Source organism: Stegostoma tigrinum, chromosome 4 (genome assembly GCF_030684315.1).
Source record: "Stegostoma tigrinum isolate sSteTig4 chromosome 4, sSteTig4.hap1, whole genome shotgun sequence".
NCBI classification, from domain to species: Eukaryota; Metazoa; Chordata; class Chondrichthyes; order Orectolobiformes; family Stegostomatidae; genus Stegostoma; species Stegostoma tigrinum.
Window position 1 is genome coordinate 45,733,398 of NC_081357.1, and position 245,473 is coordinate 45,978,870.

At 41.4% G+C, this 245,473-nt stretch overlaps 2 protein-coding genes and 1 pseudogene across 12 annotated transcripts; 2 read left to right on the forward strand and 1 right to left on the reverse strand.

The window, feature by feature from the left end:
- Positions 1-64,190: 64,190 nt before the first annotated feature.
- Positions 64,191-145,387, reverse strand: si:ch211-278j3.3 (E3 ubiquitin-protein ligase RNF19A). 8 transcript variants are annotated; one of them, XR_009445678.1, is made up of 12 exons: positions 144,776-144,840; positions 116,983-117,051; positions 104,306-104,439; positions 95,853-96,722; positions 91,404-91,609; positions 79,863-80,007; positions 78,996-79,158; positions 76,715-76,829; positions 74,291-74,425; positions 68,777-68,966; positions 67,196-67,834; positions 64,191-65,734 (listed from the first exon to the last, which is right to left on the reverse strand). XR_009445678.1 is itself a non-coding variant. In XM_059645318.1 (12 exons), coding segments are annotated over exons 4-12 (1,617 nt in total). In that variant the 5' UTR covers positions 96,338-96,722; positions 104,306-104,439; positions 116,983-117,051; positions 144,776-144,840; the 3' UTR covers positions 64,191-65,732. The 8 variants fall into 8 exon arrangements, 7 of the variants coding, with proteins under 7 accessions (XP_059501301.1, XP_059501300.1, XP_059501298.1 ...); XM_059645318.1 differs by having other exon boundaries at positions 67,659-67,834; XM_059645317.1 differs by having other exon boundaries at positions 64,191-67,374; positions 67,659-67,834.
- LOC125452172 (zinc finger protein 11-like) lies at positions 144,940-203,472 on the forward strand. 4 transcript variants are annotated; one of them, XM_048530242.2, is made up of 3 exons: positions 144,940-145,717; positions 162,773-162,901; positions 183,956-203,472. In XM_048530242.2, exons 1-3 carry the CDS (start codon positions 145,678-145,680, stop codon positions 187,597-187,599), a joined length of 3,813 nt encoding a protein of 1,270 aa, XP_048386199.1. In that variant the 5' UTR covers positions 144,940-145,677; the 3' UTR covers positions 187,600-203,472. The 4 variants fall into 4 exon arrangements, with proteins under 4 accessions (XP_048386199.1, XP_048386200.1, XP_048386202.1 ...); XM_048530243.2 differs by lacking the exon at positions 162,773-162,901 and adding an exon at positions 178,261-178,566; XM_048530244.2 differs by lacking the exon at positions 144,940-145,717 and adding an exon at positions 178,261-178,566 and having other exon boundaries at positions 162,787-162,901.
- A 22,860-nt stretch (positions 203,473-226,332) lies between these two features.
- LOC125452991 (U6 spliceosomal RNA) lies at positions 226,333-226,432 on the forward strand (annotated as a pseudogene).
- The last annotated feature ends 19,041 nt before the right edge of the window (positions 226,433-245,473 follow it).

The window sequence follows — 245,473 nt, forward strand, 5'->3', positions numbered from 1 at the left end:
TACCATTTTTCTGGAGTAGTTACAGAGAAACTACTTCCTCTGATGGGGGAATCAAAAACATGAAGATAAGGGCGAGAATTTGCATAAGAATCTCACACAGATGGTAAGAGATAGGAGCAGAAATAGGCCAGTTAGCTCATGAAGTCTGCTCTGTCATTCAAGGAGATCATAGCTGACCTGACTGAGCCTTAAATTCACTTTCTTTTCTTCTCAACGGATTCTTTAACTCTCTCGTAGATCTGTCCAGATCAACTTTCAACATGTTTACTGATGTGGCCTCCATCAGTAAATATGGTAAAACAAAATCAAAGATTAACAGGCCTCCGAGTGAGAAAAAAATTCTCATCCCCATTTTAAAGGGAAGATCCCTTGGATTGAATCTTACCAGGGGTCTGAGCAACATGGGCTATCATGAACTTTGTGTCTGAGTTGCATGACATCTGGTGAGGCCTATCTCTATGTCAAGAGCAAGTTGCTGTATCTTTTATGAAACTGCTGGGCATTAAGGCAAGATTAGCACTAGTCAGCGATGAGTTGCCAGCTGAGGGGGATTAGTGCTTGCTAAATGGCTTAACAACTGGACAGCTCGCCTGTGAAGAGCCTCCATTTTGCTCAGGACAAAACGACATCTCAGAGTATGATTCATGGGCACCAGCTACATGTAACCCTTGTCTACTGGTATTTGCCAACCTCTCAGGAACCTCATGGCCCCTCTCCAGTCCACTTGAGGGACAGTTAGGAAGTTGGAACATGCGTCGTAGGGGTGTACACTTGCACAGGCAGCCAGTTCACAGTTTTAACCAGGTTACAGCTCATGGCTGCTGAATCAGTCCCTCAACAAATGTTTACTAACCATCTACCTGCTTGCTCACAGCATCCATGCCTTGGCTTGCCTTGCTTTACCAATAACACGGTTCCACAACTGGGCAGCTTGCCTTACTGGTCAGTAGTCCTCAGTCAAAGGGGGTGAACAATATGCATTACAAGTGTGCTATGTCAATCTCACACTTCCTCCACGTGCCAGCAGCTCTCACAGCAAACACACAGGACGTGTAGCAAATCGTGTCTCAAAGTCCTAGGGCAGTAAGTCTCACCAGAGTCCATGGAGGCACCAGTCAGCCAGGGGGTCTGAGAGCAGAAAGTCAAGGACAGCCTCTGATACCAGCAAAGGGGATGACCCACAGACTATGTCTGTCACGGTGTCCTTAGTCAGGTGGGTTGGTGCCACTGCAGCCTGTCCTGTAGCTCCACTGTGGACAACCCATGTGGGTGGAGGTATATGATGCTGAGTGCTAGTACTAACTACTAATTTTCACTAGCGAGATGGATAGGCATTATTCAGGGACCTGGACACTTCTTATCCAGGGAGATCTGGTCATGCTGCTGAAAGACATAGGTCACAGTCAGTCCATCACATCTGTCCTGTGAAAATAATGAGAAAGAGCACAGAAGATGGAGGGCTGAGGGGGTGGGGGAGGCGGGTAGGTAGGGCGGTGGTGGAGACAAGGAAGGAGAGAGCTGCTGCCGTGGGAAGGAAACTCAGCTACCTATTTGGGGCTATAGGATATTGGAGAGTGGGGGGAATAACAAAAGTGAGGGGGCAAGCAATTTTATTTGAACAGTAAAGCTCTGATAAGAATGGAATAACGTGGGAATAGAGTTGGTCCATGATCAAGAGCCCCCTGGATTCAAGCAGGAGACACTGTATGACTACATGAAGCATGGGGACCTCATACACCAGGGGTTGCGGGGCAAACTCGGCAGAGTGCAAACTTGTGTAACTATGCTGGCTGGGAACATGAGCATGTAAAAGGCCTATGGGATACATGGGAAAGGTTGTCAGGAGGGGCATCTGGATGTTCAGGGGCTCACTAATATGTAGAGGTTGAGGCTGGAAGCAATTCGTCGAACAGCTGTCACCTTCCATCATGTTGGAAATTGAAAGCACACAACGGGAAGAAAAATGGTGGCATCCAGACCCAGAGTGAGTGAGTTAAATGATTCAAGATGCAAGGGAGGGGGCTGCAAGATCCACCAATGTGAGGGCTTCTGCAGGGCAACAATACAGGGCAACAATATTGGAAACAGACCCATGCATTGTACAGGGCACCGACCTGCAGAACCCTCAGGTGTCGCTAGCAACTCTAATATATTGGCTCCAAGTGTGCTGCATACCTCCACCTGCCCTACACAGCACTGAGCACTGCATAGAGAGGCCAAGGAAAGAACAGAGATGGTTTACTGATGAGGAGCAATGATGTCAGCAGGACCCTATGCCTTATCTCTTCTGAGTTCAGTTTGCTTTCATGTGCAGCAGACAGCTCTCAACATAGACAGTGATCCATTGGACACATCGTATAAACAAGGGGTTAACCATCATTACATCAGGGCTACACAGAGACTCAAAAAAACAGATACAGTGCAAAACCTATCAAATGTATGCAAGTGTGATACTTTATATACAATGCAATGTTACCCGTGCCACCAAACTGCTTTTAAAGGGGGTGGAAGGACCCTGCTCAGCAATGGAACCTATTGGACTTGATGGCTTGGATCAGCAACCTGAGCATGTGTCTGGGCCTTCCTTAGCTTGACAGCTTGGGTTTAAAGGGGACAGGCAGAGTTATGTTGGTAACTCAGTGGGGTCCTGAGAGGTCACTTCTGAAGAGAGGATCTGTGATGTTGGCAATCAGGGATGTGGTTCATGTACACAGGGGAGGGCAGAAGTACCAGATAGGGATGTGGGATCCAATGGCCCTGATTACCCTGATGTTGTGCATGCTTCTTCCTTCAGCAGGAGTTTCTTGATGTCGCCCTGTCTCCTTGTGAGGAAGGAGTAGCTAAATTGAGGACCAGTGGTTGGGGCAATGGAGTGTGGATGTGAATGCCTCTCCAGCAAACCCTGAAGGTGTTGGGCCTGGCTCTCCATGGCAGCTGCCAGTCCATGGACACAGTCAGACACTCACATGCCTAAGACAGCTGGATTCCCGTAGCTTAGCGGCAATCCTGCAGCCTCTGGACAATCAGAGCAATTGTATCCTTCATCCCTGTCTGCTGCTCCTCTTGCTCCCTGTGTATGTGAATGAGGTTCCTGATTGCTGGCTGCACAGGGTACTCTCCTGGCTGGTGCTGAGTCAAGTATCTGGTCTCCAGTAGTTTTCTTCTCCCTCAGCCAACTGTGGAGCTGTCACAGTGACTTGCTCACTTTCACATGCTCCCAAGCTTTCAAAGGCAAAAGTTTCTGCTGAGGTGTCAGTTTCTGAGCAAGTGGGAAGGTGAGGAGGCAGCCATACTGAGATTCCTCTGAGGCCTCAGTACCCTTAACTTCCGAAGTTAAGGAGGTGGCTCCTGGTAGAGAGAGAGAGACAATGGTTATAAGTGGTGTGCAATGAATGACACTGAGTTATTGTAGGTGCTGCAGATGACAGCATTATAACTTCACACTAGAAATTCTCCAGTAAATCATGGTGTAATGGCTTATGGTACTACCACATGTCAACAGAGGTGAGATTCCCACCACAGAGAGATCACAACACTTCTCTGTGAGGCTTACTTTGAGGTCAGCAGTGAGTTTTGCTTCATCACAAGCTGAAAACTCCAGACTACCATATGCAATGGTGTCAGAACAAGGAAGGAAAACATTGTAGGCTATTCTCTGGTTATGATTCAATATATATGAACGAAATCAGGCAAATACATTACACTACATTTGTAGCTCCCCTTAACTGTTCAATCGTGAAGAAGTGATGGCGGAATGCAGTCAATCGTATTAAGGGTTGCAGGCAGTTTACGAGGGGCAAGAAAGAATTGTATAGGGTGCCCTGTTACAGTCCTCATTGATAGACCCCAGTGTTGAAACCATTATCACAAGTGTTAATACTTATTACTTATGCATGAAAATTACAGAAAATATTACGGGTGTATTCAGGAGCAACTGACATTTCAGGATAGAATAAAGGATGATTACTGTTGTCCTGTAAATATAATTTTATACAGTGGAGCCTTGCTTCTTCAGCAGGCAATTAGGCTTTTTGTATTTTCTTTCTCAATTTCCTTCTTTTACATCATTGCCTGAATTTCACTCTTATTTCCTAAGCAGAAAGTGCTGGAGAAACTCAATGGGTCGGGCAATGTCTGCAAAGAGAAAAAACAGTCAGCATTTTGAGTCTAGCGACTCTTTGTAAGAACTGATAGCAGCTGGGAAAGGATGGTATTTAGGCTGAGGATGGTGAGGTGGGGTTTGGGCGTGGGATAAGGAGTGGGTTGAATAGATCAAAACAGCCTCAGAGAGTGAGGGAGAGAATCAGGCAAAGGGATGTTACGCTGGAAGGGAGGGGAATGCTGAATGGGTGCTGACAGGAAGTGTAAATGGTAAGAAGTGAATTGGCTGTGTGTGGAGCAATCCATAGAACAGAGGTCTTCAGGTGGGCCAGGGTGGGGGGAAGTGGGTAATGAACGTGGACGGACTGTGGCGGCATGTTCATACTCTGAAACTCTAAACTCAATGCTGAGTCCTGAGGTCTGTAAAGTACCAAGGTGGAAGCTGAGGGGCTGTTCGTCCAGCTTGCATTGAGACTCCCTGGAGCACTGTAGCAGACCTGAGGCAGATATGATGATATAGGAACATAACAATGTTTGAAGTAATAGGAAACTGAAAGTTTGGCTTCATTTTTATGAACAGAATGTAGGTGTTCTGCAAAGTGATCAACCAGTCTGTGTTTCATCTCCCCACTGTAGAAGCGACCTCATTGTGTGAATGAATGTCCTCTGCTTCACTTGGAAAGTGTGCCTGCAGCCTTGGATAGCGAGGATGAATGAGGTAAATGGGCAAATGTTCTCCGATTGCATGGGAAGGTGCTGTGATACTGGCCTACTGCTTTGCAGAATATCCTCCTCCGTGTTTGTTATCCATGCTCCCGCACCCCAAAGTGGATTGTTCCTGACACAGCCAATCTAGTTTCAAATATTCACATTTCTCATTAACAATCATTCAGCCTTTAGCTCCCTTTTGACTTATCATCAGAAACCCCTTTGTTTGTTTCTCCCTTTTATTTCTCTTTCTCTAGGGACTATCTCCATCTGTTCGACTCATTCTTTCTCTCACCCTAATCCCACTCCCTGCTATCACTACAATATCACCATTTCCCAGCTGCTTTCATTCTTGTGAAAGGGATGACTAGACTCAAAACGTTAACTCTGTTTTTTTTCCTCTATAGATGTTGCCAGACCTGCTGACTTTCTTCAGCATTTAATTTTTGATCATGATCTCCAGCATTCTCAGTTATTTGCTTTATTTTGCAGCTCCTGAATGCCATTTTGTTTTCTGTAAACCATTTTAAAATAATTTATATATCCAGCTTTATATTTCCTCATTTGTTTCTTGCAGCAAATCAGATTGGCTGAAGGGACTCTGGTTGCTTATTCTGGTTATACATGCCGCAGATCTATTGTTGAGGGTGCTAGTCTGGAAAATATGACAAATTAGAGGAAATATACACTCACAAGCCCTTGAAAACTCTCCGAGCAGTTGTGAGCGAATAGGATGTCAAATCTGTGATGATACCATAGGAGGTATGTTTTGACGTGTTTTCTTTCATGGAGGAAGTTGTGACAATGGCCCCGAGCAGTCTGTGCCTAAACCAATAAATTAAATAGTTTGTGAGGTCTTGGTTTTATTTTTAAGTTGGAACAATAGAAGCAGCCTGAAAAGGTGGGATTGTGCTCCCACAGAATCAGAATTTTTAGTTTTAGCTTTTTAGTAACAGTTGCTGGTATCTTGAGCTGAATGTAGGAGCTTTTATTCCTCTCTGTTACAGCTAAAAGCTGGGGTTCTCTTCTTGCTGGTAGAATTGTAGGTGAGACAATCTATTTTACTGAATTTGCCCTTGCCATGGTTGTGTTTTTGTGATGTTACTATATTGGGCCAGTTACTGCTTAGTAGTTAAATAATCTATTATTCTGTTAAGTTTTCCAATGGAATTGTTTTTCCAATTCTTTCTTTTGTTGTATTTTAACTATGGTGTATTTTGTTGCAAGTCTGGCAGGTTGACCAAGCAAATTGCATCCAAATGCAACGCCTGCCACTTGCCTTTAAAACAAGAAAAAGTTAGGGTCTTGGTTAACTTCTTAATATATTTTGAGGGCATTAGGTCTGGTCCATAGCAAATGTCATTCTTTTCCTGCTAACAGCAAAATCAAAGATATAAGACATAAATAAAGAGACAATTGAGAATGAAAAGATACAATTTTAAAATTAATGTTAAGCCATTTGAGAATGGAAGCTTAGAATGAATAGTAGAAATGTACAAACCTCCCCCAAAAATGGCTGTGGATTATGGGACAAATGAAGCTTTTAAGACTGACAACAATATTCTTTTTTAATGTAAAGGCATAAATTGGGTATGGAGAAATGGAAGGTAATGCGAATTCAGGTGCGGAATTACCACAATCTGCTTGAATGCTCATACACATTCAAAGTCTGATAGGGCCTTCTCCTATTCAATATGTTCAGATATTCCTATGGTTGTGGATTTGTATTCCCATCTAGTGCTTATTCAGATCATTCGGATTGATACTGTTAGAGTTTTCCGTTGTAACAATAAACATGCTCTTGGTGTTAACTTCTGTTCCCAATATTGGACTTATAGAATTGTTAATTGACTAGTTATAGGCCAGGCAGTTCATTTTTGAAAGCACTGGAAATTTATATTTTTAAAACCAAAGTCCACCCTTCTGCCCACTTCAGTACTTTCATGTTGCAGAGTCGTTGGTGATTACAGATCGTATGACTTACAGCTAATTCTCATCAGCAGCAAAGGAAATCTACCAGTTTAAAGCATAGTCTAACTCTTTAATAGTCTCAACCCGTCTATATTTGACAAAGCTTGGCAGTTGTACTGTTGTAATGCTATTCAGGTCATAGAGCACAAACATATTTCAAAACTGCATTTATCGAATTTAATGCTGTCATGGATTATGAATCCCTTTTCCTGCATCACAAATTAAAACACAGCAAAACACAGGTTGGGCTGCTTTCTATTGAAACAATTTGGGAACAGAATCCAGCTAACATACTGTAACATGTTTCCAGCAACAGAGCAAGAGTTTGCAGAAACATGTAGGAATAAACCTACACAGGTTTAAGAAGCCAGCAAGCACTCTTCATGTGATAGTTATGAACATCAATCTTCAGCAGCAAAGGAAGAAACATCGCAAAAAGACAAAGTAGCTTAAACAAGTCTAGTGAGGAAGTAACATGTAGTTAATTAACTGCTTGAAAATGCTAGGGGAATTCCTAGAACTTGCTTTGAACTTGCACTGTGGAAATAAATGACGCAATAAAATAAGTATTTTTGGCATAGGGTTATACCGAATAAGGGAAAAATAAAATTGGCTTTGTACCTAGATATATTGAAGACAATATTTGTTTCAAATCCAGGAAAGATTCACATAAAAGTTTGAGTCTGCATACACTACAGGGAGTCTGTCACCTGAATTGAGATTTTATCTTAAATTTGCAAAACATTACCAATATTATGTACAGTTTGCAGCAAAGTAGGGCAGCGAATTAGTGTAACACTATCTTGCCCCCAGCAGCCAAATGAAGGATATAAAAACAAATATCCCATCCAGAATATGCTGATCCCAGTTCTTTTTTTATTACTCAGTCATGGGATGTGAATGTCACAATCTGAGCAAATCTTTATTGCTTAATGCCAGTTGCCCTTGAGAAGATGATGGTGGGCTGCAGTCTTAAACTGTGCTGTAGATAGACCCACAATGCTATCAGGTAGGGCTTTCCAGGATTTTAAACCAGCAACACTGATGGAACAACAAAAAAATTCCAAACCAGATTGCAGAGTGGCTAGGAGAGGAGCTTGCAGGCAATGGTGTTCCCATGAAACTGCTACCCTCGTCCTTCTAGATGGCAGTGGTCATATGCTCAGAAAGCTCTAAGGATTTTTGGTAAATTTCTGCTGTGCATCTTGTAGATAGTACACATTGGTGCTAATGAGCTTTGGTGGAGGAGCGAGTAGATGCTTATGGATGAGGTGCTAATCAAGTGGGCTGCTTTGTCCTGGATGGTGTCAAGCTTCTTGAGTGTTGTTGGAGCTGCACTCATTCAGGCAAGTGGGGAGTATTCCATCACACTCCTGACTTGCGTCTTGTAGATGGTGGACAGGCTTTTGGGAGTCTGGAGAGAAGACACTCACTGCAGGATTCTTCAGCTCTGACATGCTCTTGTTGCTATGGATTTAAATAGTTACTCCAGTTCCGTTTCTGGTCACCTCTAGAGCTTTGATATTGAGAGATTCAGTGATGGTAACGCCATCTAAAGTCAAGGAATACTGGTTAGGATGTCTCTTATTGGAGGTGGTCATTGCCTGGCATTTGTGCGGTGTGAATGTTATTTACCACTTGTCAGCCCAAGTCTAGATCTTGTCTTAGTGCAGTTGCACATAGACTGCTTCAATTTCTGTTAAGTTATGAACAGTGTAATCATGGGCAAACATCCCCAATTCTAACCTTATGATACAGGAAAAGTCAATGATGAAGCAGCTGAAGATGGATGGGCCTAGGGCTCTATCTTGTGGAACTCCTGCAGCATTGTCCTAGAGCTGATATGACTGTCTTCCTACAATCACAACCATCGTCCTGTGTGCCAATATGATTTCAACCAGAGCTTTCCCTTGATTGGCTCCAGTTTTACCTGGGTTTTTTGTTGCTATCCTTAATGCAACTTAATGTTAAGGACAGTCGCTCTCATCTCGTCTCTTGGTCCCGTGGCTCAGTGGCTAGCACTGCTGCCTCACAGCAGCAGGGACTTGGGTTTGATTCCACCCTTGGATGATTGTCTGTGTGGAATTTGCACATTCTCCCCGTGTCTGCGTGGGTTTCAGCCAGGTATTCCAGTTTCCTCCCACAGTCTAAAGATGCACAAGCTAGGTGGATTGGCCATGCTAAATTGCCTAAAGTGACCACAATGTGTAGATTAGGCGTGTTATCCATGGGAAATGCAGGATTATAGAGTAGGGGGATTGGTCAGAGTGGGATGCTCTTTGGAGGGTTGGTGTGGACTTGTTGGGCCAAAGGGTGTGTTTTCACACAGTAGGATTCTATGATTCTCTCTAGGCAAGACTAAAATGAGGTCAGGAGCTACATGGCCCTGGCTTAAGCCAAAATGAACTTCATTTAGCATGTTATTAATAAGTCAGTGTTGCTTTGTGTGGTGTGAATGTTACTTGCCACTTTTCAGCCCAAGCCATGATATTATTCAGGTCCTGCCACATATGAACATCAACTGCTTCAGTACCTGAGGAGTCAGGAATGGTGCTGAGCAATGGCAATCACTGGTGAACACTGGAACTTCTACAGAGATGTATTGAGCTGAGATGACTGACCCCCCAAAAACCACAAACATCTTCCTTTGTGCCAAGTATGACTCTAAACAGCTGAAAAATTCCCCACCCCCACCCCTGATTCCAGCTTTGCTCGGGCTTCGTAATGCAATAGTAAGGCAAATGCAACCTGATGCCAAGAGCTGTCACTTCCATCTCACCTCTGAAATTCAGCTCTTTTGTCCATGCTCGAATCAACGCTGTAATGAGGTGGACAACTGCATGACACTGACAGAAACCAAACTGGCCGTCGTGGAGCAGGTTATTCTAGCACTGTTGATGACACCTTCCACCAATTTACTGATAAATGAGAGGAGACTGATGGAGAAACAATTGACCAGGTTTGATTTGTCCTGCTTTTTGGGTACAGGTCATACCTGGGCAATTTTCAACATGGCTGGGTACATGCCAGTGTTGTTGCTGTACTGACAGCTTGGCTAGGGGAGCAGCAATTTTGATGGCACAGGTTTTTGGTACTCTTATAAAACAAAGAACAGATGAAGCTGGAAATCTGAAACAAACCAGAAAGTGCAGGAGAAACTCAGTAAGTTTGGCAGCATTGGTAGACAGAAAAAGCAGGGTTAATATTTTGAGCCTAGTGGCCCTTCATCAAAGCTGAAAATAACTGGGAAAGGGGAGGTATTAATGCTGATATCGGGGTAGGGAGAGTGAATAAGGAGAGTACATGGAGATGGGCCCAGAGAGAGACAGAGAAAAATAGATATACAAACAAAGCGTTAGGTGGTCTTAAGCCTAAAGAGATATCGATGCTGGGTAGAATGCTAATGAAAGGTATAAACATTTGAAAATGGGTTGGCTGAGCTCGGGGCAACCCATACTAAACAGGTGGAAACTAGATAACAAAGTGTGGAGCTGGATGAACACAGCAGGCCAAGTAGCATCTTAGGAGCACAAAAACTGACGGTGGAAACTGGAGCCTGTTTTTAGTTTAATCACCCAGGAAATACTAGACACAAAACTCTTGCAGCTAACTCCACTCTTTCAGTAACTCTCAACTAACCTCCATCCCGATCCGACTACTGCGACACCCCGCCCCACCAGCACTGCCACCCAGCTGCCCTCTGACCCAGCCTGGACCTCATTCCGTAGGCTCCTGCATTCCCCAGACTTCACAATGGAACTTTCCCCGTACCCATGATAATGGGAACTGCAGATGCTGGAGAATCCAAGATAACAAAGTGTGGAGCTGGATGAACACAGCAGGCCAAAGGAGCACAAAAGCTGACGTTTCGGGCATAGACCCTTCATCAGAAAATGGGGATGGGGTGAGGGTTCTGGAATAAATAGGGAAAGAGGGGGAGGCAGACCGAAGATGGAGAGAAAAGAAGATAGGTGGAGAGGAGAGTACAGGTGGGGAGGTAGGGAGGGGATAGGTCAGTCCAGGGAAGATGGACAGGTCAAGGGGGTGGGATGAGGTTAGTAGGTAGGAAATGGAGGTGCGGCTTGAGGTGGGAGGAAGGGATGGGTGAGAGGAAGAACAGGTTAGGGAGGCAGAGACAGGCTGGGCCGGTTTTGGGATGCAGTGGGGAGAGGGGACGAACTGGGCTGGCCACCGATGACGTCACTTACGTGACCGTGTACGCGACCGCTGCTGCAGTCACCGCCTCCACTTCCAGAACCAACACCACACTAATCACCCTCACCGCTGCTGCTGCCGCCCACTCCACTCCATCCACAGCCGACGCCGACGGAACCCCGCCCACAGCCAACGCCGCCGACGGAACCCCGCCCACAGCCAACGCCACCGACGGAACCCTGCCCACAGCCAATGCTGCCGACGGAACCCCGCCCACAGCCAACGCCACCGACAGAACCCTGCCCACAGCCGACGCCACTGACAGAACCCCGCCCACAGCTGACGCCGCCAACGGAACCCTGCCCACAGCCGACGCCGCTGACAGAACCCTGCCCACAGCCGAAGGAAGCCCGCCCACAGCCAATACCGCCGACGGAAGTCCGCCCACAGCCGACGCCGCCGACGGAACCCCGCCCACAGGCGACGCCGCCGATGGAACCCCGCCCACAGCCTACGCCGCCGACGGAACCCCGCCCACAACCTCCACAGCCAACAACCCCATAGTAGACAGCCACACTGAGCCCTGCCGCATCTTCACCATCCCCCCAGACCTCCCACTGACTGAGGACGAACGGTCAGTCCGAAGCAAGGGGCTCACCTTTGTCCCCCTCCACCCACACATCAACGAATACCAGTCACGTTTGGACATCAAACAGTTTTTCCGCCACCTTCGCCTCCACGCTTACTTCTTTAACCGGGAACCTAACCCTCCCTCCACTGACCCCTTCACCCGCTTCCAACACAAGTCCTCCTCCTGCACGCCACCCCCAGGCCTCCTACCCTCCCTCGACCTCTTCATCTCCAACTGCCGTCGAGACATCAACAGCCTCAACCTCTCCACCCCTCTCACCCACTCCAACCTTTCCCCTGCAGAACGGGCAGGCCTCCGCTCCAACCCCAACCTCACCATCAAACCCGCAGACAGGATGGCACAGTGGTAGTATGGCGCACTGACCTCTACATCGCCGAGGCCAAACGCCAACTCTCCGACACCTGCTCCTACCGCCCCCTTGATCATGACCCCACCCCCGAGCACCAAACCATCATCTCCAACACCATCCATGATCTCATCACCTCAGGTTGACCTCCCACCCAAAGCCTCCAACCTCACTGTTCCCCAACCCCGCACAGCCTGTTTCTATCTCCTTCCCAAAATCCACATACCTGCCTGCCCTGGTCAACCTATTGTCTCAGCCTGTTCCTGCCCCAACGAACTCATCTCCACCTATCGGGACTCCATTTTCTCCCCTTTGGTCCAGGAGCTCCCCACTTACATCCGTGACACCACCCACGCCCTCCACCTCCTCCAGGACTTCCAATTCCCCGGCCCCCAACACCTCATTTTCACCATGGGCGTCCAGTCCCTATACACCTATATTCCTCATGCAGATGGCCTCAAGGCCCTCCGCTTCTTCCTGTCACGCAGGCCCGACCAACCCCCCTCCACAGACACCCTCATCCGCCTAGCCAAACTCGTCCTCACCCTCAACAACTTCTCTTTCGATTCCTCCCACTTTCTACAGACAAAGGGGGTGGCCATGGGTACCCGCATGGGCCCAAGCTATGCCTGCCTCTTTGTAGGTTACGTGGAACAGTCCCTCTTCCGCACATACACAGGCCCCAAAACCCACTTCTTCCTCCGTTACATTGATGACTGTATCGGCGCCACCTCTTGCTCCTCAGAGGAGCTCGAACAGTTCATCCACTTTACCAACACCTTCCACCCCAACCTAAAGTTCACCTGGGCCATCTCCAACACATCCCTCACCTTCCTGGACCTCTCAGTCTCCATCTCAGGTAACCAACTAGAAACTGATGTCCATTTCAAGCCCACTGACTCCCACAGCTAAATAGAATACACCTCCTCCCACCCACCCTCCTGCAAAAATTCCATCCCCTATTCCCAACTCCTCCGCCTCCGCCGCATCTGCTCCTACGATGAGGCATTCCATTCCCACACATCCCAGATGTCCACGTTCTTCCAGGACCGCAACTTTCCCCCCACAGTAGTCGAGAACGCCCTTGACCGCGTCTCCCACATTTCCTGCAACACATCCCTCACACCCCGCCCCCGCCACAACCACCCAAAGAGGATCCCCCTCGTTCTCACATACCACCTCACCAACCTCCGGATACAACGCACCATCCTCCAACACCTCTGCCATCTACAATCCGACCCCACCACCCAAGCCATTTTACCATCCCCACCCTTGTCTGCCTTCCGGAGAGACCACTCTCTCCGTGACTCCCTTGTCCGCTCCACACTCCCCTCCAACCCCACCACACCCGGCACCTTCCCCTGCAACCACAGGAAGTGCTACACTTGCCCCCACACCTCCTCCCTCACCCCCATCCCAGGCCCCAAGATGACCTTCCATATCAAACAGGTGTTCACCTGCACATCTGCCAATGTAGTATATTGTATCCATTGCACCTGGTGTGGCCTCCTCTACATTGGGGAAACCAAGCGGAGGCTTGGGGACCGCTTTGCAGAACACCTTCGCTTGGTTCGCAACAAACAACTGCACCTCCCAATCGCGAACCATTTCAACTCCTCCTCCCATTCCTCAGACGACATGTCCGTCCTGGGCCTCCTGCAGTGCCACAATGATGCCACTCGAAGGTTGCAGGAACAGCAACTCATATTCCGCTTGGGAACCCTGCAGCCCAATGGTATCAATGTGGACTTCACAAGCTTCAAAATCTCCCCTTGCCCCACTGCATTCCAAAACCAGCCCAGCTCTTCCCCTCCCCCCACTGCATTCCAAAACCAGCCCAGCTCTTCCCCTCCCCCCACTGCATTCCAAAACCAGCCCAGCTCTTCCCCTCCACCCACTGCATCCCAAAACCAGTCCAGCCTGTCTCTGTCTCCCTGACCTGTTCTTCCTCTCACCCATCCCTTCCTCCCACCCCAAGCCGCACCCCCAACTACCTACTAACCTCATCCCACCTGCTTGGCCTGTCCGTCTTCCCTGGACTGACCTATCCCCTCCCTACCTCCCCACCTATACTCTCTCCACTTATCTTCTTTTCTCTCCATCTTCGGTCCGCCTTCCCCTCTCTCCCTATTTATTCCAGAACCCTCACCCCATCCCTCTGTCTGATGAAGGGTCTAGGCCCGAAACGTCAGCTTTTGTGCTCCTGAGATGCTGCTTGGCCTGCTGTGTTCATCCAGCTCCACACTTTGTTATCTTGGTTTCCCTGTACCCATGCCGTGCAAAGTGGCAGCTTCTGGCCTTCCTGCGCCTCTCCGCCGGATGCAGCGCTCCGCAAGGTGATCTCAGCAGCTTCTGGAGCATACGCGCCGCAGAGCCCAGTGGAGATGGCTGTGAGTTCAAGTGGAGCTGCACCCCGGAGAATCGAGGCTGATATTTCTCAGGTCCCCCAAAACCACGGGCATCTTTGAATTAAATCTTGATTTTTATACAACTGTGTAAAACCAATGGGCGTGAGTATACAACCCATTTCACAGTTCTCCCAATTTTTAATTTTAACGGTTTCGAAATGAATAAACAGTATGAAGGGTATAAAACAAGTTTTTCGTTTTATTCCGCCCAGGTCTATTAACATTTTAAAGCGCGCTGCAGTAGACTGTTCCTACAAACAGAGCACATAGATTCTTATTTGAAACCTGCTACCGTGCATTTGGCTTCAGTACAACCGTGTTACATGGTTCTATAAGAACTAAAATTAATACAAACTTTAGTGGCAGCAACAGAACCATAAGGTTATGGACCCAGTGCGGGAAGATGGGACTGCTGTGGATGGTAGCGTATATGATGGACCGAAGGGCTGCTTCTGTGCTGTATGATTTTATGCCTCTGTGATAACGCATGCCGAACACTTATCATTACACACTCATTGCGAATATCAACCAGCAGACAGCAAGTGCTTTATCCTTCACATCCTATCATCTCCAAAAGGGTTTAGTTCTATGTTGTCGTGTTTGCAGGTGCAACAGTAATTAAGAAAACAAATGGAATATTGTCTTTCATTGCTAGAGGGATGGAGTTTAAAAATAAAGAGATTTTGCTGCAGCTGTATAGGGTGCTGGTGGAACCACACCTGGAGTACCGTGTGTTGTTCTTACTTGAGAAAGGATGTACTGGCACTGGAGGGGGTGCAGAACAGGTTCGCTAGCTTGATTCCAGAATTGAGCGGGTTGACGTATGAGGAGAGATTATGTAGACGGAGACTATGTTCATTGGAATTTAGGAGAATGAGGGTGAATGAGGATAGAAACATATAAAATTATGAAGGCAATAGATAAGATAGAAGCAGGAAGGTTGTTTCCACTGGTGGATGAAACCAAAACTAGAGGTATGGCCTCAAAATAAGGGGGAGCAGATTTAGGACTGAGTTACGAAGTAACCTCTTCTCCCACAGGATTGTGAATCTATGGAATTTCCTGCCCAGTGAAGCAGTTGAGGCTACTTTGTCAAATGTTTACAAGGGAAAGGTAGATAGATTTCTGGATGGTAAAGGGATTAAGTGTTATGGTGAGCCAGTGGGTAAGTGGACCTGAGTCTATGAAAAGATCGGCCATAATCTTGTTGAATGGATGACCAGGCTCAACAGGTCAGATATTTCTTACATTTTTGTGTTTTTATTACACAAGAACTAAAACTAATAGGAAATTTCAGTGACAGTAACAGAACCGCAAGAACCATCACTGGTCAGGGATAGGATGAGAATAGGTCCTTTTCAGGGATCTGTGCTGTGTCTCAGCTATTGCGTAAGTTTAGTAATAATTTGGATGAATAGACTGAGTATTGTGTCCAAATTTGGTGATGATAGAAAAGCAAGTGTGAAGCAAGTTCTGAGGATACAAAGAGTCTGTGAAAGGATGTGGATCATGAGGTCAGAAATGCAGGTGTTTGATAATGATTTCATAATCTTCAGCACCATTCATCAGATACTGAAACAAGATAATATCCAGGATAATATCCAGATTTGGGCTCAAAAGAAGTAACTTTCACGTCACACAAATACCTAGCAAAAACCATCTCCAACAAGAGAGATTCGAACCATTGGCCTTTGACAATCAATGGCATTACCATCACCAAATCTCCTCACTGTCAATATCCTGGGGCTGCTGTTGACCAGAAATTGAATTGGACTAGTAGTATAAATACAGTGGCTATAAGAGCAGACCTGAGGCTCTTTATCCTGTAGCGAGTAACTCCTCACCCACCCCTGTCCTCCCCCAACAAAAAAAATGCATGAACGTCATCTACAAAGCTCACATAGGGGTATGGTGGAGCACTCCTCACTTGCTTCAATATGTGCAGTTCCAAAAACACTCAAGAATGACACCATCCAGGACAAAGTAACCTGTTTGATTGGCATCACATCATCAAACACTTAATCTCTCCATCACAAATGCCCAGCAGTAGCACTGTGTACCATCCGCCAGCTATACAGCAGCAATTCAGCAACGCTTATTAGACAGCACTTGCCAAACTCATGACCTCTATCATCTAGAAGTTCAAGGGCAGCGGATGTATGGGAAGACTATACCTTGCAAATATCTCTGCAAGCAATTCACCATCCTGATTCAGATCTATATTGCCATTCCTTCAGCAACACTGGGTCAAAATCCTGGAACTCCCTCCTTAACAATATTCTGGGTCTACTTATACCAGATGGACTCCAGTGGTTCAAGAAGACAGCTCAGCACTAACTTCTCAGGTCCAATCAGAGATTGGCAATAAATGCTGGCCCAGCTAGCAAAATCCTTAGTGAATATAATAAAAAAGTGAACAGCTAAAAAATTGGCAAATAAAGTGTAAAGTGAAATGAATTTGACATTTTGGCAGAAGAAAAGCAGAATATCATTTAAATGGAGAGTCTGCAAAACATTGTAATAAAAGAGTAATTTGGGTATTTTTGTATATGAATCGCATAAGTTAGCAGGCAGGGACATTAAGTAATTTCTAAAGCAAATAGAATGTTGGATTTTATTGCAAGGGGGTGAAGTTTAAAACTATTGCTCCCACTGTATAGGCATTGGTGGTCTGCACCTAGAACACTATGTGTAATTTTGATCTCCTTACTTAGAGAGGCTCCTACTTGCAATGGAAGCCCTTCCGAGTAGGTTGGTTAGGCTGATTGCTGGGATAAAAGCTTTGGTTTTATGAGAACAGGGCCTTGACTCACTGGAGGTTAGAAGAATAAGAGGCAACCTTATTGAAACATAAAAGAATTTGAGGGGTCTTGACAGGGTCAGTGCTGAAAAGATATTTCCCATCATGGGCATTTAACTAGTCTGGATTATTAATGGAACAATGATGGAGTAAGGTGTCTTCATTTTCCATTTCAGGTGACCTGTAAGCTAACATCTCACCACTTACGGTGGCTGGGGCAGAATAAGCAGTTGGTTCATAATACACTCTAAACCTTAGCTTGAGTATTATGCAGCTGAACATTTCAGACAGTTTTGAGTGTGATGTAGAGAGACTATGTGATTACGTTGGGTAGATAAAATCCCACATTAGGGCACTGACTCCACGGTAGTTTGTTTAAAGACTCTGAAACAAGGTGATGGGCTGTCTCATGTGATAGACTCCAGATGAGTGAAAATAAGAGTTCCATCAGTTTGTGAGTTCCTCATTCATGGTTTGGTTATCTCCAGACTCAGACTATTCTAAGTCACTCTTGGACAGTTTCCTATCTTTCACTTTTATTAACTTGAGCTCATCCAAAACTCTGCTATCGAAATCCTAACTTACACCAAGTCCCATTTATGAATAAAAGATCAGAGCGTTGGGTTCTACTGCCTTTTTTCTACTCAAAACTCAATTTCCTTACCCTAGCCAGGAGGCCAGTCACCTTGCACATGGCAATTATGAGAGAGCAGCAGAAGACAATGATGCATCCCACTTTCTATCTCTGTGCACTATTCCTGCTATCTCTCTTGCTGCAGAAGAAGTGTGGCAATGCTAAGAACCCACCAGGCCTGCATATTAAGTTCTAGGCTATGATGCCAACTTGTGCCCCCTCAGGATTAGAATAACAGGCAGTAGCATGGCTCCTAACTCTGGGGAAGTAGAAAATAATCCTGTATTTTCTTTCTTTGAAATGTTGACTGGGTTGCTTCAATGAACAAAGATCATAAACAAATGTGTTTCACTGTTCTGCGGGCTCATATACAATAACATTTAAAGATGACGCAGGTTCTGCAATTAAGCAATCTTTACCTATTGATTACTTAAAGCAGACACCAATATTAAGAACAGAGAATAGACAAGCCTTATGAAAGGTGTGGGTGGATTTGCTCAGTTATGTTCAATGGACCACCCTCCACTCTCCACTCCTCTCACAGATTTACTTTAAGAATGAATGAGGTGAAACAATTTTAAAATTAGATTGACTCGATCTATTGCTTTATAAATAAAAGGCTGCATTGAAATCTTAACAATCCTTCTATTCTTCACTTCCCTCAGTCTTCACATAGGAATTTCCAGTTTCAAAACCCAGAAGTTTGAATACCAGTTACTACTTTCCTTGTTTTATACTTGCTCTATAATTTTTTTTCAACCCGCATGACAGCCATGCAATAGGAACATTGGCATTTTGCCATGGCTTCTTAACAACAGTGTTGTAAAATAATAAGGAGATAGCAAGAGCTGCAGATGCTGGAGTCCGAGACAACACAGAGTGGACCTAGCAAGTTTTGAGAAGATTTGTAGCTCAGGTTGAGGTTCTGGATGTGAGTTTGCTCGCTGAGCTGGGAGGTTCGTTTTCAGACGTTTCGTCACCTTTTTGTTTATTTGAAAAAATATACTTTATTCATAGAATGTACAAAAAATAAAACATTTATACACCTACCCAGTCATGCAAGCCACTCCGGGTTACCCGGGGGTACGTACACCAACTAAAGGGAAAAAAAAACAAAACAGAGAGAAAAAAAAACAAAGCAAAGAAACCGCCCTGGCAGTCGTCACCCCGCACAGTCCCAGTTGGCCCCCTGACCAGTTGGGGAAGGCGCCAGCTGGGCCCAGTTACCAGATAGGATTCTTTTCCCTTTTCTGGACGAGGGGGCTCATACGGTGGTCTTTCCCCACCGCGCCTTGGCGGCGGCTGCCCCAAGCTTTAGCGCGTCCCTCAGCACGTAGCCCTGGACCTTGGAGTGCGCCAGTCTGCAACACTCGGTCGGGGTCAGTTCTTTCAGCTGGCAGACCAGCAAGTTGCGGGCAGACCAAAGAGCGTCTTTCACCGCATTGATGGTCCTCCAGGCGCAGCTGATGTTGGTCTTGGTGTGCGTCCCCGGAAACAGCCCGTAGAGCACGGAGTCCCGCGTCACGGAGCTGCTCGGGACGAACCTCGACAAATACCACTGCATCCCCCTCCAGACCTCCTGCGCATAGGCACACTCCAGAAGGAGGTGATCAACAGTCTCGTCCCCCCCGCAGCCACCTCGAGGGCAGCGTGCGGTGGTGCAGAGATTCCGGGCATGCATAAAGGATCTCACTGGCAGAGCCCCTCTCACCACCAGCCAAGCAATGTCCTTGTTCTTGTTTGAAAGTTCTGGCGATGAGGCATTCTGCCAAACGACTTTGGCAGTCTGCATGGGGAACCACACGACGGGATCCACCCTCTCCTTTTCCCGAAGGGTCCTGAGGATACTACATGCTGACCACTGCCTGATGGCCTTGTGGTCAAAGGTGTTTCCTTTCAAAAATTTCTCCACGAAGGACAGGTGGTACGGAACGGTCCAACTACTCGGAGCGTTCCGCGGCAACGAGGCCAGGCCCATCCTTCGCAACACCGGGGACAGGTAGAACCTCAGTAAGTAGTGACACTTGGTGTTTGCGTACTGAGGATCTACGCACAGCTTGATGCAGCCACACACAAAGGTAGCCGTCAGGGCGAGGGTGGCGTTCGGTACGCCCTTTCCCCCATTTCCCAGGTCTTTGTACATGGTATCTCTGCGGACCCGGTCCATCCTCGACCCCCAAATGAAGTGGAAGATGGCCCGGGTGACCGCAGCGGCGCAGGTCCAGGTAATAGGCCAGGCCTGCGCCACATACAACAGTACCGAAAGCCCCTCGCACCTGACAACCAGGTTCTTACCCGCGATGGAGAGGGACCGGAGCGTCCACCTGCCCAGCTTCTGCTTAAATTTGGAGATACGCTCCTCCCAAGTCTTAGTGCATGCCCCAGCTCCACCAAACCAAACACCCAGCACCTTCAGGTAGTCTGTCCTGACGGTGAAGGGGATGAAGGAGCGGTCGTCCCAGTTCCCGAAGAACATGACCTCGCTCTTACCCCTATTGACTTTGGCACCCGAGGCCAGTTCAAACTGGCCGCAGATGTCCAACAGCCTACTCACCGACCGACGATCGGTGCAGAAGACGGCGACATCATCCATGTACAGGGAGGTCTTGACCTGAAGGCCTCCGCTGCCTGGGATAGTCACGCCCTTCAGGCTCACGTCCTTCCTGATGGAGGCGGCGAAAGGCTCCACACAGCACACGAACAAGGCAGGAGAGAGCGGGCAGCCCTGCCTGACTCCAGATCTAACAGGAAAATTGTCTGATTCCCACCCGTTGATCAAGACTGCGCTAACGATGTTGGCGTAGAGCAGCCGGATTCAATTGCGGATGCCCTCCCCGAGCCCCAATTTGGAGAGGACGTCCCTCATGTAAGCATGAGAGACCCTGTCGAAGGCCTTCTCCTGGTCCAGGCTGACGAGGCAGGTGTCCACCCGCCTGTCCTGTACGTAGGCGATCGTATCCCTGATGAGCGCGAGGCTCTCAGCGATCTTCCTGCCCGGCACAGCACAGGTTTGGTCAGGGTGAATCACCGACTCCAGGACAGACCTGACCCGGTTGGCAATGACCTTGGCCAGGATTTTGTAGTCCACGTTCAAAAGTGAAATGGGACGCCAATTCTTAATTTCTTCCCTCTCCCCCTTCCTCTTGTAAATGAGGGTGATGATGCCCTTCCTCATGGACTTGCACATTTCCCCTGCCCGAAGCGCGCTATCATACACCTCCAGCAGGTCCTGGCCGACCAGGCCCCACAGAGCAGAATACAGCTCGACCGGTAAGCCATCACTTCCGGGAGTCCTATTCCTCTGCAAGGACTTGAGGGCTCTGGCCAGCTCGTCCAGGGATATCGGCCGGTCCAGCCACTCCCTCGTGCCGTCATCTAAGACCTCCGTGATAGACGACAGGAACGACTCGGAGGCCGTGCTGTCCGTGGGCTTCGTGTCGTACAGTCCGGCATAGAAGGATCTGCTGATCCTCAAAACGTCGGGCCGAGACGACGTCACCGAGCCGTCGTCCTCCTTCAGCCGGCTAAGCACAGAGCTCTCTTTGTGCACCTTCTGAAAGAAGAAACGCGAGCACGTCTCGTCCTGCTCCACAGAGCGGACCCTGGACCGGAAGATTATCCTGGAGGCCTCCGCGGCGAAGAGCGAGGCTTGCTGGCCCCTCACCTCGCGGAGGTCCTCCGTGACATCGACCCCCATCAACTGCAGAAGGAGCAGGTTCTGCACCCTTTTCTGGAGTCGCGACAGCTTTCCCCGCCTCTCTCTTGCCTTCTGAACACCCTTGAGGACAAAGAACCTCTTGATGTTCTCCTTCACCGTCTCCCACCAGTCGCCTGGAGACTCAAATAGGGGTTTCACGGTCCTCCAACCGGTGTACTCCCTCTTAAGCTCCTCGACGTTCTCTGGAGTCAACAGAGTCGTGTTGAGCTTCCACGTCCCCTTGCCGGCCGGCTGGTCGTCCCGTAAGTGACAGTCGGCCAACAGGAGGCAGTGGTCAGAGAAGAACACCGGCTCGACACCAGTGGATCTGACCGAGAACGTCCGTGACACAAACAGGAAGTCTATCCTTGAGCGGATAGACCCGTCTGGCCGCGACCAGGTGTACCTCTGCTGCGCTCCGTCTGCAGGGGTGCTGAAGACGTCGAGCAGCTTGGCGTCCTTCACCGTGCCCATCAGGAATCTGGACGTGACGTCCAGTTGAATCCCCCCACCCGCTGTCCCCACGCCGGATCTTCCATCTGCATCAATGATGCAGTTGAAGTCTCCGCCTAGGATGACCGGCCTGGACGTAGCCAGCAGGGGTGGAAACCGCTGCAGGACGGCCAACCGCTCACTCCGTACCACTGGGGCGTACACGTTGATCAGCCTCAGGGGAGCATTCCTGTAGGTGATGTCAGCCACTAGGAGGCGCCCCCCCACCACCTCCTGAACTTGAGAGATGGTGAAGTTGTGCCCCCGCAGCAGAATAGCCAGGCCCGAGGAGCGACAGTCGTTACCCCCCGACCAGATCGAAGGCCCACAGGTCCAGGCGCCGGACCATTTCCCGTACCTGCCGAGGTGCGGTATCCCGCACTCCTGCAGAAACAGGAGGTCCGCCTTGATGGTGGTCAGGTAGGCCAATGTGGACACACATCTCGCGGTTGACTTGACGCTGCGCACATTAATGCTCGCAATTCGTACCCCCATTGTGGGCAGTGACTGCAGTACCCTCCCCAAGTCCAAGGTCCAGCCCCTCCATCTGTCCCTTCATGCCCATTGCCCGGGCTAACTGCTGGACGCTGTCTGGGCTCAGGAAACCGTCTGTGCTGCCTTCCGGGTGGCATCCCCCCGTCAGGGGTGCGGAGGCAGGAGGGTCCGGCTCCGGATCAGGCTGGGGACGTGCTGTTTCCTCCTTCCCGCCTGGAAGTTCCGGGGGGCCCTCCAGTGCTCCAGCGGCACTTGACTGGGTGTCGGAGTGAGCCTCAGGACGCCTCCCGTCACCTGGAAGCGGGGTGCTGCTTTCCTTCCCCCTCGAGACCTTTAACTTCTGCTTCGGGTGGGCCCTCTCCGAATCCTCCTCGTCAGAGGAGCTCTTATAGCCCCCCTGTAGCTGTCTCTTCCCTCCTGATTGTTGCGGTTCCTGGGCCCGTCGACGCACCTTCCTCCTCGCTTTCCGGACTGTAGTCCACTCCCCTGGGTCGCCTGTCGCCGCCTCCATTGGCTCCGGGTTGTCGGGGGGGATCGGAGCCTGCAGGGGTGCTTTGCTGGCCTCGGGCCCATCCTGCAGGGCTGGGCCCTCCTGCACGGCCTGGCCCTCCTGCACATTAGTGGGGTCCTTGCTGGGCCCTGGTGCCTTCCTCTCCTCCGGGGGGGCTGGCCCCGCATTTCCCCTGCCGGCGACCTGGGCGTAGGTGGTACCCCGCCGCGGGCATGCCCTATAGAAGTGGCCCGCTTCCCCGCAAAGGTTGCAGCTTCTCTCTCGTGGGCAATCCTTTGCAAGGTGTCCCTCCTCCCTGCAGTTCCTGCAGATGGTGACTTTGCAGTCGGCCGCCATGTGACCTGACCTACCACAGGCATGGCAGACTTTAGGTTGCCCTGCATAGGTCAGGTAGCCCCTGCTCCCGCCGATCGCGAAGCTGGACGGTGGGTGTGCGACATTCCCGTCTGCGCCCATCCTCAGCGTCACCTTGACCTGCCTCTTACTCGTCCAGATGCCAAAGGGGTCCACCATGTCAGTTAGGTCCCCTTCCACCTTCACATACCTTCCGAGGAAGGTCAGGACATCAACTGCTGGCACATGCGGGTTGTACATGTGTACAGTCACCATACGGCTCCTCTGCGCTGGCATCACAAACAGTGGGACAGCGGTCAATACAGAGAGGGGGCCCTCACCTCCTTTCTCCTTGAAAACCTCCAGGAAGCGCTCGCAAAGCTTGGCACTCCGGAAGGTCACATCGTAAAAACCCCCTCCGGGGAAGTCCTGCAGGCAGTAAATGTCCGCAGCAGCAAACCCACAACAGTCCAACAGGACCCTCTTCACGAAGAAGGTGCGGTCCACAGGTGCACCTTCATCCATCTTCTTTACAGAAACACGGATGGTGTTCCGGACCCCCTGACCTGGGGCACGAGCACTTGCCGCAGCCATCATTGCAGGTTGGCTGCTCCCCTGAACCAGCGTTAGGCCGAAGCCAGCATTAAGATCCACTGGTCGCAAGGGTGCACAGCCAACCCGACGTCCTCCTTTCACCTCCAAGACAGCACTCTCGTCCTCTCAGTCCACAAGAGAGTGGGTCTTTATTGTGTTCGAGATGTAAGCTGGTTCACTGAGCTGTAAGGTTTGTCCCCAGATGTTTCGTCACCATTCTAGGTGACATCATCAGTGAGCCTCCAACGAAGCGCTGGTGTTATGTCCCGCTTTCTATTTATCTGGTTAGGTTTCCTTGGGTTGGCAATGTCATTTCCTGCGTTGATGATGTCATTTCCTGTTCTTTTTCTCAGGGGATGGTAGATTGTTTCCAAATCAATGTGTTTATTGATGGAGTTCCGGTTGGAATGCCATGCTTCTAGGAATTCTCGTGCGTGTCTCTGTTTGGCTTGTCCGAGGATGGATGTGTTGTCCCGATTAAAGTGGTGTCCTTCCTCATCTGTACGTAAGGATACGAGTGATAGTGGGTCATGTCGTTTTGTAGCTAGTTGATGTTCATGTATCCTGGTGGCTAGCTTTCTTCCAGTTTGTCCAATGTAGTGTTTGTCATAGTTCTTGCAAGGTATTTTGTAGATGACGTTCATTTTATTTGTTGTCTGTATAGGGTCTTTTAAGTTCATTAGCTGCTGTTTTAGTGTGTTGGTGGGTTTGTGGGCTACCCTGATGCCAAGAGGTCCGAGTAGTCTGGCAGTCATTTCGGAAATGTCTTTGATGTAAGGGAGAGTGGTTATGGTTTCTGAGCCCGTTTTGTCTGTTTGTTTGGGTTTATTGCTGAGGAATCGGCGGACTGTGTTCATAGGGTATCCATTCTTTTTGAATATGCTGTATAGGTGATTTTCCTCTGCTCTGTGTAGTTCCTCTGTGCTGTGGACAGTGTGGACCTGGACGAACACAGAAGGCCAGGCAGCATCAGAAGAGCGGGAAAGTTGATGTTTTGGGTTGGGACCCTTCTTCAGAAATGCTGAATTTCATGAATGCAGAAATTCTTCTGAAGAAGGGTCCCGATCGAAAGTGTCAACTTTCCTGCTCTTCTGTTGCTGCCTGGTCTGCTGTGTTCCTCCAGTTCGGCACTGCATCGTGAAATAATAAGACTTTTATTTGCATAGTTACTTCACAATTCCCCAAAGGCTCAGATTTATAATTCTTCTCCTCAAGATTAAGTCAGTTATTGCCTCACCCAGTCTTCTGTTTGTAGCCTCCACCCACCCAAGGTGCTTTCCATTTTCTATACCATTTTGCTAATGGAAAGTGGATTGAGAAAGGAAATTTTTACATCATTGCTCTGGACTGAACATGAACAAAGGTGTCTTGTCATGTATTATTAACTGTGGGTTTGTTAAATTAGATCAGAAGTTACTGGGGCTGTTCGTCACGTCCAGGGGTAGTGTAGGTTGCAGACTTGTGACAAGTTTATTCCTTTGCTTCTCATTGATCTCATGTAGGGGTTGAGGGAAGCCTACTGCTTAATCATCATACAGCTCCATAGACCAAGAGTTGCACAGGTATTTCTGCTATAATGTGCGTTTTGTTAATGCGAATTAGATGTAATATGATTGATGAATAGTGGAGGCTGTTTGGATAATGCAGACTTTCTACTGTACATTATAGCAATTTTCTGTAGCGATTTCCCTGAAACGTGATTTTCTGTAATGTGATTCTCTCCGGTGCAATTTTCTTTAGCACAAGGTCACATAAGAGTGCAACTATTGCATTATAGGAGGAATACCTATATTCACTGTCACTTGAGTCTCTTGAATTATACTTCAGAAATATAAGCCAGCTATAGTGAAGTTTGACAGATATTTGTGATAACAAGCACTCCAATATTTTGGCTCTACTAATAAAGTCTTAGGTGTCTTTTTTTAATTGGTTGAATTTCTTCTCCGGTCACATAATACTGAAGGAAAATTGTAAAAAGTAATAACTATCATCTAATTTTCCATTTCATTTTTAACATCTTGAATCTTTTTTTTACACTTTACAGAATGATTATATAATGTATTGTTTTATGAGACGACATCCTTCAGACATTTTAGTTAGTTCAGTTGGCTGGATGGCTGGTTTGCAATGCAAAGGAACACTAATAGCACAAGTCCAGTCTGTGCACCAACTGAGGTTACCATTAAGGTTCCACATTGATTTCTGAAGACTTTGAACTGACTGCATCCATCATGATGCATGTCAACCAAACAGCTTGGGGTGTAATGCCAAATTTGGCCAATGGACATTCAAGTAGCATTTTTATTAATACTTTCTGAAGCAACAAACATCTGAAGGATGCTTCCAAAATTAACAAAACTCAAAATATATGTATGAACTTTAATCACATCCAACTTCTTTCAGTCTCAAGTGCTGGATCCACTGCTTTTTGACATTTATATAAATGATTTGGATGTGAATATAGAAGGAATGATTAGTAAGTTTGCAGATGACACCAAAATAGATGGTGTAGTGGATAGTGAAGAAGGTTATCTCAGAGCACAAAGGACCTTGATCAGATGGGCAAATGGGCGAAGCAGTGGCAAATGGAATTTTATTTTAGATAAATGTGAGGTGTTGCAGTTGGTAAGGCAAATCAGGGCTAGACTTGTACACCTAATGTTTGGGTCTTGGGGAGTCTTGCCAAACAAAATGATCTTAGGGTGCAGGTTCATTTTTGCTTGAAGGTGGAGGTGCAGGTAGACAGGGTTGTGAAGAAGTGTTCGGTACACAGGCTTTTATTGGTCAGTGCATTGAGTATAGGAGTTGGGATGTCATGTTGCAACTGTACAGGACATAGGTTAGGCCACTTGTGGAATATTGCATTCAATTCCGATTTCCTGCTACGGGAACTATGTTGTTAGACTTGAAAGGGTACAGAAAACATTTACAAATATATTGCCAGGTTTGGAGTGTTTGAGCTATAGGGAGAGGCTGAGGAGCGATTTTATAGAGGTTTATAAAATCATGACAGGCACTGATAGAGCAAATAGTCAAGGCTTTTCTTACCAGGCTAGGGGAGTCCGATACTAAAGGGCATAGGTTTAAGATGAGAGGGGAAAGAAATAAAAGGGACCTATGGGGCAACTTTTTCAGACAGAGGGTGGTGCATGTATGGAATGAGCTGCCGTAGGATGTGATGGAGGCTCGTACAATTACAACAATGAAAAAGCATCTGGATGAATACATGAATAGGAATGGTTTAGATGGATATGGGCCAAGTGTTGGCAAATGGGACTAGATTACTTTAGGATATCTGGTTAGCATGGATGAATTGGACAGAAGGGTCTGTTTCTGTGCTGTACAACTCTATGACTCTACAAGTAATATGAGAAGACAGTGTTTATCCAGGAGATGGGATGGCCAGTAGAGTTATGACGCATGATGAACCCTATCCTGGGGCTGTTTAAAGGCCTAGCTGAATGAGTTACAGCTGAAAGTTTTTTGACTACCTTTTGCAAATGCAAAATTATTAGAAGCATTTGTGTGTTTCTACTGTCTACAATAGTGAGAAAAGATAAGCCTCTGCTTAGGGCCTGGGGACAATGGTTGCATTAATGTTTGATTTGCAACATGACCAAGACTTGGAGAGGTGGAGGCAGAGGGGGAAAGCTCTGCCATGAAGGACGAGAAGGAATTTAGAAAAATGAGAAGTGACCTTGTTGAAGTAAACAAGGTTCTTACGGGACTTGACAGATAGGTGTAGAAAGATTTTTCTCCTTGTTGGACAGTTTAGAATCAGACGGTATAATCTCAGAATAAATAAATCACACATTTAAGATAAAGATGAAGAGGAATTTCTTCTCTGAGAGGATAGTTCTGTGGAACTTTTATTCCAGAGGGCTGTCATGGCTGGTTCATTAAAAATCTATCTCAGCCTCGAAAATACTTAATCAGTAAAAGAATCAAGGATTATGGGGGGAAAGCAGGAAAGTGGAATTGAAGATTGTCCATTCAGCCGATGATCTCATTACTTGGCGGATCAGACTCACGGGGCTGAATGGGCTATTTCTGCTTCTACATTTTATGGACTTATGGTAAGAAGGGCATTCCTTACAAGGCGCTCTAGAAATGCTGCACTTACAGTAACAGTCAGTTATGGCTCAGTTGGTTGTTCACTTGCCAAAACCACAAAGAGCTAGGTTCAAGTCCCCTCCAGGCTTTGAAATTACTAGAACAAGGGTTCGCACTCCAGTGCAAAACTGAGACACCACTGCATTTCAGAGTTTCTGTCTAAACCAAAACTCTATTTGGGGATCTAGTGACACATCTACTGCTGAGGCAGGAGACCTGGTTCAAGTTCCATCTGTTTCAAGGTATCATTACCTTTGAGCAGCTTGATTAGGTCAAAATATCCTTTTAGTAAAAATTTGGTTAAATATGGATACTATCTGTGATATGAGCATGCTTTCCAGCATTTTTTGTTCTGTACAGATTCTAGCATCTGCAGGATTTTGCTCCTTCACCTAGAGTACAAGCAGAAGTTGTACCTGGCAATAGGGTAATAAGGCAGCAAAAAGCCAGAGAAGGCTATAATTTAATAAGGTGATGGTCACAGAGTACAGCAGCTGAGGTGGACATGGAGTACAACAGCACAAGCTGGACATGGAGTCGAGCAGCACGTGGAAGATGCTCTCTGTGGCCATGCAGATCCACCGTATCCCTTATAATTTACACTAATTGTTGTGAGCACGTAACAGCAATTACATTTCACAGGTCACCTTTTATAGATACATCCAGGATGGCACAAAAACACTGTACATAATGAGAGGGGATTTCATCATCTTCTCCTGAGGAGAGAAGACGGTGATAAAATAGCACTTGATTCACCAGGATAGGGGCTCCTCAATTTGTGGTGTCATACTTTAAAATTTGCAAAGTGATCAGGAAATTTGTTTGAAGCATCACAATGCTTGACCCCTTCATTCTAAAAGTAATCCAAAGACCACAACTGTTAATCCAGAGAATGTAACTTTAAATGCCATGATGGCAACTTAAGAATTTGAATTCAGTTTATAACAAACCTAGAAATCAATGAAGGTGATGATGAAACTGTTGGATTGTTATAAAAACCCATCTGATTCACTGAATTCTCTTAGGGAAGGAAATCTGTTGTTTTCACTCTGAAATAACTGCACAGAGGCCGGTATCCCATAACCAAGTCAACATTAATTTACATGTGCATAGTACACTGGCTTTGGCCAGCCAGCTCGGAGTGGGTCCCGTGAACTGAGGCGATTCCACATCCCCTGTTTATTTGGGCAGCCAAGGCCTTCCTGACTAACTTAGGTTAACAACCCCAATCAAGTATCTCACGGTCAATGAGATCCACCTGCTTCAATTCACTACACACTGTGGAGTTGTGGTCTATTTCTGACTCCTGTCTCACTCTACCACAAGGGCAATTAGGAATGATATGTATATGCTGGCCTAACCAGCAATGTTCACATCCATGAATAATTAAAAAGAAAACAAAAAATATTGTGTTTTAACACCCTACGGATGTGGCCAGTAAATTAGCGATAGGTATCATTCATGAAGGTGACCCACAACGAATTCCGATTGGGATAAACGATGAATGCCAGCCTTGCCAGTAACATATACACCCCAAGGATGAATCTTTTAAAGAATTATGACAGTTTGTGAGGAACTGGAAAATATACAAAACTGATAGACATGCATTGTTTCTCTGCCTATGCGTGCCACAGAATTTCTACACCTTGTGTTCTTGATTCAAAATTAAAGAGTTACTCAAAATGCATAGTAATATATAAAATCTCTAAAATGAACTCTGGAATTCAGTATTCATTTGTCTCTAATGCAGTAATTATTCAGTCATAATAAGGTATCAACTTTGATAACGGAACTTGTGTTGGAGTCTTTGTAAACTATTATTTGAAGGATGAACTGAGTGAAACTTGGTTTATCATTAAGTTCCAATAATTAGCACAAGATACTGGAAAGCACAAGAGTTTTAATAATGTCAGTGATGATGCTTTCAAAAAGACCAGACGTGATGTGAATCAGCCGAATGCTGTCCTCATATGAATCAGGAAATGTTTTCGTTATGTGTAACGCATCACTTAAACATTCATCGGATAGCCTTCTCTGTCATTCAGTGACATCAGGTTAATCTTCCACTCTTCTACAGTAAATCAGCTGAGTGTAAAGTCCATGTTTCAGGTATTATTTGAGTTGTGATTTATCATCCCTCTGTGGTTTTGGTGATAGTGTCAATGAAAGTAAAATCCCAGTGAAAGTTGGTGTCAGTTGTCTAGTTTTACCAAGTCGAGAATAATAATTGCTTCAATTGAAAAAGGGAAGGGGACATTCTGAGTATTCTGAAATCCAACAAAACCATACAGTTTAACATTAGAAATAGATCTTGGGAAACTTTTCCTAACAAATCTGCATTCAATTCCCAAAGTTAACATTGGTTTAGATTAAGGTTGACTAATCCATGCCATATTTTAAAAATATTTGCTGGAACCACGCATCGAGGGCCTTTGTTCCTATATATTAAAAAATTAAATAATTTAAAGATATGGCAAATAAAGATGAGCTGATTGACCTTTCTCTGGGCTGCATCAATTAATGATTAATTACATCATTTGTTCTCAATTTTCCTCAACATCTTCTTTTCAATGTTCAGTGGGTAATTCAAACAAATACACTGTCAAAAGACACTTTAATAGCTGTTACTTGGATGTACTTGTTTATCATCTTCATCTACAGTCGGCTATATGGCCAGATTTACTCTTTCCTAGACTGAAGCACATCTGGCTGCCACTTTGGAATCATACAATGATCTCCACAGAGGCTTTCATCATCATTCTGCCTGTCTGTTGGGCTTTTATTTTAAAGAGAATCCCTCCATCACTTTTTCCCATAAACTTCTGATAGCTTTTTGATTTCCCTTACTGCACAACTGTCCAAATGTGGACAATGGTAGGTTGCTGCCCGTCATTGACTTCCCCTGCCTTTCTCAACTTCAAAACGCTGGCAGGGAGAATGTTGGGTTCACTCCTATTGCCTTCTCTTTTTCCATTCTCACTGTTAGGATAAGTGCATCCTGATTAATACCACATTCCCAATTTATGCCAACTCAATTTCCATTTGCAAGTGTGTGATAGGGTTGCTGCATTGGCACCAAACTCATCACTTCTATTTCCACTTCATATTTTCCTTCCTTTTTTTACTGCCCTCTTAGATCCTTCCCCCGTGTTATTCTGCCTACGTTCAATTTTTTCTCCTTTTCAGTATTCAGCATTCCCAATTCCTTACCCCAAGCATTCTGTATTCCTCAATTTTTGTGTGACACTGTCCCAGGTTTTTCTTCCCCTCAGATAAGCTGACATCTTCCCACTGTGCCTCTCGTGTCATTTCCTGAAGACCCTATCAAGTTAGCAGACACTGCCTCCTCCCAAGCAGCATCCTAATCTCCCGCCTGCTTATGTGCTGGCTGGGGGGCTGATCTTGTCAATCTCCTCCCTCTCCAGCTCAGTCTCCCCTGTTCTGACCGCTGAACTCTGCCAGTGATCCAGCTATTAATACGTTCACATTCGCTCCAGAATGTTTGTTCACTCACGGACAAAACTGTTGCAATTCATAAGTTTATGTTGGATAATTGCGCTGACATCACGCTTTTCAGGAAAACTTAGCTGGGGGTGATAACACCTTCCTGACAAATTGAAGCATCCCTGCCTAATTGTAACCGCCCTCCTTCGCTTTATCCAGACAGGCGCAGCTTAGCTGTTGCCACAAGCCAAACATTGCCCTTACCCATCTACCACTCTCTCTACTTTGAGCACTGCACCTGTTTCGCCCTCAAATTTTAATTTCAAATCCTCATTCTCTACTGGCCATGCAAGTACCAGGTTAACAAAGTGTGGAGCTGGATGAACACAGCAGGACAAGCAACATCTTAGGAGCACAAAAGCTGACGTTTCGGGCTGAGACCCTTCATCAGAACACGTCAGCTTTTGTGCTCCTAAGATGTTGCTTGTCCTGCTGTGTTCATCCAACTCCAGAATTTGTTACTTCAGATTCTCCAGCATTACCATTTCTATTCTCCCTGAATCTCACCCTCAAACTCATTTCCCACCTAATATTGAGTGCCAACCATTTGGCTTTGGCATCTCAGGAGAACTTGTCCTTTCCAATGTATCAATCAAAAACAGGCATTTCTGAGTACTTCTTTACATCTTTCGGTACTCCAGTTACCAAACACTTCTTCTTTCTATATCTAACAAAAATCCAAAACAAAATGGCAATTTGCTTCTTACTGTGTTCTTAAATTCCTTGTTGTGAAGCTTTTGGTATTCCATTTACAATAACATCTCTGAAGCAATCAGTTCCTCAGCCACACAGATCTACCTTTGATGTACTAGTTCCTACCAAAACCAATAATCTCTCTCAACCTGACCAACCCCTGGTATGATCCTCATCTCATTTCACTTCTCTGCTAGGGACATATAACGTAAATGGTTTGATGGACAGCTAATCTAGCCACTCACCAGCAGACGTAGCTGGAATATAAAAAGCAATATTGGATCCTGCTCTCATCCATGAGAACAGCTAGAACAAAACAGCAAAGAAAAATGTGGTGAAGATCTGAATCCTTGGATGGGAATATGTAAGCATATACAGCATATTGGAACAAGAGTGGGGCAGAAGTTAGATAATTTTTGATGTGGCTTCTTTTTGCAGATGATAGGATTGCTCCTGCAATTTGGAGTGTGTGTCCCATGAATCCAGAGTGGGACTTCAATGCAGGCAGCTTTGTATAGCAGCCACAAGATGCATTGCAGGAATTCACCAAGGCTCACTGAATATCACCTTTAAACCCTCAACCACCTAGAAGGACAACAGCAGTAAGTATACCACCACCTGCAACTTCCCCTTCCAAATTACACACCAACCTGTCTTGCAACTACATTACCGTTCATTCATTGTTGTTGGGTGAAAATCCTGGAACTCCCTCCCTAACAGGACTGTGGGTATATCTATGCAACGTGAAACTAGTGGTTCACAACGGCAGCCAAACATCACTTTTTCAATGACAATTAGCAGTGAGCAAAGAATGTGTCAGCAATGCCCACATTCTACAAATAAATGAATAAAAAGGGGCCGCCAACTAAAGTTACTATCAAGATTAGAAAAGCATACTTAATAATTGAAAATTCTGTACAAGACGAGGAAGGTTATTTTAATAAGATAATTTTAAACAACGATACATAAAACTGAAGAAATTCAAAGAATTTAAATGTCAGTGTCAGTAAATACAATGCTTCATGGCTCAATACATCAATACGCTCACTGTGAATCACTGATACAATGTGCAGGAAATGAAAATCATACCATCCCTGTACAGAACTGTATTTTGCCCAACGTATCACAGTGTTTGTTATATATCAATACTTTGCGTATTCCAAGCTATAATCAATAGATTTTAAAAAATCTTTTGTCTTGTTATGAGCAACACCAAATGAATCCTAATCATTTTATAGAAACGTTTGATCTCTATATGGCGCCAGGAACCCAGATTCAATTCTAACCCTCAGATAATTGTCGGTGTGGAGTTTGCATATTCTGCCTGTGTCTATGTGGATTTCCTCAAGGTTCTCTGGTTTCGTCCCACAGTCCAAAGGTGTGTTGATTAGGTGGATTGGTCATGCTAAAGTGCACATAGTGTCCAGAAATGTGTAAACTGGGTTAATTAGCCATTGAAAATATGGGGTAGGTCTGGCGATTGGGAGCGTTGGTGTAAACTTGATAGGTTGAATGGCCTGCTTCAACACCATAGGGATTCTATGAAAGGAATTTTATTCAACAATTCCATATCACTAAAATAGATATATAATGGGACAGTAAGCGTGTTCCAAATTCACTGTTTCACATTGAATATGTAGCACATATGCTGGAACGAGTCTATGCTATCCAGTCACAATTTCTCCAATTCTCTCTATTGGCATAACTCCTCTATTCCCTTAAGCATAGAAACTGCCATTTCCTAGCTGCTTTCCATTCTGAAGAAGGGTCACTGGAGTCAAAACATTAACTCTTTCTCTTTTCACAGATGCTACCAGACCTGCTGAGATTTTCCAGAAATTTGTTTTCGTTTCAGATTTCTGCAATCCACAGTTCTTTACTTTATTTTACAATACCTAAAGTGTGTGTTAATAAAGATTTAATTTTCTTTAGCAATTGTCTACTTCCCAATCTATTCTCTACTTTAGTTATTGCTTTGCATACATGTGCCACAATATTTAGTGATTTATTTGTTATATTCCCAAACCCTTTTGTTCCTCCATCTCCTCAAACTTTTATTATTTAAGTAGCACATAACCTCCTTATTTCTCTGAAATAATTGCAAAATACTGCAGATGCTGGAAATCTGAAAAAAAGCCAGAAAATGGTGGAGAAGCTCAGAAAGTCTGGCAGTATCCATGGAGAGAGAAACAGTGTTAATGTTTGGACTCCAGTATGATGATTCTTCAGACTTTAAAGGCATTTTCTGTTTTCTGTCTTGAAGCCAGCAGTTATCATTATACCACATATGACTGTAGGCTTTGTATTCTGACTTGATTTATCAGCTATTTTCATGATGCCTATCAGCCATAGCTCAATTGGTAGCATTGTTATTGCTGATTCGCAAGGCTCTGGGTTCAAGTTTCACCAAAGGACTTGGGCATAAAGAAAACAAAACTAACCATGGACTGCTGTGTGACATGTCTGTCTCTTTGGACAATGTCATAGATCCCATTGGCACAACTTCAAAAATGACCAGGCCAATCAACACTACACATGAAAAACACGTTTATCTGTTTTTTTAAATTAAATTGCCATTTATGGGAGAATACACAAAATGATCATGTTTTTCATGTTACTATAGTGACTACCCTTCAAAAATACTCAGTTGCCTGCAGCAACTTCATGAAAATACTATATACATTTGTTTACTTTTTATCTTACCAAACATATTTAGATGTCTAAGCATACCGCATCCACTACATTCCTTGTGTAACTATTTTTATGAGCTGATGTCACTTCTGGACAGATTTACTACAATGTTTAATTTTTCATAGCACTTTACTATTGCCCTGGTATTTTAGTGTTCATTGAGGCAGATGATTTTCAATGTAGTGTTATGCTGACATCTAGTGTGATGTGTATGTAGCTAACACTTGGCTGAAATACCACATCTGCTCTCAGTGTAATGCAAGCTTCTACTGGTAGAGTTTTGAAAGTTTTAAACTTTCCACAGCAGTTTACATGAAAGAAAGCGAGTAAAGTGTCATTTTTTTAAGACAGAGTGAGAACTATTGTTTAACTTGAAATTTTCCCTCCACCACTACCGAAGTTCCTCAAACTTCCTTTCTCATAATCCATCATTTTCAATGATGATTTGAATATGAATACTTAATGAAAGTTAAAAGAGAGGGTTTCAAACTAAACAATGTTGAGGGATCAAGATTTTGTAGATGCAGAAAAACAAGTGATAGAGTCAAGGCAGTAGAGCAAAATTGTAATAAGGGAAAGGAAGGTTAGAGATTGGAGGGAAGGGACAGAGAGACTAACCAGCAGTCAAGACAAAAGATTAACAAACATAAGAAGAAGGCAAAACTAAAGAGTCTTTATTTGAATGTGCATCACATTCATAAAATAAATTAATTGATAGCATACATTGAAATAAATAAATATGATCTGGTAGTGATTACAGAGACATGGCAGCATGATGACAAGGATTGGGTCCTGAGTGCTGAGGGATATATGGCATTCAAGAATAATAGAAAGCTTGGTAAAAGAGGAGGGCCAGCACTAATGAGATAATGAAATTGTTTGGGATAATCTTGGATCCAGCAATCAGGACACAGAATTAGTTTGAGTGCTGTCAAGAATACACCTTTTTATTGCCTTCATTTTTGGACTATGGATGAAAAAGAAAAGACAGACTGCTTTAAACAAAAGAAATCGCTGAAATTTTAAAAACCATGTTTACCAGAGTGAGTTGTAAGTTGTGTACAATGTTGTATTATCCTGGAGCGAGAGCACATGTAGACACTGGAGCTGATGGGTTTTGAACGAAAGGGGATAACTGCTTGACATTTTGAGTGGCTCCTGACTGGCTGACCATGGCTTGTTTGGGACCTGAACAGCAGCCAACCACTGAGCCTGTGAAGAGAAAGCATTAAAAAAAGCTTGGTCTCCTCCTGAATAAAGATACCAGAAAGTCTCCAGAAACAGCTAGTGATCTTTGACTCTATTCCTTGAGACCTTTCTTTGCAAATCCCCTGTTGAAGGAGGAATAAAACATCTTCAAACACAGTGAAAGGCAAATTTCCCAGTAACATCCTAGTATTTATGAAAGACAGTGTTGCTGTGCAAACAACCTGTGTGCAAACAACCCTGTCTCATCCTACAGAGATAAAAAGAAATTGAAAGTGAAAGAAAGCAATTAATCAAATCTGCTGGTTCAGACTGCTGCTATCAAATGGTATTTCACTGATTTTCTTTTTCCTTTTCAACTCTTAATATCCATGTCTTGTTTGTCTTTATTTGTCTGTCTGTTTGTGAAGGGAGAATTAAGATATGGTTGAGTTTAATTTAAAACAGCAATTTATATTTCCTAACAGCCATTGGTTAAAGACAAGTAGTTTGTAATAAAGAATGGTGTAGATCTGGATAAACACACTAGGCCAAGCAGCGTCAGAGGAGCAGGAAAGCTGATGTTTCATGTCAAGACCCTTCTATCTCTATAATAAAGAATGGTTTTCTTGTTAAGCACAGAAACCCAACACATATTTTCTTTTGGAGATAGTAGGAATTGCAGATGCTGGAGAATCTTGAGATAACAAGATGTAGAGCTGGATGAACACAGCAGGCCAATGAGCATCAGAGGAGCAGGAAAGCTGACATTTCAAGACAACAAAATGTGAGGCTGGATGAACACAGCAGGCCAAGCAGCATCTCAGGAGCACAAAAGCTGACGTTTCGGGCCTAGACCCTTCATCAGAGAGGGGGATGGGGTGAGGGTTCTGGAATAAATAGGGAGAGAGGGGGAGGCGGACCGAAGATGGAGAGAAAAGAAGATAGGTGGAGAGAGTATAGGTGGGGAGGTAGGGAGGGGATAGGTCAGTCCAGGGAAGATGTCTTCCCTGGACTGACCTATCCCCTCCCTACCTCCCCACCTATACTCTCTCCACCTATCTTCTTTCTCCATCTTCGGTCCGCCTCCCCCTCTCTCCCTATTTATTCCAGAACCCTCACCCCATCCCCCTCTCTGATGAAGGGTCTAGGCCCGAAACGTCAGCTTTTGTGCTCCTGAGATGCTGCTTGGCCTGCTGTGTTCATACAGCCTCACATTTTGTTGTCTTGGATTCTCCAGCATCTGCAGTTCCCATTATCTCTGATACTATAAGCTGACATTTCAGGACTTTTTCAGAAGTGGGTAAGGGGAAGGGGGGTTCTGAAATAAATAGGGAGAGTGGGGGAGGCGGATAGAAGATGGATAAAGGAGAAGATAGGTGGAGAGGTGACTGACAGGTCAAAGAGGCAAGGATGGACCCAGTAAAGGTGAGTGTAGGTAGGAAGGTAGGGAGGAGAAATGTCAGTCCAGGGAGGACGGACAGGTCAAGGGGGCGAGATGAGGTTAGTAGGTAGGAGATGGGGGTGGGGCTTGATGTCGGAGGAGGGTATAGGTGAGAGGAAGTACAGGTTAGGGAGGCGGAGATGAGCTGGGCTGGTTTTGGGATACGGTAAGGGGAGGGGAGATTTTGAAGCTTGTGAAGTCCACATCGATACCATTGGACTGCAGGGTTCCCAAGTGGAATATGAGTTGCTGTTCCTCCAACCTTCGGGTGGCATCATTGTGGCACTGCAGGAGGCCCAGGATGGACATGTTGTCTGAGGAATGGGAGGGGGAGTTGAAATGGTTTGCGACTGGGAGGTGCAGTTGTGTATTGCGAACCGAATGTAGGTGTTCTGCAGACCGGTCTCCAAGCCTCCACTTGGTTTCTCCCAAGCAGAGGAAGCCACAACGGGTACAGTAGATGCAGTATAACACATTAGCAGATGTGCAAGTGAACATCTGCTTGATATGGAAAGTCTTCTTGGGGCCTGGGATGGGCGTGAGGAGGAGGTGTAGGGGCAGGTGTAGCACTTCCTGTGGTTGCAGGGAAAAGTGCTGGGTGTGGTGGTGCTGGAGGGGAGTGTGGAGCGGACAAGGGAGTCATGGAGAGAGTGGTCCCTCCAGAAAGCAGATAAGCATGGGGAGGGAAAAATGTCTTTGGTGGTGGAGTCGGATCGCAGTTGGCAGAAGTGTTGGAGGATGATGCGTTGGATCCGAAGGTTGGTGGGGGGGGGGTACGTGAGGATGAGGGGGATTCTGTTTTGGTTGTTTTCGTGGGGAGGGTGTGTGAGGGATGAGTTGTGGGAAATGCGGGAGACACAGTCGAGGGCGTTCTCGACCACTGAGGGGGGGATGTTGCCGTCCTTGAAAAATGAGGATGTATGAGATGAACAGGAGTGGAATGCCTCATCCTGGGAGCAGATGCAGCGGAGGCGAAGGAATTGGGAAAAGGGGGTGGCATTCTTGCAGGAAGTTGGCTGGGAGGACGTGTATTCGAGGTAGCTGTGGGAGTCGGTGGGCTCAAAATGGGACCACTTTGCAGAAAACCTACGCTCAGTTCGCAATAAACAACTGCACCTCCCAGTCGCGAACCATTTCAACTCCCTCTCCCATTCCTCAGATGACATGTCCATCCTGGGCCTCCTGCAGTGCCATAATGCTGCCACCCGAAGGTTGCAGGAACAGCAACTCATATTCCACTTGGGAACCCTGCAGTCCAATGGTATCAATGTGGACTTCACAAGCTTCAGCTCTTCCCTCCCCCTACTGCATCCCAAAACCAGCCCAGCTCATCCTCAACCACCTAACCTGTCCTTTCTCCCACCTATCCCCTCCTCCCACCTCAAGCTCCACCTCCATCGCCTATCTACCAACCTCATCCTGCTCCCCCTTTACCTGTCCACCCTCCCTGGACTGACCTATGTCCTCCCTACCTCTCCACCTACACTCACCTTTACTGGCTCCATCCCCGCCTCTTTGACCTGTCTGTCTCCTCTCCACCTATTTCCTCCTTTATCCATCTTCAATCCGCCTCCCCCTCTCTTCCTATTTATTTCAGAACCTTCTTCCCGTTCCCCCACTTCTGAAGAAGGGTCTCGGCCCAAAACGTCAGCCTTCCTGCTCCTCTGATGCTGTTCATCCAGCTCTACACCTTGTTATCTCACATGTTTTCTTTCAATCAGTCCAGTAAATTAACGACAAAATCAACAATTGCTGGAGAAACTGAGCGGGTCTGCAAGTATCTGTGGAAAAAAAGCCAGGTTAACATTTCACGTTCAGTGATCCTTCACTTTGGATAGTTGGACTAAGTCTCCCACATTTGTGGTGACTCCTATAACGGTTGGGCTTGATTTCCATGCACTAATCGTGCACTAATTGTGCTAGTGGAGTTGAGGAACAGTAGTAGAAAGTAGGCAAGTGAGAGTGGTCTACAGGCCCCCTAACAGTAATTAAATGTGGCATGAAATACAAAGTAAATTAGATGCTGGTGATAAAATGAAGGCAATAGTTGTGTCTGATGTGAATCTATATATAAGCCAGAAAAATCAGATGGAGAATTGTAACGTCAAAGGGCAGGCTGTTGAAATAGTTTCTTACAGTGGCACATTCTGAAATGAACCATCAACACATGACTTGATATTGTGTAATGTGACAGGATTGATTAATAATCTCAGAGTAAAGATAATTTGAGGCAGTAGTGACCATATCGTAATTGAATTTTGCATCAAGTTTGAAAGGCTGAAACTAATACTTTAAACTTAAATAAGGGTATGGAAACTGAGCTGGCAGAAGTAAACTGGGATGCTTGGCTTAGGAACAGAAAACCAGTGGCACACGTTTAAGGGAATATTTCAGATTACCCAGAATAAGTTTATTCCTGCCAGAAAAGAAAATTCCAAGAGGAGGACCTAACATCTGCATTTTATTAAATATGTTGTGAAAAGCATTGGACTTTAGGAAATAACATACAAGGATGAGGTTTGGTGACAAATCAGAATATTGGCTAGAAAGAAATCTGTGATCCAGTTAGAAATGTAAAAATGGATAGCTTTTTCGTGGTTTCTTCTGAAGAAAATGAAAAAAAAAGTAAAATGGGCTTTAGTCTCCAAAGAGCAAGAATGGACAGGAAAATGAGGCAAGAGAATAAATGATGAATGCTAGAACCCTGGGAAGCAGAGAATCAGAGGGACCTTGTCCACCAGTCTCTTAAGGTAGCAAGGGACAGGTAGATAAAATAATTAAGGAGTCATATGAAATACTTGCTTTTATTACCCGAGGCACAGAGTTTAAGAGCAGGGAGGTTATACTGGAACTGTATGAAAGATTGGCTGGGCCACTGTTACAATATTGTGTTAAGTTCCAGAATCCACATTATAGGAGGGATCTGATTGCACTGGAGGTGTATAGGAGATTTAGCAGGATGTTGCTTTGGCTTCTGATTATATTTATGAAGAGAGAATGGACAGATCCAACCTTTCTCCATCTGAACTCACTGCACTCCGTCCACTTAGATCCAACTCTGACTTTGTTCTCAAGCCTGCCAGTAAGGGTGTTGCTGTGGTAGTCTGGTATACTGACCACTACATTGCAGAGGCTGAGTGCCAGCTCTGAAATATCTCCTCCTAGTTCCTCCTGGATCATGACCACACCAAACATCAGCCCATTGAATAACCATGGTCACTGACCTCATTTCATCTGGTGATCTTCCCCTACCACTGCCTCCAAGCTGACGGTCACATTCCTTGTTCTAGTCCTACTCCGGCCACCAGCCACAACTCTTCTTCTGATATTTCGATGATAAAATTGGTGTTGCTTCCCTCTCTCATCTGGAATTGGAAAAGTTCATCAATTTCACTTCCAAATTCCACCCTGCCTTCACTTTCCACCTGGTCTATCTCTGACTCCTCCGTTCCCTTCCTCGACATCTCTGTTTCCATTCCTAGGGATAAACTGGCCACTAATATTCACTATAAACCCACCTACTCCCACAGCTACCTTGACCAGACATCTTCACACTGTGCTTCCTGTTAAGACTCCATGCCATTCTTACAGTTCCTCTGCCTGTGTCACATATGTTCCAATGAGGCCAACTTCAACAAGCGAGTCTCTGGAATGTCCACCTTCTTCCTCAACCAAAGATTCTTCAGCCTCATTGTTTATAGGGCTCTCAACTGGGTCCGACGCATCTCCGGCACTTCCGCTGTCACCCTCTCTCCTTTCTCCCACTAGAGTGATAGGGTCTCTTCGACCTTACCTACTATTCCACCAGCATCCACATCCACAAGATCATCAGATGCCGTTAACACCACTTGCAGCAAGATGCCACCACCAGACAGATATTCCCCGCCCCTCCCTTGTCCGCCTTCCACAGGGTCAGTTCCCTCTGGTTCGCACTGGTCCACACTTCCGTCACACTTAACACCCCCCAACAGCCCCATGGCACCTTCCCCTAAAATCACCAAAGGCATAACACCTGCCCAATTATCTCCCTGCTCCTCGGTATCTGAGGGCCAAACATCACCTGGAAGATGAAGCAGCACTTTACCTGCACTTCGTACAATCTAGTCTACCGCATTCGTTGCCCACGATATGGCCTCCTCTACATTGGGGAAATGAAGCATAGGCTAGGTGACCACTTCACAGAACACCTATCTTCTGCTCTCAAAAATGACTTTGAGCTTCCAGTTGCCTGCCACTTTAACATACAACCCTGTTCCGTGGCCAACATCTCTGTCTCAGGCTTTCTGTAGTGCTCCAGTGAAGCTCAGTGCCAGCTGGAAGAACAACACTTTATTTTCTATTTGGGGACTCTGCAGCCCACCAGACTCAATCTCAATCACAAATCAATCCTGATTTTAGAGACTGAGCCTAATTTCAGAGCCTGAGCTTTCCCATGTCCTAGCATCCAACCCCACTCACTGGGCCTTCTTATCACATAGTCTGCTATTACGCACTACCTATTGTTAGCAACTAACAGTCTCCAATGAAGGGTCTAGGCCCGAAACGTCAGCTTTTGTGCTCCTGAGATGCTGCTTGGCCTGCTGTGTTCATCCAGCCTCACATTTTATTATCCATTAACAGCTATTCACTTTCCTAGCCAGATCATTGTCCACTCCTTTGTTTGATCAACTGTTCATCTGTCCCTTTGGGCTCCATCCCCATCTATAGTTTACTCCTTACCCCTCCCCCCACCCTATCTTCTGCATATAAACTGACATTTTCCCAGCTACCATCAGTTCTGAGGAATGGTCACTGGACCCGAAATGTTAATTCTGATTTTTCTTCAGAGACATTGCTGAGCTTTTCCAGCTACTTCTGTTTTTGGACAGATTGGGGATAATTTCCTTAAAACAGAGGAAACCGAGGAGAAGCATGATTGAGATGTAGAAGATTATGAGCGGCATAGACGAGGTTGACAAAGAAATATTTCCCCATAGTGGAGGGATCAATGACCCAGGAATATAGATTTAAGAAAAGGGGCAAGATATTTAGGTGAGATTTGAGGAGAACAATTTCACCTGGAATGGTGAAATCCTCATAGCATTTTAATAATAGTTAAATGTGCACTTGCAATGCCAAGGCATAGAAGACTATGGGTCAAGTATTGGAAAATGGTATTACAATAGTTTGGTGGTCATTCTTGACCAGTGCAGACTCAATGGGCTGAAGGGCCTTTTTCGGTACTGTAACTGTATCTCAGATGAGGAGTTAATCATGCATAGTATGGAAATGCAGATTAAATGAACAAATATTTTGCTTATTTTGTCAGTTTGGAGGAGTTTTCATGTCAATGAATTCATGGTCATTAGACACCTAATTCCAGAATATTACTGAATTCAAATTCCATCATCTGCTGTTGCAGGATTCAAACCTGGGTCCACAGAACATTACCCGGATCTCTGGATTACAAGTCCAGTCATAATACCACAAGGCCAGCACAACTCCTGAAAGGTATGGAGAAGATATTAAAGTTAATCATTGAGGAAGTTATTGCTGGGCATTTAGAGAATCTCAAAAGTAATAGGTAAGAGTCAGCGTGATTTTGTGAAAACTAAATCATATTTAACCAGACAGAGTAGGAACTGCAGATGCTGGAGAATCTGAGATGACAAGGTGCAGAACTGAATGAACACAGCAGGCCAAGCAGCATCAGAGGAGCAGGAAAGCTGATGTTTCAGGCCTAGACCTTTCTTCAGAAAATGGATAAAAGGGAGCCCGTGCATTGACTGTACTTTGATTTTCAGAAGGCATTTGATAGGGTACCACATAAGAGATTGTGCAAATTGAAGGAACATGTGGTTACAGGAATGTATTAACATGGATAGAAGCCTGGATGGCTGGCAGAAAAAATAGCATGTATTAATAGAAACATTTAAAAAACAAATGATTGGCAACATATGATGAGTGGGGTCCCACAGGGATCTGCGCTGGAGCCTCAGCTTTGTACAGTTTACATTAATGACTGATGAGGGGAGCAAGGCATGGTAGGTGAATGTGCAAGTGACACAAAGGTAGGAAGATATGTTGTGGAGAAGAGGACTTGAAGCAGTTGCAGACAGATGTGAAAAAAATCTGAAGTTGTTCTTTAGGCAGGAAGAATTGAAAAAAATTAGAATAACACAGTGTGCCAAGGCTTACAAGGCTGTGGGTCAAGAGCTGGATAATGGTTCTGGAATGGAGAGCTGAGTGAGTAACTGTGCAGCTTTGTGATTGGAAATTGTTACCTGTAGAAGTAGTTGATTGGAAGCTTGTTATCTGTGTGAAAAAATAAATTTTAACTATTGTTTTCATAGCAAAGATTTGACTGAATGCCATCTTTTATATGTAGATTTCCCATGCATGCATGAATAAACGTATAAACAAAGAAGCCTGAATCTTGTGTGGCCTAAAAGGGGAATAAAAGGGTTAAACTCACCCTTTCAGAGCTCATTTAAGTAAGGTCAAAGATACCCAGTGAAGTGCAGTGATTAATTAAGCACTTCGAGTATCCATAAAGAGTGCGTTTTCAAACAATGAGGGTGGAGATAGATGCATATAATTGTTGCATCATATAAATAAAGTCAAGTATTGAGCAAAAGTGCAACGTCTAGTATTATTTTTTACTGTGTGGCTTCAAAAAGATTGAAAACCACAATCTCTCTGAGCAGAAGTAGACCATTCAGCCCATCAAGTTTACTCTGACATTTAATGAGATCATGGCTAATCTGATGATCCTGAGTTCTAGTTCCCTGCCTTTTCCCCAAAACCCTTGATTCCCCTACTGATTAAAAAAAAAGTCTGTCTCAGCACTGAATATACTTGATGACTCAACTCAAAAGACCACTTATGGTACAGAATTCTACAGTTTCACTTACCTCAGAAAAAAATCCTTCTTGTCTTTGTATCGAATGGGCAACCCCTTGCTCTAACATCATGTTCTGTATTCCTAGACTCGCCCACAAGGGAAAGAATTGTCTCCATATCTACACTGACAAACTTCCTAAGAAGCTGATATGTTTCAATAAGGTCATAGGAACATTCAAACAGGGGAAATGGGTAAGCCACTCAGCCCCTCGAGCTTGCGCTGCCTCTTATTCTTCTAAACTCTGATAAACAAGCACATTATTTTTTAAAAAATCTCCATCAGCTTTTCTCTGTATTTTTCTGTTGGCTAACTCCTCAGCAGTTCCATTTTACCTATCCCTAAAAAAGTTAGTATATTTCCTCAACTTTTTTTCCTGCTGCACATCATTCTGATATTTCTCGAGACTCCACAGGGATCATCTTCTATTTATCATAAGTACAACTATTGGTTCTACATGTTTAAAAAAAAGACACCACACTTTACCTTCACTCTCCTCCCCCTAACAATATTAACTCCAGGGCTCTTGCTGTACTGAATGACTACCTTCCCAACATCAAGATTGGGTTGAGTCAGCTTATTATTGGCTCTGGAAGCAACTTCAACAACCTTGGCTGGCTGTACCCAACTAGATTAACTTTGAAGATTTTATTCTATACTCCAAGTCATCTGGTACTTCAGCAAGATTGTTGTCAATTAGTCTGAAGCATGATTGCAAAAATTTACATTAAACTCAACAAAAGTACATCCCATTATTTTGGACCCACGAAGGTGAAGCAAGGTTAGATATCTAGCTCACAATTTCATGATAATAAACGTATATTTCTCTTGGACTTCCTTCCTCAAATTTACATTGATAGTTTAGAATTCTCTCAGTAAATTTATAAGCTTATCATTTCTGCAAGTGATTCAAATTACCCTCAATTTCTCAGGAATTTTAAATCAATATAAGTTTTTTTAAACCAGAAGTGCTGTTCCTGAGCAATAGATTCCAGTTTTCTCTATGTCAACCGTTTGAGGCTGAACCAGATTGTTTGTAATGTTGGGAGTGTGTTTGACCTGGAAGTGGGCTCCTAAACACATATCCATGTCCACCTATTTCCACTTCTGTTTCATTGCCTGACTGTGCTCCAGGCTAAGTGTACATGCTGCAGCAGTTGTTGTCTGTGCTTTTGCTAGCTCTAGACTCGTCTACTTCAACACACTTCTGAATTTCTTGGGAAAGAATATTAAGGTGGATATACGCAGGCCTGCATGTGCTATTAAGAAAATGGATTGTTTTATTCTCTTCCCAGATGTCCCGTAACCGTAAAAAGCGAAAGGTCAAATCAGCATAGCCCAAGTAGGCTATGGGCTGCTTTCCCATTACAGAGAAACAATGGAGGTCATTTAACCTGAAGGTCACCACACCTCAGGTAAAGAGAAAGGCTGAGAAAGAGAGACCTTTAAGGTAACATCACATTTCAGGAGTTAAACCCACATTAGTGGCATCACTTTGCATCATAAACCAGCCCTCCAGCCAAGTGAGGTAACCTTGACTGGTGCATGTGTGGGGTAGCTTAAAGTGCTCAATACAATTCTTGATACATAATTGCTACCAAAACCTCTTATTTTGCATTCTACATAAACTTAAGCTTACTCAAATCTCACTGTGCCATTCAACTATCATCCCTGTTCTTGCTGCCCACTGAGGTCTGGTTAAGCAACACCTTGATGTTAACATTTTCGTCCTTGTTTAGAAATCTTTCTCTAAGCCAAGATATCTGTGCACCTTCAATTCTGTTCTTTACAGACCAGTAATTATAAATGATCCAATCACTGTAGTTAGTTTGGCCATCATGGCTGTAATACCTTACAGGATACCTTGGGTTGTACAGGCCTGATCAACTGAAAGGCCTCCTCTGTACTGTATGATTCTATGGTACCAGAAAATACCTATGTATTTATCGAGGCTGAAGATCCTCTAGAGGTGGGGGGAGGGAGGGAGGGGGGATGCTTCAGATTAGTGCCAACAGTCCAGGGGCTATTCCCAGTTCAGGTTGATGTAGAATCTGGTCCTCCATTCCAGGGAGTCAAAGTGATGTGAAACACACCCAGGTAAGGTGATAAGAAAATAGTGAGATTGAGGGGTTGATTGACAGTAAACTACTGGGTGTGAAACACACTTTGGTTAAGTGCAAGATATGCATGGGTGGGTGTCTGTTTTGCAATGCACACAGTATTTATCAACCAGTACAGATGTGTGCTTTGTATATGTTTATAATAGCAAAATAAACCTAGCTATTGTGTTGGCTGTGGAGTTCAATGTTAAAAGATAACTTTTAAAGCCATTTTTCTGAAAATTTTCTGTGTTGTCAGAATTTTATTAGGAGATATTTGAGAGCTTTCCAATTGTTTTTCCAATAACCTCAAGATTATTTCATTAATAGATGGTCACAGTTGATCAGAGAATTCAGAGTGATCAGGTAGATGAGCCTATAACACAATTTGCATTAATCAAGTAAATCCGTATGTTATGGACCTGATCAAACCCCCTTCAAAATATTTCACGAAGGTAACCTTGACCCTAACTTTTTCTTATTTTAAAGGTAGATATGAAGTGCGTATTCCAAAAGTGCTGCAAGTGATCAAACTACTCCATGTTAAGCAAAACAACATTTATTTAAATACTATAGTTAAAATATAAACAAAAGAGAGAGGAATTTAGAACAACTTAACTATGGGAAAATTTAACCAAATGATACAGTACCTATTAGTAATTAACTGTTCCAATACAGTAAAATTCCATAAACACACCACTTAGCAAAAGGGTAAATTCAGACACAGAGCCCTACATGCAGTTCTCCAATCCAGAAGGAAACAAGATCAAGAGAGATTTCAGAGAAGTAGCAGCTAGGAAAAGTTTACTAAAGCTTCCACACCTCCCGAAGAATTTCTGACCGCCACCTTAAAAAAAACTAGAAAGCCTAATCTGAGAGAACTGGCCACTCCCCTTCCATTGTTATAACTGCTTTTAAATAAAAAAAACTTACAAGCCTCCTAATTTGTTGGTTTAGCCACTGTTGCAGTAGCTACTTCAGCACCTCTGCCTTTACAACCCCTTTTCAAAAAACCCAGGATGAAATTATCTTCTGAAGTGATAGCCTCATCACACCTCCCCACTTAAAAAAAAACCACCAATGTATAGAGATTGCTTCATTTTAAAACCCTTAGTCTTACTTTATCATTAAAAAAGATGTACATTGCATTGACTCCAAGCATGCAAACAGTCACAACTATATTCTATTTCAGTCCATTTAATCTTGCCACTGAAAGCCTCCGTCTTTCTTTATCCACCCCATGACAACGCATCAGCAATTACAGTTTGTCATCCTGTCATGTGTATAATTTTCAAATTGGGTGGCTGCAATAATAAGATCCATTAAAGCATTAAATTTTTGTCCTTAAATTTCTCCAAAAACTTTAAAGGGTTATGATCAGTATATACAATTCTCTCAGACACATTACTGGCAATATATTATGTTGAAACATTGTAACACCAACACCAAGCTCAAGGTCTCCTTTTCAATCACAGAATATTTCTGTTGATGAGTATTCAATTTTCTGGAAAAATTCCCAATAGATCCTTCTATCGTCTCATTGTTTTCTTGTAAGAGTGTAGCACCAGAACCCACATCAATCGCATTGCTGGCCACCTTTGCATAATAAGGCTTGGCTAATACTGGGCTAATACAGCTTTCAGCCTGTCAAATGCCTTCTGACGGTCTGTCATCCACTGAAACTTTCTATACTTCTGCAATGAGTCAGTCAGTGGAGCAACCACACTGCTAAAATTTAGTATGAACTTCTGATAATACTCACCCAATCCCTAAGTACAGTTCTCTTCATCGATGATATGGGAAACTCCCCAATAACCTTTGTTTTCACGTTCTGTGGGGCCATTTGTCCACGTGTGATAAGATGGCCCAGGAATGTGACTTGGGCTTTTGCAAATTCACTCTTAGTTTGGTTGACCATGGAGCCTGCCTCCCAAAGTTGATTGAACAATTCCAACAAATGTTGCAAATGTTCCTGCCATGTATGACTGAAAATCACCAGGTCATCGACATACACTACAGAATTGGGTAATCCGAAATGACTTTATTGGTACGGTTCATGCAGTGTCATGAAAGCAGAAATTTTCTTTGCTCTTTCGATTAAAGGTACTTGCCATTATCCTGCAAATCCAACTAATATTTCTAAGTTGTTCACCCTGCTTTCTCAATATAGTTTTCCAAACATGGAATACAGAATGAATCAGGCTTTGTAACTGAATTGACTTTGCAATAGTTCACACATAATCGTAAGGTACTGTCTGGTTTTGGCACCATGTCTATGGCTGAGCTCCCGTTACTGGAACTCACTTCGATTATGTTGTCTTTGGGCGTGTGTTCAATCTCTTTTTGAACACGTACTTAATTTAGAAGGATATTTCCTTTATCTACATCATGCATAATTAAATTAGTACTTCTCAGTTTATTCCCACATATCTCCCCACCCGATAATAATAAATCTTACAGGTCATTTCCGTTTCCTGCTGGAAGGTAAGTCAATAATTTATCCCAATTTTTGAGAGCTTCTTCATGGTCCAATTTAATTTGCAGAATATCTAATTCAGAATCCTCTGAACTTAGTTCTTCGCTCTGTTGTAACCAGAAACACATTCTCCTTTTGCTTTCCTTCCCTATCTAAAAAAAATCTTGAACATAAACATTTAACAAAGTCTATGAGATTTCTTTCTATCTGGAATTCTTATCAAATGACTCACCTCACTCAAACTCTTTTTGTTCTGATAAGGTCACTAAATCTTGCACTAAACCTCGGAATCAGAGTCTAGCTGGGAAGACAGTAGAGCAACAATGGAATTTCTGGGTGTAATTGAGGACACAGTACAGAGGTTCATCCCAAAGAAAAGAAAGATTAGTCGGGGTTTGGGGGGCGGGGGGGCGGGGGGGTTTGGAATTAGACAGCCATGACAGACAAAGGAAGTCAGGAAATGTATCAAAGAAAAAGAGAGAGCCTATAAAGTGGCCAAGAGCACTGGAAAATCAGATTGGGAAGGCTACAAAAACAAACAGAGGATAACAAAGAGAGCAATAAGGAAGGAGAGGGTCAAATATGAAGGTAGGCTAGATAGTTATATTAGAAATGATAGTAAAAGCTTCTTTCAATACATAAGAAACAAACAAGAGGCAAAAGTAGACATTGGGCCACTCCAAATTGATGCTGGAAGGCTAGTGATGGGAGATAAGGAAATAGCTGAAGAATTTAATAAGCACTTTGCGACAGTCTTCACAGTGGAAGACATGAGTAGTATCCCAACAATTAAGGAGAGTCAGGGGGCAGTGTTGAGTACGGTAGGCATTACAAAACAGAAGCTGCTAGAAAAGCTAAAATGTCAAAGAATTGATAAATCTCCTAGCCCTGATGGGCTACATCCTAGACTTCTGAGGGAGGTGGCTAAGGAAATAGTGGAGGCGGTGATTGTGATCTTTCAAAAGTCACTGGAGTCAGGGAAAGTCCAAGATGATTGGAAAATTGCTGTTGTAACCCCCTTGTTTAAGAAAGGATCAAGACAAAAGATGGAAAATTATAGGCCGATTAGCTTAACCTCAGTTGTTGGTAAAATTCTAGAATCCATCATTAAGGATGAGATTTCTAAATTCTTGGAAGTGAAGGGGTGGATTAGAACAAGTCAGCGTGGATTTAGTAGGGGGGATCGTGCCTGACAAACCTGCTAGAATTCTTTGAAGAGGTAACAAGTAGGTTAGACCAGGGAAACCCAGTGGATGTTATCTATCTCGACTTCCAAAAGGCTTTTGTTCAGTTGCCTCATGGAAGGCTGCTGAATAAGGTGAGGGGCCCATGGTGATCAAGGTGAGCTACAGGCATGGATTGAGGATTGGCTGTCTGACAGAAGGCAGAGAGTTGGGGGATAAGAGGCTCTTTCTCGGAATGGCAACCGGTGACGAGTGGTGTCCCGCAGGGTTCAGTGTTGGGGCCACAGCTGTTTACTTTATATATTAATGATCTGGATGAAGGGACGAAGATATGTGGACAGGCAGGTAGTACTGAGGAGGTGGGGAGGCTGCAAAAAGATTTAGACAGTTTAGGAGAGTGGTCCAGGAAATGGCTGATGAAATTCAACGTGAGCAAATGCGAGGTCTTGCTCTTTGGCAAAAAGAATACAGGTTTGGACTATTTTCTAAATGGCGAGAAAATTCATAAAGCCAAAGTACAAAGGGATCTGGGAGTGTTGGTCCAGGATTCTCTAATGGTTAACTTGCAGGTTGAGTCCGTAATTAAGAAAGCAAATGTAATGTTGTCATTTATCTCAAGAGGGTTGGAATATGAAAGCAGCAATGTGCTTCTGAGACTTTATAAAGCTCTCGTTAGGCCCCATTTAGAATACTGTGCCCAGTTTCGGGCCCCACACCTCAGGAAGGACATACTGGCACTGGAGCATGTCCAATGGAGAGTCACATGGATGATCCCTGGAATGGTAGGTTCAACGTACGATGAACAGCTGAGGATCCTGGGATTGTATTCGTTAGAGTTTAGAGGATTGAGGGGAGATAATGTCTCCACTATTTCCTCAGCCACCTCCCTCAGAAGTCTAGAATGTAGCCCATCGGGGCCAGGAGATTTATCAATTCTTTGACATTTTAGCTTTTCTAGCACTTTCTCTTTCGTAATGCCTGCAATACTCAACTCTGCCCCCTGAGTCTCCTTAATTATTGGGATATTACTCATGTCTTCCACCTTGAAGACTGACGCAAAGTACTTATTAAGTTCATCAGTTATTTCCTTATCGCCCATCACTAGTCTTCCAGCCTCAATTTGGAGTGACCCAATGTTTACTTTTGCCTCTCGTTTGTTTCTTATATATTGAAAGAAGCTTTTACTCCCATTTCTAATATTAGTGGCTAGCCTACCTGCATATACAAGATAATGCATGGCTTAGAAAGGGTGGACACTGGGAGGTTGTTTCCGTTAGGCAGGGAGACTAGGACCCATAGGCAAAGCTTTAGAATTAGAGGGGGCCATTTTAGAACGGAAATGAGGAGACATTTTTTTCAGCCAGAGTGTGTTGGGCCTGTGGAATTCATTGCCATGGAGCGCTGTGGAGGCCGGGACGTTAAATGTCTTCAAGGCAGAGATTGATAAATTCTTGATCTCACAAGGAATTAAGAGCTACGGGGAGAGTGCGGGTAAGTGGAGTTGAAATGCCCATCAGCCATGATTTAATGGCAAGTGGTCTGGATGGGCCAAATGGCCTTACTTCTACTCCTATGTCTTATGGTCTTAAATGTTGACCCTCACTGAAAATAATACTAACACTTCAGCTCCATTATCAAAATTGCAAATTTATGATAGAAGCGATAACAAGATGTAGAGCTGGATGAACACAGCAGGCCAAGCAGCATCAGAGGAGCACGGTGGCTCAGTGGTTAGCAATGCAGCCTCACAGCACCAGGGACCCGGGTTCAATTCCAGCCTCGGGCAACTGTCTGTGCGGAGTTTGCACATTCTCCCCGTGTCTGCGTGGGTTTTCTCCGAGTGCTCCGGTTTCCTCCCACAGTCCAAAGATGTGCAGGCTAGGTGGGTAGGCCATGCTAAATTGCCTGTAGTGTTCAGGGGTGTGTGGGTTATAGGGGTTGGGTCTGGGTGGGATGCTCCAAGTGGCAGTGTGGGCTTGTTGGGCCAAAGGGCCTGTGTCCACACGATAGGGAATCTAATCTAATTTCAGGTCTAGACTTCTTCAGAAATGGTGGAGGGGAATGGGATTCTGAAATAAATAGGGAGAGAAGGGGAGGCGGATAGAAGATGGATAAAGGAACAGATAGGTGGAGAGACGACAGGCAGGTCAAAGAGGCGGGGGTGGAGCCAGTAAACGTGAGTGTAGGTGGGGAGTTAGGGAGGGTATAGGTCAGTCCAGGGAGGATGGACAGGTCAAGGGGGCAGGATGAGGCAAATAGGTAGGAGATGGGGGATGGGGCTTGAAATTTATGATTTATTGTCTGCTTCCTGTTTCATCATGTGTTGTTAATTTTTAATGCTGTCTAGCCAACTCACCCGCTCTGTTTAATCTTTCCCTAAAATTTGACACATATTCCAAACATGTGGTCTCTGAACTCTGACTCAACAATTTCTGCCTAATTAATTTCAGTGGTCTTCTGAATTAGTTTTTCGGCATGAGATCAAACAGACTAAATTTAGTAGATTAATTTGGTACAGCCCTAATTGCAAAACATAAAAACAGAATTCCTTTATCATAATCATCTGTAAGGTCTTGACTATAAGCCCTCGACATTGTCTTTAAAAGTTTTTTGCCGTCATTCTAACACTGCCTGCAATTCTAGATGGTAAGCAGTGGATTTGATTAGTTTATTCCTCAACTATCTGTAACTTCCCTGAATAATTTTGATGTAAAATTTGACCCTTGCTCTGTGGGGTAGTCAGTATCAAGTGAAAAATTTAAGTAACTCTTCTTACAATCCTTTTACCCGTGAAATTACATCATGGAATGGCCTCTGGAAATCTAGTGGACACATCCATTATTGTTAACAAATAATTAATCCCACTTCTTGCTTTAGATGGGAGCCCTATGCAATCAATTAAGACCCTTATAAAAGGTTCCTCAAATGCAGGAATGAGTATTAAAAGGTGCTGGTTGTATCACTGCCTGAGCTTTTCCAATTACTCGACATGACATGCCTGGCAAAATTCAACTACATCCTTATGCAGCAAGCCATTAGAAATGTTTTTATATTTTGGCTCAAGTTTTCCTTGCTCCTAAATGACCACCTACTGGTAATTGATGTGCTACCTGCAATATCTCTTTTCTGTAACTCACCAGTGATACAACTTGATGAACTTCTGCTCATTTCTCATCCACCTGGCTACATGATGGTCTCCATTTCCTCAGCAAGATGGCACTTTCAAGATCCCATGTAATTGCTTCAGCTTTTCATTTTCAGTTGTGACTCAGTTAATTTCTCTGAACTAAAAATAATTACTCTGTCCTTCACCTGTTCTTGTTTTATCCCAATTATTTGATCAAACATGGTCTCCGGTAATTCTGTTTCAAATTCCTTATCTTCATTCTTTGATTTTTCCTCCTGCTTTAACCAGTGGCTTTGCGACCTTGTTATCAGAGAGACAGAAAAAAAACAGTCCCAGGATGTACTTCTTGCAATACCTCAGGTGCCCATTTTACCACTGGCCTTTCAACCACGGTAAGCAACAATCCTACCTGTAATCCAGCTATATTATTGCCAAGGACAAATTGTATTTCTAGAGCCGAGACACTACAACCTCACTTTATATAATGCAGCACTTCTTATCTCACTATGAATTCCACATATTACCACTTTTTTTGGCAATAGTCTTTCTGAGACACATTGCCTCACCTCTCACTGTCAAAGATTGATATGCTCCTGTATCTCTTAAAATTGCAATTTCTTTACCTGTTCCTTCTGGTATACGCAAGTAAACTTTACACTCGCAATGAAATGGTTTCTGGTGCAGCTTTTTAGCCTCCACTGTGCTTTCTTCTATCACTTCAACAAACGTTCTTCACTGGTTCACTCACTGGTTTATCCTGTTTTCTTACATCTGTTTCCCCAGTACTTTTTCTAAATCACCACCATGGCAACTTAATGTAGCCTACTTTATTGCAATGAAAACACCCAAGCATTTTTACTTCTCTTTCGCCTTCATGGGTTTCCTTTACACTCTTATGGTAAATTATCTTGAATGAAGTCTACTTTTTATTTGCCACCCAAGGATTCCTCTTTTTCCGAATTTCTATCCCTCACAGATTGAAGTTGATGTTGGAAGTCAAACTTTGATTTACGAACCAACTCATAAATCATTAGCCATTTCAGCTGCGAATCTTGCCATTTTAACTCTCTACTCTTCCACACGAGATCTCACTACCTCAGGATGTGAATTTGAGCTCCTCCAAAATAATTGTCTCTGTAACGGCATCATAAGTTTAAGCTATTTTTAATGCCCTTACCCACCCACTAAAATTACTTTCAAACTCAATATACGATTGACCAGAGTCCCTCGTTAGATCTCGGAAACATTTGCAGGCTTCTAGCACTAACTCATATGCACTTAAGATGGCTTTCTTCACTTCCTCATACTCCCAGATACCTCCACTGACTGATGCAAATATCTCACAGCTCTACCTACCAACTTTGCTTGGATCAACAAACCCGCGTGGTCAATGGCCATTTCATTTGTTTAGCCACATTCTCAAATGAAATGAAAAAGGCTTCTACATCCTCCTTGTCACATTTAGGCAATGCTTGGATATGTTGAAGCAGATCTCCACCAGGCCTTTGGCAATGATCGGTTTGCTCGTCATCACTACCCTCCTCACTAAGCTTTTACCTTCACCTCCACCCTTTTAAGTTGGCTTTCCTCTCGAATTGCCAACTTCTGAAGTTCAAACTTTTTCTCTTTCAGCTTTTCTTCTTTTTCCTGCTTTTAATTGTAATTCAAACAGTTTTATTTCCTTTTCACTGGCACTGGTACAAGCCGCTTCACCTACAATTGAAGTTGAACTGTTTCCGAAGATTCTGATGGCATTTCCAGCAAATTTAAGTACAAGGCTATTGCTGCAATTACTTTCCCTTTCTGACAGACAAGGCAAACCCAACTCCAACTTGATCGCCAATTCCAACAGCTTTGCCTTGCTCACTTTTTGTGAAACTCATGTAATTTCTTCTACTCCCAGAAAACTCTTAGTGACTGAAACAGCCATTACTACACAAGGCACGCCCTGTTTAACCTAACTGAATTCAACATCTGAAACAAAAGACACTTACTACCTTTCAGTCCAACAATTCTAAAAATTCAAATTAAATTATAAAATTTGATCCTGGATGAGCTCCCAGTTCATTATGTACCAGACCAGGCCCACACAAAATATTTTAGAAAGGTAGATTAGAGTACAAGAGATAATGGGAACTGCAGATGCTGGAGAATTCCAAGATAATAAAATGTGAGGCTGGATGAACACAGCAGGCCAAGCAGCATCTCAGGAGCACAAAAGCTGACGTTTTGGGCCTAGACCCTTCATCAGAGTACAAGTCTTTCTTATTTTAAAGGTACATACGAAGTGCATGTTCCAGATGTCCTGCAACTACTCAACATTAAGCTAAACACACTTTACCGAAACACTATACAGTAGAGAAAATACAAAAGACAGAGGAATTTAGGACTTAACTAAATAATAAGTACAGTACCTATTATCAATTAATTGTTTCAATACAGTAGCATTCCATAAACACACCTCTTGGCAAAAATGTAAATTCAGACACAGATCTCCAATCCAGGAGGAAATAACATCAAGAGGAGAAATTTCAGAGGAAGTAGTAGCTAGGAATTATTTGCTGAAGATTCCAACCCTTCAGGCACCTAAACAACTTCTGACTGCTACAGCTATAAAAACTAGAATGCCCGATCGGAGTGAACTGGCCATTCCCCTTCCATTGTTACAAGTTTTTTTTCAACAAAAACCTAAAGGCCTCCCAAATTTCTGACCTAGGCTGTTGCCAGTAGCCACTTTAGCAACTCTGCCTTTTGAAAAACCCTCCAAGAAAAAAACCTAAGACAAAATAACTGTTTCAAAGTGACAGCATCATCACATTTTAAAGCCAGACTGTGCAGCCTCATTAGGTGAGAAGTTAAATTTCTTCAGCGGAACCAATTAGAGGCAAGAAAGGACTTTGAACAATGACTCAAGTCAGTGTTCTTAGTTTTAAAAATTTCCTCTATTTGGAACAGGTTGATCTAATTTAGATGCAAAAATATGAACAAAGTTTTACATACACATGACAATCTCATGCATTATGTTTATGTAAAATATAGGGAGCAAACCTTAGAGCCAAATGCCACTTATCCAGATTTAATAGATCTTCTGCTGAATTGACAGAATTGGGAGAAATCTTCAAGCGTCTCTTACTGTAGAAGGGGCGCATAGCCAGTCAGTGGTTAGTACTGCTGCCTCTCAGTATCAGGAACCTGGGTTTGATTCCACTCTTGGGCAACTGTGTGTGGAATTTGCACATTTCCCCCATATCTGCGTGGGTTGCTGAAAGGGTGCTCCGGTTTCCTTCCACAGTTCCAGAATATGCAGGTTATGTGGACTGGCCATGCTATATTACCTATAGTGTCCAGGGATGTGCAGGCTAGATGGATTAGCTATGGGAAATGCAGAATTATAGGTTTAGAGTGGGTCTAGGTGGGCTGCTGTTTGGAGGTTCAGTGTGGACTCGATGGGCTGAATGGCCTGTTTCCACACTGTAGGGATTCTATGATTAAATGAGCATGTGTACAAAACAGAAAAATCTTGGTTAATTTATTTTTAAAAGAATCATTGGATGAGTGTTGCTAATAAGGCCAGTATTTATGCCTCTTCCAAATTAGTCTAGAACTGCGTGCTCTTAGGTTATTTCAAAGGGTACTCATGAGTCAACTTCTTTTTGGGTCGGGAGCAGGCCAGAACAAGTAAGGCCAGCAGGTTTCTTTCTCTAATAATAAAATGTGAGGCTGGATTTGCAGTTCCCATTATCACAGGTTTCTTTCTCTAACAGGACACTTAAAAAAAAAACTTAGGTCTGACAACATCCGTACAGACAAAGAGAATTAACGCTCATGACCCCAAGTCAGAACGGTAGTTCTTCTATTTTTGTTGATTTCCAATTCTTTGTTTCATAAAAATCTCATCTGGTTCACTAATGATAATCAAGTATAGTAATAGTGCCATGAAATTAAGGATAACTTACAATTTCAAACTTTCATTAAGTGACTATATTAATTAGTTGAACTTGAATTTGAGATGATATACTCTATCCTATACCATAAGATGACAATATATCAGAATAGAATGAAACAATTCAGCCCATCAAGTCTGCCCTGCCATTCAATCATGGCAAATAGGTTTTCCACCTTCATTCTCCTGTCTTCTTCCTGCAACCTTGGATCCCTTACTAATCAAAAATCTGTCTTAAAGACACTTAATAAACTTGTCCTTCGCTGCCTTCTGCAGCAATAATTTCCAAGATTCACCAGCCTCTAGCTGATAAAAATTCTTCATTTCAGTTCTAAAAAATCATCCCTTCACTGTGAGGCTGTGCCCTCAGGTCCTACTGTCATCTAGTAGTGGAAGCATCATCTCCACCTCCACTTTTCCCAGGCCTATCTGTATTCTGCAAGTTTCAGTGAGATCACCCCTCATCCTTTTAAACTCCATTTCAGTCCCAGAGTCTTCACAAGACAAGCTGTTCATCCCCAGATCATTCTCCCCTCCAATGCCAGCACATCCTACCTTTGAGACAGGACCCAAAACTGCTCACAATATTTCAATTGTGGTCTGACCAGAGCCTTATATTCTAGTCCCCCAGCTAACACTGCATTTGCCTTTCTAATTAATCTCAGAACCTGCATGCCAGCCCTGAGAGAATCCTGAACTAGGACTTCTGAGTCCCTTTGTGCTTCAAATTTCTGAAGCATTTTCCCCATTTAGAAAATAGTCTGTACCTCTATTTTTCTGAACAAAGTGCATAACCTCTCACTTTCCCATATTTTATAAGCAAGCCAAATATTTTGAGTTAGTCATTAGTATTTTTTCATCCTTAGGAAAGTGTCCTTCTCTTCTAAAAGGAGAGTGGATAGTATTTTTCCAAACCTCCAGTCAACCAAACGCTCCCCTGCTCTGTGTTTTTGTTTCATGGCCCAAGACCGCTAAGGAATTAACTTTTCATGCTCCAGCAAAGAAAAGCATGTCCGCATCTTTCCATTTTCCACAGCTCAGGTTCGAAACAGATTAGCCTGAGTGGGGTTTGGGGGCGAAAATCAGCCCTCATTCTCACTTCTGTGATGTAACTGGTGGAATTAGTTAGTGTCATTGATTCTATGCTGCATACCACACCAGGACAAATTGGTTGATTTTTTTTTGCTTATGGCACATCATTGTTTCAGTTTGGGGCTTTCCCTTGATTGCCTAACCACAGTCCAGAACAATACAAGGCAGGGCCAAATTTTGACCATTGCGACATGTATGACTGCTTGATGTTATTAGTGTTATACCCATTTTCTTGAGTAAACCAAATCAAAAGAAGTAGGATGACATGTTAGCAAATGGCAATAGTTGATGGGAATCAGGGGTCAAACTCTTCATTGATTTGGGTCATACCTGGTGTATAGGAAGATGACTGATCCCCAAAATCACAGTTATCTCTGCTGCTGTACAAGAGTTCCTCAGGGTAGTGTCCTAGGGACAACAATCTTCTGCTGCTTGATCAATGATGTACCCTCCATCATAAGGTCAGAAGTGGGGATGTTTGCTGATAATTGCACAATGTTTAGCACTATCCGTGACTTTTCAGATATTGGAGCAGTCCATGTTCAAATGCAATAAGATCTGGACAAAAACCGGGCTTGAACTGACAAGTGGCAAGTAACATTTGCGTCACACAAATGCCAGGCAATGGCCATCTCCAATAACAGGCAATCTAATCACTGACCCTTGACATTCACTGGTGTTACCGTCATTGAAATCCCCCACAATCAACATCTTGCGGGCTCCCTTTGACAAGAAAAATCAACTATTTTCCAAATAAACACAGTGAATAGAGAGATGGTCAGAGGTTCGGAATACTGTGGCAAGTAACTTACCTCCTGACTTTCCAAAGCCTATCCAACATCTACAAGGCGCAAGTCAAGAATATGATGATATACATGCCATTTTCCCTGGATCAGAGAAGTTGATGACTCCCCTTGTTAGATACCTGCTTACAACATGATTAGTCACTGAGGATTTGTTTCTAATCCAATCATCCTTTCACTGTCTTGACAGCATTCATTGCTCATGGACTGTCTACCAAACACAACTAATGCAGATAATTAATAGTTAATCAAGGAAGTAAAGGATAGATAATAATAAAAAAGCTCTTCTTTTAACTTTACCAGTTAGTAGATAGACAAAATGGTCAAACTGCACACATATGGTACTATTACACACCAACTACAGATTTATTTACTAATAAGAAAACAAATCTGGATTGCTGTCCATGAGTCAACATATTGGAAAAAGCATCACTGAACATTAAGACGTTGTCCATAACATCCACAATACCTATACTGCTTTTTGAGATAACCGCACCACTGAAGGCAGCTGACAGTTAGGTCTCAATAATTACTGAGAAATGTCATGGGTTAATCATAACAGGGTCTCTTTCATTTCGCAGTTCCATGTTCTTTTGCTAATTCAGATTTGTGGTGGTGCCAAGGCATGACCCATCAGCAACAAGCCAAGTACAGCATCAAAGGGAAGCACACTGGAAAGTTCTGTTAACAGCTTGTCGTGATGTCTCACACAGCTGTGACTAAATTCCAATTGATGTCTGACTGGAAAGGATGTGGTTCTAAGCAACAGCAATTCAACAGACTCCATGTTCTGATGTGCTTACGCTATGGTGAGGCACTGGTCCTTCGAACTTGCCCCATGTCTGAGCCACTTTCGATCAATATTACTCCTTACAAGTGAAGAAGCAAAGCACACCATCACAGGCACATACTTGGGCTCACAAGTATATAATTACATCAAAATAATTCTAGAAAACCAGCTGCAGCTATTTATATTTGAAGGCCTATTGTACTCTTTACAAAAGTGCCCTTCTGAATTTAAATCGATAGTTAAGCCCCATATTTTCTAATCACCAGATGCACTTTGCTTTATAAAAACTAATGCTGAATGGTAGCAGTCTTAAATGTATGCCTAAACTGTAGTGTTATGCTGCAACTTCAGGAGAACCAAGAAAAAGAATCCAACTTTACAATCTGGAGTTATTAAATAACATTTTTAATTTGCCTTTTCCAATTGTACATCAATAAAAATACAAGCATTTACTATTGTTGTATTTGGACTTTTTTCCTTTAATGAATAAAATTGAAAAAATATAAAGTGCAATTAAACGTTAATTTTCAAAGGGTCATTTTTACACAGATCGACATTTGCAGAAAAACCCCAATAAAAGAACATAGAACAGAACAGCACAGTGCAGGCCCTTTGGCCCACGATGTTGTGTCGACCTATTATCCTACTAAGATCAATGTACCCTGCATACCCTACATTTTACTATCTTCCATGTGCCTATCCAAGAGTTGCTTAAAAATCTCTGAAGTATCTGACTCAAATTTAGAAAGACAAAAAAGGAAACTTACAAATCTTTGAACCAAAACCCAACTGGACCAGCCACAAAAATACTATGGCTACAAAATTAAGTCAAAGGTGGGGAATTCTGCAGTAACTTATGTCTTGATTTCCTAAGGCCTTTTTACTATCTACAAGAAGCTGATCAGGAATATGATGGAATACTCCCCATTTGCCTGGACTGTTTCATCTTCCAACTACGTTCAAGAAATTTAATATGATTCACCATCAGCCAACTTAAATATTCATTCCCTCATTGGAACAGCTTGGCTGCAGTATGTGTCATTGACAAAATGTACTTGTAAAGACTCTTCCAACAGCACCTTCCAAACTTGCTGCCTCTATCATCCGGAAGAACAAGGGCAGCAGATGAATGGGAACCCAATTACCGGCACCTTCCCCTTCAAGGCACACTAATCGAATTTGCAACTATCTCACTGATCCTTTACCGTTACTGGGTCAACATTCTTAAACTTACTTGCTGTAACTCATGGCCCGCAGCTGTCAAGGCAGTGGGTCACGAGTATTTTCCCCAAGAACAACTAGGGATGCAAAATAAATGCCAACTTTGCCAGAAACACCTGCATCCCATGAATGAATAAAAAAAACTTAAATAAAAAATATTTTAAGAACTTGATTAAATGAGTTGGCAAATTATTTAATAAGAATTACATGGTAATGTGCAGAAAAGACACACATGCAAACATCACTGCAATCTAAAATATTATTTATGCAAGCAACAAAATAGATTCAAGTAAGAGATACTATGACAGAATAAGAGTCTGCACAATTGTACTAGCACGTCACCAGTATTAGTACATTTGGAAGTACTTGTGATATTAGCACACACGGCACAGTACTTGAAGGGCTTGATTAAGTAAATACATTCATATAAATGAAAACATGTAATCAAAAATATAAAGTACAAAATAATTGTAAAATGTAGCTTAAAAATGCGAAGAAAAAGCCATGGAGGACATAAGCCACTATGGTGTTGTAAAAGTACCCTCTTTTTTTCCGCTCACCTGAATAACTTCTAAGAAGGAACAAAAGTCAAAAGGAAGGGAAGAAATCTTGTATATGGATAAAGTCTGAAAAAGTCTGTTTGCATATTTTGTTAATGCAGGTTAGGACTGCTCTAAATAATCCTTGTTGAAAATATCTAGATAAAACAAACTTCCAGATGAAAACTTGAGGCGCAGCTTCAATGTACATTCAAAATATATAGTTTAGCTTGTGTTTATGATCAATAAGCAAAATGTGATTCATACCAAACTTAAGATTTTACATGTACTCATACTTTGGCTCTGAATTATTCCAGATGATACTTAAAGACAGGGTAGATTGTTCAGCCTACTTTAATTCATTCATCCAGAAAGATGACTAGATTTCGCTCCTGTGCGCTTCATCCCACTTAATCCTGCTTCTTTCTGCATTCAGTTTTATAATAAAATAATCCCGTCTTTACTTCAGTTAAAATAGCTTTCACGTTTAGCAGAAGGTGAGAAAATTCTCTACACCAAAGCAGAGATTCCCTTGATTTTAGAAGGGCAAACGTTAATCAAGTTTAGATAATTACGACAAGTGAATTGGATTGAGTAGGATGGTATTCAGGACAAGGAAGCAGAATCTTACAACAGAGATAATCATTCAGAAATGGAATGTGAAAGCACCTTTCCATATAAAGGATGGTGGAAATCTAGAATTTCTTCCATGAGAGTCACTGGACGCAGAATTAATTGAAATTTAAGACTCAGATTGATGGAGTTTTATTAGTCTGGAGTATCTGTGGATATGTTTGTGGTTAATAGATTTGATGTACAGATCAACTAGGATCTGATTGAATGGTGAACCAAGCTGTCTCACCTAATTCCATGCAAAAAAAAGTTCAAACTCCCAAAAATTGTAATCTTTTTTCAAGTTACAGGAGTTCACACAGCTGTTTAATTTTCAGGTTTCAAAAGAATGAGAGGTAACAATGTTGAAATCAAGGTGTTTATTAATGATAAAAAATAACAAGAGATCTTTAACCATGGGTGTTCAAAAAATTCTATCATGTCTGTCCTCAGAGAAAATACACAGTGTGTGTAAAAGCAGCCCTCAAGTTAAAATCTGAAACAGAATTATAAAAATAAAAATGCATGTATCAAGTTTGAAAAGAAGACCTGTTGAGGTGAATAGAAGTTATGTTTCCCGGTTTGAAAAAGAAACTTGCTGTTGATGACACAACGTCTAAAATCATTAAAAGTCAGACAAAATATTTAAAAATTAGAACCAACAACTTAATATTCACAGACAGACATTATCTTATTAGATAGATTTCATTAATGCTCTAGACAAGAAAAATCTAACAAACTTAAGGGTGAAGAACTAATTTACTGTAAATAAGTGACATGTGTTTTGTGTGCACATGATTTCAGCAGAAGGGATGACTCAGTAGCTACATCTTCCTTTAAACTACAGGTAGTAAAATCAAATATCTTCAGATCAGAAATAGATTTGTTTAGATTTTAATCCAAATTTTGCCAGTGCCCCAGAGATTTCTACTTAGAATTTTGGAACAATATGTTCCAGCAAGTTGAAGGTTTGCTGCATCTAGACAGAAACTGAACACTGAAACTTCTAATTCTGTACAGTTCAACAAAAACAGACGATCCTTCAAAGATGGATTTTAGAACAACTCCTTAAGAGATGTGAATTCATTGATTATTAACACAGTTATACTTGTTTCTAGATGGAGGCATCGCGTAGAATACTGAACACATTTTTGTCTGAATTCATTGCAGACTCATCAATTAAAGACTATAGGGCATTAAAATACTAACTTTGTAGCCCTCAGCAGAACAAAGTCAGCGTATTATTTGAGTTGTGAAAAGTATGCATTGAAAACTTTTCTCACTCAAGCTTGTTTACATTAAAGGCATTTCCATTTTGTATTTTAGATGTAACACAATCTGTGTCATATTATAACTGCACAACCCCATTATGATTGCATCCACCACTCAGCAGTGTGCAAACTAGAGAAGTACAGGTACATACAGTTCTTATATTATAATAACATATGTTCCGGAGCAGCTTACAATTATTAAATCAGGTTTAATGGCAAATTATTTTAATGTCTTAGCTGCCTTATTAACACGCACATATGCGAAGGCCATTGGGATAAGGCAGGAAAGAGAGGTTGAGGACTTGATCTCATTGATCAACCAGCCCAGTTCATCCCCTCCCCCCACTGCACCACACAACCAGCCCAGCTCTTCCCCCCCACCCACTGCATCCCAAAACCAGTCCAACCTGTCTCTGCCTCCCTAACCGGTTCTTCCTCTCACCCATCCCTTCCTCCCACCCCAAGCCGCACCCCCAGCTACCTACTAACCTCATCCCACCTCCTTGACCTGTCCGTCTTCCCTGGACTGACCTATCCCCTCCCTACCTCCCCACCTACACCCTCTCCACCTATCTTCTTTACTCTCCATCTTCGGTCCGCCTCCCCCTCTCTCCCTATTTATTCCAGTTCCCTCCCCCCATCCCCCTCTCTGATGAAGGGTCTAGGCCCGAAACGTCAGCTTTTGTGCTCCTGAGATGCTGCTTGGCCTGCTGTGTTCATCCAGCCTCACATTTTATTATCATCGATAGGTTGTATGGCCTGCTTCTGCTCTTTTACCTTATGGTCTTATTGGTTATGTTACTACCACAGCGAAGCAGAAGTTATAATGATTGGTGACTATATATGTTATTAAAATTTGGCTTCTGTTTAATAGGCATGAACCAAATTTAAGCAAATCATATATTTTGTGTGGAGCATCCCTTGACAAACAACTTGCAAAACACTTAAAATATTGCAAAATATTCACTTAGTGACTTTTAAATGGTGACCAAAAATGAGTATTAAATCACATCCAATGCAAGACTTCCTCAAATAAAAAAAGTACACTTTTTTTTCCGGGATTTACCATCCACTTTTGCAACTTTGAAGTAACACACAGTGGACCAAACATAATCTTCACAGACTAAACTAGAAGTGTTTCAGATGCTAGTGCATGAAACAATGTACAGTTTACATCATTGTATGCGGAGCACTGTAATTCATTATTCATGTTTTTAAAAAGATTGTTTTTGAAATAAGCAATGCTATGGAAATGGTAAAAAATTGCCTTCTTTGTATGATACTAGCAACATGAACACATGGTGCCCTTTTAATGAAGGGATGCCCCTTCAAGATATGGAAATAGCTTCTTGAAGATGGAACAAGTCAATCTGTAATGCACAATCCAACATGGTAATAGAATAGTGTGTCCCGGACTGTAATGAGACTTGCTCAAAATGTTCTGCAGCAATAAGTTTTACAATTTAGAGTACAGAGACTGTAAATGTGCCAATTGTCATACAATGATCATCAGGGGACCATAATCAACATTGGCCACATGAATAATATTTTTGAGCTGATATCAAGTTAAAACTGACCACATTTAATTCAACACCACCACCCAGTAACTTATTTGCTGTTATTATGCACATTTGAGATTTTAAACATGCTGTACCAAACTCTTACAGATTAATGTTTTGTGCTGAGCATTTTGAAGCTTTCAATTTAATTGCCATACATTTTTCTAACGACTTATGTCTTTTTAAAGTTGATTCCATTCAGCTTCTCTACAAGAATTCCAGATACCAAAATGAATATTCCTGGCACTTTGAGGTCTCTGGATCTACAGAGGAATGGAACCTGACACGTTATGGAAAGGCTGTGCCAACTCCGGTTCTGTATTTAACAGGTATTCCTGGTTATGTAGTAGCAATACTTTCCAGCAAGTTGGCCTTTAAAATAGGCAAAAAAAAACTTTCACTGGTCATACAATTCCAGAGTCAGACAGTAGTGAAAATGCATGTTTGTGTTTAGTCTCTTTCTCATTGCACACAGAAGACAAATTTCACAACACAGTATCAGAATGGAAAAGCCAGCATGCTGTTGTCATGGTTTGAAATTGAGCTCAGGAGTTAAAGTGTCTTCTGGTGGATTTTCACAGAGCCACAATCAGAAGGTGACACAATCAATCCTGAAGAAAATCAGAAAATCACTTGTTACTTTGACAGCTCAAGTATTCTTGTACTTAAATGAAAACCACCCCCTCCAGTGGTCAATATCAGCAAAACGTCACAGACTCTAGAAATTATTTACTGAAATTTTAAGCCTGAGTTTTTACATCAATAAACTCTGTTTTTAAACAAATAATGTTTCTGAAAAGTGTTGACAATGTTTTTCCATTTTTTTAATGAAGGGAAGAACATTTGTTGTTGGCAAAATGGGCAATGTTTAGTTTAGGAAAAGTAGTGTGTTTGGAAAAATGATTTGTCTCCAAACAGGTGAGTTTTAAACTTTGGTCAAAGGGGATTGAAAATCTTGTTTATTCTCAGTAGGGATACATCAGGAAGTCAAGTAGTAATAGACATAAGAGTTTACATCACTAACTCGGGGAATGCATTATGAACATAAACATAAAGCATCTGACCTAATTGTGATCCTTACTTAAGTAGTGTCCAAACTAAAAACATTCAGCAACTGCAAATTGCAAATAATATGAGATAGACATGTGTGCCTGTGTGAAGAAAACAGCTGAATTTTAGCACCCTTAATTCAGTGGGAGTAATGCTAATTGCTCGCTACAACACCTGGTGCAAACTGAACATCCCCAGGAGGCAGTGTAATGGACCAAAAATAGTTGTTTCTAATGGGTTTCAGCCTAAGATTCGGAGAGTCTGCATGAAATGAGGGGCAGAGATACAGAGTGGGAGCAGAAAAATGGCAGGGCAGGCAGAGAAACAGAGGATGAGGTGCGAAGGAGTAGAAACAGCTCGTGTGCGTACATCAGATAAACACCATTATATTTACTCATACAGCTGAAAAAAATTGCTGTTTGAAGCATAGTCAGGATTTTAATTCTCTGACTGCACATCTTCAGTCAAATCCTGTACAGTGTCTGTCAAAATTACAGTTTTAATTTTCCATTCAGTATAAACATACAGATTGAATTCATAAGTATTTTATCTTAAGCAGTATTGAATCAATTATGTTAACATGGTGAAGTGGGCATCATATTTTCGATTAAAACTGCCAAATGAAAGAAAAGAGTGAGAAAGTCTCCCTTTCCATCAACCACCTTGTTAATGTCTAAATCAAAGCGACCAGTTGCAATGACACCACTAATATTCTGTTAGGGGAGGCAGGGTGAAACTGAAATCCTACGATAATAGGGTTTTCATTTTTGATGGCTCCTAGGAACTCCTGTTTCTCTTTAAGGAATCCATCAAATTTTTAAAAAAGACACAAGGAAAAGGAATGCTCTAAGTACAAGGATGAAGAGAAAGGGAAAAAAGGCTCAAGGTTTTAACAGTTAGAGCTGATCAATTCTAGTTATTAGTATTTCCAATATCAGCCAACAAGTGCTTCATTATATAAATTTGCTGTTTTAGTGGAGTGCAAAATCATTTTAAATTAAATCTATACAAGAGTTTCTTACCTTTATATACTTTAAATTCTTAATCGTACTTGGGTTAGACGAATAATCAACATTTTAATAGAGTGGAGATGGTGGTAAACAGTAGAAATCACACTCTATGACACCGCTAATGCAGCTGAAAGTGGTGTAAACATCAAAGTGCAACAGGCAGGACAAAAGCTTCAAAATTTCTGGGAATCCTGTGGGTTGGAAAGTCTGTAAACTTTCAGGCAAAAATCAGATAAACAGTATTAAAATTTAAGAATTTATTTTAATGAAAGGAAAACTAAAAATTCTAAAATAAGGAAGATCAAACTTTATGCAGGCAGATGGGCGTAGTTGTGTTGAGATGCTATCAGCGTTTACAGCTGTAAAAACTCAGAAATTCCACATTCTGCATATTTGTTCCATTTAAACTTTGATTTATGGGGGGTTAGAAACTACCACATTTAAAAATGAAAAGTTTTAAATTCTTTTCACACACAAGTCTGAATGGAAATCCGTTCGGTATTTGGACTAGTGCCACACAATAGTTCTCTTGAGCAGTTTGGTGACTCCATAGACAAACTGTGAACTGACAAGTAGCTACTACTACTCCGATCTTTTGCACCACCAGGTTCTGTTTCAATATCCACGTGGACCTCTATGTTCTTTCCTTCCCTAAAACAAAAGCAGCATTTTGTAAGTTTTCAAAACCACAATGCATTGTTGTATCATGAAATACAAATACTCACAGAGAAGCTAAGAGCAATGGATTAAAAATGTACAGATGCTGTAAATTTGAATATAAAAACAGAAAATGCTGACAGGATACATTAGGTCAATAAACATTTGGAAAAGGAAATTAAAGGAAAACAGTCAGACTTGGTGATGATTCTGGACAAAAAGTATACTGGCAGGCATGTTGCATATCTCTAGCATTTGTTTTATGTTATGAAAAGAAAGATCGATGGCACAGTGGAAATGTCACTGCATTTGTAATCAAGAGGCCCAGGTTAGTCTCCTGGGGACATTGAATTTAACTTTTGGGATTTGAATCCATGAAAAAACCTGATTTAAACCTATTCTCTGTAATTGTGACCACCGAATTATTGTCAATTCTAATAAAAATCCATCTTGTTCACTATGGTCCTTTAAAGAAGGAATCTGTGATCCTCACCGAGTCTGGTCTACGTATCAAACCAGACCCAAAACAATGTGCTTAATTCTTAACCACTTTCTGAACTGGCCTGGCAAGCCATTCTGTTCAAGGGCAATTAGGGATGGGCAATAAACTCTGGCCTTACTAGTGATACCCGTTGTCTGATGGAAGAATAAACAAAGATAAATATAGGAGTGAAGTAACCTCTTTCTCTTGTTCTCCGATTCTAACTGTAATGGGTTGGATAGCTTTGGCAGAGCTCTGGTCCAGTTTATTCAAATAAAACATTTCATACAATCTGTCTTGCAGTTCATAAAAGTAATGATTAAGAAAAATTCACACAATCCATGTTTAGATTAATGCCATTAAATGCTATTTCTGCTTCCTGACTCAACAGAAGATTACGATTAGTGCAATTTACCCAAGTCAATTCATAAAAATATTCTTTAGTATGCATTCACCTGTTTGAAGAATCCTGTTCTGCACTCAGCATACTTCCTGCTAATGCAACAGTGCTTGCTGATTGATCATTTTCTAATTTGACACCCACTCTGTCTAGGTTGCTTCCACTTGCACTCAGGCCACTGGTCACCTCTTGCACACTGCTCCCGCTGATACTGTGGTCATGTAGTCTAGGCCGTGGCTCATTAACTGCAGAATATGTAAAGGCGATGATACTTAGCTTAACTGGAACACAGATGAAAATAAGGCTATGTTTTCCAAGAAACATAACTTTTTATTATTGGATAATGTAATGATATCAAGGACAAGTACAGATGGTGAAGAAACATTAGCCTAGCTGGCAATGTAGACATACCATGAATATGAAAATTTAATAAAATGTGGCACAAAAACAGAAGTTGCTGGAAAAACTCATTAGATCTGGCAGTATCTGTGAAGAGAAATCAGAATTAAATGTTTTGGGTCTGGTGCCCTTCTTCAGAACTCTCTGAGATACACAAATCAAACAACAGGGTTTTCATAAAACAATATCTTCAGTGTAGGCTAGCAGAAAGATTGACATAAGATCTGATGCCTCTTCACCCTGACTCAGTCTTCCGATTGTTCCAATCTCAATGTACTTTGTTACAATGCTTCAAGCACAGTGGACGGTATAAAATTCAATGGAAACAGTGACTGCCTGTCTTTTGCACAGTCTTAAAAACACTTTCCATTATCTAAGTCTATAATTCTAGAACTGCAGACATCTTGAAAGCTTGCAGGACCTGAAGGTGCTAAAGAGATAGTGAGGGCCGAAGCCGTGGAAGGATTCAAAAATAACAATAATTTTTTAAACTAAGCATAACCTACTCAGAAGGCAATCTACAACAGCAGTGGTGAGGGGTGAATGGGACTTGGTGCAAAATTAGAATTCTGGTTGGGTACAAATAAGAATTCTGGGTAACCTCAAGCTTATAGAGAATAAAAACTGCAACAGAATAGTTGAGTCTAAAAGCTAACGAACGCATAGATAAAGGTATCAGCTACAGCAGAGTTGGGCAATGTCAAAGTAGTGGAAATGTATGGGTTTTGTGAAACAACAGCAATGACTGAAGGTGTTTTGTGATGGCCTTGATATCTATTCACAAGCTTATCTCAACAAAATGGCAACTAAGTTGTCAACATTAAAGTACTCAAAATAATCAGCAGATTTGGCAAAAAAAATTATGATTTGTTGTTTTTGGCCTTTCAACAAAACTAGAAAAGGTTAGAGATAAACAAGTTTTATACGAGTACACAGACATGAAAGGGCAAAATACAGAATGAAAAAAATGGTGCGCAATAGCCGTGAAAGGCAGGAAAAATAAAAATGACAGAAGATATGATAATACAAAGCAAAAGTGTATGTTAATAGGATAAGGAAAGGAAAGATGGGTCCAGATGAGATTTCAGTAGAAAGAGCATGATCATTACCAACAGCTGACATTCAAAAGCAAAGCAAAATAAAATACAAACACAAACGAAAATCAAAATTGCAGGGGTAGGTGTTGCGATCTGATATTACTGAACTCAATATTGACTTTGCAAGGCAGTAAAAATGTCTCCTTGAAAAACGAGGTGCCGAATCTTGAACTTTTGTGGAGGTTCATTCAAACTGTGTAGGAGGCTAGGGTCAGAACGGTCTGAGTGGGAGTGGGACGGAGGGTTAAAATGAAAAGTAACCCAGAGGTTCAGTTGTACACTTAGACCGAGTGGAGCTGTCTCAATTGTGGCAAGTTCTGGGCCCCTAACATTACTGTGTCTACTTTGACTGATGTACAAAGTCTTGATTTTATAATTCTTGTGCTCATTTTCAATTCCTTGCATGACCTCACCAGTCCCATCTCTGTATTTGTAGGATATCTGTACTCGTGTAATTTTGGATTCTTGCAACCTCCCAATTATAGTTGCTTCCCTGTTTGTAGCCATATCTTCAACTGCCTAGGCTCAAGCTCTGAAACTCCATTCCTATTTCTCTCCATCTCTCTGCCTTGTATCTTTCAAAGATACTCTTAAGCTTCTGCCTCACTGACTTAAGTTTTCAGGCATCTGACCTGAAATCTTCATATGTCGCTTGGTATCATACATTTTTTTTAATGCTGCTGTTAAGCACATTAGGATATTTTATTATTGTGTTGTTTTCTCACATGCTGTCTCTCTGCCTTACATTAAACCTGCTATTCTCCAATTTTTTTTCAGGTCTGATCAACAGCCACAGGCTTCAAGCAATAACTGTTATTCCCTTCTCAGATACTGCCAGTTCTGCTGAAGGTTTCCAACATTTTCAACTTCCACAGCAACATAATAAAATGTGAGGCTGGATGAACACAGCAGGCCAAGCAGCATCTCAGGAGCACAAAAGCTGACGTTTCGGGCCTAGACCCTTCATCAGAGAGGGGGATGGGGGGAGGGAACTGGAATAAATAGGGAGAGAGGGGGAGGCGGACCGAAGATGGAGAGTAAAGAAGATAGGTGGAGAGAGTGTAGGTGGGGAGGTAGGAAGGGGATAGGTCAGTCCAGGGAAGACGGACAGGTCAAGGAGGTGGGATGAGGTTAGTAGATAGCTGGGGGTGCGAGGAAGGGATGGGTGAGAGGAAGAACCGGTTAGGGAGGCAGAGACAGGTTGGACTGGTTTTGGGATGCAGTGGGTGGGGGGGGAAGAGCTGGGCTGGTTGTGTGGTGCAGTGGGGGGAGGGGATGAACTGGGCTGGTTTAGGGATGCAGTAGGGGAAGGGGAGATTTTGAAACTGGTGAAGTCCACATTGATACCATATGGCTGCAGGGTTCCCAGGCGGAATATGAGTTGCTGTTCCTGCAACCTTCGGGTGGCATCATTGTGGCAGTGCAGGAGGCCCATGATGGACATGTCATCAAGAGAATGGGAGGGGGAGTGGAAATGGTTTGCGACTGGGAGGTGCAGTTGTTTGTTGCGAACTGAGCGGAGGTGTTCTGCAAAGCGGTCCCCAAGCCTCCGCTTGGTTTCCCCAATGTAGAGGCAGCCGCACCGGGTACAGTGGATGCAGTATACCACATTGGCAGATGTGCAGGTGAACCTCTGCTTAATGTGGAATGTCATCTTGGGGCTTGGGATGGGGGTGAGGGAGGAGGTGTGGGGACAAGTGTAGCATTTCCTGCGGTTGCAGGGGAAGGTGCCGGTGTGGAGGGGTTGCCCTCCAACCCCACCACACCCGGCACCTTCCCCTGCAACCGCAGGAAATGCTACACTTGTCCCCACACCACCTCCCTCACCCCCATCCCAGGCCCCAAGATGACATTCCACATTAAGCAGAGGTTCACCTGCACATCTGCCAATGTGGTATACTGCATCCACTGTACCCGGTGCGGCTTCCTCTACATTGGGGAAACCAAGCGGAGGCTTGGGGACCGCTTTGCAGAACACCTCCGCTCAGTTCGCAGCAAACAACTGCACCTCCCATTCGCAAACCATTTCCACTCCCCCTCTCATTCTCTTGATGACATGTCCATCATGGGCCTCCTGCACTGCCACAATGATGCCACCCGAAGGTTGCAGGAACAGCAGCTCATATTCCGCCTGGGAACCCTGCAGCCATATGGCATCAATGTGGACTTCACCAGTTTCAAAATCTCCCCTTCCCCTACTGCATCCCTAAACCAGCCCTGTTCATCCCCTCCCCCCACTGCACCACACAACCAGCCCAGCTCTTCCCCCCCACCCACTGCATCCCAAAACCAGTCCAACCTGTCTCTGCCTCCCTAACCGGTTCTTCCTCCCACCCCAAGCCGCACCCCCAGCTACCTACTAACCTCATCCCACCTCCTTGACCTGTCCGTCTTCCCTGGACTGACCTATCCCCTCCCTACCTCCCCACCTACACTCTCTCCACCTATCTTCTTTACTCTCCATCTTCGGTCCGCCTCCCCCTCTCTCCCTATTTATTCCAGTTCCCTCCCCCCATCCCCCTCTCTGATGAAGGGTCTAGGCCCGAAACGTCAGCTTTTGTGCTCCTGAGATGCTGCTTGGCCTGCTGTGTTCATCCAGCCTCACATTTTATTATCTTGGAATCTCCAGCATCTGCAGTTCCCATTATCTCTGACAACTTCCACAGCATTTTGTTTTCACCATTTGAGAGATTCAGCCCGAGGCAGTTGGCAGAAGAGGGTTTGGAATAGGTGGTAAAATGTGAGGCTGGATGAACACAGCAGGCCAAGCAGCTCCTGAGATGCTGCTTGGCCTGCTGTGTTCATCCAGCCTCACATTTTATTATCTTGGAATCTCCAGCATCTGCAGTTCCCATTCTCTCTTGGAATAGGTGGTTATGGGAAGGAGTTTGTAGCAAAGACAATGGTTTCAGTCTCTCCAATATTTAGTTGGAAGATATTTCTGCCCATCCTATACTGGACATTGGAAAAGCAGGCTGACAAATCAGAGATAGTGGTGGGGTTAAAAGAGTTGATAGCAAAGTATAACTGGGCCTAGTCACTTGTGGAAAACAATTCTCTGTTTTCAGGTGATAATTGCCTTCTGATCATGTGGTAGATAACAAAATATGCATGTTCTACAAAGGCAACCTCATCCACATTATAGTGCAAAGCAGATTATGCTTATTAACAAACAACAAACTGCAACAGGTCAACTGTTATTCAGTTTGCAACATTTATAAAGACATTTTGTTTCTCAAGAGGTGGTTTTGGGGTAAAGAAAAGAAAATACATCTTTCAGAAAGAATTGACAGAAGTAGCAAAGTCCTGCAGGAGGAGACTGGCAGGTAATATTGAGGCACATGAATTTGAAGACTCTCACATGGGATGCACTGGGAACTTATTAGGATGCAGGAAACAAGAAATGTTGAGAAATGAGACATGACCTTTTCAAATAATATTTGTAGTTCAATAAGCAGTTATTCAAGGATCAGGTCCCAGTGCACATTACACAATCAATCAAATCATGATTTCGGCAGGCAGAAACTAAGGGAATTTCTCCCCATACTTGTGCAAGTCAGCTGTTGGTTTTGTTTTGTTTGTTTTACTCTCAAAAACATTGATGACAAATAATTATATCCTGAAATGTCCTTTGGAAAGGAGATGGGCTTCAATGAAGAGTTGTTCTCCATTTTGCCAATAAAATGTCTAAACTCTTCATTCCTGAATTGGGAAGAAATTAAGGCTACAGACAGAAGGTTTAAAAAAAACAGATCATTCTTGTTGGGTCTGACAAGCTTAAAATATTTCTTTTACGTAAAGCTTGAAATGTGGAATTGGTGTAACTCATCATCATGAATTACATTTTTTGGTACAGCTCTTAAATTCCACTTTTTCAATACAATATTCTGTAACTAGCAAGATAAAATATTAACAAGGTATTTATGACAATGATTATGAGGATTTACATTGTGATAATTGCCCAGATAATTTTGAAACTTGAATGCATATATTACCAAGTATGGAGGTTACATACATGTAAAAGTATTTAGAATAAGGTTAACTATACAACTTTTAAGGAAAGCCACACTTACCAGAGGCAGCATCTTCATCTATTTCAATCTTCACTCCTTTTCCGTTTCCCGTCGTAACTCCACACCAATCGCTGCGACATAGCGACACTGGGACAACACCGTAAACGTAGGCAAGCATCACAGGCACCCCAATACCTTAAAATTAAAAAAAAGAGAAACTGTTTGCTGGAAAGGGAATAACTTCAAGAAGTAACCACGTTTTAAATAAAGTAGAGAAAAACCTTACACAGCTGTTAGCTGTGATTGAATAAGGAGGACGGTAGCCTGAGCAGGAGATTTTACACATGTGTATGTCTAAGTATACAAAAAAAGCAGAGATGGTAGACACTGGAGTCAGAGACGATACAGTGTTGAGCTGGAGGAACACAGCAGGTCAGGCAGTCGAGGGTCAGGGGAGTTGACGTTTTTGGGCGTAGAAAATTCATCAAGACTGGGGAAGGTGAAGGGAGCTGGGAAATAAATAGAGGGAAGATGGGTAGAGCTGGGACTGGGGGGTAGGTGGGATGGCGATAGGTGTATGCAGGTAGGGGCAGAGGGGATTGGTCAGTGGGAGGGGTGGGGCCGATAGGTGGGAAAAAAGAGGGAGATGTAGTTTCAGGTCAAGGAGGCGGGGATGAAAGGGAGGATTGGACACGGGATGTGGCCGGAGGTGGGGAAATTTTGAAACTAGTGAATTCACTGTTTAGGCCATTAGGCTGTAGGCTCTCGAGGTGGAATATGAGGTGTTGTTCCTCCAGGTAATGTGAGGCATCATTGTGGCACTGGAGGAGGCCCAGGATGGGCATGTCACCAAGGTTGTTTGGTGGGGGAGAGAGTTAAAATGGTTATCAACCAGAAGGTGTTGTTGATTATAGCATACAGAGCGTTGATGCTCTGCAAATCTGTCACCAAGATGACATCTGGTCTCACTGACGTAGAGGCGTTACATTGGGAGCAACAGGTACAGCAGACCACGTTGGAGGATGTACAGGTGAGCCTGTTGGGTATGGAAATTTTATCTTGGGCCTTGGATGGAGGTGAGGTGGTGGTGTGGGGCAGGTCTTGATTGACACAGGCTTGGAGGGCCAAAGGGCCTGTTTCTGTGCTGAAATTTTCTTTTTGTTCTTTGTTTGAAGCAACGCCAATACAGTTATCAGTGTAGTGAAGGAAGAGATGAGGAATGGTGCCAGTGTAATAGCGGAAGAGGGTTTGCTCCATGTATCCTACGAAGAGGCAGGCATAGGTTGGGCCCATATGGGTGCCCACAGCCACCGCTTTGGTGTGTACGATGTGGGAGGAGTTAAAAGAAAAGTTGTTGAGGGTAAGGACAAGTTCTGTTGAGCGGATGAGGGTGTCATTGGAGGGGGACTAGTTGGGCCTGCAGGTGAGGAAGGAGCTGAGGGCTTTTAGGCTATCTGCGTGGGGATACAAGTGTACAAGGACTGGAGGCATTTCTACATCTGAGATAATGGGAACTGCAGATGCTGGAGAGTCCACGATAACAAAGTGTGGAGCTGGATGAACACAGGAGGCCAAGCAGCATCTCAGGAGCACAAAAGCTGACGTTTCAGGCCTAGACCCTTCATCAGAGAGCTCTCTGATGAAGGGTCTAGGCCCGAAACATCAGCTTTTGTGTTCCTGAGATGCTGCTTGGCCTGCTGTGTTCATTCAGCTCCACACGGTGTTATCTTGCATTTCTATATCTGACAGGGTTCACCTGTACATCCTCCTACCTGGTCTACTGCACTCATTGCTCCCAACATAGCCTCCTCTACATTGGTGGGACCAAACGTAAACTCGGTGACAGATTTGCAGAGCACCTGCACTTCATGTGCTACAATCAACACTATCTTTCGGTTGCTAACCATTTTAACTCTCCCTCCCACTCCCTTGGTGATATGCCCATCCTGGGCCTCCTCCAGTGCCACAATGATGCCACATGCAAACTGGGGGAACAACATCTCATATTCTGCCTTGGGAGCCTACAACCTGATGGCCTAAACATTGAATTCACCAGTTTCAAAATCTCCCCACTCTGGCTTCACCCCAAATCCAACCCTCCAGCTCACTCTGCCTCCTTGATTTGACACTACTTTTCCATCTTCTTCCCCACCTACCTGCCCCACCCTTCCCAGTGACCAATCCCCACTACACCTACTTGCATCCACCTACCTTGCCCCAACCCCAACCCCAAACCCATCCCTCTCCCTCTCTATTTCCCAGCTCTCTTCCCTCTCCCTAGTGCTGAAGGAGGATCTAGGCCTGAAACGTCAATGCCTCTGGTGCTGCCTGACCTGCTGTGCTCCTCCAGATATACAAGAAAAGCGTTCACATAATCTGTTTCCTCATTGAAAAGACAGCAAAAAAATCTCATCTAATATAATTTGCCATTTTTATAAATTGAAAGAATCTATTGAATATTATTATCCTGAAATTTAACCTTACCAACTGTTATTGCAGCTAACACAGGAGAGACGATAATCGATAGAACCACTCCTCCAGCCACAGCAAGCCTCCGTCTATGTTTTGATATTTTGTTACTTTCACAACGGCTGTATATCTTAAGAAACGTACAAGAACAAATTTTAGTTACATTAAGACGTACCAAAAAACTGCAGATGCTAGAGGAATGCAGCCAGCCTGGCAGCATCTGTGGAGACAGAGCAATGTTAACGTTTCAAGTCTAGTGTCCCTTCTTCAGGGCTGGAGGATGACTGCTTGATTTTAAATATTAACACTGTTTTCCTCTCCACAGGTTCTGCCAGACCTGCTGAATTTCTCTACCAATTAATGGTTTTGTTTCTTTTCTTCATATTAGTTTCAATTTACCTAAAAATCCATATTTTGTTTTAAATCTGAGCAAACTACTGCATGTTACTAATTATGTAGGACCTTCCCCGATCAGATTCATAAAGTTCTATTTAGGAGAGTACAACAGGGTTTTTAAGTGAAATCTAGATTAATACACTCGGGTTTTAAATGCTTCAAAAACTAGCTGGCAGTGCTGCAGAGGGGGTGTAAACACTAAGGTACATCAAGAAAATAAAAACACAAAGTACAGCATTTACACAGTGCCATCCATGACCGTTTTCAGAATAGGGATCAAAACAACTTTTATAGGTGAGGGCTCACATTGAGATTTTCTTGAGGGATTTTGATTTTCAGGAGATACGTTTTGGGTTTAATCCCTACCAATACCTTCATTAGAAAATGCTGTTATCTTGTAGCAATAGATTCTGTATGTGTGTTGAACTTTTATTTGTTATAAACAAAAGACTGTATAAACTCCGATACTCTACTGCCAAAATGAAAATTCTAATTACTTGGCAGACAGTAATTTATAGGAATTTGTCTCATTTCTGCTGCCCTGTTAAAAATTAATTGCAAGCAATTTGTGCTCTCCAGTATTCTCTGGTTTTGTTCTGCCGATTTCAGATTGCTTTCCCCTTTCTGTTTAAAGCGAACAAGTGGCAAACACATCAGGATACAGACTTCCAACGGCCCATCTGTGCAACAAAAGGGAATGCACAGAAGATAATTCCATTGCACTTAGTTGATAACAAATGGGTTAATTCATATATACTTTATATTTCAGTGCTATCTCTCCTCTGCCCTCCTACCGTGCCAATCCTGTAGGTACAGACTGCTGCTACTGAAGCAGTTGAAGATGGTTGGGCCTAGGACATTACACTGAGGAAATCCTGCAGAGATGTCCTGGAGCTGAGGTGACCGGCATCCAACCCTCACACCCTGCACAAAGGAAAATGATTATGTTTCCAACCAGTGGAGAGCTTTCCCTCACTGATTCCCATTTACTCCAGTTTTGCACAATTACATGTGGCCTTTGCGTTAAGGGCAATTACTTTCCCTTTTACCTTTGGAACTTGGCTCTTTTGTCCATATTTGAACTAAGGCTGTAAAGACGCCAGGAGCTGAATGGCCCTGGCAGAACCCAAAATGGGAAATCAGCAGTCTATTACTAAGCTTGATAGCACTGCAATAATGATCGAGAGTAAACTGAACAATGTTGACCGGACAATGCCAATGTCTTCACATGAATAACTGTACTTCAATGAGACAGAGGAACCCCAATGCAAACAGGCCAGTTACATTAAAGTCACATAACAGCATTTTTTTTGCAGGCACGGAGGGAATCATTCAATGGCACTCTATGCCCAAGATCTGGCATCAGGAGAAAGGGAAGACCCTGCAAACAGCCAGTCTCCTAGCAAAACTGCAGGCACTACCTCCTCCCCTCACACTAGCCAAGTGCGCTCCCTAACCTCTCAGTAGCTGGCAAATCCCTCCCAAAGACTCCCATCCTGCCCACACTCACCTCCGACTAGGGATCCATGGTTGAATGCCTCCTGCAAGGCAGAGTAATAGTGATTGTGGCAACAGTGGCCAGACATACTGCCAGCATTGAAGACCTGTCAGCCTCTCGATTCTACCTGAGCCTTAATCTAGTCGAAGTCCTAAAGATCTCCAGGTGCATTGGATCTCTCCACCCCATTCTCCAACTAACAGTTGAGAGCCCTGTTTCAGTCATTCAATTCTATTAATATTTTCTAGTATTAATTGCAGTAACAGTTCAGAGTCCTTCGTGAAATACAATGCTGCATCACCAAAGCACAAGGAAATAATTCAATAAAATCTTACATAAATTTTGATGACTCTAAAGAGGCCTACTGAAGGCCCAAACGCTTGATCTATTGTGCGTTGTTACCTTTCGGCCTACGTAGATGGGGAGCCCAACCATCATAACTGGAACAGCAATGCCCGCAATCAAGGTAATTCCAATTGGAGCACCAACCAACATACCCACTTGCCAGAGAATCTTCTTCTTCCGGCTCCAAGGTTTCTTACCCCAAAAAGTGCAGCCAGAGGGACTGTAAATGAAAAAATTCAAATAAAGGTAATGTGGAATCACATTTCCCTTGAAATGAAGAAACTTGTATTAACCATTGAATGCAGAAAGTATGAGTTAACTAAACTTTTAAAAAGGGCAAGATAACAAAGTGTGAAGCTGGATGAACACAGCAGGCCAAGCAGCATCTCAGGAGCACAAAAGCACAAATTGTATATAACCGCAATGGTTTGATGTTTTTCATTTCAAGTTGGCCATGACACTGTTTGATACTTAGAAAGGTTACTGCACAGGAAGAGACTGTTTAGCTCATTGTGCCTATGCCAGCTAATAATCTTGCTCCCCATTCCAATTCCATTTTCTCCTGAAATTTCACAACTCTAGACACCCAACATTTTCCTCATGACTCCTCTATTCCTTCTACTATGTCTTGCAAAACACTGGCAAGCAGGTGCAGCGAGAGATTAGGAAGGCAATTCCCAGCTGATCATATTACTGGATAACTGAGACTCAAGAATGACAATTGTGTAGGGGCACGAAGACAAACATACATACAACTTTTCTCCCATCTTTCAGTCAGAGGTAGTGCTAGGTGAGGCTACAGAAAACCTTCTGTTCATTTCTAACACTTGCATTAGGTACAGAATACTGGCAGATCCCATTTTCAGGTCATAGAAGTGAAAAACAAGCAGTCATAAATATTGTTGTAAATCTAAGTTGCCATACCTGAGGTAGTGCAGATCTGTAATCTCCTTCATGCACAGCCAGCAGAACTGGCAACCACACACAGCACATGTCATTCTATTACAGCTTCCATCGTTCATCTTCAGAATAAAAGCACCACAGCGTGGACATGGCTTGATCTCTTCAGCTACAAAAATGAACAATAAGAAGGAAACAGGGTCTTATACTATAACCAGCAAATCTCAAATCAAATTTGCACGAAACCATCCATAACGAAACAACGCTGATTTACTTATCCTTTCACTATACCTTCCTATTCCACCCTAAGCCAAAACATCTTCATTCTATTCTTTCAAGTAGATTACAGTCTGCAAAACTAAAGGAAAATATAACAGGAAAGGCCACTGAAAACTGATTTTGTCATTGAATAGCCATTGGATTTGCATAATAGGTAATATCTTGTGGTCAGAAGTTGTACAAATATTGAGCTCAATTACCAAAAGTAACTGAAGGGGGTTGGGTAAATCGGTCAAATGACCAGCTTCTGATTGACCTCAACTACGTCAAGTTGGTTGTTCTCATGTGAGTAACAATGAGAAGAAAATCATGGACATTTGCAACAGGCTCAAGTTATGGAGGGCTACTGGAATTGAACCTTGGGAGATAGATGGGGAGATGTTGACAAACACACACCTTTTGGGCCATTTCACATGGTTTTGAAATAGCTAATGGCAAAATAAAGGCTGTTGATCATGCACTGTCTCTCAGACTCAAGATGGAATGACATAGTTTGCAAAAATAAAAGACCAGGTGTCTTTTGTTTCGAAATCACAAGTTAAAGATACTTTCATGGTTAAGATAAAAGATTTAAGAAGTGTCAACTCAAATAGTTTGCCAAGACAGATCTAACTTCTGTTGAGGTTGGTTGGCTCGCCGAGCTGGTTTGTTGTTCCTCAGACGTATTATCACCATGCTGGGTAACATCATCAGTGCAGCCTCCAATTAAGCGTCGGTGTGTTTTCCCGCCTGGTTTTTAATAAATAATCACACAGAACTCAGCCGCATATACACTCCACTATGAAGGAAAACCGGAAGTGAGGCAATCCAGCTCAACGGATTCCAGAGTTTAAAAACCAGGGGAGAAAATACACCAACACCTCATCAGAGGCTGCAGTGTATTCCCACGTGGTTTTTAAACTCTGGAGTCAGTTGAGCTGAATTGCCTCACTTCCGGTTTTCCTGCGTAGTGAAGTGTATATGGGGTCAAGTTCTATGTGATTATTTATTAAAATCCAGGCAGGAAAACACACTGATGGTTCATCAGAGGTTGGACTGATGTTATCCAGCATGGTAACAAAACGTCTGCGCAAGAACAACCCAGCACGGCAAGCCAATCAACCTCAAAACCCATAACCCGAGCTATAAATATACTCCAAAACCTTACAGATGCAACTTTGCTGGCATTTAGTGAACTCAAACTTGCTACTGAAAGTGCTGCAATAAACATGTCAATTATTACAAAGTATGATTCAGGATTAGTGTCATTGTCAGAGTGAAACATCACTTGTTTATTTGCTGCTGAGTGAATCAAAGTAGATCAGTGATACAATCAAAAATTCTGTTTGAACTTTAAAAATAAAAGTTACACTTATAGTCCAGATGATCCTCTTGATTACTTCAGTCTTCTACTCACCAAGTCTCTACACATGCATAGGATAAGAGGAATTGAGAAATAATTAAAAATATTTACTGGTATAGTTTTCATACTGACAGGACCTGCAAGAACTTCAGTTACAATGTTATCCTTGTTTAAATCTGTTACCTTGCTCACAAACAATGAAGTTTGTTTAAAATTATGCTAGTATAGTGCAGTCTTTCTGCTTTGCTATATGAGTTTACCTGTAAATGATTATTCTTAACCTGTGCTTAATGTGCTAGAGGGGGGTTATTTTCCATCTTTTAAGATCAAAGAAGAATATAGTGAAAAACCACACACGTCAATAAATTAATTAGCATGATAAAGGGTCTGATCATTCTAAGCAAAAAGTAAATTTGGCAGAAACCAAATATGTCTGTTCTGTTCAAGGACTCAGAAACACAGAAAACAGGAGCAGGAATGGGTCATTTGGCCCTACATCTGCTCTGCCATTCATTATGATCATCCAACTCAACAGACTGTTTCCACTTTTCCCCTACACTCTTGATCCCTGCATCTCCAAGTGCTTTATCCAACTCCTTCTGAAATCAACAATGTTTTGGCCTCCATTATTTTCTCTAGTAGAAAATTCTGTAGGTGAATAAATTTCTCCTCACCTCAGTCTTAAAATTGTTTGTCCCATATTCATTGTTCTGGACTCCCTCATCATCGAGAACATCCCTCCTGCATCTACCCTGTCTAGTCTTGTTAGAATTTTATATATGTTTCCAATGAGATAGCCCAATATTCTTCTGAACTCAAGCAAATAAAATCTATTGCACCTGCATCTTACCTTCAGAAACTGGTAAACGAGAAACCCACATCTTGTTGCACATTCCCTTTTTGCAATTAATAGCCAGATAATAATCTGCCTGTTTTTACTCCTGAAATGGGTAACTTCATTTACTCACGGTATACTGCACGTGCCTTGCATTTGTCCACTCACTCAACTTGTCAAAATCACACCGAAGCATCTCTCTATCTTCCTCACAGTTCACACTCCCACCCCAGCTTTGTGACATCTGCAAATTTGGAGATGTTATGGTTACCCCATCTTTTGGAACTCAGTTTTCTTTCGTTTTCTCATTTTGGTTTAGAACTGTAAGCGGAAATTGAGAGTTGAACTTTGAGTAACAGCTTGTCTTAAGAAAAAGAAACAAACTGATATTTGTTTATGGGAACTGGCCTGGAGAGTTAATTGCAGGTTAGGGATCATTTTAAGAACACAGCAGATATTTCAGCATCTGAGATCCATTATGCTCAAGGAACCATGACTGCTTCATGTTAAAACAGACTATCAAAGGGAGGCTAGTGTCAGCCTGACAAACAAAGAAATTGTGAAAACAAAAAAAAAAGAGAAACCATAAATTGAATTGGCTTTGAACTACGTTTTCAGACAGACAGGCTTTGGGTGTGAAAGCTCCTGGAAGTAGTTTTGGTTGCTCTCCAGTTATCAACTCATTGCAAGTTCGGACAATGGTATCCCAGTTAGAAGTAGTGATATTCCTCAGTGCCTACCAGGAGCTGTTTGCATTGACCGGTGTCCTCAAATCAAGCAAGATACAATCCCATGTGCCTGTGATACTGAGCATCACTGAACCTGCTTAAGTGAACTGGCCAGTTACATCTCTTATTTTTCTTTTGATTTATCCCTTAATTCGGTCTATGAAAAAAGGGGGCTACGTTCACAGAAGATTGGGTTTAAATCATAAACATTCATTGGAATGCCTTGTTTTTCAGCTTTGCTCTGCTAATGTTATAGTATTAATAATAAATTGCCAAGTTTTGTTTGAACCATAAACCTGGGGTTTAATATTCGTTATTCTTAAAGTCTGATTAGGAATTATTACAACAATTTTGAGAGTCAGTGAATGCTTTAATTTAACAGAGACACAGTTTGGTTTGGCTTGCTGCCCCCTGTCATAACAATCTAAATCATGAATACATTTTGTGTACAGCTGGGGTCCTAGCACTGATTCCTGTGGTACTCCACCTGTCATTGCCTGCTAATAAGAAAACAATCCATTTATTCCTACTGTTTCCTAACTGCCAACTAGTTTTCTACCCATCTCAATACACCACACCCAGTTCTATGTGCTTTAATTTTACGCACTGATCTCTCATGTGAGACTACATTATAAGCCTTCTGAAAGTCCAAATAAACCACATCCACTGCTCTCCTTGAAGAATTCCAGTAAGATTTGTCAAGCATGGTTTTCCTTTCATAAATCCATGCTGAATGTGTCTGATTTTGCTCCTCTAGCTCTGCAGTCTATTTCATGTTATAAAATGATAATGATTTTCTTTTATGAGGTGGGAATACCATACAAATGTTCTGGTGAATGTCACTGTCTTAATTCACTCTTTTCCTGTGCCATTCAATTCTATCTGCCAAAACTGGACATGGATCAGAAACATTGTCTCTTGTGTATGTCATTGCCTGTTAGGAAGTTGTAAAATTCCAACATAGAAGAGGGAGGCAATGAAGAAAGAATAGAAAGGGAAGATAAAATTGAACTGATTAGACCCCCTGGCACAGTGGAATAGAAATGACAATGGCAAACACAGTCCTATCAACCCTGCAAAGCTGTCTTTACTAACACTTGGCATCTGGGGCTGTACCAAAATTGGGACAGTTGTCTCACAGGATCATCCAGTAACGGCCTGACACAGTCATACTCATGGAATCATACATGGGCATGTTCTCTCCCAATGACAAGACAGACCCAGCAGATGTAATGGCCCTGTGGAATACAATCTGGAGGGAACTGAGAGTCTGGTACATCCCCTCTGAAACCATGAAGTCTTATGGCATCATGTTAAACACGGACAAGGGAACTTCCTGCTTATAATGCATACCACTCACCCCCTGGTGATGAATCAATGCTCTTCCATGCAGAACCTTAGTTTGTTTCAGCACTGACAGAGTAGGGGCACAGAATGTAGTCTTGGTGGGTGACTTCAAATGTCCACCACCAAGAATGACTTTGCAGCACCACTACCGACTAAGCTGGTCAAGTCCAAAAGGCCACAGCTACTAGACTGGGCCTATGGCAGGTGAGTGAACGAACAAGGGGGAAAAACATACTTGACTTCATCCTCACTAGCCTGCTGCAGGTACAAGCCAGAGTTGACACGAGTGACCAGTTCATAGTTATTGTGAAGACGAAGTCCCACCATTACATGGAGAATACCCTCTAATGTCCTGTGTGGCACCATCACCGTGCTGACCAGCAATTCAATAGTGGGCATCCATCAAAGTGATGTGGCCCATAAGCAGTAGCACAATTATACTCAAACACAATCTGCCACCTCATGGCCTGGTATATATTTCACTCTACCAATACCATCAAATCAAGGGATGAAAACTGGTTCAATGAAGAATGCAGGATGGAATGCAGAGAACAGCACTAGCTATACCTAAAATAAGGTGACCATCTGGTACAACTATAATGTAGGACTATGTTAATGCTGAACAACGAAAGTAGCTTGCAGTAGACAGAGTTAAATAATCCCATAACCAACAGATTCGATCCAAGTTCTGCAGTTTTGCCACATCCAATCAGGAATGATGGCAAGTAATTAAACAATTCACTGGAAGTGGGTCCCCAAATATCACCAACCTTCAATTATCAGGGAGCCCAGCACACCAGTACTAAAGACAAGGCTGAAGGACTCACAACCACCATCAGTAAGAACAGCCAAATGAGTGATCCCTAACAAGCTGAAGAGTCCTATGCATCATGGGTATAAACCTTCAGCCAAGTCAATTCACTCCATATGATACTGCACATTAAACCAATTAATATGATGAGGGCTCATAGTATTGGAGGTGGCATATTAGCATGGATTGAGACTGGCTACCTTGTTAAAGACAGAGTTGAGAAAGTGAGGACATTTTCAGGATGACAATCTTTAACTACTGGAGTGCCACAGGGATCGGTGCTGAGCCCACAATTATTTACAATATATATAAAAGACTTAGATCAGAGGAGTTTATGTACGATGTCAAATTTACAGATGACAAAAATATTGGGAATGCAAGTGTTGAGAATGACACAAAGATTCTGCAAAGAGATATAGACAGATTAAGTGAAAGGGCAAACGGCAGAAAGAATACAAATGAGAAAATGAGAGATTCTGCACTTTTAGTAGGAATGATAGAGGAGCTGAACATTAATTAAACATTGGAAAGAACGGCAGGAAGCTACACTAAATGGATTTGGGACTCCTTCGGCATAAATCTCAAAAAGCTAGCAGATAATTTCCAGAGGTAATACAGAAGGGAAATGAAACGTTGGTGTTTATTTCAAAGAGAATGGAGCATAAAAATAGAGAACTCTTGCTGAAGCTATGCAAGGCACTAGTTAGATCACACCTAGAAAATTGTGCACAGTTTTGGGCTCCTTACGTAAACAAAGATATTCTGGCCTTAGAGAAGATTCACTAGATTGATCTCATGTATGGAGGAACTGTTTTATGTTTTGGGTAGGTTGGGCCTAAACTCTTTGGAGTTTAGAAGCAAGAGCGGCGACCTTATTAAAACGTCAAGATTCTTTGGGGACTTGTCAGGATAGATGTGGAGAGGCTGTTTCCCTTTGTGGGTGTGTCTCAGATCAGAAGGCATATTCTCAGAGTAATGGGTCATTCATTTAAAATGAGAAGGAATTTCTTCTGTCAAAGGGTAGTGAATCTGTAGAAATTTTACCATAGGTTGAGTCATCAAGGTTGTAATTTGAGATGGAATAAGCAGATTTTTATTCAGTAAGGGAACCATGGGCTATAACAAAAAGGCAAGAAAATGGAGTTGAGGATTATCGTATCAATCATGAACTCATTGTATGGCCAAGCAGATTTAAGGTCTGAATAGCCTACATCTCATGACCTAACTGCTGTGTGGTCTCTTTAATTCCTCAGGTTTTGTTTTTAAAAAGAAACTCATGAGGATGGCCTAACTCATTGATATTGGAGGTCTGACAGTGCCTTGAAAATCCAGCAAATAAACACGCACACTTCTTAAAAACTCTGTGGATTCAATAGTTTCATTCCCCCACTCCAGCTCTTTCCATGATAACAGACAGGCATCCCTGGCAGAGTTACTGCATTCACTTTGGAACTGCAGGTTCATAAAATCAAGATACAGGTCATGAATAGTTATGATCAATTTTGCAAATTGATTTGTCTACAAGCTTTTAATGCAATCTCCCCTGCACAGACAGCCATAGCTACTTTCCCAGAGAAGAAATTACATTCGCAAAAGGGAAGCAGATCAATCTTGCTTGTACCTACAGTGAACTATTCCAAGTGCATAAAACAGAAAGAGATGGAGATTTACTGGAACGATATCAGAGATGCAGGACTTCAATTTATGTGAATAGGCTAAATAGGCTAAGACTCCTTTCAGTAAACTAAGGGTGGTTAAGGGAGATGTGATTGATCTGTTCAAAATATTGAAATGTTTCAACAGATGAAATACATAGAAACATTGCACCAGAGAGTTCAGATTTAAGACAATGTACAGAAGAACCAAAATCAGACTTTTTTAAAGCAATAAATTATGATGCTTTAAGTTCCTTATATTTACTTCTCCTGTACTTTCTGCTGATTCAATTTCAAAGTTCCCACTTAATTGCATTTCCTTTTAGAGTTCATGCTTCATTCCTTATCAGTCTTTACTTAAAACATTTCCTACCCAAAGTCTCTATTTCCTTAGGAACAAAATGCAAACAAAAGTTCTGTGATATTGAATTCCGAAGGGCAGCATTTGTAAGGCAACATTTTTGCTACTTCATGGGTTGAACCAAACTCTGCCAGGCCAACAACACTCTATTAAAAAACTCCACTGTGACATGCACTGGATACCAACAATACTTAATTGAAAAAAAATGATGTAAGAAACATATTCGATATGCACAGGAATTCCTCTGCTTACTTCATGTTCCAGAAATCATAATTTTTTAAATGATCACAGATTTCAGCAAACACTATTTCACATCACACCTCTCTGATGAAGGGTGTCGGCCCAAAATGTCAGCTTCTGTGCTCCTGAGATGCTGCTTGGCCTGCTGTGTTCATCCAGCTTCACGCTTTGTTAACTAGTACACATTAACTCGCTTTGCAGGAATAGATAGTCCTCTCCCACCAAACTAAAAATATTCTACGTAAACAGACAGTGCAGCACTCAACCATCAAGGTGACCATATTAAAAAAAAATCAAATCAGAGTTGAGATAAAGATCAGGTTACTAAGGGAAAAGTAAGTGAATACTTGAGTAGCTGTTTACTAAATATCACCGTTTTTGAACTTTAATGGATGACTGCAATATCAATTAATTAGAGATAATAATGAGGGCTTGTGGAAAAACTATTAAAATGTATGAATCAATGGAAAACGATAAATAAGAGAGAACATCAATAACTTAAAAAAAAGGTTTTCTGCTTATTAGCTCTGTGGCACAGATCTTAAGATCACATGGGACCGTGCCAATATATGTTTAGGGCTTTCTAGCAAACTACAGTGTAAGATCAGTATGAAGGAACATGCTGTTGTATAACGAGCAACACAGATATGTAAAAGAATGAAATGGATATCTAAAGAAGTTGTGAATAAAAAGAAGTCTGATTTTTAATTGGCTCAAGAGGTTAGGTCATTTCCCAGGAGCCTAGTTGATAAGCAATTGATTCTTCATCCTGGATAAAGAGGGAGGAAGGGAACTGGAAGAACAATATTTTCGCCTGGAATTCTGAAATACACATGTAGAGCAATTTCCTGCATTCTATTTTTAGCTTCATTTACAGTGTTCCAATGCACAAAACACTAGACAATTACATTTCAATTTATTCAATAATTATTGTTTTATCAGGTCAACTGAAGCACTTTCAGGGAGAATTTAAATGGAGCAGGCATTACAGCAGGAATGTCTACATCATATTGCTGGTGTTGAGAAAACTAGTCACAATTAAGCTGAGTTAGGAAAGGCCAAACACTGAAATCACATTTTTTAGCTATGGGATATCAATTAGGTTCACTAACTCCTTGAGAGCAATTTTCTGATCTTAACCAAATTTAATTGGCACCTTGGGGATTTAATGGAACAAACTTATCTCTCCTGTACCACACAAAGGCCATCTACATAGAATACTGGCTTCGCTGAAGATCTCATAGGGCTTTCACTCATTAAGAGGCACTCAGTTCTGACTGTGGTAACAGTTCTGGGAAGAGTGTAGTGCAGGAGTGAAGGTCGCTGAAAACCATCACAATGCTCTTACTTACACTATCCTGCCCTCCACTATCTGGTGACTTCATTACATGATGCTCCATCCTCCCCCATTCAATTGTGTCCATTAATCCAGGAGTAACCTTGGGGCTGGTTCATAGTCCATAGGGAATTCTGCCCCACTGGTGTCTCCATTTAAGTAGGAGATCCTATTCTGGTCAGTTAAGTGCCAATACCTAAATCCCACAGAAGAAATGAACTAGGTCTTAAAACCTAGTGGGAATGTTGCTAGCACTAAATCCTGGCCACTATCTCCAGGTGCCAAAGTGTGGTGACACTTCGTGTATAACACATGAAAAAAACACTTTTCACTGTATTTTTGTACACGTGACACATTTAAATCTAAAAAAACTCTGAAAATCTTGTTAGTTTTGCTCTTTTTACTTTGTCTCATTTTCCCACAGTTTTGCTTCTTTTCACACGAAAGTATAAAGTGGCATTTTCTTGACGAAATAACACTTCAGCCAACTTCTCTTTGCTACTCACACTCTTCCTTGACTGGTTTTAATGAGACATGATGAACAAGTTATAATATGGTCAACATCCCCAAACATGTTTTACACATTGGTCACCCGTTCCTTCCGTGAGATGGATCAATTCATGGGTTTTTGACAAACTAGTATTTTCTCCGGGTGATTCAAACTCACTCTCTACACTGGAGAGACCAAGCAGAGATTCAGATGACAAATTTTTTGAACTACGTTTATTCTGCCCTTAATTGCAACTCAAGCTTTCCTCTGCGACTATCTTTGTCAGTGCAGCCGAGACAAATGCAACAATTTTAATCATAATGGAAAAATGCTGCCACAAGTCGAGATAATATTTGATGAACCAGTTGGAACAAAGCGTGCACACACTGCAGACAGACTTAACATTGAAAAGAGGAAGAGTGGCCATTTGGTCCTTCAAGCATGTTCTGCATTTAATACAATCATAGTGGATCATCTAACTCTGTCCTGTATAGCCACTTTTACTCCCTCCCTTTGATCAGTTTAGCCACATAAAATTTAACTCTTTCCTGAAACCCCTCCGTCAAGCTGAAGGTTCATTCCGAGTCTGGAAACAAGAAAAACATGTTTCTTTGAAGGTAACAGTTCATTCTGCAATTAGAATTATTTAGATCAACAACATTAAAATAATTCAGGGCTGCATTAAGGCCTCACAATGGGCTCAAGATAGGCACTTGAGATACCATTGGAATCACAGATGTCTTCAGTCACAGTGTCTTGATCACAGTGCTGTGACAACTGAATCTACTTCCAGCAACCAAATCATCAGATAGATTGTAATTTGTGAACCAACTGCAGAGATTTCATTTAATTGGCCATACATCTATTGTCATTAGATGTTGCAATATAGTTCCCTCCTCTACCTTCTTTCTCCAGCACTTGTAATTTTTGCACACTCTCTGGTGGATAATGATCAATAACTTTTTTCTTTTAATTAGTAACACATATGATTTGTAAAAGAAAATGTCCAGATATGTCTAATAGCATCACTGCGCAGAAAGAAAAACACATTAGATTTAACAGCCAAAAGGAAGGGAGAAAAAGAGGTGATAGGGCCCTCGTGTGGTGCAGTGGCACCGTTCCTATCCCTGGATGAACAGGTCCAGGCTCAAATCCCACTACATCTAAAGGTGTGTAAATCTGAACAGGTTGATGAGGAAAAAAAAAAGGGGAAAAAAAAAAGAGGTGAAGAAGAGATTTAGTTCAAAGATGATCTAGAGATCAACTAGAAAGGCACAGGCAAAATCTTTTCTAGCCCCTAATTTATAAATGAAAATCAAACTTTCCTGTTAGATTTTCAGCCAATTTCACAAGTAGAATTTAGTATTCTATTTGGAATTTCTAATAATTTCATCTTGTACTCTTTTAAAGCAAGGTGAAGATAAGCAGAGTAAGGGAGAAAAAAAATCACAAGCAAAAAACCTTTATTTCTTGTTGGATTTGACTTTGGCAAAAATTGCCTGACTTCACTGATCCAGACTGAAACAGAAATTGAAGGATACAATGAGCTGAGAGGAATATCTGTGTTTGCTGTATACATCTTAGAAAAACAGATCTATTAACTTGACCAGTGAAAATATCAGCTGTAGTTCCAAACCCCTTGACAGTTCCTGACTTCAAAAATCAATGATTTCGAGTAATAGTAATCTAGATGCCTCCAAATGAATACTTATACAATTGCATTAAACTAGCTCAAGGTTCATTTGTTGTTGACTTCTACAATTCAGTAGCTTGCTACACTGTTTGAGTAAACCACAGGCACAATGCAGAAGGAGCCCATTGTGCCTCCACCAGCTCGTTAAATATGCATTATTACATAGTATTAATCTCCCACTTTTTCCCCCACACCCTTGCACATTATTTTTATCCAGAACAATCATCCAATGCTCTCTTGAATGTTTCAATTGAACAATGTTTACACAAGTATGGAGAAGTTTGTTAATATTTAACCTTGCTGATGAACCACAATAGTGACTTCGGTCATTTGTACTCTGTTTATTTAGAACCCTTTTGGGCAATGTATTGAGAGACATTTCATATATCAAATTGTAAAGAAAATATCTTAGGTGGAATTCTTGCTTTCCAAGAGAAGTAATATTTACCATTGTCTGATTCTTCACTGTGAATAAGAGAGGTAGAGTGCTTTTCTATTCCAGCAACAAACACATCTCTCTGCTTTCGAGCCTCACTGCAAGTTTGATCTGGGTGCCAAAGTTGTTTGCAGTGGTAACAGAATTCTGTCGCACACCCTGACCGCTCACATGTCAGCTTTGGGCAAGTTGCACAGCCACTGGCGATTACTCCATAGCTGTAAAGAGAGAGTCCAAGTTCATAAAACATCAACAGTATTTTGAGAGACCGCAATATTCATGCAGCAGTAATAAGGCACCTGTAATATATCATTCAACATCTTAACACCTAAAAAACAGAAGCATTACACAAATTAGTAAACTGCAGCATCTCAATCAAGGTGCAGTTATGCAAAGAGTTAGTTCACCCCACAAAACTAGGTCTGAAACATTTAATTCTTGTACACTTAAATTACTTAGAAGCCAGTATTGCTGGAATAGAGCTTTAAAAGGTGCCTGAACAGGAAGTTCCTGTAAAACACTGTCAGATATTAATTGTTAACTCCAAGACATTTCTTAGAAAAAAAAATTAGTTTTGCAACATGCATCACTATCAGAAAGTTTACTATATCTCAATACAATGAACTGGCCTGAACAGAATGTAGGCAATCACAATTGCTACGTTCAAATTCTACACACAGTAAAAAAAGTCCAATGGATCTTTACTTCCAAAACGTCAAGTTTGCTAACAGTTACAAATAAAACTTGAATGTTTATGTATTCTGGAAAATGCTACAAACAATAGCAGAAGCAGAAACAATCAAGTGATTTCAAAAGGAAACCAGATGGGTATTTGGGTAAAAAAAAATTGCAGGACTGCTGGGATAGAGCAAGGGAATGGAACAACGAGATTCCTCAATTTAAAAAAAAAGAGTTCAACAGACCAAATGGTTTCATTCCGTGCTGTCTTTATTCTAAGGTTCTGTCCAAAACATGCTTGCGCCAGAAGTCTTTTTACCATAGTAGAGTGGAAAACTGGAAAAAGTCAGTTCCATCAATAGCTTTCCCACCTCCACAACCATGATTCAGAGCCTTTCCCTCAAAATAAGGTAAAATTGGGCATATTTAGGCAGTATCACAAATACCAACCCCCAGCAGTAAGATTAAATCTGTAACAGATGGTCCAGGTATCTGTATCACACTTTGCCAGGTTTCAAAAATATTAAACAGCTATCACTAATGCTGGACAACTCGGCACATCAAATAGTTATGTCCAATTTAAATTGCCGATTTCCCTGACAGACCCAGTATTTAGCAATCTACTACATATTACAATAAATGTAGAAATACCAGCTGAATCGCCGTCATGCTGACCACACAAATTATGCCAAAATGATACATTTGACATCATTTGAAGATAAAAACACAAAGTTATTCAAAAGCTCAGTATTCAGACAAGTTGAATAAATCAGATTCTCAGCATTTTAGTAGAAGGAGAATACTGACAGCAAACATTCTTTGAGCCAAGCTCCAACGAAAAGCACACCAAATTTAAGTTCATGAATATAGAAGAAGCAAGAAGGTCCACATTGCCATGTAAAATTATAACATATTCTGTTCCAATAAAAAGGTTTGCAAAAAACCCTGCAAATACGTATGTAAAATGTTCCAAAGGCCTAGACTTTTAAAATATGGCCAAGAAAAATTGTAGCATGACCCTATGCTCGTGTAATAAGCTGTCCACGGCTTTATTAAATGCTATAGAGAAAATGAAGTGAGTACATTCAAATGTCATATGCAGCCTATCAAACCCACTCTACAATTCAGCTAGATCATGGCCTTCCTTTCCCTCAAAACCATTTTCTCCACGCTGCTCGAAACGGTCAGTTCAATGGTACTGATATTATGTGGACATACATCATGTGGCAAAAATAAAGAACTGATCATCGACTTCAGAAAGGAGGCGAACATGCCCCCATCTACATCAATGGAACTGAGGTTGAGAGGGTGAAGCGCATCAAGTTCCTTGGAGTGACGACAACCGATGACCTGTCCTGTGCTTCTAAGTAGATGCGACATTCAAGACAGCACAACACCTCTTCTTCCACAGGTGGCTCAAGAAATTTGGCATGTCCATAAGGTCCCTCACCAAATATTACAGATGTACCTTTGAAAGCACACTGATCGGGTACATAATGGCCTAGTATGCAAAAGCTCTTCCCAAGACAGTAAGAAACTACAGAAAGTTGTTCGCACAGTCCAGACCATCATGGAAGCCAACCTTCCATCCATGGACTCTTTATACTGCTTGCTGCCATGGAAAGGTAGCCAACATAATCAAAGACACATTGAACTCTGGTAATGACCTCCGGCAACCTCTTCCATCAGGCAGGAGATATAGAAGCCTTAACACGCGCACGCAGGTTTCTTCTGGCCATCATCAGACTGTTGAATGGTCTCAAACCTCAAATAATGTAACTGTGTGCCTCCAAGTCTTTTTGATCTTTACGTCCTTTGATTACTGTGATATGCCTACACTGCTGATAAGCAACTTTTTCACTGTATTTCGGCACACGTGACAATAAAATCAATCAAACAAATCAGTCCAAAATTGAGGGGTGTGGAGAAAAAAAACTGCACTATGATCCCCTATGGTGACACTCAATCATTTTTCTTCTTTGCTATTTGTCGTCTTCATGACAGCCTGAAGTCCCAGGTACACTTGTCACAGTTCCAGTCATTTTACCTATAGCATACATTATCAAAAGTTGCTTTCTTCTAACTATCCAATGCCAGTAGAACCTGGCTTGAGAGAGAATGTCTGGCTTAAGCCCGAGACAAAGCATGACTCAGACAGGAGTTAACGTATTGCATCTTCAGGGAGATGTCAAACATGAACTTAACGTGAAAATAAACTGGACATATTATAGATTAAACTGAACTCTCTAGTATTAGGGAGAATAATACCAGGAGAAAGGGTTGGCTGGGCCCTTAGAGTGGAAATGATGAGTTTTGGTTTCCACTCAAACAGCAATCTTTGGAAATCTTCAACTCAGAGAAGTGGGAGGTATTTAGTTGATGAGCAGATCTAAGATGAAGGAAAAAAGCTTCTTTGATATAAAAGGGAACCCAGGGATGCAAGGATCAGGTGAGAAACCGGACAGAGGCTGAAAATCAGCCATGAGTTAACTCAACTGTACAGCAACTTGAGGAGACAACTCCCGTACATTTTCCTTGTGTTATTGTCTTAGCTTGCATATGTATTTTCTATGTTATTAGCAACAATAACCTTGGAAGGTGATGGCCTAGTGGTACTATTGCTAAAATCTTAATCCAGAGATTATATAATGTTCTGCAGACCTAGGATTGAATCCCACTATGGCATATGGAATACAAACATCCAGAATTAAAAATTTAATGATGGCCATGGAACCTTCATCGGTTGTTGGAAATACCTATCTGGTTCACTAATGTAATTACTTGGTCCAGCCTACATATAACTCCAGACCAGAGCGGGCGACTCTTAACTGCCCTCTGGCCAATTAAGAATCGGCAATAAATGGTGGTCTAGTCAACAATGTCCACATGCCATGAATGAACATACAATAACTCAGCATATAGCTGGTGATAAATATCATTCCCAAAAGTAGCTTACTCTTGCATCATCAATTTCATCTCCCTCATTTATATGGTAATTAGTTGGAGAAAAGTGGATGGTAGTATGGGTGTGCAGAAGGATCTTTGTGTCCATGTACATAGATCCCTGAAAGTTGCCATCCAGGTTAACAGTGCTGTTAAGAAGGCTTATGGTGTGTTAGGTTTTATTGGTAGAGGGATTGAGTTCCGGAGCCCTGATGTCATGCTGCAACTGTACAAAACGCTAGTGCGACCTCACTTGGAATATTGCGTGCAGTTCTGGTTGCCCCATTACAGGAAGGATGTGGAAACATTGGAAAAGTTGCAGAGGAGATTTACCAGGATATTGCCTGGTCTGGAGCGAAGGCTTTATGAAGAAAGGCTGAGGGACTTGGGTCTGTTCTCACTGGAGAGAAGAAGGCTAAAAGGGATTTAATAGAGACATACAAGATGATCAGAGGATTAGATAGGGTGGACAGTGAGAGAGTCTTTTTCCGAGCTTGATGACGTCAGCTTGTATGAGGGGGCATAGCTACAAATTGAGGGGTGATAGATTTAAGACAGATGTCAGAGGCAGGTTCTTGACTCAGAGAGTGGTAAGGGTGTGGAACGCCCTGCCTGCCAATGTAGTTACCTCAGCCACATTAGGGGCATTTAAACAGTCCTTGGATAAGCAGATGGATGATGATGGGATAGTGTAGGGGGATGGGCTTAGATTAGTTCACAGGTCGGCTCAATATTGAGGGCCAAAGGGCCTGTTCTCCACTCTATTGTTCTTTGTTCATGTTCTAAAATAGAACATACATGCTACAAATAAATCAAATTGATTAGTCATGCCGGACATACCTACAGTCAGGTGCAGGGCACCATCGGGCATCTGGGTCTGATGCAAGGTATCTTCTCAGCATGAACTCCTCGTACTTTTCCATCAAACTGCCATTGTTGAGAATCATGCGGATGTCCGATGGATGAAATAACTCAGAACATTCTGGACAGGCAACATTGACCCGACTCTCTGTAATTTCAATCTTCAAATATTGCTGTAAACAAGCCAGGCAAGAACGATGGTGACAAGAAGTGATCTCTGGGAACTGGGATCGAGGTTGGCTAAGAAGACAGAGTGGGCACTCTAGTGTACCCAACAACTGTTCATTACTGGATGAGTGCGTTGTTCTGTTAGTGGAGGACATTTTCTTTTCATCTTCATTTTCAGTTTTTGCACGTATTCCCTCAACTGCAACTGTGGACATCTCCAGCTTTGATTTTGATTTAGGTTTCCTGCTGAACAGACTAAAGAATTGGAGCTGTCGATGTTTATTCGGTCTCCTCATAGTCTTGAATATATTGCAAAGTTACAGCAATGATCAAGGTTACTCCCCTTAATTATTTTACAAAGTGGTTGACCACAGTCTCTGATCATTGAAAGGTAAAATCTTTACAAGGGTAAACTGTTAAAAAGAAAATGTGGCAAGTTTCTTGATCCACTTAGGAATTCCAAGTTGTTCTAAATATAATTAGCAATACTGAAACAACTAGTGTTTTGTTCAATGGAGTTTACATGAAGAATGAATCACAACACTGATTTTTTAATGTCTGACCACAGAACAAATTCACATTGCAAGCTGAGATACTATGTAGTTGCAGAGTTGAACAATTGTTGGATGTTATGATGTCACCTTGCCATATTCATTGCTGTGTCCAATTTTATTAGGAAATCTAGAAAAAGTTGAAAGCAAAAAGGAGGAGAAATTAGTTGCATGAAAATTCTTGCATTTAAAACATGCTTCAATATGTTCATCTCAATCTAAAGCTTATCCAAGCAGTAATGTTATAATTGTTCATCGAAAACAAGATCACATCAGAAAGACCTTTCCGCCGCTGAAAATTTTCAACTGAACCTAAACGTATTTGCAAACAAAACTCTCAATAAATTAGAACCAAGGTGTGTTAATTTGACACGAGTTATGAATTCTACACAAAACTGAATTTATTATAAGAACACTCTTGGAAAAATCTGTCTCAAAACTAAACTCATGGACATCAGTCACTTACCGACAGTTCATATCAAATGTGATTGTTGCTGCACTACACTAATGATAAGGCTTTAAACGTTAATTGGTTAGAAAATTATTAAAGTCTAATTTCTTCATATATCTCCTTTCACAATGGCACCCTACAGGTCTGGCCCATTTTCGTAATTAAATCTTGAGCTTTGTGGTTGAGAATGCAGATGGGATTTTGTGGCACAGTGGCTGTATCCCTGCCCGTGAGCCAGAAGGCCTGATTTCAAATCTACCTGCTCCAGAGATGCGACACAAGTCTGAACAGCATGATTAAAACACTCACCACACATATGGTTTTGACATATATCCAAGCATAGATCTTTGCTGTACCCGGCTAAGTCAATTCCTCCCACTTACAAAAAGATGTATTTATTCCCATTCTCTGCTTCCCATCTGTCAATCAATTCTTGAAACATGCCAATGTATCACCCTCATCTCATGCGCTTTAAGTTTGTCTACTGGCCTCTAATGAGAAATCTTATGAAAAGCCTTCTGAACACAAAATACGTCACATTCACTGGTTCTCCCTTTTCTGTTCTACCAGTTACATCATCAAAAAATTCCAGTAGATTGATTAAGACCATAAGACACAGGAGTGGAAGTAAGGCCATTCGGCCCATCGAGTCCACTCTGTCATTTAAATCATGGCTGATGGGCATTTCAACTCCACGTCCCTGCACTCTCCCCGTAGCTCTTGATTCCTTGTGAGATCAAGAATTTATTGATCTCTGCCTTGAAGGCATCCAACGTCCCGGCCTCCACTGCACTCCGTGACATTGAATTCCACAAGCCCACCACTCTCTGGCTGAAGAAATGTCTCATTTCCGTTTTAAATTTACCCCCTCTAATTCTAAGGCTGTGCCCACGGGTCCTGGTCTCCCCGCCTAATGGAAACTCCCCAGTGTCCACCCTTTCTAAGCCACACATTATCTTGTAAGTTTCTATTAGATCTCCCCTCAACCTTCTAAACTCTAATTAATACAACCCCAGGATCCTTAGCTGTTCATCGTACGTTAAGCCTACCATTCCAGGGATCATATGTGAGAATCTCCACTGGACATGCTCTAGGGCCAGTGTGTCCTTCCTGAGGTGTGGGGCCCAAAATTGGACACAGTATTCTAAATGGGGCCTAACTAGAGCTTTGTAAAGTCTCAAAAGCACATCACTGCTTTTATATTCCAACCCTCTTGAGATAAACAACAACAGTACATTTACTTTCTTAATCACGGGCTCTATCTGCAAGTTAACATTTCGAGAATCCTGGACCAACACTCTCAGATCCCTGTATGCTTCTGCTTTACGAATTTTCTCACCGTTTAGAAAATAGTCCATGCCTGTATTCTATTTTCCAAAGTGCAAAACCTCACATTTGCTCACATTGAGTTTCATCAGCCATTTCCTGGGCCACTCTCCTAAACTGTCTAAGTCTTTCTGCAGCCTCCCCACCTCCACAGTATTACCTGCCTGTCCACCCATCTTCGTATCATAGGCAAGCTTGGCCAGGATGCCCTCAGTCACTTCATCCAGGCCATTAACATATAAAGTGAACAGCTGTGGCCCCAACACTGAAACCTGCGGGACACCACTCGTCACCGGTTGCCATTCCGAAAAAGAGCCTTTTATCCCAACTCTCTGCCTTCTGTCAGCCAATCCTCAATCCAAGCCAGTAGCTCACCTCGAACACCATGGGCCTTTACCTTGCTCAGTAGCCTCCCGTGAGGCACCTTATCAAAGGCCTTTTGGAAGTCTAGATAGATAACATCCACTAGGTTTCCCTGGTCTAACATACTTGTTACCTCTTCAAAGAATTCTAACAGGTTGGTCAGGCACGACTTCCCCTTACTAAATCCACATTGATTTGTTCTAATCTGATCCTGCACTTCCAGGAATTTAGAAATCTCATCCTTAACAATGGATCCTAGAATTTTACCAACAACTGAGGTTAGGCTAATCAGCCTATAATTTTCCATCTTTTGCCTTGATCGTTTCTTAAACAAGGGGGTTACAACAGCAATTTTCCAATCATCTGGGACCTTCCCAGAGTCCAGTGACTTTTGAAAGATCACGACCAAAGCCTCCGCTATTTCCTCAGCCACCTTCCTCAGAACTCTAGGATGTATCCCATCAGGGCCAGGAGATGTATCAATTTTTAGATCTTTTAGGTTTTCTAGTACTTTCTCTTTGGTAATGCCTACCATACTCAGCTCTGCCTCCTGACTCTCCCTAATTGTTGGCATACTACTCATGTCTTCCACCGTGAAGACTGACACAAAATACTTAAGTTTTTCAGCTATTTCCTTATCTCCCATCCCATCACTAGCCTTCCAGCATCAATTTGGAATGGCCGAATGTCTACTTTTGCCTCTTGTTTGTTTCTTATATATTGAAAGAAACTTTTACTATCATTTCTAATATTACTGGCTAGCCTACCTTCATGTTTGATCCTCTCCTTCCTTATTTCTCTCCTTGTTATCCTCCATTTGTTTTTGTAGCCTTCCCAATCTTCTGATTTCCCAGTGCTCTTGGCCACTTTATAGGCTGTCTCTTTTTCTTTGATACATTTCCTGAATTCCTTTGTCAACCATGGCTGTCTAATCCCACCCCGGATAATCTTTCTTTTCTTTGAGATGAACTTCTGTCCTGAGTCCTCACTTACACCCAGAAACTCCTGGCATTGTTGCTCTACTATCTTCCCCGCTAGGCTCTGCTTCCAGTCGATTTTCGTCAATTCCTCTCTCATGCCCCTGTAATTACCTCAATTTAACTGTAACACCATTACATCCGATTTTGCCTTCTCTGTTTCAAACTGAAGACTGAACTCTATCATATTATGATCGCTGCCTCCTAAGTGTTCCCTTAGTTGAAGAACTTTTATAACGTCAGGCTCATTACATAGCACTAAGTCCAGAATAGCCTGCTCCCTTGTGGGCTCCATCACAAGGTGTTCCAAAAAGCCATCCTGCAAACATTCCATGAATTCCCTTTCTTTGGATCCACTGGCAACATTATTCACCCAGTCCACCTGCATATTGAAGTCCCCCATGATCACCATGACCTTTCCTTTCTGACATGCCCTATCTATTTCCCGGTGCATCTTGCGACCCTGGTCCTGATCACTGTTAGGAGGTCTGTACATAACTCCCATTATGGTTTCTTTGCCTTTGTGGTTCCTCAACTCAACCCATACAGACTCCACATCCTCTGACTCTATGTCATTAAGTATGAATGCTTTTCATAAAACTGTGCTGGCATTGTTCGATCCAGTTAATGCCTTCCAAATATAACAAAGTGTGGAGCTGGATGAACACAGCAGGCCAAGCAGCATCTTAGGAGCAGAAAAGCTGACGTTTCATGGCCTTGACGACACTTTGTTATCTTGGATTCTCCAGCATCTGCAGTTCCCATTACCTCTGAATGACTTCCAAATGTTCTGTTATCACATCTTTTATTCTAGACTCCAGCATTTACCCTGCTACGGTGTTCGACTAACTGTTCAGTAAATCTGTTTTTTATTACCCTCACTTTATTTAAATAATGTGGTTACATTTGCTACTGTCCAAATTTGTAGGAACTGTTTCAAAGTCTACAGAAATTTGGAAGTTGACCGCCATAACATCCAATATTTCTGCAGTCACTTACTTTAGGATTCAGATTATCAAGACCTGATGATCTGTCAGCACTTAAATCTATTAATTTCCCCATTTTCTTGATAATACGCATTTCGTTCAATTCTGCCCTCTCACTCTACCCTTGGTTCCCTAACATTTCAGAGACGTTGTTAGTTCCTTCTTTTGTGAAGACAAAACCAAAATGTTTGTTCAATTCTTCTACCATTTCTTTGTTCCCCATTATGATTTCCCCAGCTTCTGACTGTAACAGATCTACATTTGTTGCTCTAATGTTTCCTCTTCACATATTTATAGAAGCTTGTATAATCAGCTCTGTTTTCTGAAAATTTTACTCATACATTATTTTCCTCTCTTGATCAACCTTTTGTCCTCTTTTGCTGTATGCTTCTAGTTCTCAGACTCCAACAGTTTCCTCCTGACAATTTTGTATGTCTCCTCTTTGGATCTAATTCTATCTTTAATTTGTTTTGTAAACCATGTTTGCACAGCTTATCTGCTTCATTTTTGCACAGGACAGGAATGAATAACTATCGTTAATCGTGTGCTCATTCTTTAAATATGAACCATTGCCTAACCACGATCAACCCGTTTCTTAAGGTTCCCCAATCTATCCTTGCCAATTTGTGGCTCACACTGTCACGATTCCCGTTATTTAGATTTCATAGAATTACAGAATCCTTACCGTGGGAATGCAGGTCATTCAGCCTATCGAGTCCACATCAACCTTCTGAACAGCATCCCACCCAAACCCACACCCCAGTTCACCATCCTACCTCTGTAAACCAGCATTCCTATGGCTAATCCTCTTATCCTGGAACGCATGGGCAATTCAGAATGGTCTATCTGCCAAACCTGCACATGTTTGTACTTTGGGAAGAAACCCATGCAGTCTAAGGAAACCCAAGCAGACATGGGAACAATGCGCAAACTCCATGCAATCACCTGAGGGTGGAATCCAATCCAGGCCCCTGGCGCTGTGAGGTAACAATGCTGACCACTGCGCCACTGTGCTGCCCTCGGACCCTAGTTTTGGATTTAACCACCTCATTTCCCATCTTAAGGAAGAAAGCTATCATATTGCAGTGGCTCTTCCAGCAATAGGATTGTTAACTAATTCTTTCCCATTGCAGAGTACCCAGTTTAGAATAATCTATGCCTGTTCTCTGGTTGGCTCCAAAATGCAGTAGTCTAAAACTACCACATACACGCTCCTGGAAATTCTCCTTTGCAATATTATTTCATGTTTGGTTTGACCAATCTATATATAAATTAAAGTCACCCACGAGTACAGCTATACCCTGATAGTATGCATCTCTGATTTATTGTTTAGCACCTTCCCTGACATTTTCACCACTTTTGGGACACCTGTAGACAATCCCCAGCAATGTTTTTTGCCCTTTTGTTTCTCTTGTCTTTACCCAAGCAGATTCCACATCATGATTTTTCAAGTGAATATCCTTTCCCACTAATGCATTGGTTTAATCTTTTACCAAAATGCTACCCCATCTCCTTTCACTTTTTGTCTATGCTTCCTAAATAATGAATAGTTCTGTTATCATCCTTGATACCCCTGCAGCCATATCTTTTTAACCACAACTATACCATAATTTTTTATATCTATCTACCTATGCTGTTACTTAACCTAACTTATTGTGAATACTCCTTACATTGAGACATAAAACCTTCAGGCTTATCTGTTTACCCTTGTTCATCATTTCAGCTTTATTTTGCATTATGGCCCAATTTGTTTTTTGCCCTTCAATTTTTCATCTTCCGTTTTTGCTTCTTATCTTTCTGTTTTTGATTTCTATTCTTGTTTCTTTCTGAAGTTCTTTTGCTGGGATCAGGTATTTCTTTATTTGGAACTCAGAGGACCTTTACTTTACTTACTTACTTACTGACCAGCATTGTCCAGTGAAAAGCAATCCAGAATCACAGGCCAACCCTTCTGCATTTCCTATAAGGAAGCAGATTACATCAGCAAACATGGGTTCATTCCCACAGTGTACAATCGTCCGTGATTGTCAATACCACATTGCAGAAGTCTGCACCAGCTTCCCTGGAAGCTGCCATGTCGGTTTATATCCTTGAGAACAGCATTTGTGGAGAGAAATCTGTGTCTTCTGAGTTGCTGAGTTTCTCCACTAATATTTGTTCTTGCTTGTTTCATATCTCCAGCATCTGTAATTGTTTGTTTCATCTTATTATAAACAAGGTTATGATGTTTGGACAGTCATTTTTTAATTTGAAAGACAAGGTGGGTCTCAGTACAGTGTAGACAGAATGTGCTGTGCTCTGTGCAACTCGAGCATGGAAATAGGGAAGTGTCGGATGGTGAAGAACTGGGACAACAGCAGCAGTCACCAGAAGAAAGATACACACCTTGAGCAGGAGGAACATCGCCTTTGGAATAATAGAGTAATTCATCCTCAGGCACCATAAGCCACATTGGTCTTAAATGATACCCGTGTATAATAACGGAGTTGGATGAAGAGATTGTTCATTAACAGCAAATTTGCTATTGCTTGAAGGGCAAGCAGCCCTTTTTTATTTCTGAAATGTATATGAAGAAAACACAACAAGAAATAAAGTTGCTACTCCTGTTGTTCACCAGAAGTTGGCGATTTCAACTGTTTGAAGATTTTCCAACACATAATGGTCCCACATTTAACAAAATGTTGCGTTACGCTAGGTGTCTGAGAAGGAACAATACTGCTTCTGTTAAGATTCTAACATGGTATGGCACCAAGGATGGGAAGCCTGCCTAGCTTCATGCTTGTAGGTGCATTTTAATAATTGTCAATCAAAATAGGTGATGATACAAAATAGCAGTACAACCATGAATTTGAGATTGTATTGGGAAGGGTTCTTCAGGGCTGGTGGCAAGTGATGTGGGGCTTTAAATATGGCACTGGAAATCCTAAAAGGTCCGATAGTGATGGGTGCTTGCAGTGGAGGTGAATGCAGGATAGCTTGAGTGCAGCACCAGAGGAGCATACTGCACACAGAATGAGGCGAGTAGCAGAGAACTGCATGAGAAATTTCACTCACGATCGCAGAGAAAAACCCTCCATGAAACTCTACAAAATTGACAATTATCAGATTTTATCAGATAAAATTAAGCCCAAAATCTTTATAACCAAGAAGTGTCAATCTGGAGATAAGCTGAAACTGTTTAGCTTTTTTGCATGAGAAGTACCTTGTATTCAAAATACAATAGAAATACGAATTTACTTTGTTTCACACTGCAGAAATCGTAATTGGTTTTATAGTAGTACTATAAAAAATGCCATATATATTTGATAAGATGCGCATATTGAAATACAAATGCAATTATATCATCCTGACCGATCATGGAACAAAAACAGAATTAAAATGAAATTGTTATCAGCCGCAGAGTCAAACACAGTTGCTTGGAGTATTAAGCCTAAATTATTTCTCTACCAATCCAGGAGTTTAGAGAATTAGGCAAAATCAACTCCAAAAGCAAGTTGCTTGTCTGAAATACCTTGCTATTTCAGAAAGTCAGACCCAAAATCAAAAACTTTTGCAGATCCCTACTATTCCCTTAAATGTAAATAATTTATAATACAATATACGTACTTACAGGTGTGGACTGATGATGCCTATCAGCCCATCATCTTAAATCCCTGATTAATTCACAGCTGTTGTTTATCCAAGGGCTTTCCTGGCAACTTAAGTTCTTTTCCACATTCTTATTGAGTACTTCTTGATTTCTGGCTGGAGAAGAGAACAGCGTATTAGAAGGAAGGCACCCAAATATTTGCTTGTCTTTAACTTCAGAAGACTGCAATTACTATAACTTGCCCAATGTTACAGTTCCAGTGGCATTTAACATTGAAATGAACACAATGTTTTTTCCTCACTATAATTTCAGATTTTCAGACAAATTGACTTTTACGGATTGCAAAACGTTTACTTACCAGAGGCAAAACAAATCTTATTTGTTTATGATTGATAGTTAGGGTCAAATTGATCTTACTTTAGGCAAGGTTCACAAAGTTTAGTGTATTTCACTGTAACATTGAAATGATTGCCTGAATCCAAGAAAATCATGTTTAATACACCTGTTAGGAATGAGTGATAATGGGAACTGCAGATGCTGGAGAATCCAAGATAACAAAGTGTGGAGCTGGATGAACACAGCAGGCCAAACAGCAGGCCTAGACCCTTCATGTCAGCTTTTGTGCTCCTGAGATGCTGCTTGGCCTGCTGTGTTCATCCAGCTTCACAATTTGTTATCTTGTTAGGAAAGGGTACTAGTGAACAACTAGAACAATGTAATTCTACGGCAAGTACTAACAACTAGAAAACCTTAAGTACTACTGCTCCTCAGATATTTGAATATGGATTGTTCTAAGGCAAAAAGATGTGTCTGGATAAAAACTAAGACAGCATTGCAATTTGCTTTCAATTTAACATTTCGCTAGAAAGGATGCCTAGTGAGGAATTGATTTCCTTGACATAATCACAGAACAAAGAATAATACACCGCATAGTTGGTTCTAAAATGATCAAAGGTTTAAAATTTTACAATGTCTCAGAAGTAACTTTAGAAATCTCAAACTAATTTAATCAAAATCTATAGATTGCATAGTATATAAAGAAACTAATTACAAATTATAAGAATTGAACAGTTTAAAAATGTATACTCTCCCATTAAACTGGAAAAGATTGAAATTCTAAGAAGTCATAATGAAATCACAGGGCAGACAGTGGAAAGACTGATATCTTTTGATTGGATGGCCAACTCTAATACCCCCCCCAACTACCTTCCACAGAAAAGTGGTTACCTATTAACTGGTCATAAAACAAGCTTTCTTCACAAATGGGGGAGGGGAGGGAGATTCTGAAATAAATAGGGAGAGAGGGAGAGGCAGATAGAAGATGGATAAAGAAGATAGGTGGAGAGGAGACTGACAGGTCAAAGAGACAGGGTTGGAGCCAGTGAAGGTGAATGTAGGTGGGGCGTTAGGGAGGGGATAGCTCGGTCCAGGGAGGACGGACAGGTCAAGGAGGCAGGATGAGGTCAGTGGTTAGGAGATGGGGGTGGGGGTTGAGTTGGGAGGACTGGTTAGGGAGGTGGGGACGAGCTGTGCTGGTTTTGCGATGCAGTCAGGGGAGCGGAGTTCTTGGAGCTTGTGAAGTCTCACCCACCACCTCCACAGCCAGCAGCTAAGCCCTGCCGACAGCGTTCCACCCACCACCTTCACAGCCAGCAGCTCCAGAGGAGACAGTAGCACCCAGCCCTGCCGGGTCTTCACCAAGCCCCAGACCTCCCCGTTACTGAAGGTGAACTGTCAGCCCTCAGTAAAAGGCTCACCTTTGTCCCCCTCCACCCAAACATCGACAAATAAAACTCACATTTGGACAGTGAACTGTTTTTCTGCCGCCTCCGCCTCCACGCTTACTTCTTTAATCGTGAGTCTAACCCTCCCTCTACTGACACCTTCTCCCACCTCCAACAAACACCCTTCTCCTGCACACCACCCCAAGGCCTCCTACCCTCCCTCGACCTCTTCATCTCTAACTGCTGTCGAGACATCAATCGCCTCAACCTCTCCACCCCTCTCACCCACTCCAACCTCACCACCCCAGGACGTGCAGCCCTCCACACCAATCCCAACATCACTACAAAACCCGCGGACAAGGGAGGTGCAGCTGTAGTATGGCACACTGACCTCTACATCGCTGAGGCCAGACGCTAGCTCTCTGACACCTCCTCCTACCGCCCCCTTGATCATGACCCCCACCAAACCATCCACAACCTCATCACCTCAGGTGACCTTCCACCCACAGCATCTCATTGTTCCCCAACCCCGCACGGTCCGCTTATATCTCCTTCCCAAGATCCACAAACCTGACTGTCCTGGTTGACCCATTGTCGCCGCCTGTTCCTGCCCCACCGAACTCATCTCTACTTTTCACGACTCCATTTTCTGCCCCTTGATCCAGGAACTCGCCACCTACATCCGTGACACCACGCGTGCCCTCTGTCTCCTCCAAAACTTTTGATTCCCTGGCCCCATGAATGTCCAGTCCCTGTACACTCGCATTCCCTATGCAGATAGCCTAAAGGCCCTCTGCTTCTTCCTGTCCCGCAGGCCGACCAGTCCCCCTCCACTGATACCTCTATCCGCTTAGCTGAACTTGTCCTCACCCTTAACAACTTCTCCTTCAATTTCCTAGAGACAAAGGGGGTGGCCATGGGTACCCGCAAGGGTCCAAGCTACACCTGCCTCTTTGTAGGATATGTGGAACAATCCCTCTTCCAAACCTACACTGGCCCTATCCCTCACCTCTGTCTCCGTTACATCGATGACTGTATCGGTGCCACCTCGTGCTCCCACGAGGAGCTCGAACAGTTCATCCACTTCACTAACACCTTCTACCCCAACCTTAAGTTCACCTAGGCCATCTCCAATACCTTTCTCTCTCCTTCGTGGACCCCTCTGTCTCCATCTCTGGCATCCACCTGGAAACCGATATTCATTTCAAGCCTACTGACTCCCACAGCTACCTAGAATACACCACCTCTCACCCACCTTCCTGCAAAAAGGCCAACCGTTATTCCCAATTCCTTTGCCTCCACCACAGCTGCTCCCAAGATGAGGCATTCCACTCCCAGACATCCGAGATGTCCTCGTTTATCAAGGACCACAACTTCCCCTCCACAGTGGTCAAAAATGCCCTCAACCACGTCTCTCACGTTTCCTGCAGCTCAGCCCGCACATGCCCTACCCGGAATAACAACCAAAACAGGAACCCCTTGCCCTCACGTATCACCTCACTAACTTCTGAATCTAACGCATCATCCTCTGACACTTCCGCCATCTGCAATCTGACACCACTATCAAAGACATTTTTCCCTCCCTACGATTATCTGCTTTCCAGAGGGGCCACTGTTTCCGTGATTCCCTTGTCCACTCCATACTCCCCTCCAGCCCCAGCACTCCTGGCACTTTTCCCCGCAACTGGAGCAAGAGCTACACCTGTCCCTACAGCTACCCCGTCACCCCTATCCCAGGCCTGAAGAAGACATTCCACATCAAACAGATGTTCACCTGCACATCCACCAACGTGGTATACTGTATCCGCTGTACCCATTATGGCCTCCTTTACATCGCGGAAATCAAGCGGAAGCTTGGGGGCTGTTTTGCCAAACACCTACGCTTGGTTCACAACAAACAACCACACCTCCCAGTCGCGAACCATTTCAACTCCTCCTCTCACTCCTTGGACAACATGTCCATCCTTCTCCTGCATTGCCACAATGATGCCACCCGAAAGCCGCAGGAACAGCATCTCATTTTTCATTTGGGAACCCTGCAGCCCAAGGATATCAATATGGACTTCACAAGCTTCAAAATCTCTCCTCCCCCAACCGCATCCCAAAACCAGCCTAGCTTGTCTCCACCTCCCTAAGCATTCCTCCCACCTCAAGCCTCACCCCCATCTCCTACCCACTAACCTCATCCCGCCTCCTTGACCTGCCCGTCCTCCCTGGACTGACCTATCCCCTCCCTAACTCCCCACTTACAGTCTCCTTTACTGGCTCCAACCCCACCTCTTTGATCTGTCTGCCTCCTCTCCACCGATCTTCTCCTTTATCCATCTTCTATCCGCCTCCCCTCTCTCGCTGTTTATTTCAGAATCCCCTTCCCCTCCCCCATTTCTGAAGAAGGGTCTTGACCCAATAGTCAGCTTTCCTGTCCCTCTGATGCTGCTTGGCCTGCTGTGTTCATCCAGCTCTACACCTCATCTCAGATTCTCCAGCATCGGCAGTTCCTACTATCTCTGTCAATTCTATCAAATTGGCAAGACTGAATTGTTAGAATATACAAATAAGAAAAATAAAATACTCTTGCTCATATAATTTGCCTTCTACTAAGGCAGACAATTAAGAGTTTTCCACTGTGTTGCAATCGTCACCACTTCCCCCACAGCTGCTTCAATACTACTGAAACAAAGGTCAATCATATGAAGTTTATGTTTGCGCCATTAACTGCAAGATTTTTATTTAAGTTTCTCATGTAGCATGCAAATTTTTCCTGAATCAAATGTTAAGACATCATACCCGCAAATTCAATCCAAAAATATGTACCTATCTGAAACATTAAACAGGTCAAGTTGTTGCGCAGGTTTCTTTTACTCATTTGGCTGCAATGCCTTGTAACAACAAATATATTAATTGTGAAATTATTTATCTTGCATTAGATACAGAACAATGCAACATGATGGGCACAGAACATGCTGTCCCGTTAGTGCTGCTGGACAAAGTAACTAATGATTTTAAATTATCTTTTGAGTACGGTAACTGATTCTAGTGACAAAGCATTTTGTAACTTTGAAAATAGTTGACAAATATGTCAAGCTAACTGCTCTAGAACTACAGTCATACTTAGTCTTCTGCTTAAGTTCAATCTATTAGAACTATGCAAAACGTGTGTTATAATGAGAGGTCGTTCATGGGTTTTGTTTCTGTCTATAAAGCATAGTTCGCATGAGTCTTGGAACAGCATGTGAAAGTACTGCCACAGTGGATAGCCCTAATAATGAAACGTGCTTAATGACACTGAAATAGATGGGAAAGTAAATTGCAATGAAGAAACAAGAAATTTACAAATTGATATGGATAGGTTAGCTGAAAGTGCCAAAATTCAGAGCAGACAAAATTTAATGGAGATAAACTGTGATCCATTTTCGAGCAGCAGAAAAAAGGCAACTTATTAGCTGAATGGAGAGAAACTGCAGAATGCTTTAGTGCAGAGGGATCTGGGTGTTCGGCTGCATGAATCACAGAAAACTAGTATGCAGGTTCAGTCAATAATAAAGAAGGTAAATAGAATTTTGCTATTTATTGCTAAAGGAATAGAATATAAAACAGGGAAGTGTTGCTGTGCAAGGTATTACTGAGACTGTAACTGGAGTACAGGGTACTGGTTTGGTCCCCTTACTTGAGAAATTATGTAGTTGGTTCTAATCTACTCAATTAATTGGTGGTTCACCAGATTGATTCCAGAGAGGAGGGGTTTGTCTTACAAACAGAGGTGGAGCAACTTAGGCCTGTACTCTGCAGAGTTTAGAAGAATGAAATGAGACCCGAGGTACAAAAGATGATGAAGGAGATTGACGAAGTAGGCATTGAGAGGATATTTTCTCTTGTGGGACAATCTACAATGAAAGGTCATAGTTTTAGGGGAAACTGATTTGAGTGTGTGAGAGAGTGAGAGGACAAATTACTTTGTTCAAAGAATTGTGAATCTGTGGAATTCACTGACCCAGAAGTAGATTTTGGGACACTAAGAATATTTGAGGAGGAGATAATATTTTTGATCTGTAGTATGTTAATAGTTTAGCACTGCAAAACAGAGTTGCGACTGAGATGAGATCAGCCATAATAGTATTGAATGATGGAGCAGGCTCAAGGGCTGACTTGCCTACTCCTGCTCCTGGTTCTTATAGTCTATGAAAAGAATGTTTGCCAATGCTCATATTGTCCTCTGGGATGTACTGGGTGGACTTGTCACCATCAATTTGACTTGCTGGCATTACTAAAGGTACAATATCAGGTGGGGAAGAATTCCCACATCACACTTTAGGCAGAAGGTGTGCTCATTCTTGAGTAAAGAACAAACTACATGACAAATGGAAAAGCACTGGGAAAAACCGTTGCACAGAGAGATCTGGGTGTTCAGGTCCATTGTACCCTGAAGGTGGCAACTCTGGTCGATAGAAGGCGTTCGGCAAGCTTTCATTCATCGGACGGGGTGTTGAGTACAAGAGTTGTCAGGTCATGTTACAGTCGTATAGGACTTTGGTTCGACCACATGTGAAATACTGCATACAGTTCTGGTTGCCACAATAGCAAAAGGATGTGGATGTTTCTGAGAGGGTGCAGAGGAGGTTCACCAGGGTGTTGCCTGGTATGGAGGGTGCTAGCTATGAAGAGAGATTGAGTAGATTAGAATTATTTACATTAGAAAGATGGAGGTGGGGGGGGGACCTGATTGAGGTCTAGAAAATCATGAGGGCTATAGACAGGGTGGATAGCAAGAAGCTCCCCCCCCCCCCCCCCCAGAGTGGGGGATTCAATTAACTTGGGGTCATGATTTCAAGCTGAGAGGGGAAAAGTTTAAGGGAGATATGCATGGAAAGTTCTTTACACAGTGTGTGGTGGGTGCCTGGAACGCGTTGTCAGCAGACACGACAGCGTTACTTAAGGTGTACCTAGACAGATACATGCATGGGCAGGGAGCAGAGGGATACAGATCCTTGGAAAATAGGCGACAAGTTTAGATAGAGGATCTGGATCGGCACGGACTTGGAGGGCCTAAGGGCCTGTTCCTGTGCTGTGATTTTCTTTGTTCTTTTTTCTGAAGATTTAAAACAAATTAAAAATACTGCTTGTCATATGAAAATTTATTTCAAGTGCTAGCCATCATTTGGAGGTTATCATTCACTGCTCGTGTGCAAGGCTGACATTTTCATGGCACAGATAGAACCAACGTTCACCAATCTAGTGTTGGCCAGCATTGGAGGGATACTTGGTCTTGAAGCAAAAGTCATAAAAAAGATTTTGAAACAGTGCTTATGAAAATTTTTGGTATCTATGATTTTGTCAGTGCAACCAATAATTTGGATTTTGCTTCTCAAGGTAGACATCAAATCCAGATAAGCTTATCAGTAAGGAAAGAAAAAATACATTCTGTTTCAAATAAAGAAATATCTGATCCTAGCAAAAGAATTTCAGAAAGAATGAAATCACCGCCCACTCATCCCAGTTACAGAAAATGACTTTTTCAGTGAGCTGACCTTAAGATTCCCATTTGTTTAAATGTCATTCTGATGGCTTCTCTTCAATTGCCAATGAGAGGTAGTGAAAAGGCTTATATTCCTTCATAACTTGAAGACCAATATCCAAAGAAATGTTTTTGAATGCTATTGGAATGAAATAAATATCTCTCCACATTTTTACGTTGGATGACACTGAACTGCAAAAATACATTTTCAATGAGCCGTTGTGCAAAGATTGGAATATTACTTTTGGTAGCACTTCGTTGAAATTCCCCCAGAAGCCTCACATTTTTGGATTATGCTCAAGAGTACTAACACCACCAAAAGGACTGAAAAGACGGAAGAAAATTATAGTCCATTCACAACAAAATGAGCAACAATAAATCAGAAACAAAATTTCTAAAATACAAACACTTGCAAGGTTTTAAACAGAACTAATAGTCTAAAGAAGTTTTCTTTTAATATATAATAGATACAGAAAGGATGGGCTCCAAATTTGTTGTGTGATTTTAGCTAGCTACATCAAGATACGTTTACGAGAAATATTTTTCTGACAAAAGTGAAAAAATGAAATGGTGTGGTGAAAGACCTCACTATAATTTCTGCACGAGTACTCAGGATTTGGGAATTTGGGAAAATGACACTTTTTTTATTGGTTGAGTCTTAAACTGTTTTGTAAGGACTGCTGTGGTCATTTAAAATCCTGCCTTTCAACAGACTGTGTTTATCTCAAGAAACTTGGTGACTTCCTGTGTTTCCCATCCTTTTGCTCCAAGGTTGTTTGCTAGGCCATTTTGCTCTGAAGGTTACTCTATACGACGAGATGAAAAGTGAAAAGCAAGCAATGCATGGATTGAATGGGCCGCCGTGGAGTGCAAAGTGCATAGCAATGATGGTTTAATTGGCCTGTGGGTTTTTTGTCAGTGGAGGATATGTCGAGAAAACGGTGTTTGAGAGGACAGTAAGCCATGGGAGAAAGAGAGAATAGGGCTTCAATTATGATATACATCATTACATTCAAGTGACTGTCAACAAGATGTGACAGAGATGAACTTTACTAGATTGGTGGACAGTTCTGTGCTGCGGAGAATGATAGGCGAAGTGCTGATGGCCTGAATGTCACGCCAACAGCATCCAACGTAGATCCAGCAAGTTTGGTTAGACGATATCACTCGCCGGTAAGATCTCCCAAAAAGCAGTTTCAGTCAATATGACGTTCTCTTTTTGCTGGGAAAGTGAAACATTTTTAACAAAGAACAAAGAAAATTACAGCACAGGAGCAGGCCCTCCAAGCCTGCGCCAATCGAGATCCTCTGTCTAACCTGTCATCTCTTTTCTAAGGGTCTGTGTCCATTTGCTCCCCGCCCATCCACGTACCTGTCCAGATATATCTTAAAAGACGCTAACGTGTCTGCGTCTACCACTTCTGGCAACGCGTTCCAGGCACCCACCACCCTCTGCGTAAAGAACTTTCCACGCATATCTCCCTTAAACTTTCCCCCTCTCACTTTGAACTCATGACCCCTAGTAATTGAGTCCCCCACTCTGGGAAACAGCTTCTTGCTATCCACCCTGTCTATACCCATCATGATTTTGTAGACCTCAATCATGTCCCCCTGATTGTTAGAATTTAATGTTAAATTCTTTCTCCACAGGGAAACTCCATTGATGGAAATACCTTCTGCAAGAAGGGATAATTTTTAGATGGCTTAATGTCTCCTTTTCAAAAATAAACAACATCTTTGGAGGATACTGTATTTTTGCTACCAAGTTGCTAGACATCAAAACGTGTCAATTAAAATGCTGTAACTTTCAAAACTGAGCTCAGGCTAATCTGAGAACTTACTGACATAAACATACAAATATGCAGTAAAGTTTAAACAAAACACAATAGTAGTCGGGTACTTACTTTCCTGATAAATAACTGAAACAGATTCACCCATCTTTACAAAATTTGTTAAATTTACTGAGAAAGTTTGAACTAAAGCTTGTAGCTGAAGCAATTATTTAATGCCAAATGAAATAATTGGCGTTTGAAGATTAGCTCAATGAAAATATACAAGAGTGCAAAGACAATTTATTGTTTTATAGGTACTGGTTTTAATCTGACTAAATGGGTGTGGTCGACAACCGTTGATTCTTTAAAAGTTTAAAGTTATTCTCAGGTTGGGTGGAAGGAAGGCAGAGCATACTTCCTGACAGACCAGTTTTTCAAGCTGAGTTTTTTTTATACCTTATTTGGCTTGTAGATATTTGAACAACAAAAAGCCAAAATTCATTTTGTGTTTAGCTTTTCAACCCATCTTACTGCATGAGGATTGAAGTAAGCCATATTCTTGCTACTGAAAGGCTTCAAAAATAAGTTTATGCCTCTTCTTCAAATATTTATGATTGCAATCACTGCAATACCGAAGCTACAAATTATGATAAACCATAATTAATTGATGACTTAGACTCCCTACAGTGTGGAAACAGGCCCTTCGGCCCAACAAGTCCACACTGACTCTCACAGCAGCCCATCAGGCACATCCCCCTATAACCCATCTAATCTAGACATCCCTGAATACTATGGGCAATTCAGCATGGCCAATCCATCTAGCCTGCACATCTTTGTACAGTGGGAGGAAACCGGAGGACCCGAAGGAAACCCATGCAGACATGGGGAGAATGTGCAAACTCCGTATAAAGAGTGGAATCATACCCCGGCCCCTGGCGCTGTGAGGCAGCAGTGCTAACCTCTGAGCCACCGTGCCACCCTAGGATAACTGCAAAAGTTCAGTAAATGGCAACCCCAATCTCCAGTCAAATGATATTACAAAAATTACAATGGGATGAAGATTTATTCTACGCTTGAGGTATACTACTTCTCACATTTTATACTCAATCAGTTTTCATAAATTTTGATGAAGGGAAATTGTCAACAATCAATTGTATAGTGCACATTAGATTCCACTCGCTCATTCTGACCAATAATTCAGAATTGAGAGAGTGAATAAAAGCAACATTTGAAAGTAACAAAGCAAATCTTCAATAGTTTACTTTAACACCCCAATTAAACAGTGGGTATTCGTATTGAAGCACAGGCACCTTATATCTGATAATAAGCAATGGCTCCAAAAAGACCATTCAACAGACTGTTATTTTTCTGCATAATTTCTCATTATGGAACATGATGTCACACTGAACAGCCAAGTTACAAATTTGTCTCTTTGTTATTAAAGGTATTTTACTTTAAAGATACTGAAGAAGATACGCCAGGAAAGCACTGATTATTAAAGCTGGTATTCAAAACATATCTGATTAAATATTTTCTTTAATAATTAAGTGCAGTGTGTTAACATACAAACTTCATGTGCAAAAGGATCAGCATTTTATTACATAGCAGATTATGTATTATAGTCGTAAGTGTTTTTGTTGGCATCAAAAAGGAAGCAACAAAAAAGTCAGATTAATTTAGGCACTTCTTCCTGTTTTTTTCAGCCAATGTTCCATCCACGAGGCAGTGTAGATTGGCCATATATGGACCTCTTGGAGGTAGGTATAGCCGTTAGATAAAGGAACATAAAGACATTTCGTCACACCTCTCAGCTTAACTCGTTAGAATTTCCTCACTAAACTGTCAATTTTTTTTTGTATGATCATATTCACTCGAGGTACGGTGTGCAAGAGGAATGGGATTAAGGATTTTTCACCATAGGAACATGTACAGTTCATGTAGCCAACCTTGATTTAATTCAATGGCTTGGTGGCATAGTAATGGTGTCTTTCTTCTGCCTTTAACTAAGTAGTTACAGCTAAATAATACAGTATTGAATACAATAAATCATGAGTTTGCAGTATTTCTTGTTATTGTTCTGCATATGGATCCATAATTCAAATTAATTTAAGCAAAAAAACCCCCACTTTCTTCTATGATGTAACACATAATAAGATGACGGACAGTCACAAAGTACGAGCAATCCAATTCAAATGACAAATCAGGAGGTTTAACAGTTGCAAATACTGCATGTGTCTTGAACGTTACATGACTCATCAAATCAGTATTGACTAAATATAAAAGAGTAAAACTACAAGCATTACCAAATTCACACAGATAACACATTGCAGAAAAGGTAAACGATTCTGGTAAAGTAATTTGTTCATGTGCAATGAAACATGGAAAAATTTGGTCACAGAAGTTTGATGTGTCTGAACTCCATTCTGCAAATATAAATCTACACGCATACCAAACACTATGGCTCCTAACAGGGAAGTGCTAGCTAATTAGGCTTTTTTTTTGTAATGTTACAGAAGTGATAGAATTTCAGCCCCTAATAAGACTTTAGTTCACACTGAATTGGAATGATACTGGATTCTTTTTACTGTATGCACCCTGAAATAAACAACACTGATCATGCACCATAGCTTGAGGCAATAACTGCTTTACTGGGGTGGGCAGAAAGAAGGAAGGCACAGCAAGAGGTTCAGATCAGGTTATAAATCATTTGTGAAGTTTTTTTTCTTTATTCTGAATGGGATGATGGTGTCGCTGACCAGGCAGCATTTATTGCCCATCCTTAATTGCCCAGAGAGCAATTCAGATTCCACAACATTGCTGTGGGTCTGGAGTCACATGTAGGCCAGACTAGGTGAGGATGGCAGTTTCCTTCCCTGAGGGACATTAGATTAGATTAGATTTCCTACAGTGTGGAAACAGGCCCTTTGGCCCAACAAGTCCACACATCCCTTGAAACATCCCACCCAGACCAAGGCCCATCCCCCTATAACCCACATACCCCTGAACACTACGGGCAATTTAGCATGGCCAATCGACCTAGCCTGCACATCTTTGGACAGTGGGAGGAAACCGGAGCACCCGGAGGAAACCCGCACAAACACAGGGAGAATATGCAAACTCCACACAGACAGTCGCCCGAGGCTGGAATCGAACCTGGGTCCCTGGTGCTGTGAGGCTGCAGTGCTAACCACCGAGCCACCGTGCCACCCCATTAGTGAACCAGATGGGTTTTTCCAACAATTGACAATGTATGCACAGTCACCGTTAAGTTCTTAACTCCACATATTTTATTGAACTCTGTGACTGTCCTTCAGCTTATTATGTGTTACATCATTGAATAAACTGGGTTTTTTTTGCTTAAATTAATTTGAATTATGGATCCATATGCAGAACAATAACAAGAAATACTGCAAACTCATTATGATTTATTGCATTCAATACTGTATTATTTAGCTATAACTACTTTATTTTCAATGTGACTTCAATCCTTGGATGAATTACTGCTTCGGAAAGGCTAACTCAAGATCTCTTCTCAAGATTAGCGGTTGTTTAAAATTTTAAGTTTTTGTGACCAGGTCCATTTTGGTAGACAATAATGAGACACCCAGCACTCAGATGAGTAATCTGATGAACAATACCATATCACGCAACTCAGTCCAAAAAAAGGATTAAACTGAAATATGAACATACCAAATTGAACAGGAAAGGACCAGCTAGTACCTTGACACATGTTGGCTCTTAAATCTTCCAATTCTGGCTCTACTAAAAGGAAAAACAACAGAACTATAATTTTTAAAACAGCCAGCCGTCTAGGATTTGTTACTCATGGTTAACTGCTAACCTCAATTTGACACCAATATTCACTCTAAAGTGTACACCTCTGCTGCAGTGCATCAACCTGGAAGGTTCTTGTCATGCCACTTTTACAATACCATGTCCACAGCCAAGCAAAATAAAATTAAAGGCATTGAATGCTTATATGAATAGAATATGCACAACAATAATAAAAAAAGTTTAGAGGGTACATTGTTTTGACATTGAGGATCAAACTAGATTATGTCCCAAAGTTCTGAGTTAATGACGAATTACTGAGATAGAGATGAGAATTATACTAAATGATCCTGCGCTTCAGTTGATAATGTGTTCAAGTCTAAAGGTCATGAGTGTAAACTCCAGTGCATCTAATCTGGACTAGCACTTCAGTGCAGTACTGAAGGAATGCTGCACAGGCAGAAGTTCCAGATTTTAGATGAGATGTTAAACTCAATTACTTGTTCTAATGGGTGGAAAATACCCACGGGTATGAATTTAAAAAAAACAGTATGGAGTTCTCGCCAGGTCCTGGTAAATAGTCAGCAGAATTAAAACAACAAAATGAAACGCCACCTTGCTTTACTCTGGGCTTATGCGATCTTCCTGTGGGCAATTTGGCTGCTTTTTAAAAATAGATTTGTGGGATATCGGTGCTGCTGGTCAATGGTGAATTTTGGTTGAAAGATGAAATTATTTTCAGGGATAAGCACTAATTAGAGTTTTCCCTTTTACTATATGGCAGTTTATTTTAATTAAAAGTTTATTTTTACATTCAGGGGTTAAATTAATTTGGTAAGATTATTGGAGTTTCAAAGAAATTGTGCATGCTCATATATAGACAACTTAAAGCTGATGCAGAGATATAAAAAAGTAATTTTTTAAAAAAGCTAATAAAATGTTAGTTTTTATTTAAAGCAGTTTTGAACTCAAAAGTGAAGAAATATTTTTCAGTTGGACAGTGTCTTGGTCTACTCATATGGAGAACAGTGTAAAAGACCAAATTTTTCTTTTTTTTAGTTGTTGTGGATCAAAATGGGAAAAGGACTATTTCAAAAACCGAAGACTGTGGAACCTTTAAGAATCAAGGTAACAGCATTTGGCTTTTGTGACAACTCTGGGTATACTGTGACATAATTTCAAGATTGCTACCCCAGTTAGATGGGGCAGCAGCATTCCATTTGGGCACCAAACCTCCTGAAAATCTGCATGATAAAATCAGGAGAATACCAGGAATTACAAGTTTCAACGATGTGAGTAATTTACATTAACATGCCTTTCTTTTGGAGTCCAAAAGATTTTGAGTGATTCATTATTGATCCCTTGGAAATGATATGAAATGCACTTTCACCGATACACAGAAACTGTTCCCTATGATGAAAGGATCCAGATCAAGGAGTCATCATCTTAAAGTTATAGCCAAGAAATTTAAGAGTAAATCTAGTTTTCTTTAAAAAAAACAAAGCGATTGACAATCTGGAGCCTGTATTTTAAAAAAGCATTGGATCATGGGTCTGTTAAAAAATGCAACAGGAGGTCATTTTCTTTTTTCTTAGGCAAGGATGTAGAGTGCAAACATGACGAAGTGAGGTGAAGGTATTTACTGAACAATCATAATTTTTCTTTCAGAAATGGAACAAATTTGAGGGGCTGAAAGGACTCCAGTAGGTGAATGAGGAAGGTCAGGGTGCATTTCATATTCTAACCTGCAACATTGGTTTACTGTCTTTTTTTTCAGTTTGCAAGCCAATGTGGTGGATACAGAACCAGCTGGCTTGAGGAATGGTTAAAATAAGCCAAAAGATTTTCCACACTATCCTTACTCACCTTACTAAAAAATGTATTGCTGCAATGGGATAGTTTAATTGGTACTCGTGATCGATGAAATTTATCAGCTAATAGTCGTATTTATATTGTCTTTTTATGGAGTGTACAGAATATAATCTTGTTACAGTGCTGCCTAGGCTTCCTGTCCCGACTATTTTTCAGATACATTGACCGATAAGTGCTGCTTCCTGCTCTTGTCTGGAACTGGGGATATATCCCTTGTCTTCCTTGATTTCTGTCTCCATTTTGGAAGTGGACTATAAAGTAACATTCATTAGGAAACCACTGCCTTCCACACTTCCTCCCTACTTGCTTCCTATAAGAACGCCATTGCATTCTCCCAGTTTCTATGCCTCAGTCGCATTTTCCTTTGAGACCTTTCACACCAGTACTTCTGGTAAGTCTTGCTTGCTCTCAACTGTGTCCAAACCAATTCTAGTGCTCCTGCGCTAACACACTTCCTCTTCTACCTGGAATCGCAATAGAGTTTCCCTTATTCCCTTCGCGTCAATGTTCAATGGATCAAATACTGCCATTTCCACCACATTTAACACGACACTGTCAATGAACACATCATCCCCAAACAGCATTTCCAACCAAACTATATTCTCCTTGACATGCTGGTCCATTTATTAATGACGTCTGACTACTTGTCCCCTTTCCATATTACCTTTCTATGCAATTACAGCAGCTGGAGACCTGCCTTTCTTCCTCCTATCTCCTTGCAGTCCAAAGGCCACAAACACTTCTTCCAAATGAAGGAGCAATTCACTTAGGCATTTTTCAATTTAGTATATTTTATTCATTGGTCACCTGGTCTGTGTTTAGTTTCTGAAGTGTAAAGGACTGCATTGTGAGCATTTATCAGAAATGCTCAGTCCACATGATCCAAATTTCTAACAGTTTGTCATTTTAATTCACCATCTTGCTCTGACACACATTTCTGTCTTCAACCTGCTGCATAATGCCATTGAAAATGAAAGCAAGCTTGAGGAACAAGCAGCTTCTGGGTTCAACATCTTCAGACCATGAACCAGTTCTCCATTTTGATTCGTTGTTTTGCCAAATTCCAATCTGCATCTTGTTTTCAGGCAGAGATACCTATTACTCTGCAGTTGACACTCTTGACCATTGCTTTGTTACTTTATTGCAACCATTCCCACTCCCTTTGCCTTTTGATCTATGACAGCTTTGTTCTTTTACCCTTCTTCGCTTCTAATATAACCCAAACCTTTCCTTTTGTTCTTTGCCTTCTCTTTTCAACACCATAAAACCCAAAACATTTCCAAGTCATTTGAGTTCCAAAGAATCATCATACTAGACTCGAAATGTTAAAACTGTTTCTTTCTCCAAAGATACTACCAGATCTGCTCTGCATACAGCAGTTATTTCAGATTTTCACAACATTTTGCTTTTACCTGTATTTACTTCATACTTCTTGCAGTTTTGAAACAAGAGCTGATTTGAGATTTCAGCAACCAGACTTGTGTGCAAAGAACCAAACTATAAAGCAAGGTTAAAACTGATCTCCGCATTTTTAAATGGGTATACAGGAAAACATTTAGTATTGCTCACAAATAGAAAGGTAAAAAAACACAACAAATTAAAATTATGAAATAAAAATCGATTAGTCATGCACATGTGCTTAGTAAATCAGTGGCAAATATTAGCAAGTGGTGACCCTGTTTTCTGTACTCTCACCTTTCAGAGCTGTTTTGCTTTTTTTTTGAAAAATTAACGCTAATGGCTTTGGTGGGAAACTGTTGTGGTAAACTGCTGAGCCATGCACAACAAGAGTGCCAAGTATCAGCAGAAGGTTATTAGTCAGCCATCATTTCTGCGAGTCTGCAGTTTGAATTGCTCGTGTTAAATCAGCTGCCATGCATGGTTGACTACATCACTCACGATCAAAACAAAAGACATTTTTTAAAAGCACCGGTGAGGGATGGGGACTGGAACAAAGTACTCCTAACCTAGGACCACCAATCTGCATTGAATTTACTCAGAGGTGTTCTGTCCCGTGAACGCGGCAGTGGCTTTTCACTGAATTAAGCAGTCATACACTTGAAACTACTTATAAACTGCTAAGCCCAACTGTCACCATTTCGAAATTTCAAATTGATGATCTTCTGTCTCCTTTAAGATGGCCTTGCCTTTGCACAGAATCAGTAGTCAGTGCTGTATGACTCTATGACACTGAGGTTTCAAAGTGGCTTTGTAAAAAAAAAGACAGATTTCCTATGAAATACAACAAGCTGCTTTTTATAGTAAAAATAAGGAATTGCAGATGCTGGAAATCCGAAACAAAAACATACCAGAAGCTCAGGTCTGGTAGCAAGTGTAAAAAAAAAGTAGAGTTGACCTTTCAACTCCAGTGACTCTTTTTCAGAACTGACACATACAACATACCCTATCTTTCCAAAAGAAATCAACAATTTAATTTAAGTGAGCCCAAGTTTCTGTGACGTATGGGATTAGTAAGATCTGGACTTTTGATTAGAGATCCCTGTCAATAATATTGTCTGTCATCTCAGTTCGCAGTGTCAAGTTTTTTTTTCCATTTATGGCAGTTGCTATGCCAGAATTGGCCTATTCTGATACAACACAATCAGGTTTTGTTGCGGATTAACCATGAACTAATCTTATTCGCCAAACTGTTCCCAGTGGTTCACATCTTCTTGGCAGTTACTGCTTTATTGCTCAGGAGGTTCCAACTCATTTCGAACCTTGTTTTTGTACCCTAGAATTTTCCAATGCTATCAAAGTTTTGGCGTTCTGTTGTCCATTTTGTGTTTCAGTTATAACCTGCATTAACAACTGGCTGCCTCTCTATCTTGTTTATTTTTGGTAATCTTGGAAGTCTGGACCTCTTCCAACTGGTTTTTCAGTGATTACTTGGCTCCACCTAATTTTGCTTGAGGGTTTACTTGAACATCATATTTCTGAAAGGTCAATCTGATGAGTGATTTGTAGTAGTTTGTACATGCCACATACTTCCATCTGTTTGTACAGATCAGTCATTTTCTCCAGCAACTGATTTGAGGTCAAGCTGATGTTTCTGAAGCTGCTCCTGTTGAGCCTGATCTGTTGTGCATATGGCCTACTTCTGATCTTCCTATAAATCTTCAATTATTTCACTAGATTAGTGATAGATCTACTTGTTCAGCATCCTTTTTTTTCCTTCAATCGTCACTTGTGAAGTAAGTGGAGGCATTCTCTTGAGATTTCAACTCAGACAATATATTGTCTAGTTTGGACTTTAATCTAGTAGTTTAGTCTTTTCTTCTTCAACTTTAATCAACAGAGAGTTGAGATTGAAGCTCCACTGATAGAGTCATAGAGATGAACAGTACGGAAACAGACCCTTTAGTCCAACTTGTCCATGCCAACCAGATATTCTAAATGAATCAAATCCCATTTGCCAGCATTTGACTCATATCATTCTAAGCTCTTCACATTCATACACCCATTCAGTTGCCTTTTAAATATTGTAATTGTAACAGCTTCCATGACTTCCTGTGGCAGTTCATTCCATACATGCACTACCCTTTGCATGAAAATGTTGCCCCTTACCTTGTTCTTTAAACTTCTTCCCGCTCACCTTAAACTTATACCCTCTAGTTTAGGACTCCCTATCCCAGAGAAATGACCTTGACTATTCATGCTATCCATGCCCTTCATGATTTTATAAACTTCTGTTACGTCACCCTGCAAGCCTCTAACGTTCCAGGGACAAGAGCCCCGCCTATTCAGCCTCTCATTATAGCTAAAACTCTCACCATTGCAAACCTTTTTGACTCTTTCAAGTTTCACAACATTTTTCCTATTGCAGGAAGACCAGAACTGAACACAGAATTCCAAAAGTGGCCTAACCAATATCCTGTACAGCTGCAACATAACCTTTCAAATCCTACATTCAATGCACTGATCAATAAAGGCAAGTGTACCAAACACCACCTTCACAGCCCTGTTTACCTGTAACTCTGCTTTTAAAGAACTATGAACGTGCACTCCAGCAACACTCCCTACGACATCCCCATTAGGTATACTAGTCCTGACCCAATGTGCCCTACCAAAATGTAGCACCTCACATGTATTGCAATTAAACTCCAACCGCCACTCCTCAGCACAGTCACTCGTCTGATCAAGGTTACGTGAAAGTACTCCACGTATTAGAGAGGCGGGGAGAGAGAGAGAGAGAGAGAGAGAGAGAGAGAGAGAGAGAGAGAGAGAGAGAGAGAGAGAGAGACACACAGAGAGAGAGAGAGAGAGAGAGAGAGAGAGAGAGAGAGAGAGAGACAGACAGAGACACAGAGAGAGAGAGAGAGAGAGAGAGAGAGAGAGAGAGAGAGAGAGAGAGAGAGAGAGAGAGAGAGAGAGAGAGAGAGAAAATAGACAGATGGAGGGGTGGAAGGAAAGGAAGAGGCTGCATGGCGACACAATGGTTAGCACTGCTGCCTCACAGCACCAGGAGCCCAGGTTCGATTCCAGCCTCAGGCGACTGCCTGTGTGGAGTTTGCACATTCTCCCAGTGTCTGTGTGGGTTTCCTCCAGGTGCTCTGGCTTCCACCCACAGTCCAAAGATGTGCAGGTTAGGTGAACCGGCCGTGCTAAACTGCCCATAGTGTTCAGGGATGCGTAGAATCTGTGGGGAATAGGGGGATGGGTCTGGGTGGGAAGCTCCAAGGTTCGGTGTGGACTTGTTGGGCCCACGGGCCTGTTTCCACACAGTAGGGATTCTATGATTCGTTCTTCAGTCATATTGAGTTTTCCATGAATTTAATTGACAGTGTGCTGCAGTTTCCAGCATTTTAATGTTAGAGTAATCCATGGACTGTAACAAGTGCAAGGTCTCAGCAAGCCAGTACACCTGCAATTGCTCATCTATCAGTGTCTATGTATAGAACATCAGCAATGTCCAGACGAATTGATTGTATTGGCCAATGCTTGATCATGCACATGAAGCTAATGAACTTGTGTACTGAAACTTTTATTTTCATAGGTTTTGTCATGGCTCTCCTTGTGTGTGGGTACGTGCTTTTTAAGAAATCACAAAGCTATCGTAATGGTGCTCGCCACACACAATTTGGATGATGCGATAACTTTGATGTTTTCCAATGACATTGACAGTGTGAAACAGATGTTCACTGCCCTTCATTGTATTGCATACTTAGAGTTCTGACTTGTCAATCACTTCACGTATATGCCTCTGGCAGGATACCAGATGGTCTTTTTTAAAATTTGAAAGTATGCCTAATGCCTGTTTAGATAGTATATGACTCTATCTGTATCAGACTTTGCCTGTCCCAAAAGTTTTCTTTTGTATCACATGCCTGGCAGAATGGATTAAAAGCTAGGTACACCCTTAGCGACTGTTGAAGGTCACATCTTGCACATGTCTTATTATGTTTGGATGTTTTCGTGTTTCTGTCGACCATCAGGTTTGTACTCGGGATCTATAAGCTTCACCGACCTGGAAGGTTTGCTTTGGCATTGCATCTATCCTTCCTTCTTGGGGTTATTAAGCAAATCTTTCTGGAAAGTTTCCATGGTGGTAGATGCGGTCACCAACTTGCTAGCTCCATTGAAAAATCACAATAAACCTGTCTCTCGGCATCTGCTTATAAAGTGGTCTATTCATTCTATGTGCTTGGTGTCTGAATGACAGGAATTTTAGTTGATGAAAATAAAAGATTAAGCTAGCTCTAACGTGGTACATACTTTTGGGGGATTTTTAAGTTCTTTGGCAGTTTATTGTGTTACGTTAAGTCTACACCGACTTTTGTTCCCAATTTGCTAACCAACATTTAATGGCTTTGTTTTCTGCAGCAAACATATCCAAATTGAGAAATACGAGCACTGAACATTATTTAAACATTTTAATTTCTGCTTGGAAATTTCCTGATTTAACTTCCCAATTTAAACTAGGCCATGGCCTTCTCTAAGATGCTATTGATCCGGCACACATCCTGATCGCTTGTCTTTCATAAATTAGTCAAATCGACATCTCATCAGGGATTTGTCCAGCAAGTTGTGTTTTTCAACACTTTCCAAAATTGTAACAACCAAAGGCATTGAGGTTTCCTCCCATGTACTTGAGCACAATTTAAGACTATCAATCATGTGTTCCAACGGTAGCTTTGCTTACTGACTGTCAAGCATGATAACTGTAATCAATATGATGTTTCCCAACACTGCTCACCATGTCATGCTAACGAAAGCAGTTTAATAATCAACCATTAACCAGGGACCAAATAACTTAATGGCTTACTTCATTTACAATAACAAAATACATTACAATCTATGAAACAAACATGAACATTGATTTGTTCATCCAATGCAGATGCACATGCTGGTTGCAAACCCAAAGGAAACTAACTGCCACGAAGAGTCGACGCATGGTATACACCCAGCACATTGAGTCCTTGCAGGTGAATTCTTAAAGCCAAGGTGTACACATATTAGTATCATGCCAAGAAATCATTTGATAGCAGGAGGTTTTCCACTGCGATGACTGAGAACCAAGCACAGGCGCCTTATGGTTGGTGTAGAATTCTGCCCAATCTTCCTTTCCACATTTGTTCTCAGCAGAAAAGGATTATGTTTTTGACCAGAAGGTACAATTTATTGCACAACCGTGGCAAGATACTGGTTATATTAAGTATTAGGTATAAAAACAATGTCTAACATTTAGTAGAGAAGACATCCACATCTGCATCAGGAAACCACTGCCAGAGTCCAATTGCTTGTCCCAAGGCCTTGTGAAGCATGAAAACACCAAGGGGATCGAAAGAGGTAACAAAAGATAAAAGAAAAAGTGGAAAAACAAACTTAAGAACATCAAAGCCAATAGAAATATTGTTCGTAATGTTATTATGAAAGTTAGCAAAGTAACGGTGAATGTGGATTCAATACAAAAAAATGTTGGAGACACTATTATGAAAAGTGAGAAAATAGCAGACTTGCTAAAAAGGTACAGTTACCAGAGTGGAGAGACTAAAATTCTGGTCATATTGTTTGGTTTGGGGGGTGGAGGGCTGGAGGGTGTTATATTGATACCCTAGTGCTAATGTAGGATGGCAATCAACAAACCAAAGCAAATGCGCTGAGGTCATGGGTTCAAATCCACAATGGAAGTTGGTGGAATTTGAATTCCATTAATAAAACAAGAAATCTGGAATTGAAAGTTGATATAAGTCATGGTAACCATGAAGCTATCAATTGTCATCAAAACCCATCCCATTCACTAATGGCCTTTAGAAAAGGCCATCCTGACTTGGTTTGGCCGACTTGTGGCTCCAGTAATGTGGCTGATTTTTGCCTGATTGCTAAAATGCCAATGGCTTAGGAAGCCAAAGGCTGGCCTTTTTGGCAAACCTGACATCCCATGAAAGAATGAAGATAATACAATTATTCCCAAAAATAGTTCTACAAAAACATCAAGCGTACTCGTGTAAGAGGAGGAGGATAAACCAGTCACCTGGCTAATTGTCTTCAACTTCCTAGAACATGTTATTGGCGACCATGGCTGAGAACTCAGGGAAATGCTAGCCAAGCACAAATAGCCAACATGTGCATTTCAGAATGGTCATAAACCTTGGACACAGTTTTGAGGTGGTCATGGGCACAACAAATTGGAAAATGTCTAATGCTTACACACATTTCCCAACACATTTTCTAATGTTCTGCAGAAGATATTTTTCGCAAATATGAGATCAAGTGGAAGTGGAAGTATCCTTTCAGCATTGATTTTTATTTATTTTGAGCGGTTCAAAATGAGGAGTTGTAAAAATATGGTTACATATGAACAGACAAGTCAGGATCAGGAGTAGGACATGCAGCCACTTCAGCCTGCTCCCCTGTCAATAAGAACATGACTGATCTAACTGAAATCTCAAATCCATGTTCTTGCCTACACCTATTAATCTTTCAGCTACCTCAGTTTAACAAGAATAGGCTGTCTCCTGAATGAGCTTATAACTTTGATGAAATAAGCACATTATATACCTAAAACTGCAGACAGGAAAGGGTATAAAACAACATAAGCAAACTATAAGTGGGTAAGTCAACTGGAGATGGAAGCCAATGTGGAGAAGTGAGAGATCATTATCTTTGGATCAAGGAAACCAAAGCTGGGTGCATTTAATTTTGAGCACCTTATCTCAGGCATGATATACTGTCTTCCAAAGGAGGTAAAGTACAGATTCACCAGACAGCTTGGGGACAATTCTCAGTCATAGTGGCAGTCATTCATACATAAAAAAATGCCCAGATCTACACAGCCCTTGCAACAATGAAACATCTGATACATGCAAGTCAGCAGTGTTATTTTGTAAGGAAGGGAGGGGCTAGTGGAGAAAAAGGAGACAAAAACGCAACCCACCATTTTTTCATACAGCGTTGCATTTGATTCTTTGAAATTGCAAGCCTATTAGCATCCAGTAAATACTATCTATATTCTACTAAAAACAAATAGTTTCATTAATAGGCTTTCTATAGACTTCAATCTTCTGTTTTTAACTACTTAATCATTTCCTGCCTAATTTTCTTCTGTTTTCAGTAAGTTTTCTGTTTTTAGCTTTAATTTCAAGTTTTTTTATGTTGTTTGCCATTTCTCTCCCACTCCAATATTTTACAATGGTCGCTAAAATTGCTTTCCAAGCACATTTAGAAGACTCCTCCTTACACATAAATTAATTTTCTCAATCTTTTGTCCCTAAAATGGGATCATGAAGGGTATAATGAAAATAGATCACCTTACAGACAGCATACCCACGTCAAGGAGCAGTCACTTCAATTCCCAAAACTGCCCTTGAAACATACCCTTTTGATCAATGTTACTGAATTTATGAGAATCATCGGGTTTGATTTAGGTGATCAGAAAGCCTTTCTTGTTCAAACCTGAAATTATTGCTACCTTGTACTACATGACTTGCCCACAAATAACTGACCAAAAGCCAGAGTTACAGGAGATTTGTTGTATATTTGAGGAATAAAATCAGTCTGGAAAGGCTTGTACTGAATGCTGTTCAAGGCAATGGTTCTGAAAGAGTTAATGCTGGATTCTTCATCAAAATCATCAAATTGGATGGAGCACAAAGTCTTTGTGGGGGGGGGGTGAAAAAGGAGATCAAACATACAAAAAAGGAAAAAAATTGAGCCAATCAGCCTTTCAAGCTTGCTCCATCAATCAATAATATCATGGCTGATCTGATTTTAACATCAACTCTACATACATGTATTTCACTAATAATCTTTCAGCCCTTTGGTAATCACTAATCTATCTACCCCTGCCTTAAAAATATTTAAGGATTTAGTATCCATTGCTTACACTATCCATTCAAGATCTTGAAGGGGTCATGTGTTACTCCTGGATCCTGACATTCTTCACAATTGAGTCTAACTATCCACTGTAACGTGTATCTACTGCAATTATGCAACAACCTACATATACTGTTAAGATTATTTCCTCTTGATAAGATTCATGAGTAGTTCATCCTCCACCACTGTTAACTAGTTAGGTCCTTAGACCCAGTTTTGAACAGACCAGAATTGTAATTAACTGGAGTTTAGCAGGAAAGATTTAAAAAATGAGAGCTGACTCATTTGAAATGTAAAATCCTGAGGGTTCCTGACAGGATGGATGTTGAAAGTATGCTTCATCTCATTAAAGAACTAGAACTAGGAGTCACCATTCAAGAAGGTGTTTCCATTTCAGACTCAGAGCAGGAGGCTTTTCTTTTAATAATAGAGTTCCAAGTACTCAGGGCTATCTCAAAAGACAGTGGAAGCAGAATATTTGATTATTTTTAAGGCAGAAGCTGACAGCTTCTTGATAAACAAGGGGGACAGTGTTACAGATTGGTCGAAATGCGAAGTAACCAAATCATCTTAATCTTACTGAATGTTGGAGCAGGCTCAAGAGCCCTGTGGCCTACACCTGCTTCAAATTACTACGTTCACACTGATGTCAAACTCACAGGTCTGTAGTTCTCCATTTGTCTCATCTTTCTTCTTAAATGGAGTGGGTTTTATTTGCTACTTTCAAGTTGGGTGAACCATTCCAGAAATCAATAGAATTCTGAATTAGTGTCATGGTGCATGGAAACAAACTCTTTGGTCTAACAAATCCACACCAACCATGTCCCCAAACTCAACTAATCCTACCTACTTGCGCTTGTCGCATATCCCTCCAAACCCTTCGTATTCATATATTTATCCAAAATGTCTTTTAAACGTTGTAACTGTACCTGTATTCCCCACTTTCTCTGCCAGTTCATTCCACACATGAACCACTCTGTACAAGAAAGGGACCCTCATGTTCCTTCCAAAATCTTTCTCCTTTCAGCTTAAAAATATGTACCCTATTTTTGAATTCCCTGATTCTAGGGAAAATATCATAATTCACCTTATCCATGCCCCTCATAATTTTATAAACCTCAATGAAGTCACTTCTCAATTTCCTACATTCCAGTGAAACAAGTCCCAGCCTTCCCAGTCTGTTTTTCATATCACAAAACCTCCATTCTGGGCAACATTCAGGTAAATCTTTTCTGAATGTTGTCCAGTTTACAGACAAAGAGCAAAGAAAATTACAGCACAGCAACAGGCCCTTCGGCCCTCCAAGCCCGCGCCGATTGAGATCCTCTGTCTAACCTGTCATCTATTTTCTAACCGTCTGTGTCCATTTGCTCCCTGCCCATCCATGTACCTGTCCAAATATATCTTAAAAGACGCTAACGTGTCTGCGTCTACCACCTCCACTGGCAACGCGTTCCAGACACCCACCACCCTCTGCGTAAAGAACATTCCATGCATATCTCCCTTAAACGTTCCTCCTCTCACTTTGAACTCATGACCCCTAATAATTGAGTCCCCCACTCTGGGAAAAAGCTTCTTGCTATCCACCCTGTCTATACCCATCATGATTTTGTAGACCTCAATCAGGTCCCCCTTCAATCTCCGTCTTTCTAATGAAAATAATCCTAATCTACTCAATCTGTCTTCATAGCTAGCACCCTCCATACCAGGCAACATCCTGGTGAACCTCCTCTGCACCCTCTCCAAAGCATCCACATCCTTTTGGTAATGTGGTGACCAGAACTGTACATAGTACTCCAAATGTGGCCGAACCAAGGTTCTATACAACTGCAACATGACCTGCCAACTCTTGTACTCAATACCCCGTCCAATGAAGGAAAGCATGCCATATGCCTTCTTGACCACCCTATTGACCTACGTTGTCACCTTCAGGGAATCATGGACCTGAACACCCAGATCTCTCTGTTCATCAATTTTCCCCAGGACTTTTCCATTTACTGTATAGTTCTCCCTTGAATTTGATCTTCCAAAATGCATCACCTCGCATTTGCCTGGATTGAACTCCATCTGCCATTTATCTGCCCAACTCTCCAGTCTATCTATATTCTGCTGTAATCTCTGACAGTCCCCTTCACTATCTGCTACTCCACCAATCTTAGTGTCATCTTCAAACTTGCTGATCAGACCACCTACACCTTTCTCCAAATCACTTACATATATCACAAACAACAGTGATCCCAGCACAGATCCCTGTGGAACACCACTGGTCACAGGTCTCCAATTTGAGAAACTCCCTTCTACTACTACTCTCTGTCTCCTGTTGCCTAGCCAGTTTTTTATCCATTTAGCTAGCACACCCTGGACCCCATGTGACTTCACTTTCTCCATCAGCCTGCCATGGGGAACCTTATCAAATGCCTTACTGAAGTCCACGTAGATGATATCTACAGTCTTTCCCTCAATCAACTTTGTCACATCCTTAAAGAATTCTATTAAGTTGGTAAGACATGACCTTCCCTGTACAAAACCATGTTGCCTATCACTGATAAGCCCATTTTCTTCCAAATGGGAATAGATCCTATCCCTCAATATCTTCTCCAGTAGCTTCCCTACCACTGACGTCAGGCTCACGAGTCGATAATTACCTGGATTATCCTTGCTACCTTAACAATATCCTTTCTAAAATAGGGCAACCAGAACTGGACACAACACTCCCGAAGAGGCCTCAATGTCCTGCACGGCCTCAATATAAAATCCCAACTCCTACACTCAGTGGATTGAGCAACAAAGGCAAGCTTGCAAAATGCCTTCTTAACCATCCTGTCTACTTGCGATGCAAACTTCAAAGAATTATGTATCTGAACCCCTAGATCTCCGTTCAACCACGCCACCAAAGGCTTTACCATAAATTGCTAAGTCCTGTTCTTGCTTGTATTACCAAAATGCAATACCTCAACAATTATCCAAATTATATTCCATCTGCCACTCCTTAGCCTATTGACCCAATTGATCAAGATCTCTTTGTAATCCTAGATAACACTCTTCACTGTCCATGACATGACAAATGTTGCTGTCAACTGCAAACTTAGTATCCACGTGTCTCATATTCTCATCCAAATCAGTTATATAAATGACAAACAAAAGTGGACCCAGTACCAACCTCTGAGGAACACTGTTTGTCACAGGCCTCAAGCCAAAAAAAAAACAAATCTTCGACCATAAAGCCAATTTTGTATCCAATTACAAGCTCTCCCTGAACCACGCTGACTATCGCTAATTGTTCCTTGTATCTCCAAATGCATATAAATCCTAACTTTCAGAATCAACTCCAAAACCCATGACTGGTGTCAGAGTCACAAATTTCCAGGTTTCTCTTCACAGCCTTTCCTTAAACCATAGCACAGCTTTAGCCACCCTCCAGTACTCCACTTGTGTTTATTGATGATACAAATATTTCTGCTGGGGCAGCTGCAATTTCCTCTCTAACTTCCCACAATGTCTTGGGATACACTTGATCAGGTCCTGGTGATTTATTTACCTTTATGTTTTCTAAGATCCCCAGCACTTCCTCTTCCATGATGTGAACAGTTTTCAAAACATCAATATTATTTCCCCAAGTTCTCTTGCCTCCATTTTTTTCTCATTCATGAGTAACTGACACAAAATATTCACTTCATTTCTCTCCCATCGCCTGAGGTTCAACACAAAGGTGACCTAGTTGATCTTTAAAATCTTTTCTGAAGAAGGGCCTCGGCCCGAAACGTCAGCCTTCCTGCTCCTCTGATGCCGCTTCGCCTGCTGTGTTCATCCGTTCTACACCTTGTTATCTCTGGTCTTTAATGGGTCTTACTTTGTCTCTGGTTGCTGTCTTGCTCTGAAGAAATGTTAATCAATGTACCCCCTATTATCTGTAGTCACCTTATTCAACATTCTAGATTGCAGCTCATTTGGTTCAGGTATTTGTCAAACTTTAATCCAAATTTAAAGGGGAAGCAATGGCCGAGTGATATCATCACTGGACTGTTAATCCTGAGACCCAGATAACGTTCTGGGGATCCATGTTTGAATCCCGCTATGGCAGATGGTGGAAAGTGAATTCAATAAAAACCTGGAATTGAGTCTACTTATGACCATGAAAACATTGCCAAATGTCAAAAAAATCTATCTGGTTTGAGATGGGAACTGCCATCCTTCCCTGAGAGGCCCATCTGTCCCCACAACTACAACTATGTGGCTGACACTTAACTGCCCTCTGGGCAATAAATGATGGCCATCTCATGAATGAATAAAACAAGAATCCAGTTAGTTTTTGAAGTATTATTCTTTGACCAATAGCAATTTCTTTCAGTTTCTCAATTTAACCAGTGTCTTGGTTGCCAGTAATTTCTGGGTGGCTTTCATTCTTTTCCTCCATGAAAACAGACATAATGTAATTGTACAGTTTCTCAGCCATTTTTATTAACCATTACAGATTTACCTTTCCTCCACCTGTAACGAATCCACATTAATCCAAGCTAATCTTTTCATTTTTGCATTTCTAACGAAGCCTTTACAGACAATCTTCAGGCTTTTTTCTTGCCATCTTGCAGTGTGTCCCTCAACTCCTGACTTCATTGTAGCATTGGTCGCAACAGGAACAAAGTGGACTCCAGAGATAAAATGTTAGTGACTGCCTTTGAAATCATGGCAATAATCAAGAATGGCAGCCGATAACCCTAACAAAACTAGAATCAATGGAAATCAGGGGAAAGATCTCCACTGGTTTAAGTTATGCACAGCAAAAAGGAAGATAGCTGTGATTATTTGAAGTCAATCACCTCGATCCCACTGTATCATTACAGGATGAATCATGGCTCTTTCAGCTACACCTTCTATACCAACTTTGATCACTCAGGAGCACAAGAGCAGCAAATGGATAAGAACACCACAATCGCAAGTGCTCCTTCTAAGCCACACACTGTCCTGACTTGGAAATATATCACATTTTTGTCAAAATTTTTGACTCTTCCCAATAGCACCGTATATGTCCATATGTCCCATGGACTGCAGTAGTTGAAGGTGGTTGCTAAATACCAGTATCTCAAGGGAATTTAGGGATGGGCAATAAATATTGCCCTATTCAGTCATACCCATTTTTTTGAACAAATTGATTCATCTGTCTATTCCCTTTGTTTTATCAATTTCATGGTCAATAATTGCTGGTTTCTAAGTTGCGTCCAAACCCTCAACCTTGCCACATTTATCTGGCATCTTTGTAAACCCCTTCCTTTGATCTATTGTAACGTTTTCTTTTTTTTGGTTAGCTATGGCTGAATCACTTCTCCCACTGGGTGTTTCTGCCTTCAAAGGCATTTTCCCCCGTGTTATAGACCATTTCATAATTCTTTAAATACTAACTATTGGCTGTCAACCATCAACTTTTAAAGCATATTTTCCCTATCCATTGTGGTCAGCTCACCTTGTGGATTATGGTCTGAGATTATGGTCATCATATTGTGGTCACACTTCTCAAAAGTTCTTTCACAGAAAATCAATTAGCCATTTCTCATTATGTGATCCAGAATCTAAAATAGCTCCCTCCACCAGTGGTTCTTCAACACACAGTTCTGGAAAGCCATCTCATACACATCCTCCAAAGCATTATAGCCAATTAGGTTCATCCAGACTAAATGCAAATTGATGTCACCCATTACTATTATATTATCCACATTACATGAATTTCCATTTTCTTGATTTGTACTATGTCCTACTTTACCACTACTGTCTGGTGACCAGTAAACAACACACACCATTGTTTACTGTCCTCCCTCGCTATCTCCTAGCTCCAAACAAATTGATTTTACATCTTGATTCTTTGATACAAAATCCTCTCTCACTGAAACACTGATCTTGACCATTATAAACTGCCACCTCACACTTGCATCCCAATCTCAGTCACTCTGTAGTTGCTTGTTTGTGATGACATTTAAATCATACCCATTCGCCTCAACTCATACCTTACAAATTATCAATGTGTGAAAGTACTGAAATAATCAAATAAATTACTAGAATATAAAAATACTGTACTCAATTGTAGCTTTCAGATTGCAAATTCAAATCTTCAAGTGCCTGAAGGGAAGGGCGTATCGGCAGGCATTTGTTTACTTGCTTTGGGTAATCAAGATAATTTCCTGACCAAGTTGTTAGAAATAATTCACTGGAGAAAAAGTCAAGTGAAAATATGGATTTCCCATCAATTTGCAAAATAGGGATTGTGATAACATCTGCAATTGAAATTCCTTTTCTCGTTACAACTCATGGTTTCTAATTTTACAGTAAACAAATGTCCCCTTAAGCACCACCACTCAGAATCATCAACTTGAAGCCATTTTCTTAGTTCCTGGTGACTTAAAAGAAGCATTTTTTCTCAAAGAAGAAACGTTACATTCTGTTATTTCTGGAGTATTAATCTGGAGTTTCACGGGTTTAACAATCCTCCAAAAACACTGTCAAAGTGATTGTTTTGAAATGTAAATGTCAAAACAGTTAGTGTGAACAAGATCTGCAAATTCTGATTTAGCTCTTTGCCTACATTCAAATGTGTATGTAATTTCTGGCATGGACAGGAAGTGGGAATGGGAACTCTGCTGAAGTACACTGGCACAGAAGCCAACTGTATAACTCCAGAGGTTATCCTTTTAAGACATCAGGAAACAGCACAGTCAGGGATAAGATGTGGCAACTTCTCTAATGCTCCTTTTAAGACATAAATGTTCACTTATTATTCCAGTTATTCTCCTCGTGTGCAAAATAAAAAAATAAAATTCATTGTGCTTTATCAAGTTACTGGGCAAGGAATATGAGGCTAAGCTAAGACAATTCATTTCAAACTGCAATAGACTTTACCCATCAATTCACTTTGTTTCCTGATCCAAATCTATTCCTTTTACACAACTATTAACTTAAGATTTCTCAAACGAGGTCACAGAGCCATGCATAAACACAAATAGCTAAACATAACTAAGAAATCTATTTTATAAAAGACAATCAGAACTTGGATATCTTTGCCTCACCACACCTAGTTTTCACTGCCTCACAAGTTGCTTCAGGTCCAATTGCATGACTGGAAATAAATTCATTGGTAACCCAATGCATGTCAAAGGATCTCAAAATACTCCACGTAATATTCCACAGCAAACAGATCCAATCTTCCGACCCCTAGCCTCCAAACCTTCCTCACAACACACTTAAAACTGGAAATAAGCCAGATTAGACAATGAAACACATTCTGTTCTTCCGAGCGTAAAGCAATACCGTACTGCCTAACAGTGCCCTCAATAACAATGTACATAATAACTAAGCGTAAATTTAAAGGCTGGCTTACTAAAAAAAAATTTTCTTAAATGAAGAATGCAAAAATATAAAAAATGAATTACAAGGATATAGCCTTTTCTAAATGGCATTTTTCTATGGGGCAAGTATTTTAAGATTTCATGGCACGGTGACTCAGCGGTTAGTACTGCAGCCTCATATCACCGAGGACCCGCGATCGATTCCAGCATCAGGTGACTGTGTGTGGAGTTTGCACGTTCTCCCCGTGTCTGCGTGGGTTTCCTCCCACAATCCAAAAATGTGCAGGCTAGGTGGATTGGCCATGCTAAATTGCCCACAGTATTCAGGGGTGTGTGGGTTATAGGTGAATGGGTCTGGGTGGGATACATCAAGAGGTGGTGTGGACTTGTTGGGCCGAAGGGCCTGTTTCCACACTGTAGGGAATCTAATCTAATCTAAACCTAATGCAGGATAGAGGCATTGCATATATTGTCATGTTATTGTTTCACCCTGGACTATATATTCAGTGATAAATCCATGTAATCTTAAATGGTGAAGGTTCAAACCAAAGTTCTGGGAGAAGGACACCTTACAATTGTACGGCACTGTCCTGACAGAAATAATGTGTTCATAAATTTATTTGATACATAAGGACACACAGGGGTATAGATGACTGTAGCCCTTTTCAATTACCCAAGATATTTCATTAATTCCACAATCACTGTACTTCATGAAGACCAACACTCAGTAACTCCACGAAACTGTTAACCTTCTAAAATTATCCTAACCAATGAGATCAGGTCACATTATTTTCAAATGGTGGGCAAAAATTATTATTGTGTATGCAAACTGTAATCTGTTAAGTGAATATGCACAAGTGTTCTGTTTAACAGTGTGTTATACTCATCAAAAACAAATAAACCTATTTTAGACTTTTGAGGAAATTTATTCTACTTCCAAAATTCATGAGATCAGAACATTTGAATTGTGGCAAATAGTACGCTACCTGATTTCTAAAACCCAATTACTGCACAAGGCATAAAAGCAATGGAAACCTCTTCACTCACCGAGATAGATGCAGCTCCAACATTATCTTCGACAAAATGGCCTACTTGATTGGTACAGCCTTCTAGACTGTGCAAATGGAACTGGATCACGACAAATACACCACTATGGTCATAAAACAGGTAACTCATTTCAGAAGAACACTCTGAGCATACTTATATCAGACTGTTGTAAATTAGGGCAGCAAATCAGCACCATTTCTCAGGGACAATTAGGGTAGGCCTAAAGTGATACTCACATTTCAGGACAGAAATTCACTTAGTGAAAACGGTGCCATTTTATTTTAAATGTGTAAGTTTAAAAGCTTGTGGAATTATAGTATTCTTTGGAAAGGTAAAGTCTGCCCAAGACCAAAAGAAAAGTGGCCCATGACATTAAAATGTGAGGCTGGATGAGCACAGCAGGCCAAGCAGCATCTCAGGAGCACAAAAGCTGACGTTTCGGGCCTAGACCCTTCATCAGAGAGGGGGATGGGGTGAGGGTTCTGGAATAAATAGGGAGAGAGTGGGAGGCGGACTGAAGATGGAGAGAAAAGAAGACAGGTGGAGAGGAGAGTATAGGTGGGGAGGTAGGGAGGGGATAGGTCAGTCCAGGGAAGACGGACAGGTCAAGGAGGTGGGATGAGGTTAGTAGGTAGGAGATGGGGGTGCGGCTTGGGGTGGGAGGAAGGGATGGGTGAAAGGAAGAACAGGTTAGGGAGGCAGAGACAGGTTGGACTGGTTTTGGGATGCAGTGGGTGGAGGGGAAGAACTGGGCTGGTTGTGTGGTGCAGTGGGGGGAGGGGATGAACAGGGCTGGTTTAGGGATGCAGTGGGGGAAGGGGAGATTTTGAAGCTGGTGAAGTCCACATTGATGCCATTAGGCTGCAGGGTTCCCAAGCGGAATATGAGTTGCTGTTCCGGGTGGCATCATTGTGGCACTGCAGGAGGCCCATGATGGACATGTCATCTAAACAAGGTGTGGACTTGTTGGGCTGAAAGGCCTGTCTCCACAGTGTAGAGAATCTAATCTCATCTAAAAGTTGTCCAACCAGTGCAAAATGAAACAAAAAAAAGGCAGAAACTTAGAGTCAAAATCACTTACATTCATGTCATCTCTAATCTGCGGTACTGGTTTAATTTTTTAAACTAGTGCTCCCCGTCCTTCTCTCCTCTGTTTCACCATTTTAAAGCTTGAAATTTGTTGCCATGCTCAATTGAGAACTGCTAAAAAAGAAAGGAGCACAGCTGTCTAACAGTTATAATTTGATTGAGTTCTACATCAGCCAATGCTGCCTCAGCGCTTGCAAACCCACTTGGGAAATCTTGACCATTCCACTGCACTTCGAAGCACATTTTGGTTAGAACTCCCAAATGCATTAAAAGCAGAAATTCCATCTACAAGTTCACAGAAAAAAAAAATTAAGAGAATACTTCTGCTCTTATTCACAAGTACAATCTAAGATGTGCCAAAATCATCAAGTCACCATGAGAGGCTCCCCTTCCTCTCTATGGAGAAAAATACCCTTTTGTTGAAGCAATGACACAGAAAATACTTTCAGGATTACAGGTGCATTATGCAAAGATTCTGCAGGTGGGATAGAGATAGACAACTACGCAAAAACTTTGCAAGTAGAATATGAAGTGGGAAAATGCGAGGTTATAGAGTCATACAGAATAGAAACAGACACTTCGCGCACCACGGCCCCACCCCATCCCATGCATATGCTGACCAACAAACACCAAATTGCACTAACTCTGTTTATCAGCACTTTGTTCAAAGCTGACAAGAAGAACAGAAGAATTGATTATTATTTAAACAGAGGGGGACTGTAGAAAGCTACACCACAGAAGGATCTGGGTATCCTTGTACATAAATCTCAAAAGATTAGCACTCTAGTTCAGCAGATAATAAGTGAGGCAAACAGAACATTAATCTAAACTTCAAGGGGAATGGAGTACAAAAATAGGGACACGTCTCTAAAACTATACAAAGCACTATTCAGACGACAATTGCAATGTTGTGTTTATGGCAATGTTGGGCACCTTAGGAAAGATACACTGACATTGAAGTCCAGAAGAGGTTCCCTAGACCAATTTGGATACAGGGGCTCTGTTGTAGGAAATGTTGAGAACGTTGAGCTTACATTCATTGAAATTTAGGAGAATAAGAAGTGATCTTACTGAAACATACAAGATTCTTATAGGACTTGACAAAGTAGATGCAGAGAGACTGTATTCCCTTATGGGAGAGTCAAAGAGTCACTTAGTGCAGAAGAGAATCTCCTCTACCCCCTCACCAATACAGTCACATTCTACCTTTGTGTAGCAACTAGAACTGCACACAGTACTCCAGCTGTGACATAACCAAAGTTTTGTACTGCTCCAATACAGCCTGTCTGCTCATATAATCTACACCAAGTCTGATAAAGGCAAGTTCACTGCATGCCTTCTTAGCCAGCATATTAAGCTGTCCTGCCACCTTCAGGGGTCTGTTGATAAGCACCCCAAGATCACTTTGTTCCTCAGAGCTTCCTAGTATCTGATCATTCATTGAGGACTCCCTTGTCTTGTTAGTTCTTCCAAAATGCATCACCTTGTACACTTTAGGGTTAAAATTCATCGGCCACTAATCTCCCAACTGTCCAAACTGTTGATATCCTCCTGTAACCTAAGACCTTCTTCCTCACAACTAATCACCTGGCCAGTACACGTGTCATCCATAAACTTAATGCCATTCCCACAAACATTCTCATCCAAATTGTTAAGACATATCATGAACAATCAGGGACCCAAAATTGGTCTCTGTGGAAAGACACAGGTCTTTGGTCACACAAACAGCCTTTGTGTCCTACCATTAAGCCGGGTCTAGAATCAGAAGGCATAATCTCAAAGGAAGGTGTATCCCAGTTAGGACAGAGATGAAGAATTCCTTCTCTTAGAGGGGAGTGAATCTGTGGACGTCTTTATTGCAGAGGGTTTGAGGGGCTGGGCCATTAAGTATAGTCGAGGCTGAGATAGACTGATTTTTAATTTTCAAGAGTATCAAAGGTTATGGGAAAAGGTAGGAAAGTAGAATACTAGATTAACAAATCAGCCATGATCTCACTGAATGGCAGAGGATACTCAATGGGCTGAATGGCCTACTTCAGCTTCTACGTCTTATGGACCTGACTTTAATATTAGTTACCATTTTATTCTAGATTTACAAAGATATACACTGATATCCGAACCTTGAATTTTTAGCACTGATCTGATCAAACACACCATTACAGACATCTGAGCTCCCATTACCCAAGTGAAAACTGGCTGGTTTATTATTACGATTGAGTTTTTTTGGAAAAATCCTTATTATTTAACTTCTCACAACTAACTTGGTACTTGGATTGGGAGATAGGGACAAGGAGCAAGTTGTGGTTTTGTTGCTCGAATGAGATAGATTTTGAAGTTTGAAGCCAAATATTTGCTACTTTCAAAGAAACTGCCAAAAGTAAAAATACCCAGTTTCTTTCTTCCATAGTTGTTATTGCCAACAGCGCTTCCTTATGATTAATTATTCTTTTCAAATTTTAGTATAGCCCACTTTGGACTTCCAGCCAAAATAATCTTACTGTTGTTCCATTAAGTATCATAGCCAATAAAATAAATTTTGCCTGGTTAATCAATGTTGTGTGTTATCCAATATCATGTAACCATAACATTAGTGACAGCAACAGGTGACACTGCAAGTATTGTTCTCTAAACAACAACTTGCTTTTATTATCACAGCTTTTAACAGATCAAAACATTCCCAAGTGTTACGAAGAGGTGACGTCAAATCCTGTGCAGCAAGATGGTTAAGGTAGCCAGGGAAATTCTCAGAGGTGCAATTTTGAGAAAATGTTTGAAAAAGATGGGAGTACTAAAACTGTAGGGATTTAGTGCAGCTTTCCAAAGCAAGATGAAATCAACAGTCTTTGATTCAACAGGACACTCATTGCATTTCTGTAGTATTTTGAACATAGTAAAAATAATTAATGGCACTTGATAGGGCTCTCAGATAAAATGTTACATTTAGCTACCTCTTCAAGTGCAACCAGAGACGGGCACTAAATGCTGACCTTTCTAATGACAGACAAATCCTTTGAAATTTAAAAAAAGGAGCCACAGCAGTATGGGTAATCGAGTAACTGATCAAAAGGGAAATTTGTAAGGTGAGGTGAGAGAGGGGCAGCAAATTTAACAGAAGGAAGGAATTTTAAAGCTTACGGTTTTGCCTGCTAAAGGTACAATCAATGCTGGGTGAGTAATGAATAGTGGAACGTTAGTGTTAATACTCAAAAGCACTAAATTGTCAATCTGCCGATCGCCAGAGAAGTCAATTATCTCAGGTCAATCTTCCATAGGGACAGATTGGTTTGGAGTCTCCAAAATATTTGCCAGTCATGAGAAGTGCGGACTAGCCACATAATTTCAATTGAAATAAATGCTGTTTGGCATCCGTATTCCAAGTTGGAAATCTAGCAACAGCACAGCAACATATATTCTAGTACAGGCCTGCTGCAACCTGGGAGATGTTGCTCAATTAACAGTAATAGTCAACTCCCAATTTTTGCAGTGTTCTAAGAATTCAATGTAATTCCAAAATAAACACAGCTGACTTTGTGCTTGGTAAAAGAATATTTCTAAAAATTTGTGCTTTTGAAATTCAACCAATTTTTAATTGAAATTCTTATATTTATTTCTCTTTATCCATAGTACAATGTAATGACTGAAAATATCAGCAAGCTAATTATCTGAGGCCTCTTGAAAAATTAACTCTTACAGCATGTACTATCGCTAAGTGGCAGATAACCCGAAAATAGACTGAAAGACAGGTGGTACAAAGGGAGATTGGCATGTTACATGCGTGGGAAAAGAAGTGGCAGATGGAATGTAATGTGAGAAAACGTGGGGTTATACACTTTGGGAGGCAGAATATAAGTGCTGAATATTACCTAAATGGAGAAAGACCACAGAAATTGATCTTAGGTTCAAATCCGTAAATCACAAAATTCTAGCATCCAAGTTCAATCACTGGAGCGTAGGTGGTTGAGAAGTAATCTTATTGAGGTTTATCAAATTATGAAAGGCATAGATAAGGTGAATGACAAGGGCCTTTTCCCTGAGGTGTGGGAGTTCAAAACTAAGGGGCATATTTTTAAGGTGACAGGAGAAAGATTTAAAAAGGACTTGAGAGGCAACTTTGTTTTATGCAGAGTAGTTCATGTGTGGAATGACTGCCAGAGAAAGTGACGGATGCAGGTACGGTTACGGCATTTAAAAGACAATTGGATAAGTTCATGAATAAGAAAGGTCTGGTGGGATGCAAACCAAATGTAAGCAGGAGGAACTACTTTGGTTTGGGAACATCGTTGACATAGACTGGTTGGACCGAAGAGACTATTTCCATGCTGTATGACTTTACATAAAAAACAGGCAAAAGTGCAGGTTCCCTTGCAGTTCTCATTCCTTTCAATCAGAACAGACAGTCTGCACTTATTATCACTTCCTCAGAGGCCGAGAACCCTTGGCTGTAGCTGGGAAATCTGTGGGTACTCCACAGTTTGTACAAGAAGTCATGGTACCGTGACTGTTGCTGAGAAACTTAAAGTGGCAGCCATGTTATAACATTTTCATGCTATGTAGTCATTCCTCAAATTCTGACTGCCACTTAGTCTTTGAGAACAAACCTTGAAAAACAGCCCTCATTGAATCAAACTTTCCAAACTTAGTCTTTTAATGATCTGCAAATTCCTACAGCAAAAGAAAGTCAGTGAAATGCAAGGTAGGAATGTGACATTTCTGTCTCATACCATTTACATTGTACTGCTGCCATTCTACACAATTAATAAGATTGCCCTTTCAACCTGGGGCTATGTTCAAAGGAAACTCTAAGCCATAACATCAAAGTGAAGTACAAAGTGGTTACAGGACTATCATTGACAGTTATAACAATTAAAAAAACTGTTTCAGTTTTATACTTGCATATTTCCACTTCCATCCAAAATGTAACTGTACTCAAAACAACTTACAACCTATTTAATGACCAAATGCCTGCTGACATCAGGATCGTGTCAACCATCCAAATGCATCTTTTGATCAATTACTGCCTTAAATGCTATAAGAAAAACAAAGTGAGTGTCTTTTTATTGCTACTAGTGGTTATTGAATACACATTATTAAAAACACACTGCTCAACATCTAATGCATAGCTTTAATGTATAAAGATCCTCCAACAAGTTTTATTTTTAAAGGGTTCTTGATAAAGAAAATGGCCCAGTGATTTTCTTCTCCCCCAGAACTGGGTTACAAAAAAAGAGGCAAGAGGAAAAATTTGAAAAGAATGAAAAGAGATAAGCAAACAGTCTAATACATAAAAAAGTTAAAACTCTAGGAAGAAAAGACAGGTTTTAAGAAAGCTTTCCAATTTAAAAAAGTGAAGGAGGATAAGTAAACAGAGCAGATTGAACAACAATTTTAAATTAAGTAAACTAGGATGAGGTGGAGAAGAAACAGTGGAAGGAAAAGGTCAGTCCTTTAGAACATGGATGATGGGTGAACGAACTGTTAGATGGGCAAGGCATACGTAGACCCATAAAGCAGGAAAAGAACCCTGAGAGTACTGAGAATTTCATAATAATAAGAATTCAGTAGTCCAAACATTTTGGGTACTGAGAGTATGGAACTCTGTTGTTAAGAATGCAATGCTTTGAATGGGTAGAAAATCAACGGAGGAATGAGGCTTGACAGCTTCAGAGAAAGCTAACCTTATATCTGAGAAACTGGTGGTATATAAGAGGCTTTGTTGCAGAGATACAAAGAGATCAGCTGCCACTAAGACCACGAAATAATTTTCCACAAGTATTAGTTCCAAAGCTAATCAGAAGACATGCCCAGCATGTTTCTAATTCTGGAACAAGCCAGAAATCTAATAATTAAGAAATACTGAACAGTAGATTTCACATTTTTCCCAAACCTACATCCATTATTAAGAGGTTTCTACTTCCACCATGCCTAAATAATTGGGCTTCAGAATCTAATAATAATTGTCAAAAAAAATAAATCCTTCAATTACGCTTTTTTTTCTGATGTTTACTGGACACAGAATGGTGGATAAAATGAAACAGCAGTGAAAATCCTTCAACTATCTGCACGAAGTGGTGGTCTGAGGTGATCTTTAGTGACTTTACCATTATTTTCATATCCCTCATATTTATCACTTTCTTATTCCTCTTTCTACTGTACATTAAACAGTACATTCAAGAACTTGAAATCATCATAATCTGCCTGCATTAAGCACTTGGAAACATATTTGGTTACAGAGTACAATGCAGCTGCTGCCCATAATTCGTCATTCCCATTGTTATATGTTAAATGCTGTTTTCTAAATAAAAATGCATTTTAACTTCGTAATTATTACCTATATCCGTCCTTCACATTTACTTTAATGTATTAATTTAAATAAACTAGGAGGCAGGAGAGTTCACTTTGCACAGTGAAAGGTGATATATAGCAGACACCAAAAGAAAATAAAATGTTGGTTTAGACTTCTGGCATCTATTCAGAATGCAGCAAGGGCACTGGAAACGGTCATTAGATTTACTTTCCTGGTGTAAAGCATTATCAGTAAGAACAATTTACTGATGGATTATTTTCATAACCCTCAAATAATAGGAAAGAACCAGTAACATTGGTTATCTCAGAGGCCGAAACCGCCATAACAGAAATCAGTCATATCCAACAGAAGCTACATGTAACCGAATATTTTAGCTATAAGGAAATCTCTTTTGCAGCATTGTACGCATTTACACGAGCCCTCAAACTCGATACTAGTGGGGATAGACCAGATTCAGCTATTGCTCTTGTAAAACCCTGCCAGACTCCTGTTCGTTCAGCCCTCAAATGAAAGGTTATATCCGTAATATCAGAGTAAAATTGAAGAATGTCATGTTCACTTCAGCACAATTAGGCCAGGAGGAATGAGAGATTGCCCCCAAATGATTAAGCGAGTAGAAACTGCAACCACTCAAACCCGTTTTTCGCTCTGAGCTATGCTAAACTAAGGCTCATCGTGTATTCGGGAGTCTGTAGCAGAGCACTGTCACGTAACAGCGGCCGGCCAAGCCCGGCTATCTCAGTCGGGCACTCACCCCCAACGCCCTGTGCTTTCCTTCTCTCCTCTTGTCTCCCCCTCAGAAACCTGCAGTTCTCGATCCTGCAGCAGCTGATACACCTCCCTCAAAACATCATCAGAACCTGCGCACGGCCTCTACGTCACCCCGCTCTGTGTAAACACTGCGTCCTGTGACGGGATTCCCTTCACTGTCGGTAATTCCATCACCAACACCCGGCAAAACCCAAGGTCAGGGATGTGAGAAAACAAGAAAAGGAAAATCTGAACTTCTGCAAAGGCGATGTTTTGGTTCAATACTAACTGATTTTATTCGTGTTCTTTTCCAAAAAAAAACGATCTCTCCGTTCACCGTCTTGTTGTCGGTGAGGCGCAATGCATTTTGGTAATCGTAGGCTCGCGGGCCGGTAACCCACAGCTCGTGTTGACCGACCGTTGGAAAAAATTGATGGAAGGATTAATCCTTGTGTTTGTGGGCAGGGTTCAACCTTTCCTAGCTAAAGGCCCCGTGGAACAGGCTCAGGCCTATTATTACGACCGACAGTGCGACTAAAAAACTACATTACCCATAAGATTGCTGACGTCGGGACGGTGCGTGGCCCGACGATGGTGTCCAGGACTGGAGGCCCTGTGAACGTCGTGACGTCAGCGCCGTTGGCGTGTGTGCGTGATGAAATCAACGGGGAGCGTGCTTTGGGGGTGGTGGCAGCGAGAGAGAAAGGGAGGAAGTGGCGGTGGTGCGTTTCCTTCCTGGACTTGTTCTCCTTGGGACTGATGTTTCATTAATAGCTGTTAGTTTAAAACAGGAAGTAAATGAAATCCAAACGCAACTTTTGTTTTTGATTAAATGAATATTAGATGCATCTGGATGTTGATTTTGAACTCTGCACGTTTTCGGGCAAACTTAAGCTGAAGTGAAAAATGCCCAGAAGGAAACAGTCCAATCCTCAGCCTGTGAAAAGTAAGTAGTCATTGCAGTGTGTGTAAGTGTGGAAAAGCAAAATAGGAGTTGGGGCTACTTCTCCAGCAGCTGGTAAATTTGACTTCTCACTTAATCTCAATTTATGATTTATCTGATTAAACAGAAATAAAAAGTCTTAACTGATGTTTATTAACTCGGTTGTGATAGGAATTAGGAGGAAATGCTGTTCACTTTTGAATGTTGGTTTCAAACAGTGCTCAACTTGAATCTGCAGCATTTCATCGTGTGTCACTTTTTACAAGTGGTGGCTGAGGCCTGTGATGCCTGAGTTGGAAACTGAGGTGGTAGACTTAAAATAGGGTTGGTGTAAGTAGTTTGATGATGACACCTGATATTGGTGCAATTTATTGAACAGCATCTTTAATTCCTATCATTGCCTTTTTTGTGCAAAGAGAATTGAAAAGTCAAATGAGTAATAATTCAAGATGCAGGTCTTACCTGTGAAAATAGTCAGAAAGGTTAATTCTACATAAACCATTAGGGAGGCAATTTTAGTTTGGTCAGATTGGAGGCACAACCATAACTCAATGCTTTGAGTATGAGAGTGGGAGAGGGGTGTTGATAACAGGCAGAAGATGTTGGGAATTATGTAGCCATGTCCAGAATTCTGGAGAAGGTTGGTACAATTCCATTGAAGGAGAACTGAAGGAGAGAACAGTAATTTTCAATTCACAGCATTGGTAGCCTGTGTGTTGAGAGTAATAGATTGTTAGACAGCAGTTCAGATCAAGGTGTCAAAATCTGAGTTTTGAATACATTTGGAGTTTATAATGAAGGAGGGAGAAGGACTCAAGCTGACCAAATCCTGGATAATGGTTTTGATAATAGGGTGGAATTGGATGATGTAAAGCCTGTAACCCAGATGATGTGTAGAATGTAGAGTTTGCTGAGATTTGCGTCGAAGGGGTTCCAAGGCCAGTCAAATAAACAGGTTGTTGTGGCTGTGTATAATCTGAAATGATGAGTGAAAATGTTGGAGATATTCAATAGCTGCAATAGTTTCTCTTTCCACAGGGGAAAAAAAAAATCACATTTCTATCAACTCTGTTTCTCACTCTGCAGGTGCTGCCTGACCAGTTGAGTGTTTCCAACATTTTCTCTTTTCATTGCAAGGTCACAGTTTCTGCTTTGCTTCCAATGAATCATTAGGGTATGGCTTTGAATGAGAAGCAAGTGGATTTTTGTTCATGAGTTATGGACATTGCTAGCTTTGTGAGCACTTATGTCCACCCCTAATTGCCTTGGTGAAGGTGGTGATAAGCTACCACCTTGAACAACACTATTCTTAGAATGGAGGGAAACCCATAGTCTCATTTTTAAAGGGGTGCCAGGATTTTCGTCCAGAAACTATGAATGGACAGTGATATTGTTCCAAGTGAGGCTTGCCTGTCTGTTTTGGAAGAGAACTTGCAGTTGCTTTTGTTAATTGAGCCTTTGCTTTGAGGTGGTAGCGGTCACTGGTTTGGAACGGGCAGTTGGAAGTGCCTTGGTGAGTTACTGCAGTGCTCCTTATTGATGGTGCACTTTGCTTCCTCTGTGCATCAGTGGGTGGTTGGGAATGCCAAATCTGTCAATGTACTTTGTCCTAGATGATATCAAACTTCTTGAGTGTTGGTGCTACACACCTCCAGGCCAGTGGAGGATATTCTGTCACAATGTCTGACCTAATGATCAAAGGAATGTCATTGTTGAAGATGATTGGGCCTAAGACAATACCCAGAGGATCTTCTGTAATGATGCCCTTGGAGATCAATCATGTCAGTCCAACAACCACACTTTTTTTGGTTAGGAATGACAACATTCAGCAGAAATGTTTCTACTTTGCGGTTTTGTCAGTGCTGCCTGATGTCCTATACAGTGAAAGGCAGCCTTGTTGTCAAGGGTGGTAATGCTTAGCTCTTTTATCCATGCATGGGCGAAGATTGTAATGAGGCATGGATGCACGTGGCCTTAGCGGAACCCAAACTGAGTATCAGTGAGCAGCTGATTCCTTTGCAAGTGCTACTTGGTGGGACTCTTGATGATCCCTTTCCATCACGGTGCTAATGACCAAGAGAAGACTGTGGTAATCGGCAAGTTTGATTTGTCTTGCTTTTTGTACACAGGAAATGCTGAGTAATCTTCCACACTGTCCAGTTGATTCCAGTGTTGTAACTATGTACTAGGGCAGCTGTGGCAAGCTCCTGGAGCAGTCGTCTTCAGTACTATTGGTCAAATGTTGTCAGGGCCTGCAACAGTTGCAGTATCCATTGCCTTCAGCTGATTCTTGACGTGGAGTGAATTGAATTGGCTGAAGATTAGCATCTCTCTTGAGGCTGCTGATCTTATTAAAATGTAAAAGTCTGAGGAGGCTTGACAGGAGAACTGAGAACCCTGAGGCTGTCTTGCTCACTTTGAAAATGGCAATGAAGAAAATTTGTCTTTAAAGGTTGTTTATCTGCAGAATTTTCTTTGGCAAGCAGTGCAGGCTGAGTTATTCAATATACTCAAGATGGAGTCAGATTTTTGCTCTGCAAGGAAGCTGATGAGGCAGGATAGTAGACTTAAGGCCACAGTCAAATCAGCCATGATCCAGTGAATGGCATTCACTTAAAAACCAACTTACTTGACATAGCATTGAAAGTCGCATTTTCTTTTTTGATTTTGTGTTGGTGCACTGGCTAAAGCTTTTTCTGATTGTGTGCGCGTGGACACCAAAATCCCTGTTTCTTCTCACTATCTCGCTGTTTTAAAAACAAAACTGTGATTTGAGAGAGGCACTCTTGCATCTTTAGCTGGCTGTTGAAACTTTTTGGACAGAATCACACATATCATTACCTCTCTGTCCTTCAGAAGATCAGATGCTGGTTTCCCATATGTTTCAAAGGCCTTATGTTTGGCGTTGGGGAAATTCCAATTCTCGTCTGCAGTTTTCAGTTACCTGATCTCAATCGTGACCAGTAGTCAGGCATTACAGTTCATTGGTGTACCGTTTTTAGACTAACGTAGGGACGGGTGGAATTGTCTGAAGTTTGTAGCTCGGATCTCTACCCAATTACCTTTACTGGCAGTACAACTGTATAGACTGCATGAAGCCCAGGGTTGGCCTCAGCTGCCCTCTCCTTTTATGGACTAATAGCCTGCCAACACTTGCTACATAGGCTGCATGCAATGAATGATGTCCCTTTGCAAAGTAAGGTAGTGTCTGTTGAATCAATATGTTCGGGAGAGGAAGGTAGGAAGAAAATTGAGGGTGTTGAAATGTATTTTAGCAGACATCGGTATGGCTGCAGGTATTTGATGATTTGGTAGGCAGATACTTTACTTGAATTAGTTTTTTTTAAGAAAAGTTTTATTTTGTAACTTCTGTCGATCTGATATCTTTGCCTTTAGCCAGTTTTTTTAACCATTTGTTCATGAGGGCTAGGCCAACATTTGTTGTCACAGGCAACTTGAAATTGGCATGTGATGGTGCGTTACTGTCTTGAACCGCTAGCCCATGTTGCATAGGTGCATCACAGTGCTTTGCAGATGGGAGTTCCAGTATTGTGGGGTGTGAACAATCAGGGCATCGGAATATAAATATTTATATAGAAATATTTTTTAATGCATTTTTACACAGTGCCAATGTATACTAATCATGTTAACTGTTTTTGAAATTGGAAATTACTGATTTTTGTTTTTTACATCTAGCGAACAATGAATATTTCATTACATCTTCAATTAAATTGTTACATGAACAAAGTGCCAGGTATTAACAGTAAGATTAGGAAATAAATGTGAAATGGAAGTATGATGGAAAACTCTCTCCTTTTTTGGATTGGCGGCACCAACAACAAGAAATAGATTTGACACCATCCAGGATAAAGCAGCTTACTTGATTGGAATCCCGTTTCTGTTGGGTGCTCATTAAGAGAGTCATGCCAGGATGGATGGAAATACTGAATGCAGCACTTCAGTGATAATGGGAACTGCAGATGCTGGAGAATTCCAAGATAATAAAATGTGAGGCTGGATGAACACAGCAGGCCAAGCAGCATCTCAGGAGATCAAAAGCTGACGTTTCGGGCCTAGACCCTTCATCTGATGAAGGGTCTAGGCCCGAAACGTCAGCTTTTGTGCTCCTGAGATGCTGCTTGGCCTGCTGTGTTCATCCAGCCTCACATTTTATTATCTTGCAGCACTTCAGTGTTGGCCTGGCCTGCATATTCTTCTCTCCATAAACTCCAAGTCTTTCAAAACTCTGGCATGTCAAGTGCATCAAATCTCAATCACTCTCATCCCTTGTGCTTGTTCACCACCCTTGGCACCTGGTCAAATGAAATCTTTATTTTTAAAAATCTTACCTTGTCAAATCTCTCCACTCTAATATTCTGTCACTGTCTAATCTCCTTTGGCTCCATGTCAGCATTTATTGCAAGGGGTTTGGAGTACAAGAATAAACAAGTCTTCTGTCAATTGTACGGGCCTTTCATGGAGACCGCACCTGGAAAACTCTGCAGACGCAGTCTAAATACCTAAGGAAGAATGTACTTGCGGTTGTACGGTGAAGGCTCACTAAATTGGTCCTGCTATTTCCTAGATTAATATTTGGAAAGACTGGTTTGTCTTTATGAGGATAAACTAGACAGGCCAGACCTGTATCTTCTGGCATTTAGAAGAGTCAGTGACTTTAATAAGGCACAAGACTCTGAGAGGACTTGACCTGGTGGATGTCAAAAACATATTTCTTTGGAGGGGAAAATCTAGAACCATGATTACAGTTTGAAAGAATAAGTTTACATGTTTAAGACTGATGAGAAAACATTGTTTCTCTGGTTTCTGGAATTCCCTTCCTCAAAGAGCAGAGAATGTAGAATTTTAAAATATTTTTTAAGGTAGAAATAGAAAAATCCTTGATTACCAAGGGGGCAAAAGATTATCCAGGATATGCAGCAGTGTAAAGATGAAATTAAAATCAGATCAGCCATGATCTTATGGGATGGCAGAGCAAGCTCAAAGGGCTGAGTGGCCTGCTTTTTTCCTTGTTTGTGCAAATGGATTGTCCTGTTATTATTTTAACCAATCTATTTGGACATGTTTTGGTGTAACCTTCGGGCAGCTGGAACTTGAATCTGGCGCAAAGGTAAGGACGTTACCACTGCGCACGAGACCTCTGAGGTTTGTCCTATTATAAACTGAATAAATCGCCCCTAGATAATCTGAAGCTTAATTGAATGAGAAATGATCTCTGTGAATCATTCAAGATTATGAATGGTTTTAATAGGATAGACAGCAAGATGTTACCCCTGTTGAAAGATTCTGGAATCTGAGATGAGGAGAAATTCATTCTTTGTTGCGAACCTTTGAAATCCTCACCTTCAGAACATTGTTGATGTGGCATCATTAACTAGACTTAAGGACATTTTTGACAAATGTTTGGTGTCTCAGAACCAAGGGATGTTGGAAACATGGAACCATGGTCATATTGAATGAACAAACTCCAAAGGCTGACTGAAACGCCTCTGGTACCTTGAGGTTTTTCTTACTTGAAGGTCTTATATAAATGTTTGTTTTCATTTTAGGGATTGGTGTTGAGGCTTTAATTGTTTCTTATTTCATAACTGACATGTCTTCAGAAGCCCAAGGTAAATTTTTCAAACTAGCAATTCACCTAAATTGTGATTGAATCTGATTTGGCCATTAAGGACTTCTGAAGCCTGTCAGTGAATGAAGCAATACTTCATAGTTCAGATATTATACAATTTAGGAAGAAAACTTAAATCAAATTTGAATGTATTGATTGCTATAACCTCTCTTGGTTTATATAATGAACTAATTCAACTGGCTAACAGTGAAGTGAAAAAGATGCAGATTCAACACTTAAACAGTAACCTTCAACAAGTGAATCGAGTGACAAGCTAAACTGAGTGGAGTTTGTGAAACAGATAAAATAATAAAACAACATAATAACCTAGTCACCCCATAACTAAATAGTCTCCAGTTTGACGATTTTGGATATTCAGATCCTGTAGGCAATGCAAAGAGATAACGAGGCAGATTCGGATTGAGGAGGGCTGGGAGGGATTTGAGCTGTTAAATCTTGAAATAGAATTGTGAAAGAAGCTCAAAGAGATGGACAAAATGGTGGGCAAAGTATTTTTGTAATCCACATGTTCAGCAGGTCTGACAGCATCAGTGGGAAGAAAGCCGAGTTAACGTTTCAAATCCAGTGACTCTTCATCAGAACTGTAAGCAACCGAGGCTAAAGTTGGGAGAGAAGTGGAGGATCAAGCCCAGGGACAAAGAGAAAGATATGGGTAAACTAGGCCAAGACAGAAGAAAAGCTGAATAAGTGATAGTAAGAGCTAAGAGTAGGAAAGAAATGGGTGAGCTGTACTGAGTGCAGGTCGAGGAGTAATTGAGAATGGGTGACTGTACTAGAAGCAACCTATGGCATAACAACACCACATGAGGGGTGGGTAGACAAACATGGAAGCGTGCTTCCATGTTGTATCTTCGAGGATATGGACTCCCCAAGCAGATAATAAGATGCTGTTCTTCGAGCTTGCACTGAGGTGCAGTGTGTTTTGCCACAGGTTTGCAGTAGAAATGTTGGCTGGGGAACATGGTGGTGTGTTGAAGTGGCAGGCTACTAGAATCTTGGGATGATTTTTTTTTGCGGCCAGACCGAGGTGTTCTGCAATGCAGTCACCCAGTCTGCATTTCATATTCCCAATGTAGAAAAGACCACACTCTGAACAGCGAACACAGTAGACTAGATTGAAGCAAGTATAAGTAGTTTGCTGCTTCACCTGGAAGGTACTTCTGGGGCCTTGGATGGTGAGGAGGTAAATGAGTAGGCATTACACCTTCCGTGATTATGTGGGAAGGTGCCCTTGATGTGAGGAGATGTTGAGAATGGAGGAAGAGTGGACCAGACTCCCAGTGGGAACAGATCTTTTGTCCTGCTGACAAGAGAAGTGAATGTGTCTCTGTCTTGGCAGCCCTTTGGAAGTGGAGGAAGTGGCAACTTATAGTCCTTTTGAATGCAGAATCTGGTGGTGTGGTCAGTGAGGACCAGGGAATCTTTACCACTGTTGTGGGACGGAAAGGAATAAGTGAAGGCAGAAGTGCAGGGGATGGTTCAAACATGGCTAGGTACCCTGTTGACCTCAGTTGAGGAAAAAAAGTGGATATTCGGAGCAAACACCCCCTGCCCCAACCCCCATATGTATATTATATTGTCAGATCAGATGTGATTGAGCTGGAGAAACTGAGAGCATGGGATGGAGTCTTTATAGAAAACGGGGTGTGAGGATGTATTGTTGAAGTAAATGTGGGAGCCTGAGTTTGCAGTGGATATTAAGAGCAGCCTGTTCCCCCCAGAAATGGAAACGTTAAGCCGTGGAAAGGATTCGTCACAGATGGACAATGTGAAGGTGAAGGCAGTGCAGAAATTGGAAGCGAAATTGATTAAATTATTCCAGTTCAGTACGAGAGAGGGAAGCAGTACTGATGTCATTGATGTGCTGGAGAAAAAGCTGTGGTGAGGGATTCGAGAATGATTGATTGGAATAAGGAATGTTCCACGCACCCTGCAAAGAGGCACATCTGGGTTCCATGCAGGTACTCATGCTGCACCTTCGATCTGAAGAAAGTGAGAGGAGTTAAAAGACAAGTTGTTCAAGGTGACAATGAGTTCAGGTGGAGGAGACCATTTGGTGGATGCAGACAGTTCAGACCTTCTCCCCAGGAGGAAGCGGAGAGCCCAGAGATCATTCTAATGGAGTATGGACATGTAAAGCGTTCGCATGTCCGTGGTGATGAGGAGGTGGCTGCTGCTTGTGAAGTGGAAATTTTGAAACTCATGTAAAACATCAGAAGGATCGGAAATGTAAGTGGGAAGGGACTGGACAAGGGGATGAAAATAAAATAGGGTCGAGGTAGGAACAAAGAGGAAAAAATAGTTGAGGTGGATCTGAAACAAAAACAGAAACTGCTGAAGGAATGCAGTGAGGCTGGTAGCATTTGTGGGAAGAAAACAGGGTGAACATGTCAAATCTGGTGAGCCTTCATCAGAACTGTAAGCAGCTAAGAAGAAGTGGTACTGAACCTCCTCCTTCCTTGACTTCCAAGGCCCCAGATATATGCATCATTAGACATGAATCTATGCTTCCATAAAAGAATGTGTCTATCCCCATGATCTTTTCCTGAAGCTGTATCAGCAAACATAAATAGTGGAAAAAATTGTCCAGGAGAGTAAAATGCTGGAGCAGGATTGAAGTGCCAAGTGGCTGACATCTCCTAATTGATAGATTTGTATAACATTTCATCTGTAATTTGTGGAGATGTTGAATCAAGTCCCAAGCTCAATTTCATTATTTCAACCTTGACCAGCTGCAATTCACCAATGCAATTGCAATGTGTTTCTACAAAACCCTGAGGCTACTGCAACACAGGAAGACTTTGATTTTAAACTATACTTTTTTATTGTTCAGAAGAAGATCCAGAGGCAGGTGTGTTGCTACATCATATTCCTTGTATGTGACATACGCCCTGATTAATTAAGCTCTCATATTCAGGTACTTTGTAGCGTATGTAAACTAAGAATTGCAATAGGGAACCTAGGTGTTTCAGTTATCTGAAAGCTGTGAATCATGTTCCATGAAAATGACCACTGTTGATTTGCACAAGTACAGAGGGACCAGTTCCACAGCCTGCTTTGAAAGGAAGTTCAATTTAAAATTGATTATGGACTGAGGTCTATTTTGGAATCAAAAGTAATTCACAGGCAAAAAATAAGATTGGTGTTTATGCAAAAACAAAGATCCTTTCAGAGAAGGTACAATAATGAAAGACAACGTAAATGTTAAATGGAAGAGGAAGTGAATCAAGAAGTGGTTGAATGATCTCTGTTTGTTTGGTTTTCAAAGCTTGAGGCATGGTGGAAGTAAAATACTGAGGGACATGAGTTTCATAATTTTTGAGGTAGCTGAAAAAAAGAGTTGAGTAATAAATTAAATTTTAACACAGCCAACAAGGAGGAACTGAGAATGCAAGGAAGGTTTGAAAAGCAATATCTTAGCAGTAGCAGCAGCAGCAGTAAAATAGATTATGGGAGAAGTTGAAAGCTATAGGTGGGAAATGATCAGTTTATCAGATAATACTTTGGTTCTTAGATGCTGGTATCTTCTTGAAAATATGCCCTCAGAAAAGCAATTGGACACTTTGAGTACGTTATTTCCAGGTTGCATGTTAAGACCAAATGTTAGTGTTTAAAACATGCTTCAATTTTACATTTTTTTTTTTCAAAAATTACCATTGTATTATTTATTTGATTACGGGTTTTATTTGGAATTAAAATTTTTAAAATGTCAACTCGGGCTCCCTGATCAGTTTTCTGAACCTGATGGCCTCAATGATTACAAGTAAAATATGACAAAAGGGATTGAGGGAACTAGGCAAGAGACTGGGACTGTTGGGACCTGTATAAGTGGAATGGGTCATACCCTAGCAGGACTGGAGCTAATATCTTGATGGTGGAAATTTCCTAGTGTTGTTTGTTGGGGTGATGGTGTTTAAATCAGCTTGTTATGCAGTTGAGAATCTTGAGATAGAATTTAGAATAGTAACAAAGCTGGTTTTATGAAGTAGAAAAGCTGTGCATGAAAGTGGAAAGCAGTAGAAATGAATCCTAGAATCAATCAGCCCAATTGCAGGTTACTCTTTCTCTTAAAGAGCAGAAATAAAAGCATTCTATCTATGCACAGCATTTGTAACAAGTTTGGTGAATTGTTGGCATTTAGTAGAGGTCAAACTATTATTTATTTGCCATTTTGAGGATGTGGCTGCAGGGTGATCAAAATTGAGAACTGATTGGATCGACCAAAAGGAACAGGAGGTTGTGAAATGCTGATAACAAGGGACAGATCCATGTGTTAGTGAGAGCATGTTCGAACAGAAGAGTCTTCGTCTTTGTCTTCGTCTATATTTAAGTGGAGTTAAAAACACAAGAGGCAGCAAGCATTTTGTAGTATTAGTTCATAGCCCCTTAAACAGTCATGGTAATGTGGAGTATTGCATAAGCCAAAAAACAGAGGGAAATAGAGGAAGAGTCATGGGTGAGTTCAATCTTCATATTAACTGAATACATCTTCTGAGTACCAATGCTGTGGAGGATGAATTTCTGAAATGTGTTCAAGATAATTTTCAGGACCAGCATGTTGCGCAAAATAGGGAACAGGCTATTTCAGGTCTAATATCTTGCAATAAATAGGTACTAACGATGATGTTGCAAAAGAACTTAGTGAGTAATAACAATGTGATATACTTTTTCATTCAGTTTGAAAATAATGGTGTTTAATCAATTTAGGATTTTAAATATCTCCAAGGACAATTTACGATGGCATGAAAATAATTTTGGTGGATCAGAAAAGTGCATCAAAAAGCTTGACAATTGGCAATAACTAGAATTCAAATAATGCTTCGTTTTTTTAAAAAATGTAGATACCTTTTACTACAAAAATTCCCAACAGGAAAACTGAGCATCCCATGGATTGAGAGAGATCTAGTAGCCTTTAAATTCCATTTTCAAATTTTAGACAAAGAAGTAGAGTCTCAAAGTTGCCTACAAAAAAAAAGTTGTTTGCCTAAGGATTGGGAGAATTTTGGATTCAGCAAAGAAAGACCATGAAATTGAAACAGAAAATGGAATATGAATGTAAAATAGCAAGAAACATAAATTGCAAATGCTTCTGTCGACTTGTGAAAAGGAAAAGAGTTAAAAAAAAGACATATATTGGTTTATTTTGGCATAGATAGGAAACAGAACTGGCAGATGAGCTAAATAAATGTTATGTTTGTCTTCGCAGAAGATCCAGGTTCCAGTAAGTGTATAATTGGAAAGAAAACACTTAAAAAGTAACTGTGTGCAGTTCTGGTCACCACATTACCAAAAGGACGTGGATGCTTTGGAGAGGGTGCAGAGGAGGTTCACCCGGATGTTGCCTGGTATGGAGGGTGCTAGCTATGAAGAGAGGTTGAGTAGATTAGGATTATTTTCATTAGAAAGACAGTGATTGAGGGGGGACCTGATTGAGGTCTACAAAATCATGAGGGGTATAGACAGAGTGGATAGCAAGAAGCTTTTTCCCCAGAGTGGGGGAACTCAATTACTAGGGGTCATGAGTTCAAAGTGAGAGGAGGAACATTTAAGGGAGATATGCATGGAAAGTTCTTTACACAGAGGGTGGTGGGTGCCTGGAACGCGTTGCCAGCAGAGGTGGTAGACACAGACACGTTAGCGTCTTTTAAGATATATTTGGACAGGTACATGGATGGGCAGGGAGCAAATGGACACAGACGTTTAGAAAATAGATGACAGGTTAGACAGAGGATCTTGTTCAGTGCAGGCTTAGAGGGCCGAAGGGCCTGTTCCTGTGCTGTAATTTTCTTTGTTCCAAAACTATGAAACAAAGAACAATTAGTGGACTGAAAGTTGCTAAATCCCTGGGACCTGATGACCAACACTCTGGGTTGTTGAAAGTTGGCTACAGAGATTGTGGGTGCGTTGGTGATCATCTTTTAAATTCTGTTTAACTTTTGCAGTGACGTCTGCAAACTAGAAGGAAGGAAAGGGAGGGGAACAAAACAGGGAACTTGCAGATCTACTAGCTAATGTAGTCGGGCAAGTGCTGGGCTCAGTTATGGTAATAATAGATTGCTGGATACTAAGAAGATTCATTTTCTGATTAGAAAGACTCTTCACAGATTTATGAAGCAGTAGCCCTGTTGGTCAAACCTGAATTTTTGAGAATGTTACTAGTGGAGTCAATTAGGGGGGAAACTGTAGAAATAGTGATTTTGGATTTTCAGAGGCTTTTGATAAAATATCTCACGAGAGGTTCATAACAGAATTAAAACACACAAAACAGGTGGCAGACTAAGATAGCATGGGTTAAGAATTGCTTTCTGTAAAAGCAGCGTAGGAATAAATGGATAATTCCAAATTGGTAGGCTGTTGACCGGTGCGGTTATTGCTATGATCAATACACAGGACCAGCTGTTCACCGTCTATGTCAACGATTTGTATGTTGTAACCAATTGTACTGTTTCCCAGTTTCCAAAACTTGGTGGAAGTGTGAATTGTGAGGAGGGTGCAGAGGTTTCAAGTGACTTGGGCAGGCTTGGTGAGTGGGCAAAAGCATTGCAGATGGAATATAATGTAGATATGTGTGAGGCTATCCAGTTTGGTAGGAAGAATGCAGGTGCAGAGTATTTGTAAAATGGGATTGGTATTCAAAGGAACTTGGGAACTTTTGTTCATAAGTCACTGGAAGCTAACATGTACTTACAGCATGCACTTTTGAAGGTATGTGCTCTTTTAGCCTGTATCTCAAAATGGTTTGAGAACTCTTGCTTAAATTTAAAGTACATTGGTGAGCACCTGGAGAATTACATGCAGCTTGGCCTCCGTGCCGGAGGAAGTATAGGTATACACTTTGAGATAGTTCAACTGAGGTTTACCAGACATTTAGTTGGAATGGTAGGACTGTTCTTGAGACCTTGATGTTTGTATGCTAGAAGAATAAGAGGCAATGTCATAGAAACACAATTCTTAAAGGTATGCATAGAGAACTCCTCCTCCCTTGGGGAGGTGATTGCATGGTGGTATTATCGACGAACTGTTAATCCAGAGACCCAGATGTTCTAAGAACCCGGTTCTGGACAGCATCGTAGACGGTGGAATTTGAATCCAATAAAATATCTGGAATCAAGAATTGAATGATGATCATGAATCCATTGTCAATTATTGGAAAAACCCATCTGGTTCACTCATGTCCTTTAGATAAGGAAATCTGCCATTCTTAGCTGGCCTGACCTACATGTGACTCTGGACCCACAGCAATGTGGTTAACTGTTAACTGCCTTCTGGGCAATTAGGGACGGGCAATAAATGCTGCCTGGCAGTGACGCCGTCATCCTGTGAATGAATAAATAAAAAATTTTTCCTCTGCCATTGTGGTCCAAAATCAGGGGTCACAGCTGCCAAATAAAAGACAAACCGTTTAAGACTGAAGTAAGAAGGAACCTCTTCACTCAATGTGGTGAATCTTTGGAATTTTCCACCCTACTGAGTTTTGGGAACTTTGTCATTAGTTAGTTTCAACACAGAGTTTGAATGGTTTCTAGTTACTAGTTCATGAATTACATCAGTGATATGGGGCTAGCAAATGACTATGATGTTAAGGTGGGTAATCAGCCTTGATTTAGAATGGTGGAGTGGATCTCAGGAACTGAATGGCCTCCTGTGTTCCAATGAGATTAGAATGGTAATGGTCAGGTATACCAGGATTTCAGCCACAATCTTACTGAATGGGAGAGCAGGCTGATTATACATGTAGTTCTTCTGAGTACCCTAAATTGATGCCAATGCGGTGGCCTTTCCAGTGACTCCTTGGCCCTTCAGCCTGCATATGGCTTGTCTCTGAACAGTAGATGAACACAAAACAATCTCTTCCTGTTTTTGCTCAGTAGGAGATTTTTGTTTCTTCCCCCCCCCCCCCCCCCCCCGCCCCCAATTTGAGTCTGTGTCCTAAAAGATTAAGTACCCCTCTTTATATTCATTTTCAGGATGTGTCTGTTGCTAGCGAGCGTTTATTGTCCTTCCCTAATTGTCCAAAGGGCAGTTAAGAGTCAACCACCTTGCTGTGGGTCTGGCATCACATTTGGCCAGATCAGGTAGGGGTGGCAGTTTGCTTCTCTAAACGACATTAATGAACCGGAAAGGTTTTTCCAACAATTGAAAATGAATCCATTTTCATTGTTAGACACTTAATTCCAGATATTTTTCAAATTGAAAATTCAAATTCCAATTTCGAAAATTCCCAGAACATGACCAGGGTCTCTGGATCAGCTGCAGAGATGTGGAAGATTAAATTTTCTGTAGGTTTTGGTATTGTCTTTTTGCTCTCAATAACCAAACTTCAGAGACCTGACTCTACTCTGTATCTATTGTAGTTTCACCATTCCTGTTTCCAGGAAATCCTGAGTTGACTAGTGTTAATATTTCCCTTCAATGTTCCCTACTCCAGACAATGACATCATCTCTATTTCAGTTCACTGAGCAAGTATAATCCTTTGCAGCAATTTGTCTCCTCCTTCCATTTTAATTGGGACATGAGACAAGAAAATGTTTATTGGGTTTAAGATACAAAGTATCTACCCTGCTATCTCTGCCTCCTCTAAACACTCATGTTTTTGTTTTCCTGAATCTTTCAGGCACTCAGTCACCATTTTCCATGGTCTTGCTCTGTTTTAATTCCTCCCATTTCATGCAATCATGCAGCTTGAAATTTGCTTCCTTTCCACCTCTGCATTTCAGCTTCTAGCCATGCACTCTCCCATCAGTCTTGTAACAACTTGTTTTGTGACACTGTTCTCTTCGTTCCATTTCAATGATACGATATTTTTTTTCTTGTCTGCATGCATGATCAAAAGGTATATTGTAGGTACAATCCTTGGACATTTCCTGTGCACAATTTAGATGCTGCTGATGATACCGGAAGCAGGAAGATTGGTTTTGTATGTGTTAGTCCTTTATGTTCTTCATTACTAAGACCAGGCCACATGGCCTTTTGAGTCTGCTGTATCTTTGACTAAGAGCATGAATGATTGATTCTGGATCTCAAAACCACCTTTTAATCTAATGCTCCTATCGCTCCTTTACGGAACCTTCCAAAGTTTATGCATGTTCTCAGTTACTGAGTCTTCACAGCCCTCAAAACATCTCCACTTTGAGTGAAGCAAATTCTCCTCCTCTTAAATGACTATCTCTTATCTAGAGACGATGTTGCCTATTTTTATACTGTAGTTAAATGAGACAGGTTTTTAATATGTACCCAGTTCAACACGTCAGAATCTGACGGGGAGGCGCTAGCCTAGTGGTATTATTGCTGGACTGTTAATCCAGAGACCCAGATAATGTCCTGGGGACCTGGGTTTGAATCCAGCCATGGCAGATGGTAGAATTTGAATTCAATAAAATATGTGGAATTAAGAGTCTAATGATGCCCATGAACCCGTTGTTGATTGTTAGAAAAACTCATCTGGTTCACTAATGTCCTTTTTAAGGGAAGGAAACTACCATCCTTACCTAGACTGGCCTGTGTGACTCCAGACCTTCTGGGCAATTAAGGATGGGCAATAAATGCTGCCTAGCAAGCAATGCCCTCATCTCATGAATGAATAAAGAAAAAAACCTTCTGCTCCGGTGAAGCTACCTGTTATTCTTAACTCTAATGAGTACAGGCTCAATCTACTAATGCTGTTGTCAAGGAATTACACCACAAGAAGGGCAATTGGGAATGAGTATTAAATGCTAGCCTAGGCAGCAACTCCCCATCCTCTGAGCAAATCACTTTAAAAGAAATCTGAGGACAACTCCGTCATCGCAGAAAACTGGTGAGTCTTCTGTGGGTACAGAGGGAAAAATTCTTAGCAGTACACCAGGTGTCGTCTCCTCAAAATCCAAAACAGTTGCCAGCATGACTTTTTGTTTTTAATTGTCCTTGCATTTAAGATCAACTTGCTGTTTGCCTTGTTGGACCACCTTCGCATGCTAGCTGATGTTATTGGACTTTATTTGGGTGGAGCTAAACGTAACAATGCAAAAGTCAAGGCTGGAACATTTGCCTTTAGCCAGAGGTGTTGAGTGGATTACTTAACTTGGCCCCTTCTCCTAACTCCTAAGCTTCCCAGAGTTGCACATGTGCAGCAATTTGATTCACTTCACCTGATATTAAGAAATGGAAGAAGGCATTAAGTATATCTAAGGCTATGGGCCCTAGCAACATCTAACTGTAGTTCTCAACACTTGTGCTTCAGAATGAGTTGTGCTTGAAAACAAGTTGCTTCCGTACAGCTACAATGCTGGCATCTGAGGTGAAGTGATGGCCTTGTGGTGTTACCACCAGACTGCTAATCCAGGTAAAATTCTAGTGACCATGGCAGATGGTGGAATTTGAATTCATTAAAATATCTGGAATTCAGAATCTAATAATGACCATAAATCCATTCTCAATTGGGGAAAAACCCATCTGGTTCACTAATGTCCTTCAGGGAAGGAAATCTGCCATCCTGACCTGGTCCAACCTGCATGTGACTCAGGACCCACAGCAATGTGGTTGACTCTGAACTGCCCTCTGGGCAATTAGGGATGGGCAATAATTGCTGTCTGACGGTGATGCTGTCATCCTGCGAATGAGTAAAGAAAAAAAATCTACTTGCCAATGTGTAAAATGGCCCAGGTACGTCTTATCAATAAAAAGCAAGACAAATCAATTTAGGCCAATTCCTGCTACATCACTCTTCTCTGAATTGCCTAACAAGTGATGGAAAGTGATACTTGATTATCAATATTCTGCCCATCACTGCTCAGTTTGGGATCCGATAGAGTCACTCTGCTCCAGAACTTTATCTAGCCATGGTACAAATCAAACAAAAAAAGCTGAATTCCAGAGGTAAGCTGACAGCATGATAGCATTTGACTCTTGTGTGGCATTAAGGAGAAGTAGCAAAGTTTGAATTCCAAAACAATCAGGGTAGACTCTCCTGCTGAGATTGCTGCTTGGCCTGCTGTGTTCATCCAGCCTCACATTTTATTATCTTAGGGTAGACTCTCCAATGGTTCAAAACACTTTCAGACAAAGGAAAGTGATTGTTAAAGGCTAGTTACCTTAGTCCAGGATATGTCGAAGTTCTTCAGAAAAATGTCTTTGACTGAACCATCTTCAGCTGCCTCATTAGTTACCTGCGGTTTATCATAAGATGAGAAGTGTGTACATTATAAGGCTTCCAGCTCTTTTCACAATTTTTTTGGACATTGAAGCAATCTGTGTCCACCAAAACAAGACCTGGGCCATATTCATACTTGAACTGCTAAGTAACAACTCCTGTTTTGCATCAAACAAGTCTGTATTTCAAAACAGATGACCAACATGCTTGAAAGTAATAAAATAATTGAATATTTGTGCAATGATGTTGACTGAGCAGTGAACTGTTTTAATTCTGCAGTTGAGTCAGAGGATGGCTGTGAACAAAATGGGCCTGAAGAACTGGTCTTGCAGAGTGACATAATGCTAGGGCAAGACCTGAAGTTTGAATCTTCTGACAAGATCATGGGCTTTGGAAAAGATTCAAAAGGTTTGAAGTTTTTTTTGTGCTCCCAAAACATGATTGAGAATCAAGCTTCCTTAGATCTTTAATGTCCATGAACCAAAATAACAGAATGGAAAATTTCTGTTCTGTGCACTGGATGTTTAGATTAACTTTAATGTCCAGGGCAATTTGTTCCTTGCACTTTACTTTTTTTTTAATTTTCTCTCTGAATTAGTTAAACCTGTATTCCACTTGATCACTGCGAGAAATAAAATGAAAGATTGTGGCGATCAGAAAGTAATAGTGATGATAAAGCTGAAACTAATATAAATACAAGTTGAATAGCAGAAAACTAAAGCTGTGATTTTTATCCCTCCCTCCCCACTCCCCACCCCACAATCCCAATCTAAGAGAGCCACCAAATACTCAGCTAAGTTAACAACACCATGCAAAAAAAACTTACAGTTTAATTTATTTGTTGTATTATGTTCATAGAAAATTAATGCCACTAGGGTGGGACCCATATCTCTAGGGCAGGGAAGAGCTGGCAGCTACACTTGATTTTTTGTAAGCATTGCTCTCGTTGATCAGTTGTATAGCTGCTCTGTTAGTGGTGAAATCCAATTAGCCCATCGTCTTGAATGAAGAAAGCAGTGTTTTTGTGTATAGGCAGAGTATCAAAGACAACTGAAACTTACTTTCAAAATGATCTTCAAATAAAATGTGTATGCTGATGGAAAAATTGGATGATTGTTGAATCTCCTGGTACTGCCCATCCAAAATGAGCAATCTTTGATCTGTATGGTTGTTGTGATGATTTTAGATTAGGCATATAAGACAAAGACTGATCCAAAACTTTTTTAGATACAAGACAAATCTATGAAATCTGTCGTATTTTTTTCTTTAGGAAAATTGATATGGGCTTAAAGCACACAGCTCTTGTTTGTTTTAAACAGTTGCCTAGAGTCCCTAGCTGATCATGGTCTGAAGCTCAGTTGATTGTGTGTTGGATAGCTGGAAAGTGGACAATGCAGTGTCTATATTAAAAGAGAGACAGCAAATTTGGCTGATTGCAGATGATTCAGCTTTAACATCTATGGCAGGGAAACTAGTAGAGTCTTTTCTTTATATGGATACTTCTTAACGATCTAGAAATATTTCAAAAGGGTGCATGCTTCACAAGTTGTAGAATTGTTTAAAGCAATAACAAATATGGTACATAAGAATATTCATTGGATGTTGTTGCGACCAAGGTTGGAAGGGCTGCACTGTTTCTTCTGGTCTTAAGTAATAATAAATTTAAGCAGCTAGGTGATATGAGTGGCATGGTGGCTCAGTGGTTAGAACTGCTGCCTCAGTACTAGGGTCCCAGATTCGATTCCAACCTTGGTGACTGGAGTTTTCGCATTCTCCCCATGTCTGCTCCAGTTTCCTCCCGTAGATCAAAGATGCGCAGGCTAGGTGGATTAGCCATGGCAAATGCGGGGTTATGGGGATAGATTGGGATGCTGTTTGGAGGGTCAGTGCAGATTTGATGGGATGGATGGGGCCTCTAGCTATACCGTAAGCGTGCTATGGTTGCCAACTATATAGTTCTTAGACTTTGTCAGTGTTAGTATTAATAACCAGTCTGACCAAGTTATTCTTAGTCAGCAACAAATAATTGGTTTATCATCAAAATGATCAGAAAAGATGCAAAGATTATTCCCAACGGTTTGAGTTATGCGCACACAAATATCTACCTTTTTCGAAAGGAGACACAAAAGTCCAAAAACTGCAGAGTTTTCAACTTTTAAGTATTTTGACTGATTCATTGTTAAAATCATGAAAAAAGGTGTCACAGCTTGTGCCAAATAATGTGCAGATTCTGAAGTTATTCAGCACACAAGATGTTGGCACTGCCATGTCTTCCAAGAACATTTTTTTAAAATCTTCATTCATGGGATGAGGGCTTCACTGGCTAGGCTGGCATTTATTACCCATTTCCCTTATTGTCCAGAAGGCAGTTAAGAGTCAGCCAATTTGCGGTGGGTCTGGAATCCTATTTGGCCAGATCTGGTAAGGATGGAGGTTTCATTAGTTAGATTAGATTCCCTACAGTGTGGAAACAGGCCCTTCAGCCCAACAAGTCAACACTGCCCCTTGAAGCATCCCACCCAGACCCATCCCCGGATACCTACACACCCCTGAACACTATGGGCAATTTAGCATGGCCAATCCACCTAGCCTGCACATCTTTGGACTGTGGGAGGAAACTGGAGCACCCGGAGGAAACCCACGCATACACGGGGAGAATGTGCAAACTCCACACAGGCAGTCGCCCGAGGCTGGAATTGAGCCCAGGTCCCTGGCACTGTGAGGCTGTAGCGCTAACCACTGAGCCACCATGCCGGCCCAAATTTGATTTCATTAAATTCCACTATCTATCAAAAAGAATCTGGAATGTAATTCCAATGTGGGATTCGGATTCGAATCTGATCCCCAGAGCATTATCTTGGTCTTTGGATGAACAGTTCCGTGATAATACCACTAGGCCATCGCCTGCCCATACCATTTATTGTAGGCTGAGTTCCCTTTGTTGACAATGGTGGGATAGATGCCAACAAATCCTGTTTAAGAGTCCTTCATGAGTGGTAAAGGTGACTTTTGGTGGGTTTTCAGCATCACACTTCGTCTTCTCTCTCCTTTTGCAAAATCTCTCAAAGTGTGATGCTCTTCAGGCAGGTCATATTTTCTGAGTTCTCTCTGTGAAAGTCCTCCAGATTGTGTGTGCACCATCCATGCTCCCTGTTACTTGCAGGTGCAACATTGTTGCTGTTGTATCCATTGTCCTTTTTCCTTCGCGAAGTGCCTTTCTTTAAATTTTTAAGATATTTATATGTACGTCATCTTTCTCAAAATATTTGGATCTCCTTTCCTCCTAGCAATGTAAGTATATGGAAATGCTTCAAGATATTACGTAAACTGTAAAGGAATGAAGTGTGGATCTAGAAGGGAGCAAACCGATTGGAAGTTGGAAGCGTATGACCCTAGCTACTCTAAACTTATCAAGTGCCTTAAAACTCTCGCGATATCTCAAAGCAATATATTGTGACAAGGTAAAGAAGGACACATTAGAGCAAGTGACAAAATTCTTAGCAAGAGGTTACGACCCAGAGAGCTGAAGACTTGGCTGCCAGTTGTCGCGCAAAGGAAATCTGGATTCTACAAGAAACCAGAAGTGGATTTATGCGTGATCTCTGTGGATTAAAGAGCTGAAGGAAATGGGTGAAATAAGGCCTTGGCAAAGTTCGATTTCAGGAGTTTAAAATTTGAAGTGTTGCTGCACAGGAGCTAATTTAAGTTCACCTAAACAGTAAAGGTGCCCAAAGTAGGCTAATTCTTCCAATATAAGGGACACTGGGATCAGGTAATAAGCTCTATCTCTAAACCAGTGGTATTTTTAGATTAGCTAAGTTTATGAAAACAGAAGTTGAGGAGTCATTCGAGAGCGTTCAATTAATTAAATCTGGAAGCAATGAAACCATTGCAGGTTTGAACAGCAAATGACCTGTAGTGGGAATGGAGATGTGTAGGAGATGATATGGCTTTGGAATGCCCATTTGAGCCTGTGAATTGTCCTGTTTAGGTCAAAATGGTGGCAAGGGTTGATTGCTCAATTACAGAGTTCAGAAACGACCATTGCAATCCCTTCTTTTTGCCTACTATGTTTTCTCACACTCCATCTCTCTTGGGCCTGCTGAGTTTCTCCAGCAATTTTTTGTTTTTGTTTGACTTTTCCCAATTAAATATGAAACACTAAATATCTGTTCATCCACTTCAGGATGCCAACTTCTTTCGGAGACAGCAGAGAAGCTGAGAGAGTGGTGGTTGGGTGGCATTGGATTTTGGCTGCATGCATATACAGTTGTTTCAAAATGGTTGTAATCGAGTTGCACAGAGTTCAGTTCCAATGCCGATTCCATTCACTACTAATTCAACGAATTGGATGTGGAGCTGCAGAAAATGTAGTCATTGTTAAATTAAGTCGAAGTAGGAGAGACAGTGAATTCTAATCAAAACTAAAGGAAGCTGAAAAGGGGTGATAAAACTGGTTAAATGTAAGGTACAGTTTGGAAGGGATATTTTGCTTAAAATGTTACAGCAGTGACCACACGGAATTAAGATGGGCTCAGTGCTTTGGAGAAACAGAAACTAGGGGTTACTGGTGCATGGGATATCGAAAGGCATCACCCTGGCCATATGATATGATTCTGTCTTTCATCATTGTTCAGAATGTGACAGCAAGAAGTGGGAGTGTTAATGTTGGGCTGCTCGCTAAAGGAAGGAGACTGGATGTTTACAAAGGCTACAATGCAGATTTACTGAGTTGCTGTCTGTTTTGAAGGAAAGATAAATGCTGAAGGACACTTGAAAAAGATCAGAACTCTTTTTGTTGGAACAACGTAGATTACATGCTGTTTTAATAGAAATGTTTAAAATTGTGATTGGATGGAGTAGTGTCAGTAGAAGCAAGTAGTTTCCAATTATTCAGGGTACTAGGATGAGCTGCCATCAATAATGAACAGAAAGAAGAGTCCTTTTTCACACAGCTTTATGTTTATAGATTTTATCTTTGGTTGAAGTGTTACAAATTAACATAAGCATTTTCAAAGTGAGACCATAATTTTTAATTGTTGACAAAGTGTTCAAAATTGTTGCCCGTAAGGAACAAATATCTCTTATCTGATGAAGTGCGTAGGGTCTGCATACTAAAGGTTGTGCTAATAAAGCAAACTTCTGGAAAATAATACACTATATGGAGAACTAGAGAAGAGCGCAGGCGTTGTGGCTTCTGTAATTATAAAATGTCTAATTCTGAAAACAGTAGACTGCTAATAAGCTAAGGGACCTTGGGGATGGTTTAAAAACAAGCTGATGAAGAATAACAGACATCACCTGTCAGACATTGTAGTCCTGATACAATAAACAAGCAAGTGGAACTGGTTGTAAATGAAGGTTAAACACTGGAGAAGATAAAAGGAATCACTTCAAATGAGAGAAGCTAGCAACAAACCTGAAGATCCTCATCCTCAGAAGAAAGTAATCCTGATTGACTTAAGTGGGCAGCAGTACTGGAGTGAAATCTCAAATACAAGAATTCTTTTGCTTTATTTATGCCAGTACCACCACAATTTTTCTTGCACTGCCATCTGTTATAACCTAATTGACATTTTTAACTTCCTTGTCCTCCCAGCTCTCCTTCCCTAACTTTGTGCTTACATGTTTTAAGCATCGCTAATTTTTTTCCCTCAGTTATGGCAAAATAACTTTCTCTATCCAGATCTATTGTTTGACCTGAGTATTTCTAACATTTTCTGTTTATGTATGACTCAGTTATTCCCTTTTGTGCTTGACTTCCAAATAATTGTGAACTGAATATTTACTAGTGGTATACTTCTTATTTTGATTTATTATAGTCCCCAGTACTTAATTACCGTGAAAAGTTTAGTTACAACCAATGTGGGCAGATCATTGCAAATAAGGACGTACAGATCATGGGTGCTTGGACAAAGTGAGGCATACAGGTAACACTGCACAGGTGATATGCCAAGCAAGATCAACATTAACAAGATCAACTTTTTCTCTGAAGAAGGCCCCGACCTGAAACGCCTAGCTTTCTTGCTTCTCTGCTGCTTGGCCTGCTGTGTTCATCCAGCTTCACACCTTGTTATCTCAACTTTATTTGAAGTCCAGTTATCAGTCTAATAATGGCAGGGAAGAAGCTGTTTTTCAGCCTGTTCATGCTAATGCTCAAGCTTCTGTATCTTTTGCTGGATGGAAGAAGCTGCCGGAGAGCATTACTGGGGTGGGAGGGTTTTTGATATTGGCAGCTTTTCTGTAGTGGCGAGAAATGTAAATGGAGTCCATGGATAGGAGGTTAGCTTTTGTTATGGTCTGAGCTGTGTGTGCAAACTTCTGTGGTTTCTATGGGTCCTGGGCAGAGCAGTTGGTCCACCTGGCCATTATGCACCTAGATAGTATGCTTTCTGTAATGCATCTGTAGAAGTTGATGATGGTCCTTATGGACAGGCTGAGTTTCCTAAGTCGACTGAGGAAGAAGAGGTGTTAACAAAAACAGAAGATGCTGGAAAAGCTCAGCAAATCTGGCAGCATCTGTCAAGAAAAATCAGAGTTAACGTTTTGGGTCTGATGAGCCTTCCTCCAAACAGAAGTTCTTTGGGGCAGGAGTAGGCTGAAAACATGGGTCAGCCTGGGCAGTCGTGTTGGTGGATTTTTGAAAGGAGGTAGAAGTGAGCTGTGCGAGGCTGAGTCTATCAGCTTGGAAGCAATGACTGGGAGATCACCAGATGAAATGAGGTCGGTTACTGTGGTTGATACAACGGACTGATGAGCCGTGGTCCAGGGCGAGATAGGAAGAAGCATCTGAGAGCTAGAACTCAGCCTCTGCAATGTAGAGGTCAGTATGCCAAACTATAATGGCACCACCCATATTGGTGGGCTTAATAACAAAATCAGGGTTGGATCTAAGTTGGTAAAGTGTTGTCAGTTCAGATGTAGATAGATTGGATTGGGTGGGTGGCACAGAGAAATTTAGGTGACCAATGTCACGTCAGTAGTTCTCAATGAACAGACTGAGTGCAGGTAAAAGGCCGAAGGAGGCCTCCAGATGCAGGAAGAGTGTTGGAACTGGGAGAAGAGACCTGTGGGTTGGAGAGATGACTCTTGCCCAAAGAAATGTACCCTGAGGTGAAGACGGTGGAAAAAGAGTTCAACTTCATGCTGTGCTGAAATTCGTTAAGGTGGAGATGCAGAGAGATAAAGCTGAGTACAGAACATTCAGCATCGGAGATTGGAAGGTTAGGAGGGATGGTGAATACCTGACAGGAGGTAGTGTTGGGGGAGGGCATGGAGTGAGAGGGAAGAGGGGAGGAAGTTTCCAGAGGGCCATGGGTATATCTGAGTTGTTGTATTTTGTGGGCCCTGATGCCTGAAAGGAAAAGAAAAAGTTTCTGGTTAGCCAGGTGAATGACTGGACAATAGGGTGGAACTGTGGAGTGGTGCAGCATTGAGCCAACGTGATGTGATGCTGTTGGAGAGCGAGGTCAAGTGTGCATGTGACACTGTATTGCACTGAGCGTGAATCTTGGGATGCGGCGAGAGCAGGTATCTGTGGAATGTTGGAACATCGTGGCGGTACCAATGATCCTGGGTGCATTCAAAGCACGAGGGATTAAACTTCAGTTGGGATCCACGTGGGGTGGGTCTGAGCTGGACACAGTCACTGAGGAATATGATGTGGCTCTGGAAATGAGTTTTAGAAAATACCTGGTTAGACAGCAGGAGTTACAGTGAAATTAATGTCAGAGGCCAAGAAAAAATTGGAATGGGAATCTCATCAGAGAGGAACAGAACATGCCGAGAAGAGATGTAGCACTAATACTAAATAAAAGCCAAAACAGCTGCGGATGCTGTAAATCAGGATCAAACAGAATTTACTGGAAAAGCTCAGCAGGTCTGGCAGCATCTGTGAAGAAAAATCAGAATTAACGTTTTGAATCTGGTGACCCTTCCTTGGAACTCTTCTTCACAGATGCTCCTAGACCTGCTGAGCTCTTTCCAGCAACTTCTGTCTTCGTTCCTGATTTATGGCATCTGTAGTTCTTTCGGTTTTTGAGACAGAGGTGTAGTGTCTTCTTGATAGTCGCATCTACATAGGAAGTCCAGGGCAGGTTGTCAGTTACCATTACTCCTAGGAGCTTGATGCTCTCACCCCTCTGAAATTCCACTCTGTTGGTATAGATGGGGGTGTGTTCTCCTCCCCTTCTCCCTGAAGTCAATGATTAGTTCTTTTGTTTTGCCAATATTGAGAGGTTATTATTACACCATGATACCATACCCTCTATCTCCTCCTTTTTTCTGTATTCTGACTCATCGTTGCTTGATATCCATCCTACCATGGTGTCGTCAGTGAACGTGTAGATGGTGTTCATTCAGAATTTGGTTGTGCAGTTTTGGGTGCAGAGGAAGTAAAAACGGAGGCTGAGAATGCACCCTTGGGAGGCTCCAGTATTGAGGGTTATCGTGGAGGAGATACAGTTGTTTATCTTCACTGAAGCCTATGGGTCAGGAAACTGAGGAAACGTCTGACTCAATTTTGGGATACGCTTGAGTATCTTAAAGATTGGAAATTATTTGAGAAGTTAAATTATCTCAGGTACATTGAGTGCTTCTCTACAGACAAGATATTTGGATGGACTGAATTTCAGTAATGGCTAGGGATGGAATGTTGGGTAGAAGAATTTCAGTAATTGGGCCTGAAGCACTGATGGAAGGTTTCAACATAAACATTGAGATGGGGCTGGACTATCCTATGGCCAAAGATATGAGCAGAGTAGATTATATCATGGAACATTATTCTCAACGTGGTACTGTTAATGTAGTTTTAGCTTTTTGGTTAAATAATATTATGTAATTTACAAACACATTTTAAGTAAGATAAAAATGTCAGAATGAAATTTGTATATGTTCACTTGGAAAGAGTTTTCTACAGTTAAATATGATAAGCGAGCAGAGAGACAATGACTTGCCTCCATGAAGCCTGCTCTGCCATGGAGTTAGGCCATAGCTGATATGTACCCTTTTTAACTCCATTTTTCTCCATATCCCTTGATAACTTCACTTAGCAAAACATCAATTTCTGCCTTGAAATGCTGCAGCTTTCCTTGCATTGGACCTTTGTTGAGGGTGGAATAGTTTTGGAGATCTACCTCCTACTTGCATGCACAAATGCTTCTTGATTTTTGCATCCTTGACTCCAAATTTAAGACACTGGCAACATGTTCTTGATTCCCCCAGCAGAGGAAATTGTTTCTCCAAATCAACCCTATCAAATCTGTCTAAACTATATTACCCCTCAGTCTTCTCTACTTAAGGAAGTACAAAGCAAGTTTATGCATCTTGTTATTTAAACCTCAAAACCAGCGTATCATTCTCTCCCTTTGGAAAGCCATTTTTGAAATATGCCCAAAGGTGAACATAGCAGTCCAGCTGGGATCTGGCTAAAACTTGATAGCTTGGCATCCCAGCCACCTTAAGATCAAGGCCAACATTTCTCTGCATGACACTTTTTTTTGTACCAATCTACCTACTTAGCTACTTGAATGTGATTTGGTTGTAGCTGCAGTAACAGTTGTCACAATTGAGAAGCCTGGTGGCCAATTGACTGCTTTGGTGACCTTTTGAAACTATGAAATTGTGCCTCATTTCCTGATTTGCCCACAAAATTAAACACTCACTTGATGTCTACCCTGCCAAGTCCCCTCAGAATCTTGTTTCAATAAAAAACCTCCCCTTCTAAGTTCCAATGAGAATAAGCCCAACCTTTACTCATAAGACAGCTCTTCATTCCAGCAATTAGCCCAGTAAAATGCTTCCAAACTGTTACATGACTCCAAGTTGCAGTCTGATCGTTGCCCCACACGGTTGCTGCAAGATTTCCCTACTTTTACACTCCATTCCTCGGCAAATAATTCTATTTGCCTTCCTAATTACTTATACCTGTGCACTAACATTTTGTGATTCACAAGCAAGGACAACCAGGCCCTTCTGCAGTGGCTATTTGCTATTCTTTCTGCAAATCTTTTGGCATGGTCATTTAATATGCCTTTGCAGACTCTGTTTTTAATTCTCATCATACTTTGCTTTCTTGCTAATCTTTGGAGTATCTGAAAATTGTATAATTGGAAATAGTTGAGGCCCTGGTAGCATTCCATTAGTTACAGTTTACCAACCTGAAGATGGCCTATATATTTCCAGTTATAGTTTCTGTAACATTAATACAGAGGATTAGCTAACTAAAATCCCTAATGGCGTGATGTGTTGTGCAATGGCTGTTATAGGTTACCTCAGATTGAAGGTAAACAAGGGAAATGTTTGCTGGTTACAGATGAAAAGACCAGGCTTAAAAACTAAAAACTATGCAGTTAAAATAGAAATGCTGGGCTGAACTGTGTGCTGTGGCTGCATGATGTGGGAGTTGGTGGACTCCATCATGGTTCACAGTGACCATATCTGTAGCAAGTATTGGTTGCGTGAAGAATTCCAGCTTGGAGTTGATGACCTAGAGTCTGAGATTCGAACATTTCCCTCAAGACAGTTTTCAGTGTAACTGATGTATCATTTGCTGCTTTCTATCTCCTATCTCCTTTCTTGCCTTGGACCTTTATAATCTGCCCAGCATTCAAGTCAGTAAAGAAGGAAGTAATATTTTCAAATAGTTGTTGAAATTTCTTTATCAAGTGCGGAATGAAAAGAATTGAAGTGATAATATGGATGAACCTCAGTACAGTTGTTTTATTAATAGAGAAACTGGTGAAAAATATCATTAGCAGCAGTTATTGGTTTTCTGTTTGTCCCTTGTTTTACCAACTCATGGAAGAGCTTGAGCTTATCTGACAAAGTACTGTATAGGGCAGAGGTTCCAAACTCACTTTATCTACCAACCATAAACGATTGTTCGCAGCAAACGACCCAGCCTTCAGGACAACATTGACCACAATACTATATAACACTGTCACTGCAAGACATGTCAGATCTTCGAAATGGACAGTTTCATCAGAAGTGGGAACACCACCCACCACGTGCCCAGCAAATACTCGTGACTCGGCCAATGTTGCCCATCTCATATGCTACAGGCTGGGCTGCCCATAGTATGGTATATTGACAAAACCATGCCAACGCTATGACAACGGATGAATGGACACTGCATAACAATCGCCATATAGGGATTTTCCTTCCCACTGGGGCAACACTTCAGCAGTCAAGGACATTTGGTCTTGGATCTTCAGGTGAATGTCCTCCAAGGTGAATTTCGGGATACATAACAACGCAGCATCGCCGAGCGGAGGCTGATAGCCATGTTTGGTAGCCACGAGGATGGCCTCAATTGCGATCTTGGGTTCATGTCACACTACAGGTGACCCCACCACACCATACATTCTCTCACACTCACACGTGTGCACACAGCCTTCTAACTAATTAAAGATTTAACAGCGTCTTAAGTTTGTTTAGTACATCCTTGTCTCTGGTGTGACCCTTTTGATCTTTTACTTACACATTCTGTATCTGATACTACCTGTCTCTCTAAACCTGAAGTAGTAAAACTTCAAAAGCTTGTGTTTTCAAATAAACCAGCTAGATTGTAACCTGGTGTCATGTGATTTCTGACCTTGTCCACCCCAGTCTGACACCAGTACCTCCACATCATGAAGAGAGACAGTAGATCATGAAAACTCAGCAAGTAGGAAGCTGTGCTGCTAAGGTAAATGAAACACTATAACAAGCTATGAAAGTGTTTAAAATATTTTAAGATGGGATTTTCTTTTTTTTTGTAGAACATGCTCCAAAATTTAAACAAATGTACAATTTAGTAAAGTGCAGTGTTTCGAGAAAGACAATTAATTTGCAAATAACGTTGAATGTAATTTTTGAGTTTTGAGTGTGGTGAATTTTCTCCAGGTTAGAAAAGACTGAGGATGAGGTGGAACTGTGCATATATAACACATGGAAGAAAATATATCCTACAAGAGTTGATTGAAAGAAAACACTGCCTTTTGCCTCTGACTGAATTGTGCACCTGTTTGCCACCCAGAAAACTGCAAGCAACACACATGAATTCTCACAGGCTAAAAAGCCCTTCAAATGTAATGTCTGTGGACATGCCTGCAGCAACACCAGTGAAGCCACTTAACCCCTTCGGGTATGGCACTTACTAAGGCTGCAACCAGAGCGTGAATTTCAAATGCCTTGTGCTGCGAAACACACAGCAACCTCACGACACTTTGTAAAGTATTCAAGCATTTTTCTTTATCTTTTTAATTTATTTCAAAGACTTTGTTAGATCTTTGGAGAAATATCATCTGATTTTATAGGGTTAATCATTTTCTCAACCAGTAAATATGTATGAAAGGGAAATTTCATGATGTTGAAATATTCTTTGCAATAATGTATGTTTATCAATAAAGATAAACTTTGCAAGAACTCACCATTAAGGAAATCCTATCTCTGGTTGTATTTCTCTGACTCTAGTGAATCCACTCCCATGCATGACAGAAATGTGTTATTTTCTAAACGGCACTGTGAAATTCATCATTTTACGTTTTGAAAAAAATATATTGCATATTCATGTTAACTAAATAAGGATCCCGTCCTGTGATATTGTAAAGCTGAGAATATGATTTAAAAATTTTGAAATCTTGTGAGATCAGCACCATGGAAAAAATGTCATTTTTCACTTGTCAAATTTTGTTTAAAGTAAAACAATTTGCTGTGGTAAAACACCATTTTCTGTAGCAAGTTGTTTAACTTATTAAATGTGAGTGAATAGCAATTCGAAGCAAAGCGTGAAATTAACTACAACTGTGTATTAATCGCTGCCAGAAATGTGTAGTTTCCATTTCATATTAAAGAGATGAATGTTAGCAGGTAGATGCACCTTTTGAATTCAGTAATCACCTTCCTTGTCATATATTCAGTAAAGTTTTGCAAAGATCCAGAATTGAAACCATCTGTTTGTCTGTCTTCCAGATTCAAACGCTTGTCATTATTCAGCACTTAGTGAGGGAAAATTTCACCTGTACGATTTAAACAAAAACTCTCAAGTTTAACTAAACTTTTGTTACTTAAATCAAGCAGGGATAGGTGCAGCAATTTATTTAATCTAGAACATGAAATGAGAGGCCTGGTTGCAGTTTCTGTGATTCCAGGGTGGATTATCCAAATGTGGACATCGGGGAAGGAAAAAGTTGGGATCCAGTATGTTTCGTTCAGTTGCTGCCTTTCGCTGTCTACACGAACATACCAAGTCTGAATTTGGAAAAGGCACTGATGAGCAGTTGAATCACAATTGTAGCTAGAACAGCACTTTTAGGAAAGAGAAAATTGATGTAAAGTGTGCTTTCTAAAATTTAGCCATTGTTGAAGACTTGAGTATTGTTATAGTGATTTTTTTTTTGATTGTTTAAAAACATCCAGAATAGTGTGTTTGTATTTTTTTTCATTTGATGGGATGTTACTCAAGATAAAGAAAATTTGTGAAATACTAATGCTTCAGTCTTGTGATTATTTTGACAGGAACTGTTTTTGTGCTAGCCCAGGCCATGGACTTGAGGGTCTGCTTTGTGTTGTCAAGATGAAGCAATAGTTTACCCAACAGAAATGGAGATGTTGCATCCTAGTGACTGGATTAGGGATCTAGAAATGAAAGTTCTGCCATGGCAGCTCAGAAATCTAACTTTTTTAAATTTAGGCCAAATAAATATGGAGAGAAAAGCTGGCATCAGTGATGGCGACCTTGTACTTATTCAATTGTGGTAAAAATCTAGTATATTTCAATCATGTCCTGGCAAAAGAAAATTTAAAACCCTTACATGGTCCGACCACAAGGTATTTGAGTCAGCCACATTTTGCTGTTTTTTCTGTGAATGGACCAAAAAGGCCATCAGTTGGTAAGAAGGTGGTTCATCACTCCTTATCAAGAGTTACGAAAAAAAAGCCAACCTTGCCAGTATTCTGTGAATGTTTTTTTAGATATAAAGTATTGGGTCCATTTACAATATATCCGGAGGTCCAGCCAACCAACTAAAAATGTGGCAACTATGGCCTCAAAGTTAACAAGAGGATTCTTTTTATTAGCAGACTGTTGTAGTAGTTCTGAGCACTATAAAATATGGCTTTTTCAAAAGTATGAATTTAATAGCGTAAGGAAAATGAACCATTTCTCTGCTTGGTATTTGTTCTTCAGCAACTCTGGATCAGTGCTAGGGGCTTAAACAAATCTGTTATGGTAAGTAGTGCTCCTGCAGTGAAGTAAAAAATTTCTTCACATTTACAGATGAATGAATACACTGTTTAAGAAATTAAGTTTTGAAATAAACTTCAGTAGTGTTACTTCTGGTCAGTTGTGTGCAACATGATTTGTTTTACCTAATTGTTACACTATAATAGGAAAAGTAAGATTATAACCTTCTTTCTAGAAGTGATTTAGCTTTCTCGGTGAACATTTGGTTAATTTACCAGTGAGCTACAAATGTTGATAAGTCTGAGCTTTTTCTTAAAAGCTGCTGCAAGGTTGCACTATGATCTTATCCAAAATTCAAATCTTCCATTTCCATCCTGTGAGGGTTGTATCCAAAAGACCAACCTTTTCGCTCTTTGGTGTTTTCTGAGGCAGGTAGACGGATCCTGAATTTATCTTAATTTTATCTTTTTGAGGAGCTTCAGCTCTTGACATTGTGCAACAGGTTTGAAGTACTTGGTCCCTGTGTGGTAGAGGAAAAGGATTATAGGGAGGATAGGCAAACTGCCCACTGCACCATGGTACAGAAGGCCATTCAAGTGGGGCAGCAAAAAGAAAAGTGGTAATGTTTGGGGATTTTCTTATTAAAGATATAGATCACATGCTTTGTTAGCAGGATTGAGTCCCAAATGGTGTGTTGCCTTCTAGGTGCTAAGGTAAAGGACATCTTAAGCCAGTTTGAAAGGATATTGGAGTGTGAGAGGTAGGATCCAGTTGTTGTGGTTCATGCTGGGGCCAAGAACATTAGCAAGAGTTCCTTTCTGGGGAATATCAGGAATGGGAAACCTTTTTTAAGCAAAGTAAAGGATCTAAAGGTTATAAAATCTGTAATATTACTTGAGCCATGTGCAAATTGGCATTGAGATAAGAAAGCAAAGTAGTTGTGTCGGAAAGAGGGATTCCATTTGGGGGGCATTGGCATCAATATTAGGACCAATCTACCTGAACCGATCTAGGACCACGAGCCTAGTGGAAAGGGTAAATAGAGTGGCCACAACTTTAAATTGGTTAAAGCAGTGAGGACACAAGAGTTATTTCAAGTTTCCAAAACAAGTAGTAGAACATAGCTTCCTGACCAATTCTATAATCTGACTCCAGGCACAGCTGATAATAGAACAGCTATGAGAAGGGGGCCATCAATGCAGGACTGAGGTTTATGTAGTTAAATATGCACACTATAGGAAACCAGATAAATGAGCTCATAGCACAGGTTGAAATTGGCAGTTACAATTTCATGGGTATCACTGTTGGGCTGTGAAGGGATCGTGGCTGGGATACACATCCTATTGAAATGGCAGGCAGATGAGCAGAAGGAGTGGAATTGCTCATTAGTAACAAATGAAATTGCCAGCAATAAGTGATGCAGGGTCAGAAGGTGTAGAATTTGTGTGGGTAGGCTTGAGAAACTGCAAAAACAAAATTAGCTAAAATGTACGAGAGGCAAGAGTAGACAATGGACCACTGGTGGAGAAGTAGAAATGGGGAACAAAATGGCAGAGAAACTGAATATTATTACTGAATAGGTACTTTGCGTCATTTTTCACAGTGGAAGATATACCAGATCTTCAAGAGTCAGGGGACAGGACGTAGTGGCCGTCACTAAGGAGAAGATGCTGGGGAAGCTGAAGAGTCTGAAGGTGGATAAATCACTGGACTGGATGAACTACACACCAGGTTCTGAAGGAGATAGCTGAGGCAATTGTGGAGGCATTGGTGGTGATCTTCAGGAACCACTGGAGTCAGGGAGGGTCCCAAGGAGCTTGGAAAATGACTAATGTGACGCCCCTGTTTAAGAAGAGGAAGAGGCTGCAGATGGGAAATTTTAAGCTGGTTAGGCTGACCTCAGTTGATGGTAAGATTTGAGTCCATTTTTAAGGATGAGAATGCAGAGTATTCAGAGATGCATAATAAAATTGGGGTCAGTCATTACAGCTTTGTCAAGGGGAGGTCATGTCTGACACATCTTTTAGAATTCTTTTGAGAAGGTAGAGAGCAAGTTAGACAAAGGCCACATCCACTGGGCTTTCCTATCTGGAAATCCGGATAGGCTTTTGATAAGGTGCTGCACAGAAATCTACTAAATAAGATAGGAATCCATGCAATTGGGAGCAAGGTACTGGCATGGTTAGAAGATTTGCCAGAAGGCAGAGTGGGGACAAAGGTGTCTTTTACAGAATGACAGCCGGTGACAAGTAGAGTTTGGCACGGGTCAGTGTTGGAACATGACTATGAACATTATACATTAACAACTTGCATGAAGAAACTGAGGGCATTGTTGCTGAGTTTGCAGATGACACACGTAGGTGGAAGGAAAGGTTAAGTTGAGAAAGTGGGGAGGCTACAGAAGGACTTGGACAAGCTAAGAGGAGGTGAACAAAGAAATTGCAGATGGAATACAATGTGCTAAAGTGAGGGGTTATGCATTTTGTTCGGAAATGTAGAGGTGTAGACTATTTTGCAAATGTGGAAAGACTCCAGAAATCTGAAGTGCAAAGGGACTCGGTGTTCCTAGTTCAGAACTTTAATATGCAGGTTCATTTGGCAGTTAGGAAGGCAAAAGCAATGCTAGCATTAATTTTGAGAGGGTTAAAACCCAAGAACAAGGATGTATTGCTCTAAATCTCTGGTCAGGCCACATTTGAATATTATGAGCAGTTTTGGGTCCCATGTTTAAGGAAGGAACTGATGGCCTTAGAGGGAGTCCGGAGGAGGTTTATTTTTAAAAAAAAAAAATTCCTGGAATTGAAGGGCTTGTCATATGAAGAGCTGTTGAGAACTCTGGGTCTGTACTTGATAGAGTTTAGAAGGATGAGGAGGAATCTCATTGAAACTTAGAACACACAGCTGTTTCCCCATGTAGGAGACACTAACACCTGATAGCACAGGCATAGAGTGAAGGGATAGCCCTTTAGAATTGAGAAGAGAAGCCAAAGGGTAGTGAATTTGTGGAACTGATTGCTGCAGAAGCCTATGGAGGCCAAGTCACTAAGGAGATCCAGGAGAATAGGTTTCTCAACCCCATCAGCCATGATTGACTGGCAGAGACACCTTGATGGGCTGAATGGTCTAATTCTGCTCCGCTACCTTTTTAGTCTTTATCAAGAGCTATTTTTTCATCAATGGTATTCTGCCATTGCTTTCCATTCCATGAGGGTAGGGAAATGAGTTATATCCCAGATGCACCTCAGCTGCAGTGGAATTTAAACCAACACTGGTGTTATTCTGGTCTACGTATTGGCCATAAAACCAACTGAGCTAAACCGTTCCCTATGTAATTCTTATTACGTGCTAATTATTTTTCTTGTAAGTATGGCTAATTGCTATCTTCCTCATGTCATATTTTTGCAGTGTTGTTGTCTTTAGTCGAGATTTCTATCATGAAGAAAGTTAGCAGACTAATACTAATTTTCTCGGATCAAGAAAAGGAAATCTGGTCCAACAAGTTGCTCCTTGTTTTATAGATTTTTATTTTTGTCTACCTGTTTAGACATGTTATGACATACCTCTCGAAAAGGTGAACCCAGGGTTCTGGCTCAGAGATAGAGTCACTACCTTTTGATAAGCCGTTTTCTCTTTGCTGCTTCTTGTGTTTATGCCTCCCCCTTGGAAACTCATAAATTATTTTCAATTCACTAAACTGTTCCCCAATCAGTTTTTTTTGTATCTTCTGCATGACAGTGCAGCCTTTTGGGTTGGAACAAGATTTCTGAATTCTTATTCCTGATTCTTCCAGTTCTTAAAAGTAAAACCTTCACCAGAAAATAGTAATTTCACTTTTTTTTTGGTACATAATATTCAGATTGTGAATATATTTCAACAAATATTTCTCTGTGTGCTTTTATTTTTGCAAAAATTTTAAATGTTTCCGACATCTTGTATTTATAATATGTGGAATCATCTTTACGTGTGTCTGCAAGGGTGGACATAACCTCAAAAGAGATAGCAAGAACTGCGTATGCTGGAATCTGAGACAACACCGCAGTGTGGAACACAGACCAAGCAGCATCAGAGGAGCAGGAAAGTTGACATTTAGGGTTGGGACCCTTCTTCATAAATGGGGAGGGGGAAGGGAGCTGGGAAATAGAGGAGGGGTGGGGCTGGGGAACATGGGTGGGATGGTGATAAGTGAGTGCAGGTAGCTGGTGGTGGGGATTGGTCAGTGGGATGGGTGGGGCGGATAGGTGGGAGAGAAGATGGATAGGTTTTGTCAGTTCAAGGAAGGAGGGTTGGACATGGGATGAGGCCCAGGGGTGGGGAAATTTTAAAACTGGTGAATTCCACGTTTAGGCCATCGGGCTGTAGGGTCCCGAGGTGGAATATGAAGTGTTGCTCCTCCGGTTTGCGGGTGGTTCATTGTGACTCTTGAGCAGGTCCAGTTTGGACTTGTCGCCTGGGGAGTGCTTTAATTTTTGGTCTGTACAGAGCAAACACTTTGCCACTGGGCCAGGAGGAGAGGAATTATTACAGTCTTAGTTTCTTTGGGCCAGGGAGAAAAATACTAAGATGGTCATTCCTGATCATTATCCAGACAATCCTGGCATGTTTGCACATGAGCTACCTAAATGCAAACATGATGTGGAGGTGCCAGCGTTGGACTGGGGTTGATAAGATTAGAAATCTCACGACACCAGGTTATAATCCAAGAGGTTTATTTGACAACACAAGCTTTCAGAGCCTCAGTCCTTTTTCAGGTAAAGAAGACCTGAGGCTCTGAAAGTTTGTGTTGTCAAATAAACCTGTTTGACTATAACCCGGTGTTGTGTGATTTCTGACCTTCAATACATACAGGAAAAATCAGCTAGGTGAAAAAGCAGAAGGTTTTCTTTGTGGAATTGTACCCCAAAACGACACACTAAGAACAGAAGGAAATCACAAAAAATGGTGTTTACCATCTTCCTGAATTTCTATATAATCCAGGCGTAATAAAACTAGGAACCTTTATTGCGGGCATAAAAAAAAGTTACACCCTTTTACTCAGTATGAGACTAAATGAAACCACCCAGTTCTCATTGAAAATATGGAAATGCCTAAAAGAGGCAGTCAGTTAAAGTAACCCACCCAGTTTCCTTTTAACAGTTGTCTCCACAGACCATGACATTTTCCCATTTAACTGTTAGTTGGACTAACCATCTTTTGTCCAATCAGTTAAAGTTTGACCTTGGCATAAGTACATATATAGCATACATAATCATAAAGGAGAATTCACAAGTCACGTGACTACCATTTTCTTTGAATCACACTATTAAGACAAATAAGATATAATTATCTTAAATGGAATGCATTCTTCTATTACTGCTGTGTATATTTTAGATTTTTTTTGTTCATAAGCAGCTTTTATAAATGTTTTACCATTGCAGACAGTGAGCAACTTTAACTTTTTGCCACCAGTATCTGTGATGAAAGATCATGGATTGAATTTTGATTTAAAGTGCTTTTATCTCCACCCCAAAAGAATGATTTGCATCCTCCTGCCCATGACCTCCACTCTACTGTGCTCCCTCATTTCTATCAGCATAAAAGCAGTATCATCGTTATTCCCCCAGCACTTGTTTTATTCCACCTTCTGAGTCCCTGGGTTTTTTTTTCTCTAATTTTTTTGCAGGAATGGCGTTCATTATAAGGCAAGTGCAAAACAGGTGATTTTTTTTATTAAATGACTTAAAGTCAGTAAATGACAGGAGCTTGCAATTCTTCATTATGATCTCTGGTATTTCAAAGCAGGGTTGGAAGGTTTTAGTTATAGGGAGAGGCTGCATAGGCTAGGGCTATTTTCTCTGGAGTGTCGGAGACTGAGGAATGACCTTACAGAGGTTTGTAAAATCATGCGGTGCATGGATAGGGTGAATATTTAAGATCTAGTTCCCAGGGTAGGGGAGTCCAAACCAGCAGGGCATAGGTTTAAAGTGAGAGGGGAAAGATATAAATGAGACCTAAGGGGCATGTTTTTCACGCAGAGGGTGGTGCATGTATGGCATGAGCTGCCAGAGGAAATGGTAGAGGCTGGTACAAATACAACATTTAAAAGGCATCTAGGTGAGTATATTAATAGGGAGGGTTCAGAGGGAAATGGGTCAAATGCTGGCAAATGGGACTAAATTAATATAAGATGACTGGCTAGCATGGATGAGTTGGACAGAAGAGTTTGCTTCCATGCAGTACAATTCTGTGACTTCATAAACTAATCATACTGAAGTGCAGTAATTATGTAATCCAAGGATTTCCATTATTCTGATCTGGATTAACTTTGTATCTACATGAGAAATAAAAATTTTTCCATCCCACCACACGGGCTACTGAATCAATCCAATTTTTTGCATAATACAAAGCAACATTAATTGTATGGAAAATAGATTTTTCGTTTTGTCTTTATAAATGTAGTAGCAGCTTTTATTTATAAAAATCTTATTGTATTTCCATTTTTTAAATGGACACTGGAAATAAAAATGCAGGAAAATTACTGTGCCACATTAGTGTTCAAATGTGTTAGTATACTCTCTAAGATCACCAGAACCAGAAGCAGGAATAAAATATTCAACCTCTTAAGCCTGCTGTGCCACTTATTACAGCCGTGGTTGATCTTGTCTTGGCGTCAACTACACTTTCTTGCTTGATCCCCATAACCATTTAATTCATTATTAACTAAAAATTTATCTCCTCAAATTTATTCAGTGTCCCGGCATCCTAATCGCACTGCGGTACATACGTTCTATACATTCATGATCCTTTGAAAGAAGTAGGTGTCACAGTAGTTAGCAGCAGGAACCTGGTTCAATTCCAACCTCAGGTGACTCTGTCTTTGTGGAGTTTGCACGTTCTCCTTGTTTCTATGTGGATTTCTGGCGGGTGCTTGGTTTCCTCCTCCCGTACAGAGATGTGCAGACTAGGTGGATTAGCCATGCTTAATACAGGGTTGTGGGGATAGGGTAGGGGAATTGAGTGTGTGTGTTGTTCTTTAGAAGGTTAGTGCAGATTCAATGGCCTGTTTCTGCATTGTAGGGGTTCTGTAAAGTAATTCTTCATTTCTGTCTAAAATCTGCCATCCCCTGGCTTAAAACTGTGACCTCTAGTTCTGTTTTTCCCCACAAGAGGATGTATTTGTTAACTGTGTATCATGACTGTTGTCCATCATGATTTGCTGGTATTGCAGGTCTGATGGTAGAATGAGATTTTATTTGTTGGTCTGATTTGCCAGCTGGCAATGCCCAGTTAACTGATTGCTTGTGTTGACTTTCTGTTTGCAGGTTCTGATAGCTTGGAATTTATTCATGCAAATGACAATGGGGTGTTTTCGCCAAGCTGCAAACGACTCAAGATTGGGAAGGAACCACAAAATTATGTTGAGATGGTGGATAACCAAATGGGATCTACCCCAAGGCTACTTGATATGCTCACAGACAGCCTTGCTGATTCTCCTGAACAGACAAATGGTTTGATCAGTCAGAACAGCATGGAAGCCAATGTGGACATGATGTTAGGAGACCACTGTAGCTTTGAGGAAACTTCCTTGAGTTCTGATGGTCTGAAGAAAACCCAAGTCCTCGATGGTAACCTGTATAAATGTCCTGACTGCAGCTATACATCTAATCAGTTGAGTAAGATCAAGTGTCATTTTCTGATTCATAAAGGCCAGAAGCCTTCACAATTTGACAATGCATCTGACCAATTAGAAACTCCTATTCATGCTGAAACCCCGAAAAAGACCATCAAATGTGGCTACTGTGACTTTGCATGTGATCGTGTGATAACCCTAACACGACACAAGAGGAAGCATGTGAAAAATAAGGCTGCATTAAGAAGAAAAGAGAGTTCCATTTCAAATAAATTCTTGCAGACAGAGTCCACTGTTGGAAGCGAGGAGAAGAAATTTTACAACTGCTCATATTGCAGCTATACGTCATCACTGATGGGGAACCTACAGCGCCACATCCGAATTCATCTTGGAGAGAAACCCTTTAAGTGTGACCAGTGCTACTATGCAACTGGCCAGTCAGGGAACTTGAAGCGCCATAAGCTAACACATACACAAAAAAAGTCTTTCACGTGCACCCAATGTGATTATGCATCTGGTCAGATGGGAAATCTCAAACGCCACATGCTGATACACACAAGAAAAAAATCCTTCAAATGCAGCCAGTGTGACTATACCGGGGATAGTATGGCAGATTTAATGCGGCACAAACAAAATCATAAAGATGACAAAAGTTTACTGCACAATAATGAACCAGACGTAACTGCAGTTAAAGCAAGTGGTGAGGAGAAGCCTTATAAATGTTTATATTGTAGCTATGCATCACCATTGCTTGGAAATCTCCAGCGACACACCCGCATTCATCTTGGAGAAAAACCTTTCAAGTGTGACAAATGTGATTATTCCTCCTGTCAAATGGGGAACCTTAAACGTCATTCGCTCACACATACACGGGAAAAAATGTTCAAATGCCACCAATGTGGATACAGCTGTGGCAATTTATTGGACTTAAAACAGCACAAACAGACTCACATCAAAGGAAAGCTTCAACAAGATGAGGGGAATCCTGTACAGGATAAGTCAAGCATTACCAACAAAGCCTCAACCCATACTCCTGAGCAAGTTGCACCAAAAATTGGGGAGGAAAAGCCTTACAAATGTTTGTATTGTGATTATACGTCACTACTGTTGGGGAACCTTCAAAGGCACACTCGAATTCACCTAGGAGAGAAGCCCTTCAAATGTGACCAATGTGACTATGCAACTTATCAGTCTGGACATCTTAAGAGGCATAGACAGACCCACGTGCATAAAAAGTCACTCAAGTGTCGCCTATGTGACTATGTCTGTAATAACATGGCCGACCTAAAGCAACACCAGCAAGAACATACTGAGAAAACGGCAAGTGGAGAAAAGAAGCCTTACAAATGTACATACTGTAATTATGTATCTTCTTTATCAGGGAACCTGCAAAGGCACATTCGCATTCATCTGGGAGAAAAGCCCTTCAAATGTGATCAGTGCGAGTATGCATCTCATCAGTCAGGAAATCTGAAGCGTCATGTATTAACTCATTCTCGGCCCAAGTCATTTAAATGTGGCATCTGCTATTACAACTGCAGCACTGCAGTAGAATTAAAGGAACATAAGGAGAGTCATGTTAAGAAAGAATTGCTGGTAGAAGATGACGCGAATGGGAATGAGAAAGCCCAAGGACTTTATTCCTGCAAGCTGTGTAGCTTTGTCTCCGAATATTCCGGCCACCTCATGCGCCACATGAAAACGCACAATTCCGAGAAGCCCTATAAGTGTCACTACTGTAACTATGCAACAGTGCAACAGGGTAATCTTAAACGGCACATATTGATCCATACTGGGGAAAAACCCTTCAGGTGCAGTGAGTGCAATTACACCTGTAGCCGTATGGAGAATTTGAAGCGACACAAGCTAATTCATGCAGAGAAAACGCTTTCAGGGGAAGGCAGCAGTTCACTGAAATCCGAGAAACCCTATTGTTGTGTATTGTGTAATTTTAAAGCGCAGTACCCAAGTATACTTACCAGGCATGTGAAGACACATGCAGATTCGGCTAGGAAAAGCTTGGGCACTCAACGATCTCGCACAGGTAAAAAACCTTTTCACTGTGAAAAATGCACCTACTCTACTAATAGTGTAATCAGATGGAGGGTACACTTGCAGAATCATATGGATGATGAAGGGGAGCTACAATGTAAGGAAGAAGGAGAGTGTGAAAATGTCAAAAAATATTTTTCTTGCAATTTGTGTGACTTCATTACGCAACATGCCAACAATTTAATAGGGCATATGAAAACACACAGCACAGGCTCAGTGTCCAGTGATCCCCAGCTACCTTCCAAAGAGACTGTTGTTCAGAGTAGTGAAAACATTTTTTCTTGTAAATTGTGCAGTTTTGTTACCCAATACCCCAACCACTTCATAATGCATATGAAAACACACATGAAAACGCACAGCAACAGCAAAAGTGAATACCAATGTTCCCACTGCAGCTATACTACCAAACAATCTGGGAACTTCAAGCGCCATATCCAGGTTCATTTAGGTGTCAGGCCATTTAAATGCAACAAATGCAACTACGCATCGATTAATTTTGCCAATTTGAAAAGGCACTTACAAACGCACTTGAAGCAAGCATCTAGCCAGTTGGATTCCTCATCTTCTCAAACAGCTGATCTCGACCAACCGGAGAATATTAGCATAAAAAAAGAAAAAGAGAATGATTTGTGTTTACAGGAAGATAAGCTTGAAAATGTTCCTGAACCCCCTTCCTGTGAATCAAGTGGTTCTATCCATAGCCATGTTGCAAGGAATTTGAAACGGAGGAGACAGTATAAATGTTCACATTGCTATTATGAGACTATAGAGTTGGGTAACCTTAACAGACATATCAGGAGCCACAAAGGAGAAAAGCCTTTTAAATGCAACCAGTGCAATTATGCTTCCACACAATTAGTCAATGTCAAACGGCACCTTCGAACACATGCAGGAAAAGAATCCTACCAGTGTACTCAATGTGAGTTTGTATCCGAGAGCAAGGCAGCCTTTAAACGCCACACAGATAACCATCTGGCGAGAACTGAGGTTAAACGAGAAATGGAGGATGGGAATAGCCTTAGCAAGGAACAGAAAGTCTTCTCTTGCAGTTTGTGCAATTTTGTCTCACAGTACCAGAGCAACCTCATAAGACACATGAACATACACAACTACAAAAGGCCATATAAATGTTCGCAGTGTAACTATGTCTCTGCCCAACTGGGCAACCTCAAACGACATATGAGGAACCATATTAAAAAAGAAACTTTCCAGTGTGATCAGTGTAACTATTCATGTGCTTCTATGACCAACCTCAAGCGACATGCCAAGATTCACACAAGTTAATGGAAAACTGTGCAATAAAGGAAAAGCCTCCATTTGAGACAACAGAAATGCCTGTTTTAACAAGTTGAGTAGTTTTGATTGGCAGCATTCAAAACCTTGATATCGGTTTAAGGAGCAGTGCAGTTATTGCTACTACATATCACAGTGAAGGATCAAAGGACTGTGGTGGACATTTGGGTGAGCGAACACCCCAGTCTGTGCAGCACCATGAGACTGAAGAAATTCAGCATGGCCAAACAGAATGAACTTGTTTTTGATGAACTAGAGGCTGTGTGCCACTTTTGTGTCTTTACTTGAAATCATTGTAAATCTTAAAAATACGTTTGTATGCACATTATTTTTTTTTGTTGTTGAACACCAGTAGAGTGAAGGCTGCCTTTTTGGTAGGATATCCACCTATCTACTGCAGCTCATCTCTTTAGCAGCCAGTAAGTTTTAATCACAAAATTAAGGCTAAAGGTCATCATAGTCTGTGAAAAGTCTACTTAAGAGCTTTACTCAAAGCCTGATAAATGGTGATAGTTTAGCTTTTATTTTGGAAAGGCAAACTACGGGTCTCTATGATATAATGGGACAGTTAGGGTACTAAAGAGATGAACTGATTTTTGTTTCTTCCCTACCTGCTGCTCCCCCCTCCACAATATCCATGTTCCTGGATTTCTTATTTTATTTTCTTATGTTTAAAATGATGTAAATAGGCATTAATAGCTAAATAGCCTAATGAATGTACATTAGAAAATGGGGAAATACTGTTCCTTCATGGTCTTGCATTGATCAGTGAGTGACTGGCCAAATATACAAAGATGTACCTGTACTACTACTGAAGGAGATTGAACTTCTTCAGTTTTCCTGGGAATACTACAGTAGGTTTACACTGGGGTTGTTGATTTAGATTAAATCTGAATAGACTTTTTAATCATTTAAAAAAAAAGCATGGGTTGTGATTTTTTTCACTAACTTAAATATTTAGTTTGGACTGGAGAGTTTCATGTAATATAATACATCTAAAATGCATATTTTGATCTAGCTGATATCTTGCCATGTCAAAATATATCACTTTTCTAGTACTCATTGTGATTATGAAGAGAAAGCAGAGAGGAGATTTGATAAAGGTACTCTAAAGTCATGAGAAGTTCTGGTAGATGATTAAGGATCAAGAATGCACTGCCAACCTCTGGAGACAGATCCAGTTATGCCTTTCAAACAGGAATTTGATAGTTATATGACTTTGAAGCAAAACAAAATGCAGGGCTATTCAGAAAAGGTAGGGGAATGGGAATTTGAGATGCTGGTACAGAGGCAACGTAGACATAATAGATCAAATAGCCTCCTATGCTAAAACCATTCTAGATTCCAAGTGTAGGCAAGTCCGTAAAATGCACCTTTTCCTCAGCAGACGGGTCACTTGAATGTTGTTTTGTTCTTCATTTGTGGGTGCACTCAGCAATTTTTGACAGTTTGAAACGAAGCCCCTAAAAGCAAGTTGAAATCTGTCGATTATAGATTTTGATCAGTTCTTGTTTTGTCTTTGATTGCCTTCTAGGCTGTCTACTTCTACACGTATGACGCAATCTAGTGTGTGGTGCACAGATCTTTTCTTTATTGTACAACTTCATTGCAACATCCCATGTGGTGTTGTATGAAACATTCTGGGTGTTCCAGCTAGACTGTACAAACTAGATGTCTGTAAACCTGGACGTAAATCATGTTGTTTTTGTTTTTTGGTTTGATTAGTTCAGGACTAACCCTAAAGAAGATCCAATTCAGGAAGAAATGATGCTTAATATAGATTTCAGGTCACGCTATTGCTCTACTATATGTTGCATTTGTTCCAAATCCATAAAACATCAATGAAACCTGAGAACTAGAAAAAAAAAGCTCAGAAGTAGTATCATTTGCTTATGCTTTTGACCTGGGAGTGTATTATAGGCTCAATGACCACGTGCAGTCAGGATTTCCAAGTTCCCTTATGTTGTACCAATGTGCGGCTCTACTGAGATTTTCTTTTATAATTTTAGTTTTGAAAGTGGGTTTTTGGTGTGATATGTAAAATTGCAGTTTACATATCACATGTTGAAACCAGTGTTAGAGAGCATAAAGTAGTGAGGGTGATTTAAATGAAAAGAGAATGTTTGTCTACTGAACCTTTATCACTTATCAAGCTGGTTCACGATGAATCTGGGTCATAATAGTGTGGCTTAGATTGGTGTTCTCCCTTGGCAATTTGACGTAGCTGGCAAGTTGGCTCGGTAAGTTGGCTTAATACTAAATAGGAGGAGTAGACCATTGAGCCCCTCAAGACCTGGGCACCATTCAACAAAGTCATGGCTGATTTGCCCAGGACCTCAACTCCTCTTTTGTGCCAGTTGAAGTTAGCTATCCACTTCCTGTTATTTCAAATATCTATCTACCTCCTCTTCATTTTTGTTTTAAACACTTTTTTGATCTAGCCTCCACAGATTTAAGGTGTAGAGAAATCCTGATGTACACTAGCTCAGGGAGAAGAAATTTCTTTGCATCTCTATTTTAAATTATTGCCCCCTTATTCTGTAAATGTATTTGCTAGATGGGATGCTCCCACTAGTGGAGAAATGTTTTCAATCTAACCGGTCAAGCCCTCTTAGAATATGGTATGTTTCAATAAGACGACCCCTCATCCTTCTAAACTAATTAATAAGGGGCTAACTTGTTTATCCCTTCTTTATAGTCAACCCTTTCATCCCAAGAAATGGAAAATAATTTTCAGATTCAACAGTCATACAGTTCATCTCTCAAAAATAACAAGATTTATGCTTCTGCATTCATTCCACAGAAGAACAATTGCTCATGCTATTCCTGTGGCTTTTGGAGAAAGGACTGTGATTTTCATTTTTTCTGAACAAAATTAATCATTTAGAAAATCAACATTTAGGCCATGTTATTGCTTTTCTCAAAGAAACCCTGCTTCCTATAGGATTTAAAAGTACTGTGATCAAACTAAATGCTGAGTATGTAGCCTGTAGTTTAGTTCATATAAACACCTCAAACCTTCCATTAAAAATAAAACCTTAAGTAAAATAAGATGTTGAAATCATTGGACATTATTTTGTTCAGAATTGGAGGTGCAGCTTGAAAAAGCTGAAAACAATGCGGTAGTAAATTTCAACTTGTCTTGGTAACATACTAATACATCAATTTTTGACTAAAACTTGCTATAAACAAAATAAGTTAATTGTTCATTCAAAAATTGCATAGCTACAGTGTGAGAGACAGATATGGTGTTGAACATGGAAATCTAGTAGCTGCAATTAAGAGATGTGCTGCTTTCCAGCAAATGGTCCAAAAACTGCATCTCACTGTTTGACTGACCACCCAAATGCATTAAACAGGATAATGCTCTCCTGTATTTGCATAGCAAATTGAGCTTGTCTATTTCAGGCCAAATGCCCTCTTCTAACTTAATGTTAGAATTTAATTACTGTCCATTTTTTAAAAAAAACTTTTTTAAAAGCATGGAATAACCTTTTACCTTTTGCATCCAATTTTTGTTTATTTTTGCTTTATTTCTGCATCTGTTTCCCAAGCACCCAAAAGTCAGTGGGAAGGCCATCTGGGAATTTTGAGACCCTCCCATCTGCAAACTTGCCAGGAGAAGACTGTAAAATTATGAGCTTGGTGCATCAAGCATCACTGTTATAATGCTGTGCTACATTTTAACAGCCCTGCAATTTTACTAATTTAACTTGAAGGCAAACTGACAACTGTGATATCCCTTTGTTTCAGTAAGGGAAAATTGTTAAAACCTTTCACTAATCACGATTTCCAACGTTTTTCAAAATTTAAGAATAAATTTTAATTTAGAGTTGCCCAGAAAAGTGATTCTGAAAAAAAGGTTGCCATTGTGAATGTGTAATTTTCAGAAGGTTTTCTGAAACAGTTAGATTTTCTTACATGTCATTTTCAGTGGGATTGTTTAGTTAACAGCAAAACCACGGCCAATATTCAGTCGATCCACAATGGATTCCTGACATCAGGATACATTGTATAATGTTGCAAATTAAACATCTGTAAGACAGTACTTGGTACAAAAAAATTGTTTGCAAGCTCAAAGGGTAATTTGTTTTTTCTATAAATTAACAAATAATGAGGTGTCTGTATCCTAGAATGATCTGACAGTGCACTGTCATAATTGCAAAAACATGTTTCAAGTATATAGTAATGTAAAATAAAGATCAAAAAATATAGCCAGCAAAATATCATTCTGTAATCTGGATTGCATGCTTGATGGACTGCTATTGGAATGCTAACACCCACTTCTCTCAAAAGACAATGCAAAATAGTGTTTCTGGAAAGATACAGGGAAGGTAATTTTAAAAATGCTGGAAGTAGCAACAGGTCAGGCATTATCTATGGAGAGAGGAAATTATTGCTTCATCAGAACAGAAGACTGATAGACATGAGTTTTTAAACCACTCTCAAAGGGAGTGACGGGAACAGTGGATTAGAAAAACAGAAGGAAGGTAGAAAGGATTAACTAATAAAATATTTTATGATGCCAAGCCAGAGTGATATTGGGTATAGTAAAGAAACAAGGGATCATCAATGTTATTAACACTTTTTTTTCACCCCAACCTCCTATTCACCTGGACCATCTCCAATACCTGCCTCTCCTTCCTTGATCTTTCTGTCTCCATCTCTGGTCACTGCCTCAAAACTGACATCTACTTCAAGCCCACCGACTCCCACAGCTGCCTGGACTACACCACCTCCTCTTACCCACCTTCCTGCAAGAATACGATCCTCCTACTCCCAATTCCTCTGCCTCCCACACATCTGCTCCCAAAATGGGGTGTTCCACTCCTGCACATCCCAGATGCCGTCTTATTTCGAGGACTGTAACTTCCCCCTTCCGGTGATTGAAAATGCCTTCAACCACATCTCTTGCATTTCCTGCACTTCTGCCCTCACATCCCCTCCCCGCTGAGAAAAATAAAGACAGAATCCCCCTTGTCTTCTCATATCACCCCACCAGCCTCTACATCCAACATATCATTCTCCGCCACCTACGATCTGACCCTGCAACCAAAGAAGTGTTTCCCTCCCCTCCCCATTTGTCTTCAAGGACTGCTGTCTCCTCAAATCCCTCGCCGATTCCACACTCCCCACCACCCTCGGCACCTTTCCCTGCCACTGCAGGAAGTGCTACACCTGCCCCGACACCTCAACTCCATTCAAGGCACAAAACAAACCTTCCATTATCAGACAGGGGTTCACCTATACGTCCATCAACTTGGTCTACTGCTCCCGTTGGTGGCCTCCCTTATATCCCTTATGTGACCAAGCATAGACTTGGAGATCGTTTTTGTAGAGCATCTGTGCTCTGTGTGACAAATGACAGCACCTTCCAGTTGTGAACCATTTTAACTCTCCCTCCCACTACCTGTGTGATGTACCCATCCTGGGCCGCCTCCAGTGTCACAATGACACCACCTGCAAACTGGAGGAGAAGCACCTCATATTCTTCTGCCTTGGGAGCCTACAACCTGATGGCCTAAACATGGAATTCACCAGTTTTAAATTCTCTCCATCCCTGGCCACATCCCATGTCCAATCCTCCCCCTCAAATCCACTTCTTTGACCTGATACAACCTTCTCTCCCACCAATCCACCCCTCCCCCCTCACTGACCAATCCGCACCACTCCCTTCCTGCAGTCACTTATCACCATCGCACTTACCTTCCCCAGCCTCACCTCTCCTCTCCTATTTATTTCTGAGCTTCCTTCTCCCTCCCCATTTCTGAAGGAGGGTCCTGACCTGAACTGTCAACTTTTCTGCTCCTCTGATATCTGGCCTGCTGCACTTATCCAGCTCCATACTCTGTTATCTCTAACTCCAGCATCTGCAGTTCTTGCTATCTCCAAGGTTGCATCGTTGTCTGGATACAGTGGCACACTCCTGTAATCGGCTTCTCGGAGAGTGAGGCTTTTTCATTGCCTGAGGGTGAGAATTATTGGCTTGACTGATTTTAGTGGGAACAATGTACACTTGGCACTATTCAGGGAACGTGATTACCAAGTGTGCCAAGAAAGGTGAAATGGTGCAGGTGGTGAACGGAACAAGTGAAGCACCATCTGCTGCCCATCTTCCCCTTACCATCCACAGTCCTCCAAACTGCTAATGCCAGGTGACAAGGTGGTGAGAGGTTAAGGCCAATTCCTTGTGTTCAGCACAAGCACAACACAAACTGAAGGAACAACACCATCTTTTATCCTGGCACTCTACAGCCTCCTGTGCTGAAATGTGACTGCATAAATTTTAGGACGTAACCCCTGCCTCTTTTTTTTTAAATTCACTCATGGGATATGAGCATCGTTAGCAGGGCTAGCACTTGTTGCCCTTGAAAAGGTCATGGTGAGCTGCCATCCACAACTGTTGTGGTCCGTGTGATGTAGGTAGATTCTCAATGGTGTTAGAGGGAATTCTAGGATTGTGACCAACACCAGTGAAGGAATGCTGATATCTTTCTAAATCAGGATGAGGAGTGGTTTGGAAGGGAACTTGCAGTCAGCAGAGTTCCATGTATCTACTGAAATGTTCTTGATAGGAGTGGTTGAGTTTAGAACGTGCTATCTAAGGAACTCTGGTGGATAATACACACTACTGCTGAGCAGCATTGATGGACTGAATGTTTGTGATGTTGATTTGCATTTGTTCAGTGGCTTTGTTCTTTTGTTCCTTTTTGTGTTGCGTTCAGTTATCTGCTGTGTAGTAAATTGTGCCTCATCTGGGCACAACCTTTATTTGCTACTATGTCATTCTTCCTTTTGCACATGAAATCTTTTGTTCATCCTTCCTGTCCTTCAATTTATCTCAGACCTTCTCGAATTCATGTTGTCCTTTCTTCACTTCTGTTGCCTTAAAAACTCTTTCTTCTATCTTCCTGTTTTGATTAAACACTATTAATACCAACTGTTCCACAGATACTGCCTGACTTGAGTATTTCCAGCATTTTTGGTTATATTTCAAATTTCTAGCAACTGCAGTATTTTGATTTTTGAGGAAAAGGTTTGAACTGATTTTAATTATGTTAAGCTGGCATTTATGTGCACATAGTACTGTATATTTTCTTTTAAGAAGCTGTTTGAAAGAACAACTTGCGTAGTCGCAATTCACTGACTCTGACAAAGAATTATTGGGAATGCCATTATTGAAATGGATTGTGGCTGTTCTGTGCAAATTGCTGGCTTAAGATTTTGACTACTGTTGTAAAAGTAAGCATTTAAGCCATTGAAACATACTTATCTAATATTAATATATGCATTTCCAAATTATTCGTGCAATTCTTAATGCAATGTTATGCAAGTTCTAAATGTGTTCTGTGAGAGTTCAGAGGCTTATACGTTTCTAAAACACAATTGTCAAAAAAATTACTGTGAATATAAAAAACGACAAATAACTGTACCTCAGTGACCACTTATGAACAAAGCCCTCAAGTGAGGTACACTGTGATTATAGATTATATCCTTCAGAAGTTTGGGTTTACTTCATTCTCTGTATTAGTCTCTAAAGTTAAATGCAAAACCATGTTTTAGACACAAAACACGAGTTGTGGACTTGTTTTAACCAAATCACTAAAATTATTCTTCAGTGATCCTATCATTTTCTTAGAAGTATAAAACCTAATATGGTGGTGACATCCTGGCTGTCATTTATCTACACAATGAATTTAGATAGTAAATCTTAACCAGGTGCATCATGTTTTTCCAACTAAGGTTTGAGATCTTAGTGTATAATGTTTGACTAAAGTAGAATCTTAACATTAACTATTTTTTGTAAACACCAAATTTCACAGGTTAGAAGAATTGAATCAAGCTTATAACTTCAACGATATTAGTGTTTCAAAAGGTGTGATACCTTAGAAAAACAATTCCATTCACTTCATGTGATATTTTGAAATGGCTGAAGGTGCTGGAACTACCAATGGGCCCCGACAGCATTAGAGCACAAGCCATTAGTACAAGTGCTGCAGAACTAGTTGTACCCCTAGTCTTGCATATTCCAGTACTGCTACAACACTGACAGCTAGCAGACAATGTAGAAAAAAAGCCCAGGTATGCCCTGGCCCCACAAAGCAGGACATATCCAACCCAGCTGCTTATCATCCCATCACTCTGTAGTCAATCATTCGAACATGAGGAAAAGATTTTTGACAGTGTTACCAAGCAGTACTCATTCATCAACCCTGTCCAATTACTTCAATGACCCTCTAGCATAATATCAGATATGTTACCCTTGACCAGAAACTGAACTGGTGAACTGGGCCAGCTATATTATTAGTGTAACTCCAAAAGCAGGTCAGAGACTGGGAGTGTGAACCACTTGACTAAAAATTTTACCAACTATCACAAAGCACAAGTTTGGAATGTGATGCAGTATATTCCACTTGAAGATGAATTCATCTAGATAACCTTCAAAAGGCTTGATGCGATCCAGGACAAAAGGATCGCCTTGATTTGACAATACCTGTACCACTTTAAATTTTCACTCCTGTCACAATGTGGAGTGGTTGCATTTGTACTATATGCAAGGGACATGACAGTAACTTGCCAAGTCGTCATTAACAGCACCTTCCATACTTGCAACCTCGTACCCAGGTCGAGTGTAGCAGATGCATAGACACATCGCCTGCAAGTTCTTCTCCAAGCCATACAACAAGTTGACTGGAACAAGAACATTGTTCATTCATTGGTGCTGATCAAAATCCTGAAATTCCCTTTCTAACAACCCTGTAGATGTACTAACATCATGTTTACTCTTGCAATTCAGTAAGTTGGTTGATCATTTTCCAGTGGGCGATTAGGAATTAGCAACAAATCCTATTTTTGACAATGCTAATGCATCCCGTGAATTTTTTTAAAAGCTTGCTAAATGTATCTAATAGTAAAGGTCTAGGACTGTTTTCATCGGACTTAATTTTTTTTTTCAAATGACCAGGGGCTGGATAGCTGAGGCTATCAATTCACACATGTTCTGGTGATCAACATGTAATATTTGTGATGCAAGTGGCTTTTCAGTTTATCCATGATTCTTGCACTTTTGAGAAGCAAGAACCTGCATGATAAGATACAGTTATTGCAACAGCAAACACTATAACGGTAGTCATTTAATGTACATCAGCCTGTAGATAGAACAAGTCAAAAAAACAACCTTGGATCCTGAACACACTGGTAGAACCTGAGATTGTAATGATTATGTGAGTATATACAGATGGTGCAGGGGAACATTGTATCTCCTCACTGGCTAAGTGCATTTCAATTCTGACTACATATTTGCATGAATTAATTAGAATTTTTTGGTAAAAATACTTGGTCAAACCAATGTGAATAATTTACAAATCCTGGATCTTCTTAAAGCAATGCAATATTGTAATGTTATTTGTCACTAGATATATTAATTGACCAATCCTGCTAGTGAGATATCGTTAATGGAGTTGTATTCCCATTTTACCAAATTCACATTTCTTTCTCCAACAGGATAAAGAAATCCCTGTTTCGGAGAAACAGCAGACCTAATGTCAATTATTGGACATTAAAAGACAAGACAAAAGTCTTTGTGCTTGCTAGTCTCACATGTTTAAAGGGGGGAATAAGGCTGCTAAGCTATAACACGCAGGTTGAGAAACAGAAATAAATGTAAAATGTTATTTCGCAAATGCAACATCTAAGTAGGCCTTCCCATATTTGAACCACATATTACTCCAGTTTTGTTAGTTACAATTTAACTTGTAAAATATATGTTTTGAATTAGGTAACAATCTGCTAATATTTGGTGACACATCCCAGCAACGAGTACATGTCTGTTTCGTGAAATGTTCTACAGTGGAATTTTCTTTCACTAGGATGTGTAAACATACAGTGCTTGATCCTTACGTTTGATATGTTGGTGTGAAGTCGGGTAGCGTACTTATGGTTTGGGAGACAGGAAGTTAGAATTTGGTGTTAGCAAAATGCTAAGGGGGAAAGCATTGTGTGGTCCGTTTTAAAGATGATTTATTTTTTTAAGCTTGGAGATTTAAGATTTTAAAAAAAGTCTGAGTAGTAGCTGAAAAGTTTACAAGTACACAGAGTATGCGAATTAAAACATTTGTATCAAAAGCCTATACAATTAGCAGACCGAGCAGTAGTTTTTAACCGAGACAACAGGTTTTGAATTTAGCCAATCAATTTGAACCAGACACTTAGATACCAAAGGCCAATTAAATTTAAATCTGATGGTTTTTGACAACATAGGATCAATCCTATTACAAGAAATTGATATAACATCAAGGGTATCAGAATGGGCAGTTGGACAAAGACAAGAGAGCTAACTGCTACCTGCTAGATTTAATAGCCTTCAGCTCTTGAGAGAATCAATGGCTCTTACAGAGAAAGTGACATCGAAACAACAAAGGTACCCTTGGCACAACTTGTTAACATTCCTGACAGAAGAATTGACAGATGAGGCATTGAGCATTCTGGAAGACACGTAACCTGGCTGTAATTTTGAGAGATTAAAATTCTATCTTTTAAAATTTTATTTTATGTAAGTGGGACTCGTATTTATTGGAATGGCATACTAATAGAATCTAGTTTTCTTTGGGAATAGTTCGTAGTTAGAAGGGATTTATTTTGGTTTGTTAATAGTTTAGTCCATTTGTTTACTGTTAGAATTAATTAAATAAATTCTCACTTTTTGACTATAAAGTGGGTGTCAGGGGTTTATTTTATTTAACCGCTCAAAGTTGTCAAAAGGCATGTTATACCATTTTTCACATTCTTTTTACAGACTATTGGACAAAGTGCTCCTCTTTGGGTTTTTTCGGTAGATTGGGTTAACCTCCACTTAATATACAAAACTGTTAAATATTGTTATAAAATTACAAATGTTTGCTGCCAGAAGATGTTTTTTTGATTGTTAATTTCCACATTGTCTTTCCTGTTAAGTTTAAAAAGAGACACAAATATATATTTCAAAATCAAAACCTTGATATGTCAGGAAAAGTACATTAATCTTTACGCTCTTCATTATCATGCCTCAATTGTTAACCATTGCTGAAGTTTTTGGTCTTTTGGTGTGTTTCAGCATTTTATCAGTTAAGTCACATGTTTAAGTTTAAATTCTAACTGTTTTTGAGAAAAGTTGTTAGGCCTTCACGTGAGGGGAACCACGTGTGGGGACAGGAAGATGTGGGTGGGATAGTGGATGGTCAAACTAATGGAACTCATTTACCCTAGTTACCTCTGTGCTAAAGAAAGTCAGTTATGTTCTTTCTCTCATATTACCAGTGGGCAGAAGCATTTCAGAAAGGGAGCCTTGTTTTAAATATGTCGAGCCAATCTATATTGACCTGATCTGCAACATTTAATAAACGTTTGAGCTGAGAGCAGCACTGACTCCCTCAATAGTTAAACATGTCCTGCATCAGAAATTTAAGATTGAACATTCATTTTTAAATTTTTTCATTGTCTAGGAACTCCTTCCTATCCCATCAGAGTGCTGTGCTGCCATTTCATGAGCGTACCCCCCTGTGCACACAGCAAGGCAAATCCATCTTTCAATATTTAATGTCACAGGCATGATGTCTCCTGTCAGTTTTGATCAACCCCTTCCCAATTAGCACCAACTGGGCTGTCTATTTGGTTAGTAAGTTATGTAAGTGAGGCAAAGCTGTTTGAGACGCCTTGTCCTGGCTTTGGTGTGTTTTGCCCACATTCATCCACACCTATTCTGTAAATAGCAGGGCCTTAACATTGATGCATTCAAATATATCTGCACAGGAAATAGAATTATACAATCCTTGGTGTGGAAGCAGGCCATTCACCCCACTGAGCCCACATGGACCCTCCAAAGACCATCCTAACCAGACCTACCTCCTGCTCTGTCCCTGAAACCCTGCATATCCCATAGCTAATCCACCTAGCCTGGCATCCCTGGACACTATGGGTAATTTAGTAAAGTCAATCTGCCTAATCTACCCATCTTCAGACAGTGGTAGAAAAGCCACGTAGACACGGGGAGAATGTACAAACTCCACATAGACAGTCACCTGAGGCTGGAATGAAATTCAAACCGTTGGGACTGTGAAGCAGCAGTACAAACCATTGTGCCACTGTGCTGCCCACTCTTAATAGCATGCTCCTAATCAGTGATTTGACAGGAAATCATTCAGTCTGATCTACTGTGAAAGAACAGACATTGATTTGAAAAAGTCTTTTTTGTGTTTTGTTTAAATTGGGCTTTGATTTTTTTCTATCACACTTCTGCAGATAATATACTCTGTTCTGAGCTCAAACGAGGTCCTTGAGTGGGAGAAGACCATATGGCCCATTGAATGTTCTATGTCGTTCTGAGCTCACGCACGCACCCCCTAATGCCGTATGCGACCATAGGTTAGATTTTGGGAGAGAAGTACAAATCTTTTCCCCCTGCCCCTCCTTTGTTCCGAGCAGCTGTCTTTAATTTAAAAAAGTAATAATCATTAATGATATTTAATTAAAAGCCTGATAGGACTGCAAGAACTGCTGGACTAATAATGGCACAATCAACACAGTGTGTTGCTGAGAATGCGAGGAAGCCCAGCGATCAAAGAAGGGCAGGAGACAGGTAAGTCCTGGGTTTTCAGGTCGTGGAGGATTGGGCCCCCTCAGGAGCTGAGTGAGTTTTGGAGGCCAGGTGGGGAGATGCAAAGCAGAATGAGAAGGAAGAACCAGTAAAACATGTGATACCCACTGCCACAACCCATATATTTCAGAATGGAGGTCTATTGCAATCAGTAAGTTCATTTCCATGTATTGAGTTTCTCTGTCCCAGGTGTTTTAAAATCTTTGGGGCTGGTGCCTCCTGAATAATGTGCTGTCTTCCTGCCATTTCACCAGGCATTTTTAAAGATATGGACTTCCCTCTCATCCTTTTGACACTCTGCAGTGTGTTATGGCAGTGGTGGTTGAGGCTGATGTGTTGGCAATAATTGGCTGCATTAAGGTCCTTAATAGACTTAAGGGCAGCTGGGTCGGGGACCACCTTCTCCTGTGTCTTGGGTAATAATGGACATGAATATGGTGGTCTTTAGGACTAGGTACCCTGTATGTTTTATATGCCCTCCCAAGCCAAAACACTCCTGGAAGGGGATGAAAGTTTAAAAAAAAACTAATGTTCAGTATAATAGATTTAGTGACACTGTATCTACAACTATCTCAAGAATAAAGTTACCAAAGTTTTCTGATCTTTGCATTGGGAGGTGAAAAATCCTGTTCGCAGTCCTAAGTGATTAGTCTCATCCAGGAAATGTACACAGCCAGGGAAACAATCTCTGAGTATTTACCACGCCAAATCTGTCCATCATTCTGAATATTTTAATGAATTCAGCTCTCATTCTTTTGAAACTCTAGAGAATAAAGGCCTAATTTATTCAACTTCTGTTCAGAGAACAACCCTGCCATCCTAGGGACCAGTCTGTGAACCTGTATTGCTTCAAATGCGCGTATATCCTTCCCAATTGCACCCAGTATTCATGGTATGGTCATGCCAAAGCCCTGTACACTTTTAGAAAGATTCAGTGATCCTTGTACTTCAGTCCCCCTGCAATAAAGATTAATGCACCATTTGCTCTTCTAATTGTTTGCTGTACCCACAGGCTGAGTTCCGTGTCCAAGGACATCCAACTCTCACAGAATATCAACTACTTTTCTGTTCTTAAGACAAAAGTGGATAACTGCAATTTCCAGTGTTTACAGCACATCAGGCTCATTGTCGTCTACTGAAACTGTGTCTGCATTTATGTGAAGTTGAAATCACAATTGAAAGAAATTGTTGAAGGGTTTATCATGGAGCTGAGTGTCAATGATACGCTTGAGGCCTTACACCTAACATAGGGGCAGCACGGTGACTCAGTGGTTAGCACTGCAGCCTCACAGCGCCAGGGACCCAGGTTCGATTCCAGCCTCGGGTAACTGTCTGTGTGGAGTTTGCACATTCTCCCCGTGTCTGCATGGGTTTCCTCCCACAGTCGAAAGATGTGCAGGCTAGGTGGATTGGCCATGCCAAATTGCCTGTCGTGTTCAGGGGTGTGTGGGTTATTGAGGGATGGGCCTGGGTGGGATGCTCCAAGGGGCAGTGTGGACTTGTTGGGCCAAAGGGCCTGCTTCCACACCTTGTTTAAAAAAAAACCAAGAGATGGGAGAGAAACTGGAGGAAACAAGCCTTACACAAATAGAAAGTAATACAATAGGATGTATTTTAAGCCTGCAATCTTTGGCAAAATTTGCATTTATCACATTATAGGTTAGGAACAATTTGCTTCAGATGATCAATTACTGTTCAAAACTTGCAAAGCCTGACTTGGTTCAATCAGATGTTGAAATATTACAGTAATGAGCAATCAACATTGGTAATTGCAGTTCATTTTTAGGCTGCAGTTTCCAAATTTACAGTACTTGGTCACCTTTAGTAAATCCAATGTAGTGACAGCTCTCATAGTGCTAATTAAATAGCACCTCTTATTGGTTTCTACACTCAACAGTGACTTTGGAGGACCTTCACTGACTTTGAGATGTTTATTTTATTAAAGCTGCTATGTAAATGTATGATGACATTAAGGTTTCAATCAATATATTCAATGTAATAGTGCACTACTGATCAATTTTGTCAATGCTTCTGTATGGTAAAATTAGGCATTTCTGTTGTTTTACCCAACTTTGTGATTTCTCATCACAAAATTTTGTTATTATTCCTAAGGCTTGGGAAAAAATCAGAATCCATTATTTTGCGAGTGAGAAATGTTTAAATGCTCGCTGGTTTTACTAAAACAGTGGAAAAATTAATTTAAGACTTCATTTAAGGGGTCGATTGTGCTGTCAGAATCAGTCACAGTTCTGTAATTGGGTGATGAAATACAGAACCGTCAAAGTAATGCTGTGAGTTCCCACATGGAGTCACTTGAATTGTATGCCTCGGCGGTTGCAATCACACATGAAGCTTCACTCACCAGTATCTGAATTATGTTTAACAATGGTCAGCTGGTCTGACTTCAATATTGATAATGGAACACTGACAATATTTTGGAAGATGCAGCATTAGAGGATAGTTTAAACTTGACATGATGTGGGTGTGAAGTTCAAAAAATATGAGAATCGCAGCTTGGGCCCCCTCCTTTCACACAGCTTGCAGAAACGTGCCACGTGACTTCACTTTCAAATGAGACAATGCTCATTGATTTGAGGTAAAATCAATTTACCTGAACATAGTGAAATATTTAGCACGAAATCTAGTGTGATTCACACTTTGTTTCCTAGTTAAATTTAAAGCATTGGATAGTCACCATGAATGTGTTCAGTGTAAAACTGAACTATTCAAAGCAGGAAGTCGTAGGAGGTTGTGTGACTGCAAGCTCAATGGGAAATTCACCATGAGTTGATTCATTTCCAAATGTGCTTGTTTTTCATTATCAACTTGTTTCTCACATTTAATAAAAGCATTAGTTGTGCTTGCTCATCTTTTCTCATTTGTAGCTCTGTCTTGAAGTTGTTGATTCCTTTGTTGAGATCAGATACAAGCAAATATCCTGCCATAATGCACTTAACTAGTCATTCATAGGTGACAAGGTAGGACTATAGCAATAAGCAAAGTTGGGAAAGAGCAGGGTCTATCAAAATCCAGGTCAGCATTTATTGTGCAACTAATGTAATCAAAAAACAGATCATGTGTTTATTGAGGGAGCTAGCTGTGCACAAACGGGGGACCTGTTTCTTACCGTTCAGTAAGAGTTAAATGTTCACAATATTTCATTGACTGAAAACACTTTGGCATGCCCTAAGATTGTGAAAGGCACTATTTGAATAAAAGTTATTTCAACACAACGTTTTGGGATTTACTTTATTTACATTTTAACACTACATGGAAAATATCTATCCTATATGGACATTTAGCAATATGATGTATTTAAAACATGAAAAATGTTATGCAGCATAACTTATGCTATATACTATCTTCCACTTCTCTTCATTAACCTATCTACACATCTTTCCATAGCCCTCTAATATTTACTTAGCATCCTTCAGTGCCTATCTGCTTGTTGTATCAATGACTACCTGTTGTAGTGAATTTCAAATTTTAACTAGACTCTGGATTGCGGTTCCTCCTGAAATTCCTATTGGCTTGTTAATGAATATCTAATGCTTTTGGCCTTTTAGTTCTGGTCTCGTCCTCCAGTGAAAACATATTTTTTTACATCTGCCCTATCAAATCCTTTTTTGGGTTGGGACTTCTATGCTGTCAGTTCTCAGTCTTGGATTTAACGATAATGCCACAAGGTTATCACCTCTCACCCAGTCCCATCACCTCATCGTTTTCTCTCTTCTACGGCGTTTTAGACCCAGTGTCCACTTTACTTTTCCAAGTAAAATCTAGTATGAATTTGAACCCCGACACCAGTCTGAAGCGTCATGGCTCAGTTTCTTTGCATCTATCCAGCTACATCATTTGGCTTCTTCGTTGACTAGTTATACAAGTGAGCTGGATGATTTGCCTGAAGCTTTAGTGCAATAAACTTGCATTTGTACCACTCCTTTTCTTCCCACCATTCAGGCTGCAATTTTAGCAATATCACAATTCATATTGTTTAGATAAAATTTACTAATAGTTTCATTCACACAAGTTATTTATTTTTAAACATTTTGCGATTGTCGGCTTAAAAGGTACCTGTGGCATTTTCCTCTGGGTGAAGTGCCAAATGTATCATACCTACCCAACCACCAGCAAATCTCTCTGTTTCTATGGTCTAGTGCAATTTATAGATGTCCTGGTTGCATCTGAAGAGGCATTTTTTAAAAAAATTCTCATCACGACATTATCAACATTCCTCCTTCAATTAAAAGAGATAAATTCATCACCTTTTCAACTGTGGGATTTCTCTGTGGCAATGTTGTCCATAGTAGTTACCAAAATACCAAATAATCTGTCTATTAATTGTCCTTGCTTTATTTGAGGGTGCATGTTTGGGGGAATGTTTCCACTCTACTTGTCACTTGTCTCAAAGCCTCCTATTGGACAGTCTATGTGCCACTTAAATCCAGTGGTAGGCTTATTGATCTGTGCATGGCACAAACCGAAAGCTGAGTTTAGTTTAACTCCCTCCCGGCCAGAGCTGCTTCACTGCACTTTCCAGGAAAACCCGGCAGCATAGCTGTAAAAGCCCTTCCAGGTAAATGTTGAAGTTATTTTGTAGGCCACGTGGAGCAGATACGTTTCTCTAGCAGAACAAAGTTTGCTACTTCAACCCCAACTCCTACCAATCAACTGTAATCCCCTCAACCCCCCCATCAACCTTTTTCTCCCAGAAGAAACCACGAATTGGATCCAGTCATGTTGTGCCTGAAACCTGCTTCATAAGCATTAATGGGTGTAGCCTTCACATTGGGTAGAGCTCTTCCCAGCATTATTGGCTGGCTGGCTAGCTTCCTGGAATGCTTGGCTTCACTGCTGGATGACTAAAATTTAACTTATTAAATTTACCACTTTGTGAGTGCGGACTATTTATTGTTGTGGAGCATGCATGTTAGTCCTAAGCCCAGTGGGTAATTTAGCCATTTTTCAATTGTATGTCAAGTTAGGGGATGTCCTAACATTTCAGGCAGTGCTTCTGCCAGAAGCTTGGTTAGCCATACCAAAGTTATTGAACAAGCACAAAAATCTTTGGATTCGAGAAACTTCTGAATGGCTTCCTGTTGGTAAATTGACTGTTTGTATTAGGGGGACATCAAAAATTCCAGTTGATACAGTGCCCAAAAACAGAACCTATAACACTTGTTCTGAAGTACCCATCATGTCCAGAGGATGTGACTGGTTTGTACAAGTTCCAGTGTGCAAGTTAATGTGGTTAGTGCGTGTTTGAGTAGGCTCCTTGGCATTAAAATGGACTTTCAACCTCCCTACACCGGACGGCCATCATTTCCTCTCCTGCTGGTGGGCACTGATCAGAAGTGTCTCATTGGCTATGAATCTTGACGTCATCCTGCATTAGTTTTCTTCAGGTCAGTCATGGCATTCATTGGCTCAATGTGGCTGAGGACTGGCAAACACAAAGACTAAGAGTAAGATGTTTGTATGGCAGGGATTTCTGCCCTGCCTTCCAAATAGTCAGTGGGCTGTGGCTGTGGCTGTTTAAACAGTCATTTATATCTCTGAGAAGAAGGGATTTCCGATCCTCTCTTGGAAGGAAGACCTGACTCAGAAGATTGACCACAGATTAGCTTGCAATGTAATGCCTCAGGTAACACTAGCCTGGACTAGAGTTAAATACTGGTCCCAGATTCTTAGACCCATGAGTTCAAGAATATGAATATTAAAGTGCAGGACTCTCAGGGCATGGAGAAAAGAGTTAGGCTTCTGATGGGAGAATGAGAGGTAGAGGAAGCAGCTTCCCAAGGCAGACCTTGCTGAGGGAATGTGAGGGGGTGAATGGTGGTAGTGAGTGCCTGATATTGCATGGGAACACTTGAAAGAGGTGCTGCTCCCTCTTTTCCTCTCAAAGCCAGAGGGGGATATGCTGGGCTTGCCCCCCTCCCCCATTCCCATCCTCTGTAGATCATTAAAGATGGCTCCTCCTACATCTGGGGTCCTTCTGTCAGCATCAAAATTAAGGTCAAGTTGGTTGTGATCATCAAGTGGCATGTTATATGCCCATTTAAAAATATCAATGAGTAGTGGGAGCTGCTGTCTGTCTCAAATTGTGGGAAGAACAGTTTTTGACACAATAGCATGAGGGACCACATATGAGTGAGACATAACCAAAGTGAGTGTACTTTTCTATGAGTTTTAAGCACAGTGGGAATTTGCTGCAGGGGGTAGGGATGCATTTTGCTTTGTTTTGGGCTTTATAGTTTGTAAGGACGATATTCTATAGTAATGAGGACAAAGGAAAATGGGCCTTAGAGTAATGGATATTTTTTGATGTTTGTCATTATTATTTGCTAATGGGTATGATTATCCACCTAGAAAAATACCTTATCATTAGTCATGGGTTCAGTGGGTCCTTGTGTGGCTGATGAGTCCAATCCTAGGTCCTAAATCTGACCACACGTTTGGCAGGTGTTTCTGGGAAGTAGAAGTCGTCCTTGACCTCAAAATCATTGGCAAACCTTTTCCCAGTTCCTTTTCCATACTTTCTCTTATCACCAGATGTTCTCAAGGAAATACGTCATTTCTTAGAGGAGTTTCCACTGAGTTAGTTTCTTCTGAATGAGGCTCTTCCATGTGTTGACATTTATGTTGCATTTCTTGAGGGACGTTTTCAGGAAGTCTTTGAAATTTTTTCCTTTTACTCTTGTCATTCAAGTACCTTCCTTGAGTTAGGTGAAGACAGTTGGCTTTGGCAGTTTGAATTCAAGCATCCTAAGCTTTTGGCCACCCAACAGAGATATTTTCAGATGATCATGGCCTTGATGCAGGTGCATTTGACTGTTTCATGAACACTGATGTTAGTATCCCGGTCTTTCCAGCTGAGGCTGAAAATCCTTGTCAAACATTATTGATAGTACTTCTTAAAAGGATTGAGGTGGCATCTGTGCATAGCCTGGCCACATAGAAGAACCAGAAGGATGAGTGCCTCATACACAAGGATCGTGGTATCAGCATGGATGTCATGGTTGTCAAAGATTCTCATTCTTAGGCTTCCAAAGGCAATATTCTCAGAATGGATGCAGTGTTGAATCTTTGCATCAATGTCAGCCTTAGATGAGGAATGGCTTCCCAGGTAGGGGAACTGTCCCACATTTGGAGGATTTTTCTGTTGATCTTAACGGAGGGTTGGACCAGGCAGAGTTAGTACAGGATTTGAGTCGTCTTGAGGCTGAGGCTGAGGCTTATTTTTTGGTTTGCTTTCGAGAAGGCATTAAGAGAGGCTTAAAGATTTTCTTCCAAGATAGTAGAGATGAGAATGTAATTTGCGTACTGAAGATTGATTGATTTTGGTTTCTTCTTGGATTTCAACTGGTTGATTTTGACTACAGAATGGATGGAAAACTGTGTCAATGTTCACGCTACAAGATGAAGAATGCTGGTGATGGAGAAAAGGGTGGAAGCAATGTCACGTCCCTGTTTGACCCCGGATTATGTCATATTACCCCATTGGGGAGGATCGTTGCCGACATCTTGTCTTGGAGGAGATGGAAGAGGTTGATGTATTTCACTGGACAGCCAGCCTTTACCAGGGTTTCCATAGCACTGCCCAATTAACTGAATCAAAAGACCTGGTCAGATTGATGAAGATCATGTAGTGTAGTTGGTGATAATGGGAACTGCAGATGCTGGAGAATCCAAGATAACAACAAGATATCAGAGATGAAGGGTCTAGGCCCGAAACGTCAGCTTTTACGCTCCTGAGATGCTGCTTGGCCTGCTGTGTTTATCCAGCTTCACACTTTATTATCATGTAGTGTAGTTGGTATTGTTGCTGGCAACTCTCTTGTAATTGCTGAGCAGTGTAAATCACGTCCATACTTCCACAGTTTGCTTGGAAACTGCATTGGTTTTCAGGAAGATTTCCTTCAAGTCTGGGAGAAGGTTTTGGGCAATGATATTCCTAGCAGTGGGGAGTAGGGATATTCCATGGGAGTTCCCACAGTCCACTTTGTCTCCTGTCTTGAAAGCTGGTGATGATGGCAGCATCCCTGAGATTGGCAGGGATTTCTTCTTTGTCTCGGACTTTTAGGACCAATTGATGGAGAAGGTGCATAAGTTCTGCTCCTTCAGACTTTAAATTTTCTGTTGGTATCCCATCTGCTCCTATGGATTCTTTTTATGTCTAATGGTGGTTTCAACTTCTGCCACACTAAGTGAGTCTCCAAGATCATTTTTGATGGGGAGTTGGGAGATTTCCTTAAACACATCCTTGTCAACAATTGTATTATGGTTTAGGATTTCTTTGAAATGTTCTCTTTATTAAAGGCTAATGTTTTCTCTGTCTCACAAAGGGTTCCAAAACAGTTTGAGGTCAAGGGTGTAGCGTCCACACATTGCCTTGGTGGCACTGAAGAAAGCCTAATTGTCATGGTTGTCAGCAAGTAGTTGCAGTTCCTTAGCTTACTACAGTCCACCATCGATTCTTTATTTCCCTCGTTCTTCTTTGTAACTTGGGCTTTGCAGTTTGAGTTCTCCTCTTTGCCTCACTGCTGTAGTTTCTCCAGGTACAGTGAGCCTTTCTCTGCTTGTCAACGAGGTATTAGATGATATGGTAATTCTTGTCAAACCAGTCTTAGTCTTAGTGTTTGTCAACACAGCAGGTCGGGCAGAGATAATAGGAACTGCCGAGGCTGGAGCAGAAGCAGCATCTGAAATGGCCTGACCTGCTTTGTCCCTCCAGCTCCGTATTGTGTTCTTTCTGACTCCAGCATCAACAGTTTTTGCTGTGTCTCAGTCTTAGTGTTTCATGGTCTTATAGCTGACATTTTCTTCACAGTGTGAGATGAAGGCTGTTTTCAGCTCTTTGCACATTTACTCCACTGTATTGGCAAAAAAATTCTTTAGAGATTTTGGTGAAGACATTTTTCGAAGTTCACCAGTCTGCTTGGCTCTTCAAGTTGTTTAACGTTGATCTTTTATTCTGAACTGCTTCTTTGTTTTCACCAGCTTCTGTTGGCATTTGATGGACATCGAGAAGCGGATGAACTGGTGATCTGCCCAGCAGTCATCTGCAGTGGTCATCACTTTGGTAATGAGGTTATTCTTCTGGTCTCAGAACTGAACATTGGCAGAGTTAATCTTGTATCAGTTCTTTGATCATGGATACCTCCAAGAAGTCTTGAACTTGCCTGTCTTATGCAACAGGTTGTTGGTGCTAACCAGCTGTTCAACGCATTTCGTGAGAATCATATTGGATTTCCACTTCCTGACTCCTTCCTTTTCATGGGCTCCTTTCCGGAGTTGCGAGTCCATTCCATTTCTGGTACTGAAGTCTCCAAAGAGGTTTATTTTATTTTCCTTAACGATGGTGAGTATGGTGCCTAAGGTGGAGTAGAAACCTTCTTTGGATTCATGAATGGCATCAAGGTTTGATGCACAGGCAGTCACAGACATTGCCTGCAGGTTTTTGGCAAATTGTAGGTATGAGCCATTAGAGTTTTGATACCAACAGGTAGCTCTGGGAGTTGATGAGGTCATTCTTGACAGTGAATCCAATCCCATCCTTCCTGAATGGATCCTTCGGTTTTCCTCACCAAAAGATAATGTAATCACCACCTCCTTCCCTCAACTCCTGTTCACCTGCTGTGAGTCTCTCGCAGGGCAGCGATATCTGTGTTGAAGGGCCTGAGTCCACAGGCAGTGAGGGCAGTTCTGTGGAGGCAAAAACAGAGTTAACGTTTCAGGTCCAGTGATCCTTCCTTAGAACTGAGGAAGGGTCACCAAACTCAAAGGGTTAACTCTGTTTTCTCCTCCACAGATGCTGCAAGGCCTGCTGAGCTTTTCCAGCAGCTTTGTTTTTGTTCCTGATTTACAGCATCTGCAGTTCTTTTGGTTTTTATTTGAGGGCAGTTCTTTATTCAGGATGCTTGCTTGTTTTTGACCCATGAAGATTTGCTCATTGCAGGCTGTGAGATTGATTCTAATTTTGGTTTTCAGATCGCAAATAGATGAACCAACTGGATGTGGTTTTCTCATAATACAGATAGCATAATACTCATCAAACTCATTTTAAAAATTACTGAATATACTCGCTTAATAATGCTCACTGAGAAGTACAGAATCTGAATATTTTTAAAAATAGAGGTATATAATGCTCAAACATTTTGTCTTGCAACGATCAGTACCAATGCACGAAGGCCAAATTTAAATAATCGTGATTTTTTTTTCATGAGAGAAAAGATGTTGATTGGTTAGTATGTCAACTCTTATTGGCTGAGGCATCTAATGAGAACTCAAAGAGGCTGTCAAGTTCCTAAATAACACCTAAAAGACACAAGTAAGCAGGTCCATGTTGAATGTATGTAGCTTCTGGTAAACATAAACAAGGCACATTCAGGCTTGGTCAATAACTGCTGTGCAATCACAGCATCACATCTTTCAAGAGATGTTCTGTTTCAGGTTTTGCAAACATGGAATAATTCAGTGTGGTCTATATTCATTCCATAATGGATGACTCATGAGCAGACAATACTCAACCACGACAACAAAATGTGAGGCTGGATGAACACAGCAGGCCAAGCAGCATCTCAGGAGCACAAAAGCTAATGCTTCGGGCCTAGACCCTTCATCAGAGAGGGGGATGGGGAGAGGGAACTGGAATAAATAGGGAGAGAGGGGGAGGCGGACCGAAGATGGAGAGTAAAGAAGATAGGTGGAGAGAGTATAGGTGGGGAGGTAGGGAGGGGATAGGTCAGTCCAGGGAAGATGGACAGGTCAAGGAGGTGGGATGAGGTTAGTAGGTAGATGGGGGTGCGGCTCGGGGTGGGAGGAAGGGATGGGTGAGAGGAAGAACCGGTTAGGGAGGCAGAGACGGGTTGGACTGGTTTTGGGATGCAGTGGGTGGGGGGGGAAGAGCTGGGCTGGTTGTGTGGTGCAGTAGGGGGAGGGGACGAACTGGGCTGGTTTAGGGATGCAGTAGGGGAAGGGGAGATTTTGAAACTGGTGAAGTCCACATTGATGCCATTAGGCTGCAGGGTTCCCAGGCGGAATATGAGTTGCTGTTCCTGCAACCTTCGGGTGGCATCATTGTGGCAGTGCAGGAGGCCCATGACGGACATGTCATCTAGAGAATGGGAGGGGGAGTGGAAATGGTTTACGACTGGGAGGTGCAGTTGTTTGTTGCGAACTGAGCGGAGGTGTTCTGCAAAGTGGTCTCCAAGCCTCCGCTTGGTTTCCCCAATGTAGAGGAAGCCGCACCGGGTACAGTGGATGCAGTATACCACATTGGCAGATGTGCAGGTGAACCTCTGCTTAATGTGGAATGTCATCTTGGGGCCTGGGATGGGGGTGAGGGAGGAGGTGTGGGGGCAAGTGTAGCATTTCCTGCAGTTGCAGGAGAAGGTGCCGGGTGTGGTGGGGTTGGAGGGCAGTGTGGATCAAACAAGGGAGTCACGGAGAGAGTGGTCTCTCCGGAAAGCAGACAGGGGTGGGGATGGAAAAATGTCTTGGGTGGTGGGGCCGGATTGTAAATGGCGGAAGTGTCGGAGGATGATGCGTTGTATCCGGAGGTTGGTAGAGTGGTGTGTGAGAACGAGGGGGATCCTCTTAGGGCGGTTGTGGCGGGGGCAGGGTGTGAGGGATGTGTTGCGGGAAATACGGGAGACGCGGTCAAGGGCGTTCTCGATCACTGTGGGGGGAAAGTTAGGTTTGCAAAACCTAAAAGACAAAGTTTGCTGTTAGATGTGATTCCACAACTGGATTACTGTTGCTGAACCATAAAGCATATCCTTATAGTTACACTAAAAAAAAATGCAGATAATCATGAAGCCCATAATGTGGTTCATTTATGCTTGCTCAAAGTGACATGCATTCATGTCACTATGGAACTAATGTATCAGAGTTAATGTTTCAAGTCCTGTGACCCTTCTTCAGAACATTCTATTCCTCTGATAAAAATGGATAAGTTTACACCTATCCACGTTAAACTTTATCTGCCAAATTTTGACCCATCTACCTAACATATCCATACCTACTTATACATATCTTATTTCTTTATTACAACATCACTGCAGGTTGCATTCAGTCAGCCCTCCATCAGTGTGCGTTAACTTTCCAATTTCCACATATTAGCCTTCACTTTGTATTTATATAAGAAGCAAATATATTGCAAATCAGAACCAAAACAAGACAAAGCAGGAAATAGACAAGAAGTCAATCAGTATTTTCGAAGACTTCCTGTGGACAGATGATGATTAACAACTTTTAGTTTTTGCACCTGTCCCCTTTGCTTTTGATTTCCCTCTTTCTTTTTAAATCATCCACTTAATTTGGTCTCAAATGCAATTTTGGACATTTCTGTTTGTGAACCATATCTCCAAAAATTTATATGCATGGAGAAAAACACAGAGCCAAAGAGTTATACAGAACAGAAACACACCCTTTGGTCCAACCCGTCCACGCCGACCAGTTATCCTAAAATGATCTAGTTGCATTTGTCAACATTTGGCCCATATCCCTCTAAACCTTTCTTATTCATATACACATCCAGATGCCTTTTAAATTTTGTAATTGTACTCAATTCCACCGCCTCTTTTGGCAGCTCATTCAATAGATACACCATCCTCTGTGTGATAAAGTTGCCCCTCAAGTCCCCTTTAAATTTTTCCCCTCTCGCCATAAACCTACAGCCTAAAGGTTTTGGACTCCTAGGAAAAAAGACCTTGGCTAATTACTGTATCCGAGATAATGGTAACTGGAGATGCTGCCAGGGCTGGGACTCTAGGCCCGAAACGTCGGCTTTTGTGCTCCTAGGATGCTGCTTGGCCTGCTGTGTTTATCCAGCTCCACTCTTTGTTATCTTGGCTAAATACTGTATTGGTTTGCACTGATCCACTACTGACCATTTGACATCTTGACATAATTTCATTCACTGTTGTCTGACACGTGCTCTGTTTTGTAATTCAGGGACAAATGCCTTCATGAAATCCAGATCATTCACAACCAATGAATTTCCCTTTGCATGCGAAATCTCACATTTCTTGAATAACCTGTTAACATTCACACCACACCTAACTGTTATTTGCATTTTATTATGCCTTCTCTAATACTTCTAACTCACAGCAGCCGACCCATAGTCGATAGTTTGTCCCAAATTTGTTTTTTTTGAGCCAGTTTGTCTCCACCATTGGAAAATAACTGAAACCTCCATTAATTTATGATTGAGTTAAGCTCCCATCCCCAACTTGTCTCTCACATGAACCACTTTTTGCCTGCTCCCTCCTCACTTGTCATTTATTACTAGATGAAGGAGTGGTGCCTGACGTTCAAATTAGCTACTTGGTAGCGAATGCGGAATGCCAATTTACAAAACTTAGAAAACTTTACTAACCAATTTATGTAAAATTTGATGCAAAAGGAAATGCTAACCTTAAAAATAAGTCATGAAGTTGAGCCATAATCTTCAGGAGAGCTGGCTGAATTTATATTTTCTTTACATCATTCTGCAGTGCAGTAAAAGTTTGGATTAAACCTTCATCAGGAAATGTCTCATTCTCAAATGTTGAGGCTATGAATGTATTTTTATGTGGAGAAGTGGAAGTTATTGGATTAGTTGGACACTTTCTGGATTAAACAATGTTTCATCAAGGAATACATTTTACCATTGCTGAATCTACCGCAATCACTCTCCCGTTGAAGACACTAGTTGCAGAGAGGATTCTTTCCTATTTGGGTAGTCTAGAACCCACAGTCACAATCTCAGGATACAGAGTAATCCATTTAGGATTTAGATGAGGGAATATCACCTTGGATAGAAAATCAGCCATGATCATATTTAAGGGGAGACGAGGATTAAACGGTTACTGGCCTACTTCTGCTCTGAGTATCTCCATGCATAAATTATTCATTATGTTGCATTATTTTGGCAAGGATCTATGAAGTTGCTAAGCTAAGAGGGATAAGCTGTTACAAAAGGGATGATCTTACAAAAGAATTGGCCTCTTAAGGAACTATTCAGGGAACAATAAGAAATGATCTCACTAACATGATCATTATTTTTAAATAAACCAATCTGAAATTGAACAATCAATCCAAGGTTGACCACACATTAACAAGCCAATCAGAAATCAGGATGGCTGGCCCAGTAAGGGCTAATAACTGGTGAGTCCTACTGGTTCTGTCCACAAGAAAGGAGTACTGAAGACAGAAGAACTTCAATCAACAGAAAAGAATAAGGGATCTGTGCAGTGTCAACTAGTGGTACAAACTGGAATCACTAAGTAGATTGACTGAAAATTGTAGCTTTTTTTTAAAAATTACTTCTGCTGTCCTTCTATATTATAGAATAGGTCTTGTAATGAATCAGGACTAGTAACAATTTAGATTTGTTCTTTCAAACTCAGTTTATAATTTTAATTGTTTGGACTCTTACAATGCACTGGCGAAGTCCCTACCTCTGAGCCAGGAGACGTGCGTTCAAGTCTCACCTACTCCAGAGGTATGTAATAACATTTCTAAAAAGATTGACTAGAGAATATATATAATTATGTTTGACTTAGAAGGCTAAAGTTCAGCCCAAAATATTTCAGGCATCATTCTTCAGCCACAACCAAAATCTATAAGTGTTCATTGAATGGCTTTTGAAGGGCATCAACTCGACACCACCATGATCATTTGTCTCCCTGACAGACAAGAAAAGTGGTTAGTTTTCCAATCCAGAAACTGTGATGATATGTCTGTTTGGGTTGTGGAGGGATTAATGGGGAAGTGGGCAGAGGAATTTACTACAGTTAGCCCAAATAGTGGGCAAATAGAGCCATTGGTGGAGCCCATGGAGGTGCCTCCTGAAAACCACCCCACTGCCCTTGACCACAACTTTCCTGACCCCATCTTCCCTCCTACCCCACCACCACATGAGAAGGGCACATAAAGCACTTACCTTCATGTCAATGAATCCTCTAAGAAGTAGACTTCAACCAACAGACTGGCCAGACCAACTGCTGTCAAGCCTGTAGCTTTTGAAATAATGAGCTTCCTTTTCTAAAAGAAAGTGATATGCATGAACAATAAAATAGAGGTTAACCAGGATTGGACCGTTAATCCCAAGACAATCTTTCCAAATCACATTAACGCCATCATGATGAATGTTCTTCAAAATGCAATGTATCATATATCTTCTACACTGTGCAATACTTCAACATTTGCACAGAAGTGATAACCTCAAATATGTTATGAATTGATCTAACATGACTTAGAAAAAGGAAGTTTTTGAGACCTGGAACGAACATCAATGCAGACTCCAAACATTGACTTTTTTGTAAAATGCATTTACATACAACACCAAAATTCAACAAAAATTACGGAAAGCAAGTCCCTATTTTTTATATAAGATAATAAAGTGTGAAGCTGGATGAACGCAGCATCTCAGGAGGACAAAAGCTGACGTTTCGGGCCAAGATCCATTATTTGTGCTCCTGAGATGCTGCTTGGCCTGCTGTGTTCATCCAGCTTCACACTTTATTATCTTGGATTCTCCAGCGTCTGCAGCTCCCATTATCTCCCTATTTTTTCCACACCTTTCTGTTTAGCTCCTCCCTGAATGGAGGCCTAACCTTCTACTTTTGGCATGTCGATATGGTTTACTTGAGTTCATCCTATTGAATTTCTTTATATGATGATATCTTTATATGGCTTTGATTACAACTTGTGCCAAAATAGACTTTTAACATATTATCACATTTTTCTTTTACACAAAACATTAAAATGCTGTTTCTATAAGATGTCATCTGCTGCCTGAGGCACTGACAGTATTAAAAAAGTTTGATCCACGCAGGTGATTTCCAGACATAGAGAAAAGCTGAATGGAAATACATTATACTTTTCACATCAGAAGTCTCATAAATAATCAAGTTTAAAAAAAAGTCAAAAACTGTCAACATTTCAGAGTATTGTTCACAGAAATATATATACAAAAGAGCCTTTTCTCAATATTTTTTCAAAAACGATGTTTTATCCTACTGACATTCATTGCAGTTTCATTCCATGATGACCAGCATCTTTTTAGGTATTTCCAATGTAGCTGCTCTTCATTAATAAACCACCTCGAAATCTTTTCTTCAAATTACTTAAATCATTTTAAATTATCCTATTAGGTAACACAGCAGGCCAGGCAGCATCAGAGGGGCGGGAAAGATGATGTATCAGGACGTGACCCTTCTTCAGAAACAGAGTCTCGACAAGAAACATCAGCTTTCCTGCTCCTCTGATGCTGCCTGGCCTGCTGTGTTCCTCCAGCTCCACACTGTGTTCCCTCAGACTCCAGCATCGGCAGTTCTTACTATCTCTGAGTAAGTTACCATTACTTTGTAAGTGCTTTAACATTCCACATTTGCAGAAGAGATAAAATACACCAAGACCAAATCTGCCATTCTTTCGGTGTGAACCTTCCACTGGTTGCAATCTGACTCATATCTACTAAAACGTGACAATCAACTCAACATAACAAAGTGTGGAGCTGGATGAACACGCAGGCCAAGCAGCATCTCAGGAGCACAAAAGCTGATGTTTTGGGCCTAGGCCCGAACATAGAACATAGAAAAGTACAGCACAGTACAGGCCCTTCGGCCCACGACATTGTGCCATGGAATAATCCTAATCCAAAAATAAAATAACCTAACCTACATTCCCCTCAATTCACTGCTGTCCATGTGCATGTCCAGCAGTCGCTTAAATGTCACTAATGACTCCGCTTCCATGACTACCGCTGGTAAACTATTCCATGCGCTCACAACTGTCTGGGTGAAGAATCTCCCTCTGATGTCTCCTCTAAATCTTCCTCCTAACACCTTAAAACTACGACCCCTCGTGGCAGTCAATCCTGCCCCGGGGAAAAGTCTCTGGCTATCGACTCTATTTATGCCTCTCATTACCTTGTACACCTTGATCAGGTCACCTCTCTTCCTTCTTCTCTCCTTCTTTGCTGCTAAGATTGAGAAAATCTGATCAGTTTGCTCCGTATTAAGCACACCCAACAAAAACAATTCTTTAATGCCAGCCTTTGTCTCAGCCCTGAACTCACATTTCTCTCTCTTGTTTCTCTCCTACCTATTCTCATGCTTTCTCCAAGTTCACCTCATCTCGGAGACCTACCTCCTGTTCCTCGACCATATTCCCACTAAATTGATGATTACCCCTTCTGGTCCCAATGTAGGTTATTATAAATGGTTCTGTCTTTTTAGATGTTGTCCCTCTCTCCTTTAAATCTGATGTCGTTACCCCTTCTCTCGAATAAACAGTCCACTTGACTTCAAGACCTTTACAACTACCCTCCCAGCTGCAATGTCCCTTTCTTCCAAAACTCATTCCCATCTTTCCCAGAACTTCAAGTTTGAATGCGTCCAATAAGATTGCAATCCCTACCTCAGCAAGAAAATGGTTCTTATCAAAGCCACAAATGACAACCAATTGACAAAGGAAAAGTTGGTCTCCTCATCCTTCTCTAATTATCCGCAGCCTTTAACAAAGTTGACTATATCAATCTTCTCCAATGCCTTTCCAATATTATCCACCTGGGTGGGACTGCATTCATGTGGTTCCACTCTTATCCATCTAATTGTTGTTAACAGAAATCACATCATCATTCCCCCACCATAATCTCTGATGCCTCCAAAAATGCATCCTTGGCCCACATCTATTTCTCATCTATCTGTTGTTCTTTGGCGCCATCATATGAAAGCAGAGTTCAACCTCACAGCCACCTCTCGACAATTCCAATGCTGCTAAATTATGACTGCATATCTGGCATCCAGGTCTGGTTAAGCAGAATTCTTTTCTGATTAAGTATTGAAGAATTGGGGCCAATGATTTTGATCTCCAGTCTAAACTTCATTCTCTAGCTACCAACTCCATTTTTGTCTCTTGCAACAGTCCTTTGTAATCTTGGTGACATGTTTAGCCCCAAGATCACTAACTTTATGTTTGTATTGTCTTTAGAACTATCTATTCCCACTTCCATAATATCATCCAATTCTGTTTCAGCTTGTTTGCTGCTGAAGCCCTCCTTTGCGCCTCCACTGAACTATTCCAAAGCCTCTGTAAATATGAGCTCAATCAAAATTCTGCTGTTTAAGGTAAACTCTCCCCTTGCTTGAGGTCTGGTGAACCTCAGGTTATACCACCACAAATGGTCTCTCCCTCTCTCTCTCTCACTAATGAGAAAGGAGTCCTATGGTCCAGTAGAATAATGATGACTTTACCTTATCCCTTGTTTCTTAACTCACAGTAAGTCTTTTTCCTCTTTGACCCTCATGCTCACCTATGTACATCAGCTCACAGTCAAGCGATGTCTTGATTTCATAGTTCTCATCTTTCATTGTTTTCGAATCCCTCCATTTCTTACCCTTCCACCTTTCTGTAATCCTCTCCAGCTCCCCATCCAGCTGATATATCATTCATACTCCTCTGGTGATCATTTTTGTACATTGTCCATTTTAATTCTTACAACATTGATGACTTATTGCCTAAGTCCCAAATTCCAGAATACCTTACCTTCATCTCACCTTAATGTTCCTTCCTTATGGCATTCCTTATGATTGGTCATCCACTATTATTTTCTTTGTTGGCTTGGTGTCATGTTTTTGTTTTGTAAAGACCCTGTGGGACGTTTCTTCATGTTGAAGGTGCTACAGAAACATCAGTTGTTGTTGTCTAATCGATTTGTGACAATGTCGCAGAAAATCTTACGCTTCACGATCAGAATTTCATGACGTCCAGATAATGTAGTCACAACAAGGCTTAAGTGGACAGATTGTGATTCACTAGATTTGCTGCAATTTTTGCTGGTGGAAGGAAATCACTGGCAGTGTTGCGTGTTCTTTCCATTTGCGGACTCCAAACTTGGACTTTCTGCAGAATGGAGATGAAGCTGGAAATCTGCCGGACACAGGGGATGGAGCAGAGAAATCTGGCTCATTCCCAGAGATTTGGCTTCCTCCCACTTGCCAGCAGTGTGGCACTGTGCTAGATAACTCAGTATGGCAACTTGTTTGGTTGTTCAGCTCTATCCAAGGTGTGTCTTTAATGGCTTGACCCACAGTCTAAGGGGAGGAAAGGGAAAAAAGAGGACTTAGGAGGAGTACAGAGCAGCCAGGAAAAAAGCAACAAGGTTCTCATTTGCAAGCTGTGCACTTTTATCTCTCAGTATCCCAATCACCTAAGGAGGCGCATAAAACATGTAAGCGGTGAAAAGCCATACAAATGCTCTCATTACCAGTATGCTTCTGCTCACCTTGACAATATCAAGAGACATGTCCACATTTATACTGGTGAGAAGCCAATTAAATGTGATTGGTACAATTATGCCTGTGGCAACTTGGCGAACTTGAAGTGACATGAGCGCATCCACGCGGGCGACAAACTATTTAAGTGCCATATCCACAATTACAGTTGTAACCAGAGTATGAATGGCCACATGCTGAGGCACACTGGAGAGAAGCCACTCAAATGTCCCCAGTGTGAGTACACCACTGGACGCTGGGACAATTACAAAAAGCACCAGAGGACGCACAGATGGATGTACGGATCCCAGAAGGACTTCCAGAAACAGAGATGAGCCGGACATGACAGGCCTCATGAACATCGATTGATTACTCTTTGTTCAGACCTATGACAGTGTTACACATGACTGTGCACGTTCGATCACTCAAGGACAAACAAATGGGTGAATTAGATTTTAATTGCATTTCTCGTGATTTTTTTTCTAAGCAAAAGTCTGATTCATTCGTTGCTGCATGTCCCTGAGATACTTGAGTTACAGTCAAATCTGTCTCACACTGTGTGCTATAACACAGCGTAGAGCTGGATGAGCACAGCAGGCCAAGCAGCTACGGAGGAGCAGGAAACTTTGACGTTTCGGGTCGGGACCCTTCTTCAGACCTGAAACGTCAAACTTTCCTGCTCCTCTGATGCTGTTTGACCTGCGGTATTCATCCAGCTTCACACCGTGTTATCTCAGATTCTCCAGCATCGGCAGTTCCTACTATCTCTCACATTGTGTGCTTCTTGACAATACGCCAAAACATGACATTCCGCACCAAATTCTGCTAGTGTTACTGGAGTCATAGAGCCATACAGTGCGGAAACAGATCCTTCAATCCAACAGTCCAGGCAGACCATAATCCCAAACTAAACTAGTCCCACTTGCTTGTGCTTGGCCTATATCCCTCCAAATATTTCCTATTTATGTACTTACCTAAATGTTTTTAACTGTAACTGTAACCACATTCACCATTCCCTCGAGACGTTTCATTCCACAACTGAACCACTCTCTGTAAAAAAAAAGCCCATTTTTTAAAAAATCTTTCTCCTCTTACCATAAAAATATGCCTCCTAGACTTGAAATCCCCCTCTCTAGGGAATAAAAAAGACATATGCCATTCACCTTATCTTCATCTCTCATTATTTTATAAACCTCTACAAAGCCACCTGTGTAAAGTTGTATAACCCATCTCTCACCTCCCAATCTGTTATAAGAAAGAGGTGAAAGAAAATAAATACTTAACAGCCACTCTACAATCAAAGTAGCAATTTATTTGTCTAACTATAACAGTTATCAAATTAACAGAACTACTAACAAACTGAACAATTCCCCTTAACTTCCCAAATAAAATAAAATTCTAATAATAAGGTGTTCCAACAGATGTAACAACTGCTTATATAAGCCAAATTAATTTTAAAAAAATTAATCTCTTGAAATTAGTCAGAATAAGTCTTCCAAAATGTTCTTGGCCTTCTTCGCTCTCCTCCAGTCAGGAACGCCTTCCTCTGTCAAATTTTTGTGTCAGGAATGTTATCTAAGAGGATGATAGTAGCTTTATTTAGATGGTGCTTACTCTGAAAGCTTAGACATTTCTATGAGAGCTAGTGAGTTTCTCTCCAAATGGTGGTTCATTCTCACAGCGATTTTCACATGGCCTCTTCTTCAATACCTTAGATGATCTATCAATTTCTTACAATAGGATTGGTCCTAGGTAGTTAAAACCATTGGACTTACATTTAATTGGGTTTTGGTATCTAGGGCCTGGTTTAAATTAATTGGCTAAATCAAAAAGCCAGTAAAAATGCTGCTTTGCAAATTAACAGTATAGCCTTTTGAATCAATGCTTCAATTTCATGAACTCCCTCTGCATCTGCTGCTGCCTGTTGGCATTTTTAAAAAATTCCAAGCCTAAAAAACACATAATCTTTTAAAGGCACCACACAGTCTTTCCACCCCACACCCCCCCCCACCCCGCCCAACACCCTGTTATTTTACAAACATCAAATACTCTACCCAACTTCACAACAATACTCCTGGAGATAGAATTCATGTCAGTTTCACAGAGAATGAGAGAGAAAGCTAATTACAGGATGCCATAATTCATGTATCGTACCTAACAGGTTAGCTGGACCCTCTGAAACCTGCCTGCCTGCTATATAGGCTATGCCCTCATTCCCTTCAAGGTTTCAAGTGAACAACATAATTGAAGAAAAAGGTGAAATAAATCACCTGTTCACTCAACTGATAAATTATTTTCACAAATAAATTTTGTCTTGCTGGGAACATCATTTTCCACTGGAATCTATTTTTGCTCTATCTTCTGATAAGATTTTCTGGGGGGCAAAAACAAACTCTCTTCATCCATTCTACTCTCCTAAGTAGAATTTGTTTGAAAGGAGGCACTCATTCTCATGTCAGAATATTGCCTTGTGAAACTGCCAGACTTATAAACAGGATAATAAAGTGTGAAGCTGGATGAACACAGCAGGCCAAGCAGCATCTCAGGAGCACAAAAGCTGACATTTCAGGCCTAGACCCTTCATAAATAAATTCCAGAACCCTCACCCCATCCCCCTGTCTGATGAAGGGTCTAGGCCCGAAACGTCAGCTTTTGTGCTCCTGAGATGCTGCTTGGCCTGCTGTGATCATCCAGCTTCACACTTTATTATCTTGGATTCTCCAGCATCTGCAGTTCCCATTATCTCTGATACAGACTTATAAACAGGTCCTGACTTCTTTAAAAAAGAAGCTGACTGCTGCAATCAGTTAATCCACTCAACGTACTGCTTGATTCTGGAAAGCGGGCATTTCTGTTTTACAAGTAATCTGATTGTAGTGTTAATAGTTTGGGTAAACCACAGTTCATGTGTGACCATTGGTATTCAGTACATAACTGTGCAAGCAAAGTAAAACAGCATGAATTATCTGGTCTTATGAAGGAAAGGCCCTCAATCATCTTCACTTTTGTTACTTTTCTTTTGGGTGGAACCCTTTCTGTAACAGTTGACATAAATGGTTTATCATTCTGAAATAATAAGTTTAATTATTTTACTGGAAACAAAATTAGATGATGAACCAAACAGGTCAGTCAGCATTTGCAGATGGAAACAACAAATGAATGCATCAGGTTCATATCTTCATCACAGCTGCCTTTCTTCTGGTAGTCTTGTGTCCACCAGGGATGTATTCCCAGAAACTTGTCATTTTCCACAAACTGCGAACTGTACATGTGCAGCACTGTATTTTCTATCTCAGGATGTAAGTTTCCTTTGAAATTATATTTCTTTAAATCTGTGGATAAGAAGACATTTTTCTCTCAGTGGGTGACAGGAAGGTGGACAGTTAGTTCTCAAGAGAGATTGGACTGACGAGGATTGTTTTCCTTGGAGCAGAGGACACTGGGGAGGTGGGCAGGGGCATGATTCAGATGTGTAAAATTATGTGGGGCATGGACAGGATAAAGGAAGGAACTTCTCGTTTTAATGAAGAGTTCAATGATACGTATTTCACAGAAGAACAGGAGCGGATGTGGGCAAAATCTTTTTGTCAACCAGATGATAATTGGAATCTGGAACTCACAGCCTGTAAATATGGCAGAGGCAGAAACTCTCATTACATTTAATAAGCATTTAGGTGTGCACCTGCAATGCCAAGGCACACGAGGCTGGAAAATAGGATTAGAATTGTTGGCATTTGTTTTTGACTGATACAGACTTGACAAGCCTAGGAGCCATTTTCTGTCCTGTAGACCTTTATGACTCTGTAAGAAGATTTCATGAATGTGGGACTTGGCTGTCTATCATGAAATGTGAACCTATGTTTTCTTTCCACAGATATGGTGCACTGTCACACATGTAGTTCCAATTGAGAATTAATATTTCCAGAATGATTGTTTCACTCAAGCAGAGAGGCAGAGACTTTTATCCATAAGCCATGCTCAGACGATACTGATCTTCTGAAAACAAATGGAAAGCTCTGAACTTGTGAACCTGATTTGAAGGGAATGTTAAGTACCTCCTTACCTTGGGCTGAGTGGCTTGTTCAGCCATTTCAGACAGCAGTGAAGAATTAACCGTAATGTTGTCAGTCTCGAGTCACATGTGGCCAAAGCAACTAAAGATGACAGATTTACTTCCAGAAAGGACATGAGTGAATCTGAAGGGATTTTATAGCAATCAATGATGGCGACTGTAAAACTATCATTGAGTCTACATTTCTTTTCAAAACTTATTATTGAATTCAAATTCCACCAGCTGCCTTGTCTAACCTCAGAGTATACCTAGGGCCTAAGGGATCCTAGTCCAGTGATAATACCACTGTGCCAGCATATTCCCTGACTTGATGCATGGGACAGATCCACCGGTTAAAACGGTCGGTGTGGTTGGCATCAAGATCTTCAACATGGGCAAGGTTAAATTGTCCACTTGCTGTTCCCTTCTCCCCAGTTATCTTCTACCCTCAATTGAAGCAGGTGATTCCACACACCATTCAGTCATTCTTTATGTGATTCCTGCCAAGAAACCTTCAATGGGAGTAGACAATGGAACTATACCAGATCCTGTCCTTGCTGGAAATCAACACGTATTTCACGGCCAGCCAGGGTCACTGAATTGTGGTGAAGAGCTCGACTCTTGGCTGATGGTTCTTTTCACTTTGGGCACGTGAAGAAGTCTCTGCTGTTGTCCCTGTTGGGATCAGATAACCGAGTGGAGACAGCAATCAACCATGGGCCCTTCAAAATCAAATCACATTTCTCATTTCTCAATAGGATTATTGTGGAGTCAGCTTCTCTCTGCTTCACACTAATCAAGTTTATGATCACACAGCAGTTTTTATTGACAGTAATCGCAAGTACTTTGTCGTAGGATTTGCAAAGAAATAGGAATGCTGAGGTGAGGCAGTGCTGGGTATTAGATAGAATAGTGTTCCAGGACAGTTCAATCATTTATATTATGCACATTTTTAAATTGTTTATGCTATGCTCAGGTTATGAGCTTGTCACACTCTGAATAAACAAATTAAATGCACCATAGTGACCTCAGTGACCTAAAAATGCAGGCCACCGCATATTCTCCTTTAAATGAGTAGAATTTACATATCCTGGACCCCTAATCTGTCGCAGTCAGTATTTCAGGATTACATAAGCAAAGCCAGCTCTCTCCTGAGTGGAATTCTTTACTTAGTGAGCATTAACAATTGTTATGATTTGAGCGCAGCAATCATTCCCTTTGGCCCTTAAAGCGACAAGCACCAGAAACATCCTTGTAACTTTTGCTTCAATGGAGGTGAAAAACAGATGCTAACATATCAGTCACACGTTCTACAGTCCACCCAGTTAGAGTTAATCTGGCACGAAGGATGGCCATACAACACTGCTTTATTGGCATCATTGTTGTCCCTTACATTAATGGCTCTTTGCATGAACATCATTTTATCTGACATGAATTTGACATTCCCATTTCCTACCTCTATTCCCTTGTCTTCATTTCTGAATTATTCTTCCAGATTTATTTAATCTGTATCACTAACCACTTCATAACTGACTAACATTAACAGCTATAAAACCAAAGCTTGTCATCTTCAATTTTAAATTGATCTTCTGAAGCTAGGTGGTGGTCTTGTTATTTTTATTGCATTAGCTCTAAGAATCCAATGTATCCCTTGCATCTCTGCAAGCAATCCAAGACATTAATATGTTGCAATCTTGACGAATGAATTGCAAAGCTTGATAATGACCTCTCCTGACCCATTCTCTGCCATGTTTCTTTGTTGATTGCTGCTTCGCAATGGTTGGCTATCCAAAATATTTTGTTCCCTTGATTAATGAGTACAAATTGAGGATGTTGCTGTTACAATTGCTGATGTAACTTCTTATGATGCTTCCTGAAGTGTTGCAGAAGAATAAGAGATATTCAAATAAAAGTATTATAATTGGTATTAATTGTAATGAAAATTTCCCTGATCCAGTCCATCAGATTTTTCCAAACAAGCTGATTTTTAATTGAATTATTTGACCATGCATGCTATCTATAGTGACTTTTTATTTTTGGCTTGTAATATTGTCCTCGGATTGTTTTCCAGCTTTAAATGGTTGATGGACGCTTTGTCCTTTACTCACAATGGGTTCCATGCTTATCCTAGACAGTCGGACAATATGGTCCTCTGTAGTTCCCAAGGTTTGTTATTGTTTGTTTTCAAGAAATAATTAATTTGTCTGTTTCTCTGAGTGAAATCTTGATACCTTCTGTAATTTCACGTCAAATGACTATGATCAATCCTCCTGAATGACTCGGCAGGACAGCCTCAGCTGAGCACAGCCCAGCTCCCAGAGAAGTGTTGCCGCAGCACCCTAAGTGACCGTTCCACAATTCCCAGACAGGTTGCAGTTGATCTGCTTTACTGACAATTGCAAAATCCCATGACTGTGAGGACATGTAGGACCAAACACTTGACCGACCGCAGCCAGACTTCTGGAATTGGATAAGCCCCTTGACTGACTGTCGCAGCATGCCTGACTAACTTTGACCCTACAAAGGACTGCTCCCCTTTAACTTGCACACAGGGTCATTTGATTGAAATACAACTTAAAATGCAGGGCGTTTGACACACTAGCTTCTGGCACATGCTCTTGGTGTGACATCGATGTAACATGGTTCTATATTGTGACTTGTCCATCCCTTGACTGTCAGTGCTACACTCCTCCATGCCATGACAAGCTGGCTGCCTCACCCTCAGCAAGAATAAACAATGCAAGTCACTGAGACTGGAAGCCTCCATTAAGCATGATGTGAGTGAGTGCACATGCACTAAAATTGGAAAGATACAGAGAAGATTAGTGTGGCACTTGCAAGGGTAACACTCAAATTTGTGAAAAATGAAATGAAGCTAAGGTTCAGAAGGCACATCATTTTTAATGAATGTGGAACCCTCTGTGTAAAGTGACCAGGCAGAAGCTGGCAAGTTGTAGGTATCCGTGAGCTCCAAAATCAAGCTCTCAGGGGCTGATTGGTGTGAGAGCTGGATCCAGAGCAGACAAAATGATATGCTGAGGGTGGTCAATTGCCGATGTTGACTTGCTTTGATGGAGGCTGATGGAGGATGGTGACAATGAAGCATGCCGTTTCATTGTGGTGAAGATACAGTTGGATGAAGGCCTACACTTGGCAAGCTGCACCTAGCAACTCAGACTTGCATATCAGGCATTTGTGCTGCCTAGTTTTTTAAGGAATGAGAGGAGAATTGGAAGTGGTGTTGAAATTTGGCAACTAATCAGGTGCGAACACATGGAAATAAAGTGGTTGCTGTTCAATAAGATGATTCTGAAATCACCATCTATACTCTAAAGGGAAAAACAGGAAATCTTTGTGAAGTGATTCTGATTTTTTTTTTCATTTTTGCCCTTTTTTCCCAACTTTCTCTCCATTGTTCTCTTTGATCCACGGAGGGAAACATACATTTTTATTCCTATTCTTGGATTAAAATTGCTTCCTTTGTAAAAACGTCACATCTCAATTCTTTAATAAGGAACAGTTTCTCTCCATCTACTACGTCCAGATCTACTTGATCTTGTCAAAGTCTGTCATATTTCCGCTTGGCCTTCTCCTCTCCAGGGAAACCAGTGCAAACATTATCCATCTATCCACCCTCCCATCAAAATAAGTGTTCAAAACCCTCCTATCAGTCTTCAGTTGTTTAAAATGTTTCTGACACTCTGTTTCAGCCCCTCTGTTTCTTGCACTCTGTTACAGTCCCTCTATTTCTTGTACACTGTTACTTGCACACTGTTTCGGCCTCTCTGTTGCAGCCTCCCTGTTTCTTGCACTCTGTTTCAACCCGTCATTTTCTCAGACTCTGTTTCATCACCTCTGTTTCTCGCCCTCTGTTACAGTCACTCTGATTCCCGCACTCTTTTACTCGTGCTTGGTTTCAACCTGTCGGTTGCTGCCTCTCTGTTTCTTGCACTCTGTTTCTCACACTGTTCCTCACACTCTGTTTAAGCATCTCTGCTTCTTTCACTCTATTTCAACCCCTCAGTTTCTCGCACTCTGTTTCAGTCACTATGTTTCAGCCACTCTATTTCAGATAAACTGTTTCTTGCACTTTGCTTCTTGCACTTTGTTTCAGTACAACTGTTTCTCGCACTTTGCTTCTTGCACTCTAATTCAGTGAAACTGTTTCTCGCACTTTGCTTCTTGCACTCTATTTCAGTGAAACTGTTTCTCGCAGTCTGCTTCTTGCACTCTGTTTCAGTGAAACGGTTTCTCGCAGTCTGCTTCTTGCACTCTGTTTCAGTGAAAAGGTTTCTCTCAGTCTGCTTCTTGCACTCTGTTTCTCGGACTCTGTTTCAGCCTCTCTGTTTCTCGCCATCTGTTTTTTGCACTCTGCTTGAGCCCATCCTTTTCAGCCCATCTGTTTCAGCTGCACTGTTTCCGCCACTCTGCTTCTTGCACTCCTTTCCTCACACTCTGTTTCAGCCCCTGTGTTTCTCGCAGTCCGTTTTGCCCACTCTGTTTGAGCCACTTTGTGTCTTGCACTTTGTTCCTCGCATGCAGTTTCTCACTTTCTGTTTCTCAAACTCTGTTTATTGCATTCTGTTTCTCGCACTGTGTTTGAGCCACTCTGTTTCAGCCACTCTGTGTCTGGAACTCTGCTTCAGCATCTCTGTTACTGGCATACAGTTTCTTGCACCCTGTTACTCGCACTCTATTTATTTCACTCTGTTTCAGCCCCTCTATTTCAGGCCCTTTGCTTCTCGCACTCTGTACCTGGTACTCTGTTTCTTGGACTCTGTTCCTCAAACTCTGTTTCATATACTCTGATTCTTGCACTCTGTTTCAGTTCTTCTGTCTCTGCCCCTCTGTTTTATGCACTCTATTTCAGCGACTCCATTTCAGCCCCTCTGTTTCATCCCCACTCTTTCAGTGAATCTGTTTCTCGCACTCTGTTTCTTGCAATCAGTTTCTTGCAGTCTGTTTCAGCCCCTCTGTTTCACGTACTCTGTTTTTTGCTCTTTGTTTCAGCCCCTCTGTTTCATCCCCGCTCTTTCAGTGAATCTGTTTCTCGCACTCTGTTTCTTGCAATCTGTTTCTTGCAGTCTGTTTCAGCCCCTCTGTTTCACGCACTCTGTTGCTTGCTCTTTGTTTCAGGCCCTCTGTTTTTCACACTTTATTACAGTGACGCAGTTTCAGCCCCTCCGTTTCAGTCGCACTCTTTCAAGGAATCCGTTTCTCACACTCTGTTTCCGCCCCTCTGTTCCTCACATTCTGATTCTCGCACTCTGTTTCTCACTCTCTGTTTCAGCCCCTCTGTTTCAGCCACTCTTCTTCTCGCACTCTGTTTCAGCCACTCTGCTTCTCGCATTCTGATTCTCGCACTCTGTTTCTCACTCTCTGCTTCAGCCCCTCTGTTTGTCGCACTCTCTTTCTCACACTCTATTTCAGCCCCTCTGTTTCTTGCTCTCTGTTTCTCACAATCTGTATTGGTCTCCCTTTTTCCCGCACTCTGTTGCAGCCCTTCTGTTTCATCCCCTTGTTTCACACAGTCTGTTTCTAGAACTCTGTTTCTCACTCTCCTTATCTCTCAGCCACTCTGTTCCTGACACTCTGTTTCAGCCCATCTCTTTCTCGCACTCTGTTTCTTGCACTCTGTTTCTCACACTCTGTTTCACCCCCTCTCTTTCTCACACTCTGTTTCTCACACTTGTTTCAGCCCCTCTGTTTCTCTCCCACTGTTTCCTGAACTCTGTTTCTCACACTCTGTTACAGCCAATCTGTTTCTCGCTCTCTGTTACTCGCTCTGTTTCTCGCACTCTGTTTTTGGCACACTGATTCTCGCACTCTGTTCCTCGCACTCAATTTCTCAAACTCTGTTTCAGCCACTCTATTTCTCACAATCTGTTTCTCACAATCTGTTTCCACCCCTCTGTTTCTCATATGCTATTTCTCGCTCTCTGTTGCAGCACCTCTGTTTGTCACAGCCTGTTTCTCTCAATCTGTTTCAGCCCTTTTGTTTAACGCACTCTGTTTCAGCCCCTTTGTTTCACGCACTCTGTTTCAGCCCCTTTGTTTCACGCACTCTGTTTCAGCCCCTCTGTTTGTTGCACTCTGTTTCTCGCATACTGTATCTCGCTCTCTGTTTCAGCCCGCTGTTGCTCGAAGTTTGTTTCTAGAACTGTGCTTCTCGCTCTCTTTTTCTCGCCATCGGTCTCAGCACCCCCCACCCTGTTTCAGCCCATCTGTTTCTCGCACTCTGTTTCAGACCCTTTGTTTAAGTTTCTGTGTTTCTCACACTCTGTTTCTCGCACTTTGTTTCTCGTACTCTGTTTCAGCCCTTCTGTTTCTCACACTCTGTTTAACAAACTCTGTTTCTCGTTCTCTGTTTCAGTCCCTCTGTTTCTTGCACTCTGTTTCTCACACTCTGTTTCTTGCACTCTGTTCCTCACACTCTGTTACTCGCGCTCCGTTTCTTGTCATACTGATTCTTGCACTGTTTCTCACACACTGATCCTCGCACTCTATTTCTCACTTTCTGTTTCAGCCACTCTATTTCTCACACTTTGTTTCTCACAATCATTTTCCACCCCTTTGTTTCTCACACTCTGTTTCAGCCCCTCTCATTTTTGCACTCTGTTTCTTGTAATCTGTTTCAGCCCCTCTGTTTCCTGCACTCTGTTGCCTCTCTTCTGTTTCATCCCCTTGTTTCTCAAAGTCTATTTCGAGAACTCTGTTTCTCGCTCTCTTTTTCTCACAGTCTGTCTCAGCCACTCTGTTTCTTGCATTCTGCTTCTCACACTCTGATTCAGCCCCTCTGTTTCAACACCTCTGTTTCTTGCACATGGTTTCTTGAACTCTGTTTCTTGCTCTCTGTTTCTGCCCCTCTTTATTTCGTACTCAGTTTATCGGTCTCTGTTTCTCGCCATTCTGATTCTCGCACAATTTTTCAGCCCCTCTGCTTCTCGCAATCTGTTTCCCTCATTCTGTTTTGGCCCTTCTGTTTTTCCCACCCAGTTTCCCGCACTCTTTTTCAGCTACCCTGTTTCCCTCACTGTTTGTCGCACTCTTTTTCTTGCCATTCTGATTCTCGCACTCTGTTTCTTGCACTCAAATTCGGCCCCTCTGCTTCTCCCACCCTGTTTTTTTGCACTGTCTTTCTCGCATTCTGTTTCTCTCACTCTGTTTCTGGCACTCTGTTTCAGCCAATCAGTTTCTGCCCCTCTGTATCTCGCTCTCTATTTCTTGCCGTCTGTTGCTGCCGCTCTGTTTATCCTGTAATTCTGCACCTCTGGTTTTGCCCCTCTGTTTATCAAAAACTGTTTATTCCCCTCTCTTTCTCATCCTTTGTTTCTCAACATCTCTTGCTCATTCTCAGTTTCTGCCCCCCGTTTCTCATTCTATGTGTATCAGTCACTGTTAATCATCCTCTCATTCCAATCCTCTGTTTCTCATCCTCTGTTTCTTATCGTCTGTTCCTGGCCCTGTGTTTCCATATCTGTGTTTTTCATCATCTGTTTCTGTCCCCCGTTTCTCAATCTCTCTTTCTTCCGCTCTCTTTTACCTCCTTTAATTATCATCATCTGCTTCTCACCCTGAGTTACTGCCCCGCTGTTTTCACTCTTGTGTTTTGCATTATCTGTTTGTTCCCCTGCGTTTCTCATCCTCTCTTTAAGCCCCAATCTTTCTCAACCTCTGTTTCTCATCTGATTCTGCAGCTCTGTTTCTCATACTATGTGTATCATCCTCTGTTTTCCATCCTCCTATATCACTCTCTGTTTGTCAGACTCTTTTTTTCTCATTCTCTGTTTCTCATCATTGTTTTTTTTATCTGTTCCTTATTCTCTTTTTCTCATCCTGTTTCTGCTACTCTGCTTCTCAACCTTTTCTTTTTGCTTTTCTGTTTCAAATCCTCTAATTCTGCACCTCTGTTACTGCCCCTCTGTTTCTGCTCCTGTGTTTCTCGTCCTCAGTTTCAGCCGTTCTCTTTCTCATCCATATTTTTCTTATCATCTGATTCTGAACCTCTGTTTCAAATCCCGTGAGTCTCATTCTCTGTTTCTGCCTGTCTTTTTCTCATCCTCTGTTTCTACACCACTCTTGCTCTTTCTCTGTTTCTGCCCCCCTGTTCTTAACCTATGTATATCATTTTCTGTTTCTCAATGTCTGATTCTGATCCCCTGACTCTCATCCTACATTTTGGCCTCTCTGTTTCTCATCCTCACTTTCTTATCATCTGTTACTGACCCTCAGTTTCCACACCTGTGTTTTTCATCGTCTGTTTCTGCTCCTCTGATTCTCATTCTCTCATTTTTTCACTCACTTTTGCCTTCTTTGATTCTCATCATCTGTTTCTCATCATCTGTTTATGCCTGTTTGTTTTGCATCCTGTGTTTGTCACATTCTTTTACTGCTGCACTTTTTCTCATTCTGTTTCTCATCCTCTGATTCTGACCCTCTCATTCTAATTCTACATTTCGGCCCTCTGTCCCTCATCCTCTGTTACTGCCCTTCTGTTACTACTCTGAAATTTTGCAACCTCTGTTTGTGCGCCTATGTTCCTCATGCTCTCTTTTTGCCCCTCTCTTTCCCAATATCTGTAAGTCATCCTCTGATTCTGCCTCTCTGTTTCAAATCCTGTGTGTTTCATTCTCTGCTTCTGCCCCTCATTTATTCATCCTCTGTTCCTCATCCTCTGTTTTGGAACCTCTGTTCCTCATCCTCTGTTTTGGAACCTCTGGTTCTCATCCTGTGTCTATCATTCTCTGTTTCTCATCCTGTGTCTATCATTCTCTGTTTCTCATACTCTTTTTCATATATGTTCCTCATTCTCTTTTTCTCATCCTTTGTTTCTGCCTCTCTGTTTCTCAACCTTTTGTCTCTATTTCTCTGTTTCTCATCCTCTATTACTGCCCATCTGTTTCCACTCCTGTGTTTTTCCACCTCTATTTCTGCCCCTCACTTTCTCATCCTCTGATTCTGAACCTCTGTTTCAAATCCTACGAGTCTCATCCTCTGTTTCTCAACCACTCCTGCTCATTCTCTGTTTCTGCCACTCTTTTACTCCTCTTCTGTTTCTCATCACTGCATAGAACACTCTGCGTCTCATCAACTTTTTCTTATCTATTCCTCATCCTCTCTTTCTCATCTTCTTTTCCTGCCACTCTGTTTCTCATCCTTTCGTTTCTCATTCTCTGTTTCTCATCATCTGATTCTGAACCTTAGTTTCTGCCCCTCTGTTTCTCATCCTCTCATTCCTATCATCTGTTTCTGTCCCTCTGATTTTCATTCGCTTTTTCTTCCTCTCTCTTCCACCTTCTTTGATTCTCATCATCTGTTCCTTCTCCTGTTTCTGCCCCTCTGTTTTTCTTCCTGTGTTTCTCATACTCTGCTTTTGGCACCCTTTTTCTCATCTTGTTTCTCATTCTCTGTTTCTGATCCTCTGAATCTACTGCTCTGTTTCAAATCCTGTGTTTCTCATTCACTGTTTCTTCCCCTCTGTTTCTCATCCTGTGCATATTATTCTCAGCCTCTCAGCCTCTGATTCTGATCCTCATCCTACAATTGTCACTCTGTTTTGTCATCCTTTGTTTCCAATCGACTGTTACTGCCTGTTTGTTTCCACACCTGTGTTTTTCATCGTCTATTTCTGTCCCTCATTCTCTCTTTCTTCCACTCTCGTTCACCTCCTTTGATTCTCAGCATCTGTTTCTCATCCTCTGTTGCTTATCATCTGTTACTGTAACTTCTGTTTCACACCTGCGTTTTTCATATTCTGTTTCTGTCCCTCTGTTTCTCATTCTCTCTTTCTTCCACTCTCTTTAGCCTCTTTTGATTTTCATCACCTGTTTCTCATTCTCTTTTCCTGTACCTCTGTTTTTCATTGTTGTTTTCTCATCATTTGTTTCTCTCCCTCTGTTGTTCATCCTCTCTTTTTGCCCCTCTATTTGTCATGCTCTGTTTCTTATCATCTGTTACTGATCATCTGTTTCCACACCAGTGTTTGACATCACCTGTTTCTATCCCTCTTTCTCATTCTCTCTTTCTTCCACTCTCTTTCACCTCCATTGGATCACATTATCTGTTTCTTGTCCTGTGTTTCGCATACTCTGTTTTTGCTGCTCAGTTTCTCATCCTTGAACTCTGGTCCTCTGATTCGCATCCCCTGTTCTGCCCCTCTTTTTCTCATCCATTGATACTGCCACTCTATTTCTGTTGCTGTGATTCTCATCCTCTGTTTCTCATCCTCTCTTTCCACTGCTCTGTTTCTCATACTCTAGTTCTCATCTTTTCATTCCCATCATCTGTTCCTGTCTCTCTGTTTCGCATCCTTTGCTTTTCATTCTCTGTTTCTGCCGTTCTTTTCCTCATCCTTTGATTCTCGTCCTCTGTATATCATTCTGTTTCTCATCATCTTTATCTTATCCTCTGATTGCCAGCTCTGTGTCACATTCTCTGTTCCTGTCCCTCTATTTCTGCTATAATAATAAAATGTGAGGCTGGATGAACACAGCAGGCCAAGCAGCATCTCAGGAGCACAAAAGCTGACGTTTCGGGCCTAGACCCTTCATCAGAGAGGGGGATGGGGTGAGTGTTCTGGAATAAATAGGGAGAGAGGGGGAGGCAGACCGAAGATGGAGAGAAAAGAAGATAGGTGGAGACAGTATGGGTGGGGAGGTAGGGAAGGGATAGGTCAGTCCAGGGAAGACGGACAGGTCAAGGAGGTGGGATGAGGTTAGTAGGTAGATGGGGGTGCAGCTTGGGGTGGGAGGAAGGGATGGGTGAGAGGAAGAACAGGTTAGGGAGGCAGAGACAGGTTGGACTGGTTTTGGGATGCAGTGAGTGGAGGGGAAGAGCTGGGCTGGTTGTGTGGTGCAGTGGGGGGAGGGGACGAACTGGGCTGGTTTAGGGACGCAGTAGGGGAAGGGGAGATTTTGAAACTGGTGAAGTCCACTTTGATACCATTAGGCTGCAGGGTTCCCAGGCGGAATATGAGTTGCTGTTCCTGCAACCTTCGGGTGGCATCAGAAGCCTCTATTTCTGCTCCCGTGTTTCTCATCCTCTCTTTCTGCCCCTCTGTATTTCATCCACTCTTTTTGCCCCTCCATTTCTTATTCTCTGTTTCTTATCGTCTGTGACTGACTCTGTTTCCACACCTGTGTTTTTCATCATCTGTTTCTGTCCCTCTTTTTTTTAAATTCTGTCTTTCTTCCGCTCTCTTTTGCCTCCTTTCATTCGGATTCTCTGTTTCTCATCCTCTGTTTCAGCCCCTCTGTTTTTCATCGGATTTTTTTCATCCTCTGTTTCCACCACCCTTTTTCCCATTCTCTCTTTCTCATCCTCTCATTCTGATCCTCTGATTCCACTCTTGTGTTTTGCCTCTGCTGTTTGTACCCCTGTGTTTTTCATTCTCTATTGGCCCACTCTCTCAACTCCTGTGTCTGATGCTCTGATTCTGATCCTGTGATTCTCATTCTACATTTCTGTCTTTCTGTCTCTCACCCTCTAGTACTGGCCCTCTATTTCTGCCCTTGTGTTTTGCATCCTCTGTTTGTGCACCTGTGTTTCTCATTCTCTCTTTTTGCCCAACTCTCTCAACATCTGTTTTTCATCCTCTGATTCTGCACCACTGTTTCTCATCCTATGTCGATTGTTCTCTGTTTCCCATCCTCTTTTTCTTGTCCTCTGTTTCTCGTTCTCTGTTCTCATACTCTTTTTCTTACCTGTTCCTCATTCTCTTTTCTCATTGTTTCTGCCGCTGTTTCTCAAACTTTTGTTTCAACTCCTCTGTTTCAAATCTTCTAATTCTGCGTCTCTGTTTCTCATCCTTTAATACTGCCATTCTGTTTCCACCAGTGTGTCTCGTCCTCTGTTTCTGCCCAATTCTTTCTTTGTATGTAATACCGTTTCTCATAACTACGCATATTATTCTGTTTCCCATCCTACATTTCTGCCCCTCTGCTTGGTCAGCCTCTGTTTCCTGTCATCTCTTACTGCCCTTTTGTTTCCATACCTGTGTTTTTCATCGTCCGTTTCTGACCCTTGTTCTCTCTTTCTTCCATTTTCCTTCACTTCCTTTGATTTTCATCATCTGTTTCTCATTCCGTTTTTGCCCCATTGGTTCTGTTCCTCTGTTTCTCTCCCTGTTACTGCCCCTCTCTTTCCACTCCTATGTTTCTGACCCTCTATTTCTGCCCTTCTGTTTCTGATTCTCTTTTTTGTGCCTCTCTTTCTCATCCTTAGGATCAGATCCTCTGATCCTCACCTTACATTTCTGCCCCTTTGTTTCTCATCATCTGTTACTGTAACCTGTTTCCATACCTGTGTTTTTCATTATCTGTTTCTGTCCCTGTTTCTCATTCTCTTTCTTCCACTCTGTCACCTCCGTTGAATCATATTATCTGTTTCTTGTCCTCTGTTTCTGCACCTTTGTTTTTCATCCTGTGTTTCACTTACTCTGTTTTTGATGCCTTTTTCTCATCCTTGAATTCTTGTCCTCTGATTCGCATCCCCCATTCTTCTCCTGTTTCTCATCCATTGACACTGCCACTCTATTACTGCTCGGGATTCTCATCCTGTTTCTGCCCCACTGTTTCTCATCTTTTCACTCCCATCTGTTGCTGTCCCTCTGTTTTACATTCTTTGTTTTTCATTCTGTTTCTGCCGTTCTTTTCCTTATCCTCCGATTCTCAGCCTTTGTATATCATTCTGTTTCTCATCATCTTTATCTTATCGTCTGATTGTCACCTCTGTGTCACATGCTCTGTTTCTGTCCCTCAGTTTCTGCTCCTGTGTTTCTCATCCTCTCTTTCTGCCCCTCTGTATTTCATCCACTCTTTTTGCCGCTCTATTTGTCATCCTGTTTCTTATCATCTGTTCCTGGCCCTCTTTTCCTACATGTTCCTTCCCTCTGTTTGTCATTCTCTTTCTTCCACTATTTCACCTCCTTTGATTCTCATCATGTTTCTCTTCCTGTTTCTGCACCTTTGTTTTTCATCCTGTGTTTTTCCACAATGTTTCTGCCACCCTTTTTCTCATCTCCCGTTTCTGCCCGTGTCTCTCATCTTTCTTCAGCCTGTCATTTTCACGTTCTGTTTCCCACCTTCTCTTTCTGCCACTCATTCTTATTTTCTATTTCTGACACTATCCTTGACTTTTCATACCCTGCTTGTGCAGTTCTGTTTCTAATCCTCTTTTCTTTTGCCAATCTGTTACTCATCCTCTGCCTCTGTCACTGTATTTCCCACATGATGTTTCTCATCCTGTTTCACATCCCCTCTTTGAGCTTCTGTTTCTGCCACTGTGTTGCTTATCCTGCATTTCTGCCACTCAGTTTGAGATTTTGAAGCTGCCAATTCAACTCTCATCCTCTGCTTCTATCACTTGTTTCTGCCACACTGTTTCACATTCGTTGCTTCTGGTAATCTGATTTTCATCCTCTTCTACAGAAACTCCTTTGCTTCTCATCCACTATTTCTGTCCCTATGTTTCTAATCTTCTGTTTCCCATTCTCTGCTTCTCATGCTCTGTTTCTGCCATTCTGCCTCTCATCTTTTGTTTCTCATGCAGTTTCTCAGCCTTTTCTGCCACTGTTTCTCATCCTCTGTTTCTTATTCTCTGTTTCTGATCCTGTGTTTTGGCAACTTTGTCTCTAATCCTCTTTTACTGCCACTAAGTCATTCACTGTCTGTTTCTCATTCTCTGTTTTTCAATCTACTCCTCTGGCAATCTGATTCTTATCCTGTTTTACAAAACTATTGTGACTCATCCTCTGCTTCTCGTTCCCTCTTTCTGCCCAGTGTTTCTAATTCTGTTCCTGCCAACGTTTCCCATTCACAATTTCCCATCCTCTCTTACTGCCACTGTTTCTCATGCTCAATTTTTCATACTCTTTCTGCCACTGTGCTTCATTGCTTGTTTCTCATGGTCAATTTCACATCCTCTGTTTCTAATTCTCGTCTGCTGCTCTGTTTCTTAGTCTCTATTTCTCATGTTCCATCCTCTGCTTATGCCTCTCATTCTCTATCGGCATGGTATTTCCCATCCTGTGTTTTTCGTGCTCGGTTTCTGCCTCTCGCTTTCTCATTTAAAACTTCAGTTGTGGCTCCAGCTCCACCACAGATTGCCACTTTGGTACCTACCTTTCCCCTGGTAATTCTCGTTTTCCCCTAATATACTTATGAAACACATTCACATTTTCCTGAATTCCACCAAATTACATACCAACACCTGAGCTAGCAAATTTCTCCAAACAGATGTTGGTCCTGTTCCATTTCTTAGCCTTCTAAAGGTCCCACCCTTCCCAAAGTGAACTGTAATGCAATTTGCTACCTACCTCCTTACATCCATGTTTCAGAACCTCTACTTACTTCATTAATCCCAATTTGAACAACTCTTGACTGTTTCTGCTCTGCCCTTCAGCTGTTCAGTTAACATCCTTGACCTTGGCCTCAAAGAGGCAACATATCATGCTGACCACGTGGCAAATCAATTTTTCTCTTTCAAATTTTTGATTCAAAATTTCATTACATATCATAAGGAGACCTGAAATCATCTCTGCAGACCATTAGTCCTGGGAAATTACCACTACTCCACATGCTCTTATGGAATTAGAGCAGTGAGTGCATTGAAGTACTAACTTGATTGGACGCAGTAAGGAATGAGTGGATTAATGTGGAAGTCTGATCAGGAGCTGTGCGAGAATTATAAAGGGGAGCCCACATAGGAGCAGACTGAGGGGATTTAAGAACAAAACTGATTTGAGCAGAGTGAGTGCAGTGAAGAGGAAAACTGATTGGCTGCAGACATAGGATTGAAGTGAAAACCTGATCATGAGTATTGAGGAGACTAAAGCACAAGCCTGTTCAGGAGTACTGACAGTAGAGAGAAGATTAAGATGTCATCCTGTTTGGGAGCAGTGGGGAAAAATTGAAATCAAGATGTGAATGGGAACAACCTGAGTGGGAACAATACAAGAGCAATGAGATCAGTCCTTTACCCAAACCACCTTCAGTGGCTCCAATGGCCTTGCCTCCATAAAGGTTAGAAGTGGAGATGCTTGCTTATGATTGCACAATGTTCAGTATCATTCATGGACTGCTTCAGCAAGAGGATCATGTCAATATGTAGGAAGATCTGCACAATATCCAGGTTTGGGGTAATGAGCACAAACATTCCATTTACAAGTACCAGATACTAACCATCTCCAACAAAAGAGTATCTATCCACCACCCCTTGATAATTAATGATAACAGAACCCGTATTATCAGTTGTTTTGATGGTTGAAAGAATATACCAAATAAAATCACATTATGAAAATATTTTTATTTGCATATTACATAATTCAAGCTTTTTTAATACAATTTAGGTCTGCTTATTTATGAGACATCTGCTGGTATAGATACAGGAAAACAAGCTGTATTACAAAACTAGGCAATTAGTGTTACATTAAGGTGCATTAGCATTTATTGGATACTGAGGATTAGACAAACATTTTTTTAATGCCACAAGGTAATTCTTACAGTATGAAGGTTAGAAAGCAAGTAGTGCAATAACATTTATTGCAACACACTGAAATAAACAATCTGTCTCAATTGCTCAGATGAGGAATAGAAATGGCAAGCACAAAAGGAATCTGTTAAACCTTCAACATGCTGAAAATAATGTGGAGTAGAGATTCACATGTGAACTATGCATTAATTATGATGAAAGAATACGTCCTTTCACATCAGTTTAGACATAAAAATTAAGTCTACTTCGGATTGATCAAATCCCAAAATGGTTATATCAATTTGTTATAGCAAGTAAATAAAGTTCTTTTAAAAGATGGATCTATCCCAGTTGCCATGAAATAAAAAGATAACAGTTACAGTTGGCATTTATGTCTAACATCTCTAACTTTTGGACCTGATTTTGTTTCCACTCAGACGTTTCTTTGCACCTATCAAGTTTTGTGAAATCAGAATAAAGAGTCAACATCTTGTTCCACCTACTTTCATCAAAACAAAGTTGAAATAGGATTACCTTTGAAATGAATTTTTAAAATTTGCAACGGCAGAATGGTAGAGTGTCCTGGATAAATCTAAGACTAAGTTTTCAGCTTCAATACTGGGTCTCTGCACCCATTCCCATCCCTCCATTTTAAGAAATATGCATCTTGACAATAGAAACTTAGTCATACACATGTGCAAATGTCCTGGTGAGAAAAGGTTTCAGGGTTTCATTTCAATGTCAATATATTTTTAAACTTATTATTTTACAAAATCAGTTCCTTGAAGTACTTCAAAATTCTGACAATATATCCACATTTAATCTATAATTATTTGATGGGAATGGTTGGCCTCATCTGAACACCAAAATAGCGATGAGAGAAGCTTAACAAAAGATTGCAGATTTTTAAATTATAGAAGAATGATTACTAGCTTTCCACAATTTAAAAATGAAGTCTTAGTTTGATATCACAGTGCTGATAAGCAGGGGCTGGATCAGACAAAAATGTCAAAAATGCAATTCCAAAAAATAATTTCCACTTATGAAAATACCCTGTATGAACAATGTTTACAAATGCCATACTATTGCTACTGAAACATAACCAAGCATGTTAACAAAATTAATTTGGTTTATAGCTTTCTGAATCAAATATCCTGGATTTAGGAACCAAGGAAATATTAAATTCTGGCTCTTAAAAATTCTAAGTTCAGTTCCATTTTCTTTTCCTGAAGTAAATTTTGAACAAGTATGTAATGTGGTACAAAGACACCAAAAATGTCACAGAAAATATTGACATTTAAGTCCCATCACAGTCTTGAGTTATGAAGCAATTAGCAAACAAATTCAGAGATAATGGGAACTGCAGATGCTGGAGATTCCAAGATAATAAAATGTGAGGCTGGATGAACACAGCAGGCCAAGCAGCATCTCAGGAGCACAAAAGCTGACGTTTCGGGCCTAGACCCTTCATCAGAGAGGGGGATGGGGGGAGGGAACTGGAATAAATAGGGAGAGAGGGGGAGGCGGACCGAAGATGGAGAGTAAAGAAGATAGGTGGAGAGAGTGTAGGTGGGGAGGTAGGGAGGGGATAGGTCAGTCCAGGGAAGACGGACAGGTCAAGGAGGTGGGATGAGGTTAGTAGGTAGCTGGGGGTGCGGCTTGGGGTGGGAGGAAGGGATGGGTGAGAGGAAGAACCGGTTAGGGAGGCAGAGACAGGTTGGACTGGTTTTGGGATGCAGTGGGTGGGGGGGGGAAGGGCTGGGCTGGTTGTGTGGTGCAGTGGGGGGAAGGGATGAACAGGTCTGGTTTAGGGATGCAGTAGGGGAAGGGGAGATTTTGAAACTGGTGAAGTCCACATTGATACCATATGGCTGCAGGGTTCCCAGGCGGAATATGAGTTGCTGTTCCTGCAACCTTCGGGTGGCATCATTGTGGCAGTGCAGGAGGCCCATGATGGACATGTCATCAAGAGAATGGGAGGGGGAGTGGAAATGGTTTGCGACTGGGAGGTGCAGTTGTTTGTTGCGAACTGAGCGGAGGTGTTCTGCAAAGCGGTCCCCAAGCCTCCGCTTGGTTTCCCCAATGTAGAGGAAGCCGCACCGGGTACAGTGGATGCAGTATACCACATTGGCAGATGTGCAGGTGAACCTCTGCTTGATGTGGAATGTCATCTTGGGGCCTGGGATGGGGGTGAGGGAGGAGGTGTGGGGACAAGTGTAGCATTTCCTGCGGTTGCAGGGGAAGGTGCCGGGTGTGGAGGGGTTGGAGGGCAGTGTGGAGCGAACAAGGGAGTCACGGAGAGAGTGGTCTCTCCGGAAAGCAGACAGGGGAGGGGATGGAAAAATGTCTTGGGTGGTGGGGTCGGATTGTAAATGGCGGAAGTGTCGGAGGATAATGCGTTGTATCCGGAGGTTGGTAGGGTGGTGTGAGAGAACGAGGGGGATCCTCTTGGGGCGGTTGTGGCGGGGGCGGGGTGTGAGGGATGTGTCGCGGGAAATGCGGGAGACGCGGTCAAGGGCGTTCTCGATCACCGTGGGGGGAAAGTTGCGGTCCTTAAAGAACTTGGACATCTGGGATGTGCGGGAGTGGAATGTCTTATCATGGGAGCAGATGCGGCGGAGGCGGAGGAATTGGGAATAGGGGATGGAACAAATTCAGATGCTTTTTAAAGAAAAAAGGTCAAAATTAATTAGCTTCATATTTATTCACTTATCTGAAAGTTGTCCTCTATAGTCTTACGTGTTAACAAACTCCGTCCACATTAACATTTGAAACAAGAATTTTGAAATTAAAATTTGCCTCCAAACAATAAAATGGAAAATATTAGAATTGTCAGTCCAAATGATGGCGCAACCATGCAGGCAAAGCTATTGCAGTTCAGGCTTCGCAGGCAACTGTATTGTCATCTTAACTCTGTCTGTGGCCTGCATTTCTGTTTATAATGTAGACACATTTGACATATTTTATTTTGTCAAACCCCCTCTCGTGTTTTTGGAAATTGAAAACTTCAGAAGAAATTATACATTCTACAAAAGTTAGTTTATGCTATAGGCCACAATATAAAACATATGCTTCATTAAGCAGAATACTAAAAGGGAAATTCCAAAGTACCTTAGAGCAACAATGGACCTTGCTGCAGGGCCCATCGGAAGTCTATCTGATTATGCTCAACAACTGTAAATATCTTGACTAGTTGAGTAAAAGTAGTACAAGTCTGCATACATTAAAAGTCTTATTTTGAAAAGGCTAAATGAAATTTAAGATCATAAACAAAAATACAAAGCCGACGTTTAAGGACAAAGCATAATCCGATTGCTAATGCTGGCCACAAATATGTGGAGAATAATGATACACAACAAAAAAAATTATACAGCAAACAAAATCAATTTCCTAAATAAACTGGAATGCTTGCTCACACCTTTATGGCGCATCAAAACAATCAGGTTTTGATTAATCACCGAGAAATTAGTCCCTGCAGATTATTATTAAAAACACAGCAAAAGTCCTTGCACTGTTATGTAGGAATCCCACAAAGCACTGGCAGATTTTGAAAATAATGAAAATAAAGAAGATCAGGAGGTTATACAAGGCACTGCTTCTGCTAAATTTCTAAATGCTAAGATTAATAAGAATAATAATTTGATAAGGAACACTAACCAATACGACTCAAACTGTTTCACAGATAGTAGGAACTGCAGATGCATGGTGTAGAGCTGGATAAACACAGCAGGCCAAGTAGCATCAGAGGAGCAGGAAGGCTGATGTTTCGGGACTAGGCCCTTCTTGGCCAAGACCCAAAAAATCAGCCTTCTTGCTCCTCTGATGCTGCTTGGTTGCTGTGTTCGTCCAGCTCTACACCTTGTTATCTCACAACCCATAAAAGGCAGCTTCATTGGACGAGAGATAATAGGAACTGCAGATGCTGGAGAATCCGAGGCAACAATGTGTAGAGCTGGATGAACACAGGAGACCAAGTAGCAGAGGAGCAGGAAGGCTTCACTGGACACTTGGCCACAACTGCTATTTCAGATACATATCTTCAACCAACAAATTTGGTAAACATGTCATTTTTTTTCAGAAGGTTAGAGATTGCATAAAACCCATAAATTTACTTATTATTAACTTCTCAATTAGCATAAAATTCACCTGTGCACTAGTGGTAGCATTTCCTACATCAGATGACAGCAAGGAACATACTACAGTGGAAATTTCAAGAGGTTTCCCGCTTGTCCATTGTGACTCAAGCGAGCCACAGAAAAGAGACATGCCATCCCCACCCCACCCTTCACTCAATGGCATTACAGTTTTCCTCCAATGAAAGTCATAGACTTGAGCAAATTCAACTCCATGTTTTATCTGGATAAGGGAATAACCCAAAGTAGCTCTTGTTCCACAGAAATATCCTGGAGGAATGTGAGCAGTTGCACTTCCTTGAATAGATGGAATGCAAAGGGCAATAAGATTGACATTATTAACCCATGGAGGAATTTAAAGACAGGTTCGCTATTATCAGACTTGCATTTTTGGACTAATAATGGTTAGATGAAATGGAAAATACTACAGTACCACAGGAGCGTTTAATTCTATTTTGTTTTTTGGAAACACTTTAAGGGAAGAAGCATTACATCTCTTACCATCAGGAAACTGAACAGTGGATTGCCTTTTATTAGTAATCTTTGGATTTAGAACTCTTGACCACTATGTCAAGTGATATTTACCAGTATACATCACAAAAGTCAAATGAGCCAGGAACTTTATTTTTCCTGTATGCCAGTTTTCCTCTTTCCCTGCTCCACAGGCCAAAAATATGGTAAGATGGATTAAAACTACAGCTTTAGAACACGAGCAATTCTCTTTGCTATGCAATTGAGGAATATCTTCTTCTTAGGTAATAGCTTTCTAAGTCACTGTACATATATCAAGCAATACAAAATGCTGGTTAAAATTAAAAACATTTAACGATGAAAAGCAAATCCACTTAGATAAAATCAAAAGTGGAGTCCATTTGTACTGCATACTTGGTGAGGTGTCGACAAATTGTCATAGTAGCCAGAAAGTACAATTAAAACATTGGAACTGAAATTAGAGCCTATGACCTCATTGACATTTAATTAAATGTCTTCAATAGAGATGCCAAAATTACTATTTGGAAAAATGAAAACTACATAAAGCAGTAGTCTTGTGTTGCAGGATCAGCTTATATCTGTGTTTGCAAACTTCCAAGAACTATTTTCATATTTATATAAATAATTTTATACAACTATGCAGGAGATGCTGTGAAGAGAGAATACTACAGTAGTCATACTTAATAATGTGAAGCAAACTAATACTTCGAGTGCACCTTAGTTTTGATGGAAGTTGAAAGCAACACACGAGAGTTAAGGCAAAGTACTGCAGGTAATAGAAAACCTGAAACAGAATGGTGGAGAAACTCAGCATATCTCGCCGCATGTGGAGAGTGAAAAAACAAGAGAGTTAACATTGAGTCTAGTATGGTTCAGAAACCAAAGAAATCATACAGATTGAAACATTGTTTCTATTTCTCTAAAGACAGCTGCTGCAAGACCAGAGTTTCACCAGCATTGTTGTTCATTACACATGAATTGCACTGTCTAGTTAAGGAAGACTGCACTTTTGATGCTTCCAAATGTTAATTTTTTTTCATACAAACTGTATAAAGAATGAGGACCCAAACATTTCACTACAATTATTAGAGCACACGTCTCAAATATTCCTACAATTCTGCTCACTAGGTAGACAGCCACTGAACATGGATCTAGGAGCAAATGTCTATTTCAGGTACAGTTAGATACAAAAATGTGACAGTAAAACATAGAGATAGTTTAAAGCCAGGTTCTGAACTGTACATCTTGGAAGTGCTCCTCTCTCAAAAAGAGAAATCTACTTTGTGCCTTAATTAATTTGTTACAGTATCCGTTTGTTTAATCAGATTGCAAGATTGAAAGCCCTTGATAATTTTTTTCTAGATAATGTCTAACATTTCCATTTTATTTTATATTTTGCTTTGCAGAGTGCCAAGCACTCCAGCTGTTGAAAGATGTAATAGGAAACTAATATAAAAGCTATTTCTCTTCATTGGAAACTGGATCTAAATCATGACATTCTCACCTAGAAATACCACCTACTGTATAGACATTCTTACCTAGAAATACCACCTACTGTATAGGCAAATAGGTACAAATACCTTGCTAAGATTTGAAGATAGCAACTTATGGTCAACAATATTAAGTGACATTAAACAAATTTTCAAAATCAATTATTGAACCTAATTCTGACAACGGTGTGTCCTCAATGTATCTTGGTAAGCCATATGCACATTAATAATGAGACACTTCTGCATTTTGTCTTTTTAGAAAAATCATGCCACAAAATTGCCAGAAGTCCCACATTAGTAATGTTCCTAGGAACAAAAAAAACTGGGGAAAGTTT

Bases quoted from the DNA above. Each gene is read 5' to 3' on its own strand.
- si:ch211-278j3.3 (XM_059645316.1), bottom strand. From the start codon at position 96,337: ATGAGGAGACCGAATAAACATCGACAGCTCCAATTCTTTAGTCTGTTC. The intron at 91,610-95,852 runs GTATGTCCGGCA...CTCTCTTTACAG, and splicing joins TGCCCTGCACCTGACTGTAG to CTATGGAGTAATCGCCAGTG. The intron at 76,830-78,995 runs GTAACAACGCAC...ACGTTTCTTAAG, and splicing joins CCATCTACGTAGGCCGAAAG to ATATACAGCCGTTGTGAAAG.
- LOC125452172 (XM_048530242.2), top strand. From the start codon at position 145,678: ATGCCCAGAAGGAAACAGTCCAATCCTCAGCCTGTGAAAA. The intron at 145,718-162,772 runs GTAAGTAGTCAT...TTAATTCTGCAG, and splicing joins CAATCCTCAGCCTGTGAAAA to TTGAGTCAGAGGATGGCTGT. The intron at 162,902-183,955 runs GTTTGAAGTTTT...TTCTGTTTGCAG, and splicing joins CTTTGGAAAAGATTCAAAAG to GTTCTGATAGCTTGGAATTT.